Below are 217,002 nucleotides of genomic sequence, written 5' to 3'. Positions count from 1 at the left end.
TTGCGGCGCCGGTGCCTTTTCCTCGCACGGAGGCCTGGGTGGCTGTGTTGTGCAGGCAGCGCAAAGTCGCCGGGCGGCGAGAGCCCGAAGCAGCGCTGGGGCGGCTGCAGCCCGACGGAGGTCCTTTCTGAGGGGTGGCCCGGCTGGGCGGCGGAGGGTAGCGGGCTGTCGGGTGTCAGAGGGACGGGCTAGAAACGCCGCTCGCCCTGGCATAAAGGCCTGTGTGCGCCCGTGCAGCCAGCTGTGGAAGCTGAGGGAAAGCTGGCATGTATCCTCTTCCTCCCTGTGTTTACTGAGGCCTTCGCCCAGCAGGCAGGCAGGCAGCTTCCCTTCACAGAAGATTTGTTCTTCCCGGCGAGGCCACCCTTGTCCATGCCCTCTGTCCGTTTGTGGTAAAGCAAGAGAGGTCAGTCTCCCCGGCCCACCTCCACAGGCTGGCCCGGCCTGCCCTGGGCTGGCTCCCAGGTGTAAGGGTGGGTTGTACACAACAACCTACAGTAGTTCTGCAGTTTGACAGCCAAGGTCCCTTGTCAGTTCTGGCTGAAGGTCACTGGGTTCAGGTGATTTTCTCCACTTCCAGGTGACAGGCTTGTACCCTGTATTACCAATTCAGGCTTGTATTTCCTATGAAGTTACTTCAAGTTGACATAGTTCCTCTGGCCTCCCTAGTATAAAGCAGATGTGGAGTTGTGAATCCCCAGCACCCCCAATTGCAATCTAGGGCAGACAGCTTGAGTTTCTCTGTGCTAGCTTTGCCATCTGTCACTCTTCTGCCTTTTAGACTTGTCATTATTCAACCTCACCAGTTTTGTAACTACCTTCTTTCTTCTAATGTATGTAATAAAGACCTTTTTACTACCAGTTTGAGAATCCTTTGTAAGTGGATTTTTTCAAATTTCTTCAAATTCTTTTTTAGACCTCTTCATTTTCTGCTTGGATTTGACCTGCATTGTTTTCCAGCTCTGTTCTCCTCATTTGGGCCTAGACAAGTCCTGCCCCCTTGTTAGTATCAAAGGAATTGCCTTGCCAAGCCCTCTCCGCTCTGACAAATCATGCTAGAGTCTGTCACAAGCTGCTGTCAAACTGCAAGTGTTTGTGTGTTAAACAGATATTTAGGGAGTCTGGTACATACTGATAAATAGCTGAATGTGCATTTTGTGTATTGATATTGTTTGTACTGCTTATTTTAGTAATGAAGTTTTCCTGGGATTTGAATATAATTTTAAGTTGTGATTTCTGTCATTGCTTTGTCCTGATAATCCCCGGCTCCATTTCAAGGGCCATAAAATTGTATCCTACAAACTGTAATCATGAATAGCTAAATACAAGCTGATATGAGTTTAACCAATATAATGAAAATGGGTGTAGTGAACTAATATTAGCTGTTCCAAATGGTTTATTTTTACACAGTCATGTTATGTATGACACTGATTGAGGCTTTTTGAAAGAAAATAGTTCCTGGTAATATTTTTGTAAATTCAATCACCTTTAGTTTCCCTGGCATAATGCCTAAAAGCTGAAAGATGACCATCATAATAATTTAATAGTCTAAGGCATTTGGATTAGATCATGTCCAACTCTGTGGCAGTCTAAATAAAAACAATTTTAAATGTCTGTGGTACACACAGTAACCTTCCTCTTCACAAAAAGAGAGAAACCTTCAAAATTTCTTGAATCCAATTTGTAAGAGTTTGTCTTCAAATATATTTCCTCCTGACTAACCTAGTGGCCTTCTAGGGTAGAGTAACTGCATCAGTGGACAAAAGGACAGCTAGAGATCTCATCTTCCTGGACTTCTGTGGGGCCTTTGGTACAGTTCCCCACATCACTGTTACCTCTAAATTGGAGAGATTTGGGTTTGATGGATGGACTGTTTGACAGAGATGGAACTGACTGGATGGCAGTGTCCACAGAGTAACAGTCAATGGCTTGGTGTCAAGAGTGGAAACAAGTAATGAGTGGTATCCCTCAAGGATCTATACTGGGACTAATACAGTTTAATACCTTCATCAATGAAATAGACAGTGAGGTTGAGTGCACTCTCAGCAAGTGTGCAGATGACACCAGTACAGTTGATACTCTAGAGGGAAGGGGTGCCATCCAGAGGGACCTTGACAGGCCTGAGGAGTGGGCCCGTGCATACCTCATGAGGTTCAACAAGGCTGGGTGCAAGGTCCTGCACCTGGGTCAAGGCATTCCCCACTCTCACTAAGGACCAGGGGCTGAATGGTTTGAGAGCAGAGGACTTGGGGAACCTGGCAGATGAAAAATTGGACATGAGCTGGTGATATGTTCTTACAACCCAGAAAGCTGCTCATATCCTGGGCTGCATAGAAAGAAGGGTGGCCAGCAGGCCGAGGGAGGGCATCCTCCCCCTTTACTCTGCTCTGGTAAGACCTGACCTGGAGTACTGGGTCCAGCTCTGGGGCCCCAGCACAAGACATGGACCTGTTAGAGCTAGTCCAGAGGAGGATCACAAAAATGAGCAAAGTGCTGGAACACCTCTCCTATGACAAAAGGCTAAGAGACTTGGGATTGTTCAGCATGGAGAAAAGAAGGTTCTGGGGAGACCTTACTGCAGCCCTCCAGTATAGAAAGGGTGCATGCTTCTAGTAAAGATGTAGAGAGACCTTTTACCAAGGCTTGTAGTGACAGGACAAGGGCAATGGTTTTAACCTGAAAGAGAGTAGCTTTAGATTGGACATAAGGAAGGTATTTTTTATGATGAGGGTTGTAAGACCCTGCAACAGGCTGCCCAGAGAAGTTGAGGATGCCCCACCTCAGATGTGTTCAAGATCAGGTTGGATGGACCTTTCAGCACTTGGATCTACTAAAAGATGCCCATGGCAGAGGATTTGTTTAAAGGTCTTTTTCAACCCCAACTATTCTGTGATTCTGATTCATTTGTGTGTCAGGTGGAGAGTCGTAACAATAAAAGCAACTAATGCTGAAAGTATTAATTCATCTTACAGTGCAACTCATTCAAGAAGGCTGAAAACAGAAGAAGGATATAAGATAGTGTCTTTTAAAATATGTTTTTCTTATTCAGTATTTCCTAAAGCATCTCTGTTGAAGAAATCATAAACAAGCCAAATCCAAACAACCTGAAGAAAATGAAACAGCAGTAGTCATATACCATTCCCAGTCCATTGGTTCCTTGAGGTAATAAAGTGAACATATACTTTTGACTACGAGCTGCACTTTCATGCTGAAGTGCTGCAATCAGGAGTATGTCCACAGGAAAAATGTAGGGAGAGTATCTGCCCTAGAAGTATGAGCCTCGCCAGCTCAGAGGTATGCTGAGAGCATTTCAAGCAGCAGCTGCAGTGCTTTTTTGCAGCTATAGCTCCTCCCTGGCCCCTGTGGCTGAACACCTGCTGCACTGCTAGCAAAGAAAGAAACTTCAGCTTGTACATTGTCTGCCTCCATGAAAGGGAGAGCAACTCACTGTATCAGACTCTAGAGCTAATCTGCCTTCTATAGGATAAGGAGATACAAGAGAGGCAGAAAAACAATAACTAGTTATGATTCTCAAGAGACCTGGCTGTAGCTGCTCTGAATTGTGGCCTAAGGAAGCATATGCTATTAGAAATCTGTAGGAATTTGCCCAGGCTATGACCTCTTCTTTCCCTCCCATTGCACCTTGTGCTGCTGCAACTACCTATTCTGGAAGGAAACACAGGATTTGCCTGTGCGCCTGCTGGGAGGTTCCCTAATAAGGGTGAATGATATACCATGATGGCATAAAAGTAGCTGACCAGAATATATTTCTTAACATAGGCTTTGAAATAATCTGCTTTTATGTCTTTTCAGCCTGCTGGCCATTCATTTATCTGAAGATTATTACTATTTAGTTTAGTTTTTCAGAGCACATTCAGATGATGATCAGACAGGTGTTCCATTGCACTGACACATGTACACAAGGCAATTTCTGCCCTCAATCAGTAAACATAAGATCATGTGCCAGAAAGACCCCAAAACCTAGTGGGCAATATAAAATTACATCAGCTCTTATTCAGTAGTCTGACAAATGAACAAGATGATCATACTGAAGATACATTCTGTGAAGTTATAGCCTGTTCTAAGGCAGATTTGCCCACTAAGAAAAGTTCTCTAGCTGTTGGTCCATATCTTCAGACGTTTGTTGTAAGATGGACCATTTTCAGAAATGCTTTCAAAGGGGGACTTGTACAGCTTACTGTGGAAAGCTTTTCTGTTGGCCTAAGTGTTAAGTAGATACATGAAAAATACATTATTTGTCAATGATGTTACCTGTACTACTGAGTAGAATCATATTCTCCACACTCTGAAGAGGTAAGCATTTCTCACAGTTGGCAGTTTGCAGGTGTTTTGGATTTAAACAGCATTTTTTAGGAGCCATTTTGGCAACATTTACCTTTCAGGCCAGTCCAGAAGACCTTCAGTAAGCAAAACTATAGAGAGAACAATTTAGACAGTAGTTTTAGAGATGTCTACTATTGAGGGACTAGCCTTCTCTATTTAACGATTGCTAGTCACAAAGACAAATGACCCTTAACAAGAATGACTTCCCTTTTTTATGTTTTGTTTGAGCAATTAATAGTTTAATATTAAAACGTTGCTTATTAATGTACTTAGTCTTGTGCTAGACAACAGTAGCTAGAGGTAGGTTGCAATCAACAGAAAAAAATCGGAAAGCAAGAACCCACAACACTTTAAGCCTAGGGTTCCAAAGTACAACAAGGGGGAAAAAAGATGCTTTTCAGGAGAAATAGTCCTAAACTCCTAAACCTAGGTATTCTGTAACCCCAGAATCCTAGAGGTTTAGTTAGAACTAAAAGCTTTTTTTTTTTTTTTTGGGTGTAGTTAAGGATCACTACATCAATTAATTAGCTCAGAGAACTTGGAGCAATGAAGCATGTTATGAATCATTGGTGGGTTGTCTGGTTCACATTAAGGCTCACACTTCTAAAGGAAAGCAAAGGAAAAAGCCACTAGACACTAGTGCCAGAAAAGGAATCCCATCTAGGAGTTACAGGATTAAAAATAGAGACAGCTATTAAACCCACATAATTTTTAGTTAATTTTATCCTGTCAGTGTAAAGGAAAGTGCTAGTTGCATGGAATACGTCCAAGTTTCCTGTGCTAAAATTGAAATGGGAAAGAAAACGAGATATGAGGGTCTTGAATATGTATGAAAAATTACTCTGAGTTTAGTCCAGAGAATGAGTCGTTTTGAGTTATGCTCAAGTCCAGACATCAGAAGAGGTCTGAACTTGCACCCTAAATCTTGAGCTCTCTATAAGAAGGGTGGATTTTTTTGTGAAAGTCAGATGCCTGTATGTTTAAATAACACTGTTACCTCCCTTGAGACATAGAAAGGACAGAGAGATCCTAAAGACCAAAATGAGTTCACGTGCTTTACCTATCAAAGTCTATTAAGCCGAGAAGATTTTGAAAGGTTTCTTGCTTTGCAATAGGAGGAGTCAATAGACAAGGAGACAGCATTAGAAATTTCCTCTTGGGTTACTCAAAAGACTTGAAAAGAGTCGAGAAGCTGATACCTCACAGAGGGCAAAGGAAGTTCTGGAGGAGAGTTTTAGTTAAAAGTCTGCCATAGCTACCAAAGGTTAGGACACAAGTGATAGAATCTTTGGGGAAATTAGAATCTGATCATTACATCCGAAGCATTGCCCATGATCAACAGAAGAATTATACATGGTACCCCAAGCTGCTATAAGCATATTAACAATTGTATTATGGGTAAATACAGGTAGCCAGCTGCATGCTAACACTTCAGCACAGGACAGAGTAATGGTAAACAGTTTACATGGTGAAGATACTAGAACTGAACTTATAAAGATGTATGAATTTGCTGGTGTGGCCATTTCCAAAACTGGAAAAAATATAGTCATGTTAAAATCTGTCTCTGTTCTTCTGTGTATAGGAGTAACTGATGGCTGCAAACAGCAGGAATCATGGATTTCAAATAAGTCCTAAACCAAATAGAATTAGCATTGTTACTGAAAATTTTTTCATGGATTCTTCCAAATGAAAAAAATATCTGTTCCTCAAAGTTTTCTTACGATCAGATACAACTTTTGGCAGTTCTTTATCAGGGAAGCACCTATGCAAAAGTGTGGGCTTGAAATACTTTTCTTGTCAATTGGTTGTTATGTAGAATAAATAAACTAACACTTCTGGTACCTGCACTTGCAGTTTTCTTGGAAGAAAAAAGTTAAAAATTGTAGGAGAGGAATGGGGCAGTACATTTCAGTGTTCTCAGAACACAGCATTTTATATGAAAGTCTTCATACTTCATTTCAATGTGCTTATGCTCCAGTATATGCTATAAGAATTATTCCCATATTAAACCTTAATTTCTGTGAAATTTGAGTAAATATGGTAGATAATACAGTGTGCTGTTTGGATAGGGCATGATTTTGGATGCACTGTGTAAGATTCATCTCAGGCATCTGAAGCTGCGTTGAAGATACCACACATGGCAATTAACCTAACTTACTTGAGACGTTTAAGATAAATTACCTGCTAGAGTTACTTGTTTCTGGCCACTGATTATAAATGGAGTCTAGAGGGAACAATTTGTATTCAAATGTCTAGCATTTATATTCTTAAATGAAAACATGTGAATCTTGTCTCATATATCAGTGCATAATAAGATACAATAATCCATGAAATTAATGCAAATACTGCACTTTTAGCAAGCTGTGTAAGAACAAACGCACAGATGATTTGAGTAAAAAATGTAAATTTTGACATTTCTGATTGTTGCTATCATTGGTCTGTTCTTAAGTCATGTGATCTTTAGCTGAGATACTGCTACCATTTCCCTGAAAAAAAACCACTTCTGGGGCTTAAGTTATCAGATGTAGGCAGTGGAGCTGGGGAAGGGTCTGGAGCACAAGTCTTATGAGGAGTAGCTGAGGGAGCTGGGGTTGTTTAGCCTGGAGAAAAGGAGGCTGAGGGGAGACCGTATTGCTCGCTTCTTTCAGGTGGGTGTCGGTCTCTCCTCCCAAGAAACAAGTGATATGACAAGAGGAAACAGCCTCAAATTGCACCAGGAGAGGTTTAGATTGGATATTAGGCAAAAAAAAAATTCACTGAAAGGGTTGTCAAGCATTGGAACAGGCTCTGCCCAGGGAACCAGTTGAGTCGGGATCCCTGGAGGTGTTCAAAAGAGATGTGGATGTGGCACTTAGGGACAAGATTTAGTGATGGACTTAACAGTGCTAGGTTTACGGTTGGAGTCTGTGATCTTAAAGGTCTTTTCCAACCTAAACGATTATATGATTCTCTATAACTCAATTTGAACTAATGTGTCACTATCGGTGAGATCAAACGGCTGCACTCATCACCATCGCTACACTAGATATTCTTTCTTTTTGAAAGTCTATGACCATAGTTCTCTGACAGCAACAATATTTGCAATGCTTCTGTAAAGTTCAAATAATCAGTCTCTCTATCCACACAGTATTCTGCAAAAATCTTTGAAGGCTGACTAAGTAAAAAGCTCATGAATATAACTACATCACTGATACAAGTGCCAAATTTTGAGAAAAATAGTGGTTAGAGAGTCAAGATGCTTCCTTGAAAGCTTGGTGAAAGCTGATTTTCTGTAGAATCCAAACTTCCTTCATTTATGTGAATCATTTATTGAAGTCAGTAATTTACAGGGGACATTTATCATAGAGGAGTGTATTAGGAAGCATAGTCTACCTGATTATCATTGATTCGATCATCGCATCACGGCATTGTTTGAAACTCTGAAAGGGAAATGCTGACCTACTACAGTTCACATGGCAGCTTAAACACCTGATGTTGTCAGGGCATTGGGGGGGTCAGTGCTCTGTGGGAGCCAAGGAGACCCCTGAACCAGTGGAGCAGGGGCATCACCAGCCAGGGCCCATCTCACCACCCACAGGCAAGGAGCAGGGTGGGCCAAGGGGCAGCCAGTAGCAGCCCCCAGCCTGGGGGATCCAGCGCTTCCATGAGGACAGGGGTGAGTCAAGGCTGCACTGGGACATTACCCCCTGTGGTGAGGGACAGGATCAGGCACAGTGAGGAGGACCAGCATCAGACACAGCCCCATGACCGAGGCGGTGCTGAGGTCAGTCCAGAAGCCAGCCGGGGGTCAGGGTCCCGGCGCAGATGAACAGGGTGCGTGGCCAGGCACAGGCAGGGCTGTGAGGCAGCAGAGCTGGGCCTCAGGTGGGGCTGAGCAGTACAGCCCCAGCTGAAAGCGGCTGCCACGGGGCAGGGTGCGACCCTGCCTGGGACCCTCATGCGAAGGTCACTGGGTGGAAAGGGCAGCAGCCCTCAGCTTCATTATCCTATGTTGGTCTAGACAGGGGTCCTCAAACCACAGCCCGCGGGCTGGATACGCCCCCCAGGGTCCTCAATCCGGCCCCCGGTATTTACAGACCCCCCTTCCCCCCCGCCGGGGGTTGGGGGGGAACCAAGCAGCCGCAGATGGCTGCCTGACGCTGCATCTGCGCCGGCCCCTGGTTAAACAGTGTGAGGACCCCTGGTCTAGAGCCCCAGCTAGGAGGCAGAGTGGTCTCAGGGCCCTTACAGGCATGGATTCAAAACTGAGAAATGGTAATAAGCATTTAGGAAAAATTAAGGAAAAAATATAGTTTTAGATTAAGCCATACCCCAAAAATTGTGCTGCCACCTATGTGACAAAACACACTTTAATCACAGTTCTTGTATTCAGACACCAGCTGAGTTTAGCAGTTTCCTAAGAAACAGTAAGACATACCTTTTGCTAGCGGTAGAATATAGATACCAGTATTACTGAATTCATCATTATGGGAAAGACCTCACAAAAGGTCACATCTGTTACCGCTTCCAAAATTCCTGGTTTGTTGCTAGAACTATACATCATAATTTTATTTTACAACTAAACCAGGTATTTTTGTACTCCAGAGACAGGATATTTCAGCTCAGCTGAGGTGTCTAGTGTCCTGCTGTCATGTGTTTCATGGAGTTCCATGTTTTTATGGAAGACAAACTGCAAGAGATGTAGTCATGATTCAGAAGTAAATTCTTCTAAGTAGCTGCGTGATTGACTACTTGAAAAACAAAGCTGTTCTGACATGCCCATTAAGTCTAGACCATGAAGTGGAGATAGTATTTCCACATTCTCAGGTGTTACTACAACACAGATTTTTTTGAGGCACTGCTTGGTCACAAATAGTGCTGATCAACTCATAAATTCCAGTAGCAGCACAGCTGACAGAAGCTTTCATGCAGAATGAAAGTCACAAATGCAAATCAGTCCTGAAACTGGTGAAAACCGCAGTGGGATGCTGCAGGAGTATTGGAGAGAGATGTGTGTTTCTTATGCATCAGAATGTTGTCATTTGCAATCATTTCTGGGTCAGCATGTACAGCTTCATGGAATGGTAGAGCGATTAAGTGCAATGTACAGACAACCTTAAAAAAGATTACCTGTAAAGGCAAGCACTTAAATACTAAGAAATCTGAAGGTAGCCTGTGCAATCTTCATTAATCTCATTTGCATATGTGTACTATGAAGCAACGCTTGCTTATAAAATTATGGTATATTTTCCACAGGAAACAAGAATCAGTCAGTGAACCACATAAAAATGTAAGAATGTGGTGTGGCTTAGTTGTTGTCTCTATGAAGATCAAATTGTTCTGTTTGTTCTGAAGTGTTATTTAAAGCCCCTTAGTTCATGTGTTCGGGTAGTAAGTTCTTCTCTATTAATCCTTTCTTATGTGAAATGCCCTCTCAGTGATGTTTTTCCCCAGGATGAACTGTCCCAGTTGAGCCAGTCAGTCCTTGTATGGAAGGTGTACCAAATCTTTTTCACCTACCTATGTACTTCTTCGAGTTTGACTTTATAAATTTTGAGACAGAGGCACTACGACTGTGCCTAACCTTCCAAGTATAGGGGAATACAGTGACATTGTTTGGAAATTGAAGTAGACTGTATCAGCAGGACCTTTCTAACATACATGATTACTAATCCTTTCAAAGAATGCCATTGGATTCATGTGTAAAGAGAAGTCATACAATATCCATCCTGATTCTTCTTCAATTGAAAGCATTTGTCCACACTTCCATTACTTTTTTTTTTCTTTTTTTGATGGCTTTCAACCAACTTGCCCAATGCAGAAGTCGGCTTTACTGCTCTGTAGTTGCTCTTCCACATCTGCATTGGAAGCCTTTTAAAAGTCACTGTCATACTGACCATTCTGCAGCCCTTTGATGCTTGGGCCAATTGAAAAGAGGTTATGCAATCAGTCACTCACCAATATCCTTCAGATTCTTTAGAGGCCTTGGGTGAATGTCACTGTGATCTGGTGATGTCATATAGTTCCATTTGTTTTTCTCCTTAATGTGGTCTACTAACACTTGGATTTAAAGCATGTTATTGAAGACATTACCTGTACAGAAAGTTTTGCATTCGTGACTTCCTTGTCCTCTTTTGTAATTCAAAAAGCTTGATTCTCACAGACAAGTTCAGTGTATGTGGACATTTCAAGCAAGTTAGATACAAATGAATCATGTACCATATTGAGAAATACCCTTGTGATGAAGCAAAGTTATGGTTAAGCTGATGAAAACACTGATAATTTAAAAAAGGTTTGGTTACCTCTCTGAAAGTATTCTTTGTTTTTCATATATCAACTGTATTATGTTGAACATGAATAACATTATAAAGAATCTTCCATCTGTAAATATGAAAAAGAAAATAATTGTTTCTTTTATTTCCAAGAACTTTGCCATGGGAAAAGATGAAAAAAATGCTAGAAGTTTTTGAAATCTAAGGAAGCAATGGAGCCGAATCTTGCAGGACTTGATATACCAATTAAATTGCATGTTAGTAAGTCCCTGTTAAGGAACATGATAAAAGTTACACTTCTGTGTACTTATTATTAGTAATGCAATAGGACACAGCTAATAAGTACATACTTCAAGTGCATTTGAAAAACTTGAATACACTTGTATGAATGCTGAATTTAAGTATTTGTAACTTTTAGTGTGCTGAAATAACTTTGCTTAAACATGGCATATTAATTACATTACAGTCTAATTTCTAAGTAATTCTGATCTGAGTTTTCTATTCCCAGTCAATTTTATTTAGACACAAACTCAATAACGACATTTCTAGTATTTTCCTGAAATTTTCTCTAAAGTAAGACAAAACACCTCCTGACTAGTATGAAGCATGTGTATTTTGAGATGCAGAAGATGATACAAAAATCTTTCAGCAAGTACAGAAAAAGAGACAATTGAATGAACTGGAACCTAACTGTAATATTAGGATTGTTATTTAAAAGTGAAGGAGAAACTGTATTCACAAAACAAGTTTTACAGCTCTGTGTGATTATAGCTTAAAAGTCCTATGAAAATAGCTCCAAAATAATAACACATACGGCTATACCTCTGCGTGTTCAGATTGTCTGCAGACAATGAACTACAGGGCAAGCAGAGTGTCCCCTACCTTAAATGAAGATTTTTGAATATGTAAAAACAAACAAAGAGAAACCAAGAGGCGGCTAACACACAGAGGTAACGTGAGGGGTAGAACTGGCTTCTCTTCTTCCCTGAGTGACTGATTGTTGACATCCTTATCATTATTTAGTTTGTAACACCATTATAAAACCAGCACAGAAGCTGAAGTCCAAGTTGTCAGAAGCTTAACTGTATATGAAAACCTTGGCAGAAGCAAAACACAGCTTGGTTGACTGAATCTTTGTTACTGATAATGAATATGTAAAAGGAAGATTCCAGTCTGAGTAACAATTATCAGGATAAATTTGAATAATTAGCAGCTGGAAGAAAAATCAAATATGGGATGCATCACCATGCACTTTTTTTTTTATTTTTAGAACCTCAGTTTAATTACATCTGGCACTGTCACAGCTGCATGATTCTTAAATACTTCTACTGAACAGTTTGCATCTTAATAGAGAGGTTGTCTCCTGTACACATTCTGCCCTGGATGCAATTTCATGAAATAATCTAAGTGGCTGAACTATAAATACTCTACGAAGAAAAATCTATGGTTCACTTCTTATGCAGTTCATTAGATGAAGAAAATAAGCAAGGACGGAATAGCACAGGAGGTCATTTTCACCCATCTTCTTACCTGTCACTATGTAGCTGTTATAGGACACTTAAATAAATAACCAGAATATTGTATATTACCTATTTCAAGAGCGGGCAAGTAACTATGCCCTCAACTCTGACATTAAGTGAAACCTAATCTGATAACTTCATTTAACAGTTATGGAAAGATCTGCATCTAGCAGTCTGAACACACACTTCTAATGTTTTATACTTTCAGAATTCTCAAAATGTATATAATTTCTGGAAATACTATTAAAATCAAAGAATATGATTGTGTTAGGAATTTTTCCAGTCCCTGAAATTAATTCCTTGTCATATATTATTCAAAATGTCTTATAATATACAACTTCATTAAAAAGCAGCTTAAATTCCTATGTGTACACAAGGCAGAATATTACATTAAAGCAATGAACAAAAAATTACTAACATTAATGAGTAATGATAAATAATTTGAAGTAGCTGACAAAAGACCTTATTTTGAGACCTTGAAAATATTTTGCTGCAAACTTAGTTTTTGCAAATCAGGTTGATTCATAAATAACTGTTCAGTATCCACACCTTTATGTTTTCATCCTATTAAAGAATAAATGCTTACACCATTTTCTTTAACTAAAGGAAGTGTAGGCTTAAAGTAGGTCATGCATATAAATACATTTATATTACTACGGTCTCCACCATCTCCTTCTCTCCTCCTAGTTATTCCTAACAGCTTTCTGATTTTCTTTGATTACTTAACCATGTTTACAGAATTATGCTTTGTTTATCTGGTACTGTAGGTAAGGAAAGAGAGACACCAGAGAGGTTAACAGATTTGCCTTAATTCAACCGTCAGATAAATGGTACTGCAAGAAATTCAGGCCTCAGTCATGGAAACATTTGAGCATTTATTTCAGTATATTTCACTGAAGCAGTAATGCTGTGCAAGATGATGGGTTTATATAAGCATTTTCATGAATACAGCCTATGGATTGTAGATTAGAAGCTTGTGTGGAAGAATCGATAAAATTAATTTATTTAATTCTTCTGGGATCTGAACTTCAAACTGTTGCTAGAGATGACAAATATGTACAGCCTTTCTTATAAATACAATAATTTAAAAAAGATCAAATACAGAGGATAAGCTGTGCAAGCTCACCTGTCGCCTCATACCTGTTCATTCTGCGCTGGAGTGGAAAATGAGGGGTGAGATGAGAGAAGTCATGCAGGACTTTTTCTGGATCAGCAAAAAAGGCTTGACAACAAATGGCTTAAAAAGACAACTGCTTTAATTAGACAGAATAAAACAAGTAATATAGGTAGTGTGTAAATTTTATTTCCCTTCAGTTGCTGGGCACCCTGTGTTTGTGCAGAATCAGATCAAATTTGGGTGGATTTTCCCATGGCATGCTGTGCAGAACAGATCCTGTCCATGGAGAGAAGCTCTCCCTTTTGGTCCTGTGAGCTCTTATATATTTTCCTTAATAGAAAACAACTGTATTCCTAAAGGATGCTGTAATGAGAACTTCATGCTACAATTCTAGATAAAGGCAAGGCCAGGCATGTGGCATAGTCACTGGTACCTAGTGGGGGCTGCCTGTGGGCTTCCCTGTTCCAGCAAGCAGGCTGAATTTATCCTGCAGCCAAGGAATTTGTGCAGCACAGCACAGCCCTGAAAGCCACCCAGTATGTGCAGCTTAGTGCAGCACAGTGCAGCACGGTCCTGTGCCTACTCAGGTTAACTGTTATATGGATCACTAGCTTCTAAATGTGGAACACTTTCCTGGTCAGGATCAATACACTGCCTAAGAGGAACAGTCATATTTTCTTTGAGAATTCAGTGTAAGCAAATTTCCCTTCATACCAAGCAGTTCATTCATGTTTACTCTGAGAGGTAAACTTATATTATTAAGGCTGTAAAAACATGCCTCCTTCTAATGAGGAGTTACATCACAGAGTGTTGTGTAAGGAAAAGAAAGAGAAACAGACAGGGTGTGTAAAATAAATACACATTTACAAACGAAAACTTATCATCTAACACCTTGTGAAGGCACTTTAGATCAATAAATGAACCATCTAGTAAATAAAAAAAAGTATTTTCAAAGGACATAATGCAGATGCTTTAGTGTATGTATTCCAGCAAGGGTGTTCCCTGTTTCAGAAATAAACCACTGGAAGAAAGTAATGCTTCTCCTGTCTGCTAAGAGGTGCAATACACCTACCCTTGCATAGCTCTTTGTGATTTGAATAACGTAGTATATCTCACTGCATCCTATCACAAGACCTTGTGCATTATCCTGTTATGTCATCTAGCATTGTATTTTCTTGCAGATTAAAGAAAAAGAAGCAAAAGAGAACCTATGTTGATGTTCTTTCCTTGTAAAAATGAATGGGATATCATAGCAATGAGACACCAGTTGCCCCTGTTGATTTTGGCTCAGGTGTTTGTGAAGATTTCTAATTCCAAGCTTGCATATATGATTACATTTCTTTTTTATTTGCTCTAATTTTTATATTCGAGATTGACTTTTTCTGTCCCTATGTAATATCAACTTGCTCCACTTGTTGCAGATTAGCAACACACATCTGTGTCTTGGTGTTTACATCAGAGGCTAGGTTAACACACAGAATTCTGATTCAAGTACAGTCTTACTGTCATGTCAGCATAATTTCTGGTGATCATTAATGAACCCAGTATAATAATTATCTCCAAATAGGTATTTCAGAAATCACTCCTTCAGTTGCATCTATCTACTGCTTACACACTGGCATTGTACCTTCATTTCTGAATATTATATTTAATTTAGTGAATGTTTTAGCAGTAAGCTATAGTAAGCTATAGTAATCTATATAATAGATTATTTTTCGGTTGCATTTTGCCAATATAAACCCCAACTTCTAAAAAGTTTTCTATACAGGAAGGAAATGGTAATGTCATTTAAGCTACTAAAAAAGGTCAAGCTTAAATGTAAAACCATAAGGCTGCTTTCCACACACAAGTAGTTTCAGTTTGGGTCTGTCTGTCTGGAATCTAAAAATTATTTGGAATTAATTGTTTTGTTGTTGTCTTAAAATAATTGGTAAAATGTATAGGGTAACAAGTATAGTATTTTGCCTTCTTTCCTGTGGGTTGGGTTTTTTTTGTTGTTGTTGTTTTTGAGGCTGTGGGTTGTTTTTTTGTTGTTGTTTCTGAGGTGCGGTTGGGGTTTTTCGGTGATTTTTTTTTTTTTTTTGGGGGGGGGGAGCGGTGCTGAAGGGAAAGGAAAGGCTACAATAACTCTATGTATTCTCTAGTTCTCATCTATAAATAGCCGTTCCCAGGTGCTTCTGTGCAGCAACCAATGCTGCTAAAGAATGTGAACCCCCGCCCAACTTTTGAGTTGTCACATTGTAACTGGTGTCTTTTAAGCTGTTAAGGCTGCAATTAGGTTATCATCAAGCTATTCACAAGCCATTTCATCCACATTGTAAGTAAATATTACATTGAATTTGCCACATCAGGCTGAGAAATGGTCATAAGAAATCTTGGGAGGATTTTACACACAGATGGGATGCTGACAGCGCCAAGCTGAAACCAAGAGGACGATGGAGGCTGCACAACAGAGAGAACTGTGTTTCTGCCATATTCCAGTTATAGTAAGAACTACTGTTTGGTTCCTGAATGCCAGAGGCATTTAGGCAACAGCATATGCAGATAATGAAGTATGTGACATTCCATCTGAAAAGCAGGTTGTTTTTTTCTGACAAAGGGAACTGGTAATTTCCCATGATCATCATGTAGGTTGCATCAATCTTGTTTTCCAGTGTATTGCATTGCCTTAGGGGAGTCAATTGATTTTGAGAGATTCATGGGCATCATAGTGATACTTTCTGGGATGTTGCTGGTTGCTGTGCCCACACAGCATGGACACATGCTTATTGCCTGATGGCTTTTCCTCAAGTGTACACCTCCTGATTATCCTATATTGCCATTCAGTCCTTTTGTAATGGCTCCCCATCTGTATGTATTTTATGAAATATATATTCCTTAACCATTGCCCCTTACATTTGCAGTTTCTGAACACCTCCTGATGTGCTGAATTACTCCAATGCACATGAATATGCAATTTGGCATCACTTTCAAATATTAGCATTAAGAGGAACCATTCAAACTAATATCTGTATACAACTGCAGTGAGGATGATTTGCTGGTCACACCTTGCATCACTAAGTAGAGAACTGAACATGAAATTACCCAACATAAAATCTTCACTTTGGATACATCATAAGCAGCAGTTTGCAGTGCTTCTGCAATCTAAATAATTTATTTAGCCCTTTGTGGTGTTAAGCAAGTACAGTGTAGCAACCTTTGCTTATAAAAGAAATAGAAATGGAAAAGAAGTGAAAGTGGACTGGAGCCTTCTGGTTTAGTCAGTCCAGTCCATTCTGGCTTTATCTACATCTTCCCTCTAGCAAAGGAGCACTGCAAAAGAATTGTAAGGAATGTATTCAGACCCACTTGTTTTACACACCTGCTTGCCACATTAGGTGCTCAGAGTCACTTTCCTGACTTTGACTAAAGGAGTCTGAAGAGGTACGCAGTGGCTCAGTCCTGGTACTTCCTTCTTGTCCAAGGGTCTTTCAGCCTGCTTCTTTCTCTGCAACCAGCCATCTCTGTGAACTGGTGTGGAGGACTGCTGAAGGAAAAAGGCCACAGCCAAATTAATGCTTCCTTCTGCACCCAAATGTTCAAGCAGGACAGGGGCTGAATCACTGTCAGAGCCTCATTTGTGATATGGGCAGCCTGAATCCACTCACTAGGTGGGAGAGGCACTTTTTCCCACTGTTTGTTCATGTTAGAGTATTAGTGAAAATCCACCCCTTTTGATTAGTCATTTCCCAGAGGAAGCGCAGGGATTTTTTGGTATATCCTCTTACTGGAGTTGATGAGGAAAACGAGAAGTTTGAATGTTATTTTCAATGAAAAAACAATAAGCGGGAGGTTAGGTAAATGAAAAGGAGGAAGGATGGACTGGGGAAAGGGAAAATACAACACAAGAAAAAGAAGAAAGAAATAGAAGTAAGGAAACCTGCGTCTTAAAAACAAAGACACCAAGGGAGCATTTCATTATCTTGTATTGTTCTACTAGTTTCTGCATATTGGCACAGTCACTGTATTTTGCTTGTGTCATTGGTATTCTGCACCTTAAAATGTAAAAATGAACAGAGCTATTTTACATAAGGAAAGGAAAGTAAAATAGGAGACAAACAGAGCTACATTATAAGGAAAATTATTTTATTCATTGCGTGAATAAAGAGAAAGAGTGACAAGAACTTCATTGCTTTAATTTATGCCTTTTGAGCTATATCCATCTGGGAGCTTTCTGTTAAATAGAGGCAGCTTCAAGGTGGGGAAAAGGGGAATGTTACTGTCCTCGATAGTTTAGAAATTGTTGATCTGCTTCCTTTGATGGGGTGTTGAGGTCCATATTTAGAAATCATGGTAGAAATATAACATTTTATATATACTTCAGAATTACAACAGTTAAATTTTATACAGACTGTTGTCATAATACTCGCTGTTCACTTGTGTAATTCAGCTTCAGATATTCCTGTAGTTTCTAAGCAGAGCTGAATAGTTAAGGAAAACTTAAGAAAAAGCATTCACGTTTTACTTACTTTTTGAGTTACTGGGGTAAAAGAAGTTTTGTATTTATTTTCAAGGTTAAAAAGATCAGTACATAACTTGCTTACAGCAGTTTTTTACTCACGGTTTTTAGCTGTGTTGATCTGTCAGGGAGGTGACTATCAAATGGAAAAATAATAAGGTCAGAAATGAAGCCGTCTTATTTGTAGCATGAGGGCATTTGAAATGTCTTTGCTAAAACACGATTCTAACCAGAAATGGCATTTATTAATAGCCAAAAGGATTTTGGCCAATATCTAGTTGTATTTCATAGACATCTGAAGTGATCACAGCAAAGGAAGAGCCTCAACGGAAGAACCCTGGGGTTGTTTACTTGCAGCATTGGTAGAGCTTTGGTCAGAGATTGAATTCTTTGTAAGATCATCCCTATTAGAAAAATGTTCAATGTTTTGCTGCAGACATATAAGCTAATAGCTTGAGTGGCCAGAGGGGATCGTTGTGATCATCTATTCAGAACCTCTTGTGGGGATTATTTCTGTTTCCCACTGAGTGAGTGTTCATAATAAAATGCATACAGTCTTGGGAGGATAAGGTAAGAGTACTAATCACTAAGCTATGGAGAATACATCTGCATGATATTTAGCATAAATACAAACTCTACCTATTTGACCAAGCAGTCACATAACTGTGGTTAGTGCAGTTTTGAGGTTAAGCTGGTAATAGAGGCAATGCTAGAGGACACAAAACGTACTTCTAGGTGGCTGAAGTGGGTTGATTGGAAATTGTATGATGGATGTAGAATTAAACAGTACCTCGGCTCCCTTGAGAGAATCCAGGGTTCCAGACAACATCCTGACACAATGAATGCTGCAAAGTTGCATTCTTTTCACTGATACACAGATGTTATTATAGATACTGATACACAGATACACAGACACACTGATACACAGAACTTAAAAAGCCACCAAAACCTATTCTCGAAAAACAAGTATATTAACATTTATTTGTCTAGCCTTGTTTTTTCACATCTCTGTCTCTAGGGGTCTTATTTTTGGGGTCTCATCTATTAACCACTCATTCTAATCCATGTTGTGGATTTTGCTTTGGATAAAAATGAATTTTCCCTGCAGGGGAAGATTGATTGACAGCTCTCTCATCTTTAAATATTTTAAGTGCTATAGCCACTATTACTTTGAACAGTCAAACGCTGTGCTGTAAATGTGTCATATATATAACGTTAATACATGTAACTGCTTTACCAGATAATTCTTTGCTCTTCCTAAGTGACTTAAGCAAAATTCATTATATTAAGTATTAAATCTGTATTAATTTTTTGGCAGTGCATTTTGGAGTTCACTGCATCTGTAGAGATATCTGTCTTAAAAACATTAAAATTCTACCTCTGTATTAAAATACTCAGTGTTTGAAGACTGGCTCAACAGGCATGAATTATATATCATATCTGACTGCTGCTTGCCTGTGCAGATTAGAAAGGAATGCTTTTCATCTTGTTTGAGTGCTTATAACTAGGAGAACTAAATGAATGCAAAATTGGACACGGATTTTTGTTTCAAAAATGCATCCACTCATTTCCAAGTCTGTAGGAAGTATATAGTGATATTTCTCCAAATATACTGTTCCAAACTCAAACAGTTGTGACCTACAGGACTTCCTGAGCCTTGTAACTACATGTCAGAGGTTTTTTCCCATGAGTTTGTCGAACCGATCTTTAAGCATTTATGTTTTTGATGTCCATAATATTCTGTATTAACAAATTCTACAGTTGAACATTTGTAGTATGAAAAATTACTTCCTACTGTTTTTCTTAAATGCTTTGAGTAGTAATACAGTTTGATACTCCCCCAAAATATAATATTAAACAGAGACTTTGTAGAAAAAGACTGTCACAGAAATGTTACAGGGCAAATAATGTGGCATGTATTTTACTTAGCTACTATTGGTGAAGAATTGTCAAGGAGACAGCTTTTGTCAAAGCAGTGTCCAAACTTTTTAATATTATGGGCTGCTTGGATAATAGGATTAAGACTTCTTTGAGCATATTATAGTAAGGGTATTTCCTGTATATATGAATGTTTCATAATCATTTGTCAATCTCTGATTTTTCTCCTCTTGAGAAAATAGAATAGAAAGCTTTTTTTTTAAATGACTTATCTTTGTCTTGTGAGAGAAAATGTCGTCAGATGTGGGAGCCAAAAATTCACGAGTGAACCATTGCTTCAGGGTGATCTTCATCAAGCCCTGTTGATTTCAATTACTTACACTTTTAAAACATTTTAACATTTACATCTAAATGTCCTTTAGCCTGTGCATTTCCTTTTCTGAAAAATGTGTTCCTACTATCTCGTTATTAAACTTCAAATGTATGAAATATTGGGTCAGACTACTTTTTATTTTAAATGAAAGGTTGAAAAGAGCCATTGAATACTTCTAATTTCTAATTTGTCCCTACATATTTCAGCTATTATCTTAAAATGTACCCAAGCAATGTGTCATTGCTTTCAGTTTTGTGTGACTCTTTTCTGGTTTTCAGAGCATTAACAAGCTTCTGATATTTTTAGTCTTACAGTCTCCTGTTTTTCTTGCTTGCTGGAATAATTCGCTACCATTTTTAATGTTATCTCTTTTAACTGCTAGTTTGATGGAACCTTTCTTCCCCTTTAGATTTCATCCTCATGGGAACAAGGTCCTTGAATTTGTTGAACCATTCCTTGAGTGTAGTCTGAAAGGTAAAAAAGGAATTTTTTTTTTTTAAGTATGTTAAAGCCAGTGTTATGCTTTGAGTGAGACTGGCTTTTTGGTTTTGAATTCTCAGAATTAGCAGTACCATGGTATACTACTATCAAAAAGTGCAAAACTCTTTAATGTGAGATACTGTTATAGTTAGCTTGCTTTCTTTAGCACTTTTGTTCCAGTTGTATACATTCTTTCTGCTGTCAGTTTGTTGCAGTTTGAAACAGTTTACTAAGCAAATTGTCTGCCATAGATCTCTGAAAGAAGTTGCTGATATAGTAATGGAAATAATTTGATTTATTCTTTTATCATTGTCTCACATAATGTACTAAAATGGTAACACTTATTTTGCAGAAATCAAGAAAAGGTGTTAAATGACCTGCCAAAAATTACAGAGAGAATGTGTCACACATTACAACAACTGCTTATTTCCATGTCCCCACTTACAACTGAATGTATATCTGCAAAGGAGGGAAAGCATGCTGTCTACTCTGAAAACACTGATGTAAAAATCAACATGAGAATACATAGAAACCAATGTTTTTCAACTGTTCCATAATTAGTATGGTCCATGGAGGTCACACCATCAGCAGCAAAATTTTCTGGTAGGCTCTGTATTTGGAACAGCTGTGCATAAAGCACCGGATATTATGTACCAGCTGTGGCTCTGCATCTCTGAAAATTGCAGCCCATAGATACTCCTTTAATTAAGGAAACAATAAAACTGTCATGACTATATTAGTAGTTTATCAGAAAAAACTGGGGAATGCCTTCAGCTAACAAATCCATATGTATCTCACCACCCATTTCCTGAGGCTCTCTTAATATTCCTAGAGATGTGTCTATTCCTAAATCTAATTAATGTCTACCGACTGGTACTCCTTATCTTGCAGTGTGATCCTCTCTGGAAATCCCATACTAATAATGTACTTTAGATTTGTTGAGTTATGTGTGAATGACAACCATGTGGTGAAACTGTTCTAAGATGGCATGCACGTGAGTATTCCAAATGAGGCTGAAATGAGACTATATTCAATGTAAACAAGTAACAGTGTTACAAAATGAATGGCTGTTCAATAGGTAACGTATTGTGATATGATTTCAGTAAGTCTGCTCACTTTTCAAGCATAGTTCTACATGTTAATATTCTCCAGAGGACAAAAATCTTTCTTGGCCCTCACATGACACTGTCATCAGCCTTTGAATTCCAAGCAGTTCTGAAGATATGAAGGAAGAGAAAAGTAGGTAGCTTGATGTTTTAGATCTCATTTACCTTAGGATAATTATGACATTTATTTCCACAATTAAGTTACTTAACATGCAGGGGCAAAGGCAATTACAGTTCTACTGGAGTTGTAAGCTCTCCAGTAAGCGTAAATCTGGACTGGAGTCCAAAAAACTGGAGTGTAAGCGTAAATACCAAAATGTGATACCTGACTGCATTTATATTTTTAGTTGCTACCTGTCCGAATACTGCCGAGTAGACACAATTAAAATTGTGAACCTTCTGGGCTAAGGAGCCATATTTAAAGCTGGGATATTCATCCTTGAAAAACTAACACTCAAGTGGGTGCCACTCCAGGTAGGGACAATAAACACCTAAACACCACTTAGTCAGTCAAAACAGAGAAGACTTGTCCAAGGAAGGTTTTAATTTGTATGCAGAGGAGCTTGGTACTATTTTTCACCTTAGCACATACTGATATTATGAAGAGCCAGTTACAAGATATCATTCCCTGCCATTGAACCTGGTGTGACAGAACATGTGTTTTTCAGAGCTTTCCAGCTCTCACAAGGGAAAATATTTTTTTTCTTCACTGTGAATGTAAATGAATCCTTAATGCTTTTGTAGAACCTGTGTGATCCAAAAATATTTCATGCATACAAAGTCAAGCTTAAAAGGGAACTGTTTAACTACTGAAAGATTTGGCATCTCTGAAACAGTTCTCTGTACTTAGGATCAGAAAATGTATAGTGTTCAGATAAAATAGGGTCCATCTTAAAAGGTCTGCTCCAAGTGCGTAGTCTCCTGGGCTAGCTTTCTGAATTATAGGGAGATGAAAATTTTCATCACAGGCTGCCAGTTCTGCTTCTCTGCTTCCAAAGAGTTCAGCAAATCAGCAGAGCTGCACATGAGCTCCAGTCCTGCAGAGCTCCTGATCACTCAATATGTAGTGTTCAGCTGCTCAGCAAGGCTCTTCTTGCTGCAGTGTTGCCGTATTCCCAGTTTTTGCAGAGACAATTAGCTCTTTCATCAGTCTCAGAGATGACACATGACTTTTTGCCTAAACGTTTCTAGGTAAAGGAAGAATGGATATGCTTGTTTTGGTTGGATTATGGCAAAAATGTAGCCTGTTTTTATTTCCTGCATAATAAGCCCAATTCTAGCTTTAAAATAAGATATGTAAGTGTAAGAAATCTACTATCTACATAAGAACTGGATCAATACTATCAGTAAATGAAATTTGTTAGGTGTTTTGAGACTCAGAAATGAGAATAGATATTTCCACAGCTAACAGCTATGGTTTTTATTTACATGTATTGAGTTTTGTTTTGTTTATTGGCAAAATAAAGTTTATTTTGATAAAAATTTATAAAAGGAAAATTGCTTGGTTTTAGTTAAATAAAAAGTCAGAGATACAGGGGGGCTAAATGGTTCCAAATACTCTTGAAATCTTTTGATTTCTAACCATCAGTTTGAATCAAGGACCGCAGGGTTAGACTGACAGGCAATGCAAGTCTAGCTTGGGATGGCTGATGAGGTGCTCCATTACTCTCTGCAGTGCAGACATCTCAGTTTCTCAACAGCCAGATCTTGAAACACCATTGTTCCTAGCACAAGATTTTAAAGTAACAATAATCACTCCCGTAGTTCAGGAGATGCAGCTGCCAGATACCTGTGCAACTGGTAGAGGATGGGCAGATGACAATACTATCCTTGTAAGAGGTCTTAACCCAAGAGGCCCCTGATTACAAGTCAGCATCCAGGGTGACAGTTTTATACAATGGTAGTTCAGTAGCATAGATAAAGTAACTGAATAGTATAATATATTTTCTTGTCAATGCAAACTGTCACACTTGGTGTGCTAGTAGGAACCTTAAACCGATGGGAAACTGTAGGGAGAGAAGGCAAGTTTAGAGAAAGGCCACCCTAAATGCATGCCACCTTTGTTACTGGTATGCCATGTATGGTCTCTTGGGAAAACTAAAATGCAAGCTGGGAGTTAAGTGGATGTATGTACAGTAAATACTTCTCATACTGTATTATTGATAAAGTGCTTAGCAGACCTGAAGATGTGGGTCTATTGTAAGAAGGGCTCTTAAGCTGGAAAGATAGGCCAATAAAGAAATACAGGAGGGCAGGGATGCTCCCCAGAATGGAGACTTCTGCATTTGCACTACCTGTGTCAGTGCTCAGAGGCAAACACAGGCACCTTTGGTTCATTGTTGATGTAAACCAGGAACTTTTTTTTTGTTTCCCAAAGTTTTATCACAAAAAACAAATGAGAACAAGGACAGTAGCAACCACTCACCTATTCTATGGAGTATCACTTATTTCCCTGATTTATCATGTGAATAAATAAGAAGATGAAACAGTAAAGATTTTGTGGGTCAAGTTACATGATGTAAATGATTAAATCTTGTTTTAGACTAGATAATTGTTTTCTTGGTGGGAAATATGATAGTTCAGAGAAATAGTTGCTGTGGAAAGAACAAAACCTAACTGTAATCTGCATCTCCCTAATGCTAGTTAGATGGTTTAAACTGTTAAGGACTTTTAGTTTGTCATTGAGTATAATGGCAACAATCACAATAAAAGCACATACCCTTTTCAAAGGTGGTCTGGTAGGACTGGTTAGGTATATGACTACAGACAATGGTGTGAAGAAGGAAGGGGAGGACATGTGGCATTATGGCGTTTGTCTTCCCAAGTAACCGTTATGCAGGATGGAGCCCGGCTGTCCTGGGGATGGCTGAGCACCTGCCTGCCCATGGGAAGTGGTGAATTAATTCCTTGTTTTGCTTTGCTTGTGTTCACGGCTTTTTCTTTACCTATTAAATTGTTCTTATATCAACCCATGAGTTTTCTAACTTTTACTCTTCCGATCATCTTTTCTTATCCCACTGGCGGGGTGCCGGGGTGGGGGGGGGGGGGGGGGGAGCTCAGCAAACAGCTGTATGGATCTGAGCTGCTGGCTGGAGTTAAACCATGACAGGTGACAGATGCTTGGTGATTTTGTCTACAACATCATTTTATTTGTATTCATTTTGTTTATAAAATCAAAGGGTACATGTTTCTGTTAGTGAAATAAAGGGTTGAGTTCTCAATTGCAAAGCCAGAAACTCAGTTAAACGTAAAAATGTATTTAAACAGAATTACAGTAAGGAGTGCCTGCAATCAGGATTATGTCCTAACTGCAACCAGTTTAATATGAGAAATGAAATCCAGTAAGTCAGCTAAGCAGTGTTCCAACATGTAGCGATCTTTTCTCAGGACAGTCCTGCCAGGCTTAGATGCTAACTCTACATGTCTGCTAGGAGCTTCTCACTACAGCTTGCTGTTTCCTAAACGGTCCATTTCCTCTTACAACAAAGAGGAGTTAAAGCTCATTGAAATAATTTTGTTCATTGAAATATAAAGAGAAACAAAAATGTGAGGTTACTTATTTGAGAGATTATGTATTTCACTAGCTGAAAACACTTGCTATTTTTAATGATTTGCTGAAATGTGTTTTGGAAATTCATGACCAAGGAATTTGCCAATAGCTTTCTAGCTTATTTTTCAGTTAGCACAACATGTCATAAAATTTAGCACTGATAAAATCACATTTTAAAAACACTATCACAAAATTGGCTTACCAATTTGGAGAAGAAATATAACTTATATTTCTAATATTTGTCTTACAAAAAATAACAAAACTGCAAATGGGTAGTCAAAGATCTACAGAACATAATAAGATCTTTCTAACTGAAATATATAGAAATAATGTATGGACCAAGGCTTACAAATTTAAATATACTCAAGATTCTAAAATAATTTTGGTATGTGAGGAATAAATCTTACACAACGCTCAAAGTCAGGTTATACTTACCTATACTGTACTTTAATGTATTTTTTAGTACATGAGCTGGGCAATTAAATGGAAGTAAAAGTTCATTTTCATTTTGTCTTACTTTGTAACATAGTGTTGACAAAGTTAACATAAATAGCAATCTGAAAATGGTACTATTAACAGTTGAACCACTATGTTGGAGCCTCATTTTTACTCTCGGTTTTCCTAAAGCATTTTCATTTCTGTCTGGAAATAACAGAGCAGGCATTGGCGTATTTCTTTTTCAACGGCACAAGTAGCAAATTACTATTGGAATCAATTTATTGTTTCTATAGCTCCAACCACCAGTGATCATATGTAAATATCTGTTCTTTCTGGCCAAGTCACTAATTGTTTCAGCTGTTTTGTCAGTTGAAAAAGAAACTAATATATTGATGTCAGTACTTACATATATGTTCAATTCTGCCAAGATATAGCAGATTGGAAAACACTACTACTTTATCTGTGGTTGCAGTCAAGTGATACTCACGATGACTGTTAGACATTTAATGGCAGTTCCTGCAGAAATGAAGATGAAGAAAAAACCATTGTACTTGACTGATGTAGTTTGAAGGATGCCTTTTGTCACTGGAATTCGTACATCTGGCTTACACCTTAATTTTGTACTTGTGTAAAATTTCACTCTAACTGTATTTTCTTATTGGTAGTAGGAAGCAGACACGTGTCTATGAAGAGCCATGTGTGTAAAGAAGACTGCTGCCCATCAGCCTCTCCAATTTTCTAGTTCCAACTGCCAGAATTGCTGGATGAACTACTTGAGCGTTTCCTAACCTGTCCCTGGTAAAGACCTCTTAGGTAAACTTGCAGGCAGAGTGGAGGCAGAGAGGTGACACATTGCTGTAGGCAGTATAGGAGTTCTGGGAAAAACAGTCCAACTGCAGCCTTAAGTGTTAGAAGTGCTGATGGGGACACTGTAATGCCAGCATGCATAAGCTTCCACTGCTAAAGCCTGTGCTTCAATGCAATAATGGCACGGACTGCATTCAGCTTAAACTGAATTATTTCTGGAAAGACGATGTGCCTGAATTGTGCTGTTATTACAGCTAAGTGGCACATGAATTTAAAGGATTAACATGAACATGTAATGGTAAATTAAGTCTAAGGCACAAGCTGAGTTTCGATGTGTTGCAGGGGCTGAAAAAATGTGGAAAGTAAACTCATGTAGAAAGGGCTATAAAGGAAAAGAAAGTTCAGCAATGTAACAAAAGAGAAAGAAAATAATGGAGGAAGCAGAGAAGGCTGAAGCATTCAGCTATCTCTTTTGCATCTCTGTTCACAGAAAAGCAATTAGAGCTTATTTATGATTGGTGCCTGAACAAAACACGATTTTGACTAAGGGTTAAAGAACTGGCAAGAAAATAGAAGAAAGAGCCTTGAAAGAATACAGATATAAGCTATGTGTATTCCAGACAGCACTCTGTAAACCTCAGCAATTATTTTCAAGATCTCTTCAAAGAAAAAGGAAGAGTAGGAGAAAGGCACTGTGATACTTATCTTTAAAAAAGACAAGTGGAAGGGACAACATGAAGAGTTGCAGAGCAGTCCCACTTGATAGTGATTCTTGGGAAGATATGGGAACAAATTATATGTGCCCATTTCAAAGCATTTGGATAATAAAGCAGTAAGACAAAGCCTGCGTGGATTTATCAAAAACAAATCACGTCAAATCAATTTAATTTCGTTCTTGACAAAGTGACATAGTAGACAAAGTGCGAAACAGCTGTTATATCTATTGACTTTTATGAAAAGCTGTTGCTGTGGACATTTTGTAAAGCAAACTAGTAAAACACGTTCCAGATTAAATTACTAGTACATTCATATACCACAGGTTGAAAGGCTGCTCTCAGAAATTAGCTACCAATGAGCTGCAGTTAGAAAGAGAGGGAGAATTTCAGGCTGGGTTGACAGGTTACTATCCCAGATCCTTCGCTGAACAGTATTTCTATTCATAGTTGAATACATACTCTACTTGTTCAGTATCCAGGTAACACCATGATAGGAAAGTCTGCGCTCACTCTGAGGGTCAGTATCAGCATTCAGACTTGAAACATTTTTTTGCATGAAAAAATTGAAGACCATTTTTTCTTGTTTAGTTTAAACATGAGGCTGAAAACCAGCAAACCTCTCTGCCAGTAGTAAGGCAATTGTTCAGAATGTTGTGGTTTAAATAAGTAAAAAAAACATTATTACCATTTGCATGAATCCTTATTTTATAAGCACAGGCAGAAAATTGCTTTCTGACCCTAGGACACATCTATGCTGATCCTTTCCTTTTGAAATAAAAAATGGTGGGAAGATGGGTGTAGATCAGCTTTTACTATGTTTCAGAGAAGGGCCGAAGTGATAATGGCATTGAAAGACTGTCAGTTGCATGCAGCTGGTATATTTTAGTATTTTTCGCTCTTATCAGCTAAAATGCTGTAAGTGAAAGCAAAAGCAGAAAACTAAAGAAAAAGTGTAAGTTTAAAAGCAGACCTAGAGGATGTAGTTCATAGTAAGGTTGTTCCCTCAGTATTGATGTTGATCCTTTTGCTTTTATTTCACCTTGTTGATTTTTTCAATTAATCTGCCTGTAAACAAAACCAGAAAAATGGAGGTAAGTCTTCCCATGTTGCATCTAGCATTCATGAACAGAAAAGTATAAAAAAATTGCTTGCTATTTTCCCCCAATGTTTTGTTTTCTGGGATGTCAAAAGCAAGCACAAGCTAAAGCAGGACCCCTTTTAATACAGAAGCTAACACATCAGACTCTTGTCTCCTCAGCACTTTACATGCATGCCGCATATTCTTTAAAAAGCAAAACAAAAAAAAGAAGTAGTAAGATAGATTGGATTTTTTGACAAGGACAAGCTCAGTCAAAAGCTCAAAGGTTAGCAATACCCTTTCAAAATCAATCTGTTTTAATGTATGAATGCAATACTACATAGAAGAAACTGTTGGACAATGACTTAAGTGACTTAAGAAGCAAGTGATTTCATTTTTTTCTACCTGGAGGGAATAGATGGAAAAGAACAGCAGCACAGAAGAAGGAAAATTACAGTCCTCACAAGGTAGCATTGTAAGCAGCAGAGTCAGGACCTCGTTGTCTTGATTCGCTGCTGTTAAAATATCTAGAGATTTTGCAAGACTTGTAAGGTTTGCAAAAGAAGTTTTATGGTCAGTCACACAATTTTTTTTCTAAGCTACTACTGCTTTTGTAGAGAAACACATTCGAGTTGTAGATAGTCCAGACATATGATAGAAAAATAGAGTATCTGATATTGGGTTCTCTGGGTTTTGCTGTTTATTTTTGATTTCCATTTTAGCTTCTTTTCAGTTTTCTTGGTAGTACTGTTGGCATATTAACATGCCTTTAATCTCAGATCTTGCCTTCTCAGTGTATTGCTTTGTTGGTGTATTTTGTTTTTCCAAGCCTCTCCACTTTTTCCTTTCCTTTGGTTCCCTCCCCTCCAACTCCTGTCTGGAGTCAGACATTCCAGGTCTTCCTCATGTGACTGACATCGAAATAAACTCAGTTTATTTGTGTCTCTTAATGAGGCTTGTTTGGCTAGGTCAAAGAAGAAACTACACTCAACGATACCAGCTTGGGACAGAGCGGCTGGAAAGGGCCTGGTGGGAAAGGGCCTGGGGGTGCTGGGTGACGGCCGGCTGGGCAGGAGCCAGCAGTGTGCCCAGGGGGCCCAGGCGGCCAGCAGCACCCTGGCCTGTGTCCCCAGCAGGGTGGCCAGCAGGACCAGGGCAGTGACCGTCCCCCTGCACTGGGCACTGCTGAGGCCGCCCCTCGAACCCTGTGTTCAGGTCTGGGCCCCTCTCTGCAAGAGGGACATTGAGGGGCTGCAGCGTGTCCAGAGACGGGCAGCGGGGCTGGGGAAGGGGCTGGGGCACAGGTCTGATGAGGAGCGGCTGAGGGAACTGGGGTTGTTCAGCCTTCAGGAGACTCAGGGGGGACCTTACTGCTCTCTACAACTACCTGACAGGAGGCTGTAGGCAGGTGGGGGTTGGACTCTTCTCCCAGATAACAAGTGACATGACAAGAGGCAATGGCCTCAAGTTGCACCAGAGGAGGTTTAGATTGGATATTATGAAAAAAAATTTCACTGAAAGGGTTGTCAAGCATCAGAACAGGCTTCCCAGGGAAGAGTCACCATCCCTGAAGGTATTGAAAACGCGTATAGGTGCAGTACCTGAGGACATGGTTTAGTGGTGGACTTGGCAGTCCTGGGTTAATGGTTGGACTTGATGATCTCAAAGGTCTTTTCCAACCTGAATCATTCTAGGAGTCTGTGATTGTATACACACCTTGAATGAGATACAAAGGGAAAGAGGAACCATGCGCAATCATATATACTGACACAGCCACAAAACACAGTCTCATGTGGGATCCACATCAGTACTGGGCAGAATCACAGTCCTGTAGTAACATGGGAATCTAGATTGAAGCAGGCCTCTAGAGCTGAACTTCCTTTTCAGCTCTTCCCTTCTTCCCTCTCTGCCCCAAAAATGCCATTCAAAATAAAAGAAAAGAGCTGTTGCCAGGCAACCTCTTGCCATATCTTGAAGTTAATTTTTCATATTGATGCTAGATGCTGGTGTCTGGATGGTTGTATCAGGCACAAGATACTTCTTGAACTGTTAACGAATAAAGAGCAATCACATCTTTCTTGATTGTATATGCACTAGATAGGGATCAGTTTTATTAATTATTAACTGCCTTCCAATCAATTTTTTCATTTATCTTCATATTATGTAAGTTTAAAGTGTAACAAATGAAATAAACTTTGTACTAATTTGTACTAATATGAGATCAGGTAACCATCCTGCTGAATAATTAGAAAAGAACAGCATTATAACTGAGATTCTTCACTGCAATCTTCAGTCCTCCTGTTTGACTCATCAGTACTTGAACAAGCTTACAAATATTTCCCTTGCAATCCACCTTTTAAACCAAGTAGTTATTACAGTGCTATGGTTTTATTTCTTAGTCTAAATTTTGCATTTTAGCTCAACAATTTGTTGTAAAAGAGCTCCCTGCTTCCAGATGGAAATAGGTACTAATCCATGTAATTTCATTTTAATCTTAATAATGAGGAGTGTGGGGGGGAAAGAATAGGGAAGTCTAATTGATCACCCAGGGAGAAGGAGACTTCATTTCCTTTCTCCTAATTAAGTAATGTAATAATGGATCAGTTAAACATGTATATAGTGAAGAAGGTCCTATCATCAGTGTAACGTTGGTGTAAAATGAATGTTTTCTTTCAGATTAACTGCAAAATCGTGATGAGCACAGGAAGCATTTATTAAAACCCATATTAGATTGATCAGATTTGAAATCGCATGTTTATAAGTAGTCTTTCATTTCACATTTAGATTTTGGTTTTGAAGGTGAAAACTGATAATGAATATTATGGAAAAGGGATCATTTAACCAATTCTTCATATTAAAGGTAAAATATATGGGCAAAGTGTTCCTCTGAGAATGCCACAGTGGTTAGATGCATGGATATTCCATTCTATTAACATGTCTATTTTGGAAGCAGAAGTGGGGAAAAAAGGTGAGAAATATCACTGGATTGCCATTAACCACCTACTTTTGTCACTGGTAATCTATTTGGCTTTCGTTACTAGTTAAGACCCTGTGTGAAGAAGTGGAATGGATTTAACAATTTGGGAAGGAAAAATTTGCAAAGCTTTGTGAATTGTAAGGAAGGACACTTAAACTTCTCTTTTTCTTTATCTAAGCAGCCATGAGGTGGCAAAAATAAATGACTTGTTTTAAACAGACTGAAATTGCAAGGCTATTCTCTTCGTTGCTTGCTCATTCTCTTGTGACCTCCTAGACCTGTATTTGGCTATGTAGCGGTACACTTGCAGGAAGAGAGCAGAAGGTAACTTTCTCAGGCACCTGGGCAGAGCAGTCCAGCCCTTAGCTTGGTGACCAGCCAGCCACAAATTTGAAATACAGCTGTGTGAGATGAGTTTATCTAAAATTATAGCTTGTTGGCGCCAAAAGAAGACAAGATCCTGCTCCTGAGTGCTACTCCTTTAACACTTGGCCCTGACACTAATTAAATGTCCATAAGCTGATGTCATATCACTGACATATCATATCACTGACATGCCATGTCATATCACTTACATGGCAGAAATCACCATAGGAAAATGCGGTTGGGTGTTGTTTCCTTGTTTTGGTGTTGCTGTGTCGCTCAGTTGGTTAAGGCTCCCCTATGGAGGGTCTGGCCAGCGCCAGACAGATAACAGGGCATGGATGGTGCCATGTGGCAGGCAGAGAGAAAAGAAAGGAAGGTGGATGTCAGAGGGATGGGTGTCCTTCAGGTGGCATCAGGACTTTTATAAAACCACAGGGAAAACCCAGAGAGAATGGTTTTGATTTCCCTTGCGCTCTGGAGGGCCACAAAGCCAGACCTGCTGCTTTCTGCATAGTGCCCTCCTCAGCCTCTTGCACAAAAGCTGACAGCTTCTACCTCCTCTCTGACTGCACACAGGTGGTGCTGTGATCTAGGCATGCCAACCTGCGCAGGCTCCGCAGGGAACCTGGCTGTGGTGATACCCACTATGGGCTGAGACCTGGACTCAGTTACACAACAGATGCCTAGATGAATAGGTCAGACGGGGGTGCCTGTAGAATTGCATTCTTAATCTTAAATGCGTATAGGAGTGGTGGTTTTGTTTGTTTTTTCTTGGTTTTTTTTTCTTCCCCAAGAAAAATAAACTTAGAGAGGATACTGAAGACACTGAGTCACCTCCCAATGGTTGCAGGAGCATTATGAATACCTTCTTACCAAATGGATCACTATACACTTAACAAGATGATTATTAAGCAGTACTGTTTAGTCATAAATAAATTCTAAAGTCTAGATTACTCATTTCAGCTCATTTCTCATCTCAGTAATTCCTGTGATAAATCAAATATGAAGAAAAACTTCTGAGCACTGTAATAATTAGGCATTGTTGTGTTTTATACACTGTATTTAATTGTTTAGGAAAAAGAATACTAAAGCAAATATATGCTGCATGCTAAAATAGCAATTAAATTTAGATAGAACTAGAGAACATTTAATACCTTTAAATCCCAATTACTATGTATTGTCAATACTTGGAGTGACACCATGTTACCGTGTGGCCAGTAAGATGATCTTTAAACATGGAACTTCATCTCCAGCAAGTGAGCCAACTTTAAAATAGCTTAAGCAGCTGCTTCTGTTGCACACCCACATTGCTAGCACCAGTGGAACTGGACAAGAAATATTTGTAATGGTTCCTTTTGTGCCTCTGACTCTCTTCACATCTTTTCCCATCTGGTTTAGAAGGCCCAGCCATCTTGTACTGTGTATTTGCAAGCACTTTATTCACCTTTAATCTTCACCTGTATTCTGATCTGACCTTCAGTTATCCCAGTATCCAATGAACCAGCACACACACACATATACTTTGCACGCTTTCTGGAGGCACATGTATTTTCCTTATCTGCAGTACATGCAGCCTCCAGCTGTCACAGCATAAAGCATAAACCTCGAAAGGAGTGAAAAATATATAGCAAGCTGCTTTAGTTCTAAAGCTCAGTACCTCTGAAAATCAGGTCTAAGTCACCACATTCTGAAATATCTTAACATGTTTTGCTATGGGCGCTCCCGACTGCATCACCCAACCTGTTTCTCCTAAGGCTATGATTAGAGCCATAACAAGGGTGGGGTACACAGATGCCTAACATAGGTGCAGCTATGTTTGATGAGGATCTGCACTATATTTGTTTAGTGAAGAGGTCTGTATTCATATAACCTTGACCCCCCAAACTGCCAGGACTTAGTATTTCTTAGTGGCCAGCTGCCCTGCAAGCTGGTCAGTACGAATCAATGGAAAACAATAGACAGAGGAGCAAAAGTAAAATTTTGACCTACAATATGATGTTAGGAATGCAAAGATGATGGTTGTATAATATATTGCTTCAAGTATTGTGGGGGTGGATGTCTGGATCAAACCAGAAGATCTTATAAACATTTGGTGTAGAAATATTAATCTCTGTAATAAAGCTCCCCTCTGCCCCCCCCCCTCTCTTTTTTTTCTTCAGGTTAACCTCTGGAGTTTTCTGTGTGGTTGTTTACAATTCCACTTGTGTTGTGGTACTCTTGTTTTATTTGATGTAAACTGTAGTCTTGGCAGCTCCTCCACAGAAGTTTCACTTTGAAAAAGCAGATGCACAAAACATAAAATGAACACATCTGTATGTGCTTAATAGTTTCCTTTAATCTTCTAAGAACTAGCCCAGGAAGATACAGGGAGGAATTAAAAAAAGTTCTATACATCTGCTTGCTTTTTATGTGCGTAAAACTGTCAAAACTTCCCATTCAAAGGTTTTATTTTAAGCAATGGGAGTTGGAGAAGAAAGGTTAGCAGCCAAAAGGAAAGAACAAAGTCTTTTCAAGTGGACTGGCAGCAGAAAACACAATGTATTGAAATGCTATCACAGCCGGGCCTGACTTCACAGATGAGACACACACAAACATCTGCTGCTGGATTTATTGATGCGTTAGTAAAATGTAGCACGTTGCATGGGAGATGCAGGATGTTATAAACCAGAAATATGATAGCCTTACAATGAGCTTAGAAACTCCAGATGTCAGTGAGACAAGCAACAGAAACTCAGCAGAAGCAGAACATTTTCAGGAGTTGCCCTCTCTTTTGAGGTGCATCCCTGCAGTGTTGGTGACAGATGCAGGGTCTCCTCAGGAACTCTATCAGGCTACTATATGATGAGAAGGAATCATCTTTCCTTTTTCACTAAAAGGACAGAGGTATCCTGTCCTCTTCCTCTCCATCTGGTCCCTTCCCTGGTGATATACAACTGGAGTCCATGGGCTAGGTGTCTTGGCAGTGCTGTGTATACCCCTGCCAGAACAATATTTCCCAGGAGACTGAACAGGCAGTGCTGCAGAGGAAGCATGCTCTCTTTTTGGCATTGATATGAACATGATTCTCTGAGAAAGAACTGGAGATTTCACTGTTTGGTTACATACTGTATTAAAAATAATAAAAATTAAATACACAAATGAAGAAATGAATTTATTTAAAAGGCTCGTCTGTTAGCCAAGTGAGGTATTTTGTGTGTTTCCCCTTTAAGGAATGAAAATGCAGTTTCCATTTTGTGCCTGCCTTTTACTTGTTCAAAGCACTTTAACTTCTTCCCTCTTATCATTCAATTTAATTCAACATCTGTTCACCCAGGACTTAGTCTTTTCAGCTGAGATATCAAAAGGAAGACCACATCAATCAAACATTAGTACTTTTGAAGCAAGTAAGATCTAGAAGAAACAGATGTATAAATCATGAAACCTAATTACTTATCACATTTTTCTTTAGTGTTGCCTGTAGGAATGCATGTGATTCACAGGTCGCTACATTATCTGAGGTTTAAGGACTCAGGATGCAGAGACAGGAGAATTAGATTTTCTTCTTGACATTAAGAGGACTCAGGTGTGACTCCTGCTTACAGCTAATAAGCTGAAACCAGAATTAGTGCTATGTCAGCACATTTGCAACAAATCAAAGTCAGGTTAATAAATACACGTAGGGAATAGCAAAATAAGGTCAGAGAAGACACCCTTAAAAGTCAAGCTCTCAAACAAAAAATGGCTATTTGTGGAAGTGTTGAGACAATAGAGCCAATTATTGTCAAAAAAGGGCACTGTAAGGTAAAACATAGGTTGGAATAGGTAAAGAATGAGAAATACTGAACTTTAACTGCAGTCAAAAGACAGCGTTGGTCTCTTCACAAGCATTTTCTACTCCAGTTAACACAAGCCTATATCTCTGACCTCTCTTTTTTGCCTGTCACCAAGCAGTTCAGAATATTTTTCTGTAGAATGTCTAACCTTAGAATTTTTATCATAAAGTTTTCTTTTAACTGATTTCTGTAGCCAGTTGTCCAATGTTTTACCTAGTTCTCATTTAAATTTAATATAGTTTCTTTTGCCTGCATATTTTCTTTTTACATAAGATGTTCGTCCTTTTTTGGGACACTTCCAACCTTTCCTTCCGCAGGTGTTCTTCTCTCTCTAATACCGCAGCCAGTTGGGTATCCATACTGTAGAGCAAAAGTCACCTGTCTGAAGGACTTTGTTAAAGGTTCACAAACCGAGCAAACAAAAAGTCCTGGCCAGCTACCGCCGTTATGTGGTATATCCAGGCTTTTCCCTCATACATTTTAAGAGCTCCATAATGTATCAGGATTCTGATGTGAAGAGAGGCTGTATTGTACATAAGAGTTTCTGTTGTGTAGCAAGAGGATGTATAAACAAAACATCATCTGCAATCCAACCTGCCCGTATTTACAATGGAATAGATTTTAAATTTCTGAAAAACTGCAGTTTCACTTAACATTACACAGCTTTCAACATCTGACAGACCTGACTGTGTGAGAAGCTGCTTTTGCTGTGCACTACATCCTGAGTGCCCTTCATGTTCTGAATTTGATTCTGTTTCTTTTGAGTTTCGCTGCTGCCTCCGTTAAGCTTTGTATGTATTTATGTGGCATGCTCAGCTCCCACTGGATCAGGTGAAGAGGTCAGGACAGAAGAAGGTTGGTTGACTCTAGACAGTGGTGCTTCTATATTTACCCACTAAAAAACTTCAAGTACAGTCATTGAAAACAGTGAGCTTTCCTATCCTTTGCCAAAAGCTTGTGACCTCTAGGATCTCACTCTGATTTCATGTGTACCGCAGCTCAATTTATTTCAGTGGACTTTGCTCCAGATTTATGTTTCTGTAGGACACTGATCTGTCTTAATGTCGGTCATTAGGACTGATCTTAGGTTTTCCATCCACAGTAAATACAGTTCTAGGAAACAATTTTAAAGTCAAGCTTGCTGATAAGTTGTTACTCTTTCCTGGTGTTTAGGTAATAGATGCAATTTGAGAGTTTACTTCAAACATATTGTCATTTGCATGATAAACCCTTTTGTTAGGGTCTAACTGGAGTTCATGGCTTACTGGATGTGCTGGCTACCCAAGTATTTGCCTTCTATTCACTTCCATCACCAGAAAATGTTAACTATTTCTCAACTTCTATCTGCCAAGCAATGGCTTCAAACTGTGTTTTTTAGAACACGTTGGAAGTGTATCATGCACACAGGATCTTCAAGGTTCCCTTGTGGCAGGGTCACTTTGGCACCACATTTAAATTTTGCACTGGTTGATGGAGGAAGTGTAAAACATAAACCGTAGTTTCCTTGTGTGCAACCCAGGACTTCTCATCAAAGCTGGGCTGTGTAGAAACCTCAGTCACAGAGAGGTCTGTCTCTTATGGGCTGAGGCTCTTTGCAACATGACACAATATAAAGTGACAGATTCATCTTTACGGGGCATGCTGGTTATGAAGGGAGATGTGTAATAATTTTGTGTCTACAGAGGCCAAGTGTAGGCCACTTGAAATGGCAAAAAAATGGCTTTCGTTTTGACACGGTCAGAAACAGTCTTAGACCAGCAAGAAACTGTGAGTGCCGGAGACGAGTTACGCATTTGACACTCATCAAGGGGTTAATTTATTTAAAAAAGGCTATCCTCACTAGTTGCTAGGTAACAGTGTATTTCCCTCAGGCTTCTGATCAGCAAATGAATTTTTCTGATTATATACTGCTGGTTACTGTTTATCTTGCTGCTGGAGCCAGCATAAAGGAGGACTTTTTCTGAAACTCCTCACAATGAAATTAGTTTTATTTGTCTAGTTTACTCATATAATTTTATTTGACCCTAACATAATTTGCAGGGTTAATAAAAAGCTCATTTTCATAACCTACCCTGCATGCAAATATAGTTTTCCACTATTATATCTTAGAATAAACACCTGCAATTTAAAATTATAATTGCTGTGAAAGCTGAATCTTTAAATTTCTGGCCCCTTCTATGTGTTAAATTTATATGTAAAATTGGGTCAATGTGTTCTCCAATTAGCTTTCTAGCCAAAGGGAGTAAAGAAAATAAGGAAGAAGGTTATGCAGAAAACTGAGTGCCAAAGAGAGGAAGCATAGCTGTAGTCTACAGATTTAATGTTCTTTGCAGCAGACATTGTAATGGAGCACAGGATTGAAGGCTTCACGCTAGGGTCCTTTTTGTTAACAAGTTGTGCAGAAGGGATTTCCACTAAGGTCAAAGGGGTAAGGAAGGTGCACAGGCCCATCCTCGAAGACCTCATGAGGGATGCAAGCCTAGCAGCAGAGTCTGTCAAAGAAGAAAACAAATTTCTGTATCATACCACCTTTTCTAACTGTATGAAATTTGGGATATTTCTTCCTGTCTGTATTTACGATGTCCTTTATATCTTCTCATTTGTGTAATACCTGTAACTGACCATTATTTGAGTGAAAGGAAGTAATGTTCAATTTTTGGGCCAAGCCATACATTTTCACATCTCTGAAGAGAAAAATCTGCTGGCCTACTTATATTTAGAGAATCTTCCTGCCTTGCAATTTCATGTGTTGTGCAGTATAATGCAAATTAGTGAATTCCTACTGTGTCACTGGATGAATTCTTCCTGGAAAAAGAAAAAAAAAACCTGGCATGAAATACTAAAACCAGTTTCATTGCAAGCTGGTGCTGTGTGGATTCCTTAATATTTTGTGTACTATTGGCACAAAGTGGTGCTTCACGGGAAAAAAAACACGCCTGTTTTGCGTGTGAATTATTGCCTCTTTTGCAAGAGCAACCTCATTCTCTAAGAAAAGCTGCTGTCAACTCAAACAAAGCATTTTTCTGTGAACAGACACTGTGAAACTGTAGGTTACCCTATTACTGTCAATGACAGTGAGGAGCTGTTCTAGAAGTAGTTTGAGGCTCTGGTGTTGTTATGGGTGTCTCTGCTAATAGAAGGTTACTTCTGCTTTGTGCAGGGTGTGATGGCTCTTTGGCTGTGTTCCTGTGCAGTTGTATCTAATTATGGAATGAATCAAGGTGAAATATATGCTATGTGTTGAGGCTGCAAATAAGATTGTGCTGAGATTAGAGGGACAATGAAAGAGTAGTCAGCAAAAAGATTGTTGTATGATGTGTATCGGTCCGGGGTATGACTGTAATGGAGTAATTAATCCTTAATAATTTGCATCCAACAAAAGAGAAAAATGATTCTTAACTAGTAAGAGGGTCTATTCAAATATATTTTGTCAGTTTGGATAGAGACAAACATTTCACTCAAAGAGAAGATTCATTATATCCCTCAAGTGTATAGGAAGGAAGAAAAAAAAAACCCACCCCAAACTGTTGAGCAGTAATAGCACTAAAAAAGCTTTTAAATGAAACATTGTATTGGATGAATCTGACTGTAACTAGCAATTAGGTCATGTTGCAATAATTATTCTTCCAGTAAAGAGTTTTTCCTGATTTGAGGCTAAACTGGCAGGAAAGCTCTGTAGGTCAGTAGGATAACCTGCGGGGGAATGCTGACCATCCAAAATGTTAGTGGACTTCCTGATTTCCTAGAACTGTGGAGAATAAATATTAAGGGATAATACTTGAGAAAATCTGAAGACTAGCGGTGACCAGAAGAATGACTTCTAAGTATATTTTTAACTAGTGGAAAATACCCATTTATTGTTATGATTTAACAGCAGGGCACTTCATTCTTCCACCCTTCGATAAACAAGGTGGAAAACTTTAAAATGGAAATAAAGGAGCCTTATTTAAAAGCTGACTGTAAGCTGTAGGTTTTGTTATGTAGGAATTCCATGGTTTGAAAATTTAGTTTAGTCTCAGCTGAAGGAAGTCCAAGCTTTTGATTTTCTATTAAGGCCTCATTTTTATACAAATACTTAAAAGAAAAGATTTAAAATCAGAATGTTCTGGTTTGATATAAGCCCAACATTTTGTTCGGCATTTTACTTCTTTGTTTTACAATGATGACCATATTTGGGGATGTTGGTAGACTAGTGTTTTCTGAGGAGAAATATGAATCACTGTAAACACACTGACTTTGAAGTAATTGGTTGTCTAATAAACACTAGGTTTGCATAACCTGTAAACTATGCTTGGACAAGTTGCTTTAATGTTTCTGTCAGATGCTGCTCTGGGTGTTTCATGCAAAGTACAAAGGCTGGGTCATGAGGTAAAAAGCAAGGAACTGGCAGATGTTCAGTGTATCACCTTTTCTTTATGAAATTCCTTATCATCATTCCTTATCACAACAGATTACATAAAGCACTAATTCTATTTTTAAAACTCTGCTGTTATTAAAGGCATTCATTTACATAATCTTTCTATATTACTTGTTCATCTTTCCTTAATAATGACCCGTTTATCTTCTTGTTCCTCTACTTGCTCGTGTTCCTTACGATGTTTGAATTTTTTAATGTGAAAGTATTTAATAAAAAAACCTCTAAAAATTAAAGCATATTGTGAGACACGTGAGCTGAAGTTCACAGTAGACCAGAGTATGACATGATTCATAATCTGTACCCTTGTAATATCACTGATCAGTGCGTGCCAGAGGTTACTGCTGTGAGCAGCATGAGAAGTAGTACATTAGTAAGAAGTGTGGTGAACCTTTTTCTGTGGAGCTCGGTAACCTGATGTAGCCTAACACATCAACCTCAAGATACACATGTATTTCTTCTTAAAATTAAGTCTCCTCCAGGGTTGTCTTACTTTAATCATCTAAGAGTTCTTTTCCCATTTTTCCAATGATATTTTAATTTATTAAACTTTTTGCTTGCTTTTCTTACCTAATCAGTGGCATATGTTTCCTAGTGCTAAGAATGGCACTGTTTGCATCCAAAATCAGAGTAAGGCTTGCTACCATTGCAGAAATACGAAAACAAAGGCATTGGTTGAGTCAGGGAATTTGCTAATGGATACAAAGATGTTGACCATGGGAACTCTGCTTAGAATTTGATCTTGGCTGGGAAATAGCTGCATGTCTTTACCATCCGGTGACTGCACATTGCCTGTGGCAAATAAACTGGAAATCTCAGTCACATTCACATTGGATCTCAGCTTCTGGCTTTTTACTTTAATAAATGGTCATTCTTAAAGCTGTTGTGGGGTTAACAGCTTGAGTTCATAAAGTCATAGAAATGCAGAGGTAGGCTCCTTGCTGCTCCCAACGATCTCCTCATGCCTGAAACCTCTTATATCTCATTGACACTGTGGCTGATTCTGTGTCAGCTCCAGCCCTAGACCTCTCATGTTTTAGATTATACTGTACAGAAATACAGGGGCATAGTCAGAACTGGGTCAAAGCAATGACTACCCAGTAATGCATCTCAGACAATGCCCATTAGTGGGTAACTTAGGAAATTATAAAATAATATTGAAAGTATGTAGTACTGAAGTTAGGACTATCTGGCAATCAGTGGTTGAGGAATTTCCTGAACTGAAGGTTGGATTCTCTCTGTTGTGTTTAATAGCCACCCCTGACTTTGTCTGCTGTGCATTTTTCTAATCCTACTCCTACTCTACTTGATATTTGAAGATGATTGATTCCATGTCTTAGCTGTGTTTTGTGTTTCTTTTACTTGTTTTAAGCTTGCTGCCCGATAGCTTCATTATCTGCCCCCTGTGCTTGAGCGATGAGAAATAGTAAGGAACTGTCCCCTGTTCAGGTTCCCCTTGCCTTCTCTTCCACTTTTCCAGACCGAAGGGCCCTGGCCTGCTTGGATTAACCTCATACAGAAACATAAAGCTGTTATACGCTTCTGATTATCTCTGTTACCAAATCCTTTATCTTTTGTCTGTTCACTACACGCTTTAGACCTGCATGTAATGTTCACACTGTGGGAGTGGCAGAGTTTATACAGTGTTATATGATATTTTCTGATTTATCCTCTACAACTTTCTTAACATTCCCTACTTATTTATCCTTTAGCATCCTACATGCCTTTATAAGCAGAACTGAACATGGTGCTGACATTTTCAGAGAACAATGATCCAAATTTTCTTTCACCTAGACGTTGTGATTTATAGTCTGTCACTGGGTATTTGTAATTATATTTGGTTTTCCCAGAAGACTGGCACTGAATTTCACTTAACATTTTATTAACTAGTCACCCAGCTTTAGGTTAGACCATCCTGAATAGTTTAGTATTACCAGAAAATTTCCTTGCCTTTGTATTTACCTTCTTTTTCAAATCCTTTTTGGGATATATTTGACAATATAGTCACTCATGCTCAGTGCTGGGGACCCTACTCATAATTTGCTTTCCTTATGATATGGCTAGGTAACAACCATAGAAAATGCAAGAAAACAATGAATCAGATCCTTTTTATGCTGTTTGAATGATTTCTGCTTGACCCATTCTCTTTCTACTTAAAAGAAGGAATCTGGCTCTCCACAGTTGTTAACTTAGTGGTTTTAGAGCATACTTAAATTCATATATACAAACAAAAATAGGTTTGAAGATTTTCTTTATGCTTTTTATCTGGAATAAAAATGCTGAAGAAAGGAGCAGGCAAAAAGGAGATGCCTGCAGCATTTTTTTAATGAATGACATTGCAGCAATGCCACTACAGCATATCACACTTCATGGATTTGCAGCTATCTATTCATGTTAGACAGAGGGGAATCAGCCAAGTATAGAGAATTTGTTCTTCATTTCATGAGTCAGATGCAGATGAAATGCATGCAAATCACTCCAAATACCCTTTTCTAAAAAGTCCTTTTGATGTTCTTTTGTTAAGAATGAAAAAGTATATTATTATGACCACAATGTACTTACAGCAACACTGATATTTAAGGTACTATCTATTTTTTAAATGGATTTTAAAAAAGTTTTAATTGGGCAACCTCAGGCAAAATAAAGAAAGGCTGACTTGGTAAATTCCTTCACAACTCTTCACTACAAAGACAGAAAGGACAATCTTTCAAATTAATTTCTTAACCAAATTAAAGAAGGTAGTCTAGAATAGACTGGCTGGCAATAACTGAACTTCATTCTATGCAAGTAAAGGTAAGAAAACAGGATGAATGAGATTTGTTTTGTTTTAAAATGTAAAGCTTTCTGAAGCCAGTGATTCTATTAATGGAAACACAGCAAAGGGAGAGACGTCTATAATGAAAATCTTTTTGAATTTTCAAAATCCAGTGGAAGATAATGCAACTCAACAGCATTTTACGAGAGAATGGAAAAATGAAAAGTAATGTCAGTTTAAGAAAATCAAGTGTTATATTTTTAGAAAGAAACTTTGTAATAGGCTTGTATGACAAAGTTTTGGTAGCAGGTCAGGGAGCTACAGGGGTGGCTTCTATGAGAAGGTGCCAGAAGCTTCCCCCATGTCCAATGGAGCCAACACCAGACGGCTCCAAGACGGACCCACCACTGGCCAAGGCTGAGCCCATCAGTGACGGTGGTGGTGCCTGTGGGATAGCACATCAAAAAGGGGGGGGAGGGGAAATCTGCACCAGCAAGAGAGAGAAGAGAGACCATGTGAGCAGAGCGGCCCTGCAGCCCCCCAGGCCAGTGCTGCAGGAGGGGCAGGGGGGGCTCCAGGGGCCACAGCAGAGATCCCCCCCAGCCCGTGGTGAAGCCCACGGTGAGGCAGGCTGTGCCCCTCAGCCCATGGAGGCACACGGTGGGGCAGGTACCCACCTGCAGCACGTGGAGGATCCCATGGTAGAGCAAGAGGATGTGCCCAAAGGAGGCTGTGACTCTGCATTGGAGCAGGTTTGCTGGCAGGAGTTTTGACCCCATGGGGACACACCCTGGAGCAGTCCTGAAGGACTGCAGCCCGTGGAAAGGACCAACACTGGAGCAGTGTGTGAAGAACTGCAGCCCATGGGAAGGAGAAGTTGGAGAAGAACCACCCTGGAGAAGTCTGTGGAGAACTGTCTCCTGTGGGAGGGACCTCACAGGAGCAAAGGAAGAGTGTGAGGAAGAAGAAGCAGCAGAGACAGTGTGTGATGAACTGACCACAGCCCCCATTCCCTTCCTCCTGCACCACATGGAGGGAGGAGGTAGAAAAATTGGGAATCATGTTAAGCCTGGGAAAAAGGGAGGGGTGATGGCGGAGGGTTTTTTTCTGATTGAAATAGTAATAAATTAAACTAATTTTCCTCAAGTTGAACCTGTTTTGCCCATGACAGTAATTGCCGAGTGATCTCCCTGTCCTTATCTCGACCTCTGAGCTTTGTTATGTTTTCTGTCCCCTGTCCAGCTGAGGAGGGGAGTGACAGAGCATCTTTGGTGAGCACCTGGTGTCCAGCCAGGGTCAGCCCACCACACTCTTCTGAAGAAGTTGAACAGAGATGAAGCAAATTGCTTTTGCCTGTAGTTGTGAAACTTACATTGCATGGATCTGACCAAGAGGAAGTATTTTGCTCCTTCTTTTCATGAGTTTATCACTATTCCTCTAAGACAGAGCTGTTAAAGTGGGTGCCCTTTAGTGTGTCCTAATTTTTAAAGGTGTTGAGATCTTGCAACTCCGTGAGGGTTACAGATGCTGTTTGCCACATGAGTCTTTATACCCAGTCAGTGCAACACAACCTCTCATATGCTGTGCCTTTTCGAATCTTTTACCTGTGTCTATATATAGCATTTTTCTGAAAAGGTGTGGAGATGACTGGTCCAACTGGTCTGGAGAAGGCTGGAGAGTTTTTCTTGTTCTGGAACTGCAGCTAAGTAAGTCAGGTAAGAAGATCAGCTATTCTTCACTGTAACATGTGTTGAACACCACAAATTGCTGTACAGGGGAAATGCCAATTTCCAAAGGAGTATTAAGTTTGTAGGGTGCATTTTTCGACACCCACTTCAAATACCACTGTTTCTTTTACAGGATGTCTCCCAATGTCATACTTAATAAGGAATGTACAAGATGGGCCTCCAAAATGGAGGTAAACAAACAATGCTGGCCTTATGTTCACATTCCTTACAGCTGAGCACTTGTTCGTTAACAGCAAAATTTCAAAAAGTATCTGTATTGTTTGGGAACTGAACTCCTTTCACAAACAGATGCATGAACAGAGGAATGAAGGAGGCTGACTCTCACTAGAGTCAAACTTCTAGACTTAGCATCTAATGTTGTGGATACAGATGTGTGTGCAGCACAAAGGTGCTGGCCACACAGCCTGTGGTGCTGGTAACCTGGACAGGGCATAGGCCAGAGATCTGGGCATAACTTAAAGGAAGCATCTCCTTTAAGTTAACAAGTATATTAAGTGTTCACCATTTCTTTGCTCTGTCACTTCGCGGTTTTCCAGTTCTGGATTTGCATGTGGTATTGCCTTCACTTGTCTCAGCTGCTCCTTATCCAGACTCAGCCGGTGTTTTCCTTTCTGTATTTGCCCATGGCCACTTTCCACAACCTTCCTTATCTCTTAGGTGGCAAACACTACTCTCACTAATGGCAGGGGGTTCAGCCAGTGGCTGCTCCTGTTTGCTGTTGCCCATGGCAACAACAGTATATCTGGGGTGTAACAGAGCATTAATCTGTCTGCTCAATGAAGCTCTGGTAAAACTCAGCTGAATCTGTCCCAGGCTTGGGTATTGCCTTTAAGAAAGATGTAATTGGAGACAGTCTGGAGAAGACACTGAAAATGATCAGATAGGACCAGCAAGGGAAGATCAGAGGATCTTGTGTTCTTTGGCCTAAGGAGGCTGGATGGGCCACACGATAACAGCCTGCAGCTGAGTAAAAGGCTGACATAAACTCAAACACTTGGCTACCTGGGCAAAGTGGGGAGGATAAAAAGTAATGAGCTTAAATCAGAGCAAGAGAGATTTCAGCTAGATATTGGGCAAGATGTTCTGATGGGAAGTGAGGGACTGGGAGAGGGACTGCCAAAAGAGACAGGAGTAGTCTTGGACAGGCGTTTGTCGCAGTAATTATAAAGGATGAGACAGCTTCTCAAGGTCCCTCCCAATCCTGCTTTCTTTGACTGTGTAACTCTACTGGTTTTGTTTTTCTCCTTTTCCTACTTTCTTTTGGAATAGTAACCTGCATTCTAATGCCTTAAAGCTTTGAGAGATTTAATTTTTTACCAGTGTGTGTGTATTTTTGGGGCTCCACAGGAAAGTTATTTTCCTATGATCACTGCACGGTGACCAACCTTTAAATAAGGGACACACCTGCTCTCAGTGAGCCTTTCTTGCTAGAAACCAGGATGGGTTATACTGTAATACATAACCAGGAAAAAACATGTATGGCCTGCAGTTAAAGCTTCATATTAAGCAGAGAGGAGGATGTTGGCTTGCAGCCATCTGGGTGAAACAGAGACAGGAACGACACCTGGTGTTCAGAATTTCTTACAGAATTTCTTGGCAGGGACAGGGGCCAGCAGCCTGGGTAGGGAAGATGGGTACTAAGTCAGAGAATAGGAGAATGACGAAGAGCAAATGATGGTTTAGGAACGCAGCTGGGACAAACGTAGTGGAAGAAACAGAGAAGAGGATGTTAAGCCTGAGTGACAGAAAGCAGGCAAATCTGTGTGTCCAAGTCCATGGCCCTGCCTGGTGCTGTACAGTTCCAGCTCAGATAAAGGTGAGTTTCAGCTGATACCCATGAGTTGTTGGGCACCTCTCTCAGCAGAATAGTAGCTTGGATCCCAGAACTGCAGCCATCGTGGTGTGATGATGCTCCTGGGCTACTAAGTCCTGCATTGATGCAGCTAGATCTGGAGCTAGTTCATATAGCACTTGTGTGGGGATGACTGTACCAGTTTGGACTGTATGTGCCCTGAATTGCACTATTCCTTCACAGCCACAAAATATATGTGAAAGGCAAAGCATCTTCTTTATTCCCTGGTTATATACTTCATCATATTCTGCAGAAAGCAAAGCATCCTAATATTGGATCAGTTGCACAGTTAGCTCAGTGGCAGAGGTTTGTGCAATGACTAAGAGTTTCCAGAAGTACTGCTGGGCTCTGGGGATTATCAGCAGGATACTGCTCACCTCGTAAGTGCTTTATGAGTTTACTAGTATTTGTGAAGTGGCTGGATACAGTTGCAAGGAGCCTCATAGAAAAGCCCATAATAATTCCCTTGAAGGAAGGGTTTTACAGTTTGCAGAAACCCGCCCTGAGGTCTGCAACCTAAGCTTTTGACAGTGAGTAGAAAAAATAGCAATTTATTGCATCTCACCCTTTCTATATGTTGACTCAGTCATGCGATCTGCAGAACCAAGGCGGATGTAAGTAAAGGCTGTCTCAGACTATGCATGCAAGCTAACCTTAATTCTGGCATCTTCTGTCATTCAAAAGTTTGCAGCCTGAATAATACAGAGAAAGGGCTAATAAAGCAGCAATGAAGAAAAACAGACTGCTGGGAGGAAAAAAAATGCTTTACATTTTTGGCCTATGCTGCAGACCAGGAAAACCTAGCGGTCTATGGGTTGCTGCTGCTGAGGAAGCAGCAGCATGTAGCAAGACCTATCCTAGGTCAAAGCTGGCTGCTCCAGCAGTAGCAGCACCATCAGCCCATTTCCTTGGCAACAGGAGAGCTGCGAGCCTGGCTGCCTGCGGTCCTGCCTGGCAGCTCCCTCCTGCTTCCCATGGCAGGCACATCAAAGATCCCACCAGCCTCTTGTCCCGTGTGGGCAAATGGAGGAACACTGCATTTTAACTTTTACAGCTCCTCCTAACATTTTTGGCCACTGAGAAATAGCCAAAGCCCAGTCACATGGAAGTATCAGGGCACGGTCATGTTTGAAATGTGTTGAGGCTGTGGAGAATGAACTCCTTCACTTTCATTGCACCCAAGCTGCAGAAACACCAGTATAACTACCTACAGCTGCTACCATGGCTGCACAGGGGCTATCTGTGCAGCTGCTTGTGCAGCCTTCCCCACCACCCCCGCCAATTAATCAGAGGATTTGCATGTTCAGGCTTGTTTGACCCCTGGTGAAAGTCTTACAGAAGATCCAGGGTATGTGGGAATGTGGAGAGAGAATACTTAAGAGAGAAAGGAGAAACAGCAGAGCAAGGGAAATTCTCAGAGCAAAGAGATAAGGCTAAATGAAATAATAGAGGTTAAGCATGAAAGGGAGCAAGGGAACAGAGAAAGAAAAACACAGCTACAGAGTTATGAAGTGAAAATTAACCTCATAAATAGACATATTTAGCAGCCTCCTCTGAATCAGTTAACTCATTAACTCAGCCAGAAGAACAACTCAGGTCTTCTTTCTGCCATACAGCTTGAACTATAATGTCTCTGCAACTTGGATGCAGGGCACAGTGGACCTCAGAACCTGCTCTGTGGATTGCCCCTGACACACCTGGTCATACAGAGAGCAAGGTGTAGTGAGGATAATGGGGTTTCAATGCATTATTTTACATCACATAAAAGACGTAAAAGCTATTTATGTTTCCTCAGCCTTGGGGTGCCTTTATAGGATAATAATAATAAAAAAATAAATCTGGATTAAGTGGCTATAAACTTACTTTATTCGGCTCGTTTTTCAATCTGTAATAAGATTCCTCATGAATGGGTGGAAATAATTTAGGCAGAGCCTACCAGGTCTATTTGAGGTAGCTAATCTACTGTTGCAGTTGCAATCTACTTTTAAGGAAACAATAATCAATTTAGATTAAAAATAGAAGTGAGTTTAGATTTCTGTGTATTTGATGGTACTTCTTATGTAAAATAGCAGAACAGCTTTTCCTTTACAGGCACTGTAGTTTGCTACGTGAGTTCTACTCCCACTAATCCATTTGAAGTGAAAATACAACACAAGTTACTGCCTGTGTTCATTTCATTTAAGTAAATGCAACAGTCCAATATTATTTAATATGACTCTGTAGCTAATGAGGAAAAGTAATATAAATGGTGTATTACAAGGACCACTGTGTTACACTCTATTGGATTGAATGTTTAATCTTTACTTTTTCAACACATTGTTTCAAAAGGTATCTAAAGGTTTCCACACTGAGGAATAGTCAAGGTAGTTCAGAGGGGAATCCACATAACAAAAACATGCCTTTAGCAATTGTAAAATTATTAGCATAATGAATTTCCTGTTATGCTTTGCTCAGAGAATTAGCTACACATGAAATACCAGAATGATTTACAAAATTTGGACACTATGCATTGTAGTGTAACAAACTTTTTGCAGTCTTTCAAATAAGTCATAAAATAATAAGCTGTGAATGTTGAGTTTTGTGGCAGAGGTCATGTGTACCATGGTGAAGTCAGACTTACATGAGAACTCACTGTCACTGCAAACATTTGCTGGCTACCTTTGAAGTTCTTCATGTGGTGGGGGAATTTAAACCTTTGAAAAACTGAAATAGACATTCTGGCTTCCTTACTGATAAGTTCCTTACTTACCCTGGTCCATGTTTGATTTTTTTACAAACTCCAGAGGGTAGCATGTTCCTACCAACCTGGAACTCCATCCTTTTCTCTTCAACTGCTAACTATCTGCCTTTTACTCCATGATCAGTCAAGACTGTTGTGCATAAACCAAAACCTGCCCTTAACGACCACTGCCGTGTCTTCATTCTCCTTCAAAAACATGTGCTGATGCCCTTATTTGTGCTCTGACTTATCTAAGCTCCTGTGATATTGGCATTATTTCATTCACATTCTCCGATTACCCCATTTGGCATGGCTCTAAGTATATGACATCTCTTTCTGTATGACATTGTCTTTGTCAGCCTGCCATCTTTTATCCACTGCCTCTCCAGATATGTTTGATTATTCTCTGTGACTGCCAATTTTTATTATTGTGATGATTACTGATTTGTTTTGGAGTGGCACAAACACGAAAATTTGCACAAACCAAAGAGAAAGTCTCCCTTCTCAAGAGTTTGTAGTATTTTCCCTTCACTATTCACTCCCTGAAAAACAGAGAAAATCAGACTTAACACTCTTAGTCTTCTATTGTATCAATATTTTTTCCTGTAAAAGGAAATCCTCATATTTGTTAATTGACAAATAACATTATTTAATGAAGATCCACAAAGGTCTTGGATAACAGACTAATTTCTATGTTGCTTACAGTCGGTTCCAAAATATTATTAGTCTGTAGTTCCATTACATTAACGCTATTACAGCATAAGGGCTGTAGAGTTTCTATAATTGACTGCATACCAATTCTGCTAACTGATCTTCCCCAGGCACTATAAGAATGGGCATAAATACCCTGTCCCTTTTCCATATTCTCTTGGGATAAGCTAGAGAATGCTCTTGGGAAATGGGAATGAGGAGAGGCGTCCCCCCTGTTTTCGTGAGGACACAGCTAGGTCTTTTTAAGAAATGCACAAGGGAGCATAAAACTGCCTCTGAATACCTGCCTGTGACCACCTCTGGCATGCACATTCTCTTTAAATCTGAAACAAATAGCAGGTCTATGTTTTTGTATTTGTGTGAGCCTGAAGAAAAGAAACAGATGGAAGATGTGACAGGAGACAGAAAATGGAAACTTTCAGGCATTCTTCTTCGTTGCTTTAATTAAGACTTTATTCTTTCTACTTTCAGACTGAGGCACCTGTATTTTGAAATAAACTTTCATTTCAGTATGAGCTGACAACGTAGTTTCAGATAGATGAAAAGGGTTGAACAGAGGAATTCTGTACAGGTTTGGGCTTTTTTGGAGGGTAGGCTTGGCCATGTCAAGAGGCATAGGTGTAGGGATAAGGTGTGTGTACATGCTTTGCACCAGTATGTAGATTGTATTTTGATTCCATTCCTATAGACTTCTACTTTTCTTGCAATTCTTATTATTTATTTTATCTCATTGGAACGTTTCTGGGATATTTCGTATAATATTTTGCTTCAGGGGTCATATTCTCTCCTTCAAAACTCCTACTTTCTACAGTACTGTAGAGGGAGAAATCCTCTTTAGCCAGAGTAACTTTGGTGTTTGCCTGTTTCCAAGGGCCCTTGAGGCATCAGTATCATTATTTAAGAATTCATTGAATGAAAACATCATGGTCTTCTAGGCTCATAACGGCCTCCCTTAATTTACCACCAACTCCAGGAAACCCTGACCAGACTGCGGTGACATTTATGTCCCGTGCGTTGGTTGCCATCTAGTGGTGCAGGGGCTTGTGCGGCTCCAGCGGTGCCAGGGCGGTGGGCAGCCCCCAGTGCTACGGCCCCTGCAGTCCGCAGCCGCGGGGCAGGAATACCCGCGAGGAACTGAAACGAATACAGTGCGACGGGTTGCGAGTAACAGTGGAAGAAGATTAAAGGGACAACTAGGAATAACGCTTGCTTGGCCTGACTGTTCTTTATTCAGCTCTTAAAAATATTCGAGTCTCTGCAGGAATATTGATTCACCACAATGGTTTGCGGAAACCATTACACAGCCAATTTTCTCTTCTCTGTGTTCTTTTCAGTGCACATGCAATATTGATCTTTTTTACTAATCTGCAAAATGTAATAGTTCACAGAAACTGGAATGAATCAGCGACATTGCATGGGTTTATTTGTAACAAGCAAACCTGTACAATTGATTTGCACAGCTGCACAAGGCAGATTGTTCTGCCATTAACCTTCTGCGCTATCTATTGAGATTGGGTATCAGGGCAAACCAGAGTATGGCGTCTTTGGGACTGCTAGTCTTTGCTACCTTGATCCTTTTCTCCTATAAACGAGCGAAACGGCATCTGCAGAAAGTGAGTGCAGCCCTAACTGCTCCTCAGCCGCTCAGATCTGTACTAGCCAAGAGCGATTGCCCACTTGTAAAGAAGAATTGCCTGATGTTGGCAAAGGCTACCGAACTTATGGGGCACAGACTCCATGCCATGCAGAGCTTTCTAACTAGCAAACAGAGCAGAGATTTCTGGCCTCTCTTGGAGCTCTGCTCTGACCTGTCTTCCTTCCCTGATCCTTACTTCAGGTCTAAGCTCTTGTTCCTGGTTCCTGGTCTTGTTTCTCGCCCCTGTTGTCCCATTCACTGTTATGGACTAGGCTGCTCAACCTTGCTCAGATCTTGGCCCAGGTAATAAAATATTCTATGTTGGATCCTGGACTGGTGGCTTTTGACTGTTTCTGGCCTCAGTCCACCCTGAACATGCTGTTTCTTTTCTCTACCTGTTTGTTCATTGATGTAATGATGTAAGCAGGTTTTTCTGCTGCAGAGGAAGCACAAAGGGTGACAAATGATGGCATCATTACACAGCTATTGTGACACAGGCCATAAGTCTTTCCCTAGTGCTTCTCTGAGCTTTTGTCCTTTGATATTGAACTATCCTCTCTTTCTGCCTTCTGTATATAATGAAGGATGGGGATTGTCTTCTCTACTAGCCATTTATTGTGTATTTCTATGAAGTAATTTACAAAATCTTAAAATAGATTGGGAATTCTATGTCATTTTCTAAGATTTCTGAAAGATAATTACAACAAAAACTAGTATGCATCTAAACTTCAATGAGAAATGCATGATTTTACTTTGAGCATTTTAACCTGCTTTATTTTGACTAGACCACTTATAAAGGATGAGTTTACAGCACACGGAAATTTAGTTCTTGAGCAAGGCTTTGTATTCATGAGAGAAGTCTTTCAATGACAGATTAAAATAGAATAGAACAGGACAGAATAGAGTGGAACACAACAGAAGAGACTGTTTCAGTTGGAAGGGACTTACACCTATCATCTAGTCCAACTGCCTGACCACTTAAGGGCTAATCAAAAGTTAAAGCATGTTATTATTTTCCAAATGTCCCTTAAACACTGACAGCCCTGGGGCACCCACCACCTCTCCAGGAAGCCTGTTTCAGCCTTTAACCGCCCTCTCGGCAAAGAAATGCGCCCTCACATCCAGCCTAAACTTGCCCTGGTGCAGCTTTGAGCTGTTCCCACGTGTCCTGCCACTGGATGCCAGTTATTTAGCGTCTTCCTGTTACAGACTGGCCTTTGTGGGGTTATTTTGTCTCTTAGGATAAAACAACCTTGCTTGCCAAAGGGGGGAGGTGGGGCTTCTTCCCCAGAAGAAAAAAAGACACAATACAAATACACCCTCTTCATCTATTGCTTTGTAACTTTTGAGCCTGTCGAGTCATTTGGTGACATGACGAAAAGAGCAGAGATCTCAATGGCAGTCAGTTCCCGTAAGCCGTGAAGCAAAGTGGTCAGATGAGGAGGTAAGGCTGTGCTAGTGCATCACCTGGTGATGAGCGTTTCCCAGAAGGGACAAGGAGAGGCAAGGGGAGTGAGTGTTCAGCCTCTCTGGCTGGCAGTTTGCTCTGGCCAAACTGCATTTGGTGCGTCAAATATTCGACCAGACGCAGACGCAGCTGCTGCTGAGGCACAGATCGGATGTGGTAAAACAGTTCCCAAATGAGCCGCCTTTTGCTAAAGGCCCTGAAAAGACGGGAGAACGGGATGCACTGTGGGGGCTGGTGTGAGGGAGATGGGGGAAACGAAGCCGCGGGTCGTACGGGAGCTGGGAGAGAGCAGGGGACGCTCCGCGTAGGAACGGAGCAGCCTGCGCTGCGGTGCTGTTTCTCCCCGAACACTGCGTGTGTCTCCTCTCCTCTGGCAGGGCCGGGGGGGTGGTGGGGGTGGGTGGGTGTTTTGGGTGTGGGATTTCTGAGCTGTGGTGATTGTTTTCATTTTCCTCCAGATAGCAGAACGTAGATGTATCTAATTGAAGGCTTTAAGAATTCTCCTCCTGCAAGGATGCAATAACACGAAAGGGTAGGTATATGAAGTGTTATTTGTTTTGTGGAATTCCATAACCTCGGCAAAGGCGTCAACTACCTGGCCTTCCAAAAGATGCAAAATTCAGAGAAGCTCAATTCTTTTTACTTGACGAGTTGATGAGTCCATGTGGGCAACCGAGGATTTTTTGCTCTGTGGTATCTTAATGTTTAATGGACCAGTAGGAAACCTGTTCTTCAGAAAGCCATGCCAACGTGGTCATACGACTGAGGACTCCCTTAGTGGTCCCCGGCTGCTGTTCCTCAGGTGCTGTCGCGTTCCATCGCACTGCATGTAGAAGTTCTCCGGAAAGGTGAGACTCATGTTCACTGTATTTGCACTGTCACCAGACGTGCAGTTCACAGGAGATAGTGACAGTCCCTCATGACCTACAGGAATTTGTGACATCGTTTTTTAAGACTCTGTTCTCCCTTCTTTCCTTGAGAAAGTTATTGTGGGTTGAGTTTGACACGGGGGGTGGGAGGTGACTAAGGAACAGTCGTACTGGTTTTGTGTTGATTCTCAGACTGTTTAAACAGAGTTGACAAGACCGAGATGCAAACTCAAGACACTCTCATAAATTTGTCAAATTAAAAGAGGTTGTGAGGGTTTGACCTGACAAGCCTTAGTCACATCTTCCTCTGCTTACAAGAATTTCTGTTCTTTGTTAACTATCTGCCTTTGATTTGAAGAGTTGGTTTCATTTTCACGTCACTCGTGGTGATGGTATCATTGTGGGATTTTTAAAATGTTTTTTCTGAGCCTTTTTTCCTTTTTGCTGGATTTGGAAATGTGTAGGATAAAGCAGAAATGGTAGCGGAAAGAACTGCCAAGAGCTGTGCAGCGTGATTTCTTTAGGGCTTTCATGGGACACTAGGAAATCAGCAGGTGAAGAAAAAATGCGGAAATGCCTGTAGCTTGCCATTTTTCCTCTCTATGTTTCTAAAGATCGCTAAACCTTGATGCTTCCTTACGTGAGCCAGGCTGCAAAGCCTGGGGAGCTGCGCTGCGTAGGCAGCTGCTCGTGCTGCTCGCTGGTGAGAGCAGAGCTGTGTGCCAGGCTCTTCTGTCAGGGCCTGATGCTCTAAACCAGCTCGGCTGTCCCCCGAGATCCAGTCAGGAAGCAGAAGTACTGCCTTGGGAGAGGTTTCTGCTAGTTCCACAGTAATGAAGTTTCAGTAAACCCAGTAAAAACCCTGGAAAGACCTTCTGCCTTCTTAAAGTAGCTGGGTTTCCAGTGTTGAGGTGTGAGGTTCTTTCTTTTTCTTAAGAAATACTGAGGCATCATAGCAGCGCTCTAAGAATCTCTTTATTTGTGTCCGTTTTTATTCAGCACACTGGAGTGCCAGCACAGACCTGGAGCAGGTGTTCCTACCAGCATTTGCACACAAACGTTGTGAAGAAGAGCTAGAGAAGAGCACGGATCGGTGGGGCCAGCCCAGCACCTGCAGGAAAGGACAGCTTCTGCAGGAATTCAGCCGTTTCTACTTGCATCAAGGCAAACAAAAAGTTCAAGTCAAGTCCTGTTAGCAACAGGTGGCAGCTCTACTGCAAGTAGAAATCTGACCAAGGAGCACTGAATTTAGCTGCTGGTCAAGAAACACCAGGTTGTAAAGGCGAGAAGTTGATTTAAAGCCTAACTCTTAAGTTCTGAGAGAGATGTAAGGGAATGTTGTAACACTTACCTAGAAATGTTCTAACCTTCTCAGACCAAAATCAGAGATTACAGTAAGGGCGAAGAATCTTACAGTCTAATTAATCCTTACACCTTCATTCAAAAAATGCTACCTTATTTCAAGTATGCCATATAAATCCATATGTAGCACACAAACTCATGTGTAACATATACATCAACTGGACAAATTAGATCTAAGTATGTCAGGATTGCTCACCTTTATTTATGGAGCTACTGGTGAGGGTCCCATGAAGGGTCAACAAGATGGTGAAGGGACTGGAACATCTCTCCTGTGAGGAAAGGCTGAGAGAGCTGGGACTGTTCAGCCTGGAGAAGAGAAGGCTCAGATGGATCTGATGTGAGCAACCATAAGGGCAGTCTGGTGAGAAGGATGAAATTACTGAATGAAAGAAAATGCCTGCTAGCCTGGGAGCTGTGAGCCTGGTAAACGTAAAACCCCAAAGAAACTGTAAGAGCAACGTGTTGTCTGAAAAAGTGGAAACAGTCTGTGAAAATAAAACTGGTCTGAAAGAACAGAAAACAGCATAATCTACTGGCTGTTTAAGGTGAAAAATTGAAATTAGCAGCATTTATTGGGTGCTCAGAATGTTGATGTCCTGCACCTTCTTATCTTTATAATATATAAAGGAGTTAATTTTTATTCAGAATTGAGCTTCTCTCTCTGAGAACTGCCTGTGCTGCATGTACTCTTCCTTTGCCAAAGAGTCTGAGTTCCTCACTCACAGGCTTTCTGCAAGGACTTGGTCTGTCACTGCGGGTGGCTGGCTGGCTCCAGACACTGTGACACAGAGCATCTTTGATGTGGGACTCTGCCTGTTTATCTTCTTTGTCTGTCTTTGGGCCCAGTTTTGGGGTCAGTTTGATTTGTCCTCCCATCTCTGGGATGGTTGGGTTCCTTTCTGGGATTGGCTTGTCCTCTCCTTTGGGATGGCTTGGCCCTTTCCAAAATCTGTCTAATTCACTTGATACCATTGTCACATATACATATAACTCATCTATAATAATTGTATCTGCTGCTATATTGTTGATAAGTTTCTTCAGTAATGATAACTTTTTAGTAACCTGTTATAGTATCTACCTACTTGGCTGTTGCTGTTATTGCTTGTTGCTATACAATTGGTTTGCTACTATTATTAACTGCTGGCATACTAATGATTGATACTATATTATTGATTGCCAATAGTAATTTGTAATAGCTTGATATATATAAATATATAGAAAAGCTTGCCAGTGGTGATTTTTTTTTTTTTTTTAATTTGTGGTAATCTATAACAAAGCAGAGAAATTTGGAGGGTAAAAGTGTTCATGTTCTTGTGTGTTACAGAATCCTACAAACCCATGTTTGTGAACCCTACACACCTGCAGGCTGTGTAACCCTTGAAGTTGTGACAGGATCTTATCAACATATATAAGGGAGGATGCAAAGAGGATATTGGGCTCTTTTCAGTGGTGCCCAGTGACAGGAGCAATGGGCACCCAGGGAAACACTGGAGGTTCCCTCTGAGCATCAGGAAGCACATTTTCACTATGAGGGTGGCCAAGCACTGACATGGGCAACTGGCTCTGTCTGGATCTGCTTGATTGGGTGGTTGGACCAGATGTCATCCAAAGGTCCCCGCCAACCTCAGCTCTTCTGTCTGTCTGTGCTTGTGTCATATTTGACTTAATTTTGAAAAATTGTTCTTTTTCACAAATAGTTACTTTTCTTCAGCATTGAAAGCTCAAGGCAGCAGGCTTGTTTGTGATATCAGAACAGAATGAATGAAATGATATCAAACTCGGCTCACTTTAGTGATTGAGCTTAGTAAGGAGCACATACAAAACCAGGATATATTACAAGGAAACTTAATCTAGAAAAAAATCATACTTTCAGTGACACAAACTGGTGTTAATATGACAAACAAAGGAAAAAACTCTTTCTAAATCAGATTTTTATCTTGGTACTGTCTCTTTAATTGGGAGGGTGTGGGGATACATTGGCTTCTTGTCACTTGCTTTTGGCAGGTAACTCAGCTGTGATAGGTGATCTTGATTTAGGAAAAAAAGGATTTCATGAGGTGATGCAGGGAGAAAAATTGAAGGGCCAAAGCCCAACTAGAACTTAATCTGGGTACTGCCATAAAAGACAACAAAAAATGTTTCTGTAAATGCATTAGCAATAAAAGGAGGGCTAAGGAGAATCTCTGTCCTTTAATGCATGTGGGTTGAAATACAGTGACAAAGGATGAGAAAAAGGTTGAGGTACTTAATGCCTTCTTTGCCTTAGTCTTTAACAGTAAGTCCAGTCATTCTCTGGGTACCCAGCCCCCTGAGCTGGAAGACAGGGAAAGGGAGCAGAATGAAGCCCCTGTAATCCAAGGGGTGTCAGCAACCCACTATATCACTTACAAGCACAGGTCTATGGGTCCAGATGGGATCCACCTGAGGGTGCTGGGGGAGCTGGCAGAAGTACTCACTGAGCCACTTCCCATCATTTATCAACAGTCCTGGCTAACCAGGGAGGTCCCAGAAGACTGGAGGTTAGCCAGTGTGATGCCCATTTACAAGAAGGGCAGGAAGGAGGATCTGGCAAACTACAGACATGTCAGCCTGACCTTGGTGCCAGGGAAGCTTATGGAGCAGATCATCCTGAGCACCATCACGCATCATGTGCAGGACAACTGGGTGATCGAGCCCAGCCAGCAGGAGTTTATGGGAAACAGATCTTTCTTAACTAGCCTGATCTTCTTCTATGATGATGTGACCCACTTAGTCGATAAGGGAAAGGCTGTGGATGTTGTCTACCTAGACTTTAGTAAAACCTTTGACACCATCTCCCACAGCATTCTCCTGGAGAAACTGGCTGCTCATCACCTGGATGGGTGCAGTGATTGCTGGGTAGAAAACTGGTTGGATGGCTGAGCCCAGAGAGTGGTGGTGAATGGAGTTACATCCAGCTGGTGGCCGGTCACAAGTGGTGTTCCCCAGGGCTCAGTATTGGGTTCAGTCCTGTTTAATCTTTATTGATGGTCTGGACAAGGGCATCCAGTGCACCCTCAGTGAGTGTGCAGATGACACCAAGTTGGGTGGGAGTGCTGACCTGCCTGAGGGCAGGAGGCTCTGCAGAGGGACCTGGGCAGGCTGGAGCGATGGGCCCAGGCCAGTGGTGTGAGGTTCAGCAGGGCTCAGTGCCGGGTCCTGCCCTTGGGTCACAGCAGCCCCACGCAGCGCTACAGGCTGGGGCAGAGCGGCTGGAAAGGGCCTGGTGGGAAAGGGCCTGGGGGTGCTGGGTGACGGCCGGCTGGGCAGGAGCCAGCAGTGTGCCCAGGGGGCCCAGGCGGCCAGCAGCACCCTGGCCTGTGTCCCCAGCAGTGTGGCCAGCAGGACCAGGGCAGTGACCGTCCCCCTGCACTGGGCACTGCTGAGGCCGCCCCTCGAACCCTGTGTTCAGGTTTGGGCCCCTCACTGCAAGGGGGACATTGAGGGGCTGCAGCGTGTCCAGAGACGGGCAGCGGGGCTGGGGAAGGGGCTGGGGCACAGGTCTGATGAGGAGCGGCTGAGGGGGCTGGGGGTGTTTAGTCTGGATGAGGCTGAGGGGAGAACTTAGCACTTTCTATAACTCCCTGACAGGAGGCTGTAGCAAGGTGGGTTTCAGTCTCTTGACCCAAGTGACAAGTGACAGGAGAAGTGGAAATGTCCTTAAGTTGTGTCAGGGGAGGTTTAGATTGGATATTAGGAAAATTTTCTTCACTGGAAGTATTGTCAAGCATTGGAACAGGCTGCCCAGGGAAGCAGTTGAGTCAGCATCCCTGGAGGTATTGAAAAAACGTGTAAATGTGGCACTGAGGGACATGGTTTAGTGCTGAACTTGGAAGCGTTAGATTTACGGTTGGAGTCAGTGATCTTAAAGGTCTTTTCCAACCTTACCAATTCTATGATTCTATGACTTCAATCTGGCATTTGGCTGCAATGACCAATATTAATCAACTTCAAAATACTGCCTCTTTGTCTTCCACAAAAGAAATAGCACCAGTAGTTGGAGTTATCATTCATCTGACCAGTTTTGCTTGTAAGGATTGTTAGCAAGCACCGAATGACATTCTTTGAGCTGGCTGTGCATGGAAAACTTAATAAATTCGGTCTCACAATTTAATAGGTGACCCTCCCCTCTCCACAGCTGTTTGATAAGTCTAGGCATTAAATATCAGCTTGTGTATTTATTTGGAGACATATTCCAGCTTTCATGGGATAGAAGGAAAATACAGAATTCTTGGCTGTTTTCTTTTCTAATGGCATAAAGTGTGCTGGCATGCTCTTTATTTTTATTATAATGATATAGCTGAGTACTGTAGCTGGGAACAAGATGTGGAGTGTCAGAAAGGTTCCTTAGACATGCTATAAATGCTATTGTAAAGCTATTTTCATGAAATCTGTTTCTAGAATTACTAATACAGTTTACTGGCATCTACAATTCAGTAGTCTTCTTCTGCACCTTTGATTTCGGTGTTTTCTTTGGATTTCTTTCAAGGTGTTTAAAAGCTTTTCACAAGGAATTTTGTTGCCATGAATCTTCATGAATATTTGTATTGTAGGGTTTTTTGTGGCACAATGAACCTGATAACCCAGTAGAGTTTGCATTCTTTCTGCTTTTGTTAATTTTATGCACTTTTATTTTGGTGTATCTAGAAATAAAGTATAGGAAAGTGCATTGGCATTATCATATCAGAAACAAGACTCTGGCTTTCACTATGTATGTATGCATGTATGTACAGCTTAACCACAATGGTGTGGAAAATGCCCTGTTCTTCTGCCAAGAGGAACAGCAGTATAATAATTTAGAACTGTATTATCCACTGTATGAAGGTCATGCTTCTCATACTTTAGTACAAGGTAGTTGTCTGAAAGCTGTCTTTGAATGGTCAGTTTGCAAGAGATTAGCCATCTGGGTCTTCTTCTGTCATCAGGGAACATGCAGGGCTTTGCTGTGGGCTTTACTCTTATGGTCCTGTCAAACCAATGTCATTGCCAGGAGCAAGTGAAAAAAATACCCAGTTCTTAAGCCAAAAGGTAAAATTGAGAATGTGGGTCCTACAGCACAGCAAAAATAGATGACTATGAGTTATGTTTGTAGAAGGCTAACATCCATGAGAAGAACACTCATGTCCTCACTCCCAAGTGGTTTCTTGTGACAGCATCAGCAAGACTCTTAAATATGCTGCTTTTTTTTGGCTAAGCTGACTGAATTCACGTGTCCTACTCTTGCTGTACAGTTTAATTAATGTCATATAAGATAATTTCCAGACACTTAGGGCACAAATTATATAACGTATATAAATTATTTATCTTTTTCACTCTGCTGATTTCCTTCATTCCTGTCAACTCCTCTGGAGAAGAAAAATTGGGTTGATCACAAGACCCTAGATTATACACAACAAAGCAGGAACATATTATTCTGATGTTGAGTAAGATGTCAAATTAAAATGCTTCGTTTCTCATTTTTATTGTACAGGCATGGACTGGTTAGCACACAGTCTCCCTACCACTTCTTCCGTGTTGAAGGAAACAACATTCAAGGCTGAATTCCAGATCTATAAACTTGCTCTCTTCAGGGAAAATCTGGCTGATGTTACCCCTATGGACCTGTGGACCTAGAAGTCTAAATACTGTCATAGGGGACACATAGGATTTTTCTAGTACATGGAAACCAAACAACAAACATTAAGAATGAATGTCAGCATACTGAGTGTTAACTGTTTTGGCTTTGGTAATCTGAGATCTGAAATCTTCCTTTTTTGTAAACAGGGGGGTGGGTGGCTCTGTGTGTGTGTGCGCGCGCGTATGTGTGTGATCCTTGTAACGTTCTGGGTCTTTTAACAACACATTTACACTCTCTCAGAAGTCATGAGTTATCATGTTCACTAATGTTTTAATGTTAGACATTTTTTATGGTGAAAATAATGAGAAATGGTATGTCAAAAGCAAATAACCAAATTGTTTATGCTTAAAATTTTGGCATTTGATATACAATTCCTACTCTTCCACTGACTCAGCATAACTCCCTGGTGAAATTGCTGTCTATACCTCAGCTTTCTCCACTACAGAAAAAGCAGAATGACCTTTGTTGACCTCACTTGCTCCTCTTTGTGAGGATCAATCAGTTAGCTTTATGTTTTCACAGTGCTTTGAAATACTAAATTTTATGTTTTATTTCCCTTAATGATTTTGTAAATGTTTGTTATTGTTATTGTATTGTTATAAGTAGATGTGAGATTTTTCTATCACAGAGGATCAGAAGCTGAACTCCTTTGATTTGTATTACGATGGGAAATAATGGAGATTTAAGGAAAAAGAATTTTGAAGGCAAATTAGTATACAGCAGATGCTGGTTCTGGAGGCAGTGGTAACCAATGCTGGATGTCAGAAGGAAACGGTCTGGTGGGAAACTCATCTTGTGAAAAAGACAACCATTTCTATGGTCTATGGCTGAAGGACTTTGTGATATAAAACAATCAGTTAATCACTCTTCTAACCATTCACACTAGTTGCTGGAGAAGGAAGAAGGGCCATAGGCACCTTGCTGCTCCTAGGATCTTTTCTGTCAGCTGATTAACAACACAGAAGAAAAAAGGGAGTCTCTTTTCCAAATGGCATATGAAAATCAAACCCTCATGATTCTTTTTCTAGTCTGCTGCTGAATGAATAGCCCCAGGAGGCTGCTGAGAAAGAACAAGCTTAATTTATAAATCATGTTTGTTTGCAAGTAATTTTTATGTGCCCAGTCCACATAAAGCAATATGTGGGGGACTGACCTGGAACAATAAGTCCCACCCTGAGGTGGCAGAGTTAGCAGCATTTTCACTGAATCTGTCTTACTAGGTAGGAGAAACATAGAGATAGAAATGACCGTTCCTCCTAATCCACTGCTCTGCTACTGACACTGTGTCATAACACACCCCCTGCAAAGTGATTATTACTGTCCACGCTGCCCTTCAGAAGAATGAGTAATGAAATATCAGGAGGTATAAAAGGAGCTCATGCAAGATCAGCTGCAGGCATTAGAAATGGCTTTAGATGTTATGAACCAATTCCATGGATAAAGAATCATTGGCTTCTCTGGCCCTGAACTCATTGTGCTTGGACCTGATGAATGGCTGTTGGCTTATTTGAAAACAACCTTCACAAGATGGATTGTGGCATTAGGCTGGCTTCAAGGATCATGTCTTCTGGCTAGGTGTCCTCTAGATGGTGGTGCTCCTGCCAGTGCATCCAGCCCTTGATGAAGAGGAAAAGAAAAAGGATTCTTCATTAAAGCAAGCTGTTCTGAGCAAGCTGATACCATGGAGGGACATCCTGGAAAAAACTTGCGTGGAGGAACTTTTCTAAGTGTTGTTCCCAATAAGCTGGAGTTTCTGACTGACCAGCAATCAAACTCTTGTCAAGGTTAATAATTTAATTATAACTATATAAATTATCAGTATTTTTTTACCAGGTATGTCTCTGCCTATGAAGAAATATACAGGATAATCCCACAAATGCTGTGCAGATTGTGGCAAAATCTGTACGTGTTTCAATAATCTCAAAACCCAGAAACTGTTCAGTTGCTTAGGTTTCTTCCATGAACTTAAAGCTTGCGCTCTTATAGAAGGTAAAATGAAAGCTCACACTGTTAGCGATTTTTCTTTGTGATTATGGCCAAATCATTAATCTTGTGTGAGGCTTGTCTAAAGGGCATCAGACATACCTGTGCTGAAGAAGCTTCAGAAGTGAATGCTCTGTGGTCAGAGAATCCTGGTATGTTCAAACTCATGCAAACTAAGATGGTGCCTGATTTGAGGGCTGTCTTGTGCGTGTTTATACAGATGCAAACAATATGCTACTTTCATGGCTGTCATTTACTTGTGTGGGAGTATAAAGCTGCATAGTCTCTATTCTTCAATGTTTTAAAAACTGGGCTGAATAATGTCCTAAGGCAACCTCGTCTGGCCTCATAGCTAATTGTTCTCTGAGGAGGAGTTTGACCTAGAAACTTCCTGAGACTCCTTAGAAGCTTATCCTGTGACACCATGATCCTAAGACTTCACTTTGACATCAGCAGAACGATCATCAATTCTGTGATGGGCCAACCTTGACTGAGTGCCAGATGCCCACCCAGCTGCTCTTTCACTCCCTCTCCTCAACTGGACGGGCATAAAATAAGATGAAAAGCTTGTAGGTCAAGATAAGGACAGGGAGATCTCTTATCAATTACTGTCATGAGCAAAACAGACTTGAGCTGGGGAAAATTTACCTAATTCATTGCCAATTTAAAATAGAGTGGGATGGTAAGAGACAGAGCCAAAAGCTAAGAGACCTCCCTGCCTTCTTCCCAGGCTCAGCTACTTTCCTTCATTCTGATCTCTTCTACCTACTTCTGGCCCCAGCTCCCAGCAGTGCAGAGGGTTGAGGAATGGGCGCTGGAGTCAGTCCGTAACAGCTTCTCTCTGCTGCTCCTTCCTCCTCACAATTCTCTGCTGCTCCAGCATGGGGTCCCTCCCCTGGGATACAGTCCTTCAGAAACTGCTCCAGTGTGGGTCCTTCCCATGGGCTGCAGTTCTTCACAAAACTGACTGCTTCACGAAAACCCTTCCATGAGGTGCAGTCCTTCAGAAACTGACTGCTCCAGCATGGGTCCTGCCAGCTCCTGTTTGGGCTCCTTTCCATGGGCCACAGCCCTCCAGAGTAGGCTCCAGGTGCTGCATCTTCCTTCAGAACATCTCTACCTGCTGCAGCATGGTGTCCTCTGTGGGCTACATAGGTTATCTGCTCTGCCATGGTCTTCCATGGGCTGCGGGGGGACAATCTGCTTCACCATGATCTCCTCCACTGGCTGCAGGAGAATGTCTGCTCCAGCACCTGGAGGACCTCCTCTCCCTGCTTCTTCACTGACCTTGATGTCTGCAGGGCTGTTTCTCAGATTTTTCTTCGTCCTCCCTCACAGCTGCTGTGCAACATTTTCCCCCTTTCTTAAATACGTTATTATGGAGTCATATGGGTGGCTCAGCTGTGCCCTGTAGTGGGTCTGTCAGAGCTGGTGGGGTGGGGCAGACCCATCCTCTATCCACAGAGGCCACCCCTGCAGCCCGGCCTGCCAGCACCGGGACACCTGCACCCAGCACTAGTTCTGCTCAACAGTATTCTAAACTTGGCTGTTCCAAGGCCAGGAGTGTTACACGGGAAGGAGCAAGAAGTGTGTGAGCTTCTTACATCTGTTCCTGAAATGAGATCCTGGTCCTGAAACTTCATGCTGACACCAAGCTGAGTAGTGTCGTGCTTTCTTTCAAAGCTTTGAAGTAACAGATGAAACAATCACTTTAGAAGACTCAATTATTGTTTTGAAAAGGTCAAAATCGTTTCAACCAGCTCTCTGCCATGCTTACATCTTTTACAAAAAAAGTAAAGCTTTGGTAATGATTGGTATACCGTCAGTATTGCCTTCCTCGTTTTCTTTACACGTCTATAAAGACAGCAGTATGAATACAATACTTTTATTTAGTTTTTAATAGTCAATTAATTTCAATGGTACAGAAAGAAGCAGACATAATTAAGCTTAAATTTTAATCAGTAAACTTAGTAACATTATAGTCTGTGCAAATACTTGTCTATAAATATGCAAGGAATGATGCAGAAATTGGCTATAAGCATCGGTTGGGTTAACAGACTTTTAGGCATAAATAAGCAACCATTCAAAATGGTATTTCAGGTATGCTGTTCTGGCAATGAAGTAGGATTATAGGAATCCAGACCTTATCGAAACAGCATGTACATGATATAAAATTCACACACAAGCAAATTAGGAATTCATTGTGATTATTCAGTGTTAGCAGCAATGGGAACATTATCAGTGAACTTGATTTTATGAATATGGAAGACTATCAGGTAGTAAAGAATAGTAGGGTAGGAATGGCTTAATCTCATTAATCTTCTCTTCACAGGTGCTGTGTACAGAGCTCTTACATCATTGGAGCACTGCTGTATCAATCCCTGGCAATCTGTGCTCGTCTGTAATGTGGTGGATTTTAAAACATGCATATATTAGAGCAGTAATACATTTTACATGTTGTGTTAGCTGAGGAGCATTCCTACTTTTATGTCCTAGAAAATATATGAATGTCCATGGTGTAGTCAATTTGCATATAATACATACATAGTGGGCTAGAGGTGTACACTGTAACGCTGAGATATTCAGGATCATCTACCAACATCTAATGTAGGACACATTGTTCTCCAAAACTGTGACAAAATCAATTTTTATTTTCAAGGTACAGAAACATATTTTGCTTCATCAGCAGTTGCTTCATTTTGTACATTCAGCTGTGAAAAAAACAGCTTTGCAAATGCCAAAAGGACTATGTGAGCAACTAGTATAAGCCTTGCTGTTTAACCCATGTTGTTAGGAGTTAGAGTGGGAGACATCATTAACTCCATGCCTAAAACACCAGAAGCACACGTTTAAAAACGGTGTTAGACCACATAGACAAGTAAGAAGCCAGGCGAGCAAGGTAGCTTGGGACTGTGGGGAGCACAGGAGGGCTGTGGAAGCAGTTAACAGGGAGGAACACCCATGGAGCTTAGACCACACTCCAGTTGCCTTCAGGGCAAAATGTTACATTGGAGGATAAGACCTGTGCAAGCAGCATTTACACTTCAATTCCATCAAAGCTGTTTACATTTTCATGACCCAGTCTGATCCTGTCTTTCTGTCCCTGTTTGGCAGGTCCAGCTCCTACAGAAGCATCTCCTGCTTAGAGCATTTTTACTATACCTTCATCCTCTTTCTGTTTTTCAGTTTATAGGCTTTTTTCCTCCACTTTTCTTCCTTGTTTCTGTTTTCTCTGATGGGTGTCTCATTGTTTCTGTTATTTTCCTAGCTTTCACCTCTGTGTTGTATACTTACTTTGCAGTTCTTGCTGTCCCAACAACAAACATCAGTTTGTTTTCCTTCCTCCCCTTTCTCTTGCCCTTTCCTTGTATTTTCCTCTCTCCTCCCCTATATTGGAAACTGAGCTGCTTTTCAGCCAGCTGAGTGTTAGCATAAATGAGTGACTTAAACTCAAAAGCAGGGTAGTAAGAAGTTAGACTGTTAGGTATACAGAATGACGAGGAGCTGTAAGTATTGCTATATTCTTAAAGGCCGTGTCAGACTTATACTATGACAATATGAAAAGACGCAGTACCCGGAGTTCAAAAAGGCTGTGAATCCCTTATTTACCTCATCAGGTTTCTTAAATAAATTCAGTGGCTGAGAAATTTTTTTCTGAAGGCAAGTTCAGTTAATTTCTTTGGTTTATTAAGGGACTTCCTGTCCCATGCAGGTCTCATTTACATATATATTTTTTTTATGTTCTAAGGAAAGAATCAAAAGCTCTCTAACGATGCACACACAAACATGTCAGTCAGGTGTATCCACACTTACAAACACACTCCCGGAAAAGGGGCAAACTTTCCAGATCTTCCTGTTGTTCAGCCTGACTTGATAATTCCAGAAAATATGCTTTATCACAGTTCCTGGGCTCTGCAGCAAGAAATGTTCCCCCTGTTCAAGGGAATGTGATAAACAGGCAATCAGTCATGTGGTTTGGTGGTGTAGTTTGGCTCTGAACTGGAGCAATCCCTCTGCAGTCTCAGTGCCACACAGTTCCAGTGATTGGTGTAGAAGTTGCAGGTAATCCTTTCTATCCTTTACTACCAGGAGGAAACGTGAAGTCACAGCGACGTGCTTCAGTCTGTATTTTCACCTATCAAGTACCTGAGTCTACAAGATATATGACAAGCTGGTTATTTCCTTAATCAGTTGCAGGGAGCTGCTGAAATCCTTTTGCTTATGAAATCAACATAGATAAGTGCGGCCACTGAAGAAAAGACGTATTTCTTAACACAACCTACAGCATCCCCTCACCGTCCCATCTCAACATAGCTCACGATAAGCAATGTTCTGCAGACAATGACTGCATTTTCTTGAATTCAAGCTACAGTTTTCTGCTTTTCCAGGAAGGGAAAACTTTCATACAAACTGTCTTAGAAAATCTCTAGATTTTCAGATTATCCAAAGCTTGAGATCTTGCTGCATACTACAGCTGATGCTATTTTACTATAGATCTCGCAACATTAGAAATTGATTTAGCTATATGAGAACAACAGCTTTAATTTAGTAACTGTATTTAAGGTTAGCACTGAAGATCTCAATTGTGAATGCAGATGTAATATCCAGACATCAGAAGACAAACAGAATAAAAACCTAATACCTGACGAAAAAAAATTCAGACTTGACATTTTTAAAATTAAGGTTCACAGCAATGAGTTTAATGAACTTCGTAACAGTAATCAGTAGTTTTGTCTGTCAGAGCTTCCCACTGAGGGCTTGTTTACATAAACATCTTTCTTTTGTGGGTAGGAGATGCTCCTTTTAAAATTTTCATCTTAATTGGCATCTGTGTCACTTTAACTAGGTCTTGACTGGTTATCTCCCTGAATTGGCTTGGAGTTCTGGCTGGGGGAATTCTCTCCACCTATGTTTGGTTTGCCTAAGTCATTGCTTACATTTAGTGCATCCCTGGGTTTATTTCCATGGTGTGTAGAGGTCTATGATGAAAAAGAACTGAGGATTTCTTGGCAATGATGCCCCCAAGAACTTTTTCTGGATTCAGAAAGTGGAGGAGAGGAAAGGAAGAGATGATAGTTACAGGCAAACATGTTTTCTGCTGTGTATGAACAGCACAGAGCTCAAACAGCAGCAGACTGAATGATTACCTGAATCCCTTGTAATTTGCCAGTCAGCATGGCCAGCCTATCTTTGGGGTAAAAGACACTGCACTAAGTGTATTCAGAACAACTGCCTTTTACAAGCATATGGGAGTATATCTAGTGCCTCAGAACAAGCATAGCACCAGCTCCCTGGACACGAAGATTTTGGCACATCATTGCTCGTTGTCTTACCCCAAAGAGATACTTCTGAAGCTCCTCTAATGTCTTAGGAAAGGATGCAGTAGTTTAGAGACAAGCATCTTCTCTTTTCTGTACTTAAGCACGGGTCTAGTCAGTTCTGTGTTACTAATAAAGGTGACAGTTTACCCATTAGGCAGTATTCTTTGAAAAAGATACATTTTTCTCCACAGGAAACTCACCTCCTAAATGTCCACAGATATTCACAGCCTCTGTTTTTCTGCTGATGGAGGCCACAAGGTAACAATCTAAATTGTCAGAGAATGACTTAAAAGTCCTGGAGAGAACGTTTTTTGGGAATTTTATTGTAACTCAGATTGTTACATCTCACCAACCAATTACCCTTCCTATTAAAGCATATTTAAGTTCTGCGGAGGAAGCTGAGCGTAAGCAAAATAAAACAGGATCATCTGGTTCTTCTTTGCGTAGGGGTAACTTGTCAAAATCTTGGCAGAGACTTTGTAAAACCACATCGCACTCAAAATGAGGTTCAATAAACAGTAGCTAAAGACCGAATTTTTTCTTGTTTTTATAGAAGTATACAGATTTTGCAGTTCTAGTTTTAGCTCTGTAATTTACGATAAATAACCTGAAAACTTTATTTGGTATTTTTGTGTGGAGGGAGTATATTTAATGTCATGCTTTTTAAATAAAAAAACAGAAAGTGACAGATGCTTATGATTTTCTTAATTATTAAGTGTGTGTTTGCAGTGTTGCAATATTTTGGGGTCTTGTTAAGCAAACAAAAAGAACAATGGATTATTACTCAGTGCCCTGTCAATTCAGAGGTCCTCAATGTGTTTGCTGCTATAGAAATACTAATAAATGTAATCAGCTGTTCAAGTGTACTTTGGGGACTTTGAAGTTTTTTGGGTTTGGGTTTTTGTTTCTTCTGTTATTACTGCATTATAGATCTGAATATTAGCCTTAATTTAGCATTTCTCATATTTAAGTGAATTTGACTGGCATGTCGTACTTTAAGGTTTCTCTAAGTGTATTGCATAAGCATAATATCAAGTCACTACATTTTCTGAGGAAATAAAAACCTGATCAGTATATGAATAAATTTATTTTTACAATGTTTTTGACTGTGGATTGTTACTGTGCAGTAGTGGATGCATGCATGTATGATATGTAGCAGTAACACAGGGTCTGGAGAAACCATTAGATCACAGTATCTGTGAGTGTCTTTTAAGTAAAACCTTCATTAGTGAAGTGAGATGTGTGAACTCCTGCACTTTTGTAGCACACTCAGACTTCAGCCTCTGAATGCTGTAAAATGCTATGTGGAAATGATTTTTGATCCACTGCTTGCTTTGGTCCTCTTTTATGGTGGAAGAGACACAAATAAGTATAGCTTTGAATAGTATGTTGAACATCTGGAGAATCTCTCTAGAAGGACTGCAGACATCTGGGGGTAGTGATGTATGGGCAGGTGGGCACACGCTGAACCAGAGCAGTGCAGTGTTGCTGCAGGACGTGTACCTTGTTTTTCCTGTAAACACCCCAGACCCTACTGGGCAATAACCATTGAACAGCACTCCTGAAATGAATGTTTTCTTTAATGGACAGTACATCCGGGGTTATACATTTAGCCCAGGAGTATGTGCTGTGGCTTTCTGTTTTGATTTTGAACTTCTTGCTTAGACCTCAGAATTTTCCTCTGCTCACTGTGCAAGCAGGGTAGCTGAGTGCAGGAGACTTGTCTTCGCATGGGGAGGAAGATGAAGAGGCTGCTTTGTGGCTTTCTTTAACTTTTTACTCATTCCCTGGAAGCCCACATGGCTAAGCCACAGGAATTGTGTCTCTACAGACCAGTAAATAACAGTGGTAAGTAAATGATAGTGATAATGGCTAAAACAGGTTATCATGCCTCTTACTACATGCTCAACTACTGGCAGCAAATGTTTGTGAGCAAAACTGTTTAAAAACTAGTGAGAAACCAGACATACTAACCTGTTTCTTTTGGGCAGTTATTCTCATTGTCTATGTATTAGAGTATGGTTGTAGGCCACTTCATATATAGAACGAGCCCCTTGTGGAGCTCAGTGTATTGTTTATACGACCTCACTGAAAATACTTGATTACAGCTAAAACAGGTCATTCAGATGAAGGTGTACTGGTTCATAGTGGCTGCAGTGAATTGCACTGGGTACTTCATCAAACAGGCAATGGACAAAAATGCCTTTAATGCCCTGGTCCTGTACTTACACGCCTGAGTTAAACGTGTCCATAAGTGTTTGTGCGATGAGAGCTTATGTCAGCAAGTTTTCCTTTGCCGTGCTTGACCTGTGTTTTTTCTTGCAGAGAGAAGTAAAAAGAATCTCAGTTTCCTAATGGATTTGGAAAACAGATGACTATCTTAACGTTTCTCACAAGTTTTGAGCTGGCCTGATACTTGAAACACTGAGGCAGGGCTGGTCTTAGGTGGTACGGAGCTCCAAGCAAAGCCTGGGCGCTACATTTTCACCCCTCTAAATAATGGTTGTTTTGCTTCGCTGAGCTCCTCAGGGCTCATACTGGTTGCTGGTATAGATCCCACCCCCTCTGCTCCCCTGGCTAATTTTCTTAAATCTGTCCAGGACCCCCTCCCAGGTTTTTACCTCAAATAGGTTCTGGTACTGCTGCTGAATCAGTGGCTAGCTGCTGGCAGTAACTGGTTAGGAGACAAGTTAAGATGTTAATGGCTCTGTGCTCCAAACACTGGTATCAGCTGAAAATGAGTGCGTATTTTATATATTGCCTGTGGACCAATCAGCTAATGTGCAGTAGCATGAAACTTATCTTCAGAAACAGAAGACATGAAGTTTGTTCACTTGGACTGCTTATAACTGCGGTTAGTCTTGATTGAAACTGCTCAGCTGTGGGATTGTGATGTAGCTGTATAAGCCATTTTAAAATTATAATTAAAGGTCTTAAAACAGGTTTTGAGTTCACTGAGCCCTCCCTCTTACTTGATTAATCAGTGATTTATACATATATAATGACTTTAAGTGACTTAGGGGGTAATTTATGTCATGATGTGCATGATATATGTATCTAAACAGACTAAAGAGTGGGAAAAGGAATGGTCTGTTCTCTAGAAAAACTGTGGGCTGTCAGAATGGTTCAAGAACTGTGTTTCAAAAATGTGTTTAGAAAACCAGGCATAAATGTATCTAAATTTCTTGTGCCATCTGGATGACATTCTCATTGGGTATATATTGCCTGACAAACAAGGTCAGGAACCTGAATGTTTAAGCTTTTGCAAGACTTCATATTCCATCAATTGTTCAAAAGGCTGTATTTTTATGAATGTATATAATGGTGTTTGTCCTGAATTTCACAGTGCTCATGGAACACTGTTATTGCAGCTACAGGGTGGACACAGAGATCCCAGCGCCTCACTGCTCAAGTTTAAACACTGCCTGCCCCAAACAAGAAATGAAAGTGATGTTTCCTGGGACTTATTTAGGGCAGGGGTTTAAGGGCAGAGGAATCATTCTTTGTGCTACTTACCTACATACCTGGTAGGGTTTGTCAAGTGAGAAATCTTGTGCCCTTCTTTTATGCAATATGAGCAAGTTAAATATCGTAGGAAAAACATTTATGCATATTCTTAAATTTGCACATGCAAACTTTGTTTGATCTTCAACAGGATGACTCATGCATGCAAACTTAACAAAGGCACAGGCACTTGTGGGATCGGGGCTTAACTTTCTGCCTGAGGGGGAAAAATCATAGAATATAGATGTATGCAGCAATAAAAATACAAAGGTGGACTGGTGTGCGCTCCAGAAACGATAGACAACAACTGCTAAGGCAGTTGCAAGTGCCTTTTCGTCGTTGTTTTTGGTGGTGTGTCTTTATTTTAAATACTACAGGACCACTGGTTTTTAAATTTAACATATCTGTAGCAGTCTCAGCATTTTAACAGCATGCTGGAAAAAAACATTTTCTGCCAAGGCCACTTTAAAACCAGCCTTTCCCGGTCCCCTCACCGGTGTCTCCCGAAGTCCTTCCCCGCCCCGTGCGGGGGGGCTGGCGCCCTTCAGGGGGCACGGCCGCCCCCCGCCCGGCCCGGCCGCGCCGCCGGGGCCCAGCAGGGGTCAGTGCTGCAGCGGCTAGTGCGGCCGCGGCCGCGGGTGGCGAGAGCCGGCGGGCAGAGCCCGGGGGGCACGGGGGCGCCCGGGCCGGGACAGGCACCAGGACAGAGGCAATCGCCCCCGCCCCACCGTCGGCAACCGGCACGGCTGAGCCCGGGGAGAGGGCAGCGAGGGTCCGGCTCCGGACCCGTGATGCCGCTGGGGTACCGTGAGATGCGGCGCGGTGCCGCGGACCGGTCTCTGGGCTGCGCCGGTGCCAGTGCCGGTGCCGGTGCCGGGCATGCGAGCGCGGAGCAGCCGCCTCAGGGGCGGCGGCGGCGGCTCCTGGGCCTGGCAGGTGCCCGACTGCCGGCCTTCGGCTCAAAGCCGCCTCGTCCGCCGCCGCCCGGCCAGGGGGAGCCCTGCGCGGCGGCCGGCAGGAGGCGGCCGGCGGCTGCCCGCGGCTGGGTCGCTCCCGGCGCCCGGCGGCGCTGGCCCCCGTCCCTCCGCCCCCGGGGAGGAGGCGAGCGGCGGCCGGCGCTCTGCCTGCACGGCCGCGGCCCCCCGGGGACGCCAGGCACGGGCGCCGCGCCGCGCCGCTAGCGGGGTCCGCGGCCGCAGGGCAGGCGCTGGCCGGGTGGGCCGCGCTCACTGCCGCAGCGAGAGCGCTCCCACGGCGCCCGCCGCTCCACACAAAGAGGAGGCGCGGAAACGTGCGCCGACGGGGCGGGGGACGGGGCGGGTGGGCGGCTTGGTTCCTCCCCGGGGCGGCAGCGGCGGGGGAGCCGCCGTGACAGCCAGCGGCGGGCGAGGGCTGCGCCCCCGGCGCCATCCTAAGAGCCGCCGGTCTTTTTCCTCCCCCTTTCCCACAGGGAGCGCCCGGCACCCTCCGTCCAGGCTCTTTCGCGGGATGGCGGCGGCGGCGCAGGGCCGCCCCGTGGGGCTGGGCGCTGTGCCCTAGCGGCCGCCGGTCTCAGTCGCTGCGGCGGGGCGCGGAGCCGGACGCAGCCCAGCCCCGGCGGCGCCCCAGCCCCTCTCCGGCTGCCGCCGTTCGGGGCTCTTTCCGCCTCCCCGCCCCGTTCCCGGCCATCGCAGCAGGCATGGGCTGTTTCTGCGCGGTCCCGGAGGAATTTTACTGCGAAGTTCTGCTCCTGGACGAGTCCAAGCTGACCCTCACCACCCAGCAGCAGGGCATCAAGGTAGGGGCGGCCGGCGGGGCTGCGGGGTGCGCCGCGGGAGAGCCCCCGGGGTCGGGCTCCGTGCGGTGCAGCTGCCCGGCGGCGGCTGCCTCCCCACCGCCCTTCGGTAGCCGGGAAGGGAGCGGCGGTGGGAAGAAGGGCTTTCGGGATCCCGCGGGAAGCGAAAAGATAATTTCATAACTTTCGTTGCGGTCGCGCAAGGGACGGATGAATCAGGAAGACGCGTGTCGGTGGCTAGACGTGGCTTTGGAGGCTTTGCTTTGAGATACTTATTTAAATGAGCAGGTGCCGATCACTCCGGAGCACTCGGGACACTTGACGCAAGTATTTTTCTGCCCATGCTACCAAAGGGGAAAAAAAGAAAAGGAGCTCTGTATACGGGCTGTTGCGCACCCGCGTTGAGTCACTCCTCTCTCCCTCTGCCCGTGGCGCTGCGCCCTGCCGAGCCCTCCCGGGAGCTGCTCGCCTCCGGGGGACATGCCGGCGGCCTGGGGCAGAGCCGGCCGCCTACCCCCGCGGCGGCGGGGCGGCAGGTCCCGAGCCGAGGAGTGAAGGCCAGCCCGGTCCCCAGCCCGGTGGCCGCCAACCCGGTCCCCAGCCCGGTGGCCGCCAACCCGGTCCCCAGCCCGGTGGCGGCCAGCCTGGACGGTGGGAACAGCTCTTGCGCTGCTGCAGCACGCTCGGCGCGGATGAACTCTTCAAAGTAGTCATCTGCCGAGCGCTAATGAGCCCTGACAGAGCATGTGAAAACTGAGATTTTTCTAAAGGCCCTTAACGTGGTCCTGTTTGGTTAAGCCTGATGACAGCAAAGGGCATGTCTCAGACACTCGAAACCCTTGTTTGAAAAGCCGGGGACTTGAATTTATTATCCACGTGAAGAGCGTGGTTTCAGTGTTGGATCAGAAAAAAAAAAAAAAAAAAAAAAAAAAAAAGAGAGAGAGAGAGAAATCTGTTCTTGAAAAATTTACTTTTGGAAAGGGCTGATCTATTTTACTTAAGACATACAAAGAATAAAAATCTGTATGCCTGTATGTTTCGTCTTGAATGATTAAAGTTTGGTGAAGCAACTGGGGAAAGGAGAACCTGAAGGCGGGGGGCAGAGGGAGTCTAAATGTAACAATATAATTTTAACCATAATCTGTGGCACTACCGACTCGACATGTATGGAGTGTTCTCAAGCTTTGCTGAATCAACTGCCTGCAAACAGGGTCATAAATCCATGCTTAGCATAGAGGAGTAAGCAAATCACTGTGACGCTCGATTTCAGGACCTGTGTAGGGTCTTTCAAGTTTAGACACTTCTTACTTACCTAAAAACTTAACCTTTCTTTATATGTGCAGATGTGGGTATGTATGTTATGCATGCATATATGCTTGTGTTACCTGTAAATGTGCAGTCACAGGAGTATATTTAAAGAATAACCTGTAAAGATAGTTCTGTTGTTAGCTTCATGAACCCAAATCCTAAAAGGTGCCTGCTTTGTGCAGTGCCTAATAAAAATTAATGTTCTGTGGGAGGAGCGAAAGGGTCTGAAAATGTAGCTGTTCTAAGAATTTGGGACTTGCAGTGCTGGGAACCCTTTAGTTTAAGATGAGGGTGTGGTTTCCTGCCATTCTTAGTGTGACCTGAATGTGGTGTGATGCTAAAGGTTTCACCCCTTCCACCTGCTCCTTCTCTGTCTTGAATCTAGCCATGGAGCAGTCACAAAGCCAGCTGTAACAGTGTGCGGATCTGACGGAATAGTAGTTTGTTAACAGTTTGGGGTAGGCACTGGCACCGCACAGCAGGGAACTTCAGGGAAAGGAGAATCTCCCAGTTGTGTAGAGCCTGGCTTGTTTTTCGTGTTTTTTTTTTGTTGTTAGTTTGTTGTGGTTTTGGTTTTGTTTTTATTTTTTTTTTAGATTAAATTTGTGTCATTTGAAACCACACTGCAGTGCTGTTGCTCCATGAGCCTTTGAAAACTTAGAGAGGAACTGCATACCTCTCCCTTAGTCAATGGTTTCCACCATTGTATTCTCCCTTGCCTTTGTACTTGTGCAAGTGTTTGTGCAGCTGCGTGAGAAGAGCAGTGTGTGTCCAGCTGAAGGGTAACCACTGGTTTTCCTTTTACTGTGTTAGTCTTCAGCTGGATGGGAGCCCTGATCCACTCCACAGCTGGAGGAGGGCAGAAGCGGTTCTTTCAACTGAGTCCTAGCTTACGCCATTTTAAACTACTCAGGGATTATTCTTATTTATTTTTATTCTACAGGTTTCCACTGAAGTTATATGATTATTTCTTAGTCGAACAGAACTTAAAATTTGTCATGTTTGGTCATTTGGCACTTTAACTTTGAAATATGAATGTTTTAATTCTTTTGTTAGCATATACACATCTAAAAATGCAGTGTCTCTTATTTGTTCTTACAGGATTTCAGCTTCGGCACAGAGTCATAGATTATAAATGTTCTTATATATTTTATTTTAAAACAAAGATTTTGTTAGAACTTCAGATACTGGATGTGATCTTTCTTTTGTCTTCACAAATTTTAATTGGCTTTACAGCTACACACAAAACATGTTTTTGGTACTGTTTCACAAATCTCGAACCATTACAAGAGCAGAAGATTTTAAGTGGTCACACAAGCAATTTTGTTCCCTTTTTTCCCCCCAAGCAGATGCATGTCTGCCAGAAATAAAAACCACAATTCAATAGCTATTTACAGTCTATGTACTTACTTGATATTAGTGGGTTTAGTCCTATTTGCTTTGCAGAGTGGAAAGCTGAGTTCTGTGACTGTAGGAGTCCTAGGCAAGTTTGTTTCTTTGGTGGATCTGAAACAATGGCATGAAATACATAACTTGTTTCTGAACTGATGTAGAATTTTGAAGATGTGTTGCTTAGTTTGTATGGTATTTATTTCTCACTTGCTATGCTTGACAGCAGCTATATGCAGCAAAATATATTTTTGAATTACTGTTTTTATTAACACATTTTTGTTATTACAGTGGGCTTTAAGTTGTATGTCACATTAGAACAATGGGCAAGAGGTTGCAGAAGACAGGCTTTGAGTGGAATTTAGAGATACTTATCTTTGTGTATTTCAAAGAGCTTGTTACGGAAGGGAAAGGATTGTTTTTTTCTGGTTCCAAGTGGGGAAACTGAAGTGCAAAGAGGTTGAATGACTTTGCCAAAGTCGTGCAACAGGTCAATGCCAGAGCCAGGAATGAAGTTCTCATCCCTCTAGGCTGGTAGTAGTAGTCTGCTGGGGGCCATGCTGTCTGCAGGGTTTGCGATGATCTCTTGTAGTTGCTCAAATTGACTTTTGCTTCTCATAGTTTGTTTTCTTAGTGTTACCTGTGATATGTCTTGCTGTTCTTCCTTTATGTCTCTGTGGTTTAAGGTCAGAGTATTGTTGTGTGAAAATGCGGAAGCTGGCTCTCCAGCCTATCAGACAGATTGGTAACAGCTAGATAATCAGGAAAGGTCACCAACTATCTTATAATCTCAATTTTTATGTTCACCTATAGTACATTAACAGTGAGAGATATTTTGGAGAGCAATTGTTTTGAGATAATAAAGCAGTGGCAGTTGTTATTTTGCATTAAAAGAGACTGTTCACCAGGTGCTGGTACAGTTTGTCTGATCAAGGTGTGCAGTTTCCGATTGGGGCAGCTTTTCCTCTAAAAAGGATGTTCAAGATGCCAATTAAGAAATAGGTTTTAAACAGACTTTGCTACAAATATGGTGAGAATCAGCTGGAAAATGATCACTTTTCCAGGGCTGCTACTTTGAACTCATCTTCATGTAGATTAAACAATAACTTAGTCATTTTTATGGTACGGTACTACCTTCTAAGTAGGTGTAGCTTATTTGTTGATGTCACAAGGTATGTCAATAGTGTTTTGACATGACACCTGACTGATGGGTTGTGACATTATATGTTTTGGTTCTGTTAAGAATTGGAGTAGCTGTCCTTTAAGAAGGAGACTGGTGTGCCTTGTTGCACAAACTTGTTGGAGATCAAGGAGAACTCTGTCAGCCCTTAGAAAATACTGCTATGAAGCCTATTTGTGATGGGCTGTTTCAGAAGGAATGGCCATCCTGTAACGTGTATAACAGGAATTTAACAACTCTTTTGCTTATTTTTCTTGCAAACATTTTTTAAGGCAAATTTTTGTTTTCTTTTTCCCAAGTAAGTTAAAAATAGTATGAAGCATCTCTACTTTATGTTTGTATTTCTTTAGTGGGAATAAAGTTCTTTAAAACATACTAGCTACTTCTCCAGTGAACAAGCTCTCTGATGAGTCTTAAGCTGTCTGGTCATTGCACTTTCAAAGTATTCCTTGAAATTCCTCTTTGAGCACTACTTTTATACCAAGTCCTATTCAATTTGATGTGTGTGATGGGCCAATGGCAAAGTTTCATAGTAAGAGAAATGATGAATAGGATAGACACACTAATTCTTCCTGGAAGATTTTGCTTACAGTATATGTTCTGTAACATTACGTTATTAGGCAGTACCATCTAATAGTGATATTTTGGCCACCATAGCACTTACCTGGTATGTTAAGGTGTTAATTGATATTTCTGTGATGTGCAGGGCTGCCTGGCCATCTTTACAGAGATGCATTGCATTGTTTGTAAGCTACACTTACAAATTGTATCTCTGTATAAAGTACTCAGTATCCAAAGAAAATGTGTGGTTTTTGTCTGGAAAATAAGCAGACAGATTTTTCTTTATGATATACTGAGAATATAAGAGAATGAGATCCAACAATCTAAATGCAGTCTTCAACATCTCAACATGGTTTAAAAAAAACAACAAAAACCCACACAAAAATACCTGAAATAGTGACTAAGTTAGGAACTGTGTTAAGTGACTCGATATGTAAAAAACCTGAGTGAGCTCATCAGAAAATTATACATATTGTTAAGAAACTTACAGAATAATTGACAATGCGATTTCATATAATGTATAGAAATAGGTAAACATACCATTTCTTAGAAAGTTTTCAGGGGATTATTCTGGCATTCTTCTTTTTTTCACTCCCCAGTGAAGTTTGTTGTTTGTTGGGTTTTTTTTTCAATCTGAGTAGTTCAAAATGTTGCAGGGTTCATGCCTTCAAAATTAAGTATATACAGAAAATATGGGGTGCACTTTTGCATCAAGCTAATTTGGCTCTGGGGACTCCAAGGAGTCAATATGGGAATGGTAGGCTCCTGGTTTTTTCCCTGGTGAAAATGCTTGATAAATGTACATGTTAGCAGGAAATAGAGCCTGCCGAATAAAAAGATCTTATATTGTGTTAATTATTCTAATTGAGAGTTGGCATTAAAAGTCAAATTGGTAGTAATTTGCTATGTGAACATGGAATGTATTCTCTGTAATAGTGACTTCTGCTGTTTTATAGCTCTATATTTTTTAAAAAGGAAAGCAGCTCTCTGTGAGAAAATTTCTTAATTATGCAGGTACACTGTTTCAGAAACCCTAGAAATCTTTTTAATGGCAGATTGCAGTTGCTTTCCACCTGTGTATTATCTGTTTAGTTTCTTTTTTAATGTTGTAGATACGAGACATCTAAGCATTTTTAGGAACAAAAGTAAAAAAAATCTTAACAAAAATTTAGATTAATGATAATTCATAGCACTTCCATATTAGAATGATGCTGATCTTTCTTAAACTCCTATTATGGGTATAGAAGTCATCTGACCAGGCACTGAGTACAAGATGGTGCATGTGGAATTGTGCACTATTTCAGTCCTTTAAAAATGGTTTGAAAACTGTGAAAGGAACAAAAGGGCTCATAAACCTCGCTGTTAACTACTTCTCAAAATTACTGTCACCTATTTGAAACAGATTACTAATTTCTCCAGTATCTTTATAGATGAGACCAGCAATTCTGAATACCCCAGGGAAAAACCAGAAAATAAATGAACACTGAGACACTTTATTTTCCCTAGGTGCACTTAACTAAATTAATGAAACCAGCATGACAGCAAGGCGGAAATCCATTAACTTTTAAATGAAGTTACCTCTTAGTCAACCTGAGGTTTGACCAATAATATTGTCAGAGGGGTCTGTTTTGCTGGTTTCAGTGAGCAGTAATTTCATAATATAACCAGGTCAAATGTAATCTGTGTGAGGCAGCCTTTTTATTAAATGCTCTTGGATTTCTGTAACTTGGATTGAGCTTTTCTTACATTAGAGTAGTTAGTATAATTAAGTACCATCTGTTGATACTTTATTCATTTTAGTTTATTAAAGTTCTAAACTAAAACTCAGCTGTGGAATTGCAACTGTTCCCCTCAAGAAAGAAAGCTGCTGAAAATTACTATGTGATACGAGGGGAACTCTTCAAGAGACTGAGTAATTTAAAAGGTGGTTCAGAAAGTGAATCTCGTTAAGAAGTTACAGTTCGATGTCATGTCACGCTGTAAAATATCTGTTGCCAAGATGGTATTGAACACATATAAGAAAATGAGAAGCTATGTATTTGGTCATGCTGCATCATTACTAATATCTGTATTTTTGGTAAAAAGATGGGAGATTACTGATGCAGTCTCACTTTCTTCATTCTCGCCAGTAGTTTTTTTTTTTTTTAATTTAAACTCTTATTTTCCTCAAGAGGATTTGATTTTTGTAGTGATATAGCAGCTATATTAGCTGCATTTTATTCAAAACTGAGATCTTTGCAAGTCAATAATCGTATTTCAGTATCTGGGTAGAATTTTGCAGGCTGCATTTTTAGTACATGTTTTAGGTATTGCCTTTTTGATCGTATCTTGTGCTTGCAGCATACCAATTTAATTTCATAGTTTAAAATGAAGATTGCAATTTTAGTATTGATTGTGCTTTTGTTCCCACTTCTTTCTTTGCATCCTGTGTTGTGGATGGTTGAACACTGTAGGCACTAAGGTCAAAGAGATATGCTTGGGGTCAACCCATGCTATTAGTTAGAACCAATAGAAACATTGAAAAATGAGAACTCTGCTCCTTTGGTTTTGCTGCAGCATTGACAGGGGAATCTGCCTGTTTTGTCAAAGTGGGAAACGTGCCTTTTTATCTCTGGTAGAAGTCTGTATTGCTTGGTTTGTGACCATAAATACTGATTTTTTTAAAGCTAAAATGTCAGCATCACCATAAACATACCATATTGGTTGTCCCACTGGTCAGAAGTGGACTGTGCTTAGTGACTCCTTGTGAAGCAGGTACTTACCTATATGAAAATGGGTCAGAATGGTTCAGTCTGAGATGTGTAAGAGAACACAACAGCAATCACATAGCCAGAGGATCTGCGTTCTTTATTTGTGGAAAGCAAAAGAAAAAGAAAACCAGTAGTATTGTGGGGGGTGGGGTGATGCAGAGAAAGAGTTGGGAATATGAGCAAGGGAGGAAAATACATGCTGTGATGACAAGGGAAGAGACCTTTCATAAAATGTAATTCTAGTAGTACCTTTCCAGAGCTGGAAAAAAGACACCTCAGTAGTTTGTTTGAATTGTTCATACACATCATCATTATTGAAAATAGCAACTACAATTTTAAAGTACCCGTGTAGGGATGTTTTGATCATTCTTTATGGAAATCTTTAGTGAGTTGAATATGCCATTAACCTATACTGTCAGGGGTGTTATGTTAAAGCTTGGTTGTTAGAAGTCTCAGAGGTTTGTACGGATTCCTTTTAAACAAAGCCTTCTATCTTACTTCCCCTGGTGAATTATTTTATTCTGTCTTCTTGTGACATGGGGAAGTGCATACAAGTGGCAAACCCTCCCTCCTACCGGTATTTGTATTAGTTTTGTTTATTGAGAGGGATCATTTACATTCTGTGAAATCCAGCTGCTCCTTACGCTTACATTTAAAATGTATAATAAAGTCATTATAGTCATGGGGAGTTACTGATGTGGAGGAAAAAGTGGGATATATTTTGTGTGGTGCCTGTACTTGTTTGTTTGTCAGTATTTACCTTTTACACTTTGCAAGGCTACAAAGGGCTCTCTATAAGCCAGACAAGAAGACAGTCTGTCTTTCCATAGTTCCTCAAGTTTTGTGTATGTGGGTAAAATCTGTATGTGGTTGAATGAGCCTGTCTGATAATAAGTGGCTCAGCACTTTACTATCTTCCTATGTTCTCAGGAAAATGAGATCTGAATGCATTGATGGATAAATTCTTTGGCTGTGTGAGATGGAATGCCTTTTAGTAATGGAAAAGGAAGATCTTTTATATCTGAATTGCATGAAGAGTATCTGGAAGGCAGAAAATTGCAGTTTCCCTATGTAATTAGTGGTAAAATTTAGCATGGTTACTAGTGTATGTAAGCGCATGCTTTTAACACTTTGCAGAACTAAAGGCAGTTGAGCATCTTGCAGGATTGAGCCAGAAGACAGACATCTAGATGAAAACTACTGGACCTGGTTCTTGTTTTCCACATACTCTGTATTTCACTGTAAGTTCTCATTTATATCTGAGAAAAGGTTATTGTAGTGCCGCCAAAAATATTTTCTATCTATAGTAGTACCCACTTCTTAATTTATTAAATATTGAATATCTGGTTTATTATTAACCTTTTAAATAAATCAGATATGGAAAAATTACAGTTCTGGTTTTGGTTCATCAGTTTTAGTCACATTCTTAGTGAAATTGTGATAAACGTCTTTCCTATTTGGTGGATGAATGGTGGCTAGAAGGAATGTAATGGGGATTAGTTCTTTTCCCCCTCAGAATACCAGAACAAGAGTTGTCTTTATAAGGGTCTCCATTTAGAACCATAAAGGAAAATACAGTTTTTGTAATGCCATGTGTGAGTGCCACAGGAAACTGGTAAAACTAACTGCTCTGAATTAAAAAAATGAGGAAGAACACTTAATGAGTAATGAGGAGTGAGTACAGCACTGACTTACAACTTGAAGCAAATGGTTAAATACCACTTCGGAAAAGAGGTAATCTCTGAGTATTGGTGTGACACGTAATATGAAAGCAGGGTCTCCACAAATTCCTACTGGGGGCATCTTAAACTGTCCTCAAAACTAGGTGGTGTTGGCCAACACCACGGAATAACACTGCATTAGGCCTTGTCTCTGCTCAAATTAATTTTCTGTGGTGTTATCTCTTTGCCTATGGTATGGAAGATGGCTGTTGTTTTTGAAGTTGTGTAATCTTCTCATCAAGGCTGCTGGAGGGAAAGGAGGTCACATGTCAGAACCAAATGGGACTGGAAAGCCATGACTCTTACTACTTTTCCAGTGTTCATGCTGAGGAACTGACACATTCTTGTTTTCTGCAATTTTCTGTGTCCGTGTCTGTACAGCCTGGGAGGACAGTATGAGGGAGTGCAAGGAGCCGGTTGCATCCTGCTAAGTGGTGCAGCTGGACACATCTACACTGTGTTGCACGCAGCCCAGACCTCCTCCTTTGGGGGTCCTTTGAAGCCTGCTTGACGCTGACAGACAGCCTTTGGTTGTACGATCGGTTGGTTGATTCAATATGCCAAAATGAAAGAAAGCTGAGTCTCAGACTATCATAATTCTGATTGTCATAGCATGACTGTAAGGGGTGATGACGTATCGGGGTGCTTTGAAGGCACATGCGTTGCTGGGTGATGTTGAAGCATGGCTTGAACAACTGAAACCAAGCTGTTTAAATTGGGGACTGTGCAGAAATGATCCTGGCAACTGTGCCTGGATCTCCTTGCAGAGGAAATTAGGACACTTTAGGAGGGGTCATAGGAGAAAGGTAGCTTAAGTTCAGTGGTGATGATCAGGAGAAAAAGGCCCTGGGCAAATGAAGGAGAGATGCAAATTGACAGCATGGTTACACTTGCAAGAACCTTTTCTCATATCGCTGTTTCCTCTGTGAAAGAAAGAAAGCAAGCCACAAGACCTTGTAGTGGAACCTTTTGAAGAGGTGCCTGAATGTCCTGACTTGCCCTCAGCTTTTTAGATTTAATTTGCATTGGCTGCTTTTGGTAGGGGAGGGAGTGAGTGGGATTAAAGGTGTTTTTTAATGATATTTTCATGATGGAATGAAGCCCTTAAGTCCAAAAGATCAAATATTTTCTTCTGTTTTGATGTGATGTCAGGTTCTTCAGCCCTATTCTTCCCTCTATTCTATTTTTCTCTCTCTAAAAGTCCCTTAGTAGGACCTAGATGTTTCTAAACACGTGCCCATATGCCTTTTCTTTTCGTGTACAACATGAAACTTCAGTTCTTTTTTCAGCGTGTATATTCTTCACCAGGGACATAGCAACCTCTAAAGCTGTTGGATCATACTCAGAAACAAAAGCTTTTGGTGTCCCTCAAAGCTACCACATTTATTCTGGATTATTTTGAGTGGTCATTTGTTCTTCTGTGTGAAGGCTTGACAAACCATAGTGCCTTTAAAACGACCTCTACACAAAAAGTCTTTCTCCAAAAATGGGGGAGTATACCACTCCAGATTGGTATGGATGAGATTTACTGTTAATAAGAAGCTCTTGGCCTTGTGATTCCTTCAGCTGTCTCTCCAGTGTCCCTGGGCTGCTCCTGCAAAAGCCAATACTCTTCCTAAGGCAGCAATTTGGTAATACCATTTCTTTTTCTTGTGAGAGCAACAGTGAGTTTCCAAAGCCTTCCACTGATTAGGGACTACCTGACACTGGGCCTGGTTTCAATTCCACTGAAGATGATAGGTGTTTCGGTGTGCTTTCGCAGCACCTTCAAGAGGAGCCAAACTGGACCCAATTTTTCTGTGAGCACACTCAATTAGTAAGTGATAACACTGAAAATAAAACGTGTTAGATCTTGTACAAAGATATTAGATGTTGGTCACATAAAATAAATGTATAAACTTTCTACTTTTTAAATAAAAAAGTGTTTCTTAGTCAGCTTTGGCCTTTCATCAGTATTCAGGTCTTGAGCTTTGCTGTTTAGAGCATGAAGGCTGTGTTTGTTGTTTTCATGACTGAATCTTTATTCTGTGATCTTAGATCTGTTTTTTGTCTTTTACTACTTTCCTGAAAAAAATCTGCTATAGAAGCAGGTTTCACCAGCTTTCTCCTGAAGTCTTTGTTTAAAGACAAACTGCAGCGCAAACCATGTTTATTCATGATGTCTGCTGCTTTCTGAGCAGGTGAACAAAAGTCAGCGTGGATGGTCAGAAAAATAATAGGTTTATTTTTGACATTTTGTGCATGTCTGTCCAGAAATTAGAGGCGTCTTGGTGAAATTAAGACGTTTGGGGAGAGGAATCTGTAAAATGTCAAAAGGAAAGCAGTTCCTCGGTACTTCCTTTCTTTTGTTGTAAATCTTTCTTTGCAGTGATTTGTCCACTTGGTGTTTTTGTAAGAGCTCAGAATTTTTCCTGTGGCATGCAGAAACTCCAGAAGAAGGCAGAAGTCCTGCAGGAAAGCTTGCTTCTGACTTGGCATAGGAAAGTTTATTGGGAGGGAATGAAACCACCTGCATTGAGTTTACTAAAAGTGAATGAAACCCAGCTTTTTGTTACAGATGTGCATCTTTTTTTCCTGTTGCATAGCCTGTATCAGAGCCCATGACGTTTTTTATTTTATAGATTTTTAAAAAATTAGAAGAAAAATATTTTTTTATCTATGAGTATCACATAGGTCAGGGTTGAAGCTTTGCAGTAGGGCAGCATACAGAAATACTTGTGTTGCTGTGTGTGACATACCTATAGTGTGCTTATAGAACCCTCCCTCCAAGAATATTAATCCAGAATTTTTCATAACCAAGTAACGCACCCAAAGAAACTCCAAAAGAAAAAGGCAAGTGAAATTTTCTTCAGTATTATTTAATCCTACCATGTGTCTTCTCTTGATGATGATTCAAAACTGCTACATTTTTATGTGCAAGCTCTACTGAAGCATGCACTTAAGCATGCGCTTGAAAAGACATAAAAGTACAAGCCAGTATTCGTTATTGCATTCACCTGTCTTTCAAAGCTATCTAAATGTATGCTATGCCAATCTCTGTGCTCAGTTTGAGGTAATTATACTATGTGTGTTTGTATCTTAATCCACCAGTGGATCGATGTAATTCTATGGAAATTGGTAGAGTTTCTTCTGCCTTTGCCTGGAAGCAGAACTGGATTAAGGTTCTTCATCTTAATATAAATTTTTTCCTATATAAATCTCAGCACATAGAGCAAATGGACTTAGTATTATTATCTGTAAGAAGGAGGACATCTAACAGGCTGCTACTTATTATCTAGTTTCTCAGGATTGCTCTGATTCATATTCCTTTTCTTGCATACAGAAGGAATATGGGATAAGAAAAATCACTTGAACTGTAGAAAAGTAGTGTAATTGAATTTTGAACATTGATTTCTGAGTGTACAAAAAATGAGGTGAAAGAATATACTCAAGCAGTAAATTACAGGAGCAAGCAGGGTGTATAGCACCTTTAAGAAGCAAGTGTTTGTTATGAAGTTCACCATGCATACAAATTGTGCTTGTATTTTGAGTTAAGAACAGTTACAGGGCAACAGGAAACCTGACTGGCCTGATACAGGCTTTTTCTATTCAGTACAGGCTTGCAAAAAGGAGAAAAAAAATCATAATGCAGGGAAAAGCATGATTCTTCTTAGCTCTTTTAAGTCTGAAGCAGGAGTGGGGAACCAGAAGAATGATTTAAAGGAAATTGATTGTTTTAAGTATACACAAAGGAAGCCTTGCACTCTGTCAGGAGCACTAACCATTTTCAACCTGGAAGAGGGAACTGAACATTTAATTAAACAATGCATTTGACTCTATTAGTTTATGCTCCAGCATTCATGATACATGGAGATGTAGGTTATTTTTCTAGTGTACAGCTGTTTCCTCCTGCATAAAGTTGGGGCTGGAGTTTTTGTAGAGTGCCACATTGTTTAAGTTGTGGTAGCGCTTGGGCACACTGATAAAACATCAAAGTACTCCTCAGCCAGCCAACGCAAAGGCAGACTCTTGTCTGAGAGAGATCTCAGCCTAGGGCTGCAGCAATACACAGTGAGCGAACTGCCAAGCGTGGGAGAGGAGCAGGTTAGGATGAAGGAGAAAAAAGGCCAAGTTGTCAGTCCAGGGAATATTGTCTCAAGTAGCAGAATAGCTGAATTGTCTGGGGTTGCTGCTCTGGCAGTATAAATTTGCAGAATTCTGCTGTGAGTAAATTGCACCAGGCATCTGCCCCAAATTACAAGTGCATGTTGTGAGTTGCTCTGGACTGATGCGTATCCAGTTCTTGCATGGCTGTCACAATTTTGGTTAAGGGTGTTCTGTTTTCATTGCAAAAAAAAATAATAATGATAAAGGTAACCCAGCATGCGAACACTTTATACCAATACTTTGTACTTACCTAAGTTTAACCTTTCCTTAAGGGAGAAAGATCATAGGTTAACATTAACAGCTTGACCTCCCTTGCCTGGGGCAGGCTTGGAGGGAGGAACACTGTGTGGTTCCAGTAGCAGTGTGAATTGAATAAGGTTTCTAGGCAAGCCTGAAGATTTTAAGCATCTCTAACACAAAGCTGCAGAGGTTGCTTGTCTACCAAAGGTATAGCAGTAATTCCACAGTAAGTACCGACCTTATCAAAACACAAAACACACCATCTATCAAACCCATTTGGTCAGCCCTGCCAGCCCATCAAATCCCCAAACCTCAAGATTTTCCCTGCATGCAGAAATTGCCTTTCTGACTAACTGGATGTACTTTCATGGCAAAAAAAGTACAATCCGCCTGTAGCCTGTTTGGCTATATATTATGATAGCATTCATGTTATATAGGCTACTCACTTGGGGGAAACGGAATATGTTGGAGAAGGTCAAAGCATCTTGAAACATGTATACCTATCTATGCTAAGGATTAGAGCTGAAAAAGTATTTTGGTGAAATAACAGACTTGTTTGAACACTGGTGGAACAGATGATCGTTGTGGTTTGTTTTTGGTTGTTTTTTTTTTTTTTTTTTCTTAATCTATTTAGATAGAGGGCTCAATCTGCTTAAAAGGATTTTGAACAAAGATTTGTTCTGGTTTTGGGCTCTTGCTTCAACTGGGAATTATATCCTCCAGTGACACTTGATTAAGCCAAAGTAAGTCAAGTCAGTGGTTAGGCTTTAGTCAGCTCACACACATTTCTGCTACAGGAGAGAAAAATAATACTGTGCTTTGCTGGATTGTCACAAATGTCATTTAGGAAATAATGTATCAAAGCAAACAATTCAAATCAAAACAGGAAAAAACCCTAGGCGTTTGAAAAAGGAGAAATTGGAAGGATCTTATTGGAACCTGGTGAGGAAGGTCCTAACAATGTCAATGGTGATTCTCCTGTACCACGTAACCATAGGCAGGATTGGAATTGTACACAAAGGACACAGGCGTGATACTTATTTTCAGAAGTATTCAGATGCTTGCATAAGAGTCTTTTAAAAGTCTTTTCTAAAGATTGTGCTTGGCATTCAGTTAGTTCTGAAAAGCTGTCTCAAGGCCTGAATTACCAGTTACAGAGTAAATACCAGTACAACAGTATCGCTTACATCAAGGTGCCTTTATGACACTTGGTGTATTTGAGACCCATGAGCTGAAACTAGGATATAGCATCTTAGCATTGTGAGTTGGCATTTTCTTAGTCAATGCTAGAAACAGAAGAGAGAGGGTTTTGTGTTGGTGAGTCTGTATTTTTAATAAACAAACCATCACAGATAATTAAATGTGGATTTAACAGTTTTAAGGAACAGCTGTTGCTGACAAAAAGAAATACCTGCTTCTAATCAATACTGTAGCTCTTCACATAGGAACATATTAAAACTGTATTTCAAAAGGAAGGTTTCACAGTCAGAGTCATTTATGTAGTGGCATGGAGGTGAAAGTTCTGTGATTCGGGTAGGTGTGTTACCCTGTCTAAAATTAAGCTCTCCAGTGGGACTACAGTGTTGAAATCTTTTACTTGCATGTATTATTTGTGGGCTCTGCTGATTCTTAAAAGTTTCTGTGGAAAGGTTTGGTCAAATGATCAAGCTGGTAAGTGTTTAGCTGTGGTAGCTATCCACATGCATGAATAACAAATATTTAGTAATTCAGTTTAGTTTAGATTGCAATAAGGGGATTTAGTTGCATTACCTTTCATTTGCTGTTGGCTAAGAGCCTGCACAGGTTGTGGTAGTGGTGTAATTCAGTTTACACAGGTATCTTCAAGGGTCTCTGATTTCTCTGGGGGGCTTCAAGTCGGCAGTGCTTCAGTCTGATTCTTATAATGGATTTCACTTTGGTGTTGTCTTCAACTCAAAGTCTTGGAATTTCTTTCTTGCTCTCATTTAAAATAATTTAAACTTTCTGTTGTCATGGTTGCAGAGAGGAACTCAAAAGCATGAGCCCTGCTGACTCCTAAAACTAGCAAGCCTACCTATTTCTGTGAGGAAGCTCAGAATTAAAGCAAGTGTTACGATTATTTTTTTCTTCCTTGAAGGTAAAGTCATCATTTCTTAATGGCTAGGATTGCTTCTGTAGACCAATAGGTGTAGAAGGGAACTCAATGTATAGATTATATAGTAGTTTTGTAGTGAATTACATTACATGAGAGCATGGTCACAAATATGTGGTTCGTTCTTTATAGGTTCTTTTGGTCTGATCTGTTTTCAAAAACCTCAACTAAAGTAGCCTCCCAGGAGCTCAGCTGCAGTCCTTTGTTACTCTTCTAGTTAGAAAGCTTTCCCTGACATCTAGCCAGGGTCACTTGTTTTCAGTTAAGCTACTTTCATTTTTTTCCTAACTTCTGCGGGCCTGTGCATAGAGTACATTTAATCCTTAACTTTTTTTTAACATGAGACAATGCTAGGGAATGCTGGAAGCTTTGACTTTGGGCAGGGACAGGCACTCAGGCAATTGTCTGGCACCCAATGTAAGGGATGTTAGGCCTGTATGGGGCATTAGGTTGTATGCAGGTGTTTTCCACTACCATCTCATATTCATGTACCTAGGGAAAATATCAGGACTGGTTTGCTTTACCTTAGCTGTTTCTCTCCTGCCCAGTGTTTTTGTGTACCCCTGCAAACCTTGCTATTCTTTTCTGCAGTGTGTCCTCACTGAAATCCCTCTTTGCAGTTCCTGTTTGTCTTTCTTGAATAGTTCTTGTTCTATTGTTTTCTGGATGATAAGAAGAGAGAATTAAATTAATCTAACAACATTGTTAGTTTCCCTTCACCTTTCATTTGTTTTTTCCTAGCCTGGCGAGTGAGAGGGAGACAGAGGCCTCCCAGCAAATAGATGACAGCATATACCTTGCACTTTCAACGATACAAAAGTAAAAAACCAAGCAGCAATGTCATCCAGGGGTGGAAGGTTGTGCATAGATTCCCTTTCCCTGTGTGCAGCAAATGAACTAATGCTAGCACATTTTAAAAAGTGTATGCTTTCGTAGTCCTGTACGGATACTCTGATTTGAGAGGCTGAGCAGCAGTGGTCCTTAGGCTGCTGCCCCTAAGGATTATAGTTGTGCTGTGTTTTTCCTAAGAGTCTCCGTGTAGAAAGGCTTTAACCTTGTGACTCTGCAAAGGCTTTGGCAGCTTCTTCCTCGTCTGCTCCAAACCACAACACACTTTCCGAATGTGTATCATTATCTCTGTGCTTCACGTTGGCTGTCCCTGGAGCTATTTGCGTGGCAGAACATTGCCTGTTCCAGGGCAGCTTTAAATTGAGCCAGGCTGGGATCCAGCAGAAATCCAGGAGATGCGATATGAAATAGTCTTCTGAAGAAGATGAGGAGGATACTGAAAACTGGTAAGATTGGTCTGCTGGCCAAAGCCTTGAGATGGTATGTGAACAAGCAGAGCGCAGTTTGTTCTTCTACCAGTCTAACCCCCATGGGAGGGTGTGGACATCAAGAATTTGCACTTAAGAAAGGGGGAAATTATATTTCCTTTCCCTCCCCTCTCTTTTGTTTCATTATTTTGATTTTAAGTTTTGGGAGCGAGGCGCTAATAGGTGCAATTTTTGCAATCCCTGCCACAGGGAACTACATTATTTTGGCAGTCTCTTTGTGTCTCATCTCTGTAAATGACAATGATGGTAATAGAACAGAAGGGGCAAGTGATGTGAAGGGAAGTAAGCACTGTGGTGTGAAACAGCTATTTGATATTTTAATTAAAATCAATCTTATCAGATATAAGTCCTTCTACCAGATACAAGTTCTCATACAGTTCTTTGTTAGAAGATCTGAGAGGACCTTGAAGACTGGAGATGTGTTCAGGCAAAAATCTGTGGTTTTATTTAACCTCAAAGAACAGGGGTTGACTTAATACAAACCCACAAAACAGAAGCAGAGCAAAAAAATATGCAAACAAATCTCACCACCAGCTCTAGCAACTTCCTGACATCCTCTTTCCTTAAAAAAAAAAAAAGCCTGTAGACATAGACAGATTTATTTCTCTTTGAAGACTTAATTTTTAAATTTGTTAGCTCGGTTTTTGTATGAATTCACTTCCCAAAGGAAAAACTCATGATTTTAGAAAAAAATTAGAGAACTCCTGTTTCTAGAAAAGCCCTCTGCTTTCAGGAATTTTCTCGAAGTGAACTCATGTTTTCCGCTTCTACCACAGTTCTGTAAAACCTAAGAATACCAGTTTATGTTTTTTTCTGATTTGGTTCTTGGCTTGGTAAGATGCTTGTCTTCAGGGAGGGTCTGTTTTGAGTTACCTACCTGACTCATCTCCTGGGTAGGAGGAATACCTTCATTCTCAGCACTGGCATTGCAGTAGAATTTTTGTCCTCTGGTCCCTTCTTTTAGGATTCAAAAATCCTGAGTGCAGTAAAAATAGAAATGACATGGCAGAGCTAAGATTCCCTTATGTTCATGCTTCTTCCCACCTAGACTTGCTAGTATATTTGTGGCTGCAGAGATGGGAAGGACAGAAGGCATGCTACAAAGACCTTTGTAAAACTATTAACACTAGACCAAATTAAGAGGTAAAATGTTTTTGATTAAGACAGTATGTGTTCCTTGAACTCTATCCTAATTACAGCTGCATGTTTCTCTTCTTCTGGCATGGCCCAGCCCTATCTAAGGTAGCCTGAGGTCTGCTTTAATTTACTTCAGTTGGCTGTGATTCCTGAGGAGTTGTATTCCACCTGGCTATGGCTAGAAAAGGGTTTATCCCAGCTGCTCCCTTTCCCCACCCTGAGAAGGTGGGCAGGAGTGTGTGGAAGCTGCACCTCCTGGATCACAGCCTGCCAGGTTGCCCCAAAGCAGGGAGCCCCCACCAGGGAACTTGCCAGGAGTTTCTACTTCAAGCTATTTGGCGGACAGAAAAAGGACTGAACACCTGCTGACCTCCTTCAAACAAGTCCCCTATCCCTGCTGTGAAAAGTTTGAATGCACTATCCAAACCCCTATAATTTTAAAGATAAGCATTATGATTTCTGCACTGAAGTTAATGCGTTTTGTCAGGGACCTTCTCTACTTTAAGCCCTTCTTTAAAGAACACCGTAGTTTGTAAATCAAAGGTGCTAGTAGTTTGCTTCTGAAGCCTTTGCAAAAATGTTACTTGCATAAGCAAAATAAGAATATTCCAAAGAGAAGTTAGGTGTCCTAGTTAATTTAGAAAAGATGTTTATTGTTCATCTGGCTGAAAAGAGTTTTATCGTGCTGTTTCACTTAACTGAGTGCATATGAATAGTAAATGCAATAAATAATTACAGAATACAGTGTTTCACAATGAAGTCAGGTCATACTTCATCCAACCTGTAAACTATTTTTTTGCTCCACTCCTCTGCATCAGAAATACTTCAATAAATGCCATTACATCGACCCTTCTCCCTTCACATCCTATATGAGGCCGTGGTTTGGGAGTCTTTATTTAAAATGTTTGTGCTGAAGTGTAGGAATTGATTTTTTTTGTCTGTGGTTTTTCTGGAGCTATTGTTTCTTTAAAGAAAACCACTAATGATATGCTATCACTAATACTGTTTCCAGTGTTACTTTTCTACTTTATGTGTTTATTAAACTTCATGATTTATATCTAAGACCAGTATTGACTTCTGTCTTCGTTGATGGTAGAATTAATGCAACCACGGTTGTAATATGTTAGGACTTAGTATGTCATTACAAGAGTTAAAAAAATATAAAGTGTTGCTCCAATGCATTGTACCAGGTCTTTTTCTAATATGTGGGGAATTGTTCTCTGCAGCCTTCTCACTAAGCTTATAATTCTAAAAGCTGCACCTTAAAATATATCACTTTGCCATAATGTTATCGCAAAAGCAGAACAAATTGTAGTTTCTTCTTTTTCTGATCTTAACCCTTTCCTTTTAGTTCAACTTCATGTTGCAGTAGCTTGTTGTCAAGCAAGAAAAAGTTTAACTTTGCAGTTCAGCAGTTTAATTAGTGGTCAAAAAATTCATTATCTGCCTGGTTTGCAGAACCTGGGCTGGTTTAAGATTACACTGAGCTGAAGTATTTTAAGCTGTGTAATTGGAAATCTGAAATGTTGAGTAAACGTTGATTGTGAAAATGATTTTTCTGCATTTACGACCATCTGAATGGGTTCTGCGCATATTACCTGCAGAGCTTTGTAATTGGTTTGGTTTTACTCAGGAGTTACTGAAAATATTGCCCTGAAATGGAACACAAAATTACACAGTGTAAAAATGCCTTTCAAAACCTTTTCCTGCCTTTTGTGTGGTAGGGGATTTGGTGGAAACACAAGGGAAAAAGAAATCCATTATCTCAAAAAGTTTACCAATTATAAACAAACCCATTACGTAACAGTTTTGACTGTATCTTAATTTCACAACTTAGTGTCAGCTTGTTGACAAAGCTATTTCTCGTTCTTTCCCCAGAACTTTTCATCAGTAAATCTGCTCTGGATTAATATTATAAAGTAAGAATTATGCTGATGCATTTTTGGTAAAGTGAAGTAATTGTTTTAATTGGTATTGTAGGCCAGGTCCTGCCCTTGGGTCACACCAGCCCCACGCAGCGCTACAGGCTGGGGCAGAGCGGCTGGAAAGGGCCTGGTGGGAAAGGGCCTGGGGGTGCTGGGTGACGGCCGGCTGGGCAGGAGCCAGCAGTGTGCCCAGGGGGCCCAGGCGGCCAGCAGCACCCTGGCCTGTGTCCCCAGCAGGGTGGCCAGCAGCACCAGGGCAGTGACCGTCCCCCTGCACTGGGCACTGCTGAGGCCGCCCCTCGAACCCTGTGTTCAGGTCTGGGCCCCTCTCTGCAAGGGGGACATTGAGGGGCTGCAGCGTGTCCAGAGACGGGCAGCGGGGCTGGGGAAGGGGCTGGGGCACAGGTCTGATGAGGAGCCGCTGAGGGGACTGGGGGGGTTTAGTCTGGAGAAGAGGAGGCTCAAGGCGGGACCTTACTGCTCTCTGCAACTACCTGACAGGAGGCTGTAGGCAAGTGGGGGTTGGTCTCTTCTCCCAGATGACAGGTGATAGGATGAGGCAATGGCCTCAAGTTGTGCCAGCTGAGGTTTAGATTGGATATTTGGAAGAATTTCTTCACTGGAAATGTTGTCAAGCATTGGCACAGGCTGCTCAGAGAAGCGGTTGAGTCAGCATCCCTGGAGCTGTTTAAAAGAGATGTAGATGTGGCACTTAGGGACATGGTTTGGTGGTGGACATGGCACTGCTGAGTTAACGGTTGGACTTGATCTTAAAGGTCTTTTTAAACCTAATGATTCTATGTATAATTCTGCCTTGAAGCTCGGTGCTTGACTGTGTGGTATTTGGCATGTAAAATACAGTATAAGTATAAAATACACATGTAAGTATAAATATACATTTTCCAAGTTTGAGAGGACTGAACTTTCATACAAAACAGACTCAGACGTTTTACCGTCATGCATAAAATCGTTGAATTCTGTGTCTCTGTTTCCTTGTTATTGCTTCCTTTGATCTGGCAAGGTCAGTAGTTTGCTTGGTGGGCAGTTTATAGTGGAGGTACAATGGAGTGTTGGCAATTTGGAATTAGGGTTAGACTTAAAGGTGGCAGTTCAGTTATCTTTGAACATTTGTTCCTTACTTTACATTTTGAGGAATTAGTATCCTGCATGTCTAGCACTAGTTGCTGATAGTGTTATTCCCAAGTCAGATATGTTAGTCGTAGCAATTCTTGGTAGATAAACAAGCGGAGGACGAACAAATGTGTGTGTGTGTGATGTGTGTGCGCACGCATGCATATGGGTTGTACATACATGTGTGTATATATATAAAACTTATATTAAAAGAGTATATAATCTATATAACAGTATAAACATATAATATACTTAGATATCTGTATTTATCTATCTACCTAAAAAATAATTAAAAGGCCAGAGCTCTTTTGCAGGAGACTAGTGGTTGAGGAGGGCAGTGTGCTGAAGGACTGCTGAAATGGTGTGGCTCATTGCAATTTCTAGAAGTCTGGAAAAGGTTTTTGAACCCCTTTGTAAAGGAGCAGAGTGTGCTCAGTATTTTTGTGTGAGTTTACTAATAACGGGATGAAAGTTACAGATGTGTTGCCCCTGTAACATGTGATATTAGTCACATTCGCTGACTAGGATGTAGCAAACTTGGAACAGTCGGAATTGTATCTTTATATATGTAGCTTAGCTAAACGTGGCATTCCGTGTTGTGACAACCAAGTGAGTTACCAAAACCCCACACCCTCCAAAACTTGTGGCTTTATTCCCCATTTCTCTTTTATGCGCATGAAAGCATGTTTGTGAATAGCTCTTTGCATTTTTTTTCCCCTTGTATATGTAGTGATCTAGGTTAGATGCAGAGTTGTTTTGTTAATGGAAATTTTCCCACTGATTTCAAAAGGCTGAGGGTTGGACTGTAGTCATTTTCTCCTATGTTGAAAAAGACCTTTGATAATCTTGACAGGGCCCTGGAAAAAACATGTGTGTGTGTGTATGTAATTTTCTCAAAAGGAATTTTAAAATATCTACCTTCTGTAAATGTTGTAATAGCAGAACTAGAATTGGTGGAAAAAGCTTCAAAATTTGAGTATTCACTGGGATCTTTTAATTTTAGATGCAGTTGTGCACACATGCATACCATAAATATTGCTTCGTGTGTTAATTATCTTTGGCGTGAGACTAATTTAACATGTAAAAACAGTACTTACATGATTTAATGTAATATTACATCACTGCATGAACTCACATTTTTAGCCATTTAAATCCTAAAAGTAATGTATTGTTTCACATATTCCAATATCTTTTTCCAAAAAACATAAGACCAGGATTTTCAGGTATGGTTTTCAATTGCTAGTAGCATATTTGTCATCTCACTTAGCTTTTTGTATTTCCATTGACTGTGCTTTAAACTTGTGAGCTATGGAGTTTTTAAATGTTCCAGAATAGATCTTTTATATGGTTGATGTTATTTGTACATGTTTTATCTAGGATTTTTTAAATCAGTTTCTACTCCAGTGTTTTTTATTTGCAGCCTTTCTTTCCCAGTTCAGCCACTAACTGTTTCAAAATGTCATTAATCAGTTTCTTCTCATTGCTTGCATTGGGTACTAGAAATTATTCTAGCTGTACAGTGTTAACATGGAGACGCATTTCCAGGTATTTCTTCCTATGACATGGAAAAGCAAGGTATCGGGTAAATCAGGTCAGTGGAAACAGAATTGTTTGCCCCAGTGGCAAAGCGTTCACAGTAGCAGGGAGCATGACATGTCCCTGGAAGCAAAGAGCTCATTGTTTTTGGTTTTCTGAACTACATTTACAATGCATTGCCCAAGTAGGCCAGGTGTGGTTTCGTGCTTTGTTTGTGTGCAGCGGTGTGTTCTGAGGTGAAACGTGGTCAGACTGAGAAGCCTTTGGGCATGATCTGAATATTCCCAAAGTTTCTCTTAGTGTCATGTTTAGAAGGGGATTTATAGCTGTTGCCTGGATTTTAAATAGTCTGGGGGCTTGTGAACAGAATAGCAGTATTACAGTTCCTGGTTCATGACAGGTTTTGTGAAGCATCGCTGTGGAAGTAATCTGTCTTGACATGACTGCAGGGTGCCAGTCTTGGCTTTGATAAAGTCAGGTATGCTTCTGACGGTGTCACAAATGTACACGGTATTGGCCAGTTTAAAAACTGAATAAACAAATCTCAGTAGCACATCTGGGTTTCTTTCAGACAATTTTGTAGATTATGCGTGTGGTTACCAACATGTTAGTAACTCTGGCAGAGCAATTAAACTTTTCCCTTCATCTCTACTTGGGCAAACAGGGGCTGCCAAAAAGCCTCTGTTTCTAGATCACTCATCACAAATTACTCTGTTCTGTATCCTGTTTGTGAAATACTAAACCAGTTTATCCTTTCACCTGTGTAATAGCAGGAAGCCATGGAGAAGCAGGGACTGGAGAAGGCATGGGATTTTTGCCTTATAGAGGGTGAATAGTATGATGGGAATATAAAGCCAATCCAGGCTGCATGCTGTATACTTCATCTGAATGGGAGTGTTCTGCAATTAGACTTACATGCAGTACCCAAAGGGAAGTAAAAATTATGGTTTTAAAACCAGTTACGGATCAGCTGCACAATAAATTGATGCCTGACAGGCTTTTTTCTGTGCTTTTCCTGGTGTAGTGCACTTTGGTTGCTGCTTCGTTCCTATTTCATCCCCGCTTCTTGCCATCTTTTAGTCTGTTTTATTAGGTGTGAGTGTGTGGGTTTTTTCTTTCTGTGCTGTTGGTTGCTTGCATGTGCTTGTTATATGTGTTTTTTTTCACTGTGTTGTGCATCATCAGATGATGGTTCTGCAGAGCCAGCAATTTCACAACTGGAATCTCACAATAGCATGAGAGTAGGAGGATGGGGCACAAGGGATGTGCCAAGTCTGTGCTGCTTCCTGAAGACAGACATTTGTGCTGCCCCACTGCTAGGCAGGAGAAGGCAGAGCTGGACAAGGTGCTTGTTATTTCCCACACAGCATGGCGTTTGCTGTGGGAAGATTGAAGGAGCTGTGCTCTCCCTCCCTCTGCCTCTTTCTGCTCTTCTGCTCTGCCTCCCTTTTAATGCATGTGTTACTTTTTCCTTCCTGATTGCAGCTCCAGGGACACGCATCCTTTCAGTTGCTACCTCTGTTCTTTCCAGTTTGTAGCAGGAATAAAAAATAAATTAAAGAAAACAGACTGTGGGGTTGAAATCTTTATTTTATTACCCAACCGTGTTGAAAATAGAGCTCAGCTGCTATGCATTATGTTGCTTATCAGTACGTGAAGCCTAATGCACGACTGCTTTCAGTACAGCTTAATGTTTTTCGGTCTCAGGCACGTGGCTTTCAAGCAAGAGGCAGATTTGGTAAGGTCATTTTCTCATTGACTCAGCCAGAGAGATTGCACAAAAGGGAGCTCTTCACTTTTCGATGTGCATCCGTGTCTGTTATTAAACTTCACATAAAAAGAGTCATTGGTTTAACAGGTTTGGTTGAAAACAGCTAACACTGGGTGCATTACTGCTGTTCCTAGGGCTTCCCAGCTGAGTGTGACTTACCTGTCTGGCGTGTGCCTGTGAGTTGTGAGGCCATGGCTGTATCTGCAGGGTGGAAGAGGGAGGGTTGGTTTGTTCCATAGCAGTGGTCAGAATTGTTTGGAAGGTGCTTAGAGCTGACAGTGATTAACAAACCTACCCCTTTTAATAAATTCAATTAGCATTTGCACAGTTAGTTACAATTATATTTTAAAACAAAATCCATTCTCCTCCTGGTTGTTCACTTTTTGAGGAGGGGAATAGAAGAGCAGGTTTTAAGTATCTATTATCTATTTTTGGTGTAGATCAAATCAGTTATGACAAGTTAAGTTGCAGGTGTGTCTTACATGTATTAAGTCAAAGTGTGACACTTTGAAAGGTCAGAGTACTTTATGTCTGACTTATGAAAATAACTGTGAGCGTGGAGTTTGTGGGGTCTGCACATAGATAAATGTGAGTGGAATACAGAGATACAGAAACCTGATAGAGAGGGTGAAGTCTGAAAAGGTCTGTTCAGAAATTGCTTCTGTTTATTTAATCTAAATAATTTAGTAATTCTTTACACTCGTAAAAAAGCAGCATCCCTAAGAAGAAAATAGTGTGTGTTTTATGACAGATTGTGTCAAACTGGAGTGGAAAAAACCCATCACTGTGAAGGAAAAGGATTTTATTTCTGCTTTAAGTGCTGATTTCAATGCAGCTTCAAATTTGGAGCAGTTGCTATACACAGCTACCAACTCTTAGCTCATTTTTGCTGGCTTATATAGTTCCATAAACCTGCAGAGCCAGATCTGACAGAACCGCCTGTCTAGTAAAAGAACCCCAAGAAAGCAAAGTGCCTAAAAATCGGCATTCATCTTCTTTCAGACAAAATATTCCTTTATATTTGAAATGAAATTACTGTTTTCTTGAGCTGCTGTCATGTTTGTTTGATTATTTTACTCTTCATATAATGAAACCCAGAGCCTCAGGGTGTCTGCTGACATAGCAATTGCAATGGAACATAGAAGTAATTTTTCCAGCCCTTTCACATTGTTCCTGCTTGTTTAAGAGCACTTTTTCTCCATCAGCATTTGAATGCAGTACTGCTTTCTTGCTATAAACAAAATGACTTTTCTGTTAATAAATCCTAAAGACTAGTAAAGGGATGCACTCTGTTGGAAATAGAGAGTGGTGTCTGGTACTGAAGTGGGAGAGCAACATGCAGCGGCCTAGTGTATTTACTGAGTAATTGTCCATATTCTTTGTATGATATTATGTGATATAGCTGTGACATAAAGCACAATGGGTTGTATATGCTCCATGTAAAATTTAACTTAAGCTTTCTCAGGAGAAGACCCACAAAGTTTCTGTAGGTTCTGCTGGTCCCTGATGCAGTGAGAAAATTGGAGCACCACCAAAGCCAATGCTTTGATCTAGGGAAAGTAGAGTTTTCCCAGCCAGTAGTGCCTTTTCACCCCTTCCAGACAGAAAAAAGAAATTAACTCCACCACAGAAGTCTTTAGTTTCAGGATTGCACCCCTCTCCCCTAACGGTACATAATTTGTTCATTCACTTTCATGGTAATGTGCCTCTGGATCCTTAGTGTTGCTATTCAGGATTATTATGGAGAGTCTGACTGTCAATGAACCCTTCTGCTTCCCCCAGGAAGGGGGCATTAGGAGTGAGTAGTGATGTAGGATGTCCATGGTCATGTGAGGGAAATGGGGCTTAATCTAGAAGAAACAGAACTGTTGAGGTCTGCTTTGGCTCATGGAGTGTTTGGCAGGGCATGTGTATATCCATTACTTCTCCCCTTCCCTCTATCCTTTGCCAGTTTACTCCAGTTCTTCTATGTATCCACGCCACATAAACTCATTTGATTTCCATGTCTTCCCCTGCTGTGAGCAAATAAGGCTTCACGTAAACATCTATAAGCTGAGCATAGCAGGGGAGAGGTGGGCGTGGGTTGCACCATGGCACTTTGTGGGAGCAGAGGGTTCAGGAGGGTCTGCTGGGTTCCGCTGTCCGTGGAGAGGAGGCAGGGATGTGGGCAAGGGTAAAGGGGGAGCATCTTGTGGGCAAGGGGAGTGGGGAAGGGGAGTAATACCCTACTGCATGATGAAAGCCATTTATTTTGGTGTGCACGGAGCATGATACCTGCTGATAGAAAATCTACCCTGGGAAATGCCCTCAAAGCAAGAACATTTTGCAGCTTGGTGGTGCTGGCAACTGGTTAGGTGGATGAATGCAACTGGCAATGCTCTGAAGAAACTGGAAGGATTAATGCATGAACGAAGTGTGCAGGCTTTGAAATACACATGCTTCTGATGTATTTGTAGACAGCCACATGTCCCTCACTGGAGCTGTAATCAGAACCATAGTGCTACATCCTTCATTTTAGAGTGACATTCAGACATTAGCATTCCTGACCCAGAAACGATTCTGTCTTTGTTAGTTGGTGGTAATTTAAATATATGCAGTACTGCCTTTCCAGTAATTTGTGCTCAGTTTTTAAAAAGGCACTTTAAAAAGTGATGAGAAAGTAAGGTTTCAAATTAAAAATTACCGTATCACCTGTTAGATTGTTCAACATGTTTATTATTGTCACTATTACATTTTTTGTAATGTTTAATATAAATTTGTATAGATATCTTTCACCCATTTGACCTTACTCTGTCTTTTATTGTTTGATTATTTTACTCTTTGTACTATTTAGTAGAGGCATTTTGTCAGTTACCTTCCTTGTCTGATACTGGGAGGCACTGACCAACTCATCTCTTTAACCTTTTTCTAATAGGCTGAATATTTTAAGTTTCTTTCACCCCTTCCCAAATGACGAGCTTTCTAGAATTTCTCATGTTTTTTTTTTAAACCTCAGTCTGACCCATTTTTAATTTCTTGAAGTATAGATGCAAAGAACTAGCTACATTTCTTCAATTATATGGTAGTGTTTCCACCTTCCTACCCAGTTACTCTTCTGTTCATAGGGCTGGTATAGTCTCGCCCTGGCCAGGCTTAGTAACTGCATTGCTGTGATCTCCCATGCATTTGCTTATTCATGGTGATGCCCAAATCCCATTCAGATCTGCAGCTTTTCAGGACACAAGAAAATTAACAAGAAAATTATGCAAATTTTATGAAGTATAGGTGGTCTTGCCCTTTGCAGTTGTTAGAATGCATGCTTTCAGAAGAGCCTGTCTTACCAAATGAGTCACGTTATTTTTGCAAATAACTGGCTTGCCTCATTGTTTGCCATTTTAGTAGTTTTTGGGATGTCTACAAATCTTGCTAGGGTGGTTTTATATTATTTTACAGGTCATGCATAAACTGTTGCAAAACCCTGCCTGAAACTGGAAGACAATTCTCTACTAAAACCTGTATTTTGGGATGTATAATTTGCTCCATTTTTATTTAATTTGATTACTAGTTTGGGGTTTTTTAAGTGTTATTTTTTAACATTGGCTAGGGTAGATTTACTTTGTATAACTGCTAGAGCTGGCCAGTACAATGTTGCAGTTATAACAGGCTTCTAACTTTGAGTGTGTGTGTGTGAAAAACAGACCCCTATCATAATGGCCATTTATTTTATGCAAAGGAAATTGCTGATTTTTATTTTTTTTCCCCTGACTGTGGTTAATTATGTTGGAGAAGGAAATGTTACATATGAAATTTCTGGTGCTAGAGCTGAAATGTTATGAAACCTCTGAACAAATTCTTCCCCACTCCTATCCCGCAGAATCACATCATTATTGAACCATATCATTAAACTTCTAAAGGCTTTATTCTGTTATCTATTTACACAATTGCATTGAGTTTACATGGCAAGGTTTTTGTAGCAGGGGTCTGTAGGGGTGGCCTCTGTGAGGGGAGGAGGGGGAAAGTAAAAAGGAAGAAATGGCAGTGAGGGGCTGTTGTGGACTGATCACAACCCCTATTCCCCATCCCTCTGCAGTGCTTGGGGAGGGGAGGAGGTGGACGAGTTGAAAATGAAATGAAATTGAGCCTGGGAAGAAGGGGGAGAAGATGACTTAAGTTTGTTTTTGTTTCTGCTCTTATCCAAGTTGAGTCTGTTTTGCCCATAACAGTAACTAATGAGCAATCTCTCTGTCCTTATCTTGACCCATGAGCTTTTAATCTTATTTTCTGCCTCTGTCCAGTTGAGGAGGGGGAGTGAGGAGAGCAGCTGGGTGGGCATCTGGCAGCCAGCCAAGTCAACGCACCATAACAATGAAAATTTTTGACAAAAAATGTTAGCAGTCTTGTTTCCTTGAATTAGAACAATAATATGGTTTTGTAAAGCATAATGATAATGCTGCTCAAATTCATGAATAACAGTATTGGATAAATGGAAATATAAAAAAATTGTCATACATGTACTTGACAATAGCCATGGTGGATGACTGCTCTCCCTCCCCAGTTGTAACATCAAGTTGATTTATTTTGTTTTATTCTACCACTGCATGCAATTAAAAACCACTTCATCATCTTTTAAAAATGAACTAGTTATAAGAGCTATCTATGCATGTTTCAATCATCTTTAATTTTATTTTGTTGCTTTTAATGCACTTTAAAATACAAATCATCTTAGTCTGGCTGCAGAAGCTTTTTGGCACGTTTGACAATTTCATTTTTTAGGGTTTTATATGGCATTATAGGCTTGGTGTGAAATAACTAGGATTTTAAAGCTTTTTAGTATTGATGCGTTATAATACTATTCGTCCCTTGATGAAAATTAAAAAACAAAATTGAAGAAAGGAGGAAAAAATGCCAACATATATTATTCATGGAAGATCTTTGTAACTGTTTCTTACTGTGAGCTCCGGTCTGTGGATTTTGGAATTGCATATGAAAAATTAATTCTGGTAATGAATTACTGGTAGTTTATTTTGGAATGTGACCGACATTGAAGTGTTAAAGCTCTAAAGAGCCGAAGGTGGTAAATTAATGTATGAGAAAATTCAGTACCTTGTAAGGTGTATTTGTATTTATCTCCTAACACCTTGAATGTTGAAATATCTGATGTACTAAGGGGGACTTGCTTTTGAGTTTCTGCTTTCTTCTTTTCTCATTCTATGCCCCACATAGGCTTACTTCTTCACTATAACTTTATTTACTGTAATTAGATTAAAAGGCACAGATGTAGCTTGGTGGGCTGTAAAGAGTGTGGCTTCTGTCTGCTTCGTTTGTCTGTCTGTAGAAGGATGTGGTGTTTTTTCCAGTTATTTAACGTCATCGTAGTTGTGGTAACACTGAAGTCACCTATTCAGCTGTGAACCTTTATTGTCTTCTGTTGAAGTTTCTTCCTATTACAATCATTTTCTCAGTGGGCTTAAAAGTAAAGCGCGTATGTTGAGATCTGCTCTGCTGCCAAAATGTTACTAGTAATTTATAGTGAAAGAGATTGCTTTTATTATTGCTGCATGGATAGAGAGTAGCAGGCATGAAGACATCTCCAGGGCTTTCCATGAGGTTTTTTGATACATGCACTTGCAAAGCTTACTTGTTCCATGCTTCACAGAGCAGTATGGTTTTTTTGTATCTTCTTTAACTAATACCATGTATATCATATCTCAAAGTGGAGACTGTTTTCAAATGCACTCGTAGAGACCCAGTTAGCAGAATGAGACCTAATATTGTGGTTTCCGTTTCATACACAGTCAAGATTTTGTTTCTGTTTAAAGTATTGTTGTGCTGATTGAAGGCCAGCAAATTAGGAATGAAATTGGATTAGAGTTTATGTAATGTCTATCTTTTTCTCAAAGAAACTGAAATGTTCTAATTGAAATACATGTTAACTGGGTTCTGGAACCTCCTGTTGTGTCTTTTTATTTCAAAGAGATAAAGTGGCCTGGGATTGATTCACCTCTACTTCTGGATGCATAATGCAAGCACTGGCTGAAAAATTACCAAATTTTACATGCTAATCATGAGAATTGCTATTTCCCCGCTTGTAACGAACTCCTCTGCTGGGATGCTGGCATGCCACATGTTGACAGCTCCACAACTTCCGATGCCAGAGGCAACTGGCACAAACTGGTGCCTGGCCACAGCCTTCTCAAGTTTGCAACAGGTTTGCTGCGTGTTCCTTAGCCTCAAGGTAGCTCTGTGGCCTGCCAGTATCATGTGATCTGGATGGAGGACATGAAGGACTCACACATCCTGAGATGCCACTGAGATGTGCCTGTTTGGTAGACCTTGTGGGCTGAATTTCAAAGGATTTGGAAGACCTGCATGAGACAATAGCATCTGAACAGTTAGGTGTGTTATCATGAGGATGCGTGAGCCAACATTGTTAATAGTCCTTGTTAATGCCAGTTTTCTGTGTTCTTAAACTGGGCCGTTTGAAACATGTGTAAGTGAGTTCTCAGGTTTAAAATGTGTTCCTTTTGTGGAACCTGCCAATGGAAAATGTTGTGATTTCAATGAACAGATGACCTTCTCGTCCACTGTATAATTTGTGCATTGAGAGCTGATTCAGTTCTCTTATTTTATAGAGGAATTGGACCAACGCCTAATGCAACAGCTTTAAATCAAGATTTGCTGCCATATCTGTGTGGGGTCCAATTATCTCAATATTCCATTCCAAAACAGTGCCTGGGGCTGCAGTACCACAAATTTGGGCTGAAATTTTGACTTAATTTATTTTCCTTCTAACAGCTTTATAAAGATAAGAAAATGAAGGACCAGTAAGATAAATCTTTTCTTGTGCATTATTAACATAGATGTCTTACACACTAATTGATTGCACCTATTTAAACCAGTGTACAGGTGTAACCTGATGAAGGCATCCATTAGCTAGCCTCCTATATAGCTGAGGTTATGAAGTAGTATTTCACCCTGGGAGTTTTAGCTTGATGTTTTGGGTCATGAAATGATATAAACCCAGCATGTTTTCTTACATTTTTCTGTATGAAACAGTAAATGAAGAAGTGCTATAAATGTTCCCTGAAAAGCATGTAAATGTCAAGTTTTAAGGAGTACACTGGCTTGGAAGAAACTTTCCTTTTAGATGTTGAACTTACATGGTTGTGATGGTACCTAGCACGTTATTAGCTGAGCCAGGACTTGGAAATTACCTTGCTTACAGCTAAGAAACATATTCTGCCTTTCGAAGAATCAACTTCTAATAAATTTGGCCTTAAAACATTTTAAAATAATGAAATTACTCTCAAGTATTGTTTTGGAGATTAATTTTGAACGGTGAGGATGCTCTATGGTCTGCCTGAGTTTTGCAGGAACATAGCACTTGTTTCTGCCTTAGGGTAGGGGGAAAAAAAAAGAAGAAAACTTTCAGATGAAGCTACTTGGAATTTGGTATTCAACTTTGTATTTTTCACGTACTGTCTTTCTCATTTCCACACATAAATGAGGGATGAACTTAGCTTCAAGAAGAAAAATCAACATATCCACAGATTTGGCTATGAAATGCTTGAGCTATAAAACTATAGTAAGAAAATTATCCATGTCTTTTAACAAAAGTTACATGTAAGAGAGATGCTTTTCTTTATCAACAGAATGTTTCAAAAATATAGCAAGTTCGGCTTTGTGACAGATGCCGAAATTACACTATTGACAGCTATAGTTCAGTGCTAAGTTCTGCCATACCTGCTGTATATCATGGCATGGCTAGTTCATGAGCAGTAGTTACTGAAGAGTGAAAGATTAATTTCCAGTTTCTGTTGGAACTGGGTTGCCTTCCACATAAAGTTAGGAAGAATAAGCAAATTCAGTGTTGCATTGCCTTTTCCAGAGGGAAGTCAAAGCATTGTTCTGTTACAATAGAGGTGATTATAGCTAGCCCTGTTTAAGCTGTCCAAACAGTTTTTTCAACAGTAATAGTTCATAGTAGTATGTATAGTTAAATTCATTGAATAAAAACATGAAAGACAAAAGTAAATGTAAGAATTACAAAGTCAGTCATCTATGTTGTGATTAATGCTAAGCTATCAGATCATACTGTGCTTGAAAGGGCTTCTGTGTGGGTCACTGAGATGCTTGTGCCATTGTTTCGAAGTGGACCTGTTAGCAGCATGGTAATTTATTGAAAGAAGGCTGCTTGAACTAAGAGACTTCTGTTAATAATTATTTACAGGAACTCATGACAAGTATTGCTGGCCTAGAGTTTTCTAATTATTCTCTTTAGAAACTGCTCAGAGGTAATGTTGCTGGAAATTGTGCTAAAGGTAGACAGGGATTAATGGTATGATTGACTTTATGTATAACCTATCTTTTGGTGTGTTTGCTTTTAAAGTTAAGAAGACTTGCTGGTTAACACTAGAATATTTCACTGTAGGTAAGAGTTGTAGCTAATATCTAAGAGCTCTGGATAACTTTTTTGGACTCCTGCTTTGCTTTTATATAAATATAAGCAATGTAAAAGTGAACATAAAATATTTTTGAGGGAGTAGTCCTTATGAGTGTGTGCACTGTGAATTAATCATATGCTATCACACTTAAAAATATTTTTCAGTTTATGTATTTATAACTTCAAAATATGTTTTCAAAAATAAAAGTGTATAACATTTGCCTAAACAATATTTTATAGCCTTGGAACGACAAGTGTACTGTTTTGAAACTTTTCAGTAACAAGGTACTGATAGTGCCTGTTGACAGGGTGTCTCTACAGGCTCTGTTAGGAGTTGGGAGTTTTGCAAACTACTTTCCAATTTTTTTTCCACGGTGTTTGTAGTGGTACCATTATATACATTTCTTTTAATATTTTTTATATGAGGAAGAGGTTTCTTACATCCCTGAAAGCCAGGGATAAGGGCTTCCTTACCGCAAACCACTTTTTCCATGTTCATGTTCAAGCCAAATGCAAGTAAAGTGATACAGTGTTACGGTCTTTTGTAGATTGTTTGATGTATGACTGTTAAGCTACATGATAGGATCATTTAAGTTGGAAGGAACCTCTGGAGGTCATGTAGCCTAGCTGCCTTCCAAGTTAGAGCAGATTGCTCAGGATCTTTCCCAGATAAGCTTTGACTATTTGTAATGGCAGAAGCTCTATAACCTGTGGGCAACCCGTTCCTGCAGTTACTCTCCAGTAAGGAATTTCCCTTACTGCATCTTGTGATCATTTCCTCTTCTTACACTGTGCATCTTTGATGAGTCTGGCTTTGTTGTTTCTTACTGCAGCTACATCCTCCCTTGACGACTTCTCTGCAATGCAGGCAATGTAGTTCTCCTAGACTTGTTATATGTTCACATGCTGCAGCCCCCTAGCCACCTTTGTAGCCCTCTGCAGAACTTCATCCCAGTTTAGCTTTGTACAGGAACTTGGGTGAACTTACTGTTGTTTCCTTTTGTCTCTAACCTACCAGAGGTCTTTGTTTATGGCTGTAGGACTGCAAACACTCTTTGCTTTCACATTAACGGTGGTGTAGTATAAAAGAAGTTTCAGGCTGAGTGGAAAATTCAGAAGGCATGCTGGGCTCCCATTGGTGTGGTAATCTGTGAGGCTGGGGTATCAGAACACTTTACAGCACTTTGCCTTTCAGCTGAATACCAAAAAGGTGGTGAATTCACCTTTGCTGAAGCTGCATTGGACCATCTTGTAAACTGCTAACTTGCGGTGTTAATGACGAGTGCCAGAGGTGCTGTGTTTGATTCATACACCCTTGTCCTCTCTACCCCATTTATTTCTGCTTAGTGATGTTCCAGAGGTAACAGAAATGTATGGGTTTGGTCTGTGGGAGCATATCATGGCAATTTTGTCTGGTTGCATTTAATCTCATTTCTATTGATCCTGTCCTCCAGGTAGTTTTCTTTCTGTAAGGTATGTCTGTTCTCTTCCTTGGCACTTAATTTTAGATTGGCTTTGTATTAACTGCAGAAATGCAAAAAATGCTAAGTGAGATATGTTTCACCCCCGGTCTTAGAGGAACTTGTTTTGGTAATGTCCCTTTAAAAAATTTAAAAAACTGTGATTTGTCATTAGCCAGCCTGTCTACTTTACAGTTCCTCTACTAAACTATATTAAATTTAATTAATAATGTCTGATGTGATACCAGACCAGGTACTTGATTGAAACTCAGATTGGTGAGATGTACTGTGTTTTCTTGTTCTTGAAAATCACTTCTCAGCCATGAAGAGTGGTTCCTTAGTATGTCATAACAGCCTACCACCAGCAAAAATGTGTCTTGTTGCATCCTGTTGTTTACCTGTGTGGCTTTAATAATATTTAATTTATTTTTTTCATTCTGAGTTCTGTATGGTAGAGAGGTCAGACTCGCAAGTCATTTTTACAGAAGAGGTGGCTTAATCAATGTGGTATGACTCAGACAGCCAGTACAGAATGAGAAATAGGTGTGAATTATCATGCCTGCCCATATGTAATATGCAAATAAGATATCTTTTATTTCTGTCTAGATTATTATGATCATAAATTATCAATACTTTTTATATGTAATCTCAGATACTAATAAGCCTAGAATTCTCCCATAGTGGTAGAGATGTGAATATCCCTGTAGTCAATATGACTGCAAACAGTCTTAGCTGTTTCATGTCTGGCTTATGAAGGCAGGTGAAAATAAGTATTATAATATCTATAAAATGACTTGGAGGGAAACATTTGTCCTCTTCATACTTCTAATGGCAATCTATGCTGTTTGTTACTTTTAATGAGGCATCTGTTTCTCAAGGAAATTACCGGAAGAATTTTGCAGCAAAATAACCCTTTCCATAAAACAGAAATCTTAGACTTTCCAGTCTAAGTTCATTAGGTCTTAAATTAATGCTTAATTTGGTAGATGTTATCTGTTTAAATGCTTCTGTGAGGTGCAGGTTTTTTGACTAGTGTCTTGTTTGTGTGGTGAATGCAGCATTAGGACATAATGAGCTGAGTGTCTGGCTATGCCACCAGTCAGCTTGTCAAACAGAATTATTTTGAAGCCTGGTTATGCTGCTTGGGTTTGACAGTGGAGTTACATACCTTTTCTCGTCCGTGACAGATCTGAAAGCAAACATCGTATAGAAGAACGCAGTAAGGCTTAAAATATTCTGCTGTTTGGTATATCCACAATGTTTTTGACTTTTCAACAGCTGTGCATTTAAACTATAGAAACATTTCCTTTAGATTTGTCACCTTGAACAGTACAGCCAACGGCTTTGTAACAGTTGTTTGAACACTGGGTGTTTTCAGGTGCGGCGAATTGCCTGGAGGACCTCACTGAAGCTAATCTAATCTGTGTCAGCTGAAGATACTGGAAGGTCTTGACTGTCTGAGGACTTGCTGCACTAATAAAATTAAACAGATGGGAATCTTTCCCTTACCGTTGTTCGGTTATTCTGTAGCAATGCATTTATGATCCTTAAGAAATAAACTTGAAATTGGGTATCATGACCAGGAGTATTTCTTTTTCTTCAAACCTGAAAGAAGCAGTTACATACTGAATGTAAGGTTCAGTGGTGTACATTTGAAGTGTAGACTTCCTTAGGATAATTTGGGTCATTAACCTATTTTAGCTACCTCGATCTTGCTATTGTGTGATGATACTTTATCTAGGAAGAAAAGGTTGAATTCTTCTCTGATGTAGCTCAGGTGTATTGACTTTAGTGGATTTATACCAGAAAACAAGAAGGGGCCAGTGAATGCATAAGTGTGTGTTTTGGTGGGTAGCATTTTGTTTCTCATTACAGAAAGGATGAATGACTATGCTTGTAAATGTGGAGGTGAAAAATGGAAAAATTTTGATTCTTACTATGCTACTGAGGGAAGAAGTCCAGAGAAGGCTTTCCTATCATATCAGGAGGAGCTTTGGTAATTATACTAAAAATACACGTAGGCAAAAGGAAGTCACTACAAATGCACAAACATCTCAGTCCTTAAATATTTAAATACCCTTGCTGTCTTACCTTTAGTGTTAGAAGTACTGTAGTTTCAGCAAGAACATGCAGTGATTTTTCATTTTTGCTAATTGTTGTTTTTTAAACCAAGATTTAATCCTGTAATGACAGACTAAAGCAGAGCGATACGGAGGGCATATTTTAGAGTTTTACCTCAGGCCTATAGTGATGAGAAACTGCCCCTCTCACCTCCAAACAGTGCTGCCAATCAAATCATTTGGCCTAAGTGATAACTGTCATCCTACCTAAGCTGAAAGCTCTAGTGTTGTTTGGGTTATTGCAACTCTGAACAGGACAACAGATGAGCTTCCTTCATTTAGCAAGACAGAAAAGTCAAATTTTTGCTTCAAAAATCTGAAATTGTCAAACCCAGCAACTCTGAACTGAGCAAAATATGTGTCTTGGTTTCTGAGTACAGCAGCCTGGATGGACTTTTCTCGATGTAGCTGTGCAAGTGGAGGTGATGCTTCCTCTTACTTTACTTGCTTTCTGTTGTCTTCACTTGATTATCATACGGTGCTGCTTCTGTGCCAAAATGTGACATCCCCAAATTCATCAATTCCCTTTCTTCAGGAAATGTCAGCAGCTTATTTGAGGCTTTGATAATGTCTTCAAAGCACGGTGTCAGTGCTGCCTTTCCTCACAGTGTTCCCAAGAGTTTTTGCTCCCATGGCAGGGACTGACAGCCAGGTAACAGCTGAGTTTATAAACGCCTTCAGCCAACTCTAAAGTGAATAGATGTGAACAGTTTGAACATAGGATGTTAGTTAACCCAGATGATCTTTGATTATCCTTCTATCTATGAGTTTTTTTCTGAGTGTTTCTGTTTTTTTGTTTGGTTTTTTTTTTTTTAGATTTGGATTAGAATATGGGGAAGAGACTGGGTTAGTGTTGTCCACTCATCCATGGAAGAGGGGGCAGTCACTGCCTTTTGTGGGGTGCTGCATGGCAGCAGGTCCAGGCTTGGCCTCAGAAGTGCCAATTACATTAGGTAATTAACTCCTTCTTAATAACTGGGTGAATTACATGTACATCACTGGCTTAATGTTGTATTCCTCCCAGGCCCAAGCTAGATTAAGTCTCATTTTTTAACAGCTTAACTACATTTAGGAGTTGGCAAGCTTTCTTTTAAAATGTCATGCGATTGCATAACGGGATATACCACATGCCTTGGAGACCTGTGCTGTGGCTGGGATAACTAATCACTCCCTCACTAACTTGCGTGGTTTGAGGGACTTGTTCATTTTTGTACTGATTAGATACCTATAGCTTAAAATTCCCAGCAGGTTTCTGACAGACATCAGCAGGCTATAGTATGTCCAAATCCATTAGATTTGTACAGTTTAGCTGAGAGATCTGTGCTACCCTGGTTTATTTTCAGTGAGACCGGATGAGTTATGCTCCTAAGAGCAGCTCAGCGGAGCAAGAGCAGCTGTGTCGGCTGGCATCCATCACCTCTTCACAGGGAAGGGGATGTGTGGCACCTCTGGCATCTAGGTGAGCAGTGGCTAGATTGGTTACAACTGCCAAGTTCAGTGAGAATGTTCTTGAGGACAGTTGCTTTGTGGATATTTGTACTGCACGGAATTGTAAGATAGAGTTGACAGGGCAGATAAATGAGTGCCTTGGTCTTTTTTTGTGGCAGAGGCACTGTGGTACAGAGTGGTACAGGAGCAGAGCCTGGTAGTAGTGCTGGGATGAATCTTTACTGTCGTGTAGATGGATACTGGGCCAGCACCTGTTAGGAAATAAAATATTTGGTTTAGACTTTTATGGTGGAACAATTTTACTGAAAGCTGGCTGGGAGGTTTTGAGTCATGTAGAGCTGCACCTTTCTGTGGGAAGGCAGTCTGCTTGCGGTTTTACTATCTGTCCTCCATTTATTAGCTACATGGAATGAAATTTCCAATCTCACCCTGGCTAGAAAACATCAGTATTTTGGGGGCTGCTTTAAATAATAAAACAGCCGCCTCAACTTTTAAACAAATACAGTTATTTAAAAATAATTTTAGGTATACATTGTAACTGTGTACATTGAGTTATATATGTATTTTAAAGTTCTGATTTTGGGTGTTATCTCACGTAACAGTCCTGTTGTGGTGGTTGTCAGCAGAGGAGTTTTGTGAGTAAGGGTTTATATCAACAGAAAAAAAATATGCAAAATTTTTAAATCTTTATTTTAAAGGAAAGGCGCTTAGTAATATTTCACTCTGGGTTATGAGTGTCATGAGTGTCACTGACTTCATAATAGCTCTTCAATAAGTACTACCTGGGCACTAGCCCATTGCCAAAGTGATGAGTATAGGCATGGCTGAGGTCCACATGAAGTGACATGCCTTAAAACCATACAGAAATGGTGCTGCTTAATTAAAATGCAAGAGGGAACCTAGGAGCTACTACTTTATTCAGTTCCACTGAATATGCTGCTACTTTTACTGTAAGAAAACCGTATTATTTTATCCTCAACCAGTGAGATCAAAACTGGAAGATGTGAGCCTCCTGTCTTCAAACAAAAGGGTTTTTTTACCTTTGGATTTTAGTGTGGGTAGGATCACATCCAAATCACACAGTAAGTTATATTTAATGTAAACAAAAGTAATGATGCCAAAAGTCTTATGTTCAACACAGATCAGAGAAGAATCATTTTGGCTTCAAAATAATGGAGCTTCAAAAAAATGGATGTAACCAAGCACATTTCAAGTAAGGTAAAAATGAAAGTAGTGATTTTCTATTTGAAATTTAATGGTCTAGTCTGCTGAACATGTTATGATATGCCTGCAGTGAAATAAGTGCATTGGGCATGTCCAGTACTTTAATTTACTTTAAAGCATGAATGTTTGAGGTTTATATCGTGTTCTGTGGTGGGGTACAGCTGCAACAGCACTGGAGATACTCTGATGGAGGCCCTTGATGATACTCTAGTGGCTTACTTGCAAGCTTGTGATTTAAACAGAAAAGTTTTTACAATCAATCTTCAGTTTCACAGTTTATTTTGCTTTGATAATAGTCATCAGGTTTTACTGTTAGACTGCTGAGAGGGAGCTGGCATCTGTTTACTGCCTGGGTCCAAACAAAGGTGATTAAGCTCATGACTCCAGTAGCTCCACTGTGAGCAATTGTTTGCCTTACGCAGAGTTTAGGCTGAAGGCTTGAAATCTTATTTCTAACTTTACTCTAAGATTCTCTGCCTCAAAAGTGAGTAATAAAATCCATATTGATATAAACAGGGTCAGATTTTCACTCAACCGTCAAAATTCCCTCTGAGCGGAAAAGCTAAATGAGTTATTTTCACATCACTAGTGGATTCTAAACAGACTTTTTTTTTTGTCTTCTGGTATCAATCGGCATTGTTTTCTAAGGTGAAATATGTGATTTCATGTCTGTATTCAGAAAACTGATTACAAAAAAAAGTTTTCTTTCTTGTATGACATGTATTATGAGCAGACTCATGCAGTACAGTGGAGAGCCACCCTCTTTAGTAAAGGATAGCATTCCTGAGGCATGTTATTAATTAACCTCCTGACTCTGATAATGAAGATGCTGCAAGGATCCATTCTTCATTAGACTGTGAGCGCTGAAGGGGTAACCACTCACACCTCCATAAACACTTTTTTTAGTGAACATGCATATATTTTGTACTAAATGTAGAGAAAGAGTCTAGTTCTGCAAAATTCTGTGTGCTGTATTTGTGCATAGAACTTTATGCTATGCTAATCTGCCTATCAGCTGGGAGTCAAGAAATTCGTCCAGTGTTGCACATGTAATCTCTTTATGTTCTCATTAAGGAGATGTATTATGAAAGCGCTGATTAAGTAAGGCTTTTGTTTTATTTTTGTTTCTTCAGTATGTGGAATATTTTCATTGGCACAGGTAGGCAGCAATATATGTATCATATATCTATATCTATATCTGTATATATATCATACATACCTTATTATACCATGTATAAGATGCTCAGTTTCTTGTAGATTCTATATCAGAGAACAAAAACCTGTAGGAATAAATTTCAAAGCCAAGGTATAGCAGTTCTTTGTTTTCTATCCTCATGTTAAAAACACCTTTCCCCAAAAACCTCTATATATTAAACATTATTAAAAATAAAGAAATTGTGGTAATTTTATTTTGTTGATGAGTTTACAAGTTAATCATGACAGATTAGACATAGTTTCAGAAAAATCATTCTGGATGATCTTTGAAGATACACAGTGTATATGAAATCTTGTTTTGTGTGCATAATCAAAACTGTGATGTATCTGACATTTTTACTGGTCAATAAAAAGATTTTTCAGAAAGCTGTCTGTAATGTTACATGCTGTAAACTTTCAACACAGATTTAGGTTTGATGGTCAAGGAGCTACTGGATGTTGGCTGGTTGAACAGTGACCTTGTTCCTGTATGCGAATGTGCAAAATTGTGTTCTTATGTATACGCAGTTTTCCCATAACATATAAAGGCACTTCAAAATACACTAACCATTTAAGTTAACAAATGAAGACCAAGCAGTGAGAAAGTAGTGTCCTTGTCTGAATCACTGGGATTAACATCCAGTTACCACTTGAAAGGTTTAATTACTAAACCAAGAAAGGAATAGACATCACAGGGTAAAGGAGAACTGGCTAAAATATGCCATAGTTTCCTTTAAAACCACACAGAATATTTTGTGCATTACTTTTTCAGAGTAAGAAAGCTGGGTTATCATTACGCTCCGTGCCCAAGAACTAGTTCAGAATAATATGGACTTTTAAATAAATTCTCTGAGGAAATATCCATAAATTCCATCTGGAAAGCCTGTGGAATCTTCCTGAATGGAAGGTGCTAGGGGAGGGTAGCTACCGCTACTGAAGTTGCTTGGTCTGTTCGTTCATTTGCCAGTCATCAAGTTTGGACCTCTATGATGAGTTGTTATTTCACAAAGTTTTGTTCAGAACAATTTAGTTATTTCCAAGAGTGAAGCAAGGAAAAAAAATTGCTGTCAAAACCAAAGAAACCCAGACAACTGTTGTCTGACAAACTCTCGAAGCAAAGACTTGGTAACTGCTGTCAGTATGGTCACCGTGCCAGAAATGTGGTGTTCTCTGTGCTTTTAAAGATATGCCCACAACAAGCCTGTTTGAGGTGCTGAAATATCTCTGTTGGGAGAGTTTTCCTCAAACTTTTATCAGTTAAATCCTGTAAGGATATCTCTCACTGTCCCTATCTGGTCCCAGTGGCTACACATCACATGTGTTTCTGGTGCTTGAGTTTGAGCACCAGAGCTGAAAACAATTTTCTTGCATTGGGAGCTGTCTGATGTTTTTCTGCATTACCTGTCCTGCAATGCAACACTGTGGAGAAATTTCCTTGCTTGATTTTTGTGGGGACAAGGGCCAAACTGGTGGGAGAGAGTGAAGAGGTGGATTGGAGAAGGGTCAAAGTAGAGGAGGGAGGAAGGACCTGTGATTCAGTGCGCAAGGAGTTCAAGGAACACGTGGGAACCAGTGTGGATGACAGGCTGAGGGAAGTGGCAATGTGTGTGACAAGGGACTGTGAGCATGGAGGCCGCTATCTGGAAAGGAGCAGGTGGTGGAAAAGAACATGGAAGTGGGAAGTGGTTAGGGAAGACAAAAAACCCCAAAACTGACATGGTAGGTAGATCTAGTTAAGGAACTCAGGACTAGCAGCCAGGGATGATGAATTTTGCCAAGGAGAAGATGATTATAGTCCTGTGTGGGCTGGATGGAGGGGAACAATTGATTGTAATACTGACAGTAGATACATGCACAAGGCTGAAGCAGCAGTTTGCAGGTTGCTTTAAATTTTTATTCTGTGTGTCATTATGTGAACTTCGTACTTTGCTTGTGTGTTTGTTTATGTGCAGGGATATCGTTCTACAAAAAAATCCTGGCTTGGATTCTGGTTTATCTGAATATGCACAGCTGAAACTGCAGTGTATCAGGAACTGATTGACAGCTGAATGATTCAGGATTTGATTGACAGCTGAATGAGGCACCCTTGCTGTGAGTGTGGGGGTGAGGGGGCAGGCAGCACCAGTGAAGAGCAGCTAGGAGCGGTGACAGATACATCCTTCTTTTCATTCCCCTCTGCTGCCACGGGTCTGTTGGAGTCCTTCCTTTCCCATGAGGGGAGTTTTTTGTTGTTTTTTTTTCTTTTTTCTTTTCAGTCAAGATTGTTAAAGTTGAAGGCAGCCAAGTACCAGTTAAATGGTAATATGACCCCATGCAGTGTGTGGCACTGGATAGCAGCTCTTCAAGACAGCCAGAAACTTTAGAAGGGGCAGGAGAGAATGCAGGTGTATAGAGTTCCCCATTAGCAGCCATTACAGACTGCTAATGAATAACTTATTCCTGCACCCGTGCAAACCTGTTGACTGTTTTTTTGTGTGAGGGGTAGATAATAGATAATGAGCATATCTAGAAAACTCCTTTTAGAACGGAAATACTCACAGTGTATCTTCCGTTGCTCTCATGTGGCATGTCTGTTTTTTTAACAATGGCATTTTTAAAAACTTCAATCTTAATTTTTTTCTAACAAAATTCCAGATGGTTATTATGAGAAATTTTAATAACAATGAAGTTTCAGGTACAATGAAATCAGTTTTATTGGAAGCACCCTGGCAATCAAATTACCAAAGCTGTATAGAGAAAGTATGTACATTTTTTAGGGTAACAAATGTATCCTTTGGCCTTCTGTCAACGTTTGCAGGGGGAAGTAATTTTCTAGTCAGTCAGTCAAAATGAGAAGTTAACTCCATCAAACTGGAAATAAAACATTTCAATAATTAAAATGGTACAATGTTTTGGAAAAGCTTTTTGGGGATGTGGTGAATCATCATTACATAGACTGTTAAAGGAAAGTATGTTTCAGTGAAAATATATTGAAACACAGATGAATCTTAAACTGAAAATAAGCACTTTCATATATGAACTACAAGTTTACACATAAAAAATCTGTTGTTGATTGGTGGCAGTGTAGACTCCATTGAATTCAGTACCAAAATATCCAGTTTGCAATTGACAGGTAGAAAGAAATAGCTTTACTAGCCTGTAGGAGAGAAGCAAATGAAAATACCACGATGTTTTTTTTGGCAGACAGGGGCTCTGTGCATCCTGATTAGGGATGCTCCAGAAGGAGACCACAAGCACCTGGTAAGGCAAAAGGCAAGCACATGCAAATTTATAATGCATGCACTCTCACAGATTTATTTGAAATAGTTCCCCATGAATATGGAAGACGCATCCCTTTGGACCCACCAAAGGCTGCAAAGTTGCAAGAAGCGGAGTGGCTCCCTGGCAGAGCAGAGCTCTCATGGGTGCGTGGTGGAAGATGAGAGTTCATGTCCCAGCCTGGGGCTGCCTAGCAGCAGGCACCTGCCAGGGTAGAAAGGGGGAGCCGGGCACACCAGCTACTCTGCAGGAAGCCCCTGTGCAAACAGGCTGCCTGCAGCAGTGCATTGCCCTGGGACTAGGGGGAGCAGGGGTCACGCTGCCCACCTGGGAACAGCACTCATATGGGGAGCCCACAGAGGCTGCTTCACCTAAATGTCACCATCCTGCACTGTGCAGGCCCCCTGCAGGCAAATCCCACCAGCAGTAAAAGCAGTGGGGCTGTGCAATTCTTCCCCAAAGGACAGCGCATAATGCTCATGCTTCAAACCCAGGGAACAAGGGAAACCCTGCAAGTGCAGAGGCACTGGTCTTTGGTTGTTTCTGCAGAGCAAAGCTCAGTGCATCCCGAGCCTCTTGATTCTGACTTGCAGCACCTCCACAGGACAGCTCTGGTTCGTACCCAGCCTGAGCTGCCTTCAGAAGTGCCTCAGCAGAGCTCACTCTAAAGGTCAGCACTACATCATCGGGTGTGCACCTCGCAGAGGGAAAGATGCAAAAGAGCCAAAGACACGTGTGCTCTGAAAGGCTTGTTTAACGAAAAGGGCTACTCTTTTTCTTGTATTTCCCTGTGAGAGTGCATGGGAAGCACATGCATTATAAACTTGTGTGTACTTGTCTTCTATCTTGCCAGATGCCTGTGGTCTGTTTCTGGAGCATCCCAAATCAGGATGTGCAGAGCCCCTGTCTGCCAAGAAGATACACCAGGTCACACAGCTGTGTGTTAAGAGTATTTTCTGAAAAGCAGAAGAATTATAGTAACCAACATCTTAACCATTCCAAATAAGTGGGTTTATGTTGTATTTTTAAATTTCATTGTTATTATAATGGTTTCTTTCTTTGATGTAAGATTTCTTCAAAGTGCCTGGGAATGTGATCGAAATGATCATCGGTCATTCAGTCCTTCAGAGCAGCTCTTTTCTGTGAAAAGTTGAAATGCTTTATTGTTGGTACCATAACTCATCTGTCATACAGCAAATGCAGATTTATGGAACTGGGTAATATTAATATTCAGGGATGGATTAGTGAACAGATTTTTAAATCAAATAGATAAGGCTGGAATGTCTCTACACTGAACTAGTTGCTGCCATTTTGCGAACTATCTTTCATGGCTGATGAGAGAACAGTTTTAAAGCATTAGTAAGTATTTAATTACATTTCCAAAATTTAGTTGTCTTTCCATTACTTATTTGCTTGCTCTAATTGCCCTTTGGTGTCTTCACTGGACTTTGATTCCTGCTTGGAGCATTTCTTGTAATGTGTATGCATGTACAAAGCGCATTACTATACCAAGTAAATGTAGTTGCTTATATCTACCCCCCAAAAAAGAGCCTACTGAGCTGAAGTAGTTTCCCATAAGCTGAGTATTTTTTTTAATATTTCTTTTTAACTTTTTTTCTTCTGTGTAGGTTTTCTCAGTGTCAAGTAGATCATCGATCTGTGACAAAGCCTCAAAGTGCACTCTAGCCAGTAGTTACAAGGGGAGACGCTTAACTAGCTGGAGACTGTGCTCCCAGGAATCTTCCTCTCTCTTATGGAGTTGGCCCCTACGTGGATTTTTAAAAGTATTTATAAATTTGGGACAGATACAGTAGTTGTAAAACCAGACTAATAAGATGAACCTTGAGACACTTGTTTAGAATAGCATTTTCTAACTGGAATGCATTAGATTGACCATTAGCAGAAACAAAACGAGTCTACAGGCATCTTAACATTCAGCACTTAAGAGTGGGTGCAGCAGGTTACGTCCAGCAGAGAGATGAGATGCTGTGTTCAGTTCTTCATCCCAGAACAGACATGGAGAGATCTGTGCATGTGTCCATACATTCGTGAGGAGTTCTTAGAAAAAAACCTCTGAAAACAGGCTGGTGTGTCTGCTGTCAGCAAAAGAGGAGGAGAGAGGGAGGGGTGGATTAGTACGATTTGGGTGGTACATTTGTATGATGTATACTTAGGGCAGACTGTGGTATTATATTTGCATGTGTTAAATCCCCAGTTTATGAGAGTACTTTCTTCTGTTCTGTGATTGTGTTGCGGAATGCCTGCACATATAATGCTAATGTAAATCCTTCTCTGTTTGGACATTCATTCTGCAAATTAAGGTCAAGTTATTTTACCTAGGTGAATATTTGTAAATATTTAGCACTGTTAATGTAAAGATTTCTCTATGCTTCAACAGGCAGATATGCAAATTGAGGCCTGGACGGTTGGCTGCTTTGGGGAAAAGGGATGTTTACTCTCTGTTGGTAGAGACCACCAAGAACTTGGATTTTGAAGCCTTGTGCCTTGGTGCTTTCAGAGATGGGAGGTAGTGGAAAGTTGCGGTGGTGTCTGGTCTTTTCTGAGCTTGAGCTAAGGGGGTAAAATGGACAAAGAAGAACAGTGGGAAAGTGCTGTTTGGAGACAGCTGTTTCTGTAACATATCTACCAGGAATGGGATGACCTGGTGGCCCAGCTCACCCTCAGTTGCGTGACTGTACACTGCCTTTGCGCATAATTTTTATCTCTCCTTAGTAACCTTTACTTAGGGCAAAATACTGCAATTTGCTCTCTGAAAATGCTGCGTAAAGTTTACTGTCTGGGGGCATGTCTACCTCAGTATAGCGATGCTGTCTGGCTCGTCGGTGCACGTGGGGTGGTGCCGATGCACACGTTAAGGGCCGTGCTTGCTCTCTGTCCTTCGTTGTGCACTGGCATGGAAAGCACTGGTGCCCACGCTGCATCGTCAGGACGTACAGAGCACTCCTGCACTGCATGGACGCTGGCTGCCGTCTAGTACGTAGGTGGCAGATCCCATGTGCTTCCCACTTGGAGGGCTTGTTAGCAGCATAACACACCCAGCCCTGTACTTGAGGGGGAAATGTGGGAATGTTACACTTCTGAATGTCTCAGTGTGATCGTGTGTTGTCCCCCATAAGCATCCTTCTTGCTTTTCCATACTCTTAATACAAACTCCCTTGTTTAGCATTAGAAACCTTCTGCTCTTGTTCTGTATTGTTATCTCTCGGCAGTATACAAGCAGAATAACTAACTCAGCATCAGGTGTGACTTTCCAATAGACTCTAACAATGGTCATGGCCGGGGGAGGCATCTCAAAAGGCAACAGTTATCTTCAACCAAAGCTGTAGGCCTTTTTTTTGAGTGAAGGCTCATGGACTCATCTGCATCTTCCTTAGCATTTATGAGGTGGTAAGAAGTAGTCTGTGGACTGAACTACTTTCAAGAGAAAGGGTTAGTAATGGATGGGTACTTAAAGTAAAAGAGGCGATGTGTTGGTGGTTGGTTGTTTTTTTTTAATACAAAGAGGCTTTACTACCTACCCTGCTTTTATTTCAAGAGAGGGACTAGCATCCTACAGAGGTAGACATTGCTGCACATCTTGCTTTGTCTCTAAATTCAGTTAACATCAGTCATGGATCTGATTTAGCCTGCATTGCTGTTCAATACAAAAGAGAAAATAATAATTAAAAAAACCAACTAGAAAAACCTCACTGGAGCTAAAAAGCAATGAACATTGTGGAAGATAAGGATTCCTGGTGACTAAATATGCAGTAATGTGAATATGTTAAAATATAGTTCTGGATGTACCATTTTTAAAAGAATGATTTCTTTGATTAAAAAAATACAATTAAATCAGATCTCTCCTGAATGTTCTGGCTGTCATTTTCTTTAGCCAGTAGAAACCTGCCTTTCTGGTTTATGAAGCCACAGTGCTAACATGTAAAGCAAGATGTTATGACTCATTTGAACAATTCTTTGTTCTCTCTTGAAAGCATTGCTGATGATATTTTCAAGCACTTGGGTTTACCCCTAAGAATGCAAGCCTCTAGCAAGTCTGAGCTTAATGCAAGGCAGGTTATGTAATTTTTGCAATGCCGTATGATGTGAATGCAATCCTGTTAACATCTTTGATAGTTTTGGTTTGCAGTTTTGCTGAATTTTGCTGTATTTTTTTTCAGGAGAAATAAGGTGTCTTTTCATAGTTTGTAAAACTTTCTTCAAATGTAGTAAAAACATATTTTGCAACTATGAAGTAGCCGTTTAGGGATTCATCAGCAAAACTGCTTTCTTAACTCCGCTTGAAAAGGCAATTTACTTGCATGAAACCCTGAAATCATGTGGCTTAATATAAGAACTTTAATTGAAAATGAGGTTGCAATGGTTTAAGCAAGGGTCAGTGTTTTTATCTGAAGAGTGCTTCTCAGTGCTAGGAAAATAATAGGTTAAGGAAGGTGGTGAGGTTAGAGGGCTGCGGGGGTACCTGCTGGCTTTCATCCTGGCAGTTCCCTTGTGAAGCACTGCCTTGTGTACATGCAGACATTGCTGAAGGATGTGAAAGGGATTGATGAGGAGGGCTACAGGGACAACTGCACAGTCTGTTTTGGCTGAGGATAACCAAAGTGTTGAGCATCTTGCTCCTGTAGAGGTGGAGAACCCCCAGCCGTTGTAAGTTGGATTGGTTTTGCTCAGCATTTTCCCACAGCTGGACCACCTGTTTCTGCAAGACCTGCAGCAATGGAAGTGTTAACTGAGCTGTGTCAAGAGAATAAATTAACAGGCATTTTATGTTTTCTGTCAGCCTAGCAATATAAATAAAAAGCAGTAGAAAAGCTTTTTATGTGTTGTTACCGTTTATCTCTGAAAAGGAAGAGGAGAGTCTTTAATTTCAGTCAAACCAGCTGTGAGATGCGTGTGTTTCGTGGGGATAACACACTAGCTTTAGCCCCCATGGGAGGAAGTCTATCACAAAGACTTTTTGCGTAGAACCCATTGCAGTTCTCAGCTGTCTGAAGACTTCCAACCAAGAAGGCTAGCTGTATCCTAACCTGGTGCAGAGAGCCTTTTTGTCACATTAGGATCCTTGATTACTCCCAGGAGTGTGTATTCTCATTGTAAGAATTGTAAGATGCGTGAATGGAAAACTGACAGCTTCATCTTTGCTGCTGCATTATATCCTTAGTTTTGCTAATAAAACTAACTGACGCTATGAATAATTACTGGACAGACAAAGAGCAGAAAGGTCATTGAAAGCAAATAGATTTGAGCTTCACAATCACAGAAGCTCAGCATGCCTTAGGTGGGCACCACTCCATGTCCCCAGTAAGCCATGGTGCAGGCAGCTCTTTTTATGCTGTCTGCACAGTTAACCATGTCCAAACCCTGGGGCTCTGAGCAGTTGGTTGTGGAGCAACTTCTGTCTGTAACACTCTTCTGACATGCAGTAGTACCCTGTTGGAAGTGTTGCCATCATTTATTTGTGCAGGTTATTTGGAGGCAGGGCTGCTTGTTTATTTTGAGCTTTTCTTGTGTCTGTTTCTAGATGCCTGCCCAATCCTAGGTTCCCAAGACATTGTTGTACTGTTTAAATGATAATGGAAACAGTTCCAATGGTGAAGGTGATTTGCCTAATATGGCAAGTGAATGATGAAATAACTGTGTGCTTTTTAGTGGGACAGATCTCCTGTATTATTCTGCTTTATCCAAAATGCTAAAAGGAGATTTAGTGTGTTTCTGCTTACTTTAATAATTTTCCCCCAGAATTGTTTTCTGTTTTGTGGCTGATAATTAAGTCTCACTGAACATGCTGAGGGAATATGTAAGTACAGTTGTTTAGTGTAAACAACCTGTATGATGGCTCTACACTGTTATACTGGGAACCTTTCAAGAACATCTCCTTGTAACTATTGACCTGCCAGTTACCTAATAGTATTGACAGAATGATTGATTATACATGTATGAGGGCAAAATATTTTCTTTCTGTACAGCTGAAATCTTTGTTAAAGACACTGGGAACTGCCTCCTTTTTTTTTTTTAGACAAAGCTAATTGAATGCATGAATGCTACTGCACATAGCTGACAAAGGCAGAACGTCTTTGTGAAAAGGCTTTGTAAATTCTTTCCCACAGAAGTCAACGAAAGGGTCGGTTGTCCTGGGCTACGTATTTCGTCACTTAAACCTAGTGGAGATAGATTACTTTGGACTGCGCTACTGTGACCGAAGTCATCAAACGGTGAGTAAGAGAGACCACAGACTGGATTTTCCATATGTAAGATTGACCCTGTTTGTGCCATTTGTGAGTAGAGCATTAGATTGTCATGCTTTCACCAACTTGCACTATTTCCTGGCTCAGGTTCCAGTAATAATTTATTTGTGTTCATTTGCATCAAAGTCTTGGAATATCCATTCATATCTTTGATAGGAACAGAATCAAATGCTAAATGCTGTTGTAAACTAAATGAAGAAAGTGTAGATATTACAAAATTATGACATGGAAGTAGGATTATCTTTTCCCTTTCAATACTGTGCCCTGAAACCTGTGCTTGGTGCACTGTGCTGTCTGGCTTCACTTGTCCCTGCAGTGTCTGGGAAGGAATGTCCCTGAACATGTCACAGGCTGCTTCACTTGGACCACTTGCTGAACGCCTGTGTCAGAATATATTGCATGGTTGGTGTGGCAGCTGCCTCTTCACGTGCAGAGCTCCAGGAGTCAGGGTGCTGGCAATGACATTTTCACTCCTCCTGGCCCATCTCTGTGTCCTTGAGCCTGTTGTCTCTTGAGCCTTCTTGACAGGGACTCACCAGACATCTGAAAGCTTTGTCCACCTGGAGATTACAGTCCTAAATGGGTAAGAAAATTGAAACCCGGCTGAGATGTTTCAGCCGAAGCAGGCAGTGGCTCATGGCAGCACTGTCAGGAGTGCCCCCCCAGAATGGCCTGTGCAGCGTTACTGCAGTCAGAGGTGAGGAGCAGGGGGTGCTCAGCAGGTGGGATTGTATAGGGTGGTCTTCATATTACCTTAATTTTATAAAGGGAATGATGCCTGGCCTGTGGCTAAATTAAGTCAAGCAGTTAGGTTTTTAAAGTCACTGTTCTGTGCTGAGAGTACTGCACAAGACCCTGACCTCAACAGATGCCACGTTTCATCTAATAATAGGAAGTTTTTGAAAGGGCTAAGTATTTGCCTGTTTCTTCTGTCTAGCAGAAGTTGAACATGTAGAGACTGAAGTAAGAACAGCGTTAGTGGAAGATTATTGATTGCTGCTGAGAGCTACAGAAGTATATCTCAGTCTCTATTTATTTCTGTGTCATTGCCTAGACATTCATGAATTCAGTTCCTTCATAAGCTTCAACCCATGTTTAATTCCATGGAGATGAAAGTCAGATTCATCTGTGAACTAAAAGCAGGCTGCTAAAACCAGTATTTTTGATTTTCTGAGGAAACTGAAGTGTGAATGAAGAGCAGGTAGGCATTTTTGCTCTCAAAAGTATTTCCCTTTCTCTTGTAGAGGCAAAAACCCCAGAAATGGCTATTACTGGGAATATTTTCAGAGGCATACACACTGTGTATTTAATGGTGTATTACAGCATTATGAAAGTACAAGAAGATTACTTCTCTTTTGTGAAGAGTTTAACACATAAAGGCAGATTTTAGGATGCATCCTGCTAACAGACTAGATGATTGTATAGTAGTGCATTTTGTATTACGGTAGTGTGCGTGAGCTGTAGGCCACAACTGTATTAACTCAGTCTCTCCAAATACAAGAACAGCCTTTATGCCTCTCAGTGTTAGCCTTTGTCTTTATTCTCTGGCCAGCCCAAGGTCAGGAAGCCCCCATGCTTCTTGATTTTGCAATAAATTAGGAAGATGTTCATCCCACCTCCCCCATTTGCCTGCTCTTGTACCAACACTGGTCATGTCGTGGGGATGCAGTTTGCTCTAGCACAGACACGATGCTTCAGCCTCTCTGCGTGGAGGTCTGCTGGCTGGCCTTTTGCCTGGCTTCTGCACTGGTGGGCAGGCACCTCTGCTGACTCCTTGTGTTCCCATCCCCCAGGGGAACACGCGTGTCTCCCCCTGCCTGCGGGTTTTCTTTGCAGGGAAATCCCAGGTGTGTGGTGTGTGGGAAAGCAATGAACACATCAGCTCTGTCCTGACACGCAGCTGGGAAGCAGCCAGGAGGTACAACTGGAGACCACAACAGTGGGCCACCTTACGGAGCGCGCCTCCCCTGCCGTGTGGATGCTGCCACAGTGGCTGGCCAGGTTTGAGCTGCAGGCTTTGCACCTGGGCTGTGTTGCAGCAAAGTATTGTGAAAATGCCTGTTCCTGGTTTTTGTCTGTGTATGGGTAATTAAAAGTTTATGCTGTTTTATCTGGAAAGTTCATAAATAAGTAAACCAGTGATATCTGTGTTTAGTTTTATGTGTTTTATGACAGCTGTTGCTAGCTTGTTATTTTCAGTGAAATCTTGTAAGCTCTTAAGAATGGCCAGTATAAGGGGAAAGCTTCCATGCAGCAAACAACACTCCATGCTTTAGCTGTAAACTTATATTCACTTGTGCACTGAATGTGGCTAAAACTGTCTGGGCTGTTGTGGGAATTAGTTCTGGCTGGCAAGAAGCCTAAATTTGAATTTTGGATTAGATATGTTTTGGATTGGCCGCAGTAGCTTTCCTAAGGGAATGGGAAAAAGGTTACCTTGCTAATTAGTTTTAAAACCGTGTTTCTGAGTTAAGTCTCAGACAGGGAAATGTGTTTGGAGGTTTGGCTGCCTATTAATACATTGCTTGTGGTGGGGAATATTTTATTATTTGCTCTGCCAGTTTTTTTGTCATGCTGTATACTTAACTGAATGATGAATAAAGCAGCATGGACAAAACTATGTATTTCAAGGAATGCAACCCAGTCTCTAAAGAAACACTTTTTTTATATTAAGGGTCTGAAAAAACTTGTTTAGTTATTTTCCCCATTACTTTTGCATGCCCAGCACTTCCAGGTGGTCTTTTAAGTGCTGTGTTGGTGTGCTACCTCTGATGTGGGTGGTATTATAATTATTTTAGTTGTACCAGCAGGGCTGTATTCAGTGAACAGGGTTTCACTGTGCTATGCATTATATGAGTGCAGAACACTAAAATGGTCTCTTCCTGAACAACTAACAAATGAATTAGCATGTGAGAGAGAATAGGTGGATGCAGCAAACAGATTGACAGACCTGGATGGCACTGGGAGGACTGTGAACAGTAGGATAAAGCATAAATTGGATGATGCTGCCTCTAGGGGTAATAATTTGGTCATATTACAGACAATATTGCTTTATTGACATTCCAGGTTCCCCCAAACTCTCCATGGTAAAAGGGCAGTATTTAATTTGCAAAATCAAGCTCTGGAAGACTGTGAGTTGCCAGAACAGTGTAAGCTATATCTATCTTGTGCTCTGAACAAGGCAGGACTCCTAAGGAAAACCAAAAAGTATATTATAATAGTTAATTAAAATATAAATAATTAATTAAAAATCTTGTAAAATAAAACTACACCTGAATGAATAGATGAGTTGAGCTAGTGCTGCAGGTTGTCAGTAGTGTTTCCTAACCTCTGAGTGCTTTTGGTTGACAAACTGCATGCTGCTTTCTAATGTAATACATGAGTATCTTTTTTGGTGCAAATTCTTTTATTTTTCTTTTTTTTTTTATTTTCTTTTATTTATTTAAAGCAGTTTTCTTTGAATGCTGCTGAATCTCTCAGTGTGCTTCATCATCACTCTTCACCTGATCCTTTTGCATTGCTGCAGAGATTCTTGACACTCAGGTTAGGCTAAGTGGAGACCAGATACAGTCTTCATGCTTGTTCATGTGGATGGTCAGCTGGATCCTGATTGACAGGGCATTTTTGTCTTCTGCCTTACCTGCCAGAAATGTGGGACATTGTGCCCCATCTGGTATTTTCAGGCAAGACACGGTCACCAGATATGTGCTGCAGAAGCTGGAGGTGGCTGAGGAAACTTTGCCCTGCCTTTCAGTCTCTCATTGCTTTAATATTTGGGGGGAAAGAGTGGCCCAGTGGTGTACCTCTCCCTTAGTGGAGGAGAGACCAAAAGCTAGGTAAACCAGTGCTGGGAGGGCCATGCAGCTCCCCTGCCACTCACTTCTGGTTCCCACCGTGCTGCAGCTCCCAGGTGCTCCCCACATGGTCCCTTTGCTACTGCCTTTGTGGCATCTCCAGTGTGCCTTAGGATAGTCATGCTAATTACTGTTCTGGCAGAAGGCCAGTATTTTCTTGAGGCACACAAAAGAGAGAATGGAAATGGCAATTTTAACGCATAATATCTCAGGAAAAGCTGAGCAGAATTTGATGAGGGAAAGGGTATTTTTGAAACCCAAAGGCATTCCCTTGTCAAATCACAAAAACGTGCTGAAAAGAGTCATGCTATTAGAGCTTCTCTTACAAAAAAGATTTTGAAACTCCCTTATTGCAGACAACCAAAAGCATTTTAAAGATCTGTTGATAATTTTTTTTTTTTTTGGTTTTTTACTTCCAGAAACCTGGCTGCACTTCACAATCTCACATTGGCCTGGTTGCCCCCTCACCATTCCTAACTGAACTCTCACTCTAAACCGGCTTAACCTAAAGCTGCGGGAGGCAAAGTCTGCATTGTACAGCAGGCTGTGATGCAAATATTCTTCTTTTCTTATCTGATATAATGCTAATCTGAGCAATTATATTCACAATGTACAGCATACTAATACTCAGTTAGGGCTCTTTAGGGGTCAAATACAAATACAGCAAGCCGTATCACCACGTTAGTTCAGTATTGCAGCCAAGCGGCAATGTCCCCAGCCCCAGTTAGTTCGGTGCAGCGCTGTGCAAACACATGTGTACAGCTCCAGGATCAGGAGATAACATGAGACGGGCTGCGCTGTCTCTGTACCATGTATCCTGTAGCGTAGATGTGCTTTTTCTCCCCTGCTCTGAGGAAGCTCTGTTTTGAGCATACAGACCTAAGAGCACAGCAGGTAGGAGGTAGCAGTTTATTTTGCAACTGCATAGCCCAGAGGGCACACAGAGACAGAGAGGAGATGCAAGCCTCAGTTTCTTGTGAAGCTGAACTCTCTGCTGTGAGTGGCTGTGCTGCCGTGATAGATCAGCTCAGCCCCGGCAAAGCTGAGCAGAGAAGCCTGTGCCATGAATTGCATCTCTCTGCTGTGCAAACTCAAGTATCAGAAGGTTGTTTCTTGATCCATCCAGCAGAAGGAACTGCACCGTGCTCAGGTTGCCAGGTTACTGTACCAAATTGGATAGGGTCACAGACTGAAAAGACTGCATGTAAATTAGCTATAGAAAGAAGAGCATGATTTTAGTGGAAGGTTTGCTTACGATTAAAAATGTCTGTTCTGTAGGGAATTAGTGTCATGTAATGTCGTGTAATTTTGATCTCAGGATCTTAGAAAAACAGATGAACTGTACTTCGCTTGTATTTTGGTTTTGTATGGATTTTTGTTTTTGTATGGATTTGACATTTGCCCACAAGCATGGTATACTAGATTATCTAGAAAAAAAAAAGACTTCTGCTTGTTAAGATAAATGGCACGACTGGTGGAAGAAAACGGATGCTGATAGTATTGGTTAGAAGCCAGACATTTTAGAAAATTGTTAGTGGATTAAAACCACCTAGACAAGGCTGATGGTCAGGTGAGGTAAAGGTGGTAAGAATAAACTTACAGGGTGTAGCAGTGTGAACAGTATATTCACACTGGTGGTCTAATACTGAATATAATCAATATAACTTCAGGTTCTAATAATGAAAATGCAGAAGTATTAAATACATATTTGTAAGAACTGCCTGATGATTTATGAGTTTCTTACATAGTAAAGATGTTCTGCGCTTAGCAGATTTAGATTCTTTGCACTGAACCTTTGCAGAAAAAGTAATGGCTAAATAATTCTAATTGCTGGGTTTGTATTAGATTGTGGAAAAATCTTGATAATTTCAGATCATAATAGAAAAATACTGGCCTTTCTCTTGAAAGTTGTGGTTTTTCTGTTCTAAATGTGAACAAAAACTGGCATGTGCGGCATGTGGGTACAGCTTTGTAAGAGTCTAGTTAAGACAGCCCAGGACTTAGTTTGAAATTGATGATTTTTCTCGGCCAGACACTTCATTGATTGATACCACAGCAAACATTTCATCAACCTAGTTAATATTTTGTTTCAAACAAGTTCATGGAATTTGACCCAGGTTTAACCCTATGCATATCCAAGGAATGAAGGTTCCAGATTTGAGAAAAGGCATGTTTGCAGTTATGTAAAAGGGCTAAATATGAAATACTGCATGGCACTTGGTGCATACTGCTTACAGATCTGGCTTGTGTGGGAGCCAGATTTGTAAAAGTACAAAGGACAATAAAGCCCCTCTATTTTTAGATATGCTGTACTTTAAAGCATCTTTTTTGTAATTTCTACCTAAAAATTAGAGGGTAATTATTTCCTTTAAGAACATTGTACATTCATAATCAGCCTCAGTAAAGAAAAAAAATATTAATCTAATACTATATGGTCTTTGTAAATAACAGTTAGTAAATGAGTAGCCATCACTTTGGTAATTGGATAGTTGGATTGATTAGGACTATTTAGAATTCATTATTTTTTCCCCATTTCTTCTGTAAACGTTAAATTCCCCTTTCAGGTTCACAACTATTATCCCCTGCAGTTGGATGGGTATATGCTAGGCTCTCGACCTCTTTGCAGTAGTGGTAAGCTGTTTGTAAGTCAGACAGCTCTTGCTGTCTGTGCAGGAGAGATACAGGTGGGAAATCACTGGGAAATGGCTCACTGGCTGCCAAACAGATAAAAAGGGTGAGGGTGTATGTTGGAGCTGCTTTGGCATTCATGAATGCAGGGCTTGTTGTCAACACCTGCTGTGCAAGTGCATTGGATTAATAAGACACTCAGCTTTTTTGTTTCGTTTCTCTTGGCACTTCAACATGTGGGCTCAAAACTAACTGTACCCAACACTATTTATATGTATATGCAAACATTTAAGAGGTATCTAATACATACTATTGTGTATGTGTATGTGTGTGTGTGTGTATGTATGCTTAGAGGGCTCTGTTGTCAGGGTTCTTGGTTTTGTAAATGTTTATTGTCTGATGTTGGCTTGAAAAATGCCTTTTCATGAATTCCATTAATCTTTGGCTTACAGATAAAATGTTAGAAATCTCCCTCTCCTCCACCCAGCCCTTACATTCTTCAGGAAAATTTTGGCAGCCTTTGGAATTATTATTTAGAATAATGAATAGCTACACAGTCATTTTAAGTGTGGGTTTGTGGCCCTGGCACAGCGCTAAATACTTTCTGCAGAAACGAGAAGGCAGACGAGACTCTTGCCTCTTCCGCAGTGCTCTCTGTCCCAGCAGTAAACTGGTCTGAGCTGAAGTGTTAGACTTCACCTCCGCAGCATCTCGAGGCCCGCGGTGCCCTCGAAGAGCATATTTTCTCCTGCCAGCTGAGGCTGGTTTTCATTACCATGGGTATCAGCAATCTGTCTTACAGGGATGAGGGCTGGGAGCGCGGTTCCTGCTGCCGGCTCAGTTTGGGGGAAGGAAATGTTCAGCGAGACGAATAACCAGATTTGTTCCCTCTCCTCCCCTCTGAATCTGAACTTATGGTTTTCCCTCTGAATTTTGACCCCTCCCCCAAGCTTGGAAATTGCCTTAAGAATACCGTACAATATTATTTGACTTGCCAGTAAAGTGCAAATTAAGAGTTTCAATTATGACTCTTATTATGACAATGACTTTTGTTTTGATTGTGTTGTCTGCTGTGTCCATACAGTCTTTTAGCACCTGACGGAATCCTGGTGTGTCTCAGGGCACGGGTACAAGTGGTGGTGGAGTTCAGGTTGCAGAGGCAACCAGAAATCTGTAACTGTCCTGTGCTCAACTTGCAAACCTGAATGGTGATCCATCAGTATCCATTATTTTTTTTACAAATAATCAATCTACTTAAGCATGTAAAGCTAAGCTGCAAAAAGGGCTATAAGGCAGTATCTCTTCAAGCTGATGTCAGTTCAATTGAGGAGAACTTAATGAAGGAGTTACTCCATGATGGACTTTGATCTGATTTTGAAGCAGGGTAGTTTTGGTCTCTTGTAGTGTAACACAAAGCTGTCAGTGTTAAGCAAGTTAGCTTGACCGTGTAGTGTTCATACTGTGATGCCAGTTTTAAGGAGAGGTCAGAGCACATTCTGACCATATTGTGTAGCTAGAATGTGCACTGCAGAGTCATTTTGCCTTTTTTCTGCCTGTTGACTGTAAAATCTCTTTATCAGCCTATTGTACTAGCTCAGATTATTGCTGATGTGGAGTTCTAATAGATATTTGAACAAGTGTGACAAGTTTTTCTTTCCACCTTCTCTTGAGGTTAAGGGAGTTTATATTTGCATAGCTGTTGGATGTATTCAGTACAAGCATGTACTGAATATTTTCCCCCCTCTTCAAAATTTAGGAAATTTTCTTAACAAACATTCCAGGATTTCAAATAACAATGGCCAAGAACAATGCATACAGCTGTTTCTTTCTCAGGTGGAGCAGCAGCTAATGGAAGTTGTTTTCATGTCTTGTTAAAATAATAGTTGTTTACAACCACTTATAGAACCAGTTGCTTGAGATTTTCCACTCAAATGCTTTGTAGTGTTTTTCCCTCCTGTCTTTAAGCTACTCCTTCTACTAATGAGTTTTATTAGGCCTGGGATCTTCTCTGGATAGAAGGGGAATGGTAGATTAATCATTTAATTCTTATTCTCTATAGAGTTGGTTCAAGGGTGCAAGAAAGGAGGTTCTTCATTCACTGGTCTGTGTAGTTCCTCAGTTAAAAAAAGGTGTGGGTACTAAGAGATTCTGTTGCCTTAATATGGTCTTTCTAGGGCTGTGTTCTGCAGCCTTTTTGTTTCCAGTATTTTAAGCTGGTCCAAAAAGTTTGTGTGTGAGGGAAGAGGACTGAAGAAAAGGAAGACAAGAATGGTTTTGGCAGCTGCCTCTGCACTTTCTTCCAAAACTGAATCATAGAAGTGTCAAACTAAGGAAGAAATAAGTAGCTGGAGGGATTACAAGTGCAGGATGGTGGTGACCTGTGTAGCTGTAACTCAAAGTACACAGCTGGTCTGTGGCCAGCTGTTAGCCCCAAGACAACTTTTATTTAATTGTAATTTTTTATTTAACTTCTTAATTTAACTTTTATTTAATTTTACTAGAAGTTTGACAAAGGTGGGGCGGCGTAATCAGTGAGAAATTATACTGTGGATTGTCTGTTGATCAAATGGTGTGGGAACCCATGTAGCAGTTCATCCCTCTGGGGTATACTAAGTGTTCCTCAGTCATCTCTGACACATTTCTCCAACTAGTCCTGTAAACTGTCTGGTGGAAGAGTCTGTGCCCTCCCCACCTTGGTGCCGATTTCCAGTCATCCTCTTCCTCTGCTACAAGAAACCATTTCTGAAAATCAAAATTATTTTCTCTTTGCTTCTAGTTAAGCCCATTTCTTCATACTTGGTGGACATGAAGAAAAATTGATCACTCTCTTACAGCAATTTCTCAGGTGTTGCAGAGTGCTGTTATGTGTATTCCCCCTTACATGCTTTTGTTTTTCAGAAAATAAGCGAAGCCCCTTCATTTTTTCCTTGTAGGTCCTGTATTACATGCTTTGATTTAAAGTTATCCTGCATAGATTAATCTCCCGGGAAGAAAGTAACAAGTTTGAACATCCATATACTAGCTATAGCAGATCAGCTAGACACCAATGGGTACTTAGTGCCTGTAGAGCCAGCTTGTTGTGAGCCTGAGATGTGGCTCTTACCAAACAGATTTCCTTTTAGGACGACTCCTGCCCCCAGAGAAGATATGCAATGTTAGACTTGTACAGACGATGTTTCTCTGATTGGAAGCTGGCACAAGTTAGCTATTGACTGAAGTGTGTCAGTCTGCTACTAAATACCAATAGGTGAAAAAATATAGAATTGCAATTGTTCTTTATTAATTTTCCATGTTAAGTGACTAATTTCCCTGATTATCTGTCTCACAGTACTGGCTGGATCCTGCAAAGACCCTTGCTGAACATAAAGAATTGATAAACAGTATGTATTTTATTTGAACTTAAAGAACGTATCTGAAGATGAAGTAACAGAGGCAGTGTTCTGTATATACAGCCTGTACAACACTTAGATTCTATTCACAACAGATTGGTAGTTCTTGAACAAGTTTACTACTGCTGTTCATAGCTGTATCAAAGTTTCTAACACGGAAAATACCATCATTTTCAAATAATTGGTGTGATTATTGTCCGAAGATTTCTCTGTGTTTAAATTTAATTTTAAAATAATAAACGGTGATATTCTTGTGTAATTGATTTTGTAGTAGCTGTGATACTTCTATCGCAGTGTACCATACCATAATCAACTTAGATTCCTTTTTTGCTTCTGAAAGTAAATGTAGTGCCACTTACTGATAATAGTGTCTGCTGTTACTGTCACTCTTCAGATATCACAGATGCAAGACCTACTATTTTTCTTATAATTAAAGAACATGATAAGATTATTTTGCTTAAGAATTTGGAGACCTTCTATAAAAAGATGCAGAAGTGGAGCATGCATGGAATAAATGTAGCTGTAAGAATTTTGGTACTGAGTTCACTGAGTCTTTTAGGAGACTAACCTTTTTAAAAGGTGAATTAGAAAAGCTTTTCCAAATATTTCTTAATTAGAAGTGGCACATAATTAAAGTTGCTCCATAAGATATTTGAAAGTGTGGAAGGGATTAGTATTCAGTATTATTAGTTAGGACAGGGAATCACATTTCATGCACGATTACATTTTTCAAAACGTTTCAGTGGAAAAAGTATCTAAAGGTCAAAACCAAGCAGTAAAAAAAAAAAATATCTTTGAGAAATAGTAAGTCAGGAATGAAATCTAAAGTTAAATCTTCAAAATTAGCAAAAACTCCAAGTAAACAGAAAAGCTGTGAATAAATAAACACAAGACCGGTAAAATCCTAATAAAAATTCTTTTCTTTTTTTCCCCACATGTTTAATGACTAGAGATATGGGGGTTTGCTCTGTGGATGTAAGATTTTTTCAAGTTTCATATAACATTAAGATAAGCTTCTTAGTAGCTTTTTTGTAGCCAGCTAGTAACTATTCCTAGCAATTAACAGTTCATAACAACTAACTTTTGCACCAAATATTTTTTCCCTTAGCTGGACCACCATACACTCTGTATTTTGGCATTAAATTCTATGCAGAGGATCCATGTAAACTGAAAGAAGAAATAACAAGGTACAGTATTCAATAGGAGTGTAGGCTGTTCATTTCAGGGTAGTAATCTGTTCCACTCAGGTGTATATTGTTGTGGTGTGACTGGGTTGCATTTTTCTGCTTGAACAGCAATCTGGTATGTGTAGGAAGAGAATTGTGATAGCTTCACAGTCATCGGTATGGACAACCATTTGGAAGCCCAAGATGAAGAGGTGCTATCTGGTGCATCAAAACCAAAGGGACTTGATATGCATTTGTTTGGGGTATTTTTAAGGAATCCATTGTCGTATTTATATTGTGCTATAATCACGTTTAGAGTTTTCTTTGGTATCAAATATGAATACAGGGAATTTTCTTCTGTATTTGCCATAGCTTAAGTTCCAGAACTGTTTTTCAAGAGGATTTATTTTGGTCTTTCTAAAAATATGCAAAGGAAATTGAAGAGTTGCACGCTTTTGATTCTTTTAACTAAGCTTGACCCCTACGAAATATGAGGATGAGCACACTGACACATGCATACGCACGCACACAAACACATACACCCACATGCTTGCCTGAACTCTCATGCATAGGGTTTTCTGTTTGCTTTATTTATGAAAGCTTTCAGACAATTAGTTTTAGGTTCAAAAGGAAATTTGAGAATTTGAATAAGTAGGTGGACAAAATTAGTGTGCTGGCTTGCATTACTAAATGCCAAAACATGTCTTTTGATGTCCTAGGAATATGACACATGAGAATTCATTGGAATGCATGCAGAGTTTTTAATTTTCCTTAATCAAAGGTGGCAGTTGTTGCAGCACAGGCAGAATATTTTTCTTGTACCAGACTGAGAAAATTCTTTTGTTTCGATACTGGCACAGCAGGAACAAAAGTCTCCAATGTAACAAGTTTGGGACTAGCCTGGTAAAAATAATAAACACTCTGACTTCGCCGGTAAAAGAGAGCAATCTAGCCACAATGTGATGCCCCTATACTGTGAAGGTTTAATGCAGTTTTCCCATACTTTTCCAGAGAAGTGCTTTCAGCCCAGCTCACAGGGGAAGACAGGTGGCCCTGGGAAGGAAGCTTTGGCCATCAAACGTGTTGTGATTGCTAGCTGGGAGGCAGGGTGGATTTCTCTTTGGGAAATCACAGGAGCTAAATTTTGAAGAAGTGTTTCTCTTTGCCTTGTGATAAGGTCAGTCAGTGATTTGCACTGCTGATTAGGTGTGTGAATCTAGTTGAGAAGCATTTTAGTATAATTAGTAAACCTCTGCTCTTGTCTGTATGGTGTTTGGTCCTGCAGATTTTAGACCTTAGAAGGTATGGAGGGAGGCTATAAGAAAGTGACATGCTTGTATTGACAGTCTTCAGCAAAACGTATTGAATAGTCAAATGCCCTCAACATTTCTGAGCAGTTATTCGTGTAGGCTCTTAAACCTTGGAAGGAGGGTTTGTATACCTTTTCAGAAGAAAATACAATAATAAAAAAACCCCTTCCTTCTGCTTAGGAGGGGTTAAAGGCGTTATTTTTCTTTACGATAGTAATTTTCTGCCTAAATGTGTGTAATTCCACTGATGTGTTAACTGTTTTGTGCTAACCGGTGTGTTTCTTTGGAGCATGTGTTTGTTATTTTAATGGATATGAGAGCGGACTGTGTGGTTGTTAGATGTTGATGATCTATGGCATTACATGATTACTATTTGCAAATAATGAAACCCTGTCAAATTTGTCATTGGTTCACAGCAAAATCTGTCTGGCTTTACACAGGCAAAAGCTAACACTGTGGTGATTCATATTAACATTTGCTGGTTGTGTTTGCTAGAGCAAACTAGCACTTAGGCACTATTATATATGCATGGCAAATTTGACAGCACACAAGATGAGAGTGCTTTAGCTACAAGTTTGGGCAAAAGGCTTGGTTTTATGAGGAGCTTAGTGGCTTCAGTGGGAACTGAGATTGTTCAGTTCTTACAGGAGTCACTGAAGAATTTAGCAGTTGGCTCTGACTGTTTTTGTAGGGATGTGGTGTTTTTTGCAGTTTCCTGTCCTGCTTTGAGGCTGCGCTATAAAAATGCAGAAGTATATCTATTTAGACCCATGCTACATGGAGAATGTATTTGTAAGCTTAATCTGGTATGAAGCTCTGCACTGTAGATATGGAGAAGTGCTAACAGAAAGACAGATGCATATCAAAATGCATTTAATCTTAAAAAGAAGATGCTGTGTACTCCACAATAGGTGTAAAAATATCTTTGTCATTAAGATAATTCATACAGAGAAGATATGTCTAGGTAGGACTGATGTGCATAACCTAGAAGCAGTAATGAGGTATTGCTCAGAGTGAAGAAAACAGAGTCTATGCGCTTTGTGTTGCCTAATGATTTTTCCATAAAATTCTTACGCAGTGCCTGGACCTTTAAGGTGGAGAATATTAGCCATTTTTTTAAGGCTGGACACTCCTAGAATAGTATCTGTCATAGCCCAGATTCTGGGAGATGATTTACCAGAAAGACACTCATATCCTTACTCAGAGGCTCATACAGTCTAGTAAAGTTGGCTGGGTCTTAAGAGATTTGTGGGTCAGCTATCATGTGACCTGCAGTTTGCCAACTTCCCTGATCAGCATAGGTGCAGTTAGAACTTACAGACCATTCAAGGAGCTTTCATAAGTAACTTTTAATAACACAGAATAATTTATTTGTAGTGTAGCTGGATGGCTATACATAAATGAAGTTGAATTAGTAATGAAAAAGCTGTATGCTTGTACGGATAATCATTTTTGTTTCTTTAAAAAGTTACCTTCTCAGTATTGTTACCTTTTGTAGGAACTTTGTGCAAGAAATTTGCTTAGGTTGATGTGAAACACTGTGTAAATCTGTTGTGATAAACCCGGACAAAACCCAAAAAGCATTTAAAAGACTTCCTATAAATGAGTATGGGGAGTTGCAAAGCTGAGCAGATCCTTTGTATGATGGCTTGTTTTCCTGTCCTTACTTTTCCATCTGTTCTGTGCATATTGGTTCACAGTAAGTGGTCTCAGTACGTGCTTCATTAAGTGTAGAAGCAGGTAATGCCTTTGAAAATTACATTTTTACGCCTGCTATCTCTGGTGCAAGAAGGAGAGTACTCTATGCTGCAGCATACAGTTGCTGATGATGGTATGCCCATCCGCCTTTTTCATGGGCATATGGACTCCATCAAATCTGCTTGCTGCTCTAGAGTTGACACTCTGGTGTATGGCGAGAAAATGCGTGAGTAAAGATGTGTCCAATACCCAGATCTCCCTTATATTGGTCCCCTGGTCAGGTTAAACTTTGATAAGTTACTTCTTTGATTTTTCTGATTCCTAGCGCTCTTCCCCACTTCCTGACTGCTCTATGAAAGTCAAAAGAAAGAAATTACATTTTCAGAGGGAAAATTAATTGTATCTGCACAATATAAGCAGATGGGAAGTCTACAGAGTGCTTGCTTACCTAGGTTCTTCCACTAGATTACTTCAAGGTCAATAGGGAAAAGCCATTCAGAGAGGAATACGATTTTAGACTGTCACACAGTTATGGTGAATGGTACGTCTTAAGTAAACTGGAAGATGATGAAAGATTACTTGGTGCATAAGACTCAATATTTAAATAATAACTGTTTTCTCTCTGTGTTTTAGGTATCAGTTTTTCTTGCAGGTTAAGCAAGATGTTTTACAGGGCCGTTTGCCTTGTCCAAGCAACACTGCAGCACAGCTGGGAGCGTATATAATTCAGTGTAAGTTCTTCTGGCCAACTGAGAGCTTATTTCTTTTAACGCTGCATTACGATTAATTTTGATGAAGATTTCACTAACACTTCATGCATTCATTTCAAACCAGAATAAAACTAATATGACTTATTTCAGCTAAAGTACTGTAAATAGATGACCATGCTGAACTGATAATATAGAAGGAATATAGAGGTTAATTGAAAGAAGAAACTGAAAAGTCAGTCTGAAGACTGCCAAACACTCTTTGCCTTGCTGAGGAATATCTCGTCATGTATTAAGACTTCATAACTTACTCAGGATTGCATACGGAGTATGACAAAATCTTCGTCAGGACATTTACAGATTTGATAGGCTATTGGCAGCCTCCAGCCAACGAAGTCTGTCAAATAAAAGATTCTTTAAAAAATTACATTTTGTCAATATGAATGCCCCTGTGCTTGAAGGGAGGATGTGTTTTGACCTGAAGTGAAGGATTTTAATTCTCTCTGTCATTTATCTGCATTTACTCATCAGTAGTTAGCTTTCCAGAAGTGGATGTTATATTCTGCATGCTTGGTAGAACTAGCAATCAATTAGAAAGGAGCTATCTGTCTACCAGTTAGTTATTCCTTTCATATTGCAACTCAAGCTCTGTATTGAAATACAATTTGATTGCCAAAAATCATGTGCTTAGTTATGCTGGGACCTGTACCTGTAATTTGTTTGATGTTAAATTAGAATTCTCATGAGTGGTATGTATTAAGCAAAGATTATTTTTATTATTGGTGTTTCAATTGTGACTCAACAACACTTAGTACATCAAAAATAGTCATCCTTTCATTTCCATTTTAGAATAACAAGGCAGAATAACTTGCGTATGAAATGGGAGTAGGCATTATACAGAATTTCACTGTGTTGTATGTGTTTCTGAAAACTAAATTTCAGCAGTTTTTATTTTTGTGCAGTTATTTTATACTTCATTTTGCCATCTAAGAAATGTGACATGAAAAACTGTTTGCAGTGTACATTTCACTTCAAACATGCCTTCCCTGAAAAAATACTGCAAGTATGAAGCAAGAAAATATATAATAACGGTAATATCTTAATCGTATTATGAGAAATTAGTAAAAAGAATTAATTCTTGTCCTTCAGTAATTTTGTAAGGTAGTTAGAGTATGGGGAGCTGTGGTTTTGGTATAAAATCCTGCTTCTGTGATTCTATTCTCAGATACTCAGGAAAACAATGGGATAGCTGATGTGAGAGTAGAGAGTTAAAGCATGGCAAAGGTTGCATACAGTGGGTTAAAGCTAGCCCTGGCACCAGCAAGCATGCATTGCCATTGACTGTATAAAGGTTTTGTCCTTTTATTTAGGCCCTGTAGTTGTTCAAGGTATATAAAGACACCTGAGCAATGTCTGTGTCAGATACTGAAAATATGAACCCAAAGCATCAGCACTGAGGTCAGCAGGCTTTCCAAGGGTGATGTGCCTGACCGTGCTTTTTTCTTTTCCCAACTGAAATGAAATGAAGTGTGTTTGTGCAAATTCAGTAGTAGCTGAGCAGCTCTGCTTCTGTAGTGATATTAGTGGTGTCTTTCCCAGTGGAGCTAGCAGCTGCTGAGATCTGGAGGAGGAGACATGGCCACGTGCTCTCCAGAGTCCTCTACCCATGTCCTGCTGCAGCCACTGGCCCTGCGGTCACCATTCAGGTTGTGCCTGGGTGTCACCTTTGGTCTCCAGGCAGATCCTGTCCTTAGCGCTTGAATCATATTCCTTCTTTTGTGGTCAAAGACTATGGACTGTTATAGTGGTGATGGTGGAAAAATCAGTACCCATGGCACAGTTTGCAGAATATACCAATTTTCCTATTGGGAATGCTGGAGTTGCTGTAGTCCTGTTCTTATTCCTGCTATGGGCAAGAGCCACATTGTTTTTATGGAGGTTTTCTAAAGAAACTTCTCAACATCTCTACCAAGCAGATCACTGTTTTGTTCTAGAAACATCATTAAATTCTGGAAAGAAACATGAGTTGATAGGTGAATCTTTTTCTTCTTGACTCTTGAAGCTTGCTTTTGGCGATTTTTTGGCTCAGAGGGCATTGGACGGGAACCTTCTCTGAAGCTTTTCTCAGAGAAGCCCAGTCTATGCAGATTTTACTCAGGATTATTAAAAAACTGAAATAATAACTTTTGCAGGGCCTCGCAGATAGATGCAATTATAGGTAAGATCAGTAGAAGTGTGTTCTGACCCATGTGCGTGTTTAGTTTATAATTACATTGCAACTTGCGAACTGGTGTGAATAATGTATGCAAATTCAGGGTTGTTTCAAAGAAAATTGTATCACCTATTCAGTACATTCTTTAAGAAAATATCTTTTAAAATTATTTTGATTTTGAAATATTTAATTAATGAAATTAATGTTCAGGAAACATGTTGTTATTTTATTCAAAAATTAAGTCTAGTGTTGGCTCACAAGAAATGACACCCCTAGAAGGGCACACCTCTAGGTGTCTCAAGATATTTGTCTGTATTTGCATTCCCACACTGATGTTTATGTTAGGAGTCCCAACAATATGAATCAGTTCTGTCTGTAATATTACAGCTTATCGCAAAGGCATAGATATTCCAAAAGCTAGACTTTTCTTCTATACTTGTTTTACATATGCTGCCAAATAATACATGCCATCAAGTTTCAGCTTTGCTGGCTTGGACAAAACTGTATCTAGTTCTGTGGAAGTGGTAGATTTCCTGTCAAAACCTCTTGCTCTTTGAACCTTCCATTTCTCTTTTAAAGTGACGGAAGACATTTTTTTCTTGATGTTATGTGTACGAATATGAACAGTTCTGTACTGTCTGAGTTTTTTAACTGACTGCATGATAAATTGAGAGTTGGAAAGAGGTGGCTTGGCACTAATAGGTGGATTATATTACATGTTTTTTGGTTAACATAAAGCACTGAAAATAGATGACCTTTCTTTTCTTCTTGTGTCCTTTAGCTGAGCTGGGGGACTATGACCCATACAAGCACACTGCAGGTTATGTCTCGGAGTACCGCTTTGTTCCAGACCAGAAGGAAGAGCTGGAAGATGCCATAGAGCGGATACACAAAACTCTGATGTAAGAACTCAGTACTGTTGGGATCTTGGCAGGTAACATCATCAGAGACGCTTGGTAGGTAGGGAAGGGAGCAGCTAGTGGTGCAGAGTGGAGGTCTCTAGGCTCAAGGAAAGAGCACAGGGAATTGAGTTATGTCATTCAGAAGCAGAAACCATTTTACATAATTGGAGTTGTTCTTCCAGGAACTCAGTAGGACAATAACTGGAAATACGATGCCTGTCAGACCTTGGTATTGGTGTTTCAGAACCAGCAGTTTTAACACTGCTCCTGTTTCCTCTTAGTTTTGTAGTTAAAAATAATGAAATCAAAATCTGTGAGTTCAGTTCCCTGTTCCAGGACAGGTTTCCTCCATAATTTTGGAAAAATTGCTTATTATGCCCATGCCTCAGTCACTGTCTGTAAAATGGGGATAAAAACATTTCTTTCCTTCGTACTGCCCTGTGTATTCAAATAGACTATTAGGACAAAACCACCTTTAATCTAATAGCGTACAGTGCTCGGTACAATGAAGCTTCTATTTTCTTGCCAGATCCTTAGCTGGGGTAATGAAGGAGTGCTTGTAGCAACCTGCATGAATCCTTGTGGGAGCAGCTCACAGTGCAGGAAGTACCAGGAAAGCAGTTTGTATGCCCGTGGTTTAAGTCATAATCTCACTTGCAACATCGACATGAACTAAAGAGGCAGTTTGCTTTTAGAAGCATAAAGTCCTTTCATTTTATTAACCAACATATCTTAGATTAAATGTATTTGCAGTGGTCAATATAAAGGATTCCACTGTAAGGAAGAACATGATTTGTAAGAAAAAAAAGCAGCACCTAGAAACAGAGGCATCAGGCAGCACAGAATAACACGGGGCACTCAGAGTGTTGGTTTCTGGACAAAAACCAAAGAAATTCAAAAACATTTGTGTGTGGCCTTAAAGCAGTGGGAACACAGCATATCTGGTGGCCCTCAAAATAATTTTGGTTTAAACTGAACAAGACACTACAGAAATTCACAGGTGTTGAAGCTGTGCCCGAAAACCTTTCTTATGTATGAGAAGGAGCTGAGAAGGTAGGAACAAGGTAGGGTTATGGTACTTGGCAGAGGCAAGTGTTGAAGAGATTGCAGGAGGAGAATATGAGGTGCACTGCAGACAGGGCAAACGAGATCTGTAGAGAAGTGAAACATGTATGTCAACAGACCTGGGAGATTAATGCAATCACAACTTACCCTTTGTAGAAGTTGAAGTTGACAGATTCATTTTTATAACAGAGACTGCGAAAATTAAAATCTCCAGCTTTCAGTTACTGGAATAATAGTCACCTTAGACACAGAACATATGAGTTGTACTATCGTTGAGATTCTGGATAATCTCTGCTTGATGGTGGATCCCAAGGTGGTGGACCCCTGGTTTTCTTTCAGACTGCAATTTGTGCGTGCAGTGCCTACCTTTGATTACTTGTCAAGGGAGTGGAAAGCAAAACTGCAGTAAAGACAACCAGGAGATGAACTGGAGTGCCCAACAGACAAGCAAAGCAAGATCAGAACTAGTAACCTCTGGTCCCATCAGTTCTGTCAGTGCTCAAGAGAGGAACAACAGCAGCAACACAGAGAGGAAAAACACAGCAATCTCTTAGTGAAGTTGGAGCAAATAACATACTTTCCAGTAAAGAGCCAGAAGGTGATCCTGTGAGAATATAGCTTAAATACTAGATGCATTTGCAGCAGCTGTGTAAGCAGTCTTCTTAAAGGGGACCTTTAACTCTATGTTGACTCTAGGCATACAAAAAATATTTTAAAATCCCCAGTAATTCAGAGCCACTTTTTGTCCCGCTCACTCATTGTTAGAAATGGCCTTCTGCACAAGAAACAGTTTCAGTGAGATTAGTTTTAGGCAGAAGTACTCTTGGTGTATGAGTAGCGGAGGCTGAACCACAAGTCACTGTGTGAAAGCACTGCAAATCAGTGAGATTTGGCTTCCCAACCTGCTGTTCCAAATGTTAGACCACAGTGCCTTCAAAAATGCAAAACGTGAAATTAGTTGTGTAAAACATATGCCAGAAGTTCAACCATACATGAAGCCAAAATAAACATTTACTTGCTTATCTCCAAGTTCATGTTCCTGGTAAGTGTAAAGAAACTTGTTCTAACAAATCCAAGTTAGGTGCAATTGTGATATAACCATTTATTAAGATGAAAGCAGTAAGAATCATTTTATGAGTATGTTCATCATACCCTTTGTCAAAGTAATGTAGAGATAATCAGAGCTAGCCATCTTGTATGTAGATCTAGATTTTTTGATTCTCTTGCTGTTATGAAGCCACAGCCTGGATAAAGGTTAAGTAATATCTTCCCTGTAGTTTTGCATGTTAGTGTTGTTTGTGTCTTGTTTAATGAGAATAAGTATTAACTCAGAGACACAGCTGATCTCTTTGACAAGTTCTGCTGTAGTTGGAGTCTGTCCCAGTTGCCACATTGACCTGAGCACTCTCTTTCAGGGGAGAGAGTCTGTTGTTCAATAACTATTTCTGTGTGGTTTCCTGGCTGCCTTATAGTAACTGATGCACTGTGGAGAGCCTTGCTAAGGGGCCTTTTGTGAAGTAAAGAAGTACTGCTTTTTCAGTTCCAGAGATTGGAAACTGCGTCACAGAGAGGTTGTTTGGTTCAGCATCGCAGAGGTTGTGTTTGAGAAATGAAACTTGAGGTGAATTGCTATGTACCAAGGTACTGATACTAAGCAACCTTCATTCCTCTCTCTCAGGTTTCTGTAGTCATTAGAGTAGTAAATCAGATCAAGGCCCATTTGCCTCAAAAAGTTTGTGACCCCGCAGATGAAATTCAGAAGCTGGGGGAACAATGGTTGTGAAGAGGAGTGAGAACTGTCTTTAACACTGTCTCTAGTGTTCTTATATGCTTATTGATCTAGAGCTGTGATACTCTTTCGCTGTTTGGCTGCACTTAGGTGTCAGCGATTTAGTAGCATCAAAAAAGAGAGTGAAACTAAGGTATACCGATTGCTAGTTCAGCCTGGCTGTCATCATCAACACTGCCAGCACTGACGTCTGCACGTGTGACAGTGGTCTCTTTAGTTAAGAGGTTCGAATGGCTAAGGGCACATCCCCAATCATCTCACATACCAGAGACATTTTAGGGACGGGTTTGTGATACAGTTGGGAAAAATTTCTTTATCCTTTCTGGAGCTCAGCATGGAAGTGCAGGGGTTTATTTGCAAGATGGCTGTGGCACTGCTTGTACTTTGCCTGTGCTAGTTACGGCCAGACAAACCATTTTTGGTTGCAGGTTATCTCGCAGTCTATATCGGCACAATAGTTGTTCAGGGATTCATTCAGTTGCAGGTCTTTGAGCAAGTTTCTAAATCAGGTAAGGTGAGGGAAGTCAGAGGTGGCAGGAGTTTCTGACTGCTTCGAGTCTCTGTAGCCTGCCTGCTGCAGTTGTTGTCCCATCTATAAACCAGCACGGAGATCCCAAGGTCGGATAGCAGGGTGAGGTGGCCTTACACTGTCATGCCCATCTGGAGGAGCAAGCAGTGGCTTCAGGGCTTGCACATGAAGAAGCAGACACTCGTGCTGGAGGAGGGATATGATCCCTCAGTGCAAATGTAGAGCTTGTATTTTGGCCCTCTGACATTGCCTGTTCCAGACTGCAGCAGATTTGGGACTAATCAATAATTTGCAAGTCAGCTGTTCTTGTATTTTGCATTGATATTACATGCTGTCAGTGGGGCATGAGATGCCCCTGATAGTTAGCTTTGAAAGTAGCTTTCAGTATTGTTTAGGGCTGTCAGTGGCACTCAGGTGTACTTTGTGCACCTGAGCAGTGCACGTCAGCTGCACGGCTGTTATACTGTCTGCTCTGACATGACCAACTGCAGAGACTCTTTCAGTTTTGGGATGTATTGTCAGGTTGTGTGATGCTGAGGAGAGTTTGTGTTTTCATACATGGTAAAAATGAAACACCTACCCTTGGTAATGGTGGGAATTGTTTCAGTCCCTGACATTCCCCTCTCCCCTTCATGCTCTGTCTTCTCCATTTGCATTTGGGAAGACTTCTTCCTCTGGCTTCCATCTGTTTCCTACAGAAGCTCCAGCTCACATCTTTAATTTCCTTAAAATTTTTCCAAGTACACTTTATTATAAATTATGTATTATTGTAAAAATATTTACATGTGTGCACATGCTTATTTGACTTGTTTGGTACTTTCAGAGATGGGTGAGAATAGTGGGATTAGCACATCAGCATTTTTGTGTGTGGCCAATAAGGAAACACTAACAAGAATATTTAAATCAGTATTGGATTTTAGCACTAATTCGGTAATGGGGTAATCCACTTTGCTCAGGACTGATAGTGCTCCAGTGAACATTTTGCTTATGTTTCAGAGAGCTAGCAATAAGATTTTTACAAAATCAAGCTGTGGAGGAAAGTTTTATAGCGAAGTGAATAAAAGATATGTCAGATGTGGCGACGCTGACATGCTGAATAGCCAGTGTTTGGCATATTCTGGATACAGAGATGAGTCACAGTTCTACTGGGAAATCTACCTCTTGAAGAAAGGGGTTTGTCTTTACAAGCTTCAGGTCTGCTGCTGTTCCAGAAGTGCTAACACCTGAAATAGTGTCAGTGCTGCTGTGTGTATGCTGCTTCAGCCCATCTCCCAGACACAAAGAACGCATTTTAAACACCTATGCTATTGTATTCATGCTAGTATTGCTGTTTCACTTCTTTCATGTTGGATGTGATTTTTACTGTGTCAGGCATAACGTAAAGTTGGGAAAACCTGGAAAGTAGCTGCTAGGTTGGGGAGAGTGATGAGACAAGAAGTAGTAACGTGCATATTGCAGGAGTTTTCCAGGCCTTGAGTCAAAATGTTGAACTCTGCTCCACACCTCGAATTTGGAAGGTAACAAATGAAGTGATGTTATTTCCCTAAGAGAACAATCACAGGGTGAAGCGGGAGATGCATCTTTTTGAGGTGATATTTTCACAAGATGTGCTCTACTTTCCCAACAACAGTCCAGTAGCTTTCACAGAAGTTCTAAAAAGGAATGAAGATGAAAATGCAGCTTCAATTGTTTTCAGGCTTGTAACAGTGTCTTGCTCTTATATCAAAGGCAGTTATTTAGGGAAGAACAAATTAAATTCTGAAGATAAGTCTGGTGAAGGCTTTGAATTTATGTAGTAATTTTGTTCTTTTTGAAAATAAATCCTTCATCAGTGATGTCAAATATGGCCTTAGTAGCCATGGGCTTTTTCCTCCACCGGTTTTCCCTATTGTTTCCTACCAGTATACAGCTGATGGTAGTTATTAATTGAAAAATTGATATTTGCAGCTAGGAAGGCAAGCTGGATCTTTGAAACTGGTAATCTCATGAAACAGACTCCAAACTTTGTTTTCATAGTAGTAGACTTGGTTATTGCCAGTTGGTGTGACTCGTTGTAGCCAAGGTTTTATGAAGAATGAAAAATTTTGTCTGAAGTCATGAACCCAGCTTTCAGAAATCCTTTGCATCTTCAGCACTGCTATGGGGAAATAGTACCCCAGTCAATCCTTCCATTCCTGCTTTATTAATAATCATGTAGTTATTGGGGAAAAGAAGTTATTTTGCATGTTCAAGCCTAAAATTTGAACGTCTGAAGTGTGTTTGTGACAGCAGAGAAAAGATGAGCCACTATAGTAGGCATACATTGTATGTACGATAACATGTATCTGTGGTAGCATCTTACATCAAAGAGTTTAGGTACAAGCTTGTGTCTACTGTGCAGTCTTACTTGAATCGAGCAGAATTGCAGTGTTGAAAGGGTAGTGACAGTCTAAACAAATAGTAGGAAGGGTTGCATACCTGTCCAGCAAACTGTATTTATTAATATGATCTATTTTGATATGTTGACTGGAAGTGCAAAGTACTTACACAGAATTTTGTTGACAGGGGTCAAGTTCCTGCTGAGGCAGAAGTGAACTACTTAGGGGTGGCCAAATCCCTGGAAATGTATGGAGTGGATCTCCATCCTGTTTATGTAAGTGTTGTTTTAATATTCTAAAATTGGTAACAATAAAAAATATTTCTTGTGCTAATGTGAGGAGAGTATTTATATAGTTTAGTTGCCACAGAATAACCTGAAAGGAACACTGTACTTTAGAAATGCAAAGGAATAAGTATTTAGAGACTGAGGGAATTCAATCATTCATACATACAGAAGCCTAATGATTTTCAGATGAAAGGCTGTGATTGTATTACACCTATAAAAGACAAGCAGTTATACTCTGGAAAAAACAATTCAGATAAATATGAAGTAATTAGTGCAAGTGGCAGAAGAAATGAGAGAGGGTTATAACCTTTGTCTTTGACACAAGAATTGGGACATTATTCTTGTGTAAATAACAGCAAGTGTATCCTGAAACCTTTTCAATACCCTTGCAAAAACTAGAGCAGGGTAGCAGCAGCGTGCTTGGCTTTTTTAAATATTCGTTGGGAAGGTTTTGCTAAAGATCTAGAGTACGTTACCAGCTTTTCGTCTCCTGTATCCTGCAGTGTTGAAAGTTGTCTGTATTGCCTCAGCAAAACCCTCCACTTCATTTGTGAAACAGCATGTTTATTGGGATTGCATCCAAGTTAGCACCTGGAGGCTATGTGCTCCTGGTGGAAACATAATTCTGTCTTGTTTGAATAATTACGCTTGTGGCAGGTTTTTTTGAATAAAAGAAAATCAGGAGTTCAAATGGGGAGTTGTAATGTAGATAGTTCACCGAGTTAGATGTCAGTACTTTGTAAAATTACTTGAAAGAAGATAAAGAAATCAAGATACTACCAGAAGATTAAGTATGTATTTCCTGCTGAAAATTTTGTAGCCTACGATATGAAGTATTTTTTAATGCACCCTGTGGCTTAATTGTATTCATATCCCATGCTCTGTGCCCCTCCCACCCTTAGAAAGTTGGGGGAGTTACTGGAACAAGATTCAACATGAACCAACAAAACCATGTTAAATTAGTAGAGCTTGGAAATATTTTTTTTTTCTTGTAGCTTGCTTTTGCTGTGCAATGAGAACCCTGCCTAGATAGTGAGGGGTGAGTTTTAATATGCCCAAGTCTAACCCATGAATATCATAATTTCTACTTATATTACAAGAGCAACAGAAGCTCTTACATGAGAGTAAAGCTGCACACATGAAAAGATATAGTTCTTTTCCTTCCTTGGTCATACTAAAAATAAAGTTAACTTTAGCAGTTAGTTCAGTAAGGAGCACAGGCAGAGCTCACCAGATGTGCCTGAGCATTCTCACATCAGTAGTCAGGCAGAAGGACACTTTCTACAGCCAGTCTGTCTCACAACTGATATTTTTTGCGGTTTGTGGTCCACTGGTTTGGAGCTCGCAGGGCTCTTCCTTGTTGCCCCAAGTAGGCAGATGAATGACCTTTTGCAGCTGGCTTTCTTTTAACCTGGTGCACTAAGGTTTGCACTCTTTCAAATGTACAGTGCATCTGATCTTGGTTCCTGGCTGTAAGCTGGGGAGGCGGGGGCCTTCTGCCACTTGGCACCAGGGTTTTCACCCTGTTCTTTTCCAACAGTTTGTGATTTGGATACCGACCTCAGGGATAGTTTCCTATGGAGATGATGGAGACACCTGTTCCTTGCAAGTTGTTACCCATTCTGAACAAAAAAATGCTCTGAATCTCTCAGCAGGGGCTACTTCACTTTGTAGCAGAATGCAGGTGATACTATTTTAGGAGGGAGAAGGCAGCTGTGAGGTTATATTATAGTAGAATAGGTCAAAAAATCACTATTTACCTTCATCTGGAAGTTAGGATGTCTGTTGCATTCATGCCTGACTAAGGGGTTTAGTTTCTGAATTTTGGCCATTTCCCAAATAGCCAACAGGAATTCCTTAAAAAAAACCCCAACAACTATTTTTGTTTTCCACCATGGCATGTGGAATCTTCCGTTCTTTCCCTCACTGCCATTCTTTCTTACCTCTTTGCCTCTATGCCTACAAGTTCTTATATAGGAGATTTTGTCAGTAGATCAAGTACTGTTTGCCCATTTGCAGAGAGTGAAACAGTGTGTTCAAGTCAGTCATCAGGCTGACTTCCTCACTGGACCTCACTGCTACAGTGATACAGCTTGCAACTGTGTGAATGACATAGGTTTTTATTTTCTAGGGTGAAAACAAATCTGAATATTTTTTAGGATTAACACCCATAGGAGTTGTTGTCTACAAGAATAAGAAACAAGTAGGAAAATATTTCTGGTATGTATAATTTAAATGTACTGTCTGTGCTAGAACAATAACAATGTTGTTATGTATGTATGTAATGGAAATGTATGATTTGTGATATCCATTTGAAAGGTTAATTGTATTGATTTAAAAAATTATACTTGGAATTCTTAATCTTTGTCTGGATTATACAGATTTTTAATTCTTTGAAAATCCAAGTATTTAAAAAAATAGTTCACCTTTACCATACTTATGCTGAAATGTTTAAATACTGCTAATTTTCTGTTGATATCTGGTGCATACCTAAAAATAAAATCTACTTGTAAATTCCTTTTTGTCTTTGCATGTAAATATATAACATTACGTTTTATTATGCATGAAATTAAAGGCTCCTGAGGTTCTGTCTTTTCTTCTGGTATTACAGGCCTAGAATTACAAAAGTTCACTTCAAGGAAACACAGTTTGAACTTAGAGTCCTGGGAAAAGATGTAAGTTTTTATTTAAGCATGAGAGAAAAAAAAAAGTAATCTCAAGTCTGATGAAGCGGGAAATTTTGTTGTGTCCATCAAAATCTAGTTTATTTCATTGAATTTACTGCAGGAAACCATCAAACTGAAATTAACTTGTTGATAGTTACTACAAGAACAGTACCTGTCCCCACGTGCAGTATGTTCCTGATGGTGCTTGCAGTTTTATTAGAGGAAGAAAGATTTTCTGTCCCTGTTTTGTAGGCAAGGGGACAGAACTGAAGTAGAAATTTTGTAACAACACTATCATTTTATGTTGTGCTCTGTGAATTAGAGTAGACTGCTTCTGCAGTGCCTTGTTTATGGTGTTGCATAGTGCTTTTAAACTAGGCTAAATCTACAGGGAAAGCTAATATTAAAATATGGATAAAGGAAAACTCGCAGAGCTATTAGGCATGGGTAGTTTTGTAGCTTGGAAACAGAAGCAGCCACATAATATAGCTCAGAACCCTTTTGTCAGTTTTTAACTTAATTGTGCTGTTAGACCATTTGAAAGAAGACAATGTTGCTTCCAGGGAAGCCAGGATCACAGGTTGATAGCAAGAGAAGAGTTTTTAAGATAGAGTCAGTGAAAAAAAAAGAGAAAAATAATTATCACCTATGAAGCATGTGGGGCAGGGGGAGGAGGAGGAAATTATGCAGGGGAAATTGTGAAGTGTAGTAAAACAAACAGTTGCGGCCAGTCTGTGATTTGTGGTAGCTGGTTGAGTTGTAAGTTTGGTTTGCTGACTTTTGAAAATACTTTCTAGGTGTCTCTGGAATATCAGGAAGTTTATAGTTTTGAAGAAGGATTAGCCTGCTGGCAGTGTTCCTTTTTACTGGTTATCTGTGTGTCTTCATTCATTTATGTAGTGGTTGTTAGTCTCATCCATGATTTTTCCATGAGGCCACTTGGCACATTTGGTATATTCTGGGAAATGTAAATGTACCCCTTGGCTGGTTGTCTTGCATCTGTTGTGGAGGGCGTTTCTTGTGCCTCTGCAGGTGTACTGGCAAGTTTTGCTTCTGTTACTCCCAAGTGGTTTGTATCCATTTGGTGTGTTGATCTATGGGAAGTTTATTTCTGGTAGTGTGTTTGTCGAAATCGCAGAGTTGTTTAAAGGCTGGGGGAAGGTTGGGAAAACTTTTCTCAGTGTTTCATGTGAAGGGTGAATGCCTGTTCATGTATAAACAAGTCTGAGTTTGACTTAAGAGTGAATTGCAGTGAAGTGATGCTGTAGTTTCTGTTTGAATACCACATACATATTTTTTCTGTCTGAACCATGTAGAATTGCAAAGGTTTAACATGCTGAGCAGAAAACCTGGAAGCTTTGGAAAACATGCTTTAGTTGAGACTGTGAATGTTGATGGCCGGTGAACACTTACTATTGTGATCATAAAGCAAACACTTTGACAGTGCTTGGTAATTTCAAGTCTTGACAGGTACTTTCAGGAAATTGTTCAAGAGAACATTAAGTACAAGGGTGTGTACCGTCATTAAAAACTCCTTTGCAACTAATACTCATTTGAAGTGTTTCTACAGTGCTCCATATCCTAACAAGATCAGGAAAGGCCAAAATGGCCCAGAAAAATCTTCCTCTCCCTTTTTTTTAAAGGTTCTGGTGGTGTTGCTTTGAACAAAATTATGTATTGGAATAAGTAAACAGTAGCCTTAGTCTCTGGACTAAAGCTGTCATAACAATTTATGCTGTTCTGCACCCAGAGGAGGGAAAGCTCATTAGTGTATTTATACAATTGTATCTTCCAATACTCCTCAAAAACTTAATTCACAGATTTATTTTATTCCTATGTTTTTTGGAATGAAGGCTATCACTTTGCCCTTGCATTTGGGACATGAGTTATAGTATGTAACAGGAGACTAAACATGCCATTTTTACTTCATCCTGCTCCCTGGGATAGCACTTTACAGCCCAGGACGTTAATATTTCATTGTTTCGGATGTGGTATACCAAGTCTGGAGCATGTTACATGTCTCCACTTGGTTGGAGAGGACACCAGAAAAGATTCAGGAAGAGAAAAAATAATGGAGATTTTCCATGGCTTAGATGAAACTTTATGGCATATAGTGAAGGAGTTAACACCATGTAATAAGAAAAGCAGATTATTTATGCGTATATGGAATGCTTTGTGTGAATCGTGTTTTCCATATTGTAGTGAAAACTCTGTGCAGACTGGATTTCAGTTTGTGTTTCCACACCTTTATTCACACTGATGGGTACCTTTCATGGGTACCACTGCTCATCAAGAGGAAGCTGTTGGCACTTCTAGTATTGATGAAGTGTTGCTCTTCTCCTGCACAGGGTTATTTGTGGTAACTTCTTTGTTCTTTCTTTAAATGAATTTGTCTTGAGATTTTTTCAAACTTACCAAAGAATTTGAATGTGTACTTCCCACTAAAAAAAGGGTGGAAGTGGACATTGTGATCTCCTTGACAGATGGTAGGCATGGCAGCCTAAATGTATAGGTCCATGTCCTTAAGCTACCCCATACATTATGGGATGCCTGTGTCAGCCATACTTATGGCTGCTGAGTTTGCTGTTCACACAGTTTCACTTGTCATAAACTCGACGATTTAAAGAACAGAAGATATTTATGCTTATTGTCTTGTAATAAAGTAAGGTGCTTCACCTATCCTGTTTTGTGGTGTAATCTCCTGTACTTCTTTCATATCTCTTACATGAGAACATTTCCTGTATATTTAACTTCTTTATACTTTTCCTGCATACATGTTGCTACTGCATGCAAGCATGAGCATCGGTATTTTAGTTTTATCTTTCACTGCTTTTTGGTACTATGTGTTTTCTCCCTAAGGCTGTTGCTATTGCCGCTTCATAAACAAAATACTGTCCTTAATATCTGGCCGTCAATGACTTATAACTGACATGTGAGACTAGGGACCTGGACCAGTTTACAGAAACTCTTTTTCAGTGGTGTTAATTATTGAATCAGTATTTCATTGTCCCCAGAGTGGAGCCATTCTGTGAATTCTGAGCTAGAAGCATGTCAGGCTTTCTGTGAAACCTCTTAAATATTGGCATGAAATTAGGAACCCTTCCCTTGCAAGGACTGCACGGGAGGATTCCCTGAACATGACAATCACAAAGAATTTCTGAAGATGAGAAAAGTGTATTTGCATGCAGTTTCCTTTAAGAAAACCAAGAGATCCATCTGATGCCCATGCACAATTCCTGGTAGCATAGATGTGTGTTGAGCAACCTTGCTGGAAGTGATCCAGCAGTACAGGTGGCTGCCAAAGCCCTCCCACCCCCCATACCCAGATGCGAAAAAGCAGAGCCTCGTCACAATGGATGCACTATGTGGACGTGGGTAATTGCAGCGGTGCACAGCACGCTCTTCTGCTTTCCCTGTGTGAGGAACATGGCCTGCTTCCTAGATTTCTTTCTCAACTAAGGACATAAAACAAAATAGGGAAAAACAGGCTTTGATAGATTGTAGGCTGGGAATGCAAATGTAGTAGTATGCCGGAGTGAGAGATGTGGCGCTTTTTTGCCTGTAGGTACCAGGTACTACTTCTGTGCTGTTCCCTGCAACCCCACACTGTTTTGTGTAACAGCGCTTTTTACTTGGGTTGCACTGTGTCTGAACATGCAAGTGAGTGATTTCACTCCTTTGCAGAGGTTATGCAAAGCTTCTGTACTTGTTACTTTTCGTGTTTCTTTCACCCCACCAGGAAGTGTTGAATGTGCAACAGACTTGCGTTCTTTATTTTTTGTTGTAAGAAAAGGGTCTTCTGAAAGTCTGAAATTTTTGTTTTGAGAGATTTTGCAATTTGGGTTCTTTCAAGTCAGAACAAAGCCCCCAGACTGTGCAGTAAAAAATTACACACTTTCAAGACATGCCCTCCTCTGCAGCCTTGCTTAGTCAGATGAGGAGGCCCAGCTCAGCTGAATTCGTAAGGTGAAGTTGGTAAAGATGGTTTTCAGGAGCAATACCAACCACAGAGGCATGCTAGAGGAACGTTGGGGCAATTCCAAAGCACATAATGCCCCCCATTTTGGTGGCTGAATGTTGCCTAAATACAAGAGGTTTGTGTTCTTTTAAGTAGTCTCAGAAAACCCTGGAAATATATTTTAATTTTTGAACCTGCTTTTTATACGAATCAAAAGTCTGAAAAGTGATTACATTTATAAGGTGGTTCAGCTGTACCCCTTCTTGCTCTGTCACATGCTATATTCCACCCTGAAATGCGAGTTCTAGGCAGGAACTTTTAAGTTGATTTATTTCTTCTGCAGCTTCTTGGGAAGACTGAACAATTTGAAGAGATGTTCCTCCCATTATGAAGTCAAATTTAGCTTAGATTTCAATTCCAGACAAAAGTAACATTTTGATCTTTATTATGGTTTAAGAATTACAAATTACTTTTGTATCATTTTCATTTGCACCTACTTAAGCTAGAGTGGTAATGGAGGCTGAAGGTGAGCAAGCACAATGGTGTTAATACATCACATAGAATGGCTTTGGCTTGTTTTTTTTTGGTTGGGGTGTTTCTTGGCTTTTCTTAACCACTTTCTGAGATATTAGAAAGATTGTGAGGTTGGTTCAAGGCTTGATAGTAAAATCTTCAGTAATGGACATTTTTGAAGGAGGACTAGGATTAAAATTCCTGCATAAATTTACATTCATTGTCACTAAGGTGTTAGGGTAGCCTTTTCTTTTTGGTAAGTTCTTGTGTCTTTTTTTAGTTGGTATAATACGCTGAGATACGTTTGTTTCAATCTTGGCATGCTTTATGCAAAGTGGCATAGCATTATTAATTTGAATTTCTGACTTGTGTAATGTTCTTAAAAGATTGACCTTGTGTAACTAATAATCATACATTGTTACATAAGCTGTAATCGGTATGCATACATCTATGTAAATGTATTAAGACAGAATATTTCCTATTGGAGTTAACAATTGATAGTTTCCAGGGATGTGCCTAACCTGGCAAAGAATAATGTTGGGAAGCAGTGGCTTCAGGGCTAGTGTTAATATTTCTATTACATGTAGATGCATGAGTGTTACGTGTTCATGCTCTGTAACAGTGTGCTCTGTAACGGGGCACGATCCCTCCTTACGCTGTATTAATGTTCAGTGCAACCAGGAAGGGTGCTGTGTGTGCTGACAGGGTTCCTACTGTAGCTTTGGGTTTGTTTTTTTCTTACTGAGCCTGCCTTGGTGGCAACCAATATATGCCTTGTCATAAATTATAGCAGCTAAAGCCTGCTCTGAATCACAGATCTTCAAAACATTTTTGATCTGTGGATGGGTGCAGTGCTTCATGGAATGAGTACAAGTCTACTGACAGTGGCCCCTCTTAGCTTTGGATTAATCCAGTAACTTCACAAAGAAGGGATCTTCTGGCTTCCAGAGAGAAGAACTGTTGTTTTAAGTGTGTATCTTCTTTTCCAAGCAGACTGGAGCTTGCCCTGCCTGGTCACTGAGCTAGCTGGGTGCAAACATCTCTGAGCTTGAAGGCCATGTAATCAAGGTTGGCATGGCAGAGCAAGCTGGGAGCTCTTTGCAAAGGGCAGTGTGGGCACTCCTGAGCTAGTATAGCAGTTCCAGAGGCATTTTGTGGTTAGGTGGAGCAATGACCCCTCTGACTTGCCTCCTTTGAAGGCATTAGTAACATGCTTGCAGTCTTTCAGTGAAGTGAGGGGGTGTTATGATGCAGTGCTGTACCAATTACCAGCTGTTTCATGCAGATCTCAAAGGCCCTGCCAGGTCATTCTTCTGACTGACTTGAGAGGCAGCATCAAACAGAGAAGGGCTGTGGCTATATGTTTGAATGCCCATCTGTTTATAAGCTCACAGTATAGTCAAGTGATCTGCATCCCCTGTGCCGATCTATCTCTCCCTCCCATGGGTGCAAATGGTGGGGTGAGGCTATGGCAGTATGAGCCTTAGCGTGCTCTGGAGACTGCAGGACAAGCTTTTAAAGCAGGGGTCCTCAAACTAGGGCCCACGGGCCAGATACGGCCCCCCAGGGTCCTCAATCCAGCCCCTGGTATTTACAGAACCCCCCCACCCCGCCCCCCCACCAGGGGCTGGGGGGGAAACCAAGCAGCCGCAGATGGCTGCCTGCCACTGCATCCACGCTGGCCCCCTGGTTAAACAGTGTGAGGACCCCTGGTTTAAAGCATTTAAAAGGAGAGGAATGTTTATGTTTGTCCTCATATTTTTTTAGCGTCTTGCCTTTTTCAGGATTAGGAGAAGGCAGTCAAACAACTCAACGACTGGATACTGCTGCAAGGGTTATGCCCATCCTTTTGCAGCCTCTGGACATCTCTTGCCCCCTCCCTTATGGTGCTGCAAGTCACAGATGTGATGAAAAGTCACTGGACAGAACAAGGGGGGTTGTGCTTGTTTGGTGAGCAGAACTGGCCTCCTGAAATGAGAGACTAACACCGAAGTGGATTCAAAGGAGAGGAGAGGTGCATTCAGAGTGTGCAGATGACCAGCCCAGCTGTGGAAGCAGTGAGCCCTCGTGGATTACGATGCCTTTCCTTTAGTACACTGGGCACTCTGAAAGCAACAGGATGAGTAGCAGGGAGTAGCTTGTGAGGCAGCAAACACTGAGTGGGTTTGCAATTGCCATTTCCTATAAATCATTAGTAAAAGTACAATAGGTCTTTGTTTCTTTTGGTTCAAATATGTTAGAATTATAAGGAAAAAACCCCTGCTAAGTCTTATGACCTGTAAGAAATTACAAATGTTCAAGGTGGTAAAAATGTTGCCTTTTATTGAAAAAAAAAGTTTATGATGTTAAAACGTAAGGTCATCCTTGCTTTACCTGTACAAATCAATTTATTCCGTTAGGGGATAAAGATTAAACTTGGAAGATACCACTGCCTTCAGTACTGCTTAATTTTTATGTATGCATTTATAAATTGTGAGGGTAATCGTACTACTCTTGCAAGCCTTAAATAGTCTTAAAAAGTAAATGGAGGAAGTCCTAAACCTAGATGTGCTGTATGCAGTGTCATATTGGACTTAGTTGCAGCAAGTTACTGAATCCTTCACAGAAAATGTGAAAAATGTGTAAGAATTATGAGTTGTCTCATCTGTGTTGGTGAAAGACCTTGGAGATTAATGTTTTAGTCTTTCTTTCTCTCTCTTCAGTAACATTTAACTGTGTTATTTGACTTATTGCACGCATCCATTCCAGGGCAAAATTTTTAAGACTTGTGCTTTTCCTTCAAATTGAGATAAGTAAACCTCAGTGTCTTATCAGAGAACTTATTGGTCTATCTCCTGATTTTTAAGTGTTGTTTTATTTTCCAGGTCTGAATTCCATAACTTGTTGGTAAATTGGGTCTATGGGTCTATGCTGGTTTTTCCTGGGTGCCTTTGATTGCTGCATACTAAGTATAGATATTTCAGCATGTAGTTAATAATCAAAATTTTTTTCTTACTGGCTCAGATAGCTTTCTTCCACCTTAGAAAATAAATGCCTTCAAGTGATGGAATCAGTAATGTTTGCTGGTCAGATCTTTCAGTCCTATGACAATGCAGCTATACTGTCCCTTTTTTAGCCATTTGCTGATAGTTATGTGTTACGTGCCATTTATATGGGAAAATTCTAAGTTTTAACTTGAAAAAGAATTAAAAATTAACTAGAAGAAGCTTTTCTTTGTTGGGAATCTTTCCCTGAATTCCACTGGCATTTGAACCGAGCTAATAAGATATGGCAAAGATAACTTATTTTAAAAAGTCTCTTTAAAAAAAACACAACAAACACCCCAGCTGCTGTCTGTCCGTCCTTTCTCCCATCCCACAAACTCTCTCCTCTGAGATTATGTAATTAAATGAATCTAAGTGCAGCAGAGGGTTCTTTGCCTAAAAGTAAAATTTAGAAGTGGACAAAGAAGGAGCAAGATCCTGCATATTAAAAATGAGTCACTGAGTTCTTTCCTAACAGAAGCTGACTCACCATATAACATAAAGGTTGCAATACCAAAACCTGATAATATTCTTTAAAAGTGCACTGGTGACTATGTTGTGTGGGTTTATATGAAATCACATCAGATGATAGTCTGATCTAGAAATTGTAATGTGACTTCAATAATGAAACCTGAAGCTACATTTCTGTTAAGTGTAAAGTAAGCAAACGACAAGTACCCCTTGACATATCTTCTTTAAAACTTTAAAACTGCAAAAATGCAGTATGATCTTTCAGTGGGTAACCTCTTTGTTTCTGGTTGCCAGGCAACCAAGAGCAATATGGTTACTCTTGAAAAGTCTATTATAAATATAATTTTTTCCTTAACAATCTTCAGGATTTTCCAGGCAGCTTTTTTTTTACTTTTTTTCCCCAGTTACTTAGATTTCCGTTCTATTTTGGAAGAGCTTCAGTTTTTAAGTTTCTGGTTTTACTTTTTATAAATTAAACTTACTGTTGCTCCAAGTTAACCCCCTTGTGAATCCTGCAGAGAGATGAATATCTCTGTCAAGTCTGAAATTGCATTTTAAGGAACTGTATGAATATATTTACAGCACTAATCTACTACATAATCATTTTATGCTATGCATAGCAATTTCAGATAAATCCTACTTTTCAGCATTCTCAGTGGCCGTATGTCTACTCCCGTTTCTTGCTGTGATGTCCTAGGGAGGAAAATGTGCTTTTGAGAGAAGTCTAGAGGATGATTTTTCTTTCCTCAGATATTCCATGGGACTGTTCCAGCCAACCATTAAGCTAACTAAAAAAAAATCCATGGTCATACGTATGTCTCCAATTTTGTTTTTTTAAAATTTATTTTAATTTGTGTCAGGGATTGGAAACTCAATTATTCTAACCATAGGTGCAAAGTTCTGTCATTTTTACTGTTATTTGTTTCAAGGTGGAGGAGAGGCTGCTTGAGCAGGCAATGTTTGATTTGGTGAGGCTGCCTGACAGCCATTAATGGAAGTATAATTGCTTCTTGCTAGAGATGACATTTTGAATTCTAGAGAACATACTGAATTAGTATGTGCTTTGCAAGGTGCTTGGAGGTCACCGCACCTCATCAAGTGAAGAGTGGAAGAAACTTGCCAGAACTCTTTACCTGTGTAGGCACGGCACTGCAAAAGTATGACTAACGCAAGGGCATCCATTTCCTAAAACCAGCTGCTGAAAGTGGAATGAATCATACTCCCTTTGTAATTCACGTATCAGGAAAATGGTTTTTGGACTCAGTTTTCTTACAGCCAGTATTGTACTGCGCTGTGGATTCACACTGACGTCAGTGGAACTGCTCATTCTTTGTGCAAATCACAGACACAAAACTGAGCACTTGAGTTTACTGAGTGACAGATCAATTCAAGTGTATTTTATGTGAACATAGTTGAATGTTTAGCTTGTTGGAAGCAAGCAGTGTGCTGTGTCTGTTGCTTCTACTTGTCTATTGGAAGTATTTCATAGTCTGTATCTGTCTGACTTCTCTTTCATCTCTCCCTGCCTTTCTCTCATGTCTCCCGTACTGATAGCCAATTTCCAGTGTGAGGTTTTAAGCTTTGAATATTCTTTTTTGTTGTCTTCCTTAAGACACTTTAAGGTAGATTTTAGGGCTTTTACCTTTGAGCTTTTTCCTATTATTTTGAATTCTTCTGAAGTTAGCTAATTACTATTTTTTTTGCCTTTCCTTCCTCCCATCTTTTTTTATTTCCAGTTTTACCTTGCTTCTTCTCTACATGTATGTTTTGTGCATTTTCTCTCTGTGTTGTTGCTTCATAGTAGTTTATCACAAATCTTGAGTTTCTTTCTCTTTTTCTTGCCTTTTTGTATACTGTTAAACAGAACATTGGGAATATTTTTGCTTGACATCTGAGGTACAGTTTAAGAAAACATCAGAAACACAATATTTGAAAAAAACCCTTGTGTTTTTTAATTAGGAAGAAACCTGATACTTACAAACAAGAATGAAGGAACAGGTGTGTTTCAATAATCTGCTTTCTCTTCTGTTTTTCTGTATCCGAGGAGTTGATTCTTTAAATAATTATTTTCAGGCAATGAGAAACCAAATTGAAAACCTCTTTTAAATGAAAAATTCTCTAGAATTATAAAAATTGCTTTTCTTCATATTGATATCTTCTTTTACATGCATTGATATGAGACGGTTGGGTTTTGTGTTCCGTAGATGAATATTCATTTCACTAGCAGAATCCCTCATAATGATAATGATGTGTTTTGTTTTCAGTGCAATGAAACTTCCTTCTTTTTTGAAGCACGTAACAAGATCACATGCAAACATCTCTGGAAATGCTGCGTAGAACATCATACATTTTTCAGGTGAGTGGTGCAGAAGTTGTGGTTTCATTACCAAAATGAGGGCTGCTATACAGGGTAAGAACCTTTGTCCTGATTTTGGCTGGGACAGTTAATTTTCTTCTCAGTCACTGGTACAATGCTGTGTTTTGGATTTAGTATGAGAATAACGTTGATAACACACTGATGTGTTAGTTGTTGCTAAATAATGTTATACTCAGTCAGGGGCTTTTCAGTGTCTCAGGCCCGGCCAGCGAGAGGGCTGGGGGGGCACGGGGAGCTGGGAGGGGACACAACCGGGACAGCTGGCCCGGGCTGCCTAAAGGGATATTCCACACCATGGGGTGTCATGCCCAGTATGTAACTGGGGTGAGTTGGCCGGGAGGGGCCAATCGCTGCTTGGGGCCTGGCTGGGTGTTGGTCAGCAGGTGGTGAGCAATCGTATTGTGCATCACTTGGGGTTTTTTTTGCTTTTGGATTTTACTATTCTCTCCCTTGCTTCCCTTTTCATTACAATTGTTGTATTTTATTTTATTTTGTTTTGTTTTGTTACTAAATTGCTCTTATCTCAACCCATGAGTTTTACCTTTTTCTCGATTTTCCTCCCCATCCCACTGGGGGGGGAGGGGAACGAGCAAGCTGCTTCATGGTACTTAGTTACCAGCTGGCGTTAAACCACGACAACCTTGTTATGCCTACAGAGTGCTGTAACACAGGCTTGCTGCCTGGAAACATATTTTTGCTCTTTGTTGTAGAATGCTTTTAAAAGCTGATGCCTTCCCTTTTCTTACAATGATGTGAAACAATAATTTTTAAATTGGGTTGTTCCATGGTTTATTTTGTCTTAGGATTCTTTTCAAAACAGTATCTCAGGTTGCGTAAAGTAGGCTTTAACAGAGGTATCCACAAATGTATATGGCAGGATTTAAGCTGCCGTATACATTTTTACATATGTAACCATCAAATTTTCTGTATCAGCATTGACTTGAGTAAGGTGTTTGGATTTTGTACATTATTGTTTCCTACAACGCACAGAAATTTTGGGTTTTGATAGAAAGACTCATTGAATTTCCATAGTATTTTAATGTTTTGCATATTTCTTGATGTGTATAAAATATTTCAAATATACATATCTCAAAACACTTCCTTCTACTGTTGCAAAAACACTAACAGAAATGTGCAAGGGTGTCTAGCTAGGCACTGGTCGATAGAATGCTTAGAGCTAGCTTCAGCAGTGCTGTAAATGAGTAAGCTCAGAATCCCTCCTGCCACCCTCATTACTGTGGCATGATGTTTTTGCCTGCTTGTCATGGTTTAACTTCAGCCAGCAGCTAAGTACTAGCTAGTATGATCCCACAGTGTGCCCAGGGGGCCCAGGCGGCCAGCAGCACCCTGGCCTGTGTCCCCAGCAGTGTGGCCAGCAGGACCAGGGCAGTGACCGTCCCCCTGCACTGGGCACTGCTGAGGCCGCCCCTCGAACCCTGTGTTCAGGTCTGGGCCCCTCTCTGCAAGGGGGACATTGAGGGGCTGCAGCGTGTCCAGAGACGGGCAGCGGGGCTGGGGAAGGGGCTGGGGCACAGGTCTGATGAGGAGCGGCTGAGGGGACTGGGGGTGTTTAGTGTGGAGGAGACTCAGGGGGGACCTTATTGCTCTCTGCAGCTCCCTGACAGGAGGCTGTAGGCAGGTGGGGGTCAGTCTCTTCTCCCAGATAACTAGAGACAGGACAAGAGGAAACAGCCTCAAGTTGCAGGGGAAGTTTAGATTGGACAGTAGGAAAAATTTCTTCACTGAAAGGGTGCTCAGGCATTGGAACAGGCTGCCCAGGGAGGTGGTGGAATCACCACCTCTGGAGGTACTGAAAAGATGTGTAAATGCAGTGCTTAGGGACATGATTTAGTGTGGACTTAGCAATCCTGGGTTAACAGTTGAACTTGATGATCTCAAAGGTCTTTTCCAACCTAAGTGATTCTATGATTCTAAGTACCACGCAGCCTCTCACTCCCACTCTCCGCCCCCACTGGGTTGAGATAAGAACAGTTTAATAATTTAAATAAAGTAAAATGTAATAGTAATAATAATAGTAGTAGTAATAGTAGCAATGGAAAGGAAAAAGAGGAATAAACCCCAAGAAGTCCAAGTGATGCACAAAGCAATTGCTCAGCACCCACTGACCGATGCCCAGCCAGGCCCCAAGCAGTGATCAGCCCCTCCCAGCCAACTCCCTGCAGTTTATAAACCGAGCATGGCATTCCATGGTACGGAATATCGCTTTGGCTAGTTCAGGCAGCTGTCCTGGCTCTGCTCCCTCCGGGCTTCTTGTGCACCTGCTCACTGGCAGAGCACGGGAAACTGCAAAGTCCTTGAGTTAGAGTAGGCACTACTCAGCAACATCTAAAACATCAGTGAGTTACTAACATTATTCCTATACGAAATCCAAACCGTAGCATTGTACCAGCTACTACAAAGAAAATTAACTCTGTCCCAGCCAAAACCAGGACAGTGCTTCTGTGAAATATTAAGCCAAAGGCTACTGTTGCCAGCAGTTTACAGTAGACACTAAAATGAAGAGGTGTGTAATCAAAAGGGAAGGGCATAAACGTGGCTTTGTGGAGCTCTCAACCCCATAAGAGTCTGCCTGGAGGTAGGGATGAAGAGGGACTAGCAGAAAATTCTGGGTTTGGAACCTAAGGTTTGTATTTCTCTTTTCTTTTCTTGGGAAGGGGACTGTAATTGAAAACTATGTAACTTACTCTGTTTTATTTTTCAAACTACAGAGTGCCAGAGAATGAATCAAACTCTCTGTCAAGAAAATTCAGCAAGTTTGGATCCACAGGTTATAAACATCGGTACAGGTGAATTTATTTCATTGTTTAAACTTCAGTTAATTCCATCTTTTCTCCTCTTTTCTTCCAATGAAAGAAAAAACCCCACCCAGACTATGACTCAGAGCAGTTCTGCTGACAATGCATGCATCAGGGCCATTTTAACAGACTCCTCATGGGAGTCTGACAGTTTTGGGGCAATGTGAGTTACTTCTCATTTTCCAGATCCCTGGAGCTGGCTAGGGTCTGCTGTAGCTGTAGTGAAAGTGAGAGTAGCCTTGGCAATGCTTGAAGTCAAAATCTCCTTGTAAGTCCTAAAATTATGTTCATGTCCTAAAGGGTTTTTCCTGACAGCTGGGGAATGAGGAGGCATGTTAGCTGCCGACTTTCTTCTGGGCATTAGCAAAGTGTTGCTGCAAAGGAATGTATAAAGTCTGCAACTGCAATGCCCTTCTTTACAGCTGCAGCTGAGCTATGGCAAAGGCTCTCAAGCCAAATGGTTATGTGTAACCCTGTAGCAGTACTGCAGTGCGGTTGATTTAACAACAAAAATGAGAGCAAATCTGAAGGGAGACGGGACTATCTTTTCTAACTGGAATAGCTGGCAAAATTGGATAAACATTCAAAGCTGCAAGCCTTGGAAGATGCAGTAAACTTCAGACTAAGGGAGTATAGGGAGCACTCAGTCTCAGTTTTAGCCTGAGTTAACCAAGCAGATAGTGTGACATAAAGGGCAGTTAATACTGTGATACAGAGAAAGATACAGCAGGGAGAGTAGGTTTAAGATCCTCTAGCTGCTTTGTCACAAAGGACTAGCAGAATGTAGGATGTAGTTAAAATCATAAGATTTCAGAAACCCAATAGTTTTTACTGAGTTTCTTTGAGACTTTGTATTTTTCAGCCTGTTGAAATGACAGCTCTTTGTCTAGTAAGGCACTTGATTGGCAGCTGGCAACCACTTTTAAATCCAGTTCTGTCACACTGGCTGAGCAATTTTGAGCCAAGTAATTTATGGTCTGATTTTTAGAATTGCTTTAGAGTTGCATATTCATTGAACCTGGAAAGGAGAGTGAAAGCAGCAAATCAAAACCACATCTGAAAGCCAGGCCCCTTTCTTTTTCCAGTTTGATTTTCTCAGTTGGTCAAGTGGGGATAAAAATAGTTTTTCATCTTTTGTAGTTATTTTGAAGCTGCTGGGTGAAAAGTTACTGTTTACCATAAATGGCAAATTCTAGATATTCTTTGCCATGGCCTGCAAATATACCAGGTTTGTTCAGGTTTATTTTTGGCTTGTCTGTTTGTCTCTCCTTCCTATCTGTATTTCCACCATCACTCAAGAAATAAATACATGGATCGTAATAACTAAGGCTGACAGTCGTTAGTCGCCTCTTAGGAAGACTTTTCTAAAAACAAGAAAACCATAACCCCCAACTTCTTCAGCAGCTCCTGGATTGGAGCTAGTGTATGTGGTAGGTACTAATAGCAGTGTGTAATAGTAGCTCTATTACACTTGTCCTCAGTCGATCAGAATTCATAGTCAACAATCTGTTACCCTTGGATGTAAGATCTTGCTTGTGAGGAAGTGTTTCTGATGGAGAGATGACTATGCCACTTCTGAGCCTGAGCTCATGTGACAGTCTGGACTGTCTGCAGCCAGGATCACTGGTGTATTTCTGTTCCATTTTCTCCAACATATTTCATAATAATCCACATTATTTGGGTTATCACATTATCTGGCATGATACAGCTTCTCTTTACTGTAGATAATAAGGGAGTGATTGTGCTGCCTTTTGGGTTTCTAGTTGGATCCTCAACCACATTACACCATCTGTGAAAATGGATAGTTCAGTGGGTTTCTGCGAGAGCTATGGATGAACGTTTCCTCTGTTGGACCATGTCAGCAGATTGGAGCAGGGGGCACTGGTACTAGGGAGGGGAAAGCTTTGCACTTACCAGAACCTTCCAATCAATTTTAAAAACATAACATGAAGCAGTTAACTACATTTGAGTTATTCCTGCTGGTGGTGCATTCAAGTTCATCTTCCCTTTTGAGTGAGTTTCAAGGGTGATCTGTGATATGGATTGCCATGTTGGGTGGTGGTCATTACTGACAGCTATGTTCATAATGTTAGTTTTGTCTAGAAGGCATTGAAAAATATATATTCCTTCTAGTACAAAGTGTTTCCTGTTTTGCTGCAGTGATTCTTGAGGACTCCCCCTGACCTGAGTAGATGTTCCAGTAAATGTGGGTTGTGACATCTGGTTGCACTATATTGATTATACAGTGTGAATGATAAATAGGCATAATTAATTGGTTATTGACATATTAACTCTTTTCTTGGAATTCAGCACAGCAGAAACAGCATTTTCATGTGCTTTGAGAATCTTCTTTTTCCTTATCCATCAGCTTTCATTGTCTTCCCTCATTGCCTTTTGTTCTTGATGTAGCGCCAAAAGCAATGACAGTGTTGTGTATCTGTATGCATCATTAGCTCAAATCAGAAACCATAATCCCACTGTTTGACTGTATGTGTGGGAACCATAATATTATCTTCTGGCTTTTTCTTTTTCTTTTAATCTTCTAGATTCTTCTCATTAGATGGCAGATACTTTTCAGGAAAATAATTTCCTTGTATTAAAAGAAGATGCTTTGGTTAATGCATGGAGGTGTTAGTGTGAGTGGAAGGTCTTATTCCCAGATGTTTTGTAAAAAACTGCTTCCAGAATTTACGATACTGGCATGGTTGCCAAACTTAAAAGTTGAGCGGAAGTGTTTTCTGGCTAACTTGGGAGCAAAAAACCCATTGAACTGAATGTTGAAGAACAGCATTACTGTGATGTAATGTTAGAATTTGGGGTTTTTTTTGTCCTTTAATTCTTTTACAGATTTTGAGAAGATAAAAATTCTGCACTGCTGACTATGCTTTTGGGGCTAGTGGTAAAAACACAATCAGTATTTAGTGGAGTCTATTCATGTAACTCAGAAAATCTACATGTGTAATGCCTGTATAGTTGATTGCTGGTACTATACCTGTTTACTTCTAAGTCATTGAACTGCAGGTGTTTAAGCAACTGGGAGTTGAACTTTCTTTTGTGTAGTAGGTTTCCAGAAGCAAACATGAAGTTTTGGGAAGGAGTTTGAGGCCTGTTTTAAATTTTTGTTATGAACTCTATAGTCTGCTTAGTCAGATAGAGAGGAATACTAAAATGAGCATAAAGGAATTTATTTAAACTAATAATGTAATTGTGCAATGAAGAAGAGCCTTACTGTAAATGGGAACAAAGACTTCTACTCAATTTATTATCATTTGGGCCTGTGCTAGCGAGAACACTTTATTGCAGTTTGGTTTGCACGGGGGTTTTTATGACCTTTAGGTGGTCATTCCACGGCAGAGAAGTCATCCCTTACTTGACTGGAACTGAGCAATGTTAAATGTGTGTTTTCCTGAGACAAAAACTTACAGAAAGAATTTAGGAAGCAATCAGATTACTTAAGAAAGTCATATGTTAGAATATATGAGGTTACAAAGGGTCACACTATCTTAACCTATTCCTAAGAAATCAGCATTTTGTTTTAGTTACTTAGCCTTTCTTGAAAATGCCAGATATAGCAGAGGTCGGCACAATCTGTTGATGATTGTGCCAATGACTGACTCAAAACAAAAGTCAGGGTAGTGCCACTCAGCCTGAGAAGCAGAGCTGGAATGAGAACTGAATAGCTAACAAAATATGCTGCCCAAACCCTGTGCATTATTTTCAGTTTAAAGATCCTCTGGGTTTTTTATCATTTTCCCAAATATTTTCCCATGATTTTGTCATGTTTTCAAGTGGCAGGAGATCTTTGCAAATGACCAGAGACCCTTCTGTGCAGCTCCCGCGGCCTGACCAGAGCATTGAAAGAAGTCGCAGCAAGACTTACCCCAAAAGAACACAACAGACCGGTAAGTCTTCCTATGCTGGGCCTGTCTTCTTTGGTCTTTGGTTCATTTTGTTTTCAAGAGAACTCAACTGCTGCAGTGCCCTCAAGGATCTCTCAGAATGGATTCTCTGTTTTGCCTTAGGTCAGAATTTATACCTCACCTTAACTGGATCTAAAAACTCCAGCTTTGTGGATGAAAGTAAAACAGATGGTGTGCATCAAACATGATAAAACCCCATGTTTATAGGTATATCAAACATGATAAAACCCCATGTTTATAGGTATAATGTAAAGTATAAAAGGGAAGTTTGAAAACAGGCAGTGAGCACGTTTTTTTTAGGAGTTCTGTCTCTCAGTGAAGAATTTTATACCCGTGTTTCTTTGTTGGTATCCCATTGTTCAAGCTGCTTGATGCAAGGTGTCTCTTCTGTACATCTTCTTCCCCGTTCAAGGGTAGTACCCTTCTATTTAGGTATCAAGTGGGACAGAAGTTAGTGCCATGCCCTCCGCAGTTTTAACATGCTCCAGATGTGTGGGCTGGAAATCTGTCCTGCATGCTGAAGATGTCAGGGGAAGCTGGAAAAATTTACAGGTGTCAGAGAAAATGTGTAAGATTAAGCATGGATCACAGGAGTCATACCCAGAATAATGGATGTTTCCTGAAATTTAGTAATAGAGATGAAAAGATTTTCTAATGTCAGGCTCCAGTTCTACGTATGATTACATGTGTATCCTTAGCTTCATCTGTGACAGCAGTCACACAGATTTCAGTAACGCTCCATGCATGGAGTTAAGTATATATGCACGTGTGTAAGCAGTTTGAGAAAACACTTGTCTGGCCTTTAAAATGTAAGCATGGTTTCCCTTTACCGTGGGTTGGTATGGCACTATAAACTTTTCAGAGTCACCATTTTTAAAAAGAGAGCAGGTATATACATCTAGAAACCTCCCATGTTTATTCTGGATGCTATCTTTTGACTCAGAAACAAAACTGGTGTGTTTTGCCTTTTAGCTGCAGTAGGTCTTGAAGTGTAGAGTAGACAGAAGTATTGCCCTTGGAAAACACAAGCAGATTTTAAAAAAACTTTATTTTAGTCAGTTCAGTGTAAGAAGAGAAGGATTGCTTTGCTTTCTGGTAACGATACCTTTTTGTTGTTTTGTTGTGTTGTCAATGGGTGCCTAAGAGGACAAGAAGCTGTTCACCCTTGAACCTAGTGACTTAGGGTTCTGTTCAGCTGGGATGTCCTATTGAAGATGAACAGCGTTTCTCACCTTATTAGCCTCTAGTTCAGTTGTGCAGAAAATTATGTGACTGTTCAGAGGTAAACTTGTCAGCTGAAACTCAGCCCTTAGTTGAAAATAATGTTTGCCGCAGTGCATGCAGTCAAAGTCAGTCTATTGCTGCAGGGGTGTGTGTTTTCTGCTTGTTGGTGTTTTTCAGTCTCTTTGACTGGAATTGTGAGGAAGACTGAAATCTTCCTATGGCACATTCTGCTGATGTAACATGATGCAGAATTCTCTGGACAATGTGTGTTTTTTGTTTTGGTGAATTTAAATACTTACTTTTAACTTCAAAATAACAAGGCTGCTTTTTCACCATTTTACTAATATATTTTTGTAATCTGTATCACCCATCTGCATTGGTTTGCTTTTACTTCAACTTAATTCATTACCCATGTGTTCAAAGTGTGCAGTTGTTTTCCACTGGGGCAGGTGTATCACCTCAAATGATTTTTAAATTAAATAAATTTGTTTTGTTTCCCACTTAAAATAAGAGCTAAAGGAAAAGAGATACATCGTTCAAATTCTGCCTTTCCCTATAAATGAGCTTATTTTTTAGTCCTTATATTTTCATTTTGTATTTGGGTATTCACAATGCTACATATCTAATACTCATTCTCCCTTTAAATAGGCCTTCAGATGCTGAAGGCAGACTAAAGGCTATTTCTCTTCCCTGTGTCAGACACCATGTGACAGTCTATTGCATGTCACTAGGATAAATCCACCCCTTTTCACCTAAACTGGATCTTGGATATAGCAAAGTCCATTTCACACAATAAATCAAGTCTCTTTGCTACATTTAGATATTACATCACTTGTTTAAAAATATTAACCCTATGTAGATTTTACATTTACAGAATAAATTTTTATCTTGCAAATGAGCCTGGTGTAAACAGTTCTATAAATTTCTTAAAACTATCCCTGATTGAAATATTTTAGGGAATAATGTGACATTTCTTCTTAAAATAAATACTCCTTTTGCATAATGAGATTATGAGGATGGTTATCATTGATGGCTATTCCTTTGCTCTTTATTTGGTGTCTGTGATATGGTATAATAAGAATAAATATGCCATGCTTAACTTTTTAAACAGGGTGATTTTAGTTTGCATGTATTACATGTTTCTTAAGGTGTGTTCTGCCAAATGCCACCTAAATTAGGATCCAGCTGGGTATGGCTTATAATTTAGCTTTTTGGAATGAAAATCAGAGTTCCATTTATTTTCCCAAAACCCAACAACAATTTACAAATAATTCTTATGCAGTAACTTGCTTCCCCCTTCTCCTGCTTCTTTACTTATTTTCCTTTTCTTAAGGTTGCAAAGTTAAGTGCATGAAAGGCTTCCTCTCTGCAGCCAGTTCAAGTAGCCATTCTGGGCTGGTTTTGTTTTTATCCATTGGTGCCAGTAATGGGACAGCTATAGCAGTGGTTTTGGGGACAATTAGATGAACCAGAAGCTGCCGACTTACGGCTGTAGCATATGTGGTCTGCATTGCCTCCCTCACAGAGGTGTGTGTGAAGTGCTGAAGCCTCTAACCTCTGGCATCTTATTATTTTCCCTTGTTCCTTCTTTTTGTATGCATGTTCTGGTGTTATAAGCAATTACATTTTATGTGTTTGTTACTTTTTTTCTGACACCTGAAGGCAGAGGTTAGCTATCCTTTGCAGATAATAATACTAACAATGCTTCTTTGTCACATTGGTCCATTAAAGTATGCTAAAGTCATTAGGACTGCAACCGCTTGGTGAAAAGTTGGAGCAGGTGCCAGACAATGATAGGAAATATTTTCTTTTATTTTTCCAGTTAAAATATTTGTGCTTTAAGAGAGGTTTTGAAGGAGGTGATATTGTGAACAGAGGGCAACTTGTATAAAAGCCACTGCCGTTGGCCGATTCCCCTGATGGGGTAGACAGGGCAGACAGTTTGGCTTTAGCATGGCAGATTATTTTCCTACAATCCAGATTACAGTGATTTAAAATGCCGTAACCTACCTTCTGTCACTTGCTTAATATGTTTCACATCTCAGTTGTTCTAGGATTAGTGGAAAAATCAGAAGGAAACTTCAATGGCTATGCAACCAATGTTTTTATATTAGTGCTTTTTTTTGCTTTTTGCTTTTTTTTTTGGTGTGTGTTTGGGTCGATGTTCAAATTAGCATGCAGTTGGAGAAGAATTTGGTTGGTTGGTTCTGTGGAGTCTCATATGTGAGATACTTGTAGCTTGTTTCATTTGTATATTCCCCTCATTTCATTTCTTCTGATAGAAAATTATAGTTGCATTTTGTTGTGGTTGCAAATCATAAACTCAAACATGGAACAGGACGTCACGTTATTCTGTCTTGCCCTCTTACGGCAAGGCTGATAATGTATAGCTTTCACAACAGTGCATAGGGTGAAAGCATTCATTATTCTTTTGGCTGAATGCTGCACATGAAAAGCTCCTTGGGAACATCCTCCCTGGACAAACACTGATGTGACCAGACCTGTTGCTGTGGGTCTGACTTTATTCAGCAGTGGAAAACACATTGCTTAGGTTTCATTGCTGTTTGGTAGCTGAGGACTCGATTTGTCCCTGCCTTGCGCGCTGGGTAGTTGTATAAACTGGTGTAAAGTAAGTACTGCCATTCTGATTTAAAGGCCAGGTGGAGAGTCAGGAGTGGGTATCAAAATTACAGTACTGTCTGTTTTATAATAGTCCCTAAGCAATCACAGGCAGTCACAGTCCCTGCCCTAACTTACATATTACCACAGATGCCTGTCGGCACCCTGCTTCACCAGCTGCCATCATGGTAGCTAGAACTGCTGGTCTGGCACGTTCAAAGTCATGATGCTTTCCCCTGAAAATTGTGAGATAGGGTTGAAAGGTAAATTGTAGAATATTAATCTTGGGGTAATATTATCTATTTACTTATTTATTTACTTCAAGCTTTACACTTTAAAGTTTATATTAAATTCTAGGTTTTGTAAAAGGATGGCTGTGACTGCTTCTGCATTTCATGCATGTGGTGTGAGATGCACAAACCCTTGAAGCTACAGGTTGGGAAACTAGTTCAGATAATAAACATTTTCAGAGAGCAGGCTAAGCTAGTGTAGACATACGGAAGTCCTTTTTTATACTCTCTTAGTAACACACACTGCAAAGCATGAGCTCTCACTGCATGTTTTCCTTTGGATCACACTATCTTATGTTCTCATTAATAGATTTAGGTACAAACACTACTTCCCAGATAAAGTCAGTGAAATGGCTTTAGTTGATAAGAAGCAGGCCTGACAGGCTGATTAGCCTGTCATCTTTAAAAACTCAAATGTCCAAAATCTCAGGAGCTTGGCTAATCAGCTTGCCAGGCTCCTGAGGTTTTGGACATTTCAGTTTTTAAAGATGTAATAGTCCATTTAAATTGAATACAGGAATCAGCATCAAGATGGCTGTCAAATGGAATCAAAGTGTGTGCATTCACTTTACTGGAAAAGTTCAGTGTAGTGAACGCTAACGGTAACTTATCTGACAGAAGGCAAACAACTGGGGAAACCTGCTACAAGTGTGATGTTGAAGATCTAGCTAAGGTATTTTTGGCATGCAAGAAGCGGTGGTATAGATAAGTTATTGCAATGGGACAGTTTTTCTGGGGTCTGTTCTTTTGTATTAAGGATATACTATATCATACAGAGGTGTATGTTGGTAGTACAGTACTGTAGTTAGTAATAGGTACATGAGGTAGAACATACTTAAAGACAAGTATTACAGTTTCAGTAAATGTGGACAGAGAACTCCTAATTAAGCTAGTTATTTGTACAAAAGAATTGTACAGCAAGACCTTTCTTTTTTTAAGAAGCAAAGCAAAAGTCCTCATTGTGGGCAGCAGTGAAGTCAAACACAGCTAATATGAGCTAATATTAGGTCTTGTCTCAGTAAAAACCTCTTTTGTATTTCTGAGTAGTTTCTGCCTGTGTCTGGTAGTCACTGGTATGTTGTGTTTTCTTTGGGTTTTCCTCAACTAAGTACTTGTTAAAATACCAGAGTGTTAACCAGGGAACTCAACAGTGAGAAGCAGCTGCCTCTTTTTTACGGATTTGCTAGTACTGGCTGCTCCAAAAGCTGAGGTGCCGCGTGTAGGCTCTGCAGCACCAGCCTTCCTGCAGGGCACTGAAGGAGTTGCAAAGGCATCACGGACTTTCTGCACTTGGGTGGACTGACGCTACATCTCATGAGACCCCATTGCCTGACACCCAGAGATGACTGGATGTCAGCAGAATGGTAAGGCTATTGCCAAACATAGCGAAGGATCAGTTCTGAATGTGGCTATTACTTGACCCTTGGCTCTTTTTCTGGCAATTGTAGCTATGACATGTTGTGGAGCATGAGTTCTTATTGCTCCATCAAGTTATGAGCACTCTGAGGGGCTTAATTGGAGGCTACCTTGCTTACACAGTAATACATGAAGTACTGAAATAATTTCTTTTGAAAAAGTCATATGTTTGCTGATCTCAGTACTTCTGTGGGCCAAGTTATTAGAGTAGGTGGTTTTATCTTATGTATTTGATGGCCTAGGAAAGGCAAGCTAAATGTACCTGCATGCAAAAAAATAGGGTCAGAAATCTGGAGATATCCTTGTAGTTCAACACTTTGACTTAATTTTCATTTCACTATAGTACCTTCCTTAAAGGTGGGAAATTTCTGCTTCCTGTTCTTATGTGCTGTCATCTTTATTTATTTGTGTTTTTTGTTTGACTGTAGGCATCTTTCTCGTTTTAGGTGTCAGAGGAATAATTTTTGTTGCAGCCTTTTATGGCCTTAATGAAGACTGGTGATTCTTTTGCTGATCACTTTCTTATCCATATTAGTAGTTCAAGAAAGTTTTTTGTTCAGTAATTCTGACTTTTTACCAAGCAGGTCATAGTGGCAGTGTAGCTGTTGCTTCATTCTTGAAGACAGGAGGTAACTATATGGGCAGATGTGCAGTGCTCCAGAGAGTCTGGAGAGTTGGTTGTCTCTTATTGTATAAAATAGAGGATTTGTTCAGAATGCCAAAACTTTACTTTCCTTTCTGTCTGTGAATCTGTGCCCATTCTGCATTTCCATCTTCAGAATATTCCAGATTCTTCCAAATGCTTGTACTTGTGTAAACAACAAAAAGTGCCTTGAAGGAGTAAATCCTGTACAAGGCAGCCCCCAGGCTGCTCCCCTTCCCTGCCAGGCATTAGTCTGAGAAACTAAGTAGGGAAAGGAGTAAATGACATTGTTAGAAGTGTGAGGTCAAACATGTAAAGGACTTGGCTGAGGTACTTAAGCAAAGGCAACTAGTGCCACTTGAGACCCTCTGGAGTGTATGAGGCTTGTGCAGAAGACTAGCGGATTTAACCTGTAGGAGACACAGTTGATGGCAGGAAAAGATGCCTTGGTTATATCTCATGTATTTGTGTTGAAGTAGTGGAGAGTCCAGAGACTTTGTATGTTAAAGGGGTGGTATGGAAAGTGGAGGGAGACTGTGAGGAAATTCTTTCTTTGAGACTGTGGAGAAAGCTTATAATGCAAAGACTCATTTAATTTTAGCCAAACAAAAAGGCTTTGAGTTTGTATCGTTATGTTAACACTACTATAATGCTGTTGCTTGTGCCTCTGGGACATAGTATTTCCTTGTTAGTCCGGTTCATTATCTTCAATGAACATGCTCAGAATCCTGTCCAGAGCTGATGATGGTGTTGCTTTGTTGTTTTACTTAACATCTGTTTCTGGAGGTGGCAACAGTTTTGTAAGAAATGACTGAAATTGCCAGTCAAATAGAAAGAGATTTTGTGAACTAAAGAAAAATTATAGGTTAATATTAATAGCATCGCATGGAAACTAAAGTTATAGCACCATTAGGAACAAACCTGTCCTGATGATTAATACATTATTACATACCAAGCTGAACAGAACAGTTCTTTTTTTGTTCATGATGCTGAGCTGTATGCATCTGTAGAGCATAGTCTTACCACACCGCTTTGATGTTAACCCAATACAAAATAGCCAGATTGCGTGCTCCTAAATCATGAACACACAAATCTGTTTCTTTGAAGCCTTTGATACCGGGCTGAAAGGGAGATGAAACTGCGTGTTGCTTCTGCTTCTTCAGGTTCCCTTTCATGGCTCAAGTGAGGACTTAAGTGCCAACAGTGCGGAAAGTGCAGGATCAAAATGGAAGGGGTGCTGGGCACAAGACTGGAAACTAGACACATAACTTTCAAATACTGGCCAAATGTTTCTGACTCATTGAAACTGATGCTCAGCTGTCTTTGTCAGAGTATTACTCTGTTCTCTCTCTCTCTTTTTTTATATTTTTATTCTTCTAACCCACTGACTTACAGTTACTATTTTCCTAGTCATAACAGGATATATTAGTGTTGTGTTGCATTGTATTGCTACATCAATTTGAAAAGGTTTCTTAGAACAAACATACTCATCATGCTTTACCATCTAATATAACAATTGTTGTAGAGGCCATAGTTATTATGTTGGAGATTCCCAAGCTTTTTTGTAGCCTGTATTCTCCTCACACCTTTCTTACTGGTGACTGAGCTGGGAATTCCCTTCTGGTGGCAATGGCACAGTATCCCTTTGACAACAGCTACAGACTCCTCTGTCTCATGTGGAAAAATAAGGATGTACACCATGTTAAACTTTCTTGTGATGTGGTGTAACTAGAAGTAAGGACAAGATGCAGAAGTATGATCCTTGTACACCCTTAGCAAGTAGAGGATGCACCAGATGTCTTGTATATAATTTTATCTGACATGCTGCCCTGTCTTCAGTAGGTGATTATGCTGAATAGGTGTGCAAGCCTATACGCTACAGGACTGTTCTGTTTTTGTGGTTTTTTTCAGGATCTAAGAACATGAGCCAGATTACAACAAATGGAGAAAATGAAGGAACTACTAAAATTATTGCACCTTCCCCAGTGAAAAGGTACGTAGACCAGCAGTTCCCTTCCATCTTTTAAGACATTGTGTATTGCGTTGGCTAGAGGAACACACCTCGTAATCTGGTCGGGATAGTCTCGTGAAGTCATATGTGTCTCTTCCCTGGGAGCTGTGGGCTGGCTGGCAGATTTATATCCCCACCCTTAATTTTAGGTGGAATTTGGGTGCCTGAATCAAAAAAGAGTGATATGAAAAAACAATGAGTCAAAACCTCAGCACCTAACTTTTTTGCTTAGTTGCCTGAATATCTGTCTCTGCATGGCCAGTGACCCTGACAGGTTTTTTTGAGCTGGTTAACTCTGGTCTTATCTCTCCATTGAAGCTGTGGGCTTCACATGCTAGGTATCTAGACTGACGTCTGAAGAAGGGTCTAAAAGATTTACTGCAAGTACTTGGTGGATAGTGTATCCTATTGCCTAATATTTAGAACAGTTGCCTCAAGAAAGAAGATCTGAGTTTAATTGCTTTCCCAATTTGAGAGAAATTGAATCCAATATTCTAGCCCTTAGATAAAAATTCTAATCATGGATTAAAAGAAAGTATATGCTTTTGCCATATGGTCATGCTTAAGCTAGGCCATTGAGCAGAAAACAGTAAAAAGGTATGTAAATACTTGCAGGGAGGGCGCAAAGAGGACACAGCCAGGCTCTTTTTAGTGGTGCCTGGTGACAGGACCAGAGGCAATGGGCACCCAGGGAAACACTGGAGGTTCCCCCTGAACATCAGGAAGCACATTTTCACTATGAGGGTGGCCAAGCACTGACATGGGTTGCCCAGGGAGGCGGTGGAGCCTCCATCCTTGGAGGTAATTCAACAGCCATCTGGGAACGGGCCTGGGCAACTGGCTCTGTTTGGGTCTGCTTGATTGGGTGGTTGGACCAGATGTCATTCAAAGGTCCCTGCTGATCCCAACTGTTCTGTTATTCTGTGATTTGTGACGAGAGAAAAAAGAACAAAGCAGTAGATACCCTTATTCCATAGTGCAGAGATGATTGTATTGGGAATGGGTAGGAGCCCTGCACTAACAGGTTGTGCTCCAAATGCTATATATAAATTTTTAGCAATGAACTGTTAAAAAGAAATGAATAGGCAGGTTATAGAGCAAGAATCAAAATAAGGAGCTCTCAACATGGCAGCTTCAAGTTTTCTGAATTTAGTTTTTTTTGCCTTAACAGTTTAAAAGCAATTTGTAGGCGGATTCTCACTGAGTCACAGTTTCAAATGGTGTTAGTCACTCCCAGTAAAAAAGTGTTGGAAGTTGTTTTTCTTGCATGCTTCCTATTTAGAAATTGGTTTGTTTCTATGTGTCTGTCTGCATATGTGAAGCACCTTTCAGGTCTGTCAGGCTTAGTAGACATCAGAGGCAGCACACATAATTTGTAAACTGTTTACAGTTTGGTGGTTTACTCCATCCTACGTAGTTCTCACATTAATTGTCAGTCATGCTTGCAAAGCATCATTCAGCAGCTCTTACAAGCTGAGGTTTTGTAGTTTAACATCTCATTCACTGTTGAGATACATAATTGGTCACTTCTTCACTTCTGTATAAGTGGTACAAATTCAAGGTAAATCATAAACCCCTCCAAATAACAGTAATCTTATGTGAAATTCAGACCCTAACCTTTTAAAATACTTTGAATGAACTCAGTCCTTTTTGCAACTGCATTCCTGGAGGTAATACTAGTATGTGAAGAGCTGCCGTGCTCTAGCTCTCTAGCCATAACGTGTGTGTCTGCTCTGAATGAATAATGACCTAGGAATCTAGTGCAGTGAATTCACCTCCCAGAATCATTTCTTTCTCTCTCTTTTTTAAGATTTGAGAACATTATTCAAATTTCTTTAAGCCCAGCTTCAATGTAAATATTGTTCAGTAGTTCATGCTGTGCAAGAACAATTGCTTTTTGCAATGCAAGACTGAAACATATTTACCTGAGTTACTTGCTTAGTCTGTAGTTAAGTACATATTTTGAAGCCTGGGCATAGATTCTATGCGCATATGAGTCAATAGTTAATGGGTGCAGTATTTAGAAAATTATTTACCTGATAAAGTGGAATTTATTTTCTTTTCCTGCTGACTTATTGTAGCTTTGCATTTGTTCACTATGTGAGAATTAAATGATTAACAGGCTGAGGTTAGAAGTGGATTAGTGAGTTAAGTAGCCACCATTCTTTCATAAAGCTGAGTCTTTCACCTCTTGCTCTGGGTAAAGTACTCTGGCTTATGTCCTCATCTCTGTAAGCATCTGTAAAGCTTTTTTCTTTGTTTTGTTGCTTATGTTGCACTTTGGAAAGATATGCTGTATTAATGCTTGTGGTGGGCTGCTATCAGTAATACTTCTTGAAGAGCTTAGTGGAAATCAGTGTGACTATCTAGTTCTGTATCAGGTGAACTGTTTGTTCAAGCAGAAAGGGAGCTCTAGAGATGATGATGCAGGATAAGCATGACTAGCCATTGGCAAGAAGATAGGTGCGTAAGTACCTACGTGCGAGCCACCTTCCAGCACTTGCAGTAGCAGTGAGCAGGCTTTCCAGGAGCATTAATGGGTTGGAAGTTGTAAAACCTGACACTGTGAGAATGGTGGGAATAAAGGAAGAATTGGAGCATCCTGCTGTTTTTCCAGCTGGTTACAAACGCTGATATATATCTCTTAAGTCAGGTGACTGTCCTGATACTTTACCTTTCAGCAGTTAGTGAAGACAGCTCTTTCGTGTTGTGAGATCTATACTCCTTGTCTAGCAAAAAGGAAACATACGGAGTTATTGGGGAAGGAATGAGAAGAATATGCTACTCTATGAACCTGTGGTCTGTCATGGTTTGAAGTTATAACCCCTGCCTTTATTGGTCCCATCTTAAAGAAGGTACTGTAGACCCTGTAAAATGGTACAGAAATATGATGAGGATAATCAGTTATGTGTTGGCTCCTGTACTGGGAGAGATTGAATAGTCTTTGATTCTTTCACTTTGAAAAGAGACAGTTGTTAAAATTATATATAAAAAAAATCATGAGTTGGAGTTTGTGATTAGGGAACAATCATTCATAGGGCTTTTTTTCTTTCTGTAAGCACAGTACTAGTGAGGAACACAGGATAGAAGTTTTGGAACAAGTGGAAGCTTTGAAATAAAATTAAATAATTGTTTGTGCCATAGTTAAATATTGGAGCATACTGCTGTCAGGCACTATTTATGCCAAAAATTCAAAAATGTTCAAGAGATGTTTAAGGAAATCCATGGAAGAAAGTTCTACGAAGAGCTACATAGAACAAAAAGCAGATAAAGCCTCTGGTTCAATAATCTGTTAATTGCATATTGTGGAAAACTGTGAAAGTATATTGCATATTTGACTTATTGTTAGACTTTTTGCCTAGGCATCTGCTCTTGTCTATTCTGAAACAAGATTGATCTTTTTTCTGACTCAGTGCCACCATAATTATGAGCTTCTAGAGCTGATTTTCAGGTCTTTTTTTTTTTTTTTTTCCCCTTCCAATCTCTCTTTCTAGGAGATGTTCTTCAACAGAGCAGCTGTTTGCCCTTTTTCACATAGCAGGCAAATAGCTATATGCTGGCATATATGTATGTCTTTAATTTTTAAGAGGTCAGCAGGAGAGAACATATGATCTGTACAGTATGGGTTTAAAATCTATATATATATCTGTACTTTTATTTAGCTTTAAAAAGATGAAAAATGAAAACAGTCCAGAAACCCAAAGAAGTAAAACAAGCGCACCGTGGGAGGAAAATGGCCCCCAGAGGTAAGGCGAGGCATGACGTCTTAGGGGTTGTGCAATGGTAAATATCATGCCATGTCAATAGGTTGAAGGATATTAATATAATATCATAATGTATTAACAGGGTCACAATAAATCTGCATTGCATATAAGAAGCTAGGTCCTGTCATTGATTCGTAATCAGTTTAAAAAAAATAAAGTAGGTTTAGGAGGAAGTGGTCAGTGGCTTTCCACAGAGATCTGTTCACAGATCCATGCTGTTTAGTATATTTATCAAAGAGCTGGAAAAGGAGTGATAAAGTTTGGTGATGGGGCAGAATCATTTAGGACAGTGATAGTGAAAGCTGTCTGTGAAGAGTGGCAGAAAGACCCCTAAAGTATGAGTGAGGAGTCACTAGATGGTGGTTGATGTTGAGTCATTGAGTGTAAAGAGAGGCACATAGGAGGAAAAACATAACCCTAGATTTCTGAGTAAAATAAGCAGCTGTGGAGCTATGGAGAACTTCATGAAAACGTGAAAAACATAGCAGTCAGAAAAACAATTAGAAGTTGTTATGAAAGCAAGAGAATAGTGTTAATGCCATTACATACATTTGTAGATCATGTATTTGCTCCGTGAATTGTGAGTGCTGTTCTGATATCCTCACCGCAGGAAAATAAAAAGGCTTTCAGAGGAACAGGAAGGGTAATCAAAGATATAAATGGCTGTGCAGGAAATCTGTACAGGGAACAACAGTGTAAACCAGGCAGGACTCTTCCTTCAGTCTGGAGAAGAGAGAACTTCAGGGGATGTGGTCTAGAAAATCATGAGCAGTACAGAGAAAGTAGAAAGAGATCAGTATTGTATTTTTCCAGCACAATAACTTGGGATCTTCAGATGAAGCTACTGGAGGTGGTTTAAAAGTGTTGAGAAAGGTGGTGACTCACTGTGAGTAGGAGACCTGTGGTCCTCCTTTACAGGGAGTGCTGGAAGTTAGTGGAATCCTAGGAGATGCTGGGTGAGTCATGGAAGAGAAATCCCCAAGGGTTCTGAGGACAGAGGTATAGCAGCTGGCTCCATAGATCCCTTGGACTGGGAGTAGTTGGGGACTGAGAGAGCACTGGGGAGCTGTCATATGTATTCAACTTTTTGCTTCCTGTAAGTGGTTGCTTACAGCCACAGGTGGAAACAGGCCCCTGAACCAGATGGCACTTTCAGTGTAATCCAGTACAGTCCTGCGTTTGCGTGATGATTCAGATATATACATTGTGTGTCTTCCGAGGCACCACGATGATCTACCCTGTGCTCCCTCTGTAAACGTCAAGAGTCTTCAGAGTAGGGACAAGGCAGTGTGCAAACATTCTCTGGCTGGGACAGATGTTTATTTGTGATTTTTAAAGAAGTGTTGTCAGCTTGTCACGTTATGGCTCCAGTGTTCAAATTGCTCTCAGGATAGCAGGAAATTCAATCCCCCAGTAGGCAAAGAATGGTAGCATTTAGTTTTTGCAAGTCCATCTACTATAAAGAACTACACGGTTTTAGACCCATAAGCAGACTGTATGCTGCACAGAGCCTTTCACTTATAACTCTCATTCAGATAGACTGTGGCAACTTTTCAGCTGTGCAGAGCAGTGCTGTAATCAGTCTGCAGAAGCAGGTGAAAAAGAGTGTATCCAGTTTGAAGGCCCAGAGGGTTTTAGGAAAGCAGAAAGAAATACCTTAACTGGAATTTCATGAGAATATCATACTTACCACATAGCTGTTGTGAAGAAGGCAGAGTAACGTTTGGTAAAGACGTGTGGTTGAGTTTGGCATCCTTATTCCAAGACATTGTGGAACATCAGTAGACTACTTTAGAGTGATACATGCTCCATTGCAGGCTCTCTTATACTGTTGGAAGAGGTCTTTACAGTCCTGTAGGAAGGTGTCATAGGATAATCCATACAGCCATTTGATAGTCTACATCTAATTTGGTAACAACCCAACTCAACCCACTGGGTCCCACCCAGGCTGAAGTACCTAACCTGAAGCTTGAAACACCTCCACACCATTGGCAGAGGGTTGCACAGAAGAACAGCAGAGAGCTAGAGCTAAAATTGTTTCACAGTTCTAGTCACGAGCTCTGTGATGAAAACATGTTGTGGCAGGAACACAGTTTTCATACTTATCTCCATGGACAACATAAAGAATAGAGGTGCATCTGAATGCCTACTTCTGGGTTGGATAATTCATACTAAAGCATAGGAATTGTATTATGCTAAAAGAATATGTGTATACTTGGTTCTACATTTTGTAAGCTTAGAGCTGTTGGCTTGGCAATGCTGAGAGGTGTCCTACATTTTCAAGGTTCGGTGTGAAATATTTGTTGCTGAAAAGCAGTACCACCTGTATTTACATAAGCACATGCACACACGCACATATACATGTATAGGTGAATATGTGTATAAGTGTGTGTGAGCCTTCTCTTTTTTGTAGGCTGCATCTCAGTTAGCTGGCCTAACTGTCCTGCAAGTTCTAAAGCTACCTGTTTGCTCTTCCTTTTTAACCCTAGTGGGCTGTATAATTCTCCGAGTGATCGCAATAAATCACCAAAGTTTCCTTACGCTCGTCGACGGAACCCATCAGGTGGCAGTGAGAACGAGTCTGGGCAGCCAGTTCGGAGGAGGTAAGAGCCCCAGGGTTAATTACTGTTAGCTTCTCACACTAGAAAGCTTGAGGTCCTGCATGCTCTGTGTTCAGTAAAGGCTCTGGAAGGCACAGCTGGGTCCTGCTAAAAAGGGGTTCTCTAGCGGCTGGTTGTTAGTTTGAAAAAAGACCTGGGTAAGAATACCAGATCTGCTTTTGGAAAGGAAGCTTTGGTCAGCCATTTTGCTTGTGTGCTGTTCTGGGTACTGTGAAAGTGATGTTAAAAATACGAGAAGCTGCATTATTGGCATGTGCAAGATTCTTTCAGTTGCTGTAGCTATTTTTCGCTGGAGAATGAGAGGATTGATGGATGTTGCTTGCTTGACAATGAGATTCTAATACAGAGCAGTATTTTAAGTACATCGCTTTGCTTTAAGTGGCACAAAGATTAAACAAATGAGCCATAAAGCTGTCTTCAACAGTCCCATGTGTGAATTACTTTACATTTCAAAGGATGCCAGCAAAAATACAAGTATGAGATACTTAATGTGTTTTTAATGGGTAGAAGCTGAATTGGGTGACTTGGAGAAGTAAAATGAAATGGATGGAGATACTGTGCTGTGTGTCCTGGAGTATGTCCAAAATGCAAATTACAGGGACAGTTCTGAAGTGATACAGTTTTGAGAGGGTCCCAGTTACCTGGGATGGTTTGTCCTGCTGAGAAGCTGTTTTCATCACTGTGCTCTGTTGTGAAGGATAGGCAGGCATAGCTACTGTGCCATACTCATCACAGCCTTTGGAGGACTGCCTTATGACCCAGCACCTGGCAGCTACATCTCCTTATGACATCTTAAGTGATTACTTGTTTGGATTTCAAAGCCATGCTTTGCAAAGGGGTTTCTGATGATGCAGCCATACCTATGAGGAGATCTACTTTGACATGGAGCTTTTGTATTTGTCAGGCTTCTGAGTTGCTCCAGACCTCTTACCTGCCATTAGCTGTCTAGAACAGCAGTGAAGAAACTTACCCATGATGTATGCTTAGTGACCTCATGCCTGAGTTAGTCATTGCAGCTCTCTCTTAAATCAGAAGAGTTATGTCGATTTACCCTGTTGGACAGAGCCCTTGTAAGTGTTAATAGCAATGTGATTCCTGAATGTTTTTTCTGATTCCAGCTTAGTTGTCAGAAGGACTTGTTGGACTTTGTAAAAACAAAGGAATAGGGATGTGCAGTGCTGAACTGTCTTGTACCCATAAAAGAGCAGTGTTTGTGCACTATGCAGTAGGACATTTTTTGAGATGCAAAGTGTTTATCACCTGGGACTTGTATTTGTCTGATCTACTCAGTAGACAAGTGGTCGTGCCAATAGAAAGTTTTCCCTTGGAACACCACACCAACAAAATGTTTTTAAAAGTCTTATCTCATATGTGAGACCATGAAGACTGACAATAGTAGGTAGATTCTAACCTAATTATGTCTTCCTGAACCTTGGTTTTATTCATGCACTTTCCCTTTTCAGCTGTGTAATAACAATAGCCATATTGTTTGTGTGCTCTTTACTGGAATTAAGAGGAAAACATCAGACTTTGCTATGCTGGAAACAGTAGGGAAGTCTAAAGGCCAGCATACTATGCTTAATGTTGCAAGTCAGGAGTTTGCAATGAAAGCTTGAATGGGATCATGCTACACAACTTATTGTAGAGGTGTCCTGAAAATTCTAAACAAGCACGTTTGCCTTAAATCATGCTGGAAAAAAAAAACTTCGTAAAGTTTTTTTTTAAAAAAAAGATGGGTTTTTTGTGTATTTTTGTTAAGTGACCTCAAAGTATTTCATTAAAACTTCCTTAATGTCGCAGGAAAAATCAAAACAGTGGCGAAGATTCAGATTTGAAGCAAAGGAGAAGGTAAATATATAATCTATAGCAGCCATGAATTGATAGTGAAAGTACTGATCATATTTTAGTTCCTGTATCCCCTCCCTTCCTTCTTTCTCCCCCATCTTCTTAAATGTTTAAAAGACTTGTTGTGTTCTGCCCATTTAATTTTCTCTTTCCTGTCTTAGTTTTGCTGAAACACTCTGTAGCATGCCCTCATCTCAGTATAGATTCCTACAAGCTGCCTTGCACATTGTTCCTACACCATGCTGGAAGCAGTTTGTGGAAGTTTACTAAAGGCTTGTCTGCAATTTGAAAGTCAATTCCAGAAGTTTTAGCTTTTGGATTTTGCATCTGCAGATTTTGTTTTGAGTTCTCAAGCCTCCCACTTTTAATTAATCTGTTTTTAAAAGCAAGTCTGCTGTCATTTGAGAGGAATTGCCCTGCAAAAAGTAGGTGCAAGGCATATGCAGCTTCTTATGGTCTTCTTACTGTCTTGCACATTTTTTGCTTATTTTTTCTCTTAAGCTGCTTCTTTCTTTCCTGTGCAGTCTTGACTACTTGTCATATTTCCAAATAAAATGCTGGTGTGAATTCAGATGTGCCCTTTAGCAGCTCCAGCTTTTGAGAGATTTTTACATCTGGAGTTCTCTAGTGCCATGTCTGCCTACCATGACTCTCTGCTGTGGCTGTCCTCACTCCTGTGCTCCTGCCCTGACTGCTGCAAAAAGGAGACATTGCAGTGCATCTCAGCTGCAGAGTCTCTTGAGGCTTGCAAGGGAGAGGTGGCACACCCAGGATCTGATTCACTGCTGCAGCACAGGAAAGGAGCTCTGGCAGAGACACAAACGTCTCGGGGACAATCACAGGAAGTCAGGGAAAGTGCTCACATATATTGCACTTATTATAAGATAACAGATTATTTTTTTGAAGGATATTACCGTTACAAGCTGCCAGTGATAGTCCTGTGGTAGATGTCCAGCACATAAAACTGAGAGGATTTAGATTTAGTTAGGCATCTCAGGTGGAAAATCCCAGTACTCAGAGGGGACCCCCTTCCCAAAGGCTGTGCCCGCTTTTTGTGATTACATCACAAATGTACAGGTTTGTTATTGTAAATTGGAATAGACCTTTTCCACTTCCTCACAATTTGGCTACTCTCACTTTAATCTGAAAAGGACTGCACCAAAATATGAGCCTTTTCTGTCAACTGTTTGTGTCATCCCACCCTTCAAGCCCCCTCCTGTATTGTATTTGTTCTCTGTCTTGCCAAACTGACTATGCCTTCTTTCTTGCTCCTTGTGTCAGACCATATAGATATACCACCTGCAAAATACCAAATACATTGCATGACCAAGAAAACATGAGAAAAAAGGATGAAAGGTACTTTGTAATTGTCAGAGATTATGATGATCTCATATATTCTTGCATCTGACTTAGGAAATGACTGTTGTTTCCATTTTTGGTATTTTATTCAGTTCAGTAAAAGCTGATATTTAATATTCAGTTGAAGATAGTATTCTGACAGCCAGCATGAGCAGCTGCCACTCAGCTGAGAGCTCAGCAACCCTTCTTTCTCCCCACAAGTGCTTTCCTGACAGGGAACACAAGGTAATTTGATGTGCCGTATCCAAAAGGTGGATCAGATTTCCATTCCTGAAAAGCTAGAGAAAAGCTTATCTTACATTTTAGCAAATAGGAAGTTTTATCTTGCACTTCTGCCACGGTGTGGTTTTTGCTGCCTTGGTACCATAAGTACCTTATGGTACCTTATGGTACCAAGGCATAGGTACCTTATGGGTAAATTGCTTAAATCAGAGAAAGAAAATACTTAAGTGCTGAGAAATGTAGAACAGCGTCACTCCGATAACCTGGAAGTGTTAAAGAACAATGTTGCTTGGATGACATAGTAATGTTGAGATTCAAGATTAGTGGAATATTTATTAAAGAGCTGGTAAGATGTAGCAGCGGGAAGGTATGCTTTTGGGCATGTAAGGGCTGCTGCAGTTATAGGGCATTTATGGCTCTGAACTCTCTCAACGTGCTCGAGACAGTATTTTGGATACCATCTTTTAATCTCCCTTCTTCCTTCAGGGTGACATATTTCTGTAGTAACACACATCTTTCTTATCCTTACTTTCAGCTTCCCACAGAAATGTGTATTTTTTCCCGGGAGACTGGCTATACTGAGCCTCTCTGGCTTTAAATCATGAGCCATTAAATTTGGGAATGGGGAGAGGTTTCTGCTTCTCCTGTGGGGAAATTTCACTTTTCCAAGCCTATTCCCTTTAGACAAGCTGGGTTGAACTGATTTTCCTAGGCATTAGCTGTCCTATTATTCTAAAACGATTCTGTTTGAGTAGGAGCTATTTGAGTTAATGATTGCCTAGTTTAGGAGAGGCGGGAGACCACACTCCATAGTCTGAGGCATGTAGTGACACAGCAGTTTGATAAAACCAACCATAATTAACTGGTATTAGGAGCAAATTCATGAGACACTCAACTGTGTTAGAGGGACATCTATAACAGTGTCCTGGTTTCAGAGATGGGGGTAGAGTAAGTGATGTGTCCCTGACCAGACAGGACACTCAGGATGGGTCCATGCTCAGCTATACACTGTTACCTATGAAATCTCTCACATCTTCTCTCATCTTTGGGCTCTTCTTCCTGAACTGTTAGAACATGCAGTGAGCATGTGCTTGTCAATAGCCTCCAACCTTGTAATGAAATGCTTCCCTTTACCTGTTACCTATGCCTAATGAACTGCCTTTACTCCTTGGCTTGTTTGAGGTGTGGTTTAACAAATCTGTTGTCTTACAAAAGTGACTTACCAAAGAGCAAAAGAAAAGCCAGGAGGCAAAAGGAAGTACGTGTCCCTGCCAGCAGCATCAGGAGTTATCACCTGATGTCTCCTATGTCATGCCCAGAGACCTCAGAAGAAAATTTCTGTTTCCATTGCAGCAAAGCCATCACGAATTCTAATTCCTGATATCCTAAATCCTTCTAAGCCAGCTCATAGAATCATAGAATCATGGGATCGTTTAGGTTTGGAAAAGACCTTTAAGATCATGGAATCTAGCTGTTAACATAGTACTGTGAAGTCCATGACCAAACCATGACCCTAAGCACCACATCTATGCATCTTTTAAATACCTCTAGGGATGGTGACACAGCCACCTCCCTGGGCGGCCTGTTCCAATGCTTGACAACCCTTTCAGTGAAGAGATTTTTCCTAATACCCAATCTAAACCTCCCCTGGCACCACTTGAGGCTGCTTCCTCTTGTCCTATTGCTTGTTACTTGGGAGAAGAGACCAACCCCCACCATGTTGGTATTGGTCAACTTTCCCCATTAATGAGCTGGGCTGACAGAGTTACAGAGAAACAGGTCTGTCTTTGGAGGCAGTCAGAGACCATCATCACCCTAAACCAGCGGTCCTCACACTGTTTAACCAGGGGGCCGGCGCGGATGCAGTGGCAGGCAGCCATCTGCGGCTGCTTGGTTCCCCCCCCAACCCCCGGCGGGGCAGGGGGGGGGGGGGGAGCGGTTTGTATGTGTGTCTGTAAATACCGGGGGCTGGATTGAGGACCCGGGGGGGGGGCGTATCCAGCCCGCTGGCTGTAGTTTGAGGACCCCTGCTTTAAAGAATGGTCCAAACCGGGTTTTTATGAGAGTGCCATTTTTTAGGACCTAGCTCAGCAGTACAGTAATAGAGTCCTGGCTTCTAGGACCAAAGCCCTGATCTGTCTGCTCCAAAATGATCAATGGCAATCAAGGGTTTAAGGGTCTCGGACAGTAGTGGCCAAGCACTTCCTTTGACAGAGAGGAATTTGCCTGTAGGTAGGCATTTTCTTCTTGAAGTTCCGCATCAGCCTGTTCCATCAGTCTTTTCCAGTAATAAATAATCAGAGCCATAAATGTCACTTCATCATGCTTTGCAGTCAGAGGTAACACAGAAGTAACCGCTTTATTTCTTTTTCCCCGCATGACACGCTACCTTTGTAGCTTTGCATCGGGTCATCCCAGAGCTGTGCTGATACACACACCTGCCAGTGTGTGCACTTTGCTCTTTCTGTGTTTATAAAGATCAGCATAATCATCGTGTTAGTGGTGTTTCTTCCATACTGCCTGACACTTGAAAAATGATATGAACTTACTGGAAGTCAGATGGAAGTTGGGGTGAATAGAAAAAAGACGGATCTGATGAGCATTTTGTTTTGCCTGCAAAACTGGAATTACTGTATTGTTTCTGTCGCATGTCTCACAATATACAATGAGAAAAGAGCATACAGTTTAAAGATAAAGTATTTCACAGCTCAGAGAAACATTTCACGGTGGTGTATACACAAAGAATGCTGAGAGATAAAATAAAATAAAACAAACAAAAATGCAGTGCAAAGATTCAGAAGGAAAATAGCACTCGCCTGACACTGCACGCTGGGTGCACCACTTTCAAAGCAGTTATTCCCAATCAATTAATGAGAAAAAGATAATATGACTTTCAGGTGTAGTAGACAAGCCCTCTAGAGTCTTTTAATTCTGATTTTCCTAGTAATGTCTTTGCAGTACTGTTCATTCCTTGTTTAGGACTTCAGTACCTTTGATGTTAGATAAATTAATCTTGAGATGTTGCTTTTCTCCTTTCCAGATCACGGTCTCGCTGTAACACCAGCAGTGGCAGTGAATCAGAAAATTCCAACAGAGAGCATCGGAAGAAGAGAAACAGGTGATCTTTATGTACTTTAGGTATAGAGGCATGAAACACAAACAAATGGAGATGGACTTTTCTGAGCTAGAGCTAATAAGAAGAAATCTAACACATTTTATATGTTTACCGTCTTCTCGAGGCAGCTTAAGATCCTTTTATGAATGTGAAAAGATATCATTGCCAAAATCTATACACACGTCATAGGTGCATGCAATGAATGCATACCCTCCTGTTGCTTGGAAAGAACTCATTAATGAACTGCAAACTCAAATACGGGACATATCTACAAAAGACTTAAAATATTATAATAAATAAATATGGATAATGTGATAATAAAGTGGATAATGATGATAACAAGATAGTCACAGTATATACTTCAGTACCTCAAAAATTTCAAGTGCAGAATTTTAGCAGAAAGTAAGATTTTCAGGAGTATAGTAAAAATATGTTAATGGATCTGAAACTCACTGTTGTTTTTAAATGCATGAATGTCACTGCATAAATGTTTTTATTTTCCAAAATGTAAAAGAGTGTGGGCCTAAACCCAAAATGTGTACAGCATCAGCTTTTAATAGGACAACAGTAGTTAATACCACATTTAAGTTTTAGGTTTTATATTCTGTTTTTCTTGTTGCTGATATGAAAAAGTTAGCATATCAACTGATTTATTGTAGTAAAAACTTTCCTTTAAAACTGTGATTTTTATATTGCATTTGAGATAACAGCATTTGAGAGTTATTTATGAAAATATATTTTTTAAAATCACATAGAATTTCTTCATCTTGTATAAACAGAGCATGTGAAAAACATCACTGGACAAAAGAGGAATTGTTCAAGGCAAATTTTCTAAGAAGCTGTCTGTACAAGCTGCCATGGTTTCTTGTTGTCTCACATGCAGTACTATGATAAATGATTTTCAGATATTTGGAAGCTCTTAGAAATAATTATATGCTAGATAGTGCTGCAGAAGCATGCAGTATAATAATATTTTAAGCATGTCTTGCAGCGGTTAAAAAGATGCTAAAAAATCATTGTGACATTCAAATAGGCTGGTATAAAGCAAATCTGAGCCATCAGATTTCTTTGGAGTTTACTTACGTTGCAGTACAGTCTTGTGCGATGCTCGGCTAACAGTAACCTAGTGTGCGGGGAAGATTTGTTTTCCAGGTGAGCTCTGAAGTTTAAATGAAATGCTGAGTATACTTTCAGTGATCAGTAGGCAAATGGTATTTTGTATCCCTTTCTCTTAGAACACTCTTGCCAGGTTTTTTCTCCTGTGAGATTTCTTGTTCAGGGAGATCCACAAGCAAGTGAAGGAAATTAGAAACGGACCACAAGAATGTTTTTAAGAGCTTCTTGCAATATAAAGGTTTAATTGTAAGGATTACGTTCTGCTTATCATTTTCTGAAGAATAAAAGGGCCTTTACCAATCCTTCCTCGTGTCATGGAAAAGTGCTTAAAATTAAAAAGAACTAAAATCAGTTTCTGTGCATTGCTTTTATGTTTTTCACATTTTCTGAAATGTAAGATACATCAGAAAGTTATAGCATTTACAGCATCTCTTACTCTTAGGTGGTCACTTGAAATCAGACCAGATTAAAAGTCCTTACATGTTGAAGTAAACAAGTACTAAATGAGCTGGATGTCTGAGACCTGTTCCTTGTCATCAGGTGCAGGGAAACCACCAGTCATAATGAATTTCTGCATTTTGTTAGCAGCCACATCAGGAATATGATAAGCTGAAAGGGCACAGGCACTGAATAGTTTTACTGTTAGCAGAGGTGAGCCAGGCCTAACAGGGTTAAATGGGAGAATATAATGAGGCTTGCAACTGCTGTTACTAAAGTTTTACCTATTGCATAGATTAATACTGATTTGTTTCCCAGTACGGTAATCAGGCCCCACAAGCAGACAAAAGGTTATACTGTTTTATTGGAATAAAGTGACTGAATTCTTATATTACCCAAAAGGATCAGCTTCTGATCTTAGAAGAGTAGAATATATTGTTCACATGAGAAGACATCACTCTAAACTATTTATCAGATGAAAACAAATTATCAGAGAAAAACAGAAATGCAGGTGAAAACTTTTGAAACAATGCTGGAAAAAGGTTAGGGAGAAACTCTACTTGATCTTAATCAGTCGTAGAGGTTTCACTCCATCACATGAGTATTTTATCCTAAGCAGATGTTCATATGAAATCAAGGAAGAAACTGTGATGAGCATATTTCAATCACAGAAGAAATGTAGTTGCTTTTTTTAATGCTGTGGTCAACGTTTATTGTGTGGATAAAAGTATAGTAAATGAGCGGACAATGTATACTAGAGCATTGTCTTCTACTTGACTACACTTAGAAGATCCATTTGATTAGAATCACAGAATGACTGAATGGTTGTGGTTGGCAGGGTCCTCTGGAGGTCATCTGGTCCAACTCCCTGCGCAAACAGGGCCACCTAGAGCTGGGTGCCCAGGACCATTCCCAGATGGCTTTTGCATATCTCCAAGTATGGAGACTTCACCACCTGCCTGGGCAACCTGTGCTAGTGTTTGGTCACCCTCACAGTGCACAAGTATTTCCTGACATTGAAGAGGAACCTCCAGTGTTTCAGTGTGTGCCCACTGCCTCTGGCCCTGGCACTGGGCATCGCTGAAAAGAACCTGGCTGCATCCTCTTTGCACTGTCTTTTCAGGTATGTACATACATTGCTGAGATTCCCTGAGCCTTCTCTTCTCCAGGCTGAACAGTCTCAGCCCTCTTAGCCTTTCCTTATAGGAGAGATGCTCCAGTCCTGTCATTATCTTGGTGGCCCTTTGCTGGGCTTTTTCCAGTATGTCTTATACTGGGGAGCCCATAACTGTACACTCTCCAGATGTAGCCTCACCAGTGCTGAGTAAAGGGGAAGGATCACACTTCTCGATACTCCTAATGCATCCCAGGATACCATTCAGCTTCTTTGCTACAAGGGCAGGTTCACGGCTTATGTTCAACTTGGTGTCCACTGGGATCTCAGGTCCTTTTCTGCAAATCTGCTTTCCAGTTGGGCAGCTCCCAGCATGTATTGGTGCCTGGTGTTGTTTCTCCCCAGGTGCAGGACTTCACACCTCTCCTTATTGAACTGCACGAGGTTCCTGTTGGCTCATTTCTCCAGCCTGTCCAGGTCCCTCTGGATGGCAGCACAGCTGTCTGGTTTATCAGCCTCTCCTCCCAATTTGGTTTCATCTGAAAACTTGCGAGTATGTCCTGCCCCATAATCCAAATCATTAATGAAGATGTTAGGCAGGAATGGACCCAATATTGACCCCTGGGGTGCACCGCTTGTTACTAGCCTCCAACCAGATTTTGTGCCATTGATCATTATCCTCTGGGCCTGGCTGTTCAGCCAGTTTTCAGTGCACTTCACTGTCTGCTCATCCAGCCCATACTTCAACAGCTTGTGATGAGACAACATCAAAAGCCTTCCTGAAGACCAGGTAGACAATATCCACTGATTTCCCCTCATCTACCAAGCCAGTCATTCTGCTGTAGAAGTTTCTCAAGCTAGTGAAGCATGACTTCCCCTTCCCAAGTCCATGCTGACTATTCCTTTTTACTTTCTTGTCAGTAATGTGCTTGGAAATGGTTTCCAGGATTAGCTTTTGCATATCTCCATCACCTTTCTGGAGGTGGAGGTGAGGCTGACCAACCTGTAGTTCCTTGGGTGCCTCTTCTTGAAGACATGAGTGACATTTGCTTTCCTCTATTCTTTGGGCACTTCTGCCAGTCACCATGATCATTCAGAGATCATTGAGAGAGGCCTTGCAATGATGGAAACTAGCTACCTCTGTACCCATGAGCCCATGGACTTAAGTATGCCCAGTTTGCTCAGGTCTTCTCTGACCTGATCGTCTTCCACTGAGGGTATGTCTTCCTTGCTCCAGCCTTTCTCCGTGGACCTGGGGCCTGGGATTCCTGAAGGCAGGTTTTGCTAGTAAAGGCTGAGGTGAAGAAGACATCCAGTGCCTCAGCCTTTTCCATGTCCTGTGTCACCACGTCCCCTGCCTCATTCAGCAGTGGGCCTTATCCTTCCTTTTGTAACCTGTCTGCTTACAGAAGCCCTTCTTGTTGCCTTTGACATTCCTGGCCAGATACAATTCCATTTGACATTTGGCTTTCTTAACCTAATTCCTGCATGCTAGGTGATGCCTGTGTCCTCCCACGTTACCCGTCCCTGTTTCCACCTGCTGCATGTTTCCATTTTGTGTTTGAGTTTTGCCAGGAGCTCCTTGTTCGTTCATGCAGGCCTTCTGGCATTTTTGCCTGACTTCCTACTCACTGGGATGGACTTCTTTTGAGCTTGGACGAAGTGACCCTTGAATACCAACCCACTTCCTTAGGCTTCTTTTGTCTCCAACGGCCTTATCCCACTGGACTTTTCCAAGGAGATCTTCGAAAAAGCCAGAGCCTGCTCTCTTGCAGTCTAGGGTTGTGGTCTTGTTTTTTGAGCTCTCTCCTCTCAGGTTCTGAATTCCACCATCTCACAGTCACTGCCACTGAGCCTGCCTTTGGACTTCACATCCCCAGCGAACCCCTCACTGTTGTACATTGTACCTAAATGATAGCTTATTGCTCAGATATTTTAAGTGAGGTTTCAAGAATCAAGTCTTCAATGTTGCCTGTCTTAAGAGAGGTTATCATTGCATAAACGTAGCGTGCTATGGCATCACCTGAAATGGGGAAAAAAGTCTCTAAGTCAACAGATGAGTGAGCATAGTCTTAGGACTTTCCATTTTACCATCAAGTCTTCCTGCAAACAATCTTTAATTTGTCACTGTGATAGCTGTTAATCTCAACTGGATTTATTTCACCTGTCATTAACAAGGATTTTTTTTCTATAAGGCATAAATGAACTTGTTCCTTTGTGGGAGCAAAAAGTAAAAAGAGTGAAAGGGAAGTTGTAATGGACTGAGTACAAGGGCAACACTTTTTTGTTAGAACTATCTTTAAATAGAAGTTTAGGTTATGAGTTAAGTTTCTTTCCACTCTTTTTGGGGTGAGGTGGGTGTTTGGCTTTTGTGGTCATCTCTGTGGCCAAAAAGCTAAAGGTTCTGCCCCAAAATTGTTATGATTTGGTCATTGCATCTAAATAATGTATTTCGTGTAGGGATTGTGTTACCTGGGTCATCCTTTATGTTGCTAAATGTGAGCGGAGTACCTTTCTTTGCAGCTGTGAAATGAATGCTTTATTCCTTCTTATTTCAGTGTGCTGACACTGCTTATTTTAACAGCTCCCGTGCTACTTTATGTATTTAGGGTTTTGGTATTGTGCTGAAATTAAAGAGATAAATAACAGTGATGAACAATGTTGCAACAAGAAGAAGCAAGGAGGCAGAGTAGGAATTACTTGGGATAGATAAACGCATTGCAAAGGACTGTGCTTGCCATGCAGTGGTAGATGCTAATCTACTAGATTAGTGGAATAGACCAGAGCAGAAATGATGTGTTTAGTCCCTTAATGAGAGGTCATTTGTGGTCAGCGTGGAAGTGGGGCTTCAGGCACAGAGGTGCAGGATCTCATGTGCTCTGTGCCATGGTATGGACCTTGTGCTCTTGCTACATTGTGTGGGTTTCCTGAGAAGAATGAGCGTCTCTTAGATGTTTTATGGCAAGCATTCAAATGCCTTCTTCAGTGCACAGCTGTCTACTTGACCTGTTAGGAGTTGTGTGGGAGAGATGGGGCAAGGTACTGTACTGGCAAGCTGGCAGATCCACCACCCATGGCAGCAGCGCTGGTCTGGCCGCTGCCTGTCGTATTTTTGTGCAAGTGATTGCCATATGTGGGAGGCATTTGACTGTGTTTATACCATGTGAAATTATTGCAGCCTCCACAAATTGGATTACTGGGGACGAAAATCACAATTCATTACTTGTTGCTGTGCGAGTTCTTTTGCTGAATCTTTAGATAGAAGTTTATGTTAATCCCTGTCACCAGATTACAGGTTTAAAAAGACTTGCTTAGAAATCAAAAACTGATGTTTGTGGTTTTCTCTGGATGCTTGGTACCATTTGGTAGAGTTGTAGCGCTTTACACTAGTTGAGGATCCAGCTCAAAATCCATTATGCATGTGAGAGAAGATCTGATTAGAGGAAAAGCAGCAGCCTGCATAGCCAGTTTAGCCTGATACAATTCAAAACTCAAGGAGGAAGGCACATCTGTAGTGAAAAGCCACAACAGCAGCATGCTTTGCATCTCCTATCAGTCATGTCTCTGGTGTAATCCCTTTATCTCTGCTGGCTTGTTTTACTTGTCAGTTTTCTGTTGTTTTCTGTTAAACTCCTCTGGTTTCTTCAGTATGCCAGCCATACTATCCTATCAGAGAGCCCACTCCTGGAGTGATATTTTCCAGGGTTGTTTCTAAATCCCTGCTGAATTTTAAATTCAGTGCTGTGACCAAACATACTAATTTGTTCCACCTTAGCACTTCATCACACCACCCATTTCAGCAACCTCGAAACTACGAAGCATCTGTAGAGCTTTGGCCAAATGCTGGCATGCTGCTTGGTCTGGCTGGTTGGGTCGTTGCATAGGTACTTCAGCCTGCTAAGAAACATGCTGAATTTATAGGATTTTGACATTTGGTTTAATCTGTACTACATTCCCATAATGGATTCATGGATTTTAAAAAAAGCAAACCAAAACAAAAAGGAGAAGTTAAAGGCATATCATGTCATTGAGAAGCTCACAATCAGAGACAGAGGCCAAAGCCACAGGGGACAGCACAGAAGGGGTGCAGTGGCAGGACGCTATGTACCTGGGGCCGACGGGCAGACTTGCATGCATTCTGGGCTTTGTGGCAGGTCAGGGTGAAGGAATAGCTTCCTCTGAGCGGGAACTCACCAAGGGCATCCCTGGGGGATTTTCCCTGCATCCCTGCAACAAAGTATTTAGAAAAGTTGTAGTAGTAGAGCCTTGTATCATGATGTGGGGCTTATACTTGCTGCAGGTGAGGTGGGCTGGAATATGTGAAGAGGAAGAAAATTGTAGATGTTTCGCTTGGGCTGGGAAGATGAATTCAAGTTCTGGGCCTGTTCATAAAGGCCTGGGTAATTTCATTTTTGTCTTATGCTGTTTCTAAATAAGAAATCCATGAGTTTGCTTTGATACAGCTTCTTAGATTTTAATGTAGTTTGGGAACATCAATTACAATTCAGCAGGATGAAAATATAAGGTATTACATTGGCAGGATCTGGATTTTTGTGGGGAAAAAGATACCCCATTGCTTCTCTGTGCATTCTGCATCAAAGACCACAGACTAAACTCCTAGTACTTCTTTTGCAGATTACGTCAAGAGAATGACATGGTTGACTCAGCTCCTCAGTGGGAAGCTGTGCTACGGCGACAAAAGGAGAAAAACCAGGTGGATCCAAACTACCGGCGATCCAGGCACAGATCTCGATCGTATGTAACCCTTCTCCTCCTTGATGTGAAAATCAAGGCTGCTGTAGCATGTTAAAAAGAAGGAGGAGTATCTCCAGACATTTTTGTGAAATGCATGCTCACTTGTTTAATCTCATAATGTCTGCAGTATTGTTCCAGATGAGACCCACTGCTGACGTCTCCATGCAAAATTACCATTGGCAAGCAGCAGTCAGTAATATATTGCGTCCTGATGGCAGGACTTCCCTGATGGAGCTGTGCTGCCAGGAGATGCTGCTCCTGCTGACAGCTGGTTTTGACATGGTGAAGTTGTCAGCTTCTAAAATTAATTTTCTCAAACCAACAAAAATGCTGGTTTCTTGTAATTCCTATTTTTCTTCTAATGACATGTTTTGGAGGTATAGACACACTGTTTTGTATTAAGTTTGTGTCCAGCCTAATCTGCCATGCAAGCCACCATCCAAAGCAGCACCAGGATCTGCGTGCCCAGCAGGCAGGGCAAGGCAGGGCAGGGCAAGGCAGGGCAGAGCCTGGAGTGTTGCAGAGTGCCAGGAGAGCAGCTATGAGGCACTGGGAGAGAAGGAAGGAAATGCCATCTTTGAAACCGTATACCTACCCTCACTGCCCAGCTGACATGGATGAGTTGCCAGCCCTGATGCTGATGGCGTAAGGTGTGACCTCTGTAACACACTTAGATAGGTACTTCGCATTAATGCCTTTTCTTAAATTTACCTTTCACGTTAAGATGTACCAAGAGAAACTGTACAGTGCTTTAAATTATTATTTCACTCATATTGATCATACCATAATCTGCACTGAAGTTTCCAGTATTAAAATCCACTTGAGTTCTGTTTTCAGTTGCCCATGTTGCTAGGACTCCTTTGTGTCTCCAGTTTCATAGTGTATATTTTTCATTCTTTTATGAGAAATAGAATTTGCCATTAAAATTCCAAATGGTGGAATTTCTACTTTAACTGGCTTTGTACAGACTTGTTCACTTTCAGTGTGCAAAAGTCAAATGTTATTAGGTGTAATTGTATAATGATATATTACTAAAAATCAGGGATATTAAAGTTCAGTTGTATGGAATCCACAAAATATAGCCGATTAAGTTTGATTTACATTTTTTATTATATACAGAAAGTGCTGTAAACTAGGAAATGTACTCAGTTAATAATGGTTGGATTAAATTTATAGCCAGCTTTTCTTTTTTTCCTATAGGACAAGTAAATGTAATTGGTTGGCCAGCATGGGCTCCCTCTTGTGGCTAACTTAACTTACAAAATGTCTTATTTTCCAGCACAGTGACATTCTGACTTATATTTAGTTTATTAGCAAAAAACCATAAACGTGTAGCATCTTACTAAACAAGGAAGGGTGTTAGAGGAAGCAAAGAAATGAGGAAATCCTGAAGATTTTGGATGGCTTCTCACTTCTTTTCCCTATTGCATTAGTGATGAATATATTCCTCCTTTTTGTCTCACTCTTCAATTAAAAAAAAAAAAAACAAAACCTTAAAAACAAAATAAGCCCAAACCTCCCAAGTATGGCAGAGAACATTAAAATATGCAAGTAAGAACTAAAAAAAGTAAAATGGGAATTCCTTTCAAAGTGCTTAGAATAAATTTAGTAAAAAGGCAATTAACTGTTAACCTGCAGTAGGTTATAAGAGCATTTAACTAAATTTGGCTCAGCTGTTTGCTTACATGACTGGATGCAGGTCAGAGTGAAGGGAAATGTGATTCCCTAGGGTGCAGGGTATGGCTGGTTTTGCTTTTAAATCCATTCATATGGTCATTTAAATTTGCACACTTAGCAATTGATACAAACACCTTATTTTAGTAGTACAGATACATCTTTCACCTTAAGTTCCTTATCACAGTCAGCTTAACTAGAGGTTCATTTTGGAAACGTGAAGTAATGGCTGAAATATTTGTTACTGTGCCTGGCAAACATTATCAAACATTTCATTTGTTTGATAATGAGTAATATTAATCATTCGGTGGTGAGGTGTGTCTCCTTGGTCTCAGGAATAAAGATATTTGACAAGAATTTGACCTTTCTTTCTCCTAAAGGAATCAGCAAATAGGGAGCACTCCCAATTCTAGTTCTACAGGGTTTATTTTCAAGAGTTCATGTAAAACATCTGTGTAGCCAAAGGGCTTTTTTTAATTAAGAAGAATGGCTATTAAAATTCCATGGCTATTTAAATTTACCATTTGTGACTCAAACTGAAATATTAATAAGGGTGCAGATGCAGACACAAAAAATGACGTAGACCTTATTAATGTGTGGAGTCATTCAAGCTTGTGAAAATGAAATAAAAATAAACAAAAAAAACCCTAGAGACTCATCACTTACTGGGAATTCCCATTACGTTTCTTGTGCATTAGAGAATCTGATTAGTGTACAAATTGTCCCAGAAGCTAGTGATTTGGATACTTCAATAGGACAATCTGAGTATACATGATATGTCAAAAACTGTGAATTCTAAAACAATTCCGAGTAAAAGGATGAAAACAAATTGAAAGAGTGATTGTGATCTGCCTTTAAAGATTTAATGGAAGGATTGCTGTATTGTGGGCTGTTAAGAACATATACAAACATGAATTTCCCATGCAGTATATGCAATACCTACATTTCACCTTAACCAGACCTTTCTTTTTGTAAGCTTTTCTTCATTTTGCCTTCAAAGAAAGCAGGAACAGGCCTTTGGAAGGAAAATACATTTATTAAGATACTTTATCTGTATCGTATTTCTAGATATTTCTTATGTGGGGAGTTAACTGGAATAAATGCTGTGAGGTTATCCCAGTATGGTAACACTTAAACAGACGGAAAATAAATGAGGTTGGGATGGGAATTCATAAAAGCAGTTTGTTCTGAGGAATCACTGTGTTTAGCCCTTTCCTTATTTTTTTTAAATTTTTTTATTGTGGGATGCCATATTGCTAAATGGGTATTTTACAGCAGTGGCTTTCATTTTAGTGTAGTTGCAGGGGTGGAAGGAGGGGAGAATGGCAGAGCTCACAGAATTAACACCTGGAGTTGGCTGCAGAAAGCAGGAGGCACAGTTCCTAGAAAAACAGAGAAACAAAGATGACTTCTTACTTAACTACTATCTTTCTCCACTGCCCCACAAATTAATATTTCTTATTGCAGGTGAGGCTTCTCATGGTGCTTGGTGATATTCCAGACTTCAGGCTATGTCCTGAACTGTTGTATTTCCTTTGGGAGCGACCTTGAGTGTTTGCTTCCTCAGGCAAACTAGGGCTTGTAAGCATTACAAAGCCTCCCTGTTTTTTCAGGGAGCTTTCTCATTCCCCACTGCCTGATTATTCAGCCTCAGAGGAGGATGCCTGCCTTCCCAGCCGCAGGGTGAATGCAGGGTTTGTAGCTGCTATTTTGCGAGTAGGGGGTTGCAAGGAAGGAGAAACCAATTCAAACTAAGGGGTAAAAAGGGCTGTTAAATGCCACTGTACACCAAGCTACTGCATCAGCGAGTTAAAAGCAGCATGAACAGATGTAAGAAGGAGAGAAGGAGAAGTAAATGCAAGAAGGGTGAAGGAGAGATAGGAGAAGTGAAAATCGAGAGAAAACTAAATGCATTATAATGGTAAGACACAAAACCACAAAAAGCTATGAATGCTGAGAAAAATTGGACTGCAAGCTACTCGTGGTCATAACTATTGCCATCATGAAGACCTGAGCAAATGGAACCAGCAGCAGAGTGGTCTGTCAAGGATGGGAATCATCTGGGGTGGCTGTGTCATGCTGCCTGGAAAGCTGTTGCCACCCTGGAGCCTAAGAAGGTTATGAATTAGTTCATATTAGTCCCAATAGGGAATCACAGATGTAAGGCTGTTTCTCACCTTTCTATCTCTCTCTGGTATTTATGAAGCAGCAAACTAATACCTCCCAATACTTCTGCACCTGTAAAATCTAAAAAAAAAAATATAAATAAATAAATCCCCAAACCCAAAACATTACCATCCCTACATAATTTGCCTTTACACGAACTGTAAAACATTTACTGCAACGTAGATGTCTCTGAACATTATTCCTAGGCTGAAGTCTGGAAATGAGCCAACCACAGTAGTGCTGAAATAAGAAAACAGTGAAACTGTTGGTGCTAGAGCAATTTGGATTTATTTCTGACACAGCTGTGTCACTGGTCAAAGGAGAGCCAATTTAGTAGATGCAGAACTCTGCTGTCCTCCTTGATCTTCATTTAGATTTGGATTATATCACTCCAAAAGCATCTTCGAATATGATAGACCCTTCTGTTTAACGGAAAAAAAGCAAGCTGTATGATCTGATGATGTAAGACTTAAATCTTTGAGAAACTGTGCCTTCAGTGGGAGCATTATATGTGTGCTAGTTCTGTCTAAAAGTTGCAGCCCTCACATCTCAGATGGTGTGGAATATTAGTCTGGCTGTCCACACTGACTTTGTATAATCCCAAAGAAAAAAGTTATCTGATCTCTCCATGCAAATGTAGTCCCTGCCACTGTAAAATGCTTAATCTATTATTTTGCATGGGTTTTGGTGAATTCTAGGTACAACTTCAACAACAGACGTGGCTTTGCACTAATCCTGCAATAAAATAGAGTAAGAAAAATAAAAATAAATGGGATCCAGTTTGAAGACAATGTCTTCTTATAATCAGCAGAAAATGTGAGGCATGCCATTCATGTTTACTTTACTACATCTCTATGTCTGCAACAGGGAACTCACGATTTTAGCTAAGTACTTTCTCTGTGAATGAAATACTTGCTAAAATACGTGTGTGTGAGAGTATGTGTGTTGCTGGTTTGGTTTGTTCATTGTTGGCTTTTTGTCCTGGACGTCACAAAAGTAAAGGAAGTAAGCAAGAGGTGACCTGAGCAACAGGTCCTCTTTACTGGTGCTCACTGGGAATGGCCAGGGATTACTGGTGTCTCAATCTGGCATGGCCTGTCCCTCCTCCTGCCCACAAAGGGCTTTCTCTGTGTGTCACAGGACATTTCTGAGGGTCTTTTACAAAGTGTTATCCCAAACCACATTGTTCTCAGCTGGGTAAAGGGCTGGCAGCAGCTGAACACTGTTTTGGCTTTTGGCTTGCGAATTTCTGCTGTTTATGTTTTATGCATACTCAAGTCAAAAGACAAGAAATGACTTTTCAGTTGGAACAAAACGATGAAGTTTAATGCATTTTCTGAGATAACAAACCTTAAAATTGAAGTAACTGGTGGATTACATTTACTATGATTTCTGTACAGGGTCTGTGCTGTTAAGTTATTTGAACAGCAACACATCAGACAACGGTTTTCATAGTTCCACCTTTGTTGTCTTTGTTGGTGTTTATAGGAGGAGCCCAGATGTACAAGCTAAAGAAGAACTGTGGAAACATATTCAGTAAGTACAGTCCTTGTAGGATCTGAGTGACTGCTTGCTTTGCTTCTGATTATTCACATCTCCTGCACTGTGGTTATAAGGCATTATATTGTGATTTAGTGATGGGCCACAGTACATTATGTGGGTGTTAATGGCCTGCTATGTGTAGAAGGTACTGCAGATCACTGAATGCACTGAATACAGATGACCACTATATGTAGCTGAATTATTAAAGAACACAGCATTTTAGAGATGTATTCCTCTGTGGCTTCCAAAATGACCTTGCTTGTAATACTGACAGTTCTAGGATGAGGCCCTATATGCTGTAGAACTATGAATTAGGAAGATAGTTAGCTATTCCAAAGCATATTTGATGTTCAGTATACACAATGTTCATGGATATTGTGAAGCAACAAGATCAGATTTGCAGGGAGGTGAGAGGAAGGTGGAACAGGATGTGACACGCAGTTGAAGCAGTCAACGTGAAGTTAGACACATTTCTTAACAGGTTTCCTATTTTGATGTTAAGATAGCTTCAGGGCTGCCAACAGCTTGTTTCAGTAAATCTTTTCAGCCTAACGTAATAAAAATAAGAGTGGTTTTGCAGTTGGTAGCTACTGTTACATTTTTTTACTTTGCTAATCCTTTCTAGGAAGGAGCTTGTGGATCCATCTGGCTTGTCTGAGGAACAATTGAAAGAAATTCCATACACTAAAATAGAGTGAGTTTATGTCAGGATTTTTCTTTGTGAATATAAAACCCCACCTTTTTTTTATTTTACTGTGAACTTTGTCATACTGAATTAGGAGTGGGTTTATACATGTTCTCTAAGCTTTTGTCTACTCCAGATGCTGTAGGATGGGTTGGGTGAGGATACTTAATATTTTTAAAACCTAATTTATTTATTTTTCCAAAAGATGAGAAAAATAATCTCCATCTTTCCCTGTCTGTCCCACATACTCATGAACCTGCTGGATGTCTGTATGTTCTGTATGTCTCCCTGTGCCGTCCATAGATCCGTTTTACGTTACGCACTACAGAATCAGAGAAAACTGCATGCAGACAAGCAAATCCATTTATTTCCTAAACTACTTCTGTTTAAATTTTTTACTCCAGTCATCTAAGGCACTACTGACCAGTTCAGACCCTTTCCTTGCTTGTCATGGAAACCTGCCATGGTCTGCCAGGACACAGCTGTTTCCTTAAGAACCAACATCTATTTCACTGTGATAATTGCCCATTTGGGATGCTAGTGCAAGCAGCTGCATGTGGCAGGCATGGCATCCTGGTTTGCATTATAATGAGCTTCCACAACACCACTAAACAAAAAAGGCTGATGTCAAAGCTGTATATATTAATGCATTCTGTATTAAATTTCATTCTCAAATATGGACGTACCAGTTTGTGAGCTTTGCACTTTTGAAGCATTGAATTCCAAGTACAGACTCATAAGAAAAGCATCAGCCTTTTAAATTGAGCCAATGCAAGAAGCTGTCCATTACACTTCAATAACAAATGGGGGGATCTCTCAGTCTGCAGCTGAATTTATGGTTTTGTGCCAAAGAATGGGTTTACTAACCTACTGTTGTGAATTCTGTGTCTCTCTTAGGACTCAAGGTGACCCGATCCGCATTAGGCATTCACATTCTCCTCGAAGCTACCGTCAGTATCGGCGGTCCCAGTGCTCTGACGGTGAAAGATCTGTCCTGTCTGAAGTGAAGTATGTTAATGTGGTTATTAGCAATGGACTGGTTTAGTGTGGCCCAAAAGTTGTTCAAAGATCATGGTTAGATTACAAGTAGCAGAAATGCGGTTGGTTGCTGGCGTACGATTCAGGCAACCCTTTAAATAGTAGCTCTTCAGAGCCCCTTGAGAAGGGATGGGATGACCTGTGCCCTGAAGGTGCCCACTAACCACAGAGGATCAGTATGATAGCTTTAAAATATCTAAGGTCAGGTGATAAGCCTTTCAGATTTTGCTTTTCAGATAATGTAGCTCTCTGGGTCAATTTTATTATTCTTCCTCTGCACAGTTATACTTCATTATAGCAATATCCTTTTCTAATATTGTAATTCCAGTTTGAAAACTGATCTGGTGCCTCCACTGCCTGTTACACGATCTTCAGATGCGAAAGGTCCTAGCATCCAGTTGACCCAACAGGTTAGTAGTTGTGCATCCTTTGCAATTTTCCTTTTCTTGTTTTTTTGGAGGGAGAAGGTGTGTGTGGGGGGGGTGGGTGGGGGTGGTGTCTAGTGCTTTATTTAAGTTAGATCTTTGTTTCTCAGTGAAAATTAAAGCTGGCTGAGATTTTTTCAGCAGCAGCATAACTTGAAGTTTTACATTTTGCTTATATTTACACTTTGTTTATATTTCCAAATATATGTAGTTCTGTAGCATATGCCCCTGCAAACACCTGCCTCTGCTGCTGGAGGACCCTTTCCCAGTTTGTTTGATGCTTCCTTAAGACAGTACCATGTTCTCCAAAGGAGGAGAATCAACTTTCAAAATTTCTTGAAATTACAAGTGTGCTTGGGATGCAGTTGTAATCACAGCCTACTATCATTTATTTGCCTCTTCTTAGAGGTCGTCTTAGAGGTTTGTGGCTCAGCCTTAAAGCACTGCTTTTTTTCTTTTTTCTTTTTTTCCCCAAATGCTGAATGTTTTTTTTACATTGTTGAAATCTAAAAAGGATGGAACTTGCCTTTTTAAATGTCATCAATGGCTTTCATCATACATTATCATACCGTATCTCTCAGCTTTGCTAGTTTTATTGAGCTGAAAACGTGAGAAGTAAATGATATTCAAAAAGCACTTGCAGGTCTTCTGTGCAAGCACACAAAAGGAAAACCAAAACATGGGAGAATTCCATAATATGTAACTTACCACACCAGTCATCATGTCCAATGGTCTGGCATGTGGATATACCAAACCCACATGCTAATACTGTATGTAGTGTGGAAACTGCACAGAATATAACCAGCCAAACATGTCACATTTCATCTCATAAACAGTTAGAATAACTTAAGCTTGAACAATTTTAAAATGATAAACAGGTATTTTTCACTTTAAGGCTAGTTAACACACTGCTTGTTCTTAGATAGGAATTAGGCTCCAGGTTTTTTTTTCCTGCATATGATGTCAAAGATGAGCTGTCCAACGTTTCTGTAAGGACTTGCTCCAGCAGTCAAGGGCAGTTGGTATACTTAAGGCTAAGCACATTTATGTGCTCTGTAGAAATGGGTAACTTGTGTTACTGAGTCCTGTTCAAAATTAATATTGTCTTATTTCCATTCCTGTCCAATACAATGTGGCTTAAATTTATGTCCTGGAAGGAATTAATGGTATGATATTCAGTGTCCACAAACACCTGTCTTTCCCCACTGCCCCAGACCCCCTCACAACAGTGGCCATTAATTCCCTGTGAGAGCTTGCCTGCAGTGCTCTGCTAAATATCAAATAATTAGTCATGGCATTTCCTGAATAGGGAATATGCATCCAAATAGTGCAGGGGGGCAGCAGCTAGCTGGGGAGAGAGGAGGCAAGAGGGGGAAAAAGTTGTGTTTGATCAAATAAATGTAGAGATGTTAATATTCCTGGTGTGTATTATATCCTTAGCCTAAGGCTGTCATAGCAGCAGTTATCAAATTGCAGTATTTAAATTCTGCTATACCTTTTCAACATATTTTAATTTGTTCCCTTCAGAGACAGAACGGATCTAAAGACAGCCTAATAGAAGAAACATCTCAACTGTCTACTAACAACGTTGGTGGAAACCCCACCACTAAGATCGTAAAAACTGTGCAGGTCTCCCACTTCAAGGTGGAGACTTGACTGCCGCAACTGAAGATGATGAATGGATTTTATTCTTTGGAAACTGAAAATTAATGTGTGTGTGCAAGGGAAGGAACTGACGTTGACGTGGTAGCAATTTCTTCAGGACACTCAGAAGCGCAGGCTGCTTGCTGAGAAGGCCGAGCAATGCTTTTATCACCAACACTGTTCTAGTGGTGTGACTGATCAAGGAGAAGCTGCCTGATTAGACAACCAAAAAGAAAAGTCTTAGTAAAACTGAATGATCATCAGTTACATTTCCAAAAAATGAACAAAAAGAAGTGCTGCAACAAAACAGGCTTTATGGTCTGCTCTGTAACTGAATCGCCTTTTTCCAAAAAATGACTGTTAACTGACATGATCAGGACCAGATGCTTCAAGAGAAGCAAAATAGTCATATTTTTGGTCAATTGTGCAATACAGTGTGATATGGGGAGAATTATCTTCACAATTTTATATGGGGATCAACTTGTGTCCTGAGACATGAGGACTGATAGCTCTTACAAGGTTTATTTTAGCCTAGCACAACAACAGTTGTCAATACAAAAGTTGACTCAGCCTGTTTTAGCTCAAAAATAATACACTCGGTAACACCCTGTAGCAGAGAGTTCCAGAGGTGATACAGACTTACTTTCCCATGGCAGTTTTAAGTGTTCTCATTTTTTAATGCTCTTTTATGTAGAGGGACTGTTGAATTGAATATTCCATACCACAGAAATATATCTATCACCTTATAGTAAACCACACTGGAAAAAAAATGGATAATATGTACTGACCCACCGTATTGAGACTGCTTAGCAAGGCACTTAAGTACAGGTTAAATGAAACTTGTGGAGTAGGATTTAAGACAGCTAGCAAATAGACTTTTTTTTTTTTTTTTTTAATTAAACTAGATTAGCAAAATCTGCCTTAATCTCTTTTCATATGAAATAATCAATGCTAGTAATTTCTGATACTTTTCTCTGAGCCATTTCTACTATGATAAAATTACGAAGGCAGTATTTCAGGTATGTTACTTGCAATTTTTTTTCTATTGTCATGGTAGGAATAGTAAGTGTTAATGATGCTGCACATTGAGTGGGTTATCTTCTAGTATGTATCTGAAGTGATGCCTAGCTCTTCTCCTGTCCTATCACTTTGTACAAATAGCTGAAAGTTATTCCTCTGCCTCCCTTTTCTCCACAGTCAGCCCATGGATGAGTCTTCTGGTGTTGTTAACTTAATTGAGAAGCTTAGCAAAATCTTTGTGTCGTGAAAGTTACTTTTGCTAAGTGTAATCCCCAAACTAAATACTGAATTTGTCCAACAGCATTGAAAATGGCTGTGGTAGCTCGTACCTTCTTACATCTCTTCTTCTTAAACTCTGCTCCGACTGCCTCCAGTGATTTGCAGTGATCCTGTGTCTTCTACCCCTAGCAACACCATACCAGGGGACTGTAGCCCTGTCAGAAAAGCAATGCTCTTTGAGAACTGGAGTAAGCGTAAGGCATCTGAGTTCCACTTCACAATGAGTTTACTAATACACGTATTAACTAAAAAAACAGAGAAGTGAAGCCTTGTATGATGTGCTTTATTTTCCACTTCATTTTTTGATTCTTTATTGTTTCATGATGCGAGGTGGTCAGGTGGATGCTACTGGTCAGGGTGGTAGCCATACAGTTTGTATATTCCTATCACAGTAGATTGCTATGGGAGACGCTGCATCATGTGAGGGAAGGCAGATTAATTTATAAATATTTTTCTTTGATCACTTATTTTGGACAGTTCTGCTTCTTGAGTCTCAGTGAACAAATCTAAGGGAAGGAAAGCACTTAGAACCCTTCTGCAGTAAAAATTTTGTTTTCATGGAGGTCCTGAATTTACTATGGATTTCATCCTAGGACATTCTTGGGCTTGGCTTACAGTATTTGCTCAATCTGCTTTGTAAGTCTGATAAATGATTTCATTGTCATTGCTTCAATGTAAAATGATCCTTTAAGATATATTTATAATCTTATATAGTATTCTCAAAAGCACCGGTTAAAAAAAAAAAAAAAAAAAAAAAAAGTGCAAAACCCCCACAAATCAAACAAACACAAAAAAAGGTCCCATCACTGTAGCAAAGATTGTGGTGATACAGATTAATCTAGAGCATCACAGTCTTTTGGAAGACTACTGAAATACAACAAACCACACAAGAACTGGTTTCAGTATCTGCAATGAAAACCACTCTTTATTTCTTCAAGAAGGTGCTCCAAGCTGGAGCATTTTGAACCTGCTTATAGTTTGTTGCTTTCTAAATCACGACCATTATTCTTCATTCGTTACTTAGGCCCAGGCAAGTAGAACATATCTACTATTTTAGGAGGATTTGTGTTGTTACTATTTGAGAATTATCAGTACATAGTGACAAAATCTTGCCGATCCTCAAACACTAATTAAGAAGAAAATTACGTGTAAGGTTTATATCCAACCTCACGTTTTCCTGTATGTTGTCACCTGCCTGTGGGCTTTTGTGTATTATTGCTGGATACCATCAGCCAAGTGTGTGGTTTTACTTATCCCACAGCACCAAAACATAGGCTTCTCTCTAGTCTAACAGAGATAGGTTTTGATTCTCAAGTCACAGGAGAATTGTTTCATAACCAAGCCAACTTTTTCTGCATTTAAATGAGAAATTTACAGAAAGAATCCTGAATTTGAGCTGGTGGTCTTCTCTCCAATGAAACTATGTAGGTTTTAGCAAGTCTCATGCTTGGTCTGGGGCACCAACATACAGTTTTGTGTCTGCAAGATGAAGCTTAAAACCTCTATTGCATGTTAAGTATCAGTGCCAGAACAAGGCGAAACGACAAGGACATCACTGTCAGCTAATAGTACAGAAAAAGAAACTTCTTCCATGTGTGTGAGCCTCCTTTCCCTTCAAGCTTCTTTTCCTCAGTCATCTGAGGAAAGGCGCCTTTTCTTGTGATCTTGTTATTTTTGTGTGAGAGATACCTACAAGTCATCAATCACTGAAAGCACGCACCGTGTCACAGCTGTGCTCTGTAGCCCTAAACCAGCCCTACAACATCTGTAAGTGGCTGGCGTCTTACAGCTCTGAGCTATACCTTGCCCTTTCCACAGTTGCTGCCCTTCCCTGCCTCTCCCGGGGCTTTCACCGCCTAGAGGCAGTTTGGTTTATCAGACCTGGAGTCTGGGTGTCAGTCCGAAATGCCTGTGCCCCCTGATGAGTCAGGCAGAAGACAGCTGATGTATAACCATGTCAGGCAAAGTTTACCCTGGGGTTGGATGCCATACAGGCCTGTCCTTACATGGACAAAGGACTGATATTTGAGACACTGTCATCCTAATTCTGCTTGTAGTCTGCTGAATTGATCTCATGCCAAGAATTTTAACTTCGTGCCTCTGCATTTACCTCTTCAGAGACTTCTGCAAGTGCTAAAGATAGGTAAGTTGTGGAACTGTCTCACTTACTAATTAGCAACACCTGCAACATAGAGATACCTCTTTGCAAAACACGTATTTTATACAATAAAGAGGGCTTGCTAACCACACCACAAAAGCATTTATGTATATCCCATATTGGTCCCCTTGCTTGTTAGCTGGTTTCTTTCATTAGGAGCTAGCCTTGACTTGTGTTCTACATTGAGCTTCTTACCAATATCCCTAACCTTGCAACTTGTATTCTTGTTGAGCTGACTTTATTAAAGACGCTGGTTGGGGGGGAGGGGTGGGGTGGGGAAATCACTACCATTTAAGTTGCCAAATCAATCATCTTTATACAGGTGAATATTGAACTGAATTGATAGCACATTTTCTTTTGGGAAGGCCTGTTTAAATCAAAGCTTCCTAGAAATATGTTTGAAAACAACATACATAAACATATTAATGTGATGCATATGTTCTATGTACATTAAGTATTCATGAAGCAACTGTGTGCTTTATTTTAAATTTAGTTTGATAGATGGCTGTGTCAATACTTGTGTCCAGGTTATTTAAAAGTAAAGTAAAACTTGAAGTTTTAGGGCATTCCATGGTTGCCTGTGTGTCTTATTTACATTACACAAAGGAGCACAGATTCATTTGACAACACCATCTGGCAAAAACAGGTGTGGTATCAATTAAAACCCACTTGAGGATACAGCTTTTCCAGATTAAGTATTTTTCCTGGTAGCAGAAAGTTGTCAGCCTAAGGTTTACACTTCCAGTGCATATCCACACTAGCTTCCTTTCTTACCTAAAACACCAGAAAGCCACAGCAGACTACATAAGCTGTCAAACCAAACACATGGATGCAGAGCCAGTGTGGCAGATGCTCTCTTCTTAATGTACCTGTTTTAATTTCTCTCCTCTTATTTGTCTCCTTGCTAAGAGTTGTGGTGGGTTGACCTTGGCTGGACAGCAAGTGCCCACCAAGCTGCTCTATCACTTCTCTCCTCAGCAGGATGGCGGAGTAGAGAAAATCAGATGGAAAAAAACCCTCAAGGGTCAAGTCAAAGACAGTTTAATAAAGCAAAAGCAAAGACCACATGCAGAAGCAAAAGAAAACAAAAGATTTATTCACTACTTCCCATCAGGAGGCAAAGTCCAGCCAGGAAGCAGGGCTTCGGTATGCATAGCAGTTGCTCTGGAAGACAAACGCCGCAATAACACAATACCCCCCGGCTCCCCTCTCCACGGTATGGAATATTGCATGGAATATCACTCTGGCCAGTTTGGGTCAGCTGTCCCAGCTGCGTCTCCTCCCAAGATCTTGCCCACCCCGTGCTCACTGGGTGAGGGGGGAATGTTGGAGAGACAGCCTTGATACAGTAGCCAGAACACTGGTGTGTTATCAACACCTTTCTAGCTACCAATACGAAGCACAGCACTGTAACAGCTGCTATGGGGAAAATTAACTCCATCTCAGCCAGACCCAAAACAAGACTGAAGAAAACCACTCCACCCCAGATGGTCATATTTTAAAACAAACACTTGCTGTAATGTTAAGATGTCAAAAATAGCTAGGGCTATGCAATTGTTTCCTCAATGAGGATATTAGAATGTACTTGACATTCTTCGTAACATAGTACTGTCAAATTTACTACAAATCAGCCTCTTTGCTAAGCAAAAGTGCTAAGAGATTTACATGCAGGAATGCCCCCACAGGTCACCCACTGATACAGACCGTTTTCATTTAATAGAGCTAGCCGTAGCCAACTCAGATGCAGTGAGCTAAAAGATTAAAGAGGAATTTGGAACAAGCCAGTCTTCTTCCAGTGCCCACCTCTAGAGTTCTGATGTGCAGTCTTTAACACCGAGACCCTTCTTCTGCGCAGCACTGGAGGCCACTAACAGAAAGGAGGGCTGCTGCAACCAAGTGTATAGATCTTGGTTCTCTTGCTCCCCTAGACCAGCTCAGAATCTGTCCTCCTTTCTACTTTTTAATACTATCAACTTCAACAGTTCATGTAAAACAGAGGAAGGGGGAAAAAATAGTTAAAGAGTCTTGAGTTTTTTTACAAGGGTACGGTCTAGCTAGCTGCTTGTAAAAACTAAAAAACAGTCCTAATAACCCTGTACTTAATGTTTACCAGCATTATTATTTTAGTAATCAGTGCTCCTTACACCCACATATTCCTCCCCCTACCTCACTTTTTCTTTGTTCCAGCACAGTATGAAATCTTCACTGAATACAGTGAAGCTTAAGATTCTACAGTTTTTCTTTTTGAAAGGGAATTAACATTTTAGACAGCCATCATTAAAACTTGGCATTAGCTATTGCTCTCAAGAGTTTTAAGGAAAAAAAATCAAATAGTCTTAAAAGCTACTCCTGCCAGTCTTGCACTTCAAGAACATAAGGAAAAAAAATCAAATAGTCTTAAAAGCTACTCCTGCCAGTCTTGCACTTCAAGAACAAAGGCCCATGAGCAAAACTCCTGAACAGATGGTATCTTCAGGGAATATAATCCTTTAACAGAAACCCTAAACTTTCAAGTGCATTCAATAATTATGTGTTGGATCACTAAAAATTAATTACTCTTGTCTAAACCTCCTTCCAACAACCCAAAACCTAACTTACGCTTAGATTTGCATTACTAATGTGCTTACATTCAGTACTGAAAAATCAGACATTGCAAGATATGCACCTTTCAGCTTTTGCTCTTCTGATAAAATTAATTCACAGTATGTCTCCCTGAAAAAGCAAACAGGAATTCCAGTTGCTATCCCTACAGTATCTCACTCTACATACATCGTTTAGTTGAAGCATCATATTATGTAGCTGATCAAGGTAATAACCCATGCTTGCAGTTTTCCATGTTGGAGAAATACCTTTCCTGCTATTTTTAAACCCAGGTTTGCTGAATTTGAAGTTCTGCTTCTCCCCACCACATTACAAATCCCAGCTAACCCACTCCCTGAGTACTACAGATGACTGTGGTTTCAGTGATCACCTCCCATCCACTTAACAGCTCCTAGGTTTTATTTAGTCCAAAGGGGTGAGCTGGTATCCCAGAAACAACGTAGAGGAAGTCACAACTGTCAAACAGAAGCAGTTGGTATTATAGCTTGGGAAAGATAGAAATTACGAGAACAGAAACATAAATCTTTATTGTTTTTGTCTACATAAACATTACCTGACACTGCCCCAATACAGTTAAAAGCACTTTGTGTTACTACATGCAAGCTTAATGTTCCCTCTTTTTAACAGTTGTTTGTCTCTTATGGAGTGATCTTGAATGACGCCCACTGTTCTCAGGCTGGTTCTAACGATTCTTCCTAGGGAAAAATGTAACACAGGATGAGACTGGACACATACAGCACACAGCTGTTTCCAGCAACATCCTCTAGAACCTGAGACTGGTACAACGTTACAAGGACTAGTTTCCCACTCATCCCTTTGGAAAAAAGTCAAAAGCTCAAAATCTGTAAATCTAATTTTTAAAGGGCCTACAAGCAAGAAATCTAAGCAAGATTTCAGACCCTAACTACAAGCTGGTGGCAGTACTAACACTTGTACTAACAAGGAGTAACACAAGTACTAACAAGGAGTACTAACTCCTTGGTAGGAATCAATAGAAACTTTTGTAGTAGTAATTCATGCACGTATATGTCTGTGCATTATACGACAGTGTAAGAGAATAATACTAGTAAGCCAGTAACAAATAAGAGAGAGTAATTTTATGTTGAAAAATAAGTAGCAGCCCTGTTACTTGATACATTACTCATAGTGGACTGCACACACATTTCTTTACCCAGTGTCCAACAGGTTCCTATAAAAAAAAGAGTGCCTACCTTACTCTTCAACCTTGCAAAAATCCCCAGTGCCTATGGTACTAAAGGTCTGGGATAGATCCGAGTAGTTCGCTTTCTATTGACAGCACTGGTAAAGCATTAAGTGCACCTGTGTTTTTCATACTGCTCTGTAGAGGGATTTTTAAAGGACCGATGACATACGTTACCATTGTCCAGATTGGACAACCCAGGCCTGTTAGTTGAAACTGCAGAGCAACTTCAAATTGTCCTTGGAACAGGCAGTGTGAGAAAGAAAACAAGCTATGCACAAACAAGAAGCCAGGTGCAGAGTAAGCCCTGGGGACCGCGAAATCCACACACTCTCATCGAAATCCACACACTCTCATTGGCACACTCTGATCAGGCGCCTGCAGCATGCTCACCAGGCAGCGACACGGATGCCTGCGTGACCAGAAACTTTTATCCAATCACCTGTGTGTAGAGTCGGGTGAGCGGTCGGTTTAAGTTATAAATATGACCTGTTTGTTTAATAAAGTGAGCACGGCATGTAGCCATATTGGTGTGATTATCGTGACTTGGCCGACTCTCCATGGGGGACCCTCTTCGTTGCTCAAGTAGATTTTCACATTTCAATGCATGAACCTTTCTGATTCTAGCATTTTCAAGGACATTGTGACAAATTTGAAGGAATTTCATCACTTCACCTGACATTTCTGTTACATTTATTTCCTGCAAGAAAACCAACAGCAATGTACCAAATTTTTTATCACTCAAATTCACTTTTGTATGAACATATGCATGTTCATGCAAAATACTGAACCATCTTCAGTTTCAGTTTTCCCCAAAAAGTTACTTGAGTCATTTCTCATCAGGAAATAGCATACATTATTTAAACAACTTCACATCAACCAGCCTGGTAGCTGCTGGACAATCACTTTCTGAGTATCTGTCTTCTGCATGGACAACTACTGAATCACAAACTTCCTTCAGAACTTGACTCAGCATAGTTTGCACAGCTTGGCTTAAGAGTTTGTCACGTTGTCTTTGTGAGCAGCTGCGAAATAATCAGTCTGCTTTTCCACAGCTGCAACCATATTTTGAAAGCTGCTACTGAAAACACCACACAACTACAGAATCTCTCTCTCTCTTCTGTAGTAGTTAGTACAGTTACCGATTTCTAGCACAGTGAAAAAAGAATAAAAAATTATCACTCAAAACCCTGAATAATCCCAAAGGTTCATTAATGGGTGCCAAACGTCACCCCCATTCTTCCCAAAACTTCTCCATAATTTTTATCTCTTCCAAGTTTTCTTGAACAGTATTTATTGCTCTTCCGAAATACCACCTTGCAGTACTGTCTTATCACCCTCCTCTTCGCTATGTATCTAGAAGAGCTGGAATGCATCAGTGTAACAAAAAAAAAAAAAAATAAAGAGTGCAATTGGATTTGCAAAAGATAATTCTGGTTCTTTTTGTGTCCTGGAACATAGCCCCTGCATAATGAGGCTTAAATGAGGCATAATTGCAAGATGTGTGTGCAAGACATCTTTTATTGGTTTCCTATCCCATTCAATCTATCCTTCAAAGCTGCTATACTTTCCCATGTTTGAGCAACTAGTTTGTTCAGACACAAAAGCCAGATGCTGCTGCTAAAAAAAAATCCAGCATTTTTTCCTTCACGACTTGAAAGGAGTCATTTAGGATGACCTCAGTTTTTAGTGTTGTGACCCAAAAGGAGTTGTTTATGTTTAGGACGACCTCCCTCCCCTTGGGACCAACAATCAAGTCCATGATACCCTTGGCCTTAATTAAGGTGAAACATCAACCAACCAGTTTTATGATTTATTAATACAAAATACAAGGCACGTGGTTAGATACAGTATCTCAATGGCTATTACTTTTAACTGGACAAGCAAGTCCTGCGGCAGATGTTTTTACTTAGATCTGGTCACTATTCAATAAAAAGAAAGAGGAGAGAGGGCGAGAGAGGAAGAGAAAGAAAAAGCAATTTCACTGCCCGTGGATCCAGTGGCGTCCCATTGGTCGTCTTCACCCCGGGTGTCTGGGTGGTGGAGGCCCCACCCAAGTTTTGGTCGATTTGGGTTTATGCTCTTGAGAGGATGCCTCCTCACTTACATACAAAACGAGGGTGGATGTGGTCTGTGTCTGCACAGGCTCCATGTGTAAGCAGTGGTTGCAGGGGGTCCTCATCGGTGGTCATGAGGGATAAGTGCCCCCAAAAGCTTTAGGCCACCCCTGCGGTGCGCATCAGCAGTTGCCTTATTTACCACAGAACTTTCTTCCAGGAAGTGCTAGCTACAGCCATTACATCCTGTACCGCCCCTGTGGTTACCAGCTGAGGCAGCAGCAGCTCACTCTGCAGCAACAGCTCATTTCAGTTCCTTTCCAATTTGAGCAGAACACATTTGCACCAGCTCCACTTGAATTTGTGCACTAAGCAACATTTAAGGCAATTATTAATCTATTGGCCCCTTATGCCACTCTGCAACTTAAACACTGGTTGGTGCTGTTTGTCCATTGATTTTGTCCTTCACAGTGGTGATGCACACACAGCAGAAAGACAGAAGCAGCAGAAGCAAAATCCAATTACAGCCATGAGCCCACCCTGCAGCTTAAACAAAGTATTTTCATTTTCACTTCCCATTCTAAGTCTTCTTCAGAGGTGGTGGTTCTTATGTAGCAGACAGAAGAGGGGAAAAGGGCACAGTTGATCATACAGCACACAACAGCAACAGCAATTATTAAAAATATGAATCCTGTAACTAACGTGGTATCTTTGCTAGCCAAGCTCCCCATGCCATGAGTCCCAAATATCGCAAGATTGATTGTAGCCAGGAACCTGGTCCATTAAACCAGCCTTTGAGTTGCACGGCCTGGAAAAGCACTGCTGTTTGGTCTGCTATTTCTTTCATCTTTGCCCCAGCTTCTTTGATTGTGGTTGCATTGTGTATGGTGATGCAACATTCTCCATTGGTGAGGTTTAGCATCCCACTGGCTCCTTTCAGCAACAGCATATCTAGAGCTAGATGATTCTAGTGTGTCACCTTCGATGCTTGTTGGACCTGCAGACTCAGTTCTCCAAAGGCATATCGAGTCCAAAACATGTACCTGCCAGGTGAGATTTTCCAAGACAAACTGATGTTGGTTTTGGGTTACATAAGGGGCAAAAATACTTTCTAGCATCAGGGATATAGCCTATCTTCTAGTACAGTAATCAGGAATTTAGACTCCCTTTATCACACACTCTGGACAAGTTGGGGGTTGTTTTACCTTCCTGCATGTTCATGGGGAAGAACTTGTAAAATTAAAGATATGATCTGGGCATAATGAAGAGATACCTACCCCACACTTTAAACCAGCGTGATGTTCTAAAGTTAACTATGAATAGAACTTCCCATCAGAGCATCCCCATGCCAGCCCTGAAGGAGCAGGATATACACTAGTTTTGCAGTTAGAAAGTTCTTCAAAAGAAGATGCGTAAGTTCATGGTGTAGAATTTAGAGCTATTTTCGTTCCCAGAAAATGGACATAAGGTATACTGTATTGCTTCCGCATTTTCTGTTTGAAGGTCTGGTTACAATTGGGGTCCTTATTTCTCCATCCCTGTGTGAGGTATTCACAGCATGTACACATATCCTGAATTGAAATACTGAGTATAAATGAACCAGATTTCTGGTTGATTTCCTGGTCCTTCTTTGCACATTATTACTTTAGAACAGTTAAAAAAGAGGAATTTTCAGGTTGCTTGGGACATGGCTCAAGTACAGTATCATTATATGGTACTCCTTTTTCTAAAACGTCCCTGGACCAAGCCCATTAGAATTACTGTGTATCCCAATTCCTGACACCCACATGGTGTGGAAGTTCCATGCACCAAGGCAGATCCCATTGTACAGTGAACTTACTTCATACGAGCTCCAATAAATGAATGGATTTTCTACAGGACCCTATGGGAAGAGCCTACAACTTACATGGGCTCTAAATGCATTGTTTTCACCCAGGGTTTGGCTAATTTGGCATCTTTCCATCATCCAGCCAGTAAGTTTGCAAGGCGAGTTTGATGGTAGAGACCACAGAGATTGAGCCTCTGTGGTATACATATCGGGTGGTAGTAAGCCGCCCAAGATCCATTTATTAAACAGGGCATATACTCCTGTACTGTGGTGTTCTCATTAAACAACAGATACGAAAAATCTCAGCCCTTCTTCAGAAGATCGAGGTAATGCAATACATAGGCCTTGGTCCAAGGAGTTCCACATTTGGGCAAAACCTTGAATCAGCTCCCATGCAAGATCAGGACCACTACTTTGCAAAGTGATTACATATAAAGTCAATACAAACACGACAAACACTAACTCTTGGGTGACTCATGTTGGCAAACCTTATTTTATAGATCCTAAAATGCTAAAGCAATTGGTAGGGCAATAAGCTTGCAGATAGCTTACTTAGGGCATGAGCATAGATGAATCACAATCTGCCAATGCTTGTCACCCCAGTTACACAACTTGATTACTGCGGGGTCTCCCACACCAGATGTGGTGGGTAAAAGCGCAAAAACAGTAAAACATGTAGAAAATAACTATAGCCAGTAACATTCCCCAAACCACTGGAGATCCTAGTAGAGAAAAATTCATGGTGATGGATCCAGTAAGGGAACATCAGCAGGTGAACACACGGATCTTCATCTAGTTGAGTTTGGGTTTTTTGGGCCAGTCACTCCTGCAACGGAAAAGAAACAAGGTTCGGATCTCATAGTCCGACCACACATTGACATTGCTGACCCAAAAAGGATGATTCATCTGGTATGGATTCAATGATCTTTCCCATGGACATCAGCAGCTACCCTTGTATACATATTCTTTTGAGCTTTCAGTACTAGAGGTGCTTGTCTCACAGTGGGTAAGCCCACTAGAACTGGTGGCTACTGCTGTCTGATCGGATAACTCTGGATTTAGGAAAACAACTGAACCATGATTTCAGACTGTCCACTGTATATTCCCCTGTTGTTTGCAGGACAGCTTCAGTCTGAGTTAGTCCAGAAGTTATGCCAACTCCCAACAATACATACTGCTTTCCTTCTGAGAGACAAAAGGGACTGACGTAGCCTGCTTGCCCAGTATCCCACAGCCCCTTACTGTCCCTTAAGCATAGGGGACGATCCCTGAGAGGGTTACGTTCCCGACTCTGTACAGCATAGGCCACATGCTGAGATAATGGTGTTACATAGCTCCCTGGTCACAGACCATCTCCTGCTGACTGCCTCTTTCACAAAGGTCTTTACTTCCAGAATGGCCTCATTTAAATATAACCATTCTAACCAATGTTCCCATTTCCCCCACTCTGCTTCCAACGCTAGTGTGGCTAAACAGGTTAGTGCATCTACTTGATTGTTCAAAAGGTGTGAGGGGTGATCTCCTGTTGGGTATACAGCTACCCATCCTGCTACGAAACATCTCTGTTTAGTGATGTTGCGAATTTCTTCCCATTTTTCCCCACTGCCACACCAGTGCTCAATTAACTTCCCACTGGTTTTGTTCCCAAGATGGGAGCCATTCAGAATACATTCCCTGAATACGGCAGACGAATCAGTGTAAATGAACAATGGTTCTTTGCTTTCTGCTTCTCATTTTATCACACTCCAAACTGCTATCAACTCTCCTACCTAAGCACTTC

General features: G+C 40.4%; 1 protein-coding gene and 2 long non-coding RNA genes across 5 annotated transcripts in view; 2 read left to right on the top strand and 1 right to left on the bottom strand.

The window, feature by feature from the left end:
* Positions 1 to 24,611: 24,611 nt before the first annotated feature.
* On the top strand, positions 24,612 to 56,091 carry LOC308056235. The gene is made up of 2 exons (XR_013924746.1): positions 24,612 to 53,462; positions 54,483 to 56,091. It is a non-coding gene; the product is annotated as an uncharacterized lncRNA (long non-coding RNA).
* A 16,845-nt stretch (positions 56,092 to 72,936) lies between these two features.
* On the top strand, positions 72,937 to 208,101 carry EPB41L4A (erythrocyte membrane protein band 4.1 like 4A). 3 transcript variants are annotated; one of them, XM_080371231.1, is made up of 23 exons: positions 72,937 to 73,065; positions 122,578 to 122,682; positions 132,526 to 132,577; positions 133,695 to 133,773; positions 137,394 to 137,491; positions 140,461 to 140,581; positions 146,509 to 146,596; positions 148,740 to 148,828; positions 149,220 to 149,283; positions 159,504 to 159,595; positions 162,346 to 162,423; positions 166,222 to 166,334; positions 174,456 to 174,537; positions 178,218 to 178,301; positions 180,809 to 180,922; positions 182,741 to 182,788; positions 187,407 to 187,484; positions 194,785 to 194,904; positions 200,233 to 200,280; positions 200,912 to 200,980; positions 201,869 to 201,979; positions 202,338 to 202,419; positions 203,962 to 208,101. In XM_080371231.1, exons 1-23 carry the CDS (start codon positions 72,967 to 72,969, stop codon positions 204,088 to 204,090), a joined length of 2,043 nt encoding a protein of 680 aa, XP_080227357.1. In that variant the 5' UTR covers positions 72,937 to 72,966; the 3' UTR covers positions 204,091 to 208,101. The 3 variants fall into 3 exon arrangements, with proteins under 3 accessions (XP_080227357.1, XP_080227359.1, XP_080227358.1); XM_080371233.1 differs by lacking the exon at positions 178,218 to 178,301; XM_080371232.1 differs by lacking the exon at positions 182,741 to 182,788.
* Positions 208,102 to 213,137: 5,036 nt separating this feature from the next.
* The window catches only part of LOC308056232, a 9,081-nt gene continuing 5,216 nt past the window's right edge, over positions 213,138 to 217,002 (bottom strand). Inside the window, exon 4 of the long non-coding RNA XR_013924741.1 lies at positions 213,138 to 216,048. This is a non-coding gene — a long non-coding RNA (uncharacterized lncRNA). The remainder of the gene's footprint in view (positions 216,049 to 217,002) is intronic.

The sequence above is a fragment of the Falco punctatus genome (genome assembly GCF_963210335.1).
Source record: "Falco punctatus genome assembly, chromosome: Z".
Taxonomy (NCBI): domain Eukaryota; kingdom Metazoa; phylum Chordata; class Aves; order Falconiformes; family Falconidae; genus Falco; species Falco punctatus.
The sequence above is the reverse complement of the archived record's forward strand: the minus strand, read 5'-3'. Positions and strand labels throughout refer to the sequence as shown.

What these genes read in the sequence shown, in the direction of transcription:
- EPB41L4A (XM_080371231.1), top strand. Translation starts at nt 72,967, where the DNA reads ATGGGCTGTTTCTGCGCGGTCCCGGAGGAATTTTACTGCGAAGTTCTG. An exon ending in GGTTATAAACATCGGTACAG is followed by an intron (nt 162,424 to 166,221) that starts GTGAATTTATTT and finishes CATGTTTTCAAG; the next exon opens with TGGCAGGAGATCTTTGCAAA. An exon ending in GCATCCAGTTGACCCAACAG is followed by an intron (nt 202,420 to 203,961) that starts GTTAGTAGTTGT and finishes TGTTCCCTTCAG; the next exon opens with AGACAGAACGGATCTAAAGA.